Source organism: Nyctereutes procyonoides, unplaced genomic scaffold, assembly GCF_905146905.1.
Source record: "Nyctereutes procyonoides isolate TBG_1078 unplaced genomic scaffold, NYPRO_anot_genome, whole genome shotgun sequence".
Taxonomy (NCBI): Eukaryota; Metazoa; Chordata; class Mammalia; order Carnivora; family Canidae; genus Nyctereutes; species Nyctereutes procyonoides.
Window position 1 is genome coordinate 46,969,428 of NW_026575133.1, and position 288,358 is coordinate 47,257,785.

Consider the following 288,358-nt stretch of genomic DNA (forward strand, 5'->3'; position numbering starts at 1 on the left):
CTGTCAACTATGGACATTCTTGAGTTGAGTTCATAAACAATAGAGCTTTTCTATTTATTAGGCCCTTCCTATATCCCAGGCACAATGTTAAGTGCCTCATTCAGATAATCTCACTTACTCCATCACTATAGGAGGTAGGAAGCAATTATTATCATCCCCATTTCACTGAAATGGAAACAAAGCTCAAAAGGTCATTTGCTCAGCATCACAAATACAGGTAATGACAAATTCAGGTCTGTGGCACAGCAAAATGATCATACCTCCAAAGAAATACCAAATGAGTCCTAATGTTACCACCCCAGCAATCTGCTCCTGTTCCATAGGGTATTGCTTTGTACCCATTAGAGCTCACTGGGGTGACAATTCTGTCAATTGGTTGGATCAGGGCAGGGAGCTCGTAGGATAAAGTCCTCCTTGGCTTCTCTGCAATGACTTGATCTCCCAGAAAAGGAAATGAGTTTGGTTGGTTGGTTCTTACCCTGCCTCATTTCCAGTATTTCCCTTGACTTTCTAACTCTTTAGAGTATTTCTACCTCCTTGTTAGCACTGCTTATGATGTGCACTTAAAACAAATGCACAAACATATGATGTGTATTTAAAAACAAATACTGGTAGAGGGGGAATGTGGTTTATATCAGCAGCAACTCTTCCTGTCTTGCACTCCATTCCAAAGTCCAGACATCAGTTATTGGTCTTCTCCTTGAATCTCATAGTTAGATAAAGCCATTGAACCCTAGACCTGGAAGGGGCCTAGGATTGTCTGTTCTAACTTTCTAATTTTATGTACAAGGACACTCAGATCCAGAGTGAGAGAGGTGACAAGACTTGTCTGAAGTCATTATTAGTGTCAGGGCACCACTTCCAACCACTGCTTTTCCCACCACATCAGGCTGGAATGCGGGTTCTACTATGGTCCTCTGGCAGAACTGCAGTAGCTTCATTTGTCAGGAGCAGAAACTGGAGATAATAGGAACACAGCCTTAAGAATCCACAGTTTAGGGTTTCAAGAGAAGTTGAACATTATCTTATCAAGCTAATCCTTTGTCTATAGCCCTGCCCCTCCTATTCCTGCTGGGTTTAAACCTTGCTTTGTCCTCATTTTTTGCAAAACGCTGAGCTGGGTGCTTTGTAGGGACCCTAAAATGATTAATTGGGCCATTCCCCTGAGTCCCGGCGAAGAACGTAGAGTTGAGATTTGCTCAGGTTGACGGCACCCTTTTCATCTTTCCAATTGATTTGGGAGGCACATTTGCAAATGACTTAAAACACTGCCATTTTCATGTTTGGAAAGCATCGTGATTATTGTAAACTAGATTTAACTTGGAATGTTTAGGATGTGGGTGGCTAATTCCTGTCACAATTCAAAGGGGGAAAAATGAACACAGAAAACAAAATAGAACAAGTACTGAACGTACAGTTAATGGCTCATTTATTCAGCCTCAGCTGAGAATATTTTTTTACATAGTTAACTTTTGAAGATAACCTAATTTACCCTAGTGAGTCATAAACTTTCAAATATTGAAAGTGGTCGGTGGAAATGTACCTAGCTTGTTTCATAACTTCCTCTTCCGTCTGAAACTGTGGCCACCGGGCAGAATTTGACTTTCCCTGATGCATCAGCATCATTGCTGTGATCACTCATTATTGTCAGAGCTTGGACACCATGCAATTTACATCCTTTATGGTATTAAGGCCCCCAACATGGTTTGTCCTAGATATTGTGGATATTGATTTCTTCTCTTTATTTTTGTCAGACTGTCTTTCAGTTGTCCCCTTCGTTTTGTAAGGGACTTATACCTTTACGTTAATCTGGCCTAACCATGTTCTGTGGACTCATTGTGGTGAAAAAGAGCCAGTGATACTTCCTGCCTCACCTGGCTCTTGACCTTGCCATTTCATTCTAGTGCCAGGGCTCTCTCCTTTGTTTGAGTTACTGTTTACATGTGACTGTATTAACCTTAAGCCTTGGTTTGTGGGACTGTTACTTACCCTCTTTGGCACTTTGTTTGAATAACAATGATAATACACATACTAGTTGTATTAACCATAGCGACAAAAGAATGATTAAATGCCATTTATTTCAATATTTTATACATAGTACCTTTTGTTACAATTACTGCAAAAAAAGGTCATCTTTGTTCTACTGTACAACTGAGAAAAATAAGGCTCAGGAATTCAGACTCAGTCCTCCTTAGCTCCGAAGTTCATGTTCATTGCTCTGAATCACTTTCTAGAAACCAGACGAGAATATACACCGTCATTCCTGCCCCAGATGGAAGCCCCTAACCCCATCTGGTAGCCGAGTCTTGGTGGGCTGTCTTAATGGCTGGGTCCACCATAATCCTTTGAAGGAGTCAGACAGCTGTCTATCATCCCCACTTCATCAGGGACATCCTCCCAGCTCTGAGTGGCTACTCCCTATTCCCACTGGACCAGGGCAGGTCAGAGTGATATTGCTTCTGGTCAAAGGCCACTGCAAGCTTTGTTCAGCAAGCTCTGCAGAATGTAAATTCTGTAAATGGTGAGTGAATGAAGACCCCTTATGAGCTGTTCCCCTAAGCTTCGTGAATTGGGTGCATCTCTTCCTGGCCCTACAAAAGTCTTTTGTTGTTACTTCTCAGGACTTGGCCGTGATCAGAATAGTTGAGGTTGTAAAATGAATGGCCTCTGAGTGAGTGAGGTATTAATATATTATTTCAAATTTGTTTATTCAATGGAAGGGACTGAGAAGGGGTTATGGGAATTGTCTCGTGTTATCATGGGAGCTAACTTCAAAGCACAGAGGAGGCATATGCACCGCCCCTGTTCCTCCATCACTCAGGGAACATTGTGTGTCCCTGAGCAGGAAAGAGTCAGGAGACCGACTTTTTTTTTTTTTTTAAATACAATTTGTGGAAAGAGCAGGGAAGAAAGCAACAGTGTCTTAAAATCTTTTTCTCCCTAATGATAGCCATCTGACATGCCCTGAAGATTTACCATGTGTCTCATACTGTGCCAAGCCCTGACATGGACATTAGATCCTCATGAATACTCATCCATTTAAAAGAAGAGAAAACTGAGGCTTAACATGTTGCTTAAAGGCACAAAGGTAGTAAGTGGCTCAACTGGGATTTGCACTTGACAGAGGGCTTCCTGGGCCTTGGCCTAGCCCCTGCCCTGCACTTCCTTCTATTAAGGATACGAACGGTTTATTATGACCCAAGAAGAGTTCAGTCAAACATAAAAGAAATATAAGGTATGATATTAATGGCACATTTAAATGACCCATGCATTCTGCAGAAGGCTGCTGATGAGAAGGCTGCCTTAGCGCAGAAAGAAAGCTTCCTGATGCATCTCAATGTACCAACAAAAGTCATCTGCTTTGGGCTGCACCAGTGCCAAAGGTAGGAAAGAGAGGATAAAGAGGGACTTGGCAACAGCTCCTGGATTTTTAAAATGGAAGAACAGCATATTTGTTAAGTAATTAATTGCACAACTCAATAAATGTCAGTATGTGGGAAAGATGCTTCCTGCAAGAGGAGGCCACTCTAATTAAGTGAGAATGAAGAGCAAGATGCTGAAAGAAGCGAACCCTACAAAGCACAGATGTGGGAGAAAGAGGGCATGGGTCACTATCAAAATAGACTCACTCATACCCTACGTTCTGGAGGAGAAGTAGCACCAGGAGATGCAGAGGTACAAGCTGAGAAAGGCCTCAGGGAGAATCACATCACTGGGTTGTGTTTTCCACTTTTTTAGCTAAGAAAGCACTGATTAATGCCCCCCTCCACCCCCCCACCCCCAGCCCTCTGAGTTTATGTGCCTGAGGGGACTTAGCTGTCTGGAAATGATGCAAGGAAAAAGGTTCTAACTAATCCCTGCCCTGGAACATGGCCAAGCCCATCGACCTGGTTTTCCTCAGCCTGGAGTGGGGGGGCCAGGGGTACATCTGCAGTTGCCTTTAATCTAATGGGGGTTCTCCTCCTTTGTAGTCACTATCACTTGGGAACAATTGATGAGCCTCTGGATAATTTACAGAGAAGCCCAACAGGATTCAGATTTTAGTGATGATAGTGATGATGATGATGAGCAGGAAGAGGGAGAAGTTGATTTTTATCACTTCCTATTGATTGATTTATTCGTTCCACAACTCACTGAGTTCCCGTGTAAAGGGTAAGCTACAGCCTAAGTAGCACATGGGGCTTTCTGGGCCTCCAAGGCTCTCTCCATGAGTCTGCATGGATGAACTCTGGTGGTGGGGAAGGTGCAACAAAGATCTTGAGGCAGCCCCTCCTGCCTCCTTGATAGTCACCCCAGAGTCTCATGCCAGCCCAAAACAGCAGGTGGCTGGTTCCCGGTGCTGTGGCGATGTGTCCAGGCTGCCAGCCTCCCTCAGACTTGAGAATGAGCGGCAGCCGCCTTCCTCTTTGACATATCCAGGCACAAAGGATACCTTTGGGGTGATGACCTCATTCTTGTTGGACATAAAGTGGCCCTCTTTTCTGGGGGGCATTTTAGTGCTAACCAATGTCTTACATCATGGAAGGCAGATGTTGCATCAAAATGTTACAGAGGGACCCAATCGTGTTTCCATATCGCAGCTATAGGCTTTTACAGCCAGTTTAGATAGATGAGTTATTTCTGCCAATGAATACTTCATACGATCAATACGTTTAAAAAATTTTTTTTAATCAAATTCATTACATTTAAAATTGTTTTAAATTCCCATCAAAATGCAATTTAAATGATCACCCCAAAACAATCTTCTAAAACAACTAGCTACTCTCTGAAAGTGTCAGCCAGGGAAGCATCACAAATTTTCCTGTGAGAAACATACCGATGCTCCAGGGGGATTTTCCAGGGTTGCCTCACTGCACCGTGCCATGGGCTAAAGATTTTTTCTGGTATTTTCTACCTTTGGAAGACACAAGGTTTACTTGGCACAAATGAGGTATTTGGATTGGTTAAAAAGTCAGACTCGGGAGCCAGACTGGCTAACCTCAAATTCTAGTTCTACCACATGACTACCTGTGATTCTCTGACCAAGTCATTTAACTTGTCTGTGCCTCAGTTTCCTTAGCTGTAAAATGCAGATGCTCAGAGCGCTACCCTGTAGGGTGAGGTGTAGATAAAACAATAATGTAAATATTCATTAGAACTATGCCTGGCATGTAGTAAGTGCTGTGGAAGGGCTTGCTTTATTAGTAGTGTCATTGTCACCATCATCACTATTATTCATTTCATGGTAGGTGCCAGGCATATAGTGAGCCAGGTAAGTACAACCCCAGCTCTTACAGTGAGGGGAGACATCACTTAAAAGTTAAACCCCTGGGTGGCTCAGCGGTTTAGCACCTGCCTTAGGCCCAGGGCTTGATCCTGGAGTCCCGGGATGAGTCCCACATTGGGCTCCCTGCATGGAGCCTGCTTCTCCCTCTGCCTGTGTCTCTGCCTCTCTCTGTGTGTCTTTCATGAATGAATAAATAAATAAAATCTTAAAAAAAAGTTAAACCCATCAGAATATAATTTCGGCTTGTGTGTTAGAAAGGAAACCCACAGGATGCAGTAATAAGGATTGAGGTTCAGGGCTGTGAGGCAAGGCTTCTCAAGGCAGTGTTGTGTTTTGTTTTTTAAGATTTTATTTATTTATTCATAAGAGACACACACAGAGAGAGGCAGAGGCACAGGCAGAGGGAGAAGCAGGCTCCATGCAGGGAGCCCGACGCGGGACTCGATCCCGGGACTCCAGGATCACGCCCTGGGCCAAAGGCAGGCAGTAAACCACTGTGTCACCCAGGGATCCCCCGGATTAGCTCCATTTTATAGTGGATTCTATTGAGGCTCAGAGAGGTTAAGCGGCTTGCTCACAGGCACACAGCTTCCCCCTGGCAGAGCCTTGACCGCAGCTGCAGTCTGACTCCAGAGCTCATCGCGAGCCTTTCTTCCTTCCACCGGCTGCCTCTTCCACTAGGCTGCCACCAGGAGGAGGACCATTAGACGTGGAGCATGTTGCTCAGTATGCACGCTGGCAGGGTCTCTATAAATTGACCCAAATATAAGAAGGGATCTCCTTAGTTTGGGCGGCCAGAGTGTTCTGTGTTGTGGCTCTGGGGGCAGGGGAGGAAGAGCGTTCAAGGTCCTCCTCTTCACTTGATCAGATTGACCACTGACCGGTGAGCCCTGAGGTTGACAGGTGTGCCAATGGCAGCCTTTGTTTGGGGGTGTGTGAAGCAGGTGGACAGGCTAGAGACATGCCCCCCTCCACCGACTGATGCCAAATGATGAGGATGTTCCTCTGAGGGCCTGACACCCGTGCTGGGCATTCTGCATTCTGGGCAGCATTTGCCCTTCTTCTGAGAGCTGCAGTTGGACGCTCTAGGGTTCTGTTCGTGCCGGGGATGGGGGGGGGGGATGGGGATTCATTACTTCCTCACGTCCAGTAACTCCTTTCCTCAAGTTTGGAATTCCTCTTGAGCTCTGCTGAGGACATCAGTTCCTCTTTCCAGAGCTTTCTCCTGCTGTGTATGTTGATGCTAATCCTTCATTTTTTGGTTATTGATCAGTGTGACCACATTCGCTTTTAATATTTCAGAAATATTTCCAGAAAACTCTCATCTACTGAAAGTGGCCCCTATCCCCACCTTTTTTTCTCACTCTTGTAATCAATATATTCCCTCTTATACTGCCTTGTTGTCATTTCACTTGGACTTGGGGAAGAAGACAAGGCCACAAACATCCTTCATCCAAACCGGAATGGAGGAGTCAGGCCACCCGGACTCCAAATATGGTGGAAACCATGTTCTACTGGTCTAGAGCATGCAGATGCAATGAGAAGCAGGTCCTAAGTGGCTTCTGAACCTTTCTTTGCATTTGGATGCAGGCAGACAAGTGGGGTTAACTGAGCCTGCGGTGGGGAGTTGAGTACCTTTCTATGGGGAGATGACGATTCACTTGAAACTTCATTGTTAGAACGTGGTTTTCTGGGCAAGGCCTTCTACTCCCAAAATCCCAGCCATACATTTCTCTTCATAGGTGAGTTCTCACCATAGCCCTATTCACCTCTTTACACAGTGACCGGCCACTCACTGCAGATTGAACACGAAGCCAGGCAGCATTTGAGGTATCCAAGAAGCAGTAAGACTGACCTTCACTTCCCAGTTAAAGTATTTCCATCTGAGCTTATGTTTGATTTTGTAAGATAACATGTTACTATCAGCAAGAGTGACCTTGACATGGGAAGATGGCAGACAATCTCACCCCCTCCAATTGGATCTGCCACTGAGCATGAGGAGACTCAGAGGTCTCTGGGCATATGGACAGGTCTTTGGGGTGGAAAAATGTGCAGTTCACCTCCATGGGTGCCTAAACACAGTCCAGTTCAACCCAGTCTATATCTCAAAATACATTTAGACATAGATCTTGCATAATTTAACAAAGCTGGGAAAGTCCAACACTTTCAATAGTCACCATTTATTTAAATTAAATATGGATTTTCCTTTCCCGTTGTAAAAAGATCTTCGGATGTTTGCTTCCAATGGCAGAAAGATCAACATCCAGAATCAAATGATTCTTACCTAGTCCAAAATATTTTCGAAAAGAGCTCTAAAAATGAAATTCATTTGCCAGGACTTTTTAAAAAGAGATGCGTGGCTGGGTAAGCAGCTCTCCCAGACAAGAGCAAGAGTGATCCTAGTGTTCAGGGATATTTTGGAGACGTTTTTACTTCTGCTCCTTCATTTACTCCTCCTTTTGGTTCTTTTCTCTCTCTCTCTCTCTCTCCTCTCTCTCTCTCTCTCTCACACACACACACACACACATACACATTGTTTACTCTCCAAAACTACTTACTTTTTCTTCTTACATTTAACTCTCTGTCACGTATAACTCTGACATATCAGTAATCCCTCCCTCCCATCTCCCTTCCACTTCCTATCTACATTAAGTCTACTTTATATCTAAGCTATGTGGCCATCTCTGCTTTGAAGCAAGGAAACTTTTCACTATACATGCATTCAAGGTTTCATAAGTACTGAATGAATGAACACATATTTAAAACAACTTACGTGTGTATATATATATATATGATATTTTATGTATGTGTGTGTGTGCATGCATTTAATAACTCAGAGTGAAATCTAGTTCCCACCACTTCTCTGGAAAATTTAATCTTACAGACATTAGTGACGTTATTTCCTTAACGATGACAATCAGTTAAAAAGCTTGCTTGCAGCATTTTATATTTAAGTGACATCTTAGTGAATCATAAAATAAAACCCTGCGAGGAGAAGGAGGTAGATGAGACCAAAGAGCATCTCCAAAAGTTATCAACCGAGTGAGGCCATCCACATTTGATGCTTGACAGCCAAATTAATGATTTGTCTTATTAATACTTCAAATGAAAATAGCAGACATCTGTAAAGGATTTCCACCTTACTTTTAAATATTTCCTGTGTATAGAGGCGCCTGGGTGGCTTAGTTGGTTAAGCATCCGACTCTTGATTTCAGCTCAGGTCATGATCTCAGGGTCCTGAGATCAAGCCTTCCCCTGGGCTCCAGGCTCAGCAGGGAATCTGCTTGTCCCTCCCTCGCTGTCCCTCCCTCCCCTCACATGCATGCATGCACGTTCTCTCTCTCAAATAAATAAATCTTTAAAAGTATATACTTCCTGTGTATAAATATGTGTGCTAAGTATGAGAGAGAGAGTCCAGTTTTCAAGTTCATTTCTGTCTCCTTCCGGCCCACCCCACCCCCTACTTAATTAACTGTGTAAAACTTAGACCTCAGAATTCAACCCCCTCGTGGCAACTTTGCTACCCATTTACAATGTTTCATAAGAAAATGTTGAGCTTATAGGTCTATATTATTCCTTGTTTCTTGTCCTGATGGTCTCTTGTTCATTGGGTAACTGTAGTGCGTATTGAATTCCCAAGAAACTAATTTTCAGAGGTTCCTTTTCTCTGATGATGGAACTTGAAAGACAAAGCAAGACAGAGAAGATTGAAAGTCCCACAGCAGTCCATCAATAATAGGGGTGAGTCCCTCAGAGGCAACAAGGGGATCAATGAAAACAGGACTCTAATAGCTAGAAAGCATCTCATTTGTTTCCCCCAAGACGTCGGCAACTGCCAAAACATGTCATTCCAAAAGCCACCATAGAAGTGACCCAGATAGAGAGTCAGGTGCCTAGATAAGAGTCTGGGACATGGACTACCTCATCCCCGCCAAGCCCATGGTATACTATGGAGGATACCATTTCCACTGCCTACCATAGCTGCTGGAATGATTGAAGACCTCCAGTCTGTGCCTTGATGCATCCAACCTGTTTGTTCCTGGGCAGATGACCAGCCCTAAGGGGGCAGACTGGACGGTCTTATGTCATGCAGATGGGTGTCGGTGGGTCGCGGCCACACAGGGACACAAGAAGCCTGGAGGTGCAATCCTATCATATTTGGAAAGACACATTCACAATCATGGAAGGACACTGTGCTTTTCCTCTGGTGGACACCATATATAGAGAGATACCTATATAGATCTTTTTTTTTTCAATGCCCACAAGCCAGATAAGCTAAATTGTAGCTTCTCTTCAATAAATGTCCCAGTTGTTTGGAGTAAAAATGGTTTAGATTAGCACCCGGGCACTCTGACAAAGGTCCGGAGGGGTTAGGGGACTTGCCAGCACCATTAGCATTTTTTTCTTCTTTTTCCAGCAGCACTAAAATATGTTTGCTCAAAACAGAGGGAGATGGAGAACTACTGGCAGCCAGCACCTCTTAGTAGGAAAAAAAAAATGTTTTACGTCTCTGGCAAACGTACCAATTAAATAATGCTGTGTTGTGACAGATCACTGAGCAATTAATGCCTAATTGAGCATCATGCTAGACGCTTCTGTGAAAGCGACTTCACTGGAGCTGGAGTGGCCACACCTCACAGCAAAACAAACCCGACTTCAAACTTCCTGCAGCACCCTTTGCACTGAGGAGCCCAGAAACCAAAGAAAACATTTTTTTACTTTGAATCCCTGAGAGTTACACTGGAAGGCTTAGCTTGACGAAAAGATCCCGACATTGAAAATCCTACTGGGGATTTCATACTTTGCTCATTTGTAAGCAAAAGCCATTTGCTGCGAGATATTTTTAGTGCAAGCAGCATCCCCTGTTGCCCTATTCTCTTACAATAGACCATTAGATCTTGAAGCCAGGCCAAGCAGGTCATGTGACTTCGAAGCATCTCTTGGGTTCCCTCCGAAGTGACTAGTCTCGCAGGAGTCAGGGAATACTGGACTCTTAGCTACCGAAGACCCCAATGTCCTTCCCGGAGCCTTGAATTCTTCCTGATAGGATGCGAGGATGCTTTTACAACTGCCTTTTCTAAGAGGTCAGGGCAGCAGAACTCGCCAAGTGACCTCAGTGATGGAGAGATTTTCAGCCCCACCAGCCGCCTATGTAAATATAAAAATGTATTAGGCTGCAGAACTGCGTGTGTGGGAACAGAACAACCACACCATTGAAAGGAACTCGCAGGGCCAACGCTGGTGTCACTCACGTGGGTTTGGCTAATGCGTGCATGCTTTTGATCAGTCGTTTTGGTTCAGCAGCTCCGCATTTCGGATGAGCCAGTTTCATTTCTTGAAGTTCGGAGCTGTGAAAAGTGAAACCCCAGTTACTTAGCAAAACTCCCCTTCAGCAGTGCTCACCTTGACAAAGAAAACAATCATTTCCCCCTCTTTATGGGACACTTGGAAAAATGTCAATGTGGAGTTCGATTTTCAGTTGTTTAGTCTGAAAAAAGAGGGATCGAGTGCAGGAGTGAAAAAGAGATATTTTATGCAGAGCTCTGAGGCGAGGATCGAGGAGAATCATTGTAACGAACAGGAAATGTGTTCCTGAAATGAATTGAGCAATAAGTCTCTGGGCGAAATGCTCTAATATTCCCGAGTGTGTTCGGTTTCAGTGGATCAAATCTTTCCCATCTCTGCATCCAAGCTATTTGGCGGCGATCAGATGATCAGAGCTCAAGGAAGTGATTGGAGAGTGAGCTGGCTGCAGCTGCAATGTAGGCTGTTTTCAGGGACAAGGAGCCACTGTTTTTCAAACATAGCATCAACATAGAAGTTATTTTGTAGGCTCCAGGATGCAGCAATGGGCTGCACTGCCAGCATTGTTCTGCTTCAAGCTTTTCGTTCTGTGGTCCAGAGGAGCTGTCCACACATTTGTAGACGACGCCAAGAGGAACCATCCCACGAAATTTTGCCTCTGGAAAGTGACGATGAAATGAGTAGACCGAGAACCCTCATCATCATGGTATGGTATTTGTGGCAAAGCAGCCTCGGTTGATTGAACTGTTATTATAGAAATGAGGTTGCAATTTAGGGTTTGGGGGTGTTCAGCCTGAGATAAAGAAATGTGTGACCTAGAGTTTACTACTGTGCTTTACAACGTGGGGGAAACGTTTAAAACTACTTCTATCATTCAGAGCTGATTATCTTTCTCTTAGATCTGTCACGAAATGTGCAGTTTATCAGTCTATTTGAAATTCTCTTCCGCCTAGCATTTTGTATGCTGTTATTCACTTTTGTGCAGAGAAAAAAGAGAAAACTTAGGGAGTTTGGTTTAACTCAGTGGATTTTTATTTTGTGACTCTAGTTGGAAAGAAGAGCTCCAGACATAGTTTTAGATCACATGTAACCAATCAAGTTGTGTAGATGTTGGTAGTTAAATATCTAGCTTCAAGGCTCTTGGAGTTTTTGTTTCTGACCCGGCTGTGGAAGTGCCTTTACAAAATGCTTAACTTAGGCATAAAATCAGAATAAAGTTTTTGAGAATTTTGTGGAATGCATGGTGTTTTAGAATGCTGTTTCTTGCCATTGGCCACATTACATTTCTGTCTGTGCTTCAGTTATACTAGACAACATTACTGCTTCCTTATGCACCTATTTTATCAGCAAGAATAAAGTAGAAGGTAGCATCTTTTCTTACTTGAGCTTCAGGGAGAGATCTGCTTAGTCACTGAAATCCCACGTTCGGAGGGAGGTGCTGTGCTAAAGTTTCAAAAATTGGGGAGATGTTGCATGGTTTCAGTACAATCGACTTTTTCCTCTTAGATTCCAATGTTCAGATATCAAGGATGTAGTGAATAATGAATGAAAAATACCTGTTACACTACAAGTTTTTAAATGAAAGTCATTTGGTTTGGGCTGTGCCTCTCAGTGATAAAATACTAAGCTAGACCATTCCATGCCAACTTCTTCAACAAATCGATATTTGATTTTCGAAAGGCAATACTGTTCTTGAACTATTGGGCTATGATTTTCTCTAGGAGGAAATACAATGTGGGAATAATTTCATACGTATTATTCCCATAAGTTTTTCACAAATTAAATCTAAACGAACTTGAGACTTTTCCCCCCAAGTTTGACTCTTGTTAATGACAGTGGCATTCCATAGTTATGTGTATTATTTATGCCATCTCAATCATTAAACAGCCTTCCCCTTCCCTAATTTTACCACTTAGAATATAATATTTGGCAGGTAGAAATGTTTTTTGAAAGAGTTTATTTATTTATTTACAAGAGACACACACACAGAGAGGCAGAGACACAGGCAGAGGGAGAAGCAGGCTCCATGCAGGGAGCCTGACACAGGACTGGATCCTGGGACTCCAGGATCATGCCCTGAGCCGAAGGCAGGTGCTAAACCGCTGAGCCACCCAGGGATCCCCTGGCAGGTAGAAATTTGAAAAAAAAAAAAAAAAAAAGATAACAATGCTGTATTTTTTCAAAGATCTCTTTAATTTATATGATACCTTTATGGACATTAAATGGAATGATGATGAATTTACTGATGAAGAACCAGGGCTTCAGAAACATTGCATATCTTATTCAAATCACACAGCTACTAAATGCCAGACCCTTACGTCACATTTAGATCAAGGATTACAAAAGGCAGTATAACTCTCTTCATACCTCTGAGGAAATAAGGATAAAACTGAATTTTCATGAGAAGTATGATGGAAATTTTGGACCACTCAGAATAAGATATGTTCATACAGAATCATTGTGCATCTTGAGAGTTTCCTCTGGGTTACTCCAAATTCATACATTCAACAGCTATTTATTGGTCACCCGCTATGGGCCAGCCACTGTTCTAGGCATTTGGAATGTACCCATGAACAAATCCATCAAAGATTCTTGCCCTGAGCTGTAAAGTTTTACATTAAGTACATTTTCCAAATTTCGTTTTTATGGAAATGTCGTATTAGTGTTGTGATGTTTTGTATAGAAATTAAGATAAAGAAATGATTCTTTATCTTTTAAGATAGTAGTTCAAAAACTTTAATGTGTTTTAAAATCACCTAGGAATTCTTATGTATGAACCAATCCTTAGGCTCCTGGACCCAAAGACTCTATATAAAAGGCGTGGGGTACAGCCTGGGCATCTGCACTCTTAGCAAACACTTCTAGGTACTTTTGATGGAGGAGCCCCATGGATGACATCCAGAGAAACATGGCTCTGGAAACTGATCATCTACACTCTCCACATCCTGTCCTTCTTTATACTGATGGGCTAATCATCATCTTACTCTGGCTCTAAGCTTCTAAACAAAATTATTTTTTTCTCTCTCACTTTTCTATCACCTGTTAGACATTAAATTTATATATTGCTTGTGTGTGTGTGTGTGTGTGTGTGTGTGTGTGTGTGTGATGGGTAGGGAGAGGGAGGAGGGAAAGGGAGACGGAGAGAGAGAGAGAGAGCAAGAAAGAGAGAGATATTACTGACTGTGGAGCCAGAGACTCTAGGTTGGGATCTTGACTTCATCACTTACCAACTACATGATCTTCACCACACTGTTCAACATTTCTATGCATCTTTTTCTCATCTCTAAGATGAGGGTAATAGCTCCATCTGCCCAGAGCTGTGTTGAGGGTTTAATGAAGTGAAATGCATGGTAAGTCCTTACAATCATGTCTAGATATATCAGTAAAATATTCAATAAGGGGGATGGATGTTCAATGACTGAAAAAGTGACATTTGGGGAAAGACCTAAAGGAGGTGAGGAAGTGAATCATGCCACTCTCTGCAGAGAAATGTCTCAGGCAGAAGGACCAGCCAGGATGAAAATTGCTAAACTGGGAAGAAGCTAATGGTGTAGAGAGGCCAATGTGGCCAAGTGAGCCAAAGAGAAGGTAGTAGAAAGAGAAGGTCATTGAAGCAATGGGGGCAGATCAACGAAGGCCATCATGAAGACTTGGAGGGCGCTTTTTCCAAGAGTGAGAAGAGAAGCCATTAGAGGGAGGAGGCCCAGAAGCCAAGATCCTGGGCCATGGATCCAAAATGTCAGGATTTGACCCCAGTCTCTGCTACATGCTGTGTGATCTTGACACAATTGTCCTCCCTGTGACTTTGTTTCTCCATTGTTAAAATACAGAAAGTAATGGTATATAAAGTGTAAATTTCTTTTGAAAATTCAGTAATACTTGCAAAGAGCTTAGATCAGTGCCTGGTGGATAGTAAGTTCTCTATTAGCTGTAAGCTCGTTAATTTGGAGGGCCTTCAGTGGGAGAGTGACAAGATCTATGGCTGCAGAGGGTCCAGGGTTGAACCAGAAAGACCATTAATCCTGAAGTATTACTGTGATCCCAGAAAAAGACCTGAAAGGGAGTTGTTGAGGTTGTGACAAGTGGTTGGATTCAAATACATTTCAAAAGTAGGGACAATAGGGTTTGCTTACAGATTCAACATAAAGTATGAGAGCAAGAAAAGACTCAGGGATGAATATGCAGTATTTTGATTTTGATTTGGCTTTGTTTGTTTTTTGGCCTTAACAACCAGAGGACTGAGTTGCCATTCAGATGAGGATGACCGCAGGAGAAACTTTGGCAAGAGAATCTAAGTTCACTGTGAGACATGTTAAGTTTGAAATGTCTGTCAGGTCCATATATGGAGATTTCAAATTGGAAATTTCATATACAAGTCTGAGTTCCGAGGAACAGTCTACAGAGGAGGTATAATGCCTGACACAACATAAATACCAATTAAATGATTGATGAATGAATAAATGATCTCTTTTCTAGTTTTCTGTATCACAGTGTGTATTTGCAGTTAATCATATCTTGAGCTATTCATTGAAACTCTAATTATTTATTTACTAGTCCTATTTTTTTCTTATCTCACTAGTAGCCTGGAAACCCCATATAGGTAGAAACTATGTCTGCTTTATGCCCTGATGGTGCTCAGCTCAATTCCTTTTATAGACTAAAAACTGATTACAAGTGTTATTGATTCTTTGAAATTTTTAAGTAATTGATTGATATCAAGAGCTTCATTGATAAAGCTGTCTACTTAACTCTTCATTGAAATGTCCAGGAATAAGTTAAGGATGGAGAAAGCTACGACAATAAAATCAAGTTTGTGAATGTTGATACTCTTCAGAAGGCTTTGGCACTTGAGAAGTCAGTATACAGAAGAGTCTCATTCCTGTAGCCCAGGTTCTGAATTCATGCAGAGATAAGCTTTGGGCTGGCATTGGCTATAGTTTGGCTGTGTAGTCCAAAGTGGAAAGGGAAAGACTTGGTAAATATCAAAATAAACTATTTTAGGTCCTTGGCATTTACAAGGGACACGTAAATCCTAATCTCTGAGATTATTACAATGATTTATTAAAATTCAGTCAAGTTTAACTAGGGGAAAAAAAGGAGAAATTCTTTCAAAGCTAATTTACCTCTCACTTGAAAATTTTGCTCTGATGAGAGAAGTAACAAATCTTTTTGTCAATTATTTTTTGTAGCTTTTTTTATAACATATTTCATTAAAGGTCTCAGACACTACCTAATTTAACTGATGTAGATCTGCTATCTCCTGGGCAGTTGGCCTCCATTTTAAGGTCTGTTCCCCCTCTGTCTCTCCTGCCCCCCTCCCCTGAAAAATAGCAACTGTCTGGTCACGAACTGGAAGGTAGAATTGACGTGAGAGGAGGGCAAGAAGCAAGTGCGGGGCAGGCTGCTGGTCTCTTTCTCTGGCTGTATAATCAGCTACCACAGCAAGAGTCAAGGTTTCAACTCAAAAGTGAAACAATTTTAAAATCCATGAGAATTTTGGAGTATCTCTGAAGTAGTAGAAACCACTCCACTTAAATTTAGGAATGCCAAAGATTTCGTGTATAGACCAAGTCAAACATGGCTTTATCTTTTTTATTTTTTTTTAAGATTTGTTTATTTATTCATTCATTCATTCGTTCATTCATGAGAGACATCACGAAAGAGTAGAGACATAGGCAGAGGGAGAAGCAGGCTCCCTTTGAGGACCCCAATGCAGGACTCGATCCCAGGACCCCGGGATCACACCCCGAGCCGAAGGCAGAGACTCAACCACTTGAGCCACCTAGGTGCCCCTAACATGGCTTTATCTTTAATTTTGATTAAAGACAGGGGACAATGACATAGCCTCAACTTGTAGCTAGCAAGTCAGGGATGTAAGATCTCTTCTGTGAGCCAAGGATGTGCACTTATATGATAAACATTTTGGAGCCAGAGAACTTCAGTTATGGCCGGGACACCTGCATTAGCAGCCGTTCTTTGGTGCTCTGAAATGCCAGGTCCAGGACCCTGATGAACTGCAGTACCTGGATCAGATCCTGCCCTTGGTTTGTTTTTGTATGGCCTGTAAACTAAGAATACTTTTCACAGTTGTAAAATTCTGTAAAACAAAACAAAAAAGAAAGAAAACCGTATAGGAGAGACCATAAATGGCCCACAAAGCCTGAAGTCTTTACAGTCTGGCCTTCTGCAGGAAAAGTTTGCTCTGATGGATGAGGTGGGCTCAGCCAGAAAGGAAACTCGCTGCTTTATTACTTTGACCTCTGCAGTGTATTTTGCTCTTCTGCCTAACTACATACAAAGGAACTTGGGTTTTTCCTGGGTGCCTTTTCTTCACCCAAAAGTCTGAAAACTGCTGTGATTCAATGACCAATTTGAGATTTGGAGTCAGAAGCCTGTGTCAGTATCAAGTCTGTCTCGATATGCTGATTCATTGAGCCAGGTTTATTAAATGGGAAATACTATCTATCCTGTCTGTTGGAAGCACCGGAATGTTTATTTCTATGGAATCATTTTGTAAACTAGTGCGTGTCCTACAAAGACAGAGTCTTGTGTGGTAGGCTGGCTAAGTTAGAGCTTCAGAGATCCACAAAAGGTCACTGTGCTGATGAGAGTTCATTATCCTCTGGGTGACTCAGTCAGCAATGAGACCATTTAAATCAGAGTTTTACTGGGGCGCCTGGGTGGCTTTCATCGGTTAAGCCTCTCACTCTTGGTTTCAGCTCAGGCTGTGATCTTGGGATGGTAAGATCGAGCCCCATGTCAGGTTTTGCACTCAGTTTGAAGTCTGCTTGAGATTCTCTCCCTCCCTCTCCCTCTGTTCCTCCCATTTGTGTGTTCTCTCTCTCTCTGTCTCTGTCTTTCAAATCAATCAATCAATCAATCAATCAATCAATCAATCAGGATTTTACCTTAGTTGTTCCATATCTACCCCAAAAGGGGGTATGGTGGCCAGAAGAGAGTGGGTGGGTGTGGCCAGAAGAGAGACACCAACGAGGGTCCTGCAAATAAATTCAGGGCAGAGAGAAATATATGATGTTCCCTTTTATTTCCTTTTATTTCCAAGGAAATAAAAATGATCTCTCTTCTTATTCTATAACAAATACTCTAATTTAAGAACACTTTATTATCAGAAGGATTTTAATATGTTTGCCCAATTTCATCTTTTTTAATGGGTACATAAGGAAGAAAAAACAAATGTTTTAAATCCTGAATTAATGTTCTTTATTCATTTTAGTGCAGTTTGAATCTTGAATATAGTAATATAAGGTTCCCCAGGGTAAAGAAGCTTGTATAATGGCATATGATTTTAAATGGTTTGTGTGGATGGAGTAATATGGAGCTTAAAAGCACAGAGAATCTTTAGAAGTTATTTTTCCTTGTGGGTTGTTTTTCAGCTGAATTTCAAAGGTGCAGAAGATGGACAGGTGAATTGAATGGCTTTTCCATAAGAGTTAATTGAATGTGATCAGAGGCCTAGTAGTTAGCAACACAAATCTTTGAGGCCAAGGCTTACCAAATTCAGATTACACCTGGTATTAGCTCATCCAAAGGATCGTGCATCTTTCTAGTTTTCCAAGCGATACAAATTTAGAAATAGTATGGAACAGAGAAAAAGCATATGCAATTTAAAGGAATGTTTAAAATGTAAAGCCACCATAGTGGTAAAGAAAAGCAGAAAATCAAATGTTGTGGCATATGCAGAAACTTTCACCAAAAACAATTAGCAAATTCAACTATATAGAGATAGAGAAAGACATAAATGTGTATTAAAAATATAAAGAACATTATACTCTTAGTGGATTTGAGTGTTTTGGGAAAGGCCATAGTTTGAAGATAAGAAGATTATATTACCAAGGAGCAATAATGCATAGTTACATGATTAGAAAAAGCATAGATTGGGGGATCCCTGGGTGGCGCAGCGGTTTAGCGCCTGCCTGTGGCCCAGGGCGTGATCCTAGAGACCCGGGATCGAATCCCACGTCGGGCTCCCGGTGCATGGAGCCTGCTTCTCCCTCTGCCTATGTCTCTGCCCCCCTCTCTGTCTCTCTGACTATCGTAAATAAATAAATAAATAAGATTAAAAGATTTAAAAAAACAAAAAGAAAAAGCATAGATTGAACACATCAGTAGTCATAAAAAGTCCCTTAACTTTTAAAAATGATCAAATATTTTTAAAAGCCTGGTTATACCTGTTTTTGTTTGTTTCTTTACTTTCCAGAACAGTATATTTAAAGCTTATCCCCAAGTACCAGGCTTTGACATAATAAAATCTCGTGAAAACTGAGTAATACAGTCAAGGACAAAAATGCATCTTTCGGCAAACCAATTATGAATACGGCATCGTCCCATGCTTCAACCAATTTCCTCTGGATCTTTGGTTTAGTTTCTCAGATTTTGCTTCACTAATCTGATTTACTTACATAGAGACATAAATTTAGGATTTCAAACTTCATTTCCAATAATCTACTTTATCCTGCTGGAATGTATTTCATTCTTAAAGACCATGTTCAACAAATTCAATACGCTCCAGTGAATTTGTCATGGATACGTGGCCTAAACATCAGAAATTCAGTAGACAATTGAGTGACACCTGGCCCTTGGGTTTGACAGGTATGAGCAGCAGCAGACAGTGGCTGCTCTGCTCTCATGGACCTTACAATTTGCTGGTGGAGACAGAAAGGACTGGTGTGTATATGAAACTGTAACCATAATAAATGCTTCAAATGAGAGTTGCATTTCTACCTTACAACTTTATCCTTTGACCATCCAACCTCGACAACACAGTCAAGGAAGTTATCCTATAAAGTGGCAGTGGAGCTGGGACTTGAGGAGTGAATAGATGCTAAGAAGAGAAAGAGGATGCCAGGTGCGATCTTGACTTTTATTTTCTTGCCAGGGGTTAAAAGCCAGAGTGCATTTACTCCGCTGGGTGATCTCAGGATCAATTATTTGCGTTCTCTATGCCTTGGCTTTCCATAAAACAGGAATAAAGAGGGTACCTATCTCTGTTAGTTTCCCATTCCTACTGTAACAAATTACCAAAAACATAGTAGCTCAAAGCAACACATTCATAACTTACAGTGCTGAAAGTCAGAAATCCAAAATGGGTCTCATTGGACTGAAATTGGCACATCTGCATGCCTTTCTGGAAGCTCTAGGGGAGGATCTGTTTGGGGTTTTATTATTTATGTTTTTTTGGCCTTTTGTTTTTTTGGCCCTATTCCATCTTCAAAGCTCACAGCAGCATGCTGTCTTCAGACATCTCTCTGACTCTGACTCTGGACTCTCTTACCTCCCTCTTTCACTTCCGAAGGACCCCGTGATTGCACTGGACCCACCTGGATAATCCAGGATACTCTCTCCATCTCAAGGCCAGTGAGTCTGCACCCTTAATTCCATCTGCGGCCTTACTTCACCACTTGCCATGCTAATAACAGACTCCTAGGCCCTGGGGCTTTAGATGTGGACATCCTTGGTGGGGGAGGGTTATTATTCTGCCTATCATAGTATCTCATAGGATTATTTTAAGAATCTCATGAATGAATACAAATAAAAGACCTGCAGTAGCTCCTGGAACCTGGTAAGGGGTCACTACATTTTAGCTGTTATGATTTCCTTTATTGTTGAAACAAAGAAAAGATCACAAATGTAATCTACTCCAAGGAGTTATTTTAAGAACAAGAATTAAACTGCTAGGAGGAAACCTAATTTGTGCTGCATAGAATGTAGGGAAATGGAAATTTAAGGTTCACTTATTTCCCAGACCACTGCAAAAGTCACTGCATAGACTGTTCACACAAACATATGATTCAAAGAACGTTTGGGTGTGTTTGAGATTTTCTTCTGTGTTATCAACCTATTGCTACTCTTCTGACATTTAACTTTTAGTTTTTTCTTGTTTCCTCTTCCATCCTGTATAAAGGAATACTGTATCTTTCCCATTCTCCAAACATGCCACATTTAAAAATGATAAGGAAAAAGGAAAATATACAAGATCTTAAAAGAAATTATAATTTAAAACCACTAAAATAATTTTTAAAAAGGAGTACATGAGGTGTTAACTGAGAAAGAGAATGAATTTTGGCTTAAGTTCAATGGAGAGAACTGAAGTTATTAACTTAGAAATGCAGAAGCCTGTATCTTCCTTATCATTTTTTTCTTTCAAGATTTTATTTAAATTCAAGTTAGTTCACCTATAGTGTGTAATGAGTTTTCTTATTTTTCATATTAAAGTTATTACAACGTTTTAAAATGTCAGTAGACTTTTTTGTTACTGACTTATAAACAGTTAAGAAACTTAATGATTCCAAATTATGGAAGCTAGATTCTTTTAGGAATAGATACTCAGTAAGAGGTTTGATGAGGGAATGCATGTAAGCCATATCTTATGAGTCGTAGAGCTTACAAAATAGGAATCCATGAAGTGAGAACAAAATATGGATTTATTCAGTAAGTTATCAGCAGCCCTGCCATTGGTACCCCTCTGCTCTCAGTGGCCTTCTTTGCTTTCATGCACTTTAGGAGAACAGATTGAACATCCTACAAAATATCTTTCACTTCTCCTTTCTGTGTCAGAGAAAGTTAGAATGGAGATAGCATTCACAAAATAATAGCTCTTTAGCGAGTACTTTCAGCTATTTGTCACGCATTTTGCTAAGAACTTCAAGCCGTTATCTTTCCTTGTTGCCACAACAACCACTGGAGGAAATTATTTTTATTCCTGTGTCACTGAGGAAGATATTAAAGTGGGGCTTTGTGCAATTGAAATATAACGTGAACCACATAATATAAAATTTCCTGGGAGTTGTATTTTAAAAAGTAAAAAAAAAAAAAAGAAAGAAAGAAAGAATACATTTTATTTAACTTTTTATTTAACTCAATATATTCAGACTTTTATTATTTTGACATACAATCAACATAAAATTATCAATGAGATATTTTATATTGATTTTATACTGAGTCTTCAAAATTCAGTATATGTTATTGCTTATAACGCGTTCCATTTGGATGCTAAATGTTGATCCCAAGTACTTGTTCAGTGTTTCAATTTCATAAAGTTTAGTAGTTGAACAAGTAAATTCACATAGCTCAGTTGTTTAAAACCTAGTTGGACATTTTCAAATGACTGGATAGAGAGCATCGGTTCTTAAAGTTAAATTAAAATTAATTAAAATTGGGGATCCCTGGGTGGCGCAGTGGTTTGGCGCCTGCCTTTGGCCCAGGGCGCGATCCTGGAGACCCGGGATCGAATCCCACATCGGGCCCCCGGTGCATGGAGCCTGCTTCTCCCTCTGCCTGTGTCTCTGCCTCTCTCTCTCTCTCTCTCTCTCTCTCTCTCTCTCTCTCTCTCCCTCTCCGTGACTATCATAAATAAAGAAAGAAAAAAAAATATTTAAAAATTAATTAAAATTAACTGTCATTAAAAATTCACTTCCTCAGTCATACTAACCACATTTTAAGCACCCAGTAGCAACCTATGGCTAGTGACTGCTGCCTTGGACAGTAAAGGTAAAGTAATTCTGACTTGCCCAAGGTCACTCATCCAGTAAGGATTTTAACTGGGATTTGAACCCAGAGCCATTGCCTGTAGCCAGTATGCCACCTACATCTCTTGAAACACCAGAGTGGTGAGTGGTGCAAGATTTTGCCAGCTTTATCAGGATATGTTCTATTGCTTTTGCATGGGCATTTGTTTCTTTGATTAAAACAAAACTAAAGTACACACACACACAAAAAGTCATTTAATTTCTTTAAAGCATGTAGGAATGGGGCAGTAGAGACCAGGGTATCCAGTAATATGGAGACATGAGGTGAATTAAAAAATCATCTTTTTTCCCTTGAAAATTCTTATTATGTGCATAAATGTCATCCTTACCAAGTTGGCAAATGAGTCAAACAAACAAACAAAAATACAAAAGATAAAAATGAAAAGACTACCCAGGCTAGAGATGGAGTCAGAGACCACTCGATTATGGCTCTTGTCAAACCTGTAACTTGCCTGCAGTCCAGACATGCCTCCCTCATCATCCTCACCTGCCTCTCCCCTCTTCTGTGACAGCCTGACCTTGCTCACCGTCCCACCTGAACCTGCCTGCCCTCCTGTCTCTGGTCACTCTGGTCTGGGATCACATGCCAGGATATTCTTCTGCTCATTTGTCCAATATTGCAAGCTGGTGGGTCCTTTTTTCAAAATTCAGGGTATTCCCATATAGATTATATAGAATAAAATATTAGGAATTGAGGATCATAGAATTCTTTCCTCACTTGAAAGATGAAACTCAGGGATCCCTGGGTGGTGCAGTGGTTTAGCGCCTGCCTTTGGCCCAGGGTGCGATCCTGGAGACCCGGGATCGAATCCCACGTCGGGCTCCCGGTGCATGGAGCCTGCTTCTCCCTCTGCCTGTGTCTCTGCCTCTCTCTCTCTCTCTCTCTGTATGACTATCATAAATAAATAAAAATTAAAAATATATTTAAAAAAAAAGAAAGATGAAACTCAGAGGGGCACCTGGATGGCTCAGTGGTTGGGCGTCTGCCTTTGGCTCAGGACGTGATCCCGGGGTCCTGGGATCGAGTCCCATGTCAGGCTCCCTGCATGGAGCCTGCTTGTCCCTCTGCCTATGTCTCTGCCTCTCTCTCTCTCTCTCTCTCTCTGTCTCTCACGAATAAATAAATAAAATCTTAAAAAAAAAAAAAAGAAAGATGAAACTCAGGACCAAAGAGATAAGTTTGCCTCTGTCACTTCTGTAAGAGATGGCAGCAGAACAAGGACATTGGTCTGTGTCTCAAAATGAAAGACACGCTCTTTTTAACTACATACTATTCCCCCCTCATAATCCAAAGATTATGTAGTTCCAGAATATGTACACAATTTCAGATGACACCATATACATGCTAACTGCAAATTACTAACATGATCAATAGTATAGCAAATCTTATCCGGTCTCTGATTACTTCCCTTTTTCTGATTATTTTAGAAGAATAGATCTACACAGAGATGAAACCCAATTCTGCCATTGTCTTGCTCTAAACTATTTGTCTCCTGATTTTCCTTTAAGGATCAAATAAGAAGAGAGTAAATTCTAGTTAATGTGTAGAGTAAACCCAGTAAGAACAGGTGCTTCGGAGAGACACAGAATATGACTATGCTGCGAGTCCAGGAGTCCCACGGTGGAGAGAATGGGGGGGGGGGGAGGCAAATCACTGTCTTGTAATCTCTTCAGATTAAGGAGTTTACAGAGTTCTGCATCGAGAACAGAAATCTATTTCTGTTACCGTGTAGATCTCTGACTCCCAAAATGCTATGCCTTAGCAAAAACATTATACGGTCTCATTCATTTGGGGAATGTAAAAAATAGTGAAAGGGAATAAAGGGGAAAGGAGAAAAGATGAGTGGGAAATATCAGAGAGGGAGACAGAACATGAGAGACTCCTAACTCTGGGAAATGAACTAGGGGTGGTGGAAGGGGAGGAGAGCAGGGGGGTGGGGGTGACTGTGTGACAGGCACTGAGGTGGGCACTTGATGGGATGAGCACTGGGTGTTATTCTGTATGTTGGCAAATTGAACACCAATAAAAAATAAATTTATAAAACAACAACAACAACACACACAAAAAAACAGAGTTGGTAATGGGGGTCTCGATGTCGGACTTCTGTCGTTGGAAAGGTTGGGACTGGGGGAGAATTCTTGCATTCTTTGAACCTCAGCATCCTGACCTGTAGCACAGTGATGATTCCTTGCAGGGCTGTGGACCCACATGAGACGTAAGGAAACACACTCAGCATAACATGCCTGCTGCGCTAAGGCAATGTACCTCCTTCTCCTGTGTAAAATGAGCAAAATACCTACTGCTCACCTGCCCCATAGAAATCAGTGACTTCTGTACGGGAGAACATACTCTGTTTATAATTTTGTGTTCATTCTAAGGAGCCGTTTGGGGATGCATGACGGTTCTTCACTTCTCCACCCGATAAGGAAGCAAGAATATTGAGAGACTCATTAAGTAAACCAAAGTTATTCAAAGAGGGGACTCAGTGGAAAAAACCGGTGAACCGAGACATCCTCCAAATGAAAGGAATTGGAAAAAATAAGTGGACCAAAATGTAGAGATGGGGTTCAAGGACAAAGAGAGATGTGAGTGAGGAAGAGAGTCACTGAGCAGGGAGAGAAATGAAGTGTGAAACGTGTTTTTTTTTTTTTTTCCTCTTTCAAATCGAAGTAGCACTGGGTCGTTAAAAGGCCTTTTTGTCGGGCTTGCTTTAAAACTAGTCTGCTTTTGGACCACTCTAAACCAAGGGGCATTTCCATCTGTGTCACTTTTGTTCTCTAATTTTTATTTCCTTAAGTCTCTCTGTTCTTCATAGCTGCCACACTTTGTCCCATTTTTGCCCACGCTGTTGAACAAGAATGCCCATGGATTTTGAGCTAAAGATTGTATATAACCACATTGTTCCTTTAGCTCTGAGATTGAGGTGGAGCGGAGCAGGTCTGTAACTGATGGAACCGGGCCAGAATCATCCTCAGGGTCTGATGTGACAGGCAGCGGAGGCTTTTGTTTGGACAAACAGACAAATGAACCAAAGAAAATTTCTAGAAATGTTGCCTCGACCAACAGCCCTGGAGACTTGTTTGCAAAGAAGTGAGGAGTAGAGAGTCTGATCACAAGTATATCTTTTTTTGCACAGCTGAAAACATAAAGAAGTTACACACTGTGCATGGGTTCACCACAAAAGAGTAAGCACCTTGCAATCACCTTAGTTACCCTCCAGGTGCTTTTCAGATCTGTTTTTGGGGAAAGTATATCTCATGTGATATACTTTCAAGTATATGTTTGTGTTTCAAGTTACTTAAGATCATCAAGATTTTAGACGACTTCCTTGAAGATGAAAGGATTGAAAGGAGAAACAGGATCGTGGAGATTATCACTGTGTAAATTTAAAAGTACCAGAAGAGGCTTGTGCCCTCAGTTTGGGAAAACTGCTTCTTCTTCAAACAACGGCTCGTTGTGTAAACAACTCGAGCAAAGCAGAGAGCCCCATCTCCAACTGAGACCAGGAGAAGTATAGAAATGGCAGCTGGAGAGCTTTGCCCTGGGGTTCTGCAGAGGACACTGGGCTTCTCTGAAGGCATTACCACCTGACGTTGGCAAGCCTTGCTTTCGTTTTACCTCCCCAACCTTCTACCTCAGTTTGGTTGAGGTTTGTGTGGGTAGATCTAGAGGCACATGTGTATCTCTGGCTCTGTTCTGCAGTCAAAGAAACTTTCTAACCTCCTGTTGTCTTTAAACATCCAGCTCCATTGTGTCCATGCAAGCACAGTCAATGTTTACATGTATGCACACCATGAGGTTGGATATGGACTCAACCAGGATGCATGCCGAAAACCAGAGTTGGTTTTTTTTTTTTTTAAGATTTTATTTATTTATTTGAGAGAGAGAGACAGCACGAGCAAAGGGGAGGGAGGAGGGAAGAAGGGGGATGGAGAGGAAGAAGCAGACTCTCCACTGAGCAAGAAGCCCAACAGGACAGGACGCAGGGCTTGATCCCAGGACCCCGGGATCATGATGAGCTGAAGGCAGAAGCTTAACCAACTGAACCACCCAGGCACCCCAGAGTTTTAAATGGAGCCCTGTGTGTCTGGAAAAAGTAATCTACTATCTCGTTTAGCCACCCCAGCACTGAATCTATTATTTTATTTAGAACCTTGTGAGGATGGAGCCAGTGAGGATACAACTTTTGTGGTAAAACTCATAAATCTTGGTAGATACTGTTTCTTTTAATCCCTTACTTCCTAGCAATAAATGTCAATTTATCACCATTTCACAGAGAATACCAAATACCCAGTACCAAGTGGATTTCCCAATACCAAATAGATTAAAAGGAGTGATGTGTTAAAAAAAATAAAAAAAAAAAAAAAGACCACAGAGGAAGCAAGAAATTGAGAATAGAGGCTGGGTAGTTTGCAAAAGGTGAGGACCTTGGATGGAGGCGAGCCTCGGCCTTCATGCTTTGATAGCAAAACCCTTTCTGGCAGAGAAGAGCTTACCCACTTAGTCCCAGAACCCGTTCTGCCTTGGATTCTTTTAGACTTAGACTCATATTCTTGCGGTTTAACGAATCCAAAACTTAGACTATTCTTAGTTCCTAGAGGTTATTTTCTGGCACTCTCCTCTGAATACCACATGGGAATTATTTCAGTCAGTAAAAATACTAAACATATCATTCTCTGTTAGCTTTCTCCTTGCCATTTTTGTTTCACACATGCTTGATTTCCTAGTAAATGTCCTCTTTTAGGTGCATGGTCGTGGTCATGATTTAAAGTTGTGTTACTTTCTCGGTGGTTACATGACTCCGTGTTCAAAGGTGTAGATTTAGATGAATCCATTCAAAATTCAGCTGGTGATTGCTATTTAGATCTTTCCCCTAAATGGATAATGAATAGGTATTAGAAAACTGCAGTTACAGAAGAGGAAAAATCAAGACTAAATAAAGCTTCTTGGCTTTCCTTTTTTTATTTTTTTAAATTGTAAAAGTATACACTACATGAATAGTTAAGTATTGCATGTCGGTAATAAGATAAATAGTGAATGTTTGAGGAGTTTTACTCAAATTTCTTCCATACATTTCCTCTCCCCTCCAGCATCCCTAGAAATAGTCATTATTAACACCTGCTAACAGTTTCTTTTTCTTTCTTTCTTTCTTTCTTTCTTTTTCTTTCTTTCTTTCTTTCTTTCTTTTTCTATCTTTTCTTCTTCTTCTTCTTCTTCTTAACAAAATGTGAGTTTTTGTAAGTGATTCAAGAGATCATTTTAATCACAAAGTTAAACATGATCATGACCTAGGATGTGTGGGCACAGAGCCAATTTTTTATTTAATTCCCTACTGTAATCTGATAGGCAGATCTATTAGGGTCACTGATATAACCTATTTTCTGTCACAGTCACCAAATAAAACAGCAAATTTCAGATAACTCATTACAAAATCATATTTGGGGTACATCCTAGCCAATGTCAAGCCACCGGGCAAACACCGAAATTTTTACTTATTATGTAGATGATCAAGTCATATGAAGGTAAACTCTCTAAACTGGAGATTAGAAGATGGATGGAACTTTATCTCTTTGATTCTAATGATTCATGTCCAATGAAGGGGATCATTTCATGAGTTTCTACTTGTTCTAGCACTTACTAGATTTTAGACATAAAGGACTTTCCAAAGGTATTGACGATTCCTGCCTTGTTATTCACAGATGTGGTTACATGTGACCCTCTATTTTTTACCTGAATATCTGCTTTAGGATGATATTTATGTCCATGAGCTAGCTTGTGTTGAAGGGTTTATTTGTGTTTTTTCACAGCATCAATAAAATATAATTGGTCATAAGCCCAACAAGTGTTAAAGTCTAGTCCAAAGAAACTTGTTACAGAGCCCATTATTCTCTTTGTCACACTTAGCATTCTTCTGCATCTTTTCAATGAGAGTTGTTCTGCATTTGTCTCAGGAATGTTGCGTGATAACTTCTCAGATTTAAAGCCTGTATGATCAGGGGCACCTGGAATGCTCAGTTGGTTAAGTGTCAAACTTTTGGTTTTGGCTCAGGTCATGATCTCAGGTTCCTGGGATCGAGCCCTGCATCGGGCTCCACGTTCAGCAAGAAGTCTGCTTGAGATTCTTTTTCTCCTTCTCCCTCTGCCCCTCTCCCTGCCCACACTGGATCTCTCTCCCTAAGATAATAAATAAATAAAATATTTTTTAAAATATTAAAAAATTTAAAGCCTGTATGATCAGTTTTATGATTCATATAGCAGAGGCAGTAGTCTTACTGATGTTCAGAAGGAGGAAATAAACACTTAAGAGTTCTAGAGAGTAGTAGTAAAGCAAACATTTCCCTTTTTTCTTTTTTTTTTGCCCCAGGAATTACATTAACAGTTGCAGAAAAAAATAGAAATTCAGTGTTACATAAATTTTAAAAGGCCATGTGATAGTTACTTTGTATATTTAAAACAGCATGTGTTGTATGGTACCAGTGCAAAGAGGCCATGCCTTTATATCCTTCTATAGTGAATGTCAAGCAGGAGTTAGAGCCATGACCCAGCATCATTCATCTGTGCTTTCCTAGCTGCCCACGTAATTTTTACTACTCAGGAATATGCAGGCCTTTCAAAAATGTCTTTTAAAAGAATTTGGAGAGAAAGAGCAGGCTGAGAGTAGATTGATGTATACACTCAGCACTCTGTGTTTGCCAAATATCAGAAGGCGTCAGAGAGTCTGTTGTGCCCACTTGTGTTTTTCCAGGGTAACGTTAATCAATTAGCTCAATTCTGTTATAGATAGTAAGTAATTACATTCACTGGAAGCCACAACGACATGATTAATAATGCATTCCAATTTCCAAAATTAGCATTTCACTCTACTTAAACATGTCTCTTCGAAAAGTACGTTTTCTTTGTATATAAGAAACATGGTTGGTTCAAAAATTATTTCTCTGAAAATAATCCTGTGGGAAGGAGAATATTCCAGCCTTATATGATACCTAGGGCCCTTCCTGCATAAATGAGTATAATTCACATTTCTTCTTTAAGCATTTTGAAATAAATTCTTGAGAAATGGCACTTTAAACTTCAGAATTAAGCACACTATATGGAAGTTTTACAGCAGCCGGTTAAATTCTTAATAATTATGGAGCACCTGCTGTATGAAAGTTCTGAAACGAAGCTCTTTCAAGGACAGGAAGGTAATTAAGGAACTCTGGATCTAAGAAGATACCACAGCAATGGAGCAGTCCTAAGGGATTACAGCCTAAAGAGAAATAGGTAATTGCCACAAGAGAAGCATGAAGCAGGTGCCATGAGATTTCATCAGAGGGATACAGAAGACAAGAATCCATCCAAGAAGGTTGCATTATGGACTATATAAGGATCATATTGGGAGGTGAGGGCAGAAAAGTAAATTGCGTACTTGGATCTGAACATTGACCTTGCCGTGGAAGAGTGTTTAACAGTACCTGTTGTTGGGCATGCAATCAGCAAACATTTGTTTTCATATTTCCTATATGCCAGACTCCACTCTGTCTTCTACACAACATGATATTTGAGCACTTTTAGGGTTCTGGCTAGGTCTCCTTAAACTTGGCACACACTGTGAAGTTAAAGCACTTGACATTGAATAGGCCATTTATCACATACACTTAGGAGGTTGAATGATTATATTTTGGGGAAAATGTACATCACCAGATCCAAAAGTGATTATTTTTTTAAAAATCAACCTAATCATCTAATTTTGTTCTAAACAATTAAGAAGTTGATTAGTAGAAGTTCTTATTTTCTACCAAAAGAGTTTCCCTTTTCTCTGCTGCAATAATGTTGATATGAGCCATCAGCGAGAAGTATTTTTGCTCTGGACATTCACACTAGAAATAATAGGCAACAAAAGTGGGCAGCACTGCCCTATGTCTGTCCACTTAATTCTGAATTTTTTCCCTCTTCTAGTCATATATCAGTGAGGTATAGGTTTTTATAACACTGCTGTTCTTCCCTTCTAAGAGAGAAGAAAAAGAAGAAATGAAAAGAAAAGGAAAGAAGAAAAGAAAGAAAGAAGAAAGAAAGAAAGAAAGAAAGAAAGAAAGAAAGAAAGAAAGAAAGAAAGAAAGAGAAAGAAAGAAGAAGAAAGGGATTTCTGCTTTCTTGAGGGCATATTTCTGAGAGGGGAGATTTAAATGTCAATTTGTTGAAATATTCATAACCAGGAATCACCTTCCTTAGAAATATTTGAAGGCCAAGGTTTAAACCTATGGAAAAATCATGTTTTATTCCTGGCGCCTCAGTTCCTATTCTTCTAGAACTACTCAAAAAGGAATTATTGATTAGTCCGGTGGTAGCTATTTCAGAGATTTTCTTTAAGGATCAGACTCTATTAAAGAATCATTCGCATTTAGAAAATGAACAACAGATTACATTTTAACTGTTTACCAAATATCTTTTGTATTTATAGCAATTATCATTTAGAGTTTTTCTAATTCATTTGAAATTCAGTGACTTAATTTTATTACATCCATCTGAATACAGGTAGCCTTCTCAATTTTAGCAAGGAAAGCACCCACCAAAGGCTTCACATCTAACCTGCAGCACTCTGCATTTCAGTCCTTTCAAATATAAACTTTAAATAGATATTTTGAAAATGTAATATTATTAAATACTACATCTGAAACTAATGCTGTACTATATGTTGTCTAATTTAATTTTAAAAAGAAAATATAATATGCAGGATGTAGCTCTTTGAATTTCAGATCAAATTGCAGAAGCATGATGATTCTGAACCAAATAATCTGTGGGTCCCTGAGACCCCTCCAGTTGGATCTCACACCAACCACACACACTCCCAAGTGCCTCCTTGCCTTCTTGAACATCTCTGTCCCATTTTCCACTGCTCTGCAATGGGTATAAATATTATATTATCTCCCAACATTATTTATACATTAAACCATGCTTCCCAGGCATTATTAATAGGTTTTGGAATAAAGAGTGATAGATACCTTCCAGAGCCAAATAGTTCTTTCCTGAACAAAACCATATAGGAGTAACCTGTGCTCCCTACATGCAAGCCCAACTTTATTAAATGTTATAGTAAGAGGATTAAATCCAAACCTGGGCAGTTGCTAATTGTTCATCGTTAATCATATATTAAAATAATTTGGGAAAATGGGCTTACACCTGCACTAGAGAATTTCAGAAATTCATTATAACTTTGTCTTTCCCCCATCTCCACCCCCCTTATCCTTACTGCTATTTTTGAAATTAAAATATTCTATTCTATAGTTACACTATTTTAAACTTTTCAAGTACTTGTCTTCACAGTTTAAGAAAAGCTGAGGATAATGCCAGATTCCCCCTGATATTCTTCATCTTCTTCCTGATTCTCTACATTTTTTCATTTTTTTTTTTGGAGGGTGGAGTTTGGTGTATGGCCCAGCTGACTATTGGAACAGTGAGACTAAGCTATAAGCATTTGTCATTTATTACAAAAGATGTCAGCAAACAAAGTGTTGGCATCACATTTGGATTATACTCCTAGGACAGTTTAAAAGTTGTGTGGTTTAATGTTGAGCTCAGAGAGGCCAGAAAGGTAGTTGACTGAGAGATCGATCAATGGGTGCCGTAGAGGTGATTCTCTGCCCAGCTTCATTCATCCTAGCAGGGAAACCGTGACTGTGGTAATGATGGAAAGGCTGAGAAAATGGTATTGGTGCTTTGGAGGGAGGATTTCTGGGATAAGTCCATTACTAAATAATCTCCTCTGACACTAGTAGGAAAAGTGTCAGTACAACTACATGTTGCTAGAGAGTGTGAAGTATAGCAGAGTCGTCTCTTGACCATCTTTCAAACTGTAAGAAAAATGCAGCCATAGCATACCTGGAAATAGTACTATGAACTCACTCAATTATTTGAAAGACTTCTGCAGTCTTTCATCATGACTTACATGATTACCAGTACAGGGAAGCTTCTATGAAGAAAAAGAAATGGTGTTCTCATAGTTTTCCAGGGATAAGTGGAGAGAAGAAATGAAAACGTTCATTAATCTTTCATAGCTGTACTCCTCTAACATAATAGAGTCTTGGAGTTATCAAGTGTCTTTAAGATTATTTATGATCCCCCATCCTTTTTTTATTGAATGAGGTGCTGACTTTCTTATCCAGATCTGTGATATGTTCTAAAAATGCATGGAGGGGATAATTTTAAATATATATATATAATTAAGTTAGTAATATCATGATAACCTCTTATATTAAGGCTCTTGTGATCTTTCTTTCATCATTAATATAAAACTTCTACTTGAAGAATGTTGGTTTTGTCTTTCAAAACAAATACTTTGTCACTTCTTAAAGATTTTGTTTAGCATCATCTTTCCATCATTTACATGAGGAGGTGATGAACCATGCCACTAACTGCCACACCAGTTTTTCACACAAGCTCTGAAATGATTCTAATTTTAAGAAGTCAGAGAAATGTCGTGTGCTCTAATGCTTTCTGTGGGTTAATCACTGCCAGAAATATTCTCTTGCCCATCCACTCAAGAAGGGGGTGTCCCGGTAGGAATGTGAGGACAGAAACTCGATTTTATTACTAGATAGCAGTAATAAGTTATCGATGCATATTCACATCTGGGGAATTCTCAGGAGTAAATTATTGATCTCGTATATACCTTGGTTAACTGCAAAAAAAGTGGCAGCAAATATCTTTAGCCTTCCTGCTTAATGCAGAGGGACCAAGTAAGTCTTAATCGAATTCCTAGTTACAATAACCTTACTAAAAGATAGGATCTTGAATGTGACTTCAAGTCAAGGGCTTCCAACTCAAATGCTTCCCAGTCACATGGGCTAGACAGGGAGACAATAGGATCAGTGGGGAGCCTGGTAAATTGAATGCTCGGTCCATATAGAGAGTGTGGCTGCTGCTCTACTCAGGCAATGGACAATGTTCCCATGTCCGAAAGTAGGATCCATATCATCAGATCTTGAATTTTTTTTAAGAGAAACAGTAGCCAGGGATGTTATGTAAAACCTTCTTATTTTAAAATGCAATCAACTAATTCCAATATTATAAAACATTAGTGGCCAAACGACCCCAACAAACATTAGTGGCAGAAAAATATCATTGTGGGACCAAGTTGAACCATGGGCTGATGGTCATTCCCCTACAAGTTTTTATGAGATCTTCACGTTCATTGAGTGTCCAACTTGAGCCAATGAGGATCGCACTGTCTGTAATACAGTGTATTTGACTGATATGGGTATAAAATGATTCTGATGCTAATGTAAATGCATGGTTAATGATCATAACCATGACTTTGAAAAATGTATACTGTGACTCTTAATTCAGAAAGATTTCCACAGATATAATTAAATAATACCAGGTCATATTACCCTTTCTTGGCTATAAAAATAGCAAAGGGGAACGTGGTGATAGATATCTGACAATTTTCAGCAACAGAATGCAAGTAGAAAATATGGAAACTGATGCATCGAGAGCAATAAATCCTTTTAGAACTCTGTTTACAAACCGGACTAGAGTATCACCAGCCATTGCAGGGAAGAGGCAGAAGGCAGGGATAGAGGGAGGGCTCAGACGTCCCACGTTTTTACCATAACTGGGTCATGAATTATTTCTATGCTGACTACAGTGCTTATTCAGTGCTTACTACACAACCCTGAAAATCTGCCCCTGCCTCATCCTATTAGGCTGAGATTTCACAGAGGCCCAATAAACCCAAAGCCATGTACCTAAATAGATGTTATCTTTTGTTCAGTTTTTTTTTAAGATTTTATTTATTTATTCTATAAGAGACACACACAGAGAGAGGCAGAGACACAGGCAGAGGGAGAAGCAGGCTCCATGCAGGGAGCTCGATTTGGAACTCGATCCCAGGACTCCAGGATCATGCCTTGGGCAGAAGGTGGTGCTAAATTGCTGAGGCACCCAGGGGTCCCCCTTTTGTCCAGTTTGAGCAAATTGTGTTAAATATTTAAATTATATATCTCCCTTGCTGCTGTACACAGAGTCTTGGTTATGGTGCTCTGAACTATCATTGCTGGGAGAGGTGGATGATGCCTGGTACTCATTCTGGGGCAGGAGCAGGGCTCAAAAATCCTACTGTGAAGCCTGCAGTCACCCTGGCAACCAGCCACGGTGCTGCCTTCCCTTCCTTTTAGCACCAGTGCAACCTGGCATCTGCCCTGATTCAGACATCTTCCCATAAACTCCTACAAATTCTATTTACCCTGGAAAAGATGCCACTGTCATTTTCTTTATTCGAAAATACTTTAGAAAAAAAAAGGGGGGGGGATCCCTGGGTGGCGCAGCAGTTTGGCGCCTGCCTTTGGCCCAGGGCGCGATCCTGGAGACCCGGGATCGAATCCCACATCGGGCTCCCAGTGCATGGAGCCTGCTTCTCCCTCTGCCTGTGTCTCTGCCTCTCTCTCTCTCTCTCTGTGACTATCATAAATAAATAAATTAATTAATTAAAGAAAGAAAGAAAGAAAGAAAGAAAGAAAGAAAGAAAGAAGACAGAAAGAAAATGTTTTAGATTCTGTCTCCCCAAGTATCTCACTGCATCCACAGGGTTGCAGAGACCATTCCCCCCCAGACCGTGTGACTGAAAATATAAGTGCTCTGTAAGAAAACACTTCTATGCAAAAATCTGTGTGGAAAATACTGCCTAGTACACATTCCTCAAAAGATTCACATTGCACATTGGAAATCTAAAGCCCTGAAGAGTTCTTCAGTGAGGACACCAGCTTTGCTTTGCTCAATCCACTGTTTCTCAAGTTTATTTGGCATTGGGTACCTCTTTCTGGAGCACTAGCTGACTCTCGGATCAGGAAGCCCTAGAGCAGAGTTGGGGAAACACTGATGTTGTCAAGGGGGTTGCCATTTAAGACTTCTTTGTTGAGGAATGACATGGTCAAACTTGGCATTAGACAGGAAGATTACTGCAGTGACAGGGATAATCAAGAGAAAATATGTAATCAGAATTTAATGATGAGTGGTAAAGGAAGTTGAAAATGAATATTTTGTTTCTGATTTTATCACCTGGGTGATATTGACCTGAAGATAAAGTCATGTGGAGTAGTATGTGGAAAGAAAAGTAATGAGCTAATTTTTCTTATGAGCTGGCTTGTTTGATTTTAGTGATTAAGAGAATACTTGGGATACTTGGGAGGGGTACCTGGGTGGCTCAGTGGGTTAAGTGTCTACCTTCAGTTCAGGTCATGATCCAAGTGTCCTGGGATGGAGGCCCGAGTCAGGCTCCCTGCTCAGTGGGGAGTCTGCTTGTCGCTGTTCCTCTGCACCTCCCCCAGCTCATTCTCTCTCTCTCTCAAATAAATAAATAAAAATCTTAAGAAAAAACACAATACTTGGGGAAAAAATAGTGAGATTTGTATTGGTTTGGTTGCAAATCTCCCATGACAGCACTTGCCAAACCCTCTCTTCTAAGCTCTCTAAAGGCAAAGAACTTGTTTTCTTTTTTCTGATTATTCTAAATACTTAGCACAAATACTGTACTTGTTTTCAGAGGAGAAATGGTTGCAAATGTTATATGATTGCAAACAGAACATGGCTTTATCTCAGTCAAGGGGAATAAAGCTTGAAGGTGGGAAAAGCCCATCAGATTGAAGGAAGAATTCAACCACAGGCCTTAATAAGCACAGGAAGGAGAAGAGCTTGGGAACCACAATGTGCAAGACTTGGGGAGTGTTTGGTATAAACAACAATGTGTTCTGCCTTTGGGTCCTTCTTCTCAAGGCTCCAGTCCACGTATATAGTCAGGATGCCTGTTTGATGTGCTCTGGAAGGTGAGGGGGTAGACGAGATGTCCCCCGTAAGAAAATCAAAGAGTATCAGTAAAACAAGTGGGTGTGGAGATAGTGCCAAAATTCTTTTCAATGCTCCATTTATAAAAGATGTCAAGGACAATGTCATCCGCGAGAAGGCACAGCTGTTTACTTTTGAAATGAAATCTAGCTAGGAACAGGGAGCAACGGACAGGTAGCAGCTCTCCTGGTATACCATCTGGACCCAATAGGGAGAAAGGCAGCTGATTGCAGCTCATCTTTCTTTTCCAATTGGCACTTGAGGTGAAAAGAAAAAAAGAAAAGAAAAAGAAAAGAAAAGAAAAGAAAAGAAAAGAAAAAGAGAAGAGAAGGGGAGGGGAGGGGAGGAGAGGAGAGGAGAGGAGAGAAAGAAAAGAAAAAAGAAAAGAAAAGAAAAGAAAAGAAAAGAAAAGAAAAGAAAAAAGAAAGAAAAGAAAAGAAAAGAAAAAGCTTATTTTTTCAGCCCAGTCATTAGTCTATTTGAAATGGATAATACAAATTGTTTTATTTAAAAAACACAAAAACAGGGCATCTGGGTGGTTTAGTCAGTTAAGCATCCGCCTTTGGTTAGGGTCATGACCTCAGGGTCCTGGCATCCAGCCCCATGTCAGGCAGTCTGCTTCTCCCTCTCCCTCTGACCCTCCTCCCCGCATGAGCACTCTCTCACTCTCACTGTCTCTCTCTCTGCCTCAAATAAACAAATAAAATCTTTAAATAAATAAATAACACAAAAACAAAGAATTTTAGATATGAGAAAAAGCTTTAGGACAATAAGGTCCAGAGAGGTTACTGTTTTGCCCAAGGTCACTGGGGCAATCAGTAAATGGACTGGTTCTGGAACACAGTCCTCCAATCTGCCATCCGCGCTCTTCTCCTTGTGAGCACAAATGCTCTCTGCCAGAAGAACAAAGGAAATGCCTTCCTGATGGAAGTCTCCCCTCAGTAGTTATGGGCACAGAAAGATAAGAAAACTCAAAACTGTTTACTGAAAACATAATCCTGAATGCCAACCAAAGCAAGAGAGATGCCAACTATCAGTGCCACCAAAGATCTTTAATGGTACCGAAGTAATAGATCTCCTTCCCAGTCTGTGACACCCTTGCAAAAGAGGGCAAAGTCAGATTAAATGTCTCCTTGTCAGTGTACTGTGATACCTTGCTGTGGCCTTGGAAAGTTGTGGAAAGAAAGAAGGAGAAGACAGAGAGAAATAAAGCGCCGTGCCCTTTTCTCCTGTTCACAACCTCAAATTGGTAATTATAATGTTGGTATTTGCCACATGCCAGTAGGAGACCCAGCACAGTGCAGACATAAAGACGATACTGTTTATTGCTCTGGGAATTTACAGTCCTGCTTGGGCAGAAAAGTAACCATGAAAAGATAAAAAAGCATATGATACTGGTTAAATCTTGGCTTTCTTAACTTCCTTGGCATTTGGGTCTTTTGTGTGGGATGAAGGGAGATGACAGAAATAGGATAATTGGAAGCTTTTGTAGTTGTGCACAGTGGGGATTTGAAAATGAAATGTACAGTGTTTGCCAGGCACAGCAAGCATAAAGAGGTCAGTTGTGGAAGGATCCAGTGTGCTTTGGAGGGGGTGCCATTTAGCCTAATTGTCCACATCCAGGCCAATGAGGTCCTCTGGCCACTCCCTTCATTTTGAAATATCTTTTCCCTTTCACTGCCACTTTTAAAGCTGGTGCCCTTCTAATCCCCCCACCCACTTCTCCTGATGTTCAGTACACAAACATCTAGGAACATCTGCACCGTGGCATGGTGCCATACATGGTGGCAGCCCAGCTACGATCACTTACCTCCTGAATGCAGCTGCCTCCTCATCAAACTTGTAGCTAACGTCCACTGAGCATTTTATTCTATTCTAGGTACTGTGCTGAACTCTTTATATAAATATTCTTTTATGGAGCCTCACAGAACTCAGTGCAGTAGGTGCTGTGCTTATCTTCTTTTTACAAGTGAGGAAGGTCAAGTTCAGAGAGGCTGGGTAACTTGTCCGGAGGCTCACAGCAAGCATGTGGGAAGGCCAGGAACCACACAGAGGCCCACAGACTCCAGCCCCGTGATCTTACCCACAAGGGCAAACACCACACTCTCAACCTCACCCTTCCCACTGTTGAAATGTGCTTGCCTTTTGTGCTGTATGCGCTCTGAGTTAGTGAAGATGATAATGGCTTCAGATGTTTTTTTCCCCAGCAAGTGATTGCTGTGTTTTAATAGCAGACCAGACCAGAAGCAGAAACCCAGACCCTAACTAATTCCAGTAGCAGGACTTAAGGCATGGAAAAATGAGAGAGGGGAATGACTGGAAAGCCAGTAGCCTTGAGGTTCTTCCAACCAACTGACTGTCAACTTGGCTTCTTGGCTTTCAAGAGGAGCTAGCCCTGGTCTGGAGAGCAGCCTCCATTATCTGCCAGCAGGTCACTGGGCCTGAAAGCCATCATCAAGGAAATACTGAGGCGGAATAATCTGCATTAGGATTTGGACCAAAGATTTCTCCAGCAGGAGTGATTTTTCCCTCCTCCCCTCACCCTCCAGAGGACATTTGGCAATGTCTGAAGACATTGGCAGCTGTCCCAGCAGGGTGGGGTGGGGGATTTACTCCATCTAGTGGGTAGAGCATCCTGCAGAATGAATGACCTGGCCCAAAATGTCAGTAGTGCCGAGTTTGAGAAAACCTTATTTGTACTATAACTGAGGAACAAGTTTGACCAGAGTTACAAAAGTCTAAGAGATGGCCAATAAAGAGGAAATGAAGTGAAATGGGGCCCATCTCAGGCCCAGTTTTCAATGGCTGGTTTCCCTCCAGAGTTTTTTCCCTCTATCCCTCGTATGTTCAAGGTGGTGTGACTGGTTAGTTACTTCTGCCTGGTTGAGTATACATAAGGGAAAGAAAACATGTGATTTTATAAATAAGACTTTAGCCTAGTGTAAAGAACAATTTGCAGTAGGAAGTGGGGCCCAGGGGTCACTATTATATGATTTTCAACAAAGAAAACTATTTAGATGAACCAGCTTCGAAGTCATGGTTTCTCAAAGTGTTGTCCACGTAGCATCTTTAAATGAATCACCTGGATGTTAGTTAACAAGTCAGATTAGTGACCATCAGGCCCCCTGAAGTCCTAGAGAGGTTCCAGGAATCCACGACTTTCAAAGTCCTACCATTTCCCAGGCCTGACTCACAGCCCCATGTCTCTATGGCCTCATGTTCTGGACTCCTGTTCTTCAGTTGACACCTAGTTCCTGTCTTCTTGTGTTTCCATAGATTGTCTGATGTGTTCCACCCAACCATCTCTCATGGGGACTGCAGATGGGCAGTCTGTCTTAATTCTCTCTCTGTCACTCATACTTGGCATGGACCAGGACCTAGGAATGTTTGCCAAAGAATCGGAGCCTCTCTGCATTTGTTCCCATTCTCATGAACCAGATGAAGTAGATACTGGTACCCCTGTCAGAACTTGTCCAACCTTTGCTCGTTATTGCACTCCTTCCTGTGTACCTTACAAGAACAGATAGCAGAAGGTTAATTTGTCCTTTAATTGGGGACCTTGACCTATCACACATCAAAAGGTCAACAATTTATCACCGTGCATGCAGCTCAAGAAGGAAAGCCCAACGATTAATTCTCTGCAAAACAGAAAGAAGCTCTTGATTGAAAAAGCCAAGACCCTTCCATTATTCTCCAGTTTCTACCATGCAAGGCATTAAGGACTTAAATCAAAGTATGCTATTAGCTTTGCCTCCTCCTGGCAGAGGCCCTAGGAAATTTGAATGCATTGTGACACCATTAAAGAAATGTTTGTGGGCAGACTATGCAAAGAGTTCATCTAGGCTATCAGGTCGACCAGCAAACAGTGTTGGTCTGAAGAGTTGGTGGTATGTGTGCTCAGGGTTTGGCATTTACGTGACAATTTGTCACCTTATCAAAATAGCTTGGGTAAAATTGCTTCATTGCCCTCCCTTTGTAAAGACACATTCTTCTGCAGTAAAAACCATCACAGAATAAAATACATGTAATTCTGATGTTATATAAATTAACCTATTTTTCCATTACAGCTTCACAGATTTAAAAGACCTTGGCCCTCTCCATAAAACTGTGTACAACGTGATTTTCAGGGTAATTATTAAACAGTGGGTGACGGTCATTGTGAAAGCAAGGTAATTAGCAATTGCAATGACTATAGGAGGCCAATTGTGGGTGCTTGTTTTATTTTAAAAGAAATAACTCTTGTGTGTAGTTAACTTTGCCAGCAGTGGGAAGCCGGCATGGGATCCAAGCCAGCCAGCAGAGAGAATGCCCGTCTCTGGGGGAAATGGCTGTTGGGCAGTAGTCCATGAGATCAAAGATAATAGCATTGATTCAGAGTCCCTCAACTCCCATCTTCTAGGAGGCTGTGTTTGAATGTCTTCATCCGATCATTTGTAAAAGAAATCATCTGCTTCAATCCAGAATGCCTTTCAGTCTTTAAAAGATAGAGGGAAAATTGTCCAGGAGAAAATATGTTGACTTGGGGTTGATTATTTTTTAATAGGAAAACAACATTAAGTAAAGAATTAGCTGCATGACTTTTTAAACAGCATTAACAATCCAGCTATATGTGTGTGTGTGTGTGTGTGTGTGTGTGTGTGTGAAACATAAGCCTAGAACATCATCTAATAGCTGTGTGTGTTTGCATTGTTATTGTCATGTTTTTATGCTCTGGCTCTGGCCATGGTGTCAGGGGAGTGTGGGTTAAGGCATGGTCTCTGTAAGAATGAATGCTTGCCTCTTAGGAGCTCCCAGCTTTCCAACAGACCAAGCTAAAGTTGATGTCTTAAGGGTGGCTGAATGTCTTTACCAAAAAGTAGGAAAAACTTCTGGATGGGTGATAAATACCTAAATATCCAACAGGACATTAAGAAAAGGGCAAACATTAAAGCCAGTGTTCCTCATTTCCTATATCATGTGTATTAAGATAGTTATTGGTGAGATGTATGAGGGCCTCCAGCTAAATGTTTTTCCTAGTAGAAGTTTGTGAGCCAGTGATAAAGTCCACAATTGAGAAGAAAAATAAAACTATCACTTCTTCACTGATTGCTGTTAGATTCTAAGATGGGCTCATGAGACTGTAAGAAATGAGTTTTTTACCCCCCTTCACTCCCATGTCAAATCCTGATTAAGTGGGAAACTTTACTCCCTGAGACTTATTAAATTCAATAATATAAAAGGTATCATTACAACTTGATACATGTTTAAAGGGCTATGAGTGGAATACTATAAATTTGTTCAATATAGTAAAAATCCTTTATGCCTATGTACATGCACACACACAGCATACTCACAACAAACACACATGATGCACACAGCACCACACACACTCACACGCACACAACTGCAGTCTGTTTCTATTTTCGGCAAGTCTACATTCTCTGTCCGTGAAGGTCATATTACATGGCTCTCTTTCTTTTCCATGAAATTTCTCAATATTTTATATTAAAACAAATGCTATTTGCAGTGGAAGTTGGGGCACTGGAAGAACTATTCTATTCCACAGACATTGCTCTACACTTAGAAATAAAAGAGTTTTTGTTGTGTTTACATTTAAACTCCTCAATGCTCCCCCAGGGCAACTCTGGGCTGTTCTGTCTTCACCTTTGTAGCAGGAAGTAGTGAGCCTCAGCAAAGAGCACTGCTGCCTGGGGCCAGGCTCAGGAGGGACCACAGTGAAGTAGGAAGTAGCTATGTGTGCTTCACTTCCTTTAAATAACGTGGATGGTGGTGAGCCAGACCCAGAGATGTAGGCTTGCTTTGTCCTATGTGACCAAAGCCATGCAGCACACAAACCTTCAGGCAAAGGGGAAATCTATTGGAAATGGAAGAGGAAAAAAAAAGAGTTATCTTAATATCCTCTTACAGGGAAGGAGTAAATGCAGCTCCTGTTGATAATCTTAGCAAGGAGAATAAGTGGAATAAAGATGGAGTCAAAAAGCAGCATGAAAGCAGGTGGAAATGCACAGGTAACTGCTCTACCAGTTGCTTGAATTAGGCTCTGCAGATTCAGGCATGACATCATGGGTAGCTGTCTAAGACTTAACCACCAAGGTTTCAGTGACTCTGTATTCCTAACAGTGCTTTTTGGAGCATTTTTATCAAGTTGGTTCAGATACAATGTCAATGAAACCCAAGATTCTGTCCTCTAATTTCTGAGATTTGGTGAAGATGTCATTTGCCCATCATACAGCCTATTCAATTATTGTGCAAATGGAATTAAACATTTTAAAGATGACTTCATAGAGGCGCCTACGTGGCCTGTCAGTTAAGTGTGCAATTCTTGGTTTCAGCTCAGATGGTGATCTCAGGGTTGTGAGGCTCCACTCAGCAGGAGTCTGCTTGGGATTCTCTCTCCCTCTGCCTCTGCCATTCCCACGCATGATTTTTTCTCTCTCTCTCTTTATCTCTATCTCTCTCTCAAATACATAAATCTTTTTTAAAAGAAAAGATGACCTCCTGACTTGCTACCTTAGCTTATTGCTTTTGTTTTCTGTGTTTATATGTCTGATTACTTCTCCATCACTATACATCTTCAGATTTGTCTCTTTGATTCTGCTGTCCATCCCCACAGCTATAATTGTCTTTCTCACCCATATCTCATTGCTGGCTTTTCCCAGGAAAGAATCTATAAGCCAAATTTCTATCTCCTCTCACTCATTTCTTAGCACAACTGCAACCTGTGTCTCCACTGCTCAGTGGAAGTGACACTCAAAGGCCACATACTGTCCTCACCTAAACCTTTTTCTCAGTACATTTATGATGTTAAGCTTGTTTTTAAAAGGTGAAGCACAGAAACCAAGATGTAATCCAGAATAAGACTATGTGGGGGACAGTTTTCTAAAGATGTTGCAAGACTCTGTGATTGTTCAATCAACCCCTTTTTGCTAGCTTAGAAAGAGACCACAAGCCAGAAATGCAGGCAGCCTCTAGACACTGACAGCAAGGAGATGGGGACCTCAGTCCCGCAACTTCATGGAATTGATTTCTACCATTAACCTGAATGAATCCAGAGCCAGGTTCTTCCCTAGCATCTCCAGAAAGGGACACAGCCAATACTTGGATTTCAACCGTGAAGCCCCTAACAGAGAATCACATTGTACCCCATACTGTGCTCAGATTTCTGACCCACAACAACTATGAGATAACAAATGCGTATTGATTTAAGCCACCAAATGTGCAGTAAGCTGTTCCAGCAGCAATAGAAAACTAATACAGACAGAACTTTTTCTCCAATTTCTAACATCTTAGCATTCAAATTCCTGTTTCTTCTAAAATATGGTTAATATTTCCCATTTTAACAAACTTCCAAATATCCAGACTCTTATCTATCAATCACAAACTTACTTTCTCTTCCTGGTCACTATGGAGCCAGACTTTAAATGCTATGAATATGTAGGTGTGTCTGTACATAAATACAACCTATGTAGACTTAATAAATACTTACCATATTCAGCAAATGTCTATATATACATACATATAGGAATTATGTGTGTATATGTAAAATATATATATTGTTCCTCAATGCCAGGTACTAACACTTATTATTTCACAATAACCTTATAAGCTATATACTCACTGTTCCTTGAATATATAAAAGACAGACAGAGGTCAAGTAATCTAATCATCTAATAGATGGCTAAAGAGGATTCAAATATAGATCTGTCTGGATTCAAGACTGCAAGATCCTTATTTTTCATCTTGTTTATCTTTCACACTGAACCTTTTTGGACATTTAAGTCCTACATCCATCTCTGCTCAGATGCCATGTAGCACCTTCCTTGAACTCCCTACGTAGTGCATCTGACTGCCGTACTACCTTGGCCTTTATCCCTGTGTCCTCTCAACTTCCTAAATGGCCTTCTATCTATCATATGTAAAAAAAAAAAAAAAACAAAACTTCAAGACTGTATTCTCAATTCTGTACTATTCTGATCTCCAAAAATTCAATTTAGACTTTTCAATGTTAACCCTTCTGAAGACATTCATCTTCACTTCTCCAGCCCTGATTCTTTCATGAGTTCCAAGCACATATTCAACAATGGTGCTGGAATGTCCATTTTCCTATCTTCTTGACCCAAACTTCAATATCTCTACATCAGCATTAGTAGGAAGAGGAGTCCTCTCTACTTACTATGTCCCTCAGTCATAGCATCCATTTCCTTGATGGCAAATTCAGAAACCTGCTGGCATCTTCGAATCTCCCTTCTGGTTCAAAGCTTGGTCTCTGAACCTGGACTGTCTTCATTGAAATCCTATTTGTGCTACTTATTTTCTTTTGGACTTTGGACCAATTGCTTGACTTCTTAGGACCCAAATATCTTCCTCTATAAAACTGAGGTGATAATAACAATAGTAATGATACCTAGTCCACAGTGTTACTGGTTTAAAGAAGGTACTGTAAATTTATATCAGCACCCAGGATCCAATACGTGCTCAATAAGTTTCAGCTACCAATCACTTTCCATTTGATCGCTGGATCTTCATTTGTAATCTCAGTGAAATCTATGATTATGTTTCTGTGACCAAGTTTTCTACCCTCCACCATTCTGTTATTACCTGAGTTAATACTGCTACCAAATGAACCATCCAAAGGCATTATTTTAATTGTAATTCAAAAATCCTTCAAGATTTCCCATGGCTTTTGGGATATAATGGAAACTTCCTTATCTTGGCATTCAAAGTTTTCTATTAATTGGACCTGGCTTCTATTTTCAGTTGTTTCTACCTCTCTTCTCCTCCTCAACCCTGACTATAGACAGGATGTACTTTCTACTTCTTCTTAAACACTCTGTTTTGACTACTTCTTACCTTTTGTAATAAGTGGTTATTATGCTTACTGTGAAACGTTTAAATGTCATCTAATTTATCCCCACAGAAATTCTCTGAGGTGGCCACTGTGCTATCCTTAATTTATGAAGGATGAGAAACCTGAGCTGAAAATATACAGTTAGGAAGTGGATTCAAATCCTTTTGAATACAAGCTGATTCCATATCCCATGATCTTACCATTTTTTCTTATTCCTTCTTCATGCTACATGAAGATGAAAAAGGCATAAGATAGAATGTCTTCTAGATACTCTTTCCTGGAGTATTCTTTACTCTTCTTCCACATATTTGACTCCCACCTATTAATCAAAGCCTTCCTTAGGTTCTGTCTTTACTATAAAAGCTTTCCTAGATTCCTCCAAACTATAGTGAACTCTTTTGTCAGCTACAGGCTTCTTAAGGCTAGGAAGGGCATTGTGTATTTCTCATGAAGCCAGCAATGCCTTGAGTATACCACTTAATAAATTCAGATCATGTGTTGACACCAGATCTCTTTACTAATGAGCTTGACAGTGACTTCTGGTGGTTGAGCCAACTAATCTCTGATTTCCCTTTATTCCTATTCTTGCCCATTGTCCTAGGTAGGCTCTTTAAAAATTCTCCAACACATTTCTGAACTTAAACAGAAAATGAATTTATTGGAATGGTGTGGGGTATCAAAGAATGCCAAAGAAACAGACTTGGTCTGAAATCAAGGAAGGCATAAGCCAATGGAGGTCTCTAGTGGTGCCATCTCATGGAATGCCATACTCCGTGCTACAGGATTTCCTCCTTCTTTGCAGTCACCCCAAGTTATGTCTATCTGACATCCCCATATGTGGCCTGGCAATGCCTCCTTCTGCCAGTACTTAAGGAAGCTGCAATCAACAGCTAAGCAAGGAGATAAATGAGTCATTCCCACATTGCAGAAGTCAGGGGAGTGGGAGGGACTCCAGGATAAAGAACTGTGGTGCCCAAAGAGGAATAGAGGAGACATTAGATGCAAATATTAGAAAGAGAGGAAGTCACACAAGAGTTGCTCAATATTATAAAATGCTTCATTACCAGACAACATTCCTATCTTTTAAACTCATGAGTTAGAGATTTAGGCTACCATGGATAAGAGGGTCCAGAGATTGACTTCCAAGATTTGTGACCTCCAACCATGTACGCACATTTTCTGAATACTTACATCTTGCTGAAAGGGAGTCTGTAGGTTTTATTGGATCCTCAAATGGGTCCATAATCTAAAAAGGGTTTCAGAACACTATTTTCAGCTCTTAAAATAGAAATGTAATCTTATCCCAGGAAATCAGATGACCCAGAGGCAGACTCTGATAATATTGTAAAAGAAACAAGTTAAATCTGAAAATTCTGCATGTGCTATGATGTGGCTGCTCTTTTAACAGATGCCAGAGAGTTAGTTAGGGGGTAAAATCTATTCGGAGTTAAAGACATACAGTGAAATTGCTAACCATTCAGTGACCACAGATCAAAAGGGCTTCTGTATGGAATCCTTATTTACCTAAGGTAATTTTAAAATAATGATACAGTTTACCTCCCCATTTCTTACTTTTATAGTATCTTGATATTTTTCTCATAGTTCTTGAAATAAGCTTCCTTAGTGTCCACACTTTGACAAGGAATGATCAGTATCTCTCCTTCTCTATCTTACATAAATCACTGCATGACAAGGTAGAGACAGATGAGTGGCTCAAGTCCGGAGTGTATGGATGTGCTTCAACTAAGTCTGGTTATTTCTGGGGCAAAGGGAATGGCCCATCAGTAAAAAGCAGCTGTGATGAAAGAGAAGGCTTATTAAATAGGTAGATTATATCTACTTAGGCCATAGTTATTGGACAAGCTGGTTAAGTGAGAATTTTCCTGAAGATCACCACCTTCATACAAAATCGAGGACTGCGTTTATAAAAAGTGGCTTCTCAAGGTCAAATGTGACCATCTTATTTCATTTTTCTGTGGCAAAAAAAAAAAAAATGGGGGGAAGAAGGCCACAGTTTTATTTTTTTAATTTTTTTAAAGATTTTATTTATTCATGAGAGACACAGAGACAGTGTGTGTGTGTGTGTGAGAGAGAGAGAGAGAGAGAGAGAGAGAGAGGCAGAGACACAGGCAGAGGGAGAAGTGGGCTGCATGCAGGAAGCCTGACATGGGACTCGATCCCAGGTCTTCAGGATCACGCCCTGGGCTGAAGGCGGTGCGAAACCACTGAGCCACCCAGGCTGCCCCACAGTTTTAAATTGATTGTCAAAGGAGGCTTTCCGAGGCAGAGACATTTGTGAGAAGACCTGAAGTAAGTTAACGAAAAGCCACAGAATATCTGGAGCCACTCACTTCTGGATTGCACGTTGTCACACAAGGGGGCCACCTTGCACCTGCACCGTTCAACGTGTTGAGCACCGGAAAGAAGTCAGGGCTCTGAAACAGAAGTCTCCACAAAACCACACTAGATTGGCTCATGGTCCCCCGTTGCCCTAACACTCACTCCTCCTTCAAATATTTCTTGTCTCATGCATTTAGTAGAAAATATTTGACTATAATCCCATAGCCTATGTTTATTTATAAAAATTATATGGTTCTTGTCAATAGCTAATATTTCAAAACAATATACATAGGGGACAAGGTTCATCGTTAAGCATAATAAATGTAAGTCCCTCATTTTTTTTCTTTTCTTTTTTTTTAATAAAGATTTTATTTCTTTATTTGAAAGAGAGAAAGAAACAGCCAAAAGGCATGAGCAGGTGGTGGGGTGGGGGGAGCAGCAGAGGAAGAAAGAGAAGCAGACTCCCCACTGAGCAGAAGCTCTAGCCCAGAACCCTGAGATCATGACTCGAGCTAAAGGCAGACACTTAACTGACTGAGCCACCCAGGCGCCCCAGTCCTTTATTTTTTCTTTCATTAAACGTAACAGTTACTGAGAAACTTCTGGATGCCGAATACTGTTGTCATCACCAAAGACATGGTGCTTGAAACAGAAAAGATTCTCTCTCTTAGGGAGCATAGAGTTGAGTGCAAGAAGACCAATCATAAGTCACATAAATAAGTTAAATGTATATTATTGTCACATGCTAGTAAGTGTCATGGAGAAGAATAAAATGGGAGGGAGAATTCAGGTGGGTTTGAAGGGGGAGTTGCACTTCTGAATTGCCCCCAGAGAAAGTGAGTACAATTTAGGGAATTAACTATTGGACTGTTTGTAACCATTTGGTATACGGAATCAAGGTGTCTGTGTCAATATCTATTATCTTAAATAGTAGTAGAGTACAATTTATTTAGCTAACTAGGGATCCCTGGGTGGCGCAGTGGTTTAGCGCCTGGCTTTGGCCCAGGGCGCGATCCTGGAGACCCAGGATCGAATCCCACGTCGGGCTCCCAGTGCATGGAGCCTGCTTCTCCCTCTGCCTGTGTCTCTGCCTCTCTCTCTCTCTCTCTCTGTGTGTGACTATCATAAATAAACTAAAAAAATTTTAAAAATTTAAAAAAATTTATTTAGCTAACTAATATGAATGGAATTCTAATTTCTCCTTGTGGCCTAAGTGATCATCTTGGAAGTCGATGCACTTAATATACACTTGTATGAGCAACTGCTTGACACAGACTTCTCAGACCCAGGTATATTATGGAAGTTTTCCTTTGGGATCCAGACAGGATGATAATGTTTGGTGGCTGTTTCGGTGGCAGTCATGGAGCCCTAAATCAGCTCTGTAATTCAATCTTGACTTGGTTCCATGGGTGATTTTACATCACATTTTTTATTTAGCTATGAGCAATTTCTCTTAGATGTCCAAAGCCATATAGTGTTTTTGTCTTACCACTAGGTGATTAGGGAAGATCTATGCACAAGAGCGTATCACAACAGCTGGTAGTGACAGGAAGCGGTACTTGCTGGTTTTCTTTTGCTTTCTGTTGAGTTATATTAATGTAGCATGAGCATTTCCCCTTTTACCAGAGGAGGTTGTCTTCAGCCTGGTGAAGCTTCAGAAGGAAGGTGTTTAACAAAATTGGTGTTTTTAACTATTTTGCAACTCAGAGACTCAAGTAACAGGATACAATGAGCTTCAGAGGAAAGGTTTTTAAACGGGAGTCCAGTGAATTTCGAAAGAAGAGAAGAACAGTGAGGAGAACAAATCAAGAAGAAATCCACAAATTTAGCTCTGTAGGTATCCTGATGTCCATGTTTGTTTCTCATCTTTTCTTCAATACTTAAAAAAAGAGAGATTATCCCTGGGTGGTGTTCTCACAGAGCCTCTGGGCAAGGTCCTACATGGAACAGAAGATTCTATTTGGCACATAAATATCCTCTTTTACTTACATCATTATTTTCAAATTATTTACACCATTATCTTAAAACATATTGAAAGGGGAGTTAAGTAGTTTAACTATTACTAGAGTATTACTAGAATATTTTCATTTTTTAAAGAAAGCCTGCTATCACCTCAATTAAGACCTCAGTTTATGACTTGTATATAATTGTGGGGTTGTTTTTTTAATTGCTGTTCTATTTTGATTGCATATCACTCATTTGTTTTAAAATTCTTAGAAAGAACAGGCCAAATTATGAAAGAAAGTGTAAATAAATATTGGATTAAATGAGCCAAGTAAGAAAGTAAAAAATAGTAAGTTTTAAAAGTTAAAAAGGCTTGGTTTGTTTCCGATTAAAAAAGTTTCTGCCTTATTATTGTTTGCAAACAAAATAAGTGCTCTGCAAAAGTGTACATTTTTATAGAATTCTAGATGTCTGTCTGTAAGAACTACCATGACTGAATGTCAGAGCCTCTTGCCGGAGGGCATCAGTGACTCACATGTAATGTGGAAAGCCCATGTTATATGATAAGTGGCTATGCCCCCATGATCGGGGTGGGGGTGGGGGGGCTCTTCTTAAAAAAACGTTCATTTTACAGAGTGGCTCAGCGTTTACTTGCTTTCTTCAGGGCAGGGGTTCTCAACCTGAACACTATTGCCATTTCAGATCCAAGACTTGTTTCTTGTGCCACGCTGTCCTGGGCATTGTGAGTTGTTTAACAAATATCCTTGGCCTCTATTGCAGACATTCGCTCCCCAACTGTGACAATCAAAAATATCTCTAAACATTGCCAAATGGCCCCTGGGGCAGGGAGGGTGATTGCCCCCATTGAGAACCCCTGCTCTAGGGATTAAGACTTCTTGTTCATATAAACATCTTTAGAAACAGAGGGACTTTTAAAAAATTACATATATGATAGTGTAATGTAATGATTATTTATGAATAGTCATTCAATGAATATGAATAATCAAAGTAGTGAATAGTCACTTAGCCCCTGATAGGCCAGAGTCAGGTAAAGGAATATTATATCTTAAGTGGTAGTGGTTGTTTTTATATTTACCGTGTATTTGGTGGATATTTAATGTGAACAGATCATATCAGAGGTCTGGCTTGTAGGACTGGTGCCATGTTGCTGTTTGATTGGTTTCTGTCTGTATCTCGGTGACATATGTCTCCCACTGGGAAACACAGGCGAATAAGTCCTTCAACCTTCTTCCCATGTCACCCCACCCAGCATTTCATAACTGGAATATGCAGAGTCCTAAAACCAACCTCCTGATCCTCAGGAGGGTCTCCAGTTGTGGTCTTGTCTGCTGGCTCACAAGCACCTCGTCAGTTGTTTACCATGAGCCTGTTAAAGAGTATAAGTGTTTGAAAAGCATGATTGGTTCGGGATTATTTTAACCTTTAGAACAGTCCAAAAAATAGAATTTCCCAGTTGCCTTTCTCTCAGTGGCATTTAGAGGTTACACAGATGATGTCAGTGTGAGATTGACTTTTCTTGTGACATGGAAAGGAGACAGCAGGCAGGAGAAGAACATGTCTATCTCACACGGACCACACATACATCCTGGCATTAGGACAGTCCCCAGTGTCTCCCCATATAATGAAGCTGATCACTCTAGGAATTATCTTAATTGAATTTGAAGGTATTGCTACTGAGCACAGTGGGAAAAGCAGCCAGTAAGGAGAGAGTTTTCCCACAGCATTCAGTAACTATGCATTCACATTTAATTAAGATCATTCATACGGTGATTAGCTTTCTTCTGTGGAAGGCACTGGGGACTCCCTGCTACTGCTGCTGCCTTGGTCTTCCTGAGATAGGCCTATCTTCTTTCCCAGGTTGGCTCCTCTGTGGAGCAGGGGATTGCTCAATCCGTCATAAGTATTACACGGTGATGTGATTTTTATTTAAAAAAATAAGAGAGAAAAAGAGAGAGAGAGAGAGAGAGAGAGAGAGAGAATCCCAAGAAGGGAAAACATTAGAGTGCTAGAGATCATCCTATCTGACCTCCGTCTCACCTACTGCCCGGATGACCTTGGGTGGATTACTGAAATCACTCTGAACCTTAGTTTACTCTTCCAGATATTGTTCATAGCAATACCTGTCTGTCTTAAGATTGTTTATTGGAATTCAGTTTGATTCATGGATCATGGTCACCTCGAAGATTTGAACACTGTCAAAAGTGAGGAGTAACAAGTGTTATGTCATATTAGTAAAACCAAGTATCTTTATTTCCAAGGGCAAGGAAGAAGGATAATGAGGAATAATGAGTCTTTTCAGTGACTGTGACAGTAAAGCCACCAGATTGTAGAGATGACACCTTCCTTCCAGGAGCCTTGCAAAAAGCTGACAGAGGCACTCAGGAAACAAAACTGAATTGCATCAAGATGAGCACTCAGGTGGTCCCAGATGGCCCTATGTGTTGATAGGTTTTACCTTAGAAAGGCCTTGTGTTTTGTTGTTGTTGTTGTTGCTGTTGTTTTTATCTGCACACCTTGGCTAAAGCACTCAAAACCAGTCTGGACTTTCCAAAGCACGATTATCTAATCTTTCTAAAACTAAACCAATGCCTCTTGACAAGCTTCAGAGATAACTTTTGATAGGAGATAAGGGAGAAGCAAGGCCTTGTCTTCATGTGTTGGGCATTTTGGATACATCCTCATAGTGTAGTGAAAGGAGAAATAATGACTGCTGCAGATAATTATGATAGATTATCTGTTTTTGTTGTGATCATGTGGATTTTGAATTCAACAAACCATTTATTGTTCTAAGGAAGATTTAGAAATGGTTTCATTCCATAGTATCTGGAATGCTTAACCAGAGCACAGTGACTTCCTACAAGGCATACAACCCAAAATTGATACTCTCATGACGCAGACCAACAATTCTGTTTATTCCATTTCCTTCAGATACCGTTTGAAGCTGTCTATTTGATTCAGTTGGAATTTTTTATTGTTTTGGAAGTTTCCCTTATTAATCCAGTTTTCAAGTGTGCTAAGAAAGGGCTTCATATATTTTAATCCACTTGTCACAGTCAATATACTGTAAGAGAGAGCAATTGCATTTTAAGAGAAGTTCAAGCAAAATGAAACTTACTTGTTAGATCATCAAGTAGAACTACTTCTCTGAATTTTTGGAGTGCTTTTGGTACTCTGTGGTTGATTTTTTAAAAACTGCTTGTCTATTTTTATTTTTTTATTTTTTTAACCAATCGTTCAGTTGATCTCTGGTGCATAGGAAGTCAGTAAAAAGAAGAGCTTCCTCTGTAAGTTACATATCCTAATTTAGAAAGATTAAATACATGATTAAGTTGAATTATTATATCAATCATATGTCGCACCAGGAAAAAATGCAAAATTCACTTAAATAAATTCAGGTTGTTATTTTTTTTTTAATTTTTTTAAAATTTATTTATTTATGATAGTCACAGAGAGAGAGAGAAAGAGGCAGAGACACAGGCAGAGGGAGAAGCAGGCTCCATGCAGGGAGCCCGATGTGGGACTCGATCCCGGGTCTCCAGGATCACGCCCTGGGCCAAAGGCAGGTGCCAAACCGCTGCCCCACCCAGGGATCCCCAGGTTGTTATTTTTAAGCTGTTTTGGCGTGTGGATCATTAATCTGCAGGATTCAAAAGTATTTGAGAAAACTTTGGATACACATGAAAATTATTTCCCTCCCCTTTCTTATTAGCCTATTAGCCATTCATTAGAAAAGTGAAAGCTATAGAAAGAGAATCTAATCTGAGCATCTTTAACATATCTCTCATACACATTATTTTACAAAACGTGCTACTGTCTTATAAGTACATTTTTAATCTTTTCTTCCACGTTTATGTGAACAGCCTTCTTCCTCCCTGGTCATCTGTGCTGCCTTCCTACTGTTGCTCTTCATTTTACACAAACATTCACAATTACCTATTTGAGCTATTTCATAATGAGCCAATTAGCTGAAAGGAAGCACAGGCAAGGGTCCCAGGATAGTGGGGGCACGTAACAATGAAATGGGACTGATTCTAGGTTGAAGCAATGGAAAGTAGAGCTGGGAGCTATAAATGGACGGTTGGAGAGAGCAAAAAAGCTGGAGTAATGGGGGAGATCTGATTTCAACCTGATCATGGAAATAGAGAAGTGTAAACTGAAACTTGATCTGACCCAAGAAGCTAGGCAGAGGACTCTGAGTGTGGCCATAGCAAGGGGGAGCAGTCCCTCCATGTGCCAGGTAGCCTCAGAGAAGATGCTTTCAAATTGGAGTCAGAAGTGCTTGCAACTTAAGCAAGAGAGAGCTTACTTTCTTCAAGACCAACTGCCAAGAGTAGAAGAGTTGAGCCAAGAGAGAAGCAAGGTAGAGGAGAACTGCCAACGTGGCAGTCAGCTCCATGACGATGCCCTTTATTACATCTGAACAGGAGGTGGACCATTTGTCAGGGAGGGCTATGGCACAATGGACAGGAAGTAACACCATGATCCCAATAGCTCTTTTTATTTCCCAGATGGTGCTAATGGCACAAATTTTTGTGAAGGTACAGATTAGTGGCAATTTCCATTGTGGGTTTTGACACAATCATTAGCTAGCATTCAATGTACATTTCCTTAATATACCTTGCACTCCCTTTTCTTTGTCCCCCTTACCCTCTTACAAATATCATTCGGTCCTCTTTCACCACCACTGCCTTCCATGAGGTGTCCAGTGACCTCACATCAGCCTCCAGATGTCCTTCACTGCAAAAACTCACAAAGAGGGGGGGCAGCTGGGTGGCTCAGTGGTTGAGCATATGCCTTTGGCTCAGGTAGTGATCCCGGAGTCCTGGGATAGAGTCCCGCATCAGGCTCCCCACAGGGAACCTGCTTCTCCCTCTACGTCAATGCCTCTCTCATGAATAAATAAATAAAATCATTAAAAAAAAGGGGGGGACGAGCAATATTGGTACTCAAAGCTATAGCTGTGTTTCAAGCAGCTTCCCTGCAGTGGGGGGAAAAAGCTTTTCTGTTTTCTATTCCTGCAACACCGTAATGTTGGCTGGTGGAGTGGGAAGGACTGAAGGTTTTTCATGCTGAGCTGGGTTGAAATACCAATTCTTCAGTCCACTTACTGAGGAAACCCTCAGAATCCAAGTGTCTGGATCTGTAAAATAAAGCAATGATGATCTCTTCTAGGCTTTAGAAGGAAACTCAGTGAGATAAAGTGTTAAATACTTATCATGGTCGTGGGTGAGTCCGATAATTAAAAGGATCCTTCTTATCTGGTGGTCTAGGGCATGTGACCTTAGCCACTCCCCCCCTCCCCCCCAAAACTCTGAACCTTGACTCGAGAGAGGCCAGAGTCCCATATGACTATTAGTTGGAGACACCAAGACTCACTAAGACTGTCCCTACTGGGGATGGGGAGAGAAGTCCACAGAGGCAGATAAAATAGTAGTACAAGAAGAAAAAGAAAGCAGGGCAGGTGTTGCCTGGGTCAGAAAACAACAAATGCCTACTATACACATCCAGTCTCAAGCAGCCAAAAGTAAGAAAGGAAATGAGAGAGATTTATTGAACATATAGGATGCATATTGTTAACAGAACTATTTATGTTCTTGTGTGTGTGGCTTGTGTGTGTTTATGTATGTATACATTTACACACACACTCCTCACACTGGCCCTGAAAGTTCATTTGTGTGACGGTTATATATTAAAATAGTGTCAGAGTTTAAGCCAGTGGCAGCTTTCATCACAGGTTTCATATAAATTAATCTAAAATTCCTAGCAGTTGGCTCTAAGGCATTAATTTCTCCACTATCAGGCAGACTTGTAATTGGGTTGTGATGTATTTTTAATGATATTTATTATCTTTCAAGTGTTTCTAGAAAACTAAATGAGACATGTAATTAAATGTGATTCAGATATTCTTGGATATTTTCTACTCCTTTACAAGCATCAGCGTTAGATGGAAAAGTGACAACTCTTATTTTTTTTTTTACTATCATTTGCTGTACAAAAGTGTGAGAATTTTGATGTGCTGCTAAGCGGTATATACGGTCAAATTTCCTTAAAAAGAAAATCAGACTGAAAAGGTCTAAATTCAGTTTGAAGGTACACCTTACATCATAGATCCTAGAAAGCTCATTTTTTGTCTTTGGTTTTCCTAATGACATTAAGAGTTAATAAGATGGACTATTCCGATTTTTCTAACTATAGTGTTTGTGTTGAATATGATGACTTATATTCCTTTATATTTGCAAAGGGCTTTATAATTACCAGGTTTAACCTGCTTCATTTCACTGAAATAGACTAAGACATTTAAAGAGTTACTCCTGGTTGATTTCTTCTGAGATCTATGTCCATTTTTGTTACCAAGGGAACCATTTCCAAATTCAGCTTAATCTGAGCCTGCCCAGCTGTACAGCTCTTAACTTTGATTTAGCTGGTGTTTTTCCATTCTCATGAAACTGTGTACTTCAAGACAGAGAGAAGGTTAAAGGGTCAGCGTAAGATGGCTTATTCCTTACTTAATCATTTCCTTTTTGGTAAGGAAAGCTAGTCTTGTTTTCTGAAGCTCAAACATTTGAGAGGTTGTCCAGTGAAACTCCCTTTGATGAAAGGCTGAATTAAATCTGTCACACGACCACTGGCTGACAGCTGTGGCCATGGATACAGCTGTGTGGGCTCTCTCCAATTTTCTCATTTATTTTAAACACAAATAGTGTGGAAGTTGGTTCTGTTCCAATCGCACTAAGGCCAAAGGGTCCTGGATTAAGTTAAAGTCTCAAGAATCCATGTGTCGTTTGTATTTTTATTTCCTCTAAGAAATTTAATCAGTTATCTTGATAACGCTTAAATTAGTTAACAGCTGTGTTGTTTCTAATTTGTTGCGGAGATCTTGAGATTGGAATTCTTTTTAGGGTTTCTCTAAATACCCTGTGGATCTTCAGTGTTAGCTCTTTGCTTGTCTCTGTGCCAAGATGGGAAGAGGATATGTAAATAATTGTCATGTCATGCCTTGATGGAGTCTACTGTATTGGTCCTGAAGTAAATGTCAATTGTTATTTGTTCATTCTCCTGGATCATTAGCCAAAATGAATGGTTTTGTAAACTGAAGAAGGCACTCAGATATAAATTAATTCTGTTGTGAATATTCAAATTAGAATAAATATTCAGATATCTGGAAAAGACAAGGCTGATTGAGAAAGATGGAGAAAGTCTCAACAAACATCACAGAGAACGTGCATGTCACAGAAAGAATAGAAAAGTTCTCAAAGCCCAAAGGAACATCTTCTTCCATAAGAGTGTTTCCTGAGAAGATCAGATTTTTTGAAAAGGAGAACCAAGGGAATAGTTCAGATTGACAAACTAGAGTGACCCCAGTGGTGAATAACCAAGGCCTGGCTCCTTCATTACACTTAAAATTTATTTTTTTTTAAAGTTTTTATTTATTTATGATAGTCACAGATCGAGAGAGAGAGGCAGAAACACAAGCAGAGGGAGAAGCAGGCTCCATGCACCGGGAGCCCGACGTGGGATTCAATCCCGGGTCTCCAGGATAGCGCCCTGGGCCAAAGGCAGGCGCCAAACCGCTGTGCCACCCAGGGATCCCCTACACTTAAAATTTAGAACACAAATATGTGCCCTCCCAAAATGAAGAATTTACTTTCATGATGGTTCTCCATTCCTCATCCCATCAATCTCTTTTTCTGATTAGTTCTTAACGATCCTATTTACTCCCAGGGCTGACAGCTGAACCTGCATGAATGCAGCTTTGAAAAAAAAAAGAAAAGAAAAGAAAAGAAGCTTTGAGCTACAGAAAGAAATTCTATGTCTACAACTTGATTGTTCTCTAGGTATTTATATTGCAAAGGCAATGGGTTTGATACTATACTAATTTTAAATGTAATCCTTTTTTTTTTAATCTGAAAGTATAAATACATGAAAATTTTTTCTAGGCTGTTTCTCAAGGAAAATAAAAGGTAGAATTTCAAAGTCACCTTCATTTGCTGATATACATGATTAGGTAGATTTCATTTCTTTTTTCTTTGGGGGTAGAAAAGTCGGACTTGATTCACGTGATTCACAGAGGAGATATTGCCCTTTGTTTTTTTTTTAATTTCAGTGTTTTCTTTATGGTATTATTTCTTTTACTTACACAGAATCACTAGACATTAATGGGCTTTTTTTTAAGGAAATTTAGATATGAATATAGAAACATTTCTGGCACATGAAGATAAATTACTATAATGAGTTTAATTGGTTGGTTGGTTTGACTTGGTTTTGGTCTGTGATTTTGAGTAAAACATGTGGGGTAATTTTCAGTCCTGTTCAAATAAAGGCAAATCTGTATTTGTCTGGCATTTGGTGGTTCACTTAATACCCTCCCATACTTCAGCTCCTTGACCTTATGATAACAGGGCCACAAACAGGAAGTTGCCCTTTGGCTCCTTTAAATCAACCTCACTCAATCTCAACTTAAATACCTTGTCCCAGTTACCCGGCTGGTAGGTAAAACACTGTGGCCCTCCAACTAGAGATTCTGACTTTTAATCATTTGCCACAATGACCAACACACAATGCTGCTTAAGTAACTTAGCAGATGTCTGTGGTTCCCTAGAGAGCTCAAAATACTTTAGCTAATACATTGCTAATTGTTCTTCACTTTTTTCTGACGTTAGAATCGAGGACCACATATATAATCTATAATTATTGTCCTTAGTCTTCTTCCCCCAGTGTTTTATATATCTTTTTAAATTACTTGAAGCTGTTACTGGTTGAACTTCCATGTAAAGTCCCTGCCGTGACTTTTTTACGTTTCCTCTCTGGTGGATCTTCAAAGGCTAAACAGTTTTAAAATCAAATAATTCCCCAGTGTTTCCATGAAGTCATGATAGTTTTGAAAGATCAAATTCGTTTTTTCACCATGACAAAAGCAATACATGTTCATTAGAGAGTATTTGGAAAATGTGAGAAGTCAGATAGCAAAATCCTAAATGTCATATCCCATCCAAATATAATAACTGACACTATTTAGATTTATGTCTCTAATCTTTCTTTAAATTGTTTAGATCTTGTTCAGATTAACTTAAAGTTTAAATTTGAATCCTGGTGTGCAATATTTATTCCTACTTTTATTTAACAACAATACATAAGCAATTTTGCTTGTTACTACCAACTTCCCGAAACTCAGTTATAATGGGTATCTATTGTTTTTTGGAATGGATGTGCCATAATTTCCTAATCACTCCTTATCCTCAGTGATTTACTGTTTCCCATTTTTAGCTCACCTTGTCCATCCGGCCTTACTATCCCTTAGAAATCCAAGTATTTTGGATTCAAACTTTCACGTTGTAACATGTGTGCATCTAAAAGCACTGTCTCTCCTTTTGTAGCCACGATTGCCATCTTGACATCTTGATCATGGACCCCAGCCTCCTCATACTTTCCTTCAAAAAGCCAACCATCTACAAAATATTGTTACTACCTTTGCTAAATAATTGAAGAGTTGCAAGAAGGAAACCATGGCAAGGACCAATCATTCATTAGTGTATTTTAACCCATATCCTATTTCCAGTGTCCTTCCCAAAGCCTATTTCAGCAGTAAGCCTCTGTCCACTACACACAAGTCTAAAAAACATCAATCACTGTTTTTTAAAAACTGTTTATCTAAATTCAATTTAGTTAACCTACTGTATTATTAGTTTCAGAGGTAGAATTTAGTGATTTATCAGTTGCGTATAACACCCAGTGCTCATTACATCAAGTACCCTCCTTAATGTCCATCACCCAGTTACCCCAACCCTGCCAACTTCCCCTCCAGCAGCTCTCACTTTGTATTCTATTGTTAAGAGTCTCTTACGGTTTGCCTCCCTGTTTTTATCTCATTTTATTTTTCCTTCCCTTCCCCTATGTTCATCTGTTTTGTTTCCTAAATTCCACATGTGAGTGAAATCATATGGTATTCGTCTTTCTCTGACTGACTTATTTCACTTAGCATAATATCTTCTAGTTGTATCCATGTCGTTGCAAATGGCAAGATTTAGTTGGTCCGAGGGCTGTGGGTTATTGTTAAGCTGCAAATGGCAAGATTTAATTCTTTTTGATGACTGAGTAATACTCCTCGATATATATATATATATATATATATATATTTATTTATATATTTATATATTATATATATATATATATAAAATCTTCTTCTTTATCCATCCGTCCATCAACGGACTTCTGGGCTCTTTCCATAGTTTGGCTGTTGTGGACATTGCTGCTATGAACATTGAGGTGCATGTGCCCCTTTAGATAACTATGTTTGTATACTTTGGATTGAAAACTAGTAGTGCAGTTGGTGAGTCATTGTGTAGTTCTATTTTTAACTTTTTGAGGAACCACTCTTTTTGAGCGGCAGCTCTAGTGTCTTCACTTTAGGGATATGGCCTCCACCATCCTGCCTCCCTTTCCTATCCCTCTTATATTAAGGTGAATATTTTTTCTCCATCTTGTTCCAACGATAATATTGCAAAAACATCTTTTTATAAATCTTGGCTTATATGTGTAGTTCTTTGTCTAAAATAGCGTCTCCAGAAAGGAATTCCTAGGTGAAAAGATATAAACTTATTTACTCAACAAATATTTATTGAGTGCCTCCTATTTGTCTCTATACACATTAAATTTACAATTCAAGTGTTTTAAATTCAAGACTAGTGGAAATTTAAACTCACAGGTGTTATCTACTTAATATTTATGTAATTAGTACTATGGGCTCGGTGCTATTCTAAAAAGTATAACATACATTACCTCATTTAATCCTATAATGTAGCTGCTCCTAAGATGTCCATTTTACAGATTGAAAACTAAGGAACAGAGATTCTAATGAACACGTCCAACATTCCATGGCCCATAAGTGGCAGTTCCAGAACTAATACCCTGGGAATTCTGGTTCCAGAGTGCAAGACACTCTCTGTTCATCTCAGTGTAGAACATCTATAATCACACTCTCCCTTTTATTTTGGACTCCCCTAAAATAAGGCTGGGCATTCTAGGTTGTTTCCTGGTTAGACTGTACTTCTGTCCTGGGAAAAAATCTAGGTTGATAATTTAGTCATTTGACTTTTTATTGTTACATGCTTTCAAATGCTTAGATCTTTAGTGTCATTTTTTTCACTCATTTGATTTTGAATTATAATTATGAAATTAATTCAGATCCTTTCAACAGTCTATTGTATTCTTGAATTTTGCATCTTTAGCTAAGGCATGGACAGCCTGCTCCTTCAAACCGCATTAAAAGGTTCTTGAAGGCCTTGGTTATTACTAAGATGGCAGGGTTACCAACTCCACAGCTTAGATGTTGTGGTGGCATTCCCTGAGAGATTGTAGAATAAGAAGAGGAAAGAAAGCATTTATGTTTGTGACAGGAGCCCATTCTTCTGCTGTGAAGTTAAATTGGAGGAGAGCTGTGGATTTGGGGAAGTAGATCAAACAAATCTCTCAATATTTATGAGAAGAATAGGGCCTGTTACCACCGTGGTGCAACACAACTCTGCTGCATAATAACAGGTACTGGTGGGTGCCTTTTCCCATGCCTGGAGTGATTTTAGAACAGCTAATGAAATTCATTAGTCATTTGAGAGAGAGCAAGAGTAAAAAGCACTATAAAAATCCAATCCAATTCAGGGTAATCTTGGCACATGCCTTAGCCCAGTTGGTGTATTTCCAAAAGAAAGAAGCACATTAAATTCAGGAGGGACAACCCAACTGTTCTAAAGCTATAAATCAATGCTACTCAGCTCTCATTTTCACTCAACATCTCTGCAAGGAGCAGTAGTGAGGAATTAAGGGATTTTAGTATGCTCATACACATCTTTCTCTTTGACTGAAACACTGAGTAGACAGCTCTCTTGCCCCAGAGAGAACTACTGGTTGCATGACCTGGATCCTCACCATCACAGATGCATAAATCATTCGTGCCAAGCAGCTCCAAATCCCAGGTTCTGGGTGCTACAGAATATATCATTGTTATTTTCATTTTTATTTTCTTTCATTTTATGTTTTTAGGAATTTATTTATTTATTTATTTATTTATTTATTATTTATTTATTTATTTGACAGAGAGATAGAACCAGAGAGCACAAGTGGGGGGAATGGCAGAGGGAGAGGGAGAAGCAGGCTCCTTGCAGAGCAGGGAGCCCAATATGGGGCTCATTCCCAGGACTCTGGGATCGTGACCAAGTAGAAGGCAGATGCTTAACCTACTGAGCCATCCAGGTGCTCTGTTATTTTCATTTTTAAACCTCATATCCACAAAATTGTGAAACGCTGGACATCTTGAATGCTGCACCTTGACTAACACATTCCCTGGAAGGATAGAACTTTACTAACATATCCCCCAGAAGTCAAAAAATGAATGCATGATTTGAAGCAGCTCTGCTAGGTTTTGCAATCCCATGTCAAAATAACTTCAGTGCAACATTTAAACAGGACAGTTTAATGTAAATTAATAAATGCCATCCATTGATTGGCTGATATGTCCTAGCTTGAAAGGAAGTAATAAAAATACACCTTCCAACAGTTGTTTACAGGTTATGCTTTTTATTAGGTACATCAAGGAGAGTTGAGGATTTAATTTTTCTGTGGTCATATTAATACCCTGAGACTTGCAAGCTCTGATTTTCCTGTTGTACTAATTGAGGTGGGGCTAGGTCTAGGTGGAGCGTGGACCCCCATGAAACATCTTCGAAAGGCTTCTCCTGTCCCACTTGTTTATTAGCACTCATATTTGCAACTAAGGGAGATAAAAGAATGGTGAGAGCAGAATTGCAAAAGCCACCCCCTAAAACATCTTATGCTGTTTGCTTTTAAACCCATAAATTGCAGCACACACTAAGCCCTGCTCTCTCTGTCCCATTCATGTTGACATGCGGAAGGGAAGAAGAGAGAAGGCATAAGGAGACATATCATGGGCTGTTGGTACGTGTGTGCTGAAGGGCATCAGCATTCTTAAGCCAGAGAACCAGTGAGGGAAAAGGAAGTAACCAACGAAACCTATGGTTCATTTGCTACATTTCATACAAACACAATCTTAAAAGAAGGAGGCAAAAAATTGGTTCCAAAACAAGCCACATATTTCAGACTTGAAGGCCTATGGGAGCAGCTGGTCACACAACGTGTGACATTGCAGGGTAAGAGATCAGAGACACAGAACACCAAGATCTGTAGCTGAGCTCGGCAGTTGAGTTGCCACTACGTGAAGACGTTCAAAACCAACTAAAAATAAACTAAAACAAAGCCAGATCTAACATCTGGAGTCTGCATTTGCCTCTTGATCTATCAATTTGTGGTCCTTGAGATTAATCTTGGCCTGGGAAAATAGAGAATTGGAACTTAAAATAAGTCTATGTAGAATAATCATGTCAAAAGGTAGGCATACTAGGACTTTTTTTTTTAATTACCCAAATTATGCCATAGGATTTCTGTGTCTTCTGCTGCAAAATAGTGAACAATTTCACATGGCTTTTTCACTAAAGAGTTTGTATTGGACAACTAAACATCTTGCCTGAGAATATTATACGGAGTCCTATGTTTCTATTTGCGAAATCTGGCAGTCTTACTTGAATGGCTCCTCCAGAGAGAGTATTCATCTTACATTGTCTTTAGTTTACTTAAGCATTTGTAAAATGGGTTTCTTTTGTTTCATTTTAATTCAGAAAGTACATGGAAAACCTTGTTCGAGGACCACTGTGTCACATCTTGTTTTGGGTTTTGTTTATATTTGGAAAAAAAAAAAACATTGACAGCTACTTTGAGGAGCCAGTTAGCAATTATTAAAATGTTGGTGGAAGTTTCTGGGGCCTCACCAGCAGAAACCTTCCAAAGAAGGCCTTAGAAATCAAAACCAAACCTCAGTGCTTTGCAGACTGGGGAGGGGTGAGGTCGGCAGGAAATTGTTGATGTCATTGATGTGCTAGAGAAATTTTTTTTTCCATTTATGAGATTCCCCTTGGCATCCAAATTTCATGACCACTCCAGCTTCTGAGAGCCCCAGTATCATCCCAAAGATCATCCCTTTTCATTTAAGTTGCACAGATATTTCACCAAAGGGCTAGGGAACTCAAGACTGTGTCCTTGGTTTTCTGGTTTATAATGTTTTATTCTTTACTTGGGGACCCATTTTTCTCCCGTGTTTGGAGTAGGCACATCAACCCTATAATGAGACAAGAGACAATCACACCTTTCCCCACTGGTGTTCATCATTTGGTGCTATACTCAATTTCTTTGAGGAAATTGGCCAAAAAAATTGCCTTTTTTCTTGGCTTCAGGATTTTGAAGCCGTGTGATTATCTGGCTAATTTTTCAGACTGTTCTCCATTTTCACCACACTGTGTCCATAATAGTTGTGCTGTTCACTTCTCTTAGAGAATTACCCAGCTTCTCTCTGTTGTGGCAAAGAGGCTCAGAGCCAAGCAATTAATCCTGACACAGGATCCATGCTTCAGTGACAATGAAGACAGCTCGTGATACTTTGCTTGCTAATAGGGAGCCAACATTTTAAAATAGATCCAATAGACCTCACAAGGAAGGATCTAATTCAGCAAAACTGATGAAGTTCATAATACTCTAGTGAGCAAGCAGAGGACCTTTCTTCAAATTGACAGAGATAAAGTTTACATAATTCACTGGATGTGTTTGGCCAAATACCGTGAGCGTGGGGAGCTCAGTGAGACAGCTTGAATTACTGAGCAAGAGTCCAATGTTTCAGGATCTTCTCATATTATTTCAGATCTGAAAATAATAGTTATGTGGCTTTGCCCTAAATGCCTGGAGTCTCTGTGACTCCATTGGAAGGACTGCATAATGTCAAAGCTTTGGTAATACTAAGGAATGAAACCCAACCAGGCGTCGAGAAGAAGCAAGATTATGTGTGTCAGTGGTTAATATCATATTTTCTTTTTTCTCAGCAGGAAAAACCCAGGCTCCTCGAGCCTTTGGATTATGAAACTGTCATTGAAGAACTTGAAAAGACCTATCGGAATGATCCCCTCCGAGATCTTCTGTTCTTCCCCAGTGACGACTTTTCAGTAAGTGTTACCTTATTAAACAGTTGATAGAAGATCCTTCCAAACTGGGTAGCTGTCTCGCCTTATAGATTCAAGTTGCACAGAACTCTTTCCTGTGATCACCCTACGTCACAGTCACAGAAGTGGGAAGCCACATCCGCCAATAGAGAATGGCCTAGGTCCTCTTACAGCTGAAAGATTAGAGATTCAGTACCACAGTGGCCTTCTCAGACAGGAGATACACAGGGTGCTGGCTGGTTCCACATGGTTTCTAACTGCTGCTTTCCCTAACCCTGACAGAGCATTTCTTTCCTCACCCATTTCTCACTGAAACCAACTAATGGCAGAGGTGGGGGATCTCTTGGCACAGAATATGCCATTCTTAAAAATCACCCTTAATCTTGGCTGTCCCTTTATAAGGAGATGTTGAAGCTGTGGGCAAAGAAAGGTAGGCAAGCACATCTTCCTGGGAGGATTTATGATCTGAGGACAGTGCTCATTGGCTGTGCATGGAATGCTCCCGAAAGTGGTAGAGAGAATGAATAAAAAGGCAATTCACTGCAGCATTGGAAACAAGCACAGTCGAATTACGGCTGATGAGCACCCCTGTGTCTCCAGCATTTTCCATTTGTGGTCATCTTAAGCATTTTTAGGTTGTTAGTAAATATCTATATAAACAGAGATCTCAAAGGGCAGGTGGTAGTCTTTCCTAAAAGAAAGTTAGTCTCAGGCATCACAAACGAATATCCGAAAGCTGATGAAAAGACAACGCCAGGGTAACTTTTCGAAGTAGCCACTGTCCGTGAAAACTTCTGTTGAGTTGCTGGGGCCCTGTGCACACACTTCCTCAAAGAGCCTCACATCTCCGTGCCCTTTTACCTTGGGGGTAGATCTGGCTTCTGGTTTCTAAAGGTTAATTATTTTCACCTTCCTCCTCGGATTTTTAAAAAAGAAGGTCTACGGAAGTTAACCATTTTCTCTTCCAAGTATACATAGAGAATGATGGAAGAACAGAGAGAGAGAGGTTCGTGGGAAGGAACGAAGAAATTCTTCTGATTTGTTTTGCAGATTTTTAAATGACTCCTACTTTGCTGTTTGACACACTTTAAAAGAGGCTTATATCGTGCAGACATGTCATTTCCGTGGTTGGACCACCGGGGCTTGAGCTGCAAACACAAGTCGAGCCACATTTTATTTTTTTTATTTCCACACCCTCGCTTTCTTTCAGACTGAAGGCAAACCTTTACAGACAACCAATACAAAAATCCTTGAGACTCGTAGACCTTCACTTCTACTGTGCCATCCAGAAGTATGACAGAAGCTCTTCCAAAGTCCCCCAACTCAGGAAGAGAGCAGAGGCATGCAGATGATATGTGACAATCTCACTGAATTTGAATTCATTTTTTGGCATCTTTCCACAACGATTTAAGTTAAAGATTGTCTGATTGCTCTAGGACCTTTGCCATCCTTAATGGTGTAAACAGAGCACATATTGGCATGCATACTTCCTTATTTTCCAGAAGTGAACATTCCAGCAAATACACTGAATTCTTCCCTTTTGTGCTTGTTTAAACTCCTTCTGTGGCTACCCCCCATGGCCTTCAAAATGAAGGGAAAACGCCTTGCCATTGCTCAAGGCTCTCTCCAAAATCTAGTCTTTGGTCCATCTCAAGATCATTATCTTCCTCCCCCACCCAAACCCTACTGCTGTCATCACAGGCCTCTTCATTCTCAATGGGTAAAATACCAGCACAGTCCTAAACATGACATTCTCTCCCCCCTCAGATCATTTCCTTCCTTTTCATTCAACGAATATATAATGTGTAATACCGAATGTTAGGCCTTAGTCTCAGAATGGGGAAGCAGCAGTGATTACACAGAAGTTGCCTGGGTTTAGTGGACCTTACCTTTCAGTCAGATGAATCAAGCAAATAAGGAAACAAATTAACTGCTAGATCTTGGGATAAAGACCAGTTCTGTGAAGAAAATGAAACAGGGCCTGGTCATAGAAAAGAGGTGACATCTGACCTGAGTTCAGAATTCCCAGGGAAGACCAACTATGCTAGAACCTAAGGAAGGAAGGAGTGTCTCAGGCTGAAGGAAGCTGCCACAAAGGCCCCAGACAGCTCTGACAGAGAGAGTGGTCAGAGACAAGGTCTGGCAAGGACAAGATAAGACACTTGCATCTTACTACACATGCAGGTGGCAAGTGGCAAGTCACTGGACCACTTCAAGAATGAGAAAAACTGACTTGGTGTATGTTATTGAAAGCTCATCTGACCTCTGCATGGAGAACATAAAACAGGATGTGGAGGGAGCTACGACACTAGCCGGAAGAATAGCTCCCAATCAGCAGGTGCTCAAGAGAGATTGGATGCCACCTAGGCCCTATTATCAGAAAATGTCCTGTCATACAGACAGCTAAATTGTCATTTGTATCCAGCATCCGACAAACAAAAGGGAGTTTTCAATATTATTGCCATATGAAGTTGTCAGTTTTCGAACAACGTTCAGATAGATTGTTTCCCCTCTTTTCTACTCTACAGGGCAAGGGTTGACAAGCCATGACCCGTGGGTGACCTGCTGCCTATTTTTGTCTGTCCCATGAACAAGAAATGATTTTTATGATGTTGGGTGTTTTTTTTTTTTTTAAAAAAAACTACCTTGTTTTATTTTCTACACAGAACGGGGTAAATCATTGAAGAAAAAAGATTTTGTAACCATAAAAATTATCAGATTTCAATATCCATAAATGAAGTTTTTTTTATTTGAACACAGTGATGCCCCTTCTTTTATCTATTGTCAGTGGCTGCTTTCATGACACACTGTAGGACTGCAGCAGAGATAGAGGGCCCTAAACGATTTACTACCCTACCCTTTACAGAAAAAGTTGGAGCAGCCCTGCCATAATGAATGAAACTGGGTTCGTTTGGGTTCTTTTTTTTTTTTTTTTCATCTCCTTCTACATGGAGTAAAGACCCTTCCTTAAATGCCCTCTGCCACAGTCTTCTACATCCACAGCCCATGTTACATGTCAAAGGTGTTGCCCACCAACAGGAAGCCCCCTCCCCCCTGGCTAGAGTATCATTTCCCAGGCTCATCTTTGAGTAATGAGTAAGGGTTCTCTGGGATGTGTGCGGACAGTCTCTGCTCTCTCAGTGGGATATAGTGATAGAGTGACCACTCCCATCCCCAGGGCATCACAGAATTGGAGATAGAGGACCAACTCTAAACCTCCCGCCCTCCCTCCAAATGTCTCAAGACCAGTTGTGTCCTTATGGATGGGAGACTCCAGCTCACTTCCATATTTCCATGTTACCAAGCACCCCCACTTGTGGCAGACATGATTCATTACTTGGTTTGTTTAATCAATATTTATTCAGCACCCACGAGGGGCTGAATATAGAATAGTACTTCCCAGACAAGTGAGGCTGACAAGAAAAGCAAAAGCCCTGGATTTAAGGAGTGTGTGCCCTAATATGGATGAAAAATAAAGCTGATTAAGAATCCTGGCTTCTTCTAGCTAAGAAATATCAAGAAACAGGAATTCCAGTTGCTATTTGATACAACTTAGAGATCTTTTTTACTGAGACAAGACTCCCACAGAGCTTCTTCTCCCTATTCACCCTGCTGACCCAGACCATCCCAGCCTTTTTTGCCTACATCCTCAAAAGTAGCCTTTAACCAGTCTTCCTGCTTCCTCCTTTGCCCTCATTTAAAGGAAGCTGTAGAAATACAGATCAGATCATGAATGCCACAACTCTAGCTAAACTTTCCAGTGGTTTCCCATTGCCTTCAGAGTCAAAACCAGCTTCTCACCATTGTCCCCATCACCTGGTGCCTGATGACCTCTGAGCCTTTATCTCCTCACCCTGTTTTCCGTGGCCACTGCATGGATGCCTAGCACTCTCCCTGTTCCCTGAACTTGCCAAGCTTGTCCCCTCCGTAAGGGCCAGTCCACTCTCTTGCACAACTGGTCCGCCTTTCATTCACAATTCAGTTCATGTGCCATCACTCTGAAGAAACATCCATGATTCCAACCATACCATGTTCCTCTATGACACCACCCTGCTCGCTTCTCTTTACAGCACGATCATTATCTAGAAAGATCTCAGTTTGCTTTTTCTTTCCTCTGTCACTTGTTCCTCACCATTAGGGTGTACCCTCTAGTAGGACAGGGATGTCTTCTCTTTTGATCATCAGGAGACCCCCAGCAGCTAGAGTGGCACTTGGCACAAAGCAGGTGGAAAATGAATCTTTATTTCATGAATTATCTTTCAGAAACAGGTAAGTTATTATTTTAGAACATAACGTGAATCCTTTGTGGTCCTTTAGGAACCAAAGGCCATTCCGAAATGAAATTTGAGTATAAAGAGGATGAAGTAATTTGTTTTGCCGGATGATGAGGAATGTGATTATTAATATACTTTCCTCTTCAACACAATGCAACATGTCACCTTTAGATAACAGCATTCAAATCAGAATCCCCTTCTCCAGGAGCTTGTTCTGCTGGTACAGTGCCTGCCACATAGTCGCTATCGCCAAGAGCTCATTTCATCTCTGTAACCCTTCAGGAGTGTGTGCCCTAATATGGATGTTACTTGACATGGGAGAAATCAGTCTGTATCTCTATTTCAAGTGCACAATGCAATGTCAGGCTCGTGGGCTTTCAGAGGAGATCCCAGAACATTGAATTAAAACCATCTTCTTCCCGGTTAAGGGGCTGAGGTAGATGCACCTTGCTTTGTCTTGGCACATGAAGTGCGTGGGTTCTGGGAGCAGGCAGTGTGATCTTTGGGACTACTTGCATCATAATGAATCAGTAAGAATAAGCAGTCTAGATGCATTTTGTAACTCATTCATTTCAAAAACATGTGCCTCTTCACTCATTGTATTTACCACTCTTGCTTTTCTCGTCTTTCTTTTTGAAGCAGTTAGTAATAGAAACTTAAGACCGAAAAGCAAGGAATTTAGTCACCAAATTGTGGCTTTGTAAAATAGGCAAGGAGAGTAAGGAAGGAAAACCAAAACTAAGGAATGGTTTCAAGGACACAGTGAATCATATTGAGTGATTCAGTTTGAGGAGAGACTGATAAAAAGAAAAATAGCAGAACAAAAAATGAAAAAACCAGCAATGAGTTTCTCTCCGAGTAATAGATACAGAAAGCCTGAAGTGCAATCACCTCTGGACATCCAAATCTTAAACAAGAAAGTTCAGAAGTCTGAAAGCTAGCACGCTGTGGAAGGTCATCTGCTCACACCTGCATTTCAAGACTGCCCACCCCAGTAAAACTGCTCCATTTCAGTTCGGCTTCATGGCCCACCTTCTGTGAGGTTAGCTGCGTCTATCAAGGGCACCAGTATGAACAAGAAGCAGTGCTTACACTTGAAAGATTATGCTTTTGACATCAGACAGTACCAGTTTCAGAGTCAAAAATCTATGTTGAGGATGGGAAGTCGCCTGCCAGAAGAGTTACATGATCTTCTCAAATCCCCTCTTCATCTCAGAAGTTCAGAATTAGTGTCTCAGGGTTCCCCTGTGCATCCTGCAGTTTCCATTGGCTTACCATGATGACTGAGTGAATCATGAATTCTTAACATACCAATGGCTTGTTCTTTCCACAGTATGTTTTTAGCTATAAAAAGCAACTGGTATATGGGGACTTCCAGACCCAACCACATGGATCATTTTGATGAGAGGAGGCAGAAAGGCCTTAACACCTTTTAAATTGAAAAGCAGAAAGGCCCTGAGTCATTTGTGGTCTTTTTTTTTTCTCTTCTTCTTCTTCTTCTTGCTTTACTGAGACACAGCTTAACATTTTTATAGGACTCTCAACCTCCTTTTAGTCCTTGGCTTCTGAGCCTGAAAAGTAGGCTTTAAATGACTCACAGTATTCATGCAAGATCATTGTAATTGCAATTTAAAAGCTAAGTGATAATCTTTGTCAAACTAGGTTATTTCTAAGTACTAATATTCCTCTCGCTTAAAAGCTAATGAGACTGAGATTTACAAAGGCCCTTGTTCCAGGATGTAGAGTACCTGTAAGGGCAGAAATCAAACATGAGCACTTTGACTTGCTATTAGCATTTCTGTCTACACAGCATGCTTTTGGCCAGCTGCTTCTTAGAAAGACAAGGTGCACACTTAGGGGAACTATTAACTCCCTGAATCCCACAGTGAGTGTCATCAGAAAATTGATATGGCAGTGAGGAATCCTAGAGTGCTTATTTCAGTTGAGTATGTATAAGTGGGAACTTCTCTGGGCTGGATCGATTTAGGAATATATACACATAAAGTGCACATAAAGGCTTGTATATGAATATTCATAGCAGCATTATTAATAAGAGCCCAAATTGGAAACAGTGTAAATGTCTGTCAACAGATGAATGAATAAATACACTGTCGTCTTTTCTCACCATAGAATATTATTCAGCCATTAAAAATGATTGAAATACTGATTCATACTACAACATGGACAAAACTTAAAATCGCTATGCTAAGTGCAAGAAGCCAGTCACAGAAGACCATGTATAGAATGATTCCAACTGAAATCATAGACAAATCCATAGAAAGTTAGTAGTTTCCAAGGCTTCAGAAGAAAGAAGAACGGGAAGTAACTACTAGTAAATATGGAGTTTCTTTTGGACATGATGAAAATATTCTAAAGTTAAATAATGATGATGGTTGTATTACCTGTGAATATATATAAAATCACTGAATTCTACACTTTAAAAGGGTGAACTTTATGGCATGTCAATCATGCCTAAATAGCATTGTTATATTTTTAAGAAAATATTTTTCTACGCATTAAGAGAAGTATAGGTGGTCAGAGATAGGGTGCAAAAATATTTTAATACATGTCTGTATTCAAGTATTTCATTCTTTAAAAGAAATAAACAACTATACTAAAGAAATAATAAATACCATGGGAAAACATTTCATTTATTGTTATTTTTTATTTCCAAACCAGATTTAAGTGGCTTGCTTATATACCACAAAAATATGTATATGCTGAAGTAATCATTAGCAAAGCTTTGAATCTAAAATATTCTAGAGTGAAGCTGCAGACTTTATGTATGATACAGGCAGTAAATTTTATAGTTCAGAGAAAAGAAAATATGTGTTGGATGAATTAGAGAAGACTTTCAGAAGAAGCTGGCACCTCTACTAAGCCTGAGGTTAGTGAAAAGTAAGGAAAATAAAGGACTTTCTGAGAGGAGGAGGAGTCTGGATGAGGCTTGTGCAGGAATGAGTCCAGTATGGAAGAAGGAATGTGAGCAGCCATATGGAAAGATGCATGGCGGGTTGGCTGTAAGTGGGTTGGCTCATGTCTTGGGCCCTTACTCGTCATGGGGCCATGTCTGCAGGCCTCACACCAAGCAGGCTTCTTTTCTGTGCCTTCCTGGAATTTGAGCTCAGACCACAACCTCTTGAGTATTTGCCAAGAGAAGGTCCTGGTGCAATAAGTATATTGTTGGAGCACTGTACTCTATGAATGTTCACATTTTTCCATATGGAAAATGTATTGTCTTTACCTCCATAGAGGAAGTAAGACACATTTTGGAGCCTGGAAAATGAATCAAAAAAAAAAAAAAAAAGAGAAGACAAAGAAAAGAAAGAAAGAAAGAAAGAAAGAAAGAAAGAAAGAAAGAAAGAAAGAAAGAAAGAAAGAAAGGAAATTGACTTGCTCAATGGTCTGCCAATCCAAGAGTAAGAAATCTTGAACCAAGTCCCCAAACTTCCCTGTTATAGTCTTATTTTATTTTTTTAATTTATTTACTTGAGAGAGAAAGAGCAGGATGGGAGGGCAGAGGGAGACAGAGTCTTAAGCAGACTCCGTGCTAAGAATGGAGCCCAACATGCCATACAGGGCTGACCTCACAATCTGAGCCAAAACCAGGAGTTGGACGATTAATCAACCACCCCACACAGGACCTCCCCCCCCCCCACTTAGATTCTTAAATACTGTGATAGCTAAGTCTCAATGCTTGACTTGGCTGGATCATGACAACTGTCCGGTTATGGGCAACTGCTCACTTATTGTGCATTTCCCAAACACTTTAACTTCAGCAAAACAAGAAAGACCTTCCCTTAAAGCACAGTGCATAACTCAATGGAAATAAAAGGTACAGCATAGAGAATATAATCAATGGTACTGTAACAGTGCAGTATGGTGACAAATGGTAGTTATGGCGAACATAGCATAATGTATAGAGTTGTCAAGTCATTATATTGTACACCTGAAACTAATGTAACATTGTGCAACTATATTCAAATTTAAAACAATAATAAATGAATGAATGAACGAATGCATGGAGAGGGAATCATTGAGAAGGTGAGCACAATGAAAGTGATATTTTCACATAGTTTAAAAAAAACTAAATCAATACTCTTCTGAATGTGATAGAAAGTGTTTTTAAGCAACTAATGTAGTGTAAGTGTCTGCTCTACTAGAATATAGGCCATATCCTGTTTTAATCTGAGAACTTTAGGTGAAGATCACTTTTAAACACATGCTTAGGTTAGAATTGACCATGAGATGTTTGTAAATAGTCAACTATAAGGCTTGTTGAATTCTCAAGCTTCAGACTGATTTCTATAAACAGCATCATTTTTGTTCTCCTTTTTAAGCAGCTGGGATCTGCAGTACTGTCAGAGGAGGCTTTTGCTCAGCCCCAGGGAAGGAAAAGCAGACTTTTTAAAAGACTTTGACCAGTGGACTTTGGCCAATTGAGAAATGGCCCTGATGTGCTTGGAATGAAGTCTTTCTGTGGTCACTTTAGCCAGCAGAATGGTGGCTGTGACAAAGCCACACAGACTACCCACTAAAGTGTGGAAGGAACCAGAAAGCGACAGGGCAGTAGTTGAAGAAGTCTGAATATCATGGACTTGAAATTGCAAACACAGGCCTGCATGCCTTATTTTATAAATAAAATGACAGTTTTTATTTCCAAATGCCTAATCTCGGGACAGTAAGCCCCTTATAAAATTCTACCACCAAAAGAGGAGCTAGGCTGAGTTCCAGTGCTGTCTCGGATCTGTTTCATGCAATCGAGCTCTACTAATTGTCAACCAGAAGGTTTGTAAAAAGAGAAACAGGAAGTCTGTTGTGGCCAAGGCAATTTGTAGTGGTCTGAAAGCATCTAATTCTCAGAAAAGAAGTTCTTTGTAACCATATTAATACCCTTAACAAATATGACTGCATACTTCTCTTCTTATTTGATCAATTTATCTTTGCTTCAATGGAGACACATTCAAGAAATAAAACATAAGTAGAAGTGTCACAGTTCTTAAAGTCAAAACTTTATGGAGGCTTACTTTTTCAGCCAAATTCTTCAGTATCATAACAAAATATAACTGAGATCAATAGCCTGTCATAAGCATTTATTATTACATGTATCCCTTTTCTTTACTTTGTGTATTCTGTGCAAATGTGAAATAACTCCATGCAACTTGTAATGTTACATTTTAGATTTATCACATGGCTACATGAGAGTGATTCAGACTCAGTTATCTTATTAAGAATCAACATTATTTCATAACTAGAAGTCATCAGGAATCACTGATATCCATTATACGCATAGTTATACACATGATTTATTTCTATAACCCCAACCTGAATGAATTTCCAATCTCACACATTGCCTATGTATTATGTATTTGGGGAATCTAGCTTTATTTACTATATGATATCATGGATCAAGTGGCTATGTGATCATTATTACTGGAAACCTGAGTCCATATACCAGAAACTCACCATTAAGGGAAAAAAAAAATTCTTAAACCAGCTCGGTGTTCACCTGATTGTATTATACCACAGAACAGTGATCTTAGTAGAGCACTAGGTATAGCTACAAAGGAGTTTACATTTGAGTCATGTTACTCTACTCTCCAGTAGACAGAGTATTTTAGAGTAACTATTATTTTTTAAAGTCAAGGGACTAATAAGAGACTACACAGGATAATGAGAAAGAGGAATAATATTTTTATATAAAAATGTATTATAAAATAATGGCTGAGGGGATCCCTGTGTGGCTCAGCGGTTTGGCGCCTGCCTTTGGCCCAGGGTGCGATCCTGGAGTCCTGGGATCCAGTCCCACGTCGTGCTCCCAGCATGGAGCCTGCTTCTCCCTCCTCCTGTGTCTCTGCCTCTCTCTCTCTCTGTGTGTCTATCATAAATAAATAAATAAATAAATAAATAAATAAATAAATAAATAAATCTTAAAAAATAAAATAAAATAATAAAATAATGGCTGAACTATATAAAATTGTTTTAGAGAGAAAAATCCCTTGTCTTGCCAGTAGATTATAATATGTAATGTTCTCTGGAAAGACCAAGCAGGTGACACTGTGTATCTGAGAATTGTCTATCCAAAGAGGAAACAAGTTCTCTCCAGATAATTGAAATCTAGCAATAATCTTTTACTTCAAACTTTCAGTAGAGCTTATGTTCATCTTCTAACAGTGTACAACATAAAAGAAGCAACTTGAAAAAAGCAATTCAAAAGGAATCAAAAATGTAAAATCTAAATAATAAGTCCTAAATTGGCCCTGTCGTTTTCTCTTTCACTTCAAATTTATTTTAGGATTACAACAAAAGATACAATAGAAATAAGCTAGTGAAAATATACAGATTCCCCAAGTTTTGTTTTCTGCAGTGAAATGAAATAGCCTCAAATGATAGTTTTACTGATAAACCATAATTGTAATGATTATAGCAGTGGCAAGCTAACGGAGGGTTGGCTCTCCTGTTCTAGAGATTGAAAGTTTCTCTGTCTCTTTTTACTGTAAGATACTAAGATCTAAGGCACTTTTCTATTGTGTTTTTGGTATAATGGTCTGTTCAGTGCTTCTAAGTTGGAGAACTTAGTTTCTTTTCATTGTTCTTCCCAGACAGCCACGGTGTCTTGGGATATCCGAACATTGTACTCAACGGTACCGGAAGATGCAGAGCACAAAGCGGAAAATTTACTGGTGAAAGAGGTAAATGTGTGCTTCCCATCCTTTACTTTATAAAACTTTGTTTTCCCCTAGCAGTGCTCAATACAACTTCCTATTACTATTGTCTTCCTCTACTTTTCAGTAGAGAATTCCAGATTGCTATGATTGATTGATGTCTTTCAGCTGGCATCACCTGAGGTTCTTTGCATTTTCCTATTAATCATTTTTCATTATCTGGTGACTATTCAAGTTTTAGACTTTTTTTCTTTTGTTTTTACTTCACTTAAAATCTTCACCTCGAGGAAAATTTCTGTATACCTAAAGGAAAGATTTAATTTTATTTAATTTTATTTTAGATGGAGTTGTTGGAGAGGCCATAGGATGTGAGAATTTTGGATAACAGAGTGGCTATTTTAAGAGATACATATTTTTTTTCAAAAACTGACTTTGGAAATAATTCATGGTAAAGCCCTGTGGCTATGATAAAAATCAGTTGGTATAGCAGTGCTTACATTCAGATGGTGTAAGAGAAGCCAACAAAACTGATGCTTCTTCTAATCAGACTATAGGATCCTTTAGGGCAGCTACTTAGAAGATATTTGTTGAATGAATAAATGAAGCTAGTCCTTCCTTTACAGAAAATGGAATGAGAAAATTTAGCACCTATCAAACAGAATACTAAGAGAAAATGGCATATCCCAGTTAGGATTTAATCAAAGCTACATACCACAGCAAAGCTCTTTCTCAGCTCTTAAACATATGTGCATGAATATGAGCTAGCTTTATTAGCATATGTATTAATATCAGCCTGTATTAATCATATATACTTTATGTTATACTATTCAGTCAATTTTTTGCCATAAATTTACGAGTTGTTTCCTCCAATTCCATATTCATTTCCCAAAATTCACCTTGAATTTCACTACCGTCTAAGGAGTTAAAGAAAGGAAAAAGTACAGGTTCAAAAGTACAGATATCCCAATGTTATCTGAGTATACTATTTTCATATTCACTGATAAAAATATTAAATGTGACGTCAGTACCATAAAATTTTGTTTACAGTCACCTTAGAGGAAGTTTTAATATCTGATCAGGCATCACAGTTTTAAAAAGAGCTGGCAAATCATTTTTTACAGAAGAAAATCAGAACTGCTGAGATAAGGTCTGCAAAAGTTTTTCAGTAAATACATAAATAGGTGTTAACTTAGGATCTGAAACATTTATGATATTGAATTCCTAACTGGGTATACTGAACCAGTTCTTCCTGAGTGTTCTTCCTTAAAATATTGCTCTTTTATATAAAGATCGTTCACTTGTTAAATCTCTGTCCAGGTACTTTATAGTTCTGTTGCAAATGTGAGAAATTTTTAAAACAAACTCCCTTTCTTACTGTTTATTGCTGATATTTTTGAAGAGCTACTGATTTTTGAATAGATATAACTAGAGCTCACTAAACTTCCTTATCCTAATAGTTCTTTTGTAATGTTAATTTTTGTTTTCATTTTTATCCTATCTTTTGCAGATAAAAAGACACCATTTATGATTATTTGATTTTTAAGTATGTAGTCATATCATCTGCAACCAATTACAATTTCATTTTTTCTTTCTTTGTTTTATTATCTGGTATCTTTGAAACAATGTTGAGTAATAATGCTCATATTGGACATCCTGTCTTAATTTTGATTTTAGGAGGAGGCCTTTAGTTTCTTTGATGCATTATGAAATTTGGTGTTAATGACACTGGCATAAAAGATATGTCTAGGAATGGTTTTCTTCGTCTCTTTAAGTACTTCTAAAGATTTGGCTACCCTATAGTATGAAATCCATATGCAGTCTATCGATAAAATAGCTTTATCATTTGAATTTAGCTCTGTAATAAAATTAAGGTTTCTGTCCTGTGGACCCATAGTTGTATTTCTGGTGTAACTTTCTTGTTCAAATTGTATTGCTGCTTTTAATATTCTACTCCATTCAAATCGCTAATATTGTATTTCATACTTTTGCATTTATATTCATGAGTGAAATTGGCTCTAGTTTTCTTTCCTCTCTTTGGTATTAGACAAATGCTAGCTTTAAAAAATTGTGACACTCTCCAATTTTTTCTGTCTTCTGGAAGAAACAAATAAATCACTGAAATGAAACAATATCTAGAAACATATCCAACTAAATATGGTTTCTTAATAAATGACAAACATGGAACTTCAAATTCTCAAATATCTCACAAGAGAAAGTAATTTCATGAATACCACTAGGTTATTCATTCTGGATGGAAATAAAGTTAGGCTTCTATCTCACATTAATTACAAAAATGAATTCCAGGTCAAAAAAAAACAATTTAAATTTTAAAAACAAAAATATTAAAACCATAGGAAAACATTTTTATTTAGAAGTTTAGGGGATAGGGACAGATTTAAGCAAATAAAAATATTTAATTTTTACATGATGAATGATGGTATAAATAAAGCCAAAAGAAAATCTTTAATCAGAGCAATTATTTGCAACTCATACCTTTTTGCCACACATGCACATATTCCTAACTTTCAAAACCCTACGAATTAATAATAAGATAAATAACCGAAGAAAATATGAGCAAAAGGCAGGAGCAGACAGTTCAAAAGAGTAAGTGCCTTTGGCCACGGGACACAGAAAGTTGCCAAGATTCACTTATAGTCATGAAAATATAAAGTAAAACAAAAATTATGTGTGATACTTGTATGAAGAAAAATTTTTAGGTGAATATTATTTAGTGTCAGCAGGGATATAGGAAATAAACATTATCACACAGTGCTTATAATATATGCATGTCTATAACTTTTTGAGATGTAATTCTAATGTATCTATTGAGTAGTATATATAAAAGGTAGTATATATGAAAAAAACACTAGAGCATAAAAATATAATTACAACCATGATTATTGATGCACTGGACAATTTGCAACATCACTTGATAAGAGTGTAAAGTAGCTACAGTTTACACTTAGAATAAATTTTGGCACATTTATACTTTATAATAATACATAACCAATAGGGGTACCTGAGTGGCTCAGTTGGTTAAGCATCTGCTGAGGCCATGATCTCAGGGTCCTAGGATTAAGCCCCTGTGGGGCTTCGTGCTCAGTGGGGAGTCTGCTTCTCCGTCTCCCTCTACCTCCTGCCCCCATACTTGTGCTCTCACTCCCTCTCTCAGTCTCTCTTTCAAATAAATAAATAAAATATTTAAAATTATATGTGTATATAACCAATAAAAATTACATATACATAAATGTATTAGCTTGGATGCCCACGATACAATTGTCAAGAAAGACATGTAAGTTGCATAATATATAATATGTTATCTAGAAGGTATAAAACCCATAAGTATATACATAAATATGGCTTATTTATATAAGCCTAGAAAAGTATTAAAAATGTATAATAAACTTATAACATTGGTGATGTCACAAGTGTGGGATTGTAAAGGGAAAGGAGAGATGTTTGGTATTCTTGTGTTATAAGTGTATCTAAAATGTAATTAAAAATGTTTTGGAAAAAAAATAAAATATATCTTAAAATGCTGCCAGAATTGGAAGCAACCCAAGACTTTCTCCTAAAATTGTCTCCAAAAGTTAAAGTCCAACTTTATTCTCTGAGTCATTAGTTAGTTGCCTTAAAGACTACATCAGATTCTTTTTCTATTATTATTATTTTACTTTGATAACAAAAATATCTTACAGAATGATCAAAATCCCCTCTGTATTTTGCTTTATGATTCTACCTGCTGGGCTTGTCTGTATATCATAGAAGCTCATCTGATATAGTCATTTATAATCACTTGGAATAGAACGACTATGGATTAATAAACACTTCCACAATTTCAGGGACTTTTCACTTCATGACCGTATTTACCTCTTTCTGTGTGAATCGGGTAGAAAGACAAATACTACAAATACTAGACAAATAGACAAATACTATTTCCAGGCTTTCAGCAGTCTGCTTTAGTTGTGATACATTGCTCTCACATGAACCAGGGGTTCTTAGCTGTCTTCCGGGGCCTCGGTACCTGAAGCTTTGAGACCTTGGATTTGGTGGCCAGCCTGCTGCAGCCCTTGCCTCTTCACACTTGCTTGCTTTATTATCTGGCATGCCTTTGAGGTGGGGCCAGTCCCCTCAAATCCTAAATCTCAGGACCAGTTCAGAAACTCCACCCCCAATCTCTGGATCCCAAAGTGTAAAGTGTAGCTACTTTTCCAGGGCAAGGATAACCTTAAAAGAAGGCCAGTACAATTCTGGAAACATCTAAAGATATTCTAGGGTTCTTAGAAGCCGTTAGTTTGTTGTTGCTTTCATAAACTTCTGCACCATGACTTCAGATGGCCAGGTTGACTGCCATATTTCTGTAGTTTCTGAGAATGTCAACTTCAGGGGAGAACATGTTGACCACAAAATTTGCCTTTGCCTTGCTCTTCCTCCTGGGGTGAAAATTGCTCACCTTTACCTGTGTTCCTACCTTTCAACTGCTTGCAACCTGGGATTTTTCCTGCTTTTCTCACTTCCCTCCTTGGCTCCTCTTTCCTCCTAAGAACTGCTCCAAGGAGAAGTCAAATACAATGTCTTTTACTGTGCATCCCAGGTTTCTGCCCAACTTCTATGGTACAAGCTTCAGGACAGGCCATTTGTCTGGGTGACGTGAACAAACATTATGTTTTCCTCAGCTGCTTGGATCTAAAGGAGAAAAAGGAAAAGGAAAGAAAGAAGAGGAAGCCTGAGAAGAAACTATTTTATTCCCTGATACTTTTTCTGTATCACTAGCTGTGGAAACTGCTATAGTTTGCTTGGTTTTCAAGATGGGACTAAAGGGATGCCTGTACTTATAGGATAGAAAGAAGAGAAACCCCAGTTACAAATATCATGTGATGATAATAGAACATGAATAGTGAAGCCTGGAGACGGCAGATAAAAAGGAAGAAGTCACCAGAGAGCTGGGTTAAGACTGAGAAACAATCCCAGAGAGTTATGCTGGCAAGGAGTCTTAACCACAATAGGTAATAGCAGCTAACCTTTATTGACGACTTTTTCTGTGCCAGCTACACTTCTAAGCCCTTGTAGTTGCAGTAATTATAAACCAATGTTGCTACCGCAGCAGCACCTTGTAATGATGAGGAAGCTTTCATAGAGACATAAAGCAAGTGTTCAGCATCCTCATTTGGAAATAAACAGATCCAGCTTCCCCATCCCTACCGTCCAACCACAGTGGCCTCTAGCCTCTTCACCATGATGCTAAGTGCCCAGATGGTGCTCTACTACAGCTGCCCTCTGGAAGGACTCAGTTTCTCAGTGTCCTCCCTGACAATCTCACTCATTCTGTCCAGGTAACTCTGATGCAAATAGTGGCCCACACTTGGAGAAACATTGGCTGGATTTTTGAAATCAGTTTAAGCCAGCACTGAAATGAATTCATTGATGTTTTGTAGAAACACATGCGTTCCTTACAGCCTCTGCTTTATTGCACTAAGCAACCTTTGTGGTCCTCTCTGCACTAAGTGCCCTGTGGCTCCCCTCGGGGTGGTGAGGACAAATTCTGTGGTTGCTAGGCAGCAAACTGGCATGAATCTAATTTAAACACATCCAGTTCAATACTGATTTTGAATTATCTCTCACTACCTTGACAATTCTCAGCTCTATTTGAAAGGCAGTGAGCATTCTTTTCTTCTTTTAATCTGGAATGACTTTATATTTTTAATAGGAGTTTAAATAAAATGAACAGTCTGTCCCTTTTCTGTTTTATCTGTTATTAATTCTCTTCCCTGTCGATTCAATATAAGTCTAATATTCCCCCACACCAGAGTATAGGCTTATTTCATATCCATTAAAGCGTTTCATAAAATTATGATAAATTAACATCAAACCATAGTTGAGCAACATGTACATATACATATAATTTTGCACCGTCTGTGTGATAGATCTTACTACTCATTTTACAGCCTAGAAAACAGATTCTGAGTGATTGACTTGTCCTACTTTACACAGAGCCGTAATTAAGGCCCTGATCTCTCTGAACCCTATGCTCCATGCCCTTACCAACTTGACTATCTCTAACCCTTTGAGAAATGTGTTTAAACACATTTAAGAGCCAGACCTGATGAGGATATTTCCACTGTTTATCATGGAATATGTCCTTCCTTTTGATATATGTTTAACTTTTCTGCCTCAGTTTCTTTATCTTCAAATAAGCATATTAATAATTCCAAGACTGTGTTTCTAAAAATAAATATAACAATGATATGAAAACAGTTGGAATATAACAACTGGGGAACAGTGTCTTTATCTGATTCTCATAAGTGGTTTAAAATCAACATCTACAACCAGAAAAAAAAAATCAAACACTTCCGTGATAAAACAAGTACTACCCCTCCCACTGGGGGTTGGGAAGCAATTAAAGGAATCTATAAACAGGATGCAGACTTCTTAAGCAAAACTTCTATAGTAAAGTTTTCATTTTAATATACACAAAAGAATAATATAAAGCCAGAAGCTCAGAACACTAATTAAAACTAAGCTCCCAGTTTGGTCTCTCTTAACAAAGAAGATGAAAACAGAGAATTGAGAATGATACAGTGGCCCAACAGGCAGCAAGGGTCTAGGGACCACTTCAGCTGACTAGCTGAGAGAAATACTGACAAAGTACTAAAGTATAGCAAGTTACTCTGCCAACAAAGCCCTCTGCAATTTCTGGAAACCCATCTGCTGCAGGAATAGAATAATGATGAAGCAAGGGGTAAATCATGAATTCAAGAATCCAAACCTCACTTTCATCAAGACATAAAACACTTGGTGATGTTAAGAGTTATGGAAATGTTAGAAGAACAGAAGCAAAAATTAAATTTTTGAAAAAAGTAAAATTGAAAGAATAAATAAGAGTAGAAGCAGACTATCTATGCCTACATTTACTTTTTTAATAAAAGTAGGCTCCGGGATCCCTGGGTGGCGCAGCGGTTTAGCGCCTGCCTTTGGCCCAGGGCGCGATCCTGGAGACCCAGGATCGAATCCCACGTCGGGCTCCCGGTGCATGGAGCCTGCTTCTCCCTCTGCCTGTGTCTCTGCCTCTCTCTCTCTCTCTCTGTGACTATCATAAATAAATAAAAATTTAAAAAATAAAAAAATAAAAGTAGGCTCCGTGCCCAATGTGGAGCCCAGTGTGGGGCTTGAACTCCCAACCCGAAATCAAGAGCTGAGCTGAGATCAAGAGTTGGATGCTTAAAAAAATAAATAAAAAAAAAGAGTTGGATGCTTAACCGAATGAACCATCACCAGGCACCCCTACAGTTACTTCTACATATAAATACACACATGCACACACTCACGCACGGGCACACACACACACACACACACACACACACGGATTATATACTGTCTTCATCCAGACAGTATTAGGTGTTGGGACAAGGAAAAGTTTAGATTTTAAGCAGGTTCTAGACCAGAAATAGTGGCATTCTCTAGGAAAAAAATATATAAGACCCAAGACTGAATAGGAAATAAATATCAGACTTAAAGCAGACAATAAATGTGGAAATCCTTAGGCTTTGGTAGAAAATCCACATTAAAAACTAGCAGAACAAATGGTTAAGATGAGAGTAGACACGAATTTCACATAGGCACAGAATGTTTTGCAGAAAGCTGAGTCAGCAGGATGTCCACAGAACACACACACATACATACACACACACACACACAATATCCATGAAGACTACTTTAGAAAGGAATATGACATGCGGTATTTACCATGTTTGTTTGACCATGGAGAAATTCTGTCCATTTTCCCCCAAGTCTCTTGAAAACCATCTTTGAGAAATGCTGATGTGAATCTGAGGGAATGAGATCATCAGAAACTAGGGAGAAGGGACAACTCAAGTAAAACAATCTATTAGGTAAAACCTGATATGATTTTCATTAAGGCAGATGGGTTGAAGAGAAAAGGAGCATTAAAGCTCCCAAAAGATCAAAGAAATTTTCTTTTCTTTCTTTTCATGGACAAACCTCTTACCATTACTTATCAAAAGTGTCTATCTTTGTCCAGAGGGTAAACCTCTTGGAATACTAGGACATGATCCCAGAAACACCCACATATGGTTGTTCTATGGATTTATCCTCATGCAGCAAAATGCAAGTATACACAAGGTTAATTTCAAAATTTGTAGTAAATAACAGTGCTCATGAAGTTCAGAGTAGCACTTTTTTCCAGCCCTTAAATTTCTCCTCTCAACCCCTTACCTAATTATTGGATTTTTTTTTCTCTCATCCAAGGAGGAAAAATGAACTCAGTGGCTTAAACAAGCTACTCCTTTGGATATACACAGAAACTCCTACTCAGTTCAGTTGGGTGAAGCTGATTACCCTGTCTTTACAAAGGGTTAAATTCTTCACGTAGAAAATTCTTCTCCCACTGATTTATACTGTTACTATGGATCACATGCAAAGTGTATGCAGTGAAGGACCTGTCCACTGCATGAGAGATTGGACTGGGTTTATTTTTCAACAACATAGCACTTACTAAGTGGTTGTCACCAAATAGATAAAACATTGTCCTCACACCTTCAAGGAGCTCGCCTTCAGGCAAGAAATACCAGACCTGTGATCAGATTTTTACAGTGCAATCTGACGAGTATCCTTGGAGTGTTACGGTAAAATAGAGAAATGAGGTCAGGTTCACATATTAGAAAAAATTAGCTAAAAGCAGGCCAGAGAGGTACACCTGGGTGGTTTAGTGGTTGAACATCTGCCTTTGGCTCAGATCATGATCCCAGGGTCCTGGGATCGAGTCCTGCATCAGGCTCACTGCAGGGAGCCTGCTTCTCCTTCTACCTGTCTCTGCGTCTCTCTGTGTCTCATGAAAAAATAAATAAAATCCTTTAAAAAAAAACAGACCAGAGAATGGATTGGTTTGCTTGTATGGGGGAATGAGTAAAACTGAAGAGAACTTCAAGAGATGGAAGACTATTTATTTCAGTAGCCCAGCGGTGTTAAGGCCCTACACTAACATATGGCAGTGTGTTAGTAATGATAGTAAAGGCCATTAAAGAAATGGGACTGACAGAAGTTGGTGACTGAACAGAAATAAAGGGAGAGGTATGGTGGCTGTTACTCCCACATATCTGTGTTGGGCTATTAGCTAGATAGGCCAGTAATTGAGATAAGATGCCCAGAAGAAAGTAAAGATTGTTCAAGTAGGGATGAATGTAGCAAATAAAATAATGTCACTGGTCAACATGCATATAGAGACAGATGCCCAAGAAGGAGATAAATAGGCAGGTCCCAGTGCAAGAGGAAGAGGTGGGCAGTTGCTCTGGATTTGAAAGTAGAAGCTTTGAGCCTGGAAGAGTTTGCCAGAAATGTCATGGGGACTTGGCTGGAGCTGAGGGGAAAGTCCTTGGGCTGAACTCCCACTTAAGGAACTGGTAAAGAGGGCCCTGCTTGGGAGATGGAGTGAACAGGGAGATGAAGAAAACAAGAAGAAATTGTTTTTTTCAGAATTAAAGAGTCCATAGCAAGCATTAGTTAATGGTATAAAATGCCGAAGAAGTATCACATAAGGAAGGGCCCACTGGATTTGGTCATCAGAGTCATTGGCAGTTCTTTTTTTAAAAAAAAAAAAAATTTATTTATTATTTATGATAGACACAGAGAGAGAGAGAGAGAGAGAGAGAGAGAGAGAGAGGCAGAGACACAGGAGGAGGGAGAAGCAGGCTCCATGCCAGGAGCCCGACATGGGACTCGATCCTGGGATTCCAGGATCACACCCTGGGCCAAAGCAGGTGCCAAACCGCTGAGCCACCCAGGGATCCCCCATTGGCAGTTCTTTTTTTTAAATTATCTTATTTTATTGAAATTCAGTTAATTAACATATAGTATATTATTAGTTTCAGAGGTAGAGGTCAGTGATTCATCAGTTGCCTACGTACCCAGTGCTCACCACATCATGTGCCCTCCTTAATGTCCATTACCCAGTTACCTCTAACCCCACCACTTACCCTCCAGCAACCCTCAGTTTGTTTCCTAGACTTAAGAGTCTCTCATGGTTTATCTCCCTCTCTGATTTTGTCTTATTTTATTTTTCCCACCCTTCCCCTGTGATCCTCTGTTTTGCTTCTTAAATTCCACATATGAGTGAGATCATATGATAATTGCCTTTCTCTGACTGACTTCTTTTGCTTAGCATAATACCCTCTAGTTCCAACCACATTGTTGCAAATGGCAAGATCTCTTTTTAATGGCTGAGTAGTATTCCATTGTATGTGTACGTGTGTGTCTGTGTGTGTGTGTGTGTGTGTGTGTGTGTGTACCACATCTTCCTTTATCCATTCATCTGTCGATGGATATCTGGGCTCTTTCCATAGTTTAGCTATTGTGGACATTGCTGCTGTAAGCATTGCGGTGCAGGTGCCCCTTCGGATAACTGCATTCATATCTTTGGGGTAAATACCTAGTAGTACAATAGCTGGGTGGTAGGGTAGCTTTCATTGACAATTCTGTGATAGAACATCTTCAAAGGGTATGAACACAACCTGATTACAGTAGGTTAAACCCTGAAAAGATGTGTTATCTTATCAAACAATGTGTTAGTGTATTGTGGTCTCTTTATCTACAAAGCACTTTGACAGTAAATCCAATAAAATTATTGGAACTCTGGCAGCCCAGGTGGCTCAGTGATTTAGCGCTGCCTTCAGTCCAAGGCCTGATCCCAGGGATCCGGGATCGAGTCCCACATCAGGCTCCCTGCATGGAGCCTGCTTCTCCCTCTGCCTGTGTCTCTGCCTCTCTTTCTGTGTGTGTCTCTATGAATAAACAGATAAAATCTTTAAAAAAAAATTACTGGAACCCTTCAGTGAAAATATTCCATGCATACCAAAGTTAAAAATAATTCAGTAGGCTGTTACAGTGTATACTAAAATATTGCTTAATTTGTTAAGGAAAATTTGGTAAACATAAAAAATAATATGATCAAATGAGTATAATATTAAAAAAGTTTTTTTTTTCCTCTGCCTCTTTTTCCTCTTCCACAATTTGGACACAGATAGATAGCATTCAACTAATTCAAGAGAAAATTATAAATATTTGAGATTGGGACACCTGGGTGACTCAGCGGTTGAGCATCTGTCTTTGGCTCAGGGTGATCCCAGGATTCCAGGATCGAGTCCCACATTGGGCTGCCTGTGAGAAGCCTGTTCCTCCCTCTGCCTCTGTCTCTGCCTCTCATGAATAAATAAATAAAATCTTAAAAATAAATAAATAAATATTCAAGATAGAAGCTGCATCATGTTGAGAAGTAAAGGAGATATTAATCAATTTGGATCCCAAACATAGCAAAGAAAATTATGAGGAGAGGAAGATTGACTATGATTTAAGATGTATTTCTTGCTGCCCTCTTTTGTTAACCAAAAGAAACATATCTAACTAGAATGAAATGTATCCTCTTGCACAAAAAGGAATTCCATTTTTCACTTTATGGTTAAAATAATTTTATGTGTTTCATGTTTAATTTTGAACTGCATATTATGTGCATTGATAAAGAAACCTTTCTTGTAGTTAAAATGGCTTTGTACTTTACACACATTGTTTGAATCTCATATGTAGAATAATGTGCATTCAAACTTACCCAGAAATAAGAATAAGTGTTTTAATAAATTATTTGGGGTGCTTTTTTTGCATATATAAATTAAGTGAAGATGAATGACATTTTCTGATTCTGAATCATTTATTGGGCAGCAAAAGAATGATTCTAATACATTCATTACCTTCACACAGAAGCATGGCTTTCCTCACCATAGAACCAATTCCTTAGATACACATTAGGGCTACACGCACAGTTTAAATTACTGAAAATTATTGAGGAAAATGTAACTAAAAAACTCCCTCCAGATTAAAAAGAAAAACCATAATCCTTTCTTAACAAAATTAGTGTGAATAGAAAAAATTTTGTTTCTGTTTTGAAAAATGGGGCTCTTAATTCACCGATAATGCTTTGTTGGAGGTTACAGGACTTTTCATTTTGTGTGTTACTTTTTAAAAGTGAATGTATAAGTTAAGATACATTTATTTTGTGACTTCAAGCAACGGAAAAATGAGATCAAACTCTATTATCATCCTATATTGGACCTGATCTTATTTATGTATAATAATTTTGTTTCTATCATGGCCAGAACAAAATAGATCACCCATTTTATTTTTTACACTATACGTATAACACTAAAGATAGTACACGTACAAAAGTTGATTAAGATAAAGTCAAATGCATTTATTTTGTAAGTGGCATTAGGATAAAATGTATATAGAACACCCTGGTGAAAACAAAATAGTTTTGAGTTCCACATTAACAACCTTGAAGAAATTTATTGTCTTATTGTCTCATCACCAAAATCCCTAGAATAACGGTCTTGCTTCCAAATATGGAAAACTGTCCCAGTTCTAAAGTGGCCTCTTCTTCTCTACAGTAAAAATCATCCTACCATGTGTGGTGGTAAGTGAATAAAAACACAGAAGTACAAGTCTGAAACCCTCGCATATAAAAATGTTAAACAAGAACCCAGTTTAAGTTTGAACCTACAAATTTCAATCACATTGAATTACAACCCAGATTTTATGCCTTCCCTAAAAAGAATGATTTCGATCATAATATTAGTTTGAAAGGGTTTTAGTACTATCCATTATTCATGTCTTGACAAATTACTTGTGAGATATAGCTGGTAAATTAGAATGTATGTTCCCGGGTCAGGCACAGGTGTGATTTATGAAAGTCTAATTTTACAGTTTATTCAACTGCCTTCATACAACACAGTTTAAAAAAACAAACAAACAAAAAAAACCCAAATATTTTGATTTGTTTCCAATTTAAATACCAATTTAGGCTGCTCTATAATTCAAAGTAACAAAGTAGTTGAAAAATGATTCTCATTTATGGCTGGCATTTGATAGGACATTCTCTTTTATATCATACATGCATATTTATATACATAATAACTGTCTAACATCAAATGATATTTTAAAAACTCAGACCCCAAATCCATTATTATTTGGCTTGTACAATGATTTCTGAAACTGAGTCATATCTATATTTACTTTGTTTATTTTGTCCAAACATTTTTCCTTCTTTACCAGGACTGTAGTATAAGTGGTAAAACTCATTGTATTCAACTTATTTTTATACCGCAAAAAATAATTATTTCATTTTAAAGGAATACATAGATGTGACCCCATTAAAGAAAAAATAGGTTTAGTGCCTTTTCTCTTTTTCTCTAAAATATCAACATATTGAGTGACCACATGTCCTGGTTGCAAGAAGAGTCTCATGTTCTACCTGTTGGCCTGGCCAGTAACCTCTTCTGTCATTTTGTAGTGTCTCGGTGTAGACAATAAATTACCCAGCTACCCTTTCAATACATAATTTGCCTAAATTCACTTAATTTTATGATGCTACATTTTCAACATTTATATAATACGCGTAATTACTTCTAAACTTAATAAAGACTGCCATGAATGTGGAATTACCACCATCATTTTACAAATACAGAATTCATCCCAGTGGTGACTAAGGGTCAAAATGAACACCTTTTGTGGTTGCATACATCTTTCTGGCAAGAAACTAGTGATGTAATTAAATCAACCTCTATAGCCAGAAAGAAAAAGAATTTTGCATCTGAAGAGCCATTTATTACCTGCTTATTACTCTGTAGCCAGAATCTAATCATCAGCCCTTTTAAGAGATGGACAAATTACATTGCCAAACCCAAATTGCTATTTGAGGTAAGTAACCTGATTTGAATGGATTCTGATGATTCTCTAAAGAGAAGAGGAAAGGGAAAAAAATGAAATATTTTCCTTTTGGTATTTTAAGGTGCCCTTTACAATTGCCCAATCTTTTCTAAAGTATTTAGATATTTTTTTAGAGATTTTATTTATTTATTCATGAGAGACACAGAGAGAGGCAGAGAGAGGCAAAGGGAGAAGCACACTCCCTGCAGGGAACCTGATGTGGCATTTGATCCCAGGATCCCAAGATCACAACCTGAGCCAAAGGTAGACACTCAACCACTAAGCCACCCAGGTGCCCCAGTATGTAGATTTTTAGAAGTTTCATAGTGTTATGTTATGTCTAACAGAAAAAAGATATAGGAAATACACTCATTCAAATAAATATTGAATACCTACTCTAAATAAAAACCCCATCCTACAGTCAATATGCCCCTGCTCTTTCAACTGGAGGGTGACCTCAATTACCAGAGTTGACTGTATGAAGTTGGGACCCTGATGCTGTCAGTTCCTGGGGAAAACAGCACAAGGACCACATTACCCCTCTAGTGGAATGATAGATTTGGGGGCCCCCATAGAAATTTCTGATTTAGTTGCTCTCGTGTGGGACCCAAGAATCTGCATTTTAAATAACAATCCCTAATAATTAATGAACAGGTTGCCATTTAGGAAGCATCATCCTAATGGTATAAAAGCCTTTGAGCATGTTGACCTTGCTCAGCTTTTTTGTGTCAAAATGCATAACAGCAGAGATAGGAAGCATAAAAGCTGAACAAGCAAACAATAAATTAATAAAATGTGAATCCAGGCATTGCCATGTGAAAAAAATTCACCAGCTCAGCAAACTTTTGCTGGATATTCATAGTCTTCACCTTTGAAGTAGATGGTGACAGCCTCCAAGGGTGAGGAGCTGGGATCTTGAAAGCTGTGTTGTGGGCTAGATAGTTAAGGGGGGAATGGAACCACTGCCTTACCGTAACAAGCAGAGTTGTAGCCTGTGACTTTGAATTTGCAACAGGCCCTTTCAGCTTCATTTTTGGACAAAGAGGCGTTGTAGTCATAATTAAAATAGCTCTTAATGAGAGTGACTGTGTGGGCAGGAACAAAGAAGAGAGAATAATTTTCTATGCGTAACATTTCCAAAATGCCATTGCTATGTAGCAGAAACATTTATGTGTTTGTAAAATGCACTGGCTTTCTCAGAATCCAAGAAACCACAGATTTAGATGTATTTTTAAGGGTCATCTGTTCTACCCCTAATCCTCATCTACCCACCACCATACATGAAACATAGCAAATAAATTCAGAAGGAATTTGATTAAAGCAGAACTCTTTGATAATCAGAGCTAATATATCTCTCCAAAACTCTACTTCGTGCGTCAAGAAAAACTAGTTGTTATTATCAACTATTGTGACTGTGGATTATACATCGAGTCAAACATGCTGAGAAAACTGATTTTTAAAGCAAGTGTTTATTAAGTACATACCCTATGGTAGTTGCTTTATAGGGAGTGTCTTATTAGATTCTTATGAAGTTGGTGTTATTTAGACAGATAAAGAAATTTAGAGATACTAAGTTACTTAATTGAAATCTCACCATTAACACTAAAATTCAAAACCAGGTCTGTCTGACTCCAGGACAGAAGCAGAAATGCCATACAAACATTTGGAATGATGGTCCAAATGTGCCTAAAAGAAAAAAAGAAGTCTGAAATCATCAAACAATTCATAAATTAGCTGATGGACTTCTAGAGTCAGACAAATGCAATTTGAAGTCCTACTCCTATCACGTGTAGGACCTTTGGCAAAGATCTGAGCCTCTCTGTGCTCTATGATTTATAAAATAGAAATAAAATTTCATAGAATTCTTATTAAAACCCTTGGTACAGCACCTAGTGGTGTGGTATCTGACAAGTACATGCCACTCCAAACTAGAAAAGAAGTACTTCTTTGCTAGACTGTAGTGATATAAGAAAGTTCCACATTCATTTTGGGTCAGTGGAATTCAGGATGTACATATCTCAGATGGAGTAAGCCTGTGGCATACTGTGAATATCATGTGAACTACACGTGAAGTGTACCTGTGTATCATGGCTAAACATCAATACTGTGGGTGGCAAGAAAGGGTAAAAATAAAGTAAATCAGTGCATCTTTGTCCCATTAACCTCCAGATTAGGGAATTTAGAGATAGAGATTATGAGACAGAGACTTCTCAATCTAGTCTAATATTCTGGTTGTTAACTAGCTAAATCTGAGATCCTAATAAATGAAATAATTTGACCAAAAGCCATGTTGGAAGTCAGTATTAGGGGTTAGTTCCAGAACAAGAGGGAAAAGGGAAATGCAAAAAGAAAGTAGATTTTTTTGGTTTTGTTTTTCATTTTTAAATATATTTCATTGCATTTGAGAGCTATTGCCAGGTATAGAGAAAGGGCAGTGAGAAGAGAAAGAACTGTGATCGTGAACGTTCTGTCCTTGTGACCTTGGGATGCCGTGGCCCATACTCCGTGTCTGAATCCTTGGCATCTTTATCTAAAATGAAGATAGAACTTTTTAGCCAAGGAGCATATCAGGGCTTAGTTGTCCTCTTACTTCCAGAAACATGTGATTTAAAGAATTGGCTCAGGAATCGCAAGTTAAGTAGTTTGACTTTAGCCAAAGATTCAGTTTTGTTCCCGTTCCCCTTCTCCATCCATCCTGATCTCCCAAATTCCCTTTGCTGGTATCCACGTCTGTCGGTCCTGTTGCTGTTTTTCACCACTCCTCTCTGCCAACATCCTCCTACTCTTGTCTTGGTCCCAGGCTCACGCCTTGTTTAGCTTCTGTCTCCAGTTTGTGCGTGGGTGCTCCCCTGAACAAATAAAGTCACGGCACGGAGCAAGTTCAAGGCCAGAGAAGTCCAGAGCGGCTGAGGACACTCACCTAGTCTCTCCTCACCCTACCTCTCCCTGCATCTTAAGACCCGTGCCCACACCCACTGCTCTCCATCAACCTTTCTGCAGCAACCTCGGAATGGTTCCCTCCTACACTTCATGTTTCTGCAAAACAGGGCTAGTGCTTTTCTTGCTTGTGGCATTTGCACACCCCCAGTGATGCTTCACATGCAGATATCCTTGCCTGTCCCCTTCCCGATTCCCAACAACCACGGTTCTTTATTTCTCTCTTTGCAGTAAGCTTATTGCTCCTCATTATCTCCACTAGAGAAGACAAGACTTCCTTATAATCTTCATGTCAGCTGCTCAATCCCCAGGTTCATGTAATTTTAGAATGAAAATGAATCTTTAAAAGCCACCTATTGAGGGGCGCCTGGGTGGCTCAGTGGATTAAGGATCCAACTCTTGGTTTAGGCTCAGGTCATGATCGCAGGGTCCTGAGTGAAACTCCCATTACCACTCCATCAGTACATTGATTGCTAGGTGCATGATAGCTGTTTGGGAAATATTTGCCATCAATAAATACTGAAAAATCAGTCACTACATACCAAGTTTTTGTTCATCTTTTATTCATATATATTTATAAAAATCAATGAGTAATCATGGATAAGGCTGGCCTTGAGAAGGCATTGAGGTAAAACTGAAAAATCTGATTTCAAATCAACACAGCTGACATAGGGAGGAAAAAAAGATAAGTTACTGACACAAGAATGAGCAGAAAAAATTACAATGAAAAGATTACATAGAAATAATAATATCTTCTACCACTAAGAACTGTTAAATAATGGAAGGTTGCTAAGGAAAGCAGAAAAATGACAGTACTTGAGGTTAGCAACGTATCTGGTATGATTCATTGGGTGATTAAGTTAGGCTTTCTTCGATGGTGTAAAATAGAATAAGTATGTTAAATAGTTCCTCCTCCAAGAGTCTGGGAAAGGTTAGATTTCCATTTCATTAGAAAATGTGAAATGATTATAAGGAGCAAGCCCCTAACCTATGTTAAAATTGCTAACATAGCCACCTTAACACTACCCCAGAGATGATAACTGTATTAGCTTTTTGCCAGGACAGCTGATTTTTTAATGATAATTTTTAATCATCTTTTTTTTTTTAATTCCAGGCTTGTAAATTTTATAGTTCCCAATGGTATGTGGTAAACTACAAATATGAACAATATTCTGGAGACATCCGACAGTTACCCCGGTAAGAACCTATCAAGAGTACCCCTTGGGTTTTTCCATGTATAAAATATGTTCTCTGTTTAAGTTCTACCATTGTTTACAAATACATGTATGTTAAGCTAGTGTCGTGGTATATTTTACAAAATTTAAAAATAAGAGTCATGATAGAACATTTTGTTCAACAACGTACATTTTCTTGTATACGCACAGAATCGATTGTGAGGTGTAAATTATTCTTATTTAATTTTTGAACAAAGTCTTAAAGTATCATTATATCATCCTTTTGTGAGTTGTCATTTCAATATCAGATATAACAAGGCTAGAAAAAGAACAGTTTGGACCAAAACATTTTTCTGACTATATTCTGTGTTTAGCATTCAGATTTGCCACTGGTTTCATGTTTTTTCACACCGTGATATCAAAAGTCATGAAAATAAACAACTTCTACAGAAGTGATATATGTTTAAGAACAGCAAAAAGGGAAAAATAAACAGCTATTTTTTTGTGTGTGTGGACTGTGGGGAAATAAAGTGTTTAGGAGAGGATGTCTTTATTCTGCGCCCATTCAAATGTCACCTTCACAGACAAGCTCCCCTGGCCTCCTACCTGAACTACAGTAGTCATTTATTCAGTGTCTGTGTCTCCCAGTAAAGCAAAACCCCCAAAGGACAGGGACTTATTCTTGCAGAATCCCCTGCAGGCTAGGAGAATGCCTGGCCCATGGTCAGTGTGCAATAATTACTTAGTGGATAAGTAAACTAAATGAATACAAATTTTGAAATACATCACTTTTGGGTGGGATTGGAGTGGCTCAAATTCAAACAACTGCAATGAATTGGAATCTTCTAATGCATTGGGTCATCCAACTAAAATGATGCAAATAACCCAGAAAAAAATATTTATGACAATCAAAAGTGAAGTTGTCAGTAACACTTTCCTCAAGCAATGATGTTGAGAAGATACACATCACATCTAACTTTTTAGTGGAGATGTGGTTTAGATTTGGGCACGATTGGCCCAGATATCCTGAGCCCCCAGAAACAACTGTTCCAGACTCAGATACTTGAAAGGGCTGCTCTCAGCTCTCAAAAGTAGAATTGGAAGGAGCTATGGAATAGCTCAGAGAAGGTGCCATCTGAGCTCCATCTGCAGGAACAGTAGCTACCAGCACCATGATCTTCAGAAAGGATTTCCCAGGGGAAGGAGCAAGAGCAGATGCCCTGACTTGGGAACCAGTGTGGTCTCTTGAGCAGAATGAAGCTGGAATTGAGGGTTTGAAGAGCTGTAAGCTGAAATCAGAGAAGGAGACAAGGGGCCTAGTGGGCCCCAGAAAAGAGCTTGGATTTATTCTCACCACCACAGAAGCCTGAGGAAATTTTAACCTACAGTGTGATGTGATCCCGTTTCCTTCTTTAAAAGATCACTTGAACTACTCTAAGGAGAATGGGATTGTAGCAGTGGGTATAGAAGAAGAAGAAGAAGAAGAAGAAGAAGAAGAAGAAGAAGAAGAAGGAGGAGGAGGAGGAGGAGGAGGAGGAGGAGGAGGAGGAGGAGGAGGAGGAGGAGGAGGAGGAGGAGGGAGGGGTGGAGGGAAAAGAGGCCATTTATTTTTCAGTTGCATTACAAAGTAAAGAGCAAAACAACGTTCACCCAAAACAGCAAACTTTTTTTGCAAACCAGTGAACATTCACTTTTACCAAATCGCTGAACGTCCTTTTAAATCCAGGTCACTCCTGATAGATAGCCTCCTGTAACTTCGTGTTGGCAAGGTCCCACTGCATGCTGGGCTTTCATGAGTAATTGCTATATTTGGGATGTCCGTGCAGTAGTCACACTGTTTGTAGGCACAAATGAAAAACAAAGCATTTTTTAACGTTGAGACTTCCTCTTTCTAAAAAAACTGTTCTGAGAAGCGGTTACGGTGTGGAAGCTGTGTCCCAGCGGTTGGAAGACCTCATGGGAAGTGAGATACTGTAGAAAGAGACATTTAACTGCCCTTCCAAGTATGTGCTTTCCTGCTGACATCAGGTCTGTTGAAATCTTTAGTGGCTTTCTCCCCACACACCTTTCTTTATGTCCATGATGCCACCAAGCAAAATAAATAAATGAAAGCTTTCGCCTTCATGGTATGGAAACAGTGAGAACAGGGCCTGGATGTCATCCTTGAATTAGAATTCTCATGGAGCATGAGAAAAAATGCACGAGAAGCAAGATTAAGGTAACCAAAATATTGTTGAGAATTTCCCTTAATTAACTAAAGGAAGTTGATACCAAGAAGGGGAAGAGTAACTCTGCCACAAAGTAGGAGATTTTAATGAACTATGTGTATTCAGAGTGAAAATCAGAAGTTCTAGAATATAATTCTCACACATCCCCTGAACTAATGAAGACCGTTAACACTGAAGAGAAAAATTATTTTTGAAATGATGTACCAAGCTAAGCACTCCCCATTAAAGACTACACATATTTAGGTCAGTAGCGGAAACAGATAATTTCCCTGGCCTTCAGAGGCTATTAGAAGTAAATCATGGGATCCCTGGGTGGCGCAGCGGTTTGGCGCCTGCCTTTGGCCCGGGGCGTGATCCTGGAGACTCAGGATCGAATCCCACGTCGGGCTCCCGGTGCATGGAGCCTGCTTCTCCCTCTGCCTGTGTCTCTGCCTCTCTCTCTCTCTCTCTCTGTGTGACTATCATAAATAAGTAAAGAATTTAAAAAAAAAAAAAAAAAAAAAAAAAAAAAAAAAAAAAAGAAGTAAATCATGTTCATCCCTCCTGGATTAGAAGAATTCTCCTATGTCTGCTACCAATTTAAACTGATCATTTCTTTTTAAGGGTTGCTGAGGCTCCAAAATAAAAATGTGCAATTATGGTAGACTGAAAAGAGGAGTGCGTGTTTATCTCCCTAATTCTTATTCTTAACTTTGAAATTGTGTTATTATTAACTCTTAAGAACCTCATTTTTTTTTTAAGTGTCTGTTCATAGAAAGATACTGAAGAGAAACATCATTTCAGGCTAGAGTGTAAAATGTAAGCCTTCACAATAAAAATCAGCACTGAACTTGGGATTCCCAGGAGACAAGAATGATAAAAAGTTATGATGTCAGAGGAGCCAAGAATATACTGCAGGGAAAGGACAGTCTCTTCAACAAATGGTGTTGGGAAAACTGGGCAGACATGTACAAAAGCTTGGAACCTGACCCTATCGTACACTATCCACAAAAGTTAACTCAAAATGGATTAAAGACTTGACTGTTATACCTGAAACCATAAAACTCCTGGAAGGAAACATAGGAGAGAAGCTCCTTGACAACTGTCTTGGCAATGATTTTTTTGGATCCAACTGCATTCAAACAAAAATAAACATGTGGAACTACATCTAACTCAAAAGCTTCTGCATGGCAAAGGAAATCCATCAATGTAATGAAAAGGTAACCCAGTGAATGAAGAAAATATCTGCAAATCATATATCTGATAAGAGGTTAATATCCAAACAAGGCAATATACAACCAAGGCATACAACTCAATAGCAAAAAAATAAATAAAACAATCCAATTTAAAAACGAGCAGAGGATCTGAATAGACGTTTTTCCAAGGAAGACAGGCAGTGGCCAACGAGTACATGAAAAGTACTTATCATTGGGAAATACAAATATTCATCAGGAAAATACAGATCAAAGCCGCAGTGAGGTATCACCTCACACCTATTACAGAGGCTAGTATCAAAAAGACAAAAATAAGTTGTAATGAGGACATGTCAAGAGGGGAACCCTCATGAACTATTGGTGGGAGTACAAACTGGTGCAGCCACTAAAATTGCACCCTCAAAAATTTAAAAATAGAACTACCGTATGGCCTAGCAACTCGACTTCTGGGTATTTATCCAAAGAAAATAAAATGCAAATTCGAAAAGATATGTGCACCCCTGTGTTCACTGAAGCATTATTTACAATAGCCAAGACATGGAAATAATCTAAATGTCCATCAATGGATGAATGGATAAAGAAAAGGTGAGATATTTAGATAAATAAATAGATCTATCAATCACTGAGGAGCATGGCCACAATTGTGAGCCATAGTTTCCAAGAACAGATGCCTGCCAGATTGGTGTTTTGTAAGAAAGAGTAAGTCCCGTTGGCAGAAGAGAATAGAATAAGAAGTTCAGAAAGGGATAGAATAGTGTCAAGGTGAAAGGCACTAACAGGAAATAATTAGCATATAGCATAGGAACACCCCTGAACCAGATGTTCACAAGGACATCTTCAAGTTTGTCTCTGCTGCCTCTCCCTCAGTTTTTCCATACACATTCCTCTATCTTTCACTTGGGATGTTTTATTAATACTCCCTTTACTGCCTCGCCATCGTTTTAAGAATTTTGGAACACTCACGTTCCCTTCTCTGCAGACAAAATACTTGGAGTCATTGCTCTGAAATCAGCCGTAGGAATCTGCCTCTGAATCTCAGGCAACGTGTTGCGTTTTATGGGATGAGGAAGAGAGCAGAGGGTTGTGTTTAGGGGCTTTTGCCAATCAAATGGAAAGGTGAAAAGGTCTACTCCTACTTCAGGAATGTCAAGATGTTTGTTAAAGAGAAAAGGGGTATTTTGGGTAGGACAGGAAAAATTTCCCAGCAGTCCTAAAATAGCACTGTCATCTGCTACTGGCTCAGCTTTTGCATAAACATGACCCTAACCCAAAGAGGCAGAGCAAGTTAACATTAAGGGCAATGGGCACAGATATGCTTAAGTATCTATAAGGCTGTGTAAGAAGGAGAAAAGGGTACAGGTACCCCAGGATCCTTTGGAAGAGAACAATGGCTTCAGTCTTATTTAACACACTTATTAAAGATGGTTTGGATTAACTTATCCTACATACAAGAAGTAGCATTTTGGAAATAAGACTTCTTGGGATCCCTGGGTGGCGCAGCAGTTTGGCGCCTGCCTTTGGCCCAGGGCGCGATCCTGGAGACCCAGGATCGAATCCCACATCAGGCTCCTGGTGCATGGAGCCTGCTTCTCCCTCTGCCTGTGTCTCTGCCCCCCCCCCCCTCTGTGACTATCATAAATAAATAAAAAAAAATGTTTAAAAAAAATAAGACTTCTCATCGCACCTCTTGCACTGTGTGTTTATGTGAGTAGCTGTTACAGATTTCATTTTCTTCTCAATACAACAGCGAGACTAGACTAGACTGGAGTTCTAGGATTTGTGTACAAATGTCTGATTACACACATGCATAATTTAATAAAAAGCAGTGTGCTTCTTAGTACATATTTAGACTTCACTACAAACGTTCTATCTTCGTAGAGATTTTTGAACTTCTTTGAACTTGCAGGTAAGTCATGGGTGAAGAAGGTTGTATTATGTATTTATGAAAATGTTTCTGGAATTTGGAATAATGCGTACCCATTCGAGCAAATTCATATACATCAATGCACAAATGTTTATTCCATGCTTACCATGTGCCAGAACCTATGGAGGAGACAATCTTAAAATAACACATTTCCTAACACCCTTCTTTCAAGCCTCTGGCTTTTAAATAAGCCCATTACCATTTACAACTACTTACCTGTGGGTCTTTGGATTTCATATCAAGACCACACAACCAAAACAAAATGGATTAATAGGGAATAGGGCTGAAGTGAGATCCCAGATATCATCCAATATTAACTACTGTGTACCCCAGAATAGCTTTATTTTTCTTAGTTATTGATTTCAGTGGCAAGTAACTTACCTGAATTTGAATTTATAAAACAAATTCACAATAGTAATAAGGTCATTTTAAAAAAACTGTTTAGGGGTTGCTCAGTGGTTTGGCGCCTGCCTTTGGCCAAGGGCATGATCCTGGGGTCCCGGGATCGAGTCCCACATCGGGCTCCCTGCATGGAGCCTGCTTCTCCCTCTGCCTGTGTCTCTGCCTCTCTCTCTCTCTCTCTCTCTCTCTCTCTCTCTCTCTTTCTGTGTGTCTATCATGAATAAATAAAGTAAATAAAATAAAATAAAAAACCTGTTTAACATACTGGAGGTCTCTCTTAGGATGTTGATTGTCAAAAAATGTGTTTTAGCATCACCAAAATGCCTTTCAAAAACAGCTTTAAATTCTACCATTTTGTATTCTTTCACTTCTGTGATCTCCTTGTTCACCTTGCCTATCATTGCTGCAATCAGCAAATGCATATAGAGCATCTCTAACAGTAGGAAAATACAAAGCTGGGGGAGGTGGAGACGGAACTCCATTGGAGGCCCTGCCTTTAAGAGACATGTCATCTGGCCAGACTGAGAGGCACAGTCAGTTGAGCATCAGGCTCTTGGTCTTGTCTCAGGACCTGATCTCAGCGTTGTGAGATTGACCCCCGCTTCTAGCTCCACACTTAGCATGGACTGCTTGAGATTCCCTCTCCCTTTCCCTCTGCCCCTTTTCCCCCTTCTCTGAAACAAATTAAAAAAAAAAAAACCTTTAAAATAAAAAAAAGAGAAGTAATCTAGTGAAGGGTAAGACAGATACACACACAGCAGATTCAGGTAAGCATCAGAACAGACATATGTCTGGCATCTACAGGGAGAGAGTTGTAATTTGTAGACTCTAGGGATCCCTTCGTGGCAACTACTTTGAGGGCATGAACTCTTTTTAGACTACAATGGAATACTATTTAGCCCTAAAAAAGAACGAAATCCTGATACATGCCACAACATGAATGAACCTTGAAGACATTGTACAATAACTGAAATAAGACAGACAGAAAATGACACATATGGCATGATTCCACTTGCATGAGGTAACCCAGAATAGTCAAATACATAGAGGCAGAAAGCAGAACAGTAGTTACCAGGGGCGGGGGAAAGGGGAGATGCAGAACTATTGTGTAATGGGGACAGTGTCATTTTGGGAATGAGAAAGGTCTAGAAATAGACTGCGGTGATAGTTGCACAATAATGTGAATGTACTTAATGCCACTGAACTGGATACTTAAACATGGTTAATATCATTATTTTCCTGTTATGTATATTTTATCACAGTTGAAAAAAAATACTCTTATCACGTAGAGAGAATGTGACTCTGATCCCAGGCTTTTCCATTTTAAGGGTGAGGTCAGTGTTCTTTCTTTGCTCCAACTTGCCCTGCTGTGAACCGGAAATGGGCATTACCAGGCCTTTCAGAGGGAAAGTAAAGAAATATTTTGAACCCATTTGAATGCATTGAACCCCTATGTGATGCAGTCTGGTAATTTTATGCATGTTTAAGTATAAAGAGTCCTTGGTCATGCCCCTTCCTATCTGGAATACCATCAACATAGGAAAAGATTTGGGATAGGAGTAACTGAATGAGTGCCCTTGGGCTTTTTTTTTTCTCAAAAGTCAGATTCTGAGGTTGCTTCTACACAATACAGATCATCTTAAAGAAAATATAAATATTCCATGCAAATTCTACATGTAGGATTTCCTTGCTAGGTGTCCAGGACTGCCTGAACCTTGGATGCTGTTGATCACCTTCCTTCAGCCGCGAGTTATGAAATAAAATCTAGACAAGGACGTTTGTTTTGTCCTGTTTTACCATTTATAGTATCAGGTGCACACTCTTGCTCCTGTGGGCTGCTCAGCTTTCCAGTGCTACCATAGCAATGCACCAAGGGAGCACAATGCCAGGAAATCGGGTTGGGGTGGACTTTGGGGGAGGCCACAGTTAGGAGAGCAGCGCAACCTAGTGGCCAGAGCACAGATGGGTTCTAGGAACATAGTTTTTCAATGGCCATCTGGTACCCTTAAAGGCATGTGAGACAAAGGCAAATCGGAAACGAAAACATCACTACTTCATATTCCATTGCAGAATGTGGACGAAGGAAAATAAAAGCCACCAAACCTTTAAAAAGATTGTGCTTGCCCTCGTGTCCTTCAAGAAGGCATGTGTAAATCTGTATAGTGAGCAGCTCCATGGTTTAAGATAGAGATTCATTTGCGAGCGATAAGATGTAGCAGTGTAGGGGAAAGTTAGCACGTCCAGAGGAAGTAGGCCCCTCACAAGATTACATCATTTTTATTTAAAAAGACAAGAGTTGTTACCTAGGGAACTGTGGAAAACGAAAGCCATGTCTCAAAGGACAAATCAGAAATTGTTTTTTTGTTTGTTTGTGTTTGTTTGTTCTTAACACCAGAGCAGAATACAAACCAGAGAAACTTCCCTCACATTCCTTTGAGGTTGACCATGAAGACGCTGATAAGGATGAAGTAAGTAAATTGTTGAAAACGAAATGTTGAAAATGGGAGGAGGAGAATTAGTTCCTTACACTAGAGCAGTTCACATTCTGACCAGTTTTACGTAAAAGCCGCAGTAGCTGCTTGTGTTAGGGCTTTGAGCTACAATGAGCCACAGTTTGTTTTGAAATTGAACATGATGGTTTAAGATGAGTCAATGAGAGAAAGAGGAGGTTCATTTTCAAGTGCTGTGTCTAAGATCTGGGATGCACAAAAGATTGCTGTCATGCCAGTGATGCCTTTTCTACAGGATACCACCTCCCACTCGTCCTCCAAGGGCGGTGGGGGAGCGGGAGGAACTGGAGTTTTCAAGTCTGGCTGGCTCTACAAGGGGAATTTTAACAGCACCGTGAACAATACCGTTACTGTTCGGGTAAGGAGACATCGAGACTCATCTTTGTTTCTGCCAGCTTTCTTGACACCCCCTCCTTCGGTCAGAGCACAGAGGAGAGTCATTTGCATTGAGCTGATGTTTCATGTCATAGTTTATGAGAAGGGAGGATGCTCTTCTCTAGAACAGTGCCCTGGGAATGGAGTGTTCTGGAAGGAATTAGAAAAATTCTAATTTCTGTGATAGCACACCGCAATGTGAACGACCTCTGTGTATCTTTTCCTTTATTCAGTCCTTCAAAAAGCGCTACTTCCAGCTGACTCAGTTGCCAGATAACTCCTACATCATGAATTTTTACAAAGATGAAAAAATATCCAAAGAACCCAAAGGCTGCATCTTTTTGGATTCCTGTACAGGTGTGGTACAGGTGAGTAGAAATCCCTCTTCTTCCTTGGATTTTCTCCCCCTCTTCTGGGTTTTTTTAATCAGAGAGTGTGTTCATCCAATCATCAGTCACTCATTCTGTGTTTATGGAGTATCTGATATGACCCAAGAACCATTCTAGACTAGGGATTCAGTGGAAAACAAGGCAGCCTCGATTTTTGCTTTCACAAAACTCACTTCCAATAAAGAAAGAAAAACAGAAAATAAGCAAAGAAAGAAACCAACGGAATGGAATCAGCTGGTAAAATCGGGAATAAAGAAAATTTTAAAAAAGAAAAGAAACAGGGCTATAGAACGGAGAGAGACAAACGGTAAGGTTGGAAAGCAATGTTAATGTTCTAGAAGTGAGAAGAACATTTTCAAAGAGAAATTATTTGACCTGAAAACTAAAGAATGAGCAGGACAGCAAGTGCAAAGGTCCTGAGGCAAAACACGCAAGTTGGGTGAATTTGAGGCGAAGGGGAAAATGACTGCTTGTGTGGTGACAGTGTAGAGAGCCACTGAGCTAAAGAATTCAGTAAGATAATATATAAACCATATAGTTCACTATACTTCATAAATACTATCTTTTTTGTCGGGTAATAGAGAGGAAATCTGCAGCGCACATAGACAGAATCTTCCTTTTAAAGAGATTTCCGGGATCCCTGGGTGGCGCAGCGGTTTGGCGCCTGCCTTTGGCCCAGGGCGCGATCCTGGAGACCCGGGATCGAGTCCCACGTCGGGCTCCCGGTGCATGGAGCCTGCTTCTCCCTCTGCCTGTGTCTCTGCCTCTCTCTCTCTCTGTATGACTATCGTAAAATAAATTAAAAAAATAAATAAATAAAATAAATAAAGAGATTTCCTTCAAAGACAAGGATTATATCGATTCCCAAAAACTTAATTTCAGGAACAAACTCAGTGCTTTTCACAGACAATGCTGTTCTGCAAGGCCTTGGTCTTCAGTCTATTGTTTAAGGTATTCTTTGTGACGTGGACCATTGTGGCAAAGGGAAGCAAAATAATTTCATAGACTTCTTTGGACATCTTGCTTTCATTTATTCTTTCCGCTCTGCTGAAATAAGTATCCTCACTCCTTCTTACATAAAACCTGAAGCAACTGAATGTTATAGCAATTTCATCTTGAATTTCACAGAAAGACGCTGGCTCATTGAGCTCAAGGACTGTGTTTCTGGTCACAGGTCACTGAGAGCAGATCCCTTCCCACCGAGCCACAGGCATCCACAGAGCTTGCTCCATAGCCAGATTACATCTTGGATTAATACCAGGGGCACTTGGATATGCAGATGCAAAATGGAGTTCTCTCCAGTCACTTAGGCCTAGCCTTTTTCTGGATGGTTTATCTGTTAAAATCTGGAATTCCGGGATCCCTGGGTGGCGCAGCGGTTTGGCGCCTGCCTTTGGCCCAGGGCACGATCCTGGAGACCCGGGATCGAATCCCACGTTGGGCTCCTGGTGCATGGAGCCTGCTTCTCCCTCTGCCTATGTCTCTGCCTCTCTCTCTCTCTCTCTCTCTGTGACTATCAAATAAAATAAAAAAATAATAAAAAAATAATAAATAAAATAAAATAAATAAATAAAATAAAATAAAATAAAATAAAATCTGGAATTCCTCCAGAAAGTAATAATGCTGAACTTTAAAAGGAAAGAATTAATTAAGTGTTGCTGAGCGCTGGGCTGGAAGTGAAAGATAATTGCGTTTCAATGCAGACGCCAGCTTTCCATATGGAAAGGGCAATAAGGGTCTTAATGGAGAGTGGAGATAGTTTTCTATTGTTGATCCCCAAGGAAACTCTGGCTTTAGAACTATCAAGTGGAACTTTAGCGGCAGGTTAAAGATCAATGATTACATTTTATAGACATTGAACTACAAAAAAATTAAATATTGCCTTTTCCATTTTTTCCTTCAAAGCTTGCTCTAGCAAATGCATTATCATCTTTTAGGAAGTATCACTGTAGCCCATGCTACATATCAAGCTTGCAGAGATACATATTAATATGAAATTGTTACTTCGAAGATTCTAGAACTTGGTGTTGAGCAATCTGACTCTTTACTACAGGAACCTCTTCTCCATCTGGTCTTAGACTTTGCCTCAATCTCTGCTTAAGTGACACCTTGGATCTGGAGAGTGTCTTCTAGGAGAAGACACAGCTTGGGGCTCCCACAGGTCAGCATTCGAATTCCGGTTTTACCACTGACTATTGGAGGCTTTGAGTATGTTACTCAAGCTGTGAGCTCAGATTCTTCATCTGTAAAAACTAAAATAATATGCTAGCATGTGAAAAGGATCTGGGAGACAGTGTGTCTTAGGTCATTCTTCCCCTCATCTTATAATAGAACAAATGTGATTTCACTCCTTGGAGAGTCACAGGTAGAAACTTTACCAGGTGAGTTGTCATGCTAAGGAAACTTTATTTGCAGCAAATGCGGAGATCCCAGGGAATCATTTCCAAAGTCGGGAATCCCCAGCAAGGGTGAGTGGGTTTCCTTTATTTAAGGTTACTTAAAATATTTAGAAAGGGAAGCCTTGTCGGTAGGTTAGAGGCAGGTATAAGGTCATATATGTGTCTTAAGGAGGCATGCCTATACATATAATGTATGTTATGTAAATGAGGCTTGTGCTTCTATTTAGGCAGAGATTTTTTTTTTTAAGGATTTTATTTATTTGAGAGAGACAGAGAAAGCATTAGTGGGGGGGAGGGGCAGGAGGAGAGGGAGAAGCAGACTCCCAGCTGAGCAGAGAGCCCAATGTGAAGCTTGATCCCAGACCCCAGGATCATGACCTGAGCCCCAGACAGATGCTTAACCAACTGAATGACCCAGGTGCCTCTGGGCAGAGATTTTAATATTATAATGAGGTAAAGGTAATTGTTAGTTATTCTGTGGGTCCTTTCATGGTCCATCTGCATGGGGCAGGTGGGGGTGTTGGGAATTGAGCTTCAATTGGTCTGGGCATCCTAGGCCATGGGAACTCTTCATTCAAGCAATTAGTGCTTGAGGAGTAGTTTTGGTTTCCATCACGGAATGGTATGCCCTTCAGGTCTTTTGCCTGAGTTAAGAGATAAGCTGGAAAGAAAAGCTTAAGGAAAAATGTAGGACAAAAGTCAGTGAGTAGAAGCAAGTGAGCAGTAAAGGTCAGATCTAGCTGATGATAGTCTTTCCATTAAGTACAAAGGTCACTGCTTTGATAGATGGACATTCTATTGTGGAAAGGCCTTCCTAGAAAATCTCAATTCACCTTCCTGAAATTTCTACTTAAATACGCTTATTTATTCATTTATTTTTATTCATTCATTCATTCGACAAACTTATTTAGTCCCTATGACATACTAGGAACTGTACTGAGACGTTGGGAGTTCCCTGCTGAAGTCACAACCAGAGAGAGACACAGGCTCATTCCTAACTATTACACAGTGTCAGAAAAGCTATAAAGGGCACGGTCTGTTGAATATTCTAGGAGCACAGAACAGTGATGAACAGTTCTGGGTCAGCTCGCAGGACTCCCCAAGGTAGATTTTCCACATTAAAGCACAGATGAATAATCCTACTTCATTTTTCAGTGAAAGCCATGCAAATATTTGGGAACATTTATTACATCTGTTAAAGAGTTCAGGTCTATACCCCCCCCCCCATTTCTATTCCTGTTTATCAAGAACTTCTAATCCTTGGTGGTGGGAAGACCTCCAGCTTCTTGAGGTCACTTTGGGAACACAGACATCTGGGTTACTTATCACTTTGTATCTGGATCCTGGTTATTACATGTTTGCTTGTAGCTCTTTCTGACTTAGGAGACCTTACAACTGGAAAGAAGATTCTCAATGAGATACTGCAAGTTTAGTCATTGTTCTCACAAGCTCTCAGGTACAAAATGTCCCTGAAGATGAAACTTGTACACACAAAAGCACAGAACAAATGAATAATAGAATGAGTCAGGCCTATTTTGTCAAGAATAATTATCAGTTTCCCTTGAATAAAACAGAAAAGAGGAAGAAAGACCTTAGCTCAAAAATGATACCTACCATCTGGCATTCTACGGAAGTCTGAACTCCTAAGAGTCTTAGCAAACACACCATTTTAGTTTTTTCATTCAGACCCAATCTATATCATTGTGTTTTTCTAAAAATAATCCTTGGAATTCTTAGAAATATATTTCAAGAGTGACATCAAGCAGAGAAAAACTCCTACCCAGATTTCTCAGAGTTTTCATGGTGATGTTTATGTTTGGAAATTTTCTGGATCTTAGTTAAAAATGAAAAAAATAATAACAGTAGTTTCCCACTTTGTAATATCATCAAATAGTAATATTAGATCTGTTTTATATCCCATGAACTACCAGTCTGGGGTAGAACTTCCAGTTTTTGCTGCTTCTGTTTTGATCTGGTACAAAGGGATATCTGGGCCTGTGTTATCAGGTCTTGTTCCTTCAGAGTCTTCCTATTCATCCACCGACCCATCCATCCATCCATCCATCCACTCAAGGTCCTGCCACTATGGAAGAGGATGAATAGTCCACAAATGCCATCTGCTGGGTATCCTACCACAATGTTAATGATGACCGTTGTCACTTTATACAGGATTAAATGGGAGTCGGGGCCACGCACTGCTTATTTGCTCCTATGTGCAGAACCTGCCACCTTGTGAGATGGGTTCCAAGGTGTTGGGGCGCCTGGGTGACTCAGTCAGTAAAGTGTCCAATTCTTGGTTTCAGCTCAGGTCACAATCCCAGGATCATGAGATGAAGCCCTATGTGGGGCTCTGTGCTCAGTGCAGAGTCTGCTTGAGATTTTCTTCCTCTCCTTCTCTCTTTGTCCTTCCCCTAACTCATGCACACACTTTCTCTCTCTCTCATACAAATAAAATTTTCAAAAAATACAATTGCCTCATTTGCTTAACTGAAGCCTAGAAATGTCTAGAAACTCAGATACATCCTACAGCTCCGGCAACTCACCACATGAGGGAAGTAGGGCCAGGTGTGAGACACCAGAAAGCAGCTTGGACTGTAGAACTGAATGTGCTTGCCAACAGAATGGTAGTCAAATTGGGAGGGGAGGAAAAAGTGTACCTGCCAAGGAAAACAAATCTAGAAACTAAACATGACCTAGAAAACTTCCAGTAGCAAACTCTAGCTTCAAAGAATCTCATTTCCAATGAAAACAATAAAAACCAGAATGACACTTGTATATTTCTTCATCTGATATATTACTTGACAACACTTGGAACGTGCATTGTTATCGTCCCAGTTTATTAAAGTAAAATTCAGGGAGATAGAGTGGTTTTCCCAAGTCACAGAGCTAATAAATGACAAAATTAGGTTTGAAGTGGGAGAATGTCCAAAATTACAGATAGATGCCCAAGGAAATGAGTCGGTTATCATATATCGTGTGGGCATGCCTGCATACAGACACACATTTATCCTGCATAAGCCACAGGGACAGAAGGGACACTGCAAAGATACGCTCATGTGTCATTTTGAACAGTGAGTTTTAGGTGCAGGATCAATTTCAGCAAATATATATTGAAAATTTTGCTATTCAAGGCATTGTGGGAAAGCCAAATATGGACCAAATGTAGCTCCTGTCTTCAAAGAGCTCCTAGCCTGTGGGAGAATGCAGAGAATAAGAATAAAACAAGTGTAGCACAAGCAGATAAAATGAGTGACACATCTCAAACAATAGGTTCTGATAACATATGCAAGAATAAAATTATAGTTATCACCACATGTGGCTTTATTATACATTATAGTACATATATGTCATGTACATCATATTCTACGTATTTTGTTTGGGTAAATTCCCTTGACATTTGGTTCTACATTGGTTTTGGTGGCTCTGTTGGAGTATCTATTCCAGAACCTTTCCAGATGAATACTGCAGAAACAGACCAGTGTGCTACCACTCATTAGACACATCAGATGGCATGAGGACATATTCGCAGTTTCCTGTAGTTTATGAAGCCATGTAGAGGGACTGTGGTAGGCTTGAGTAGACAAAGTCATTGCATCTGCCACAAAGGACACTGTTTTCAGGGAAACAGGAAAATTGGAGGAACAAAAAAATAATAATACGATCATTTCTTGGTTATCACTGTAATGATGTAATGATCATATTTCAAGATTATTAAAATGTCCCATGGATTTTTCTATTTTTGTCTTTTTTTTTGTTATTTTATATGCCATTATCTTAGAGATCACAGAGGATGAGACAGAAAACCACTTAGGGCATCGTAGTCTTCCCCAGCATAAGCTTCTGTATACGGCAAGTAGTTCTATTTCGCTCCAAATAGAAAAAATGATTTGGTTTTTGAGAAACTGCAAATGGAATATTTATTTCATTGATAAATGCCCCTTTTTGAGAAACAAGGGCTTATTATACTTTGCTCAATTTTTTACAAAATATTTTTAATAAAATATGTTTAATAAATGTTGTTGAAGCGGGCAACCGTATTCATTTGGAGCACAGAATGCCATTTAGAAAATAAAGCTTTGTCCATGTTTTGTCATGTTTTGTATCTAGAATTCTTTGAATTCCTTGTCATCTGCATTTGAAAGCAGATTGCAGCTCCATCCACTTTTAATTAATATAATTAATGTAAGCATTTTACATACCTTTACATTTCCCTGTCCACATTAGTTATGGCATGAGATTAATGAACCAGATTTTTTATGTTTTCAAGATAACACTGAGATTTTGCTTGTGTTTAGCCATATGCTAGCCAAAGCTATGCCCTGAGCTCTGAGCATTTTGAGTTTTATCCTCTGTGTCTATTTCTGTTCTTGTTTTGTGAAGGAAAACCATGTCGCCTTTTACATTTGCTCTCAACCAAGTTGTCTTTGCCCTTAGACCCTCTGTGTCAGCGCAGATTGCTAGTGGCTTTATGGACTTCCTTCACCAGAACCTCCAAGAGTGTGCCTCAGAGTGTATGGAGGGTGTCTGCCCACACCTCCTGCGGATATCATAGCTTCTAAGAGTTTGCATTCTTAAAGAAGCTGCCTAGATGTTTGCTTTGGACACTAAAGTTTGAGGCCATAGCTGCCTTTCTGGGAAACCCCACTCTGTTTATACTGCAGCCAAAATGCTCTCAAAATGCAGCTCTGACCTTTTATTAGTCAAAGTCATCCTGTCCTTTTGCTCTCATAGAACCCAGGTGGTCCTATGAGTAGAGCAGTATTTTCATATTGCAATAGGATGCCTGTTCACAGGAAGAATTTTTTACTTTTTTTTTCCAAATATTTTATTTATTTATAATTTAATTTAGAGAAAGACAGCACAAGTGGGAGGAGGGGCTGATGGAAAAGGAAAGAGAGAGAATCTGAAGCAGACTCCCTCCCAAGTATGAAGTCCAATGTGGGGCTACATCCCATGACCTTGAGATCATAACCTAAGCTTAAATCAAGAGTCGGACATTTAACCAACTGAGCCACCCAGGCTTCCCTTTATACCTTCATTTTATACCTCTTTTTCACCACATTTTAATATGTTTCAGTTTCACATTTGTATGATTAACTGGTTAATGCCTGTCTCCCCTGTTCTGGCAGGGCAGAGACTCTGTATGCCTCTGCCTAGCACAATATGTGAACACAGTAAACACCTCTTTAAGAATGAATGCCATCGGGATGCCTGTGTGGCTCAGCGGTTGGGCACCTGCCTTCGACTCAGGTCGTGATCCCGGGATCCGGGATCAAGTGCCGTATTGGGCTCCCTATAAAGATCTTGCTTCTCCCTCACTTACGTCTGTGCCTCTCTCTCTCAGTCTGTGTCTCTCATGAATAAATAAATAAATCTTAAAAAAAAGAATGATTGCTATCATTGTACTGAGCACTGAGGATAACCAACCAACCTATGCCCATCTCCAGCTCATAAACTGTTAAACAAGCCAGTCAGTAAGTGACTCATTCCAAGGCAAAGAAATAGTAACACTTGATGAGAATAAAAAAGTATAGGCTGGAGCCAAGAGTTTGTCCTTGGAAGAATCTAGAAAGTGGCATTTAAGGTATGAAGTTCTACAGTGAGAATCACTGCTGGGGTTTTCTTTCAGCTAATTCTTTCTCCTTCAGTGCCTGACTTTTCTTTCTTGAGACGTATGTGTTCCCCCTATCTATTCTCAGCACTGAGAAAATCCATGATGTCCCAGGCCATGACTATCCCATTGGCACGTGATTGTGCCAGGGAGGGGGCAAGGAAGGAGAATAGCATTCACTGAATGTCTTCTTTGCTCCTGGGTCATCTCAGCGGGTGTTAGAGTGTTAGAAGGTTATTTCTCTTCTCTGCCACTTGCTACCTGCAGAATCCCAAACACATTTTAATTTATCTCCCCAAGCCTCCATGTTAAATGGAAAAATAAAATTTGTCTCACAGAGTTGTTATGGGATTAAGTGGAATAATGGCTGTGAATGCTCAGCACGGTACCTGGCATCTAGATGACAAGTGTTTAGTAAGTGTCAAATTTGTGGTAGTAATCATGATATTGTGGAAGTTGAAAGGAACAAGCTATTTTAGGATAGTCTCTGAGAACATTGCAAAGAAGATATTAATGGGAAGATATTAAAAATTATTTTTTCTTGCCACCAAGAATAGCAATCCCATTGTCAAAAAGAATTCTATACTTTAATGTTAAGACATAATCTCACATTATAGTGATACTCTCAACTTAGATTCTTCTCCTATTTTTATTTTACTGGGTTATCTTAAGTACATAGACTTCACTCGGTTATAATTGTGAGTGCCCTAATGGCTTCCTAGCAGTATAGATAAGAGTAGACTACCTGTATCAGAATTATCTGAGAGTGAATTAGAGATGGAATATCAAAGTGCCTTAATTTGCTCTTATGTTCCCTCCACTTTCAGTGGGCTTCTCCCATATTGGAACAGTTTATTTTTTTTTTAGATTTCAACTTGGATGCTCCATCCATGGAAGACCAGTATGAAGTAGCTACTCAGTCCCTGAGACCATTTTAATTCTCCGCACTGCACAAAATTTTTATTCCTTCAACCTTTTGTTCATTCACTATTCCCTACAAATGTCAGTTCCCCAAAGATAAGAACTGATCTTATTCCCTTATAAAAGGTGACTGTTGAACGCACTGGTACTGACACCTTCTGTATGACAGTACAGGATATAATGGTGAGCAGAGCTGGCCCGGTCCTCCTAGAGGCAGCCATGAGAGAGACAGATGTTGGTCAAAACAAACAAATGAAAATGAATAAGTATATGATATAATTCCAAATTGTGGTAAGTGCCTAGAAGACAAGAGCCTTGCCCTAACTGAGGAATTAAGGAAGGGCTAACTGAGCAAGTATGACTCTGATTGAGATCTGAAGAGTGACAAGTCCTCTAAGTAGATGGGGGACAAACATGATGCTGATTGTGTGAAAGCACACACTTGCTGCTTTGAGCCTTGTGACACCAACAAAGCTTGTGACAAGAGCACATTTTCAGGATCTAGAGCACAGCCTCATCAGTTTGCCACCAAAGGCAAAGTAGAGATGTGAGGTTAGAGAAAAACCTGGAGTTTGATGAAAAGGCCAGAGCCACCAAAAGGAATGAGGTGCCCTGCCCTGTGGATGTCATGTCCTTTAAAGCCATTGACCAGATGAGAGAGAAAGGAGTCTAAGGCAGAGCCTAGGTTAGCATTAGATATCATCAAGATAAAGAAGAGCCAGTAGAGATGATTGAAAAGTGGTGACCAGTGAAGGTGACGAGTGTGGTCATGGAAACCAGACACTGATGGATTTCAAGAAGGAGAAAGTGGCCACCATACTAATTCTACTGAAAAGTCAAGGAAGATACAAAGAAGGAAATGTCCCAGCATAGAGTTTGTTAACAACCATGGCAAGTGCTGCCCTGGGTGCGACGGGCCAGAAGCCCAGCTGGAGTGAGTAATAGAACACAGGATGAGAAAGTGAAGAGAGTGACTCAAATCAACCATGTGAAGTATAGAGTCTATTCCCACAAGTACCTGAAGAGGAAAATTTTTAACCACCGTACTCATCCAGTCATCAAAAACCTAAATAGAATACCTGTTCATACAAAAAGACTTGAAAGAAACAAAACAAAACAATTCATGGCCATCCAAATGTTTCCCTTCTTTTGGCTGATCTTTATGTTACTCTCCTATATGGAAACTCTTTGGAAGTGTGACCCCATAAGAAATGTATCTCACTCTCTAAGACTTACTATCTGGGGTTTTTAATTTCTCTCTTTCTTTTTATACCACAGAATAACAGACTAAGAAAGTATGCCTTTGAATTAAAAATGAATGACCTAACCTATTTTGTGCTGGCGGCTGAGACAGAGTCAGATATGGATGAATGGATCCACACCCTCAACCGCATCCTGCAAATCAGTCCTGAGGGGCCCTCTCAGGGGAGGAGGAGCACGGAGCTTGCAGATCTGGGGCTGGGTGAGAGCACGTGTGTCCACTTCCCTTTGTTTTCAAAGTGTGATCTGCACATTGGGTTCATTTAAGCTGCCAATGACTGTGGTAACTGCCACATCTGGCTCATCCACCCCTGAGCTATTTGCCCCAAAAAATCACCCCTAAATCTTGACTTTCACTGAATAGTGAAGGTCACCACACATATGATTTTGAGTTTACTGGCAATGGTTTGAGGATGGAAGTCATTTGTCAACAGTATCAGAAATATACCCACGTCTGATGGGAGGTTCTTAGATGGGGTAGTTGTATCATAGCCTTTCATTTCATTTAATTAAAATGATATTATAGAAAGACAAACATGCATTACTTCCTTTTAGTTGAAAGATATCTTTCCAAAAAAAGAGGTATCTTTTCATCTATGCTTTTTGGCCATACTGAGACCAGCTTATATGTGAAAGTTCCATAAATTTTGTACCATATTAGAGATCTCTATAAGATAAAAAATTTATCTTCTTCTCATCCTCATTACCTCTTAAGATTCTAATTCATTCTAGGCAAAGAGAAGAGAGAAAGAGAGAGGAAAGGAGAGGTGATGTGAAAGGTAGAAAAACAGGTCTATGATCATATGAAAGACAAGTTTACCTTCAGAGTTGGTCACTTCCCCCAAAGGAGAACTATTTTAACATGTTTTGCCCAGCACCATGAGACTTTAGAAACCAGAATATTTAAATGCCATATGCTATTAAGTAAAAGAGATATAGGGTAATGGGAAAGAAAACTGTGGTTGACTTTAATACAACTACTATATACAATGGTAGATGTTTTAGGTAAATTCATGATTTACTTAATAATGATCAATGAGAGAATTAATGTTTACAGAGTTTCAGAGAGTTTAACTAACTGAAACTTGAATGTGGGTTTGAAATTGATGGCCTGAGGTGGTCAGAATTATCAAAAATATATACACATATAAGAAAACTTTAGTATGCATTGATCAAGTAAGTCATGACAAACTCAAGTATAAAGGTAGTTAGTATTAGAAGAGTCAAGAATTCTTATGAGCTCAGGGTGGTGTCATGGAAAGGATCTCATCATGACCATCAGGAGGTCTGATTTCCAGGCCCAGATCTTATAACAAAATGGAGTCCTAGAGCCAGGTACAATGAAGGCATCTGCTCACCAACATCCATTCCACATCCAGTTTTGATATGTCACAGCCTAGACAAATGTATTATTCATGAATATTACTTAATGACCTGTCTTGGTGTATCTTTTCAAGATTCGCTGGATAATTCTATAACTTGTGAATGCACGCCAGAGGAAACAGAGTCTTCAGAAAACAGCCCACACCCAGACTTTGCAAAAGTAATAAAGCTGACATTTTGCTATACAAATAATTTGAATTATTTATTAGTTATTGTTTTCATGGAAAAGATGGAAATGTTGTATTTTAAGATTTAGACTAAATTTATACAACACTTAAAAAAATAAAAGCATGTTTTGATAAGATTTGCTGAGTATTAATGGATGATATTAAAATAGTGATAATATAGAGCAACTTCTTAGCATGTGGATGGGGCTGGGCTGTATCTGGATACTTAATTACCGAGAGCTAATACAGTTTTCTCTGTAGTACCTCACAGAAACTGAAGAGACTGTCAAAACAACCCGAAATATGGAGAGGCTAAATCTGTTCTCTCTGGATCCAGATATAGATGTAAGTCGGAATTCTAAGCAGACGTGAACTTGATCCACACAACTGGAACCCAGTTTATAATTTAGAATTTCTTTTTTTATGACTGGTGTTTGTTGAGAGAGACTTTTAACATTTTTTTTTCAGACCTTGAAACTTCAGAAAAAGGACCTTTTAGAAACTGACTCTGGGATCAAACCATTTGAAGAAAAAGCTGCCAAGAGAATCATGATCATTTGTAAAGCTCTCAACTTAAATCTTCAGGGATGTGTTACGGAGAATGAGAATGATCCGATAACGAATGTAAGTTTCCCTCTGTTGCATCCTATACAGACCAGCCAATATCACACCCCCCCTGGCTGAAATCTTTTCTACTCCTGGTAATTCCAGGGACTGAGTTCACACCCTCTAGTCTACCAGGGAGTATGAATGACAGCATTTTCCACATTACAAAAGTGCACAAGTTCTGAAGTGGAATAGTGAATATACTACCATAAAATGTTCCTCTTACTTTAAAGAAGCAGCTTCATCAAAGGGAGTTTTCTAGAGTCCTTTCCATTAAATCACACAGTGGTTCAGAGTTTCCCAAGATATGGTTTGTTTCTTCTTGGTGGTACCTGAGATGGCCTTTAAATCAAATTTCTTCTTTTAGTATTTATATGCTTATTTAAATGTATATTAGAGAACAGTGTAAACAAAGAAATCAACTCTGTGATTTCATAGCCATTACTACTGAACATCAGGCTACATAGTGAATCAAGTAAAGTAATATCAGATAAATATTAAGTAATAGTAGACATGATACATGGAAATGGGGAAAAAAAAAAGGTGTGTCACTGATATTTGGGAACCACCACAGTGCTCATTACATCAACACAAGATTCCTTTTCCTACTAAATGAGCTGTCTTGAGAGTTCTTAGGAGTCTAGGGGATAGTTCTATACCAATTGTAGCAGTATTGATAGGAAGGGGGCATTTTGTGAGCATAAACATTAAAAGTTAAACTACAAAGAAGAAAGTAGGAACACCTGAGTAGCTCAGTTGGCTAAATGTTCAACTCATAGTTTGAGCTCAGGTCGTGATCATGAGATCAAGCCCTACATTGGGCATCACACTCAGTGGGGGTAGGGGGAGCGGGTCCTGCTTGGGGACTCTCTTCCTTTCCCTCTGCCTCTCCCTCTGCTCCCACGCATACTTTCTCTCTTTCTCTCAAATAAATAAATCTTTAAAAAAAAAAAAAAAAAAAAAAACAGAAAATAATTGGGATCTCTGGGTGGCTCAGTGATTTAACGCCTGCCTTTGGCCCAGGGCGTGATCCTGGAGTCCAGAGATCGAGACCCGCATTGGGTTTCCTGTGTGGAGCCTGCTTCTCCCTCTGCCTATGTCTCTGCCTCTGTCTCTCTCTGTGTCTCTCATGAATAAATAAATAAAATCTTAAAAAAAAAAACCAGAAAATAAAAAATCACACCTAATCCTAACATCAGTAAAAAGCAGTGTTATTTATTGGCATGTTCCCTTTCATTTTTTAAAAATTCATTCCACTCTAATTTTTCATAAATCATCCCTCAATTGTCATCTTTTGCCTCAAACAAGAAGACTTATTTCTAGATTCCTTATATAAGCCACATTTAGTTTTAGAAGACAGAACAGCATTAAGTTTTCTCTACAAACTGAGCACACACATCCTGCGCACACCTCGATGACAGTAATAACAATAACTATGTCAAATGATTGTTGTGAGGATTAAATTAATATATGGAAAGAACTTAGATAATACTTGGTGCGCAGTAAGCAATGATTACATATTTATTGTTAATTTAATATATGGGAAATGGCTTTATGAATACTATACAGTCGACATATCAGTATTTTCAGTGTTATTTGTGAGAGCCCTGTTGACAAGTAAGCTAAAATCGAAATGTGTCACCAGTGAGAATCTTACCCCAGAATGGAACTTTCTCTTATTTTATGACTATAATTGTACACCAGGTACGTGAGTAAAAGTGATAGCACTGGAAGTCACGATTATTTATTTCTCAGCCAATACTTATTCAGTATGCCTGTTGAGAGCCAGACTTATTCTAGGTACTGGGCAAACAGTCGGAGTAGGGGAAAGATAACAACCCTCCTGCCCTCGTAAAGATTGATTCTCTGTGGAAAGAATAAACAGTACATTTTTTTACAGGCCAAATAAATTAACATAATAATCACACATGATTCACAGTTCTTTAAAATGAATCAGTATGTCAGATGTGGTACAGAGGAACTGGGAGACAGGTTATTCTGGGTGCCAGGATCATAGTAGGTGACTGTTGAACAGAGAGCCAAAGAGTGAGAAGGATAAAGGTCAGGTGAAGGAAGATATTCTAAGCAGAAGAAAGAACAAGTGTGAACATCTCAAAACTACTAAGTCTTGGCTTCTGGGAACAGGAAGCAGGTACAGAGGGGAAGGGCAGACAAAGATGATATGGGAGGAACAGTTACAAGGTAAGATAATGTAAGGTATAGGCTGTAGGGAAGAGTTTGGATTTATCCTGAGTGGATGCTGTAGTGATTTGAAACCCTTTCAAATGGTGTAGTTTCAATTTCTGTTTTTAAAGATCCTACCAGAAAAAAAAAAGGGGGGATTGGAGGAAACAAGAGTTGGCCAGGGAGAGTAGATAGGAGGCTACCACCATAGTTCATTGCACAGTTTAGACTAGCACTGGCAAGGAAGAAGGAGAGAAATGGATGGATTTGACCTGATGTTGGGTAAATGGAATGAACAGGTTTTTCTGATCCATTGGATATACAGGATAAAGGGAAGAAATATTTTCAAGGATAAACATCTGTTTTTTGCTTTGAACACTTCTGTGTGTGATGGTGCCATTTACTAAGAGAACAAGACTAGATAAAGAGCAGATTTGGGAGACACTGGCCAAGAATTCCATTATGGGCATGTTAGAGGCCTTAGAGGCCTACTAGATATCCAAATAGAGATGTCCATTGGGCAAAGTCAGATACAAGTTTGGAACTTGAGAGAGTAGCCATGAATGAGACATAAATGTAGAGAAGCCTGGGCCAGACAGAGACCTAGAGAGACACATTTGGGAATTTCTGTATGCATAGAAAAAGGGCCAAAAACCAAATATTTAACAGATGAATAAAGAAGTGACCAAAGAAATCTAAGAAAGAATGGTCACTGAAGTAGAGATAAACCAGAAAAGCATGGCTGATGCCAAGACAGAGTGTCAGCTGTGTGAAATGGTGTTGAATTGCTGAGAGTAACAGCAAGGCAGAGAGGAGCCCAGCAGCTGTGGCAACGTGGAGGATTCCCGGATTCTAGCAGAAATTTCCATATTTCAGAACATACTTTTATTTGGGATTAAAATTAAAAAAAAGAAAAAAAGAAAACAAAACAGGAAGCCTAGAAACTTGCTTCTTGAAACTACTTGGAAATATCAGGAAAATGTAACCCAAATCATACTAGCATTTAATCGTCTTAGTAAATAAAAATGTCGTGTTTTTTTTCTTGTTTTTGTTTTGTTTTTGTTTTTGTTTTTGTTTTTTTGACAAGGCATAGCCTTAATTGTGATTAAAAAATCCCAATTTAGAATCTGAAACTCGAAGATAATGGGCTTTTCTTTCCAGTGTCAGGCATATGACTCCTTCCATATGGATTCCTTTCTTTGTACTAAAACACATGCTCAGAGGTTTAACATTGGTATTTGGGCCAGTCTCGCCAAGCATGAGAACATGCCCAAGTTCAGAACCCAGCGTCAGTCTGCCCTTTTATGTCTGTAAAGCCAGAGGGACAAGTCAATTTGAGGTGCTTTAAATGTCCATATTTGTTTTTACTTTATTTTAAAGTTGATATAAATGTTTTTTAAAAAATAGAAAATTACCTTGTAAAAAATAATTTCATTGTGCTTATAAGCAATAATACAAAAAAACTAATAAAACAGCCTCACCTAAACTCTACAGTAATTTTTTATGTAATGACATTGTCTATATATTATTCAGTGACACTCTTGTTAATCTACCTGTTTTTAAACTCATCATTTTTAATTCAGGGAACATATTTTTTAAGTTAAACGAAATATGTCTCCAGGTTGCCAAAGAACCAGCTCCTGCATTTAATGAATGAGTTTCTAAAGAGACTCCCTCAAAGAACTTTTCCCTGATGAGGAAACAGTTTTTGACAGCATGTAATCTTTTAGTCAGTCCATTGAAAACCAAATTCAAATTGATGGTTTTCTAGTATAAAATATTTCTTTGAAAATAGCAATTGATTCCAAAACCTGCTTCACAGCAGAGCTATTTGAAAATTTTGTGTTCTTGATTTTTTTTGAGAAAATACAGAACTCTAAACATAAGCCTATGACTTCATTTGTTCAGCTTTCAAGTGCCTGATTAAACAAATCCTTATTGAAAAGCCACTGATTCAAAAAGTAAGATTTGACATTTAAGTTGAAAAGGTGGATTGGAAGAAATAAATGAATCACCATATGAGCTTTAATTTCTGATGGATTATCAAAGTAGGTAATTTATTTCCATTCACCAAGCAGAAATGAAAATCAAAATGCCCCCAATTCACGAAAAATAATAGGATTTTTTCCCTTGACCTTCAATGTGTTTTGAGCTCCTACCTGAGTTATTTTCACATAATTTTTGCATTTGCAACTCTTGGCAGACAACTGCTGCCATAAACAAGAAGTTTTTCTAAACTAAATTAAATGGTAAAATATAAAACTCCCACTTTTTAGTTCTCTTATTTTTTAATAATTGATTGAATTTGATTTTTTGTGCATAGTTCTGTTTCTAACAGTAAGGAAGCTGGCAAGTACTGCTAATATTAAGGACTTACACTAAAAACCCTGTTATAAGCTAGCTATAGAACTATGTTTTAAAGCACATGAGATACCTATCAAACACTCGGTACAATCCATATCATGAGTGAGTCTGTACAATGATGAACATAACACGTTTTTGTATATAACCTGCTTGTCCACAGAACACATGGTGATAGGCATCCATTCAAAATTAAGTAGCATAAACAAAAGTAAAAATGTTTATTTTAAGCATATTCCATTTTTAGAAGCCTAGAGTTAATGAAATGTAATTATATCTACTTGCATGCGTATGATTATATGTTTATATCTATACATATGTATAATACGTATGTAGTTACACATGCATGTATTTCTTTATTTTGGTCCTCGTTTTATTTAATCTCTATTGCGTTTGATGGTTTTCTAGTTGAACATTCCTTCTTTCTTGAATCTATCTTCTTCTTTTTTTTTTATTGAATCTTTCTTCTTCAGTTTCTATGATACTCTGGCAGGATTGAACTTGTCATTTTTTTCTTTAAATCTCTCTCCACTCCTCAATCTCCTTTATAAACTTTGAGTTGCTGAGAGTAACAGCAAGGCAGAGAGGAGCCCAGCAGCTGTGGCAACGTGGAGGATTCCCAGGACTCTAGCAGATATTTCCATATTCCAGAACATACTTTCATTTGGGATTAAAATTTTTTTAAAAATTGTCCTTTGCATGCTGATATTTCCCAGGATGCCCTTCTAATTCTCTTCTCTTTATCTCATGGTAGACAGGAGCCCACAGATAAAACTCCCCAGCCTAGCTTCATTCGCTGGGCTTAAGATTCATATCTCCAACTGTGATTGGAATGTCCTAGAGATGACTGCACATACCATCCAGAACTCACCTCTGTATATTTATCGTATATATTAGTAAATGACATTGACATCCACTTAGTTTGTTACGTACTCAAACCTAGGAGTTTTCTTTTATGCATGCATGCCTCTGTAAACACCTCTTTCCAACCGCCGCCCCCCCCAGACACGCAGTGGACTTCTGCATCGTTTGGTTGTACCTTCTTAATGTTCCTCAAATGCATTGTCCACAAATGTATCATTTCATGGTCTTTGTATTCTTTCTTGACTTTATGGCTTTGTGCATGTCACTCAAGTGACCCTAGGTACCCCTTCTAACCACATCTTTACCTAAATTCTGCTTCTTTAAAACTTAACCAAGGGGACATCTGGGTGGCTCAGTTGGTTAAGTATATGCCTTCAGCTCAGGTCATCATCTCAGGGTTCTGGGGTTGCATCTCAAGGTGGGCTGTCTGCTTAGCACAGACTCTGTTTCTCTCTCTGCCTCTCCTCACCACCACTCATACACGTGCTCTCTCTCTCTGTCTCTCTCTCTCTAATAAATACATAAAATCTTTAAAAAAAAAAAACTCAACCAAGAAACTTTCCCTTTCTTTCCTATCTTCCATTCTCTTCCCATTTTCTCTTTATTTCACATCTCCCCTTTCTTCCATAGCAAGGTGGCTAGAGGTGAAGAGGCAGTTACACAAAGGCTTGGAGTTCACAAGAACTCCAGATGATGGGGGAGCCGAAAGCTATGTGGATGGGACAACTGGGTGGCTCAACAGTTGGACGCCTGCCTTCAGCTCAGATTGTGATCCCAGGATCCAGGATCAAGTCCCGCATCAGGCTCCCTGTGAGGAGCCTGCTTATCCCTCTGCCTATGTCTCTGCCTCTCTCTCTCAGTCTGTGTCTCTCATGAATAAATAAATAAATCTTTAAAAAAAAAAGAAAAAGAAAGCCATGTGGAGGCACAGAAATGGCTTGCACTTGGCCTTGGCAAGATGTGGTACACTTTGCAGGGCAGTACAGAGAAAGCGATTAGAAAAAGTGGCTATGGTTGGGAGACTGGTTACTTTGAACCAGGAAGTAAACTGAGTAAACAAATAAGCAAATAGGCCAATGATAACAAGAGCCAAGGTTTTCACTTAGGAGAAAAGAGTTACATTTAAGTAGGGAGAAGGCTTGAAAAAAGCCTTCCGGATTTGCATTGGAAATGCAAGTTTCAACATGAACTCGTGAGTTTTTAATAAATATTCACATACAGATAGATATAAAGAAGTCATTGTAGATGTGGATGGTATGTGTGGACACGTGCATGTGTGTGTGTGTGTGTGTCCCAGTAATGAGCATAATGAGCACTAAGATCTTGGTTTCTAAATGTCACCTTCACAGAAAGGAACCAGGGCTATATGGACAAATGAATGGACATTGAAAGTATTAAGATGAACCTACAACATCTTGTTGAGTCAAGAAGTGCCCCCCCCAAAATTATGGGGATCTACCAAAACAAACAGGAGCTGCCTCTAGCCAAATCTGGGACAATCTGACCATCACTATAAATAATGATAGTAAGAGATTAAAATCTATTGAATAAAATAGTAGTTATCTATGTATCTATACTTGTATGTATAAATCAATAAATAAGAAAGGAAAGGTCATAATTACAGTAGAATACCAATGAATAAATGCACAAAAAATGATCACCACTAGAAAATCACCATTGATAGCCATTATAGTAGTAGGTGATTACAGTGGGAGTTACCAATGGTAAGTTAGGTTTGATGAGTATCTGGACATAGGGGTAACCTCAGAATATATCTCCAAAACTGCTAATCACTTAGCACTTGACATATATTACTGACATTAAAAATATTTCATATAAATAGTAGCAGTTTACTGTTTTAGTAATATACTAAAGAGGCAATTGCAGGTGTAATAATTTTATATCAAAATCATCGATTCTTTCTTTTTCCTGCAGATTGAGCCTTTTTTTGTGAGTGTGGCACTTTATGACCTCAGAGAGAGCAGGAAAATTTCTGCCGATTTTCACGTGGATCTAAATCACACTGCTGTCAGGCAGATGCTCTCAGGGGCTTCGGTGGCTTTGGAAAATGGAAACATTGACACTGTCACTCCCAGACAATCAGAAGAACCTCACATCAAAGGATTTCCAGAGGAATGGCTAAAATTTCCAAAGCAGGTTGCACTTTTGTTTACTTGTCATGGCATAAAAAATGCTCGTTTCTTTGTTCTTACCAAAAAATTACATCAGTTTCCAAAATAAAAATTCTCTTAAAGCTGTCCCTTAAAAAAATGAAATTTTGTAAATGTCTTCAATATGCTTCCCTACATGCTTATTAGTTTGTTTTCTTTGTACACAGGCTATATTTTCTGTAAGCAATCCCCATTCTGAAATTGTTTTGGTGGCCAAAATAGAAAAAGTACTGATGGGGAACATTGCAAGTGGTGCTGAACCTTACATTAAGAATCCAGACTCCAACAAGGTAATGCATAATCTTTTCCATAAATAACTTCAATTGCTTTCAAGATACAAAATCACTCTCCCTTGATGAATTATCAGGTGTGGTAAAATATAAGTCTTGAAATAGTCACTTTTTAGTGAAATGAATATTCATCAGGAAAAATTTAAAATTATATATTCTTGATTTATGTTTTTTGACCAAGCAACTTCTGACTTCTGATAATCCATTTGTAGAAATAAGTTTAAATGTGGACAAAACATTAACTCCAAGGATCAAGTATTAGCAATAATGAAAAGTTAGGATTGATCTGACTTAAAAACAAGTGAATACAGTTTACTGATGATGAACTAAGTGATAATTTTATATCATTTTAGATAATTTTATATCAAATTATATTAACACCTAAGTGAAGAAAGAGGAAGTTCTGGAAGTTCTTTGAGTGGTGGGACTACAGGAAATTTTTTCTTCCCTTTTTTCTTTTTCTTTAAACATATTTATATATATATGGCGAGAGAGAGAGCACAAGTGGGGGGTGGGAGGGAGAGGGAGAGAGAATCCCAACTAGACTCCCCCACTGAGTGCAGAGACTGACATGGGGCTTGATTTCACAACCCTGAGATCATGACCTGGGCAGAAATCAAGAGTCAGTTAACCAAATGAGCCACCCAGGGGCCCCTCTTTCTTTTTTTTCCATAACCATATTTTCTTTAATAATCAAATGTTACTAATTAAGAGAAAATAAATATTAAAAATCTGAATTTTTCACACAAAGGAAATACATCAAGGAAAGAATGCCTAACAATTGAATTGGAGCATGTGAACCATTTAGGTGGTGTTTAACATATTTATGAGATGCAAGATTTGGCACACTATGATGTGCAGGCCAGATGCACCTGCCACCTGTTTCTGTAAATAAAGTTTTATTTACACAGTCACAGTCCTTCATTTATGGATTATCTATGGCTGCTTTCCTGCTACAGAGGCAGAGTTAGAAGCTGACAAAGACCATGTGGTCCACAAAGCCTCGTATATTTACTGTGTGACCCTTTGCAGAACAAGCCAGCCCCTGCCATCCCAAATAAAAGTATAAGACAGACTGTGAGTGCAAATTTGAAAGCACTTTCCTTTCAATGTTTTAAGGCCTTTCAAGTCTGAAAAAAAAAAGGGGGAAAAATCTTGGCATTCCAAGACAAGGGTGTTTTTTCTATATTTGAAATTTCCAGAGTGAAAAGAAAGAACACAATACAGTAAGTCCAACACAGAGGATACCATTTGGCTCTTTCCAAGATAGAACCTGCAGGCCAGTGAGGCCGAATTTCAGAGTTTCAATATAAGATAATATGGAAAAGTATTTATTAGTATTTTACTTGGACAGTTTAAAATTGGTGTTCTAAACAATGTTTTTATTTGTTTTTCCCTCAGTATGCACAAAAGATACTAAAATCCAACAGGCAATTCTTCAGCAAGTTGGGCAAATACCGCATGCCCTTTGCTTGGGCAGTAAGGTAGGTTGACAGCTGCAATCAACAGAACAGTAATGCATTTATAGTCTGCATTGGAAGCTTCAGTCTGAACACTTTGTTACCCGGTATTTTGTTTTTATAGATTTATTTATTTACTTGAGAAAGAGAACGCACGAGCAGGGTGAGAGCCTGAAGGAGAGAGAAAGAAAGAGAAGCAGACTCCCTGCTGAGCACAGAGCCCTACACTGGGCTTGATCTCATGACCCTGAGATCATGACCTGAGCCAAAGTCAAGAATTGGAGGCTTAACCAATTGAGCCACCCAGGCATCCCCTGGTATTTTTTAATATACCAACACCTAGAAGAATATTACTGTAGTCATTTCCATAAACAGTCAGTGCTCCCCAGAAACATATGTTTTACCAGACAATTGAGCAAAACAGCTTATAATATACTGAGGCTATGATGTGAGGGCGTGTGTGTGCATGACCAGATACACTATGGTTTCTTGGTAGGATTGAAGTCATAATTTGTTTACCATGCATATTTGGTTTAATAAACTCTTGACATTATATCAGTCCTGAGAGTTTGGTGTGCATAAAATTCAGTTGGAAGCGCTGTGATTTCTTATACAGCTGCATATTTTCATCTATGTGTAGGGCACGGTATTATATATGGACGTCCAGATGAAACCATCATTTTAATCATTTAAACTCTCTTTGATTTTGCTCCTGACTAATATAGCCAAATTTATCAGTACCAGTTCACTCTGATAGAAATGCTGAGTTATGTGGACCGTGAGGGTGCAGTCATCTTCCTGGACATATAACCTCTGCATAAAGAATAAGAATTGCTTTTTGGATCTGGTTAGAGATCAATTACTACTGTCCTCCTCAGTCTCTTTGCCTCTTTATGTGTGTAAGAATTTCTTAAAAGAGGATCCACATATGACTGAAATCAGATGATAATTGTTTTTCTCTGATTGACTTATTTTGCATAGCAAAATACCAAGAAGCAGGATCATAGGGAAAGGAAGGGAAAAATAAAATAAGACCAAATCAGAGATGGAGACAAAATGGAGACAAACCATAAGAGACTCTTAACTCTAGGAAACAAACTAATGGTTGCTGGAGGGGTGGTGGTTGGGGGGATAGAGTAACTGGGTGATGGGCATAAAGGAGGCATATGATGTGATGGGTGTTATATGCAACTGATGATTTACCAAACTCTACATTTGAAACTAATGATATATTATATGTTAATTAATTGAATTTAAATAAGATAAGATTATTTTTTAAAAAGAGGAAAAACCTGGTACAGATGTAAGGAAAAAAACAGTCAGCAATGTACAAACCAAATGAACTTTAAAAAGTTAATTAGTGCTACAAAGTAAGGCAGCCTCATAAGTGCTCCTCTGAGTATTGGTACCATTGTTTCAATGGTGGTAACTTTAAAATACAGAAAGTTTGCCATTTTTAGGTTTCGTGGTACCCAGGGATGAGCATAGTCAGAGTGAATCCACCAATATTTGTTATCATTTTGAGGTTGTTACTTGAAGTTGGGGACAGGTAGATGGGAAGGGAAAGGTGGGAACGTGAGCAGACAGATTTACACCAGGAATGAGTTTGCCCTGAGGCAGCCCCATAATAAGGAGAAAGAGATCCGGCCCAGGAGTTGGACAGACACAGTCCAGATCAATCCACCACTTAAGAATGGTAACTTCAGGCGAGCTCTCTCTCTGGTTTTCAGGGTCCCATACTCAGAATGAAGCTGACAGCACCTGCCTTGTGGGCAGCAGGTGTGATCTCAGATCCAAAAGCACTTGTCATAGAGTAGGTCACACATGTTACCCTGTCTCTCTTGTGCCCCTCTTCCTGCAGGGCCAGCCAATGCCAGCATATAATGCAAGAACAGATATCATCTGAATATACTGAACCCTTTATGTTGAATATGATTGTTTTTATTTCTTATAAGCTTGCAGAGAAAGGATAACTAGTTCTAATTTGCTGATCAAGCTTTCTCATACTGATAAGAAAACCTGTTGGGGCATGTAAGGCAAGGTATTCCTTGGAAGAGTGAAATACAGCAAATTGCAATGGTGAACATACTTTCTCTTAAAGGATCCAGAATTTTTGTGACGTTTTAGAAGCAGGCATTTGAGAGCCAGAGCGGGTTTTGAAATCTCAATTCTACTTGGTAGTCAAGTGATCTTAGGCAAGTACTCATAGTATGTTTTTACCAGTTTTTTTTTTCCCCAAATGTACAGAAGAGGAATGATAATATCTAATTAACTGTCGGGGGATTAATGAGCACAGATATGTACCCAATAAAAGACAGCCATTGTTAGAAGTCACTACTCTTATAGGATTATTAAGTCACCTGTGGAGATAATATTTTCTGCAACAAGTGCTCCTTTCTGGTAAATTTGGAGTAGTAAAGAATAAGGAAGGGACAAGACAGGAAAGAATTATCCCTCACTGAGCAGTAAGAAGAAGAAATAGCAATTGTACTGTGAGGTTGTTTAGTTAAAATATTCTGGAAGAAAGACAGATGAACTTTCTAGGGACACTGACAATATTACTGACCATCAAAGTAATTATGTCTAGGACAGGAAAGCCAACAAAACCACAAGCCCATGCTATATTAGTGCCTGATGAGTGGTTTGGTTGTAGGTTAGGAAACAGGAGACACCACCAATTTGTGTATATAAATATAAGGCTTACACACAAACATCTCTGACATCTGAGAAAAAAATGGTTAGCAGTACAGTCCTAAAGATTTCATTTTAAACTGCTTGGAATAACTAATCACAAGAATAAGTACAAGATCCAGCCAAAGGAGATTTTAATTTCCCACTTACAATATGGAAATTGCTTCCAGTAAATGGTGACTGAATGAAAGGACGCTCTTGGTCACTCAAGCCGTTTTGATATAAACTAGCCTGCTGACATATTTCAATATTCTATTGATACCACTGGTTGTCTGGCCCGTTTTTTTTTTCCTACTGTATTTTCTGTATTGCAGTTTTCTTAACAGTATAGCTTCGAGTGTACCCTCAAACACTTTGGCCCTTAAAATCAACAGCCACTCAAAAAGCGTAGAATGACAATTTAATGCCCAGATCCAACCGATCCCACCCGCTGCTGCACACACAGATGCTCATCACTGTGAACATTTTTTCTGAAATTAATTTGGTATGTTTTCTTATTTTTGGCACCAGCTGTACTGCCATTTTACAATTTAAAAAAAAGATTATTCTTGGAGGAGGTAAAGAGAACACATTCAGATGGCTACAATGGGTATTTTACACTCTTTGATTTGGAAGAAAGTCGGCCCTTACAAATGTGTCATGTTGTTAACAGAAACTCTTTCTGTGCATGTTGCCTCCGCAATCATATGTGCCTAAATTCCCATCAGGACTCTTTGATTTCTTTTAATCCCTCTTACACGACATTCAGGAAGGACCAGCGCACAACCCTGGGTTTTCTTTAAAATTGAACAAAACTAAAATAAAAATGTCATTTTTATATGTATTTATTTACAGAAGGCACACAGCGCAACAGCGCCCCCAGCAAATGGTTGTGCAACCTCTGAATCCATCCAAGTGACAAAAACTCAAGTGCATCCCACAGTGGTTCTTTCTGTCTTTTTATACCTCTAATGATTAAATAATTCATTTTTAAAAAACTGTTTGTAAGCTGCCTGACCATTACTCCTATGGTTTACTTTACATTAACCACAAAAAAATATGCCCTGTTCTTTCTGTGTATCACAGCTTTTCATGCTGCTTAGGAGTAAGGCTCTCAGGGATACCCAAGCTTCTTTTCCTTCAGGCTGAACCGTGCATTTTCTTCAGTCATACCCCAAATGCCATGGTTGTGAGATTCACCATATATGGATCATTGCCCAATTGTGGCAGCTGGATCGAGGCAAAAACATCCCAGCCATCCTGAAACCATCTGTGTAAATGAGTCAGTTCTCTGTTCTCTTGCCAGTTAGCATATTTATTGAGCAAGGACAGTGTGTATGGCACTGTGTGCAATGCTTCTCCGTGGTGCTATGCCCTTCATTCTCTTTACAATATGTCCAATGTAAGTGAGCTCTTTCCAGGACAGAGTTGTGGAAAAAAGCAAAAATGAGTTACATAGTTCAGATCCACTGTTACGACCATTTGTAGTGACTGGTTAATTAAAAAACAAAACACAAAACAAAACAAAACAAACAAAAAACGCTACTCAAGCTCAGTTAAACCTCCTCCTGTGTTGTAAATACATCATGTTGGTTTCAACATGTCACACATACAAAAGCCCTGTATGATATTTAACTGAAAATAATCTTCGAGGTAAGTATTTTCATTCTGCTTCCCCAGTGTTATTTGATAGGGAATCTTTTTCCCCTCATTGAGTACTTAACAGAGAAAAATGAGCAGAAAGGTTAAAGGAGTCTAAAAATATCATTCTGGCCCATTTCCTGTATTATTTGACACCAAAGCTCTACAATCAGATATCTATCTAAATGGCCACTTCAGCCTGTGTATTGAAATATTTGGTCAACTTAAAGAGTAACAAAATAGTCAAGTTCCTTAAGTTAGAAGAAATAAAATTTCAGCAGCTCTGTAACATTAATGAAAAATTAATTACATGTAGATCTAATATTTTTGATAGGCATGAATTATGATTAATTATGAGGAAGAAACATTAACCTTAAGGGTGCTATGTATACTTGCTTGTATTGCCTGACATTACTATACTATTTGGACAAAAACAATTTGTGTGTTCTAACCAAATCTGTCTGGTTCGAATGAAATGGACCAAGGAAGAAAATAAATGAATCAAGTTTATGGTACTTTCTTTAATACAAAATTCTGACTCAAGTGTTCTTCATTTTATCTTTGTCTCTGTCCTAAAATTTAGGACATGGGCACATTTATCTACAGGAAAATGCTTCAAGAATCTGGCCCTCTAGACCCACACACAGAACCTTATCCCTTTTCCACTACTTGTAAATTCTAATAGCACCATCCAAACTGAAGTGGCCCAGGCTTGCCCAGAAAATAATGAAAAAAGGACTAACCTGTTCTTATTCCTCCCTTAACACTCCAAGGTTTGATATGTTACTAAACTATAAATAAATGTAGCTGTAATATAGGTGGGCTACTGTCACTGTAGATACTGAATCGAAAATAAAGAATAAGATAACCAAGATAGTATTTAAATGAAACTTCTAAGAAATTTTCTTTTCTTTCTTACTTCATTAGTTCCTGGAATTTCTTCTATTACAAATGGGAAATTGAATCATTTGTCTCCTTAAAAACACAACTCGGGGGATCCCTGGGTGGCGCAGCGGTTTGGCGCCTGCCTTTGGCCCGGGGCGCGATCCTGGAGACCCGGGATCGAGTCCCACGTCGGGCTCCCGGTGCATGGAGCCTGCTTCTCCCTCTGCCTGTGTCTCTGCCTCTCTCCCTCTCTCTCTGTAACTATCATAAATAATAAAATTTAAAAAAAAATTAGAAAAAAAACACAACTCGGTAAACAATAACAAATACCAACCTTAACAAATATCATTTTCTTTCAGATCAGTATTTAAGGACAACCAAGGAAGTGTGGACAGAGACTCAAGATTTTCACCATTGTATAGACAAGAAAGTAGCAAGATTTCAACAGAGGACCTGCTAAAACTAGTGTCAGACTATAGAAGGTAGGGGTTTGGGATACTCTTGAAATTCACATGCATCAGCTGCATTGCTACTATTGATTCATTAACTCTGCATAAATAGTACTCAATTACCTGATTCTCGAACATCCAAACTCCTCCAGAAAGTAGATGCTTTACAGATGACCTCACATATGACTGAATGACACAACAAAGTTGCCAGAATTATATGGAAGGAGTGTGAAATATTAAACCATGTCAGTTAACTATTATTGCCATGTAACAGATCACCCCAAAACTTAGTGGCTTAAAAGAACATCACTTACTTTCCTGAGTCTATAATTTGAACATGGTTAGGTGAGGAGAGCTTGTCTCTTCTGCACACGCGGCATCACCTGACAGAGGTCAACCGAAGCCAGGGGATCCACATTCAGGATGGCTCATTTAATGATTGGCAAGTTGACATTGGCTGTTAATTGGGAGCTCAGCTGGAGCTGTGAACTAGTGACCTTATTCTCCATGGGAGTCTCTCCATGAGATACTATGGCTTCCTCACGGAAGGATAGCTGGCTTCTAAGAGTGTCTCAAGGGACAGAAAATGATCACTACTAGTTTCTAAAGACCAGGGCCCTGAAACTGTCACAGTAGCATTTCTGGCATAATATGCTGTCAAGCTGTCACATAGCCTAGATTCAAAGAAAGGAGACATAGACACCTCTAGATAGCAGTGTTAAGGAATTTTAGAATTATGTTTTGAAATTCCACAGAGCAATTCATTGTTGTGAATACAATAATTCATAATATTTCTGTCATGCAAATGCTTTTGGAAAAGACAATGAAAGTTGGGGCTAAAAGAAGAAAAATTTCATAGAAGCCACAGCATTTTTTAAATGTGTCACCATGTATTCAACATCTGGTGATGATAAGATCTCTCCTGATAAGCAATCTACCTTAAACTGTTAGCCACCTCACACCCATGGGATTCTTGTATACTTTGCTTCTACCCCAGATATTAGCCTTTTACGTCTCTCATCTAAGAATTAACAATCTCCTATCAGTTAAATTTGTTTATCTAAAGCAAAAGTAACACATTGCTATGGAACAAACCTGACTATATCTTCAATAGAGAATATGTTTCTATTTAACTAGAAGGGAAATTTTCCCAATGCTCCTTCCTTCTTCTGGGAAAAAAATACAAACTTTAGAAAGCAAAATGAAGGTGAAAAGTGAAATGTTGGAGGAGATTACTTCTTTGTGATCCTACAAGACCACTCCTTATGTGAAGAGACTTCCCCACCCCTTGACTTCATCAAACTTCTTGGTCAAAACTCCTACCATAGTCTTTCCCAAGGATACTGAAGCAACTAAGTGGAAGTGAATCGCATTCTACCTTTTTTTGCCAATGTACAAAAGTATGAAAAGTCACAATGTGAGTAGAATGAAATGGGCAAAAGGTTTGGGGTAATCTACATAAACAGAGAGACTACACTCTCACAAAACCCATGTTGTTCGTGTATAGCAAAGAAAGTTATCACTCTGGCAATTAGAGGACACCTAGAATACACAATACCATACTGGTGAAACTAAATTTGAAATAATTTAATTTCATGGACACTTCACACTTTATGACATTTATTCTCAGCAATGTGCTAACAAATGTTGACCATCTGACCCTCGAGGAGGAAGAAACAAATTTGTACTGATGATCAATTTCTGTGATGTAAATTCTCCTACCATTGCTGATTTCAGGCTGCCAGTGGGGTTTCACCAAACACGGGGCTGGGAATATGCACACCGTTATATAACATTTCCACCATACAGCTACATGGAAATTTTCTTATGTGGTAAAATACTTCCTAAGTGATGAATTTTGAGTACTCATTACCTTAGTAGTTAAGATAACTTGTTTAATGGTAAGTTGATATAATTTCACCTTTCATAATGACTGTGTTTTACAACTGTCAGGCAAAATAATTGAAAATGTTAACAGCTCTCACACTCTGGGTTGAACCTACCATTGTAATTACTCTACCTGTTAGGTCTCCTAGAAGGGATAACACTAGAAACGGGTAACTGTTACCGGAACTTTCACCTTCTTACAAAGGACGATAGGTGAGAAGGTTTTGGTAGAGAGGGAGACAACTGGAGTGAATGTGGGGACAGGGAAAAGTGGTGAAAGGGGTCTGCACACATTTACGTAGGAGGGGGAAGGCAGAAGGTCCAAGGTCAGGACAAGGCTCCTTGCCCTTGACTGTTGGTGAAAAGGGAACAAGCAAACTGTCCACTTAGCAACTGTAGCAAAGACCAGCCTGGCCCTCATGACTTCTTAAGAGTTTTAAGGAAAGTAAGTCACTTAAACCAGTTCAAATACTAGAACTTTCTGTTAACAAAAAACTATTTACTATGTTTACTATTGTACTTGTTAGGCCATTTATATAAATGTTACCTGAAATAAGACGCAAATAAACCTAAAACGCTCTTCAGAATATCTGTAACTTGATCTCTCACTGATTCCTATCTTTATTGGCAATATTACATAAATTTTAGTTTTCAGTATAAAACCAGCTCAATGAAATCATTCACAAGGTTGTTTAGGGTTGTACTGTTGACTCTTATGAAAGTTCAGAATTATAGTTGACTCTTTTTTCTTGACAATTAGAATAACTCAGTGTGTGTGTGTGTTTGTTCCCTACTTTCACAGGGTTGACAGAATAAGCAAAACACAGACCATCCCTGGAAGCCTGGATATTGCCGTTGACAACGTTCCTTTGGAGCATCCAAGTATGATGATGTCATGGTTTGCTTGTAGAGTTCAGAGTAGTTAGTGGTCTTTTGATTTGGGTGGTTGATTTGTTGGTCGGACACTTGGTTAGTTACAATAGTTTGCAAGGGTTTTTCTCGAATTTTGAGATAAACGGAATTTATTATCCTACAGAAATTTGGGGCTTCTTATTTCTCCATTAAGACAGACTGTAAGAGTGATAGGACAGAAACTATATTCAGTGTAAACTAATATTTACCTGGTGTGCACCAGGCACCCTGCAAGGTATTAAATCATGTCATTTAATCCTCAGAACCCTGAAGGGTTATAAATGAGGAATCTCAGGTTCAGATAGACTGATGACTGAATCCATAATGGGAGAATTTGTATTCTATCCAGTTCCTCTGATTCAAAATACAGGGCTGGTTGCCCCATATTGTGTGCCAAAGGGTTGCTCTGAACACTACGGATGGCCACCCAAGTGGCCACGTAGTAATTATGGCTGGAATATTTATAGACTCTATTATTACACAGAGAGTATGTATCTTCTTCAAAAGTCCTATTTGTGTCAGTGAAAATTTGGATTTTAGAAGGAGCTTTTATTAACTTATAAATAAGAATTTCAGAATTTATTTCGTAAGTGATGAGATTGGTTTATTTTGTTTTGTTACTTCTGATTATGCATTTTAGTGACTTTCTCGGTGATACAAAGAATGAATAAAGGCATCCTAAAATGAACTACAGAGAGAAGATTATTACACAGGATCTTACCATCAGCGCTATTGAGTTTTTCATTCTTATAATTTTTCCACAAATCATTTTAATATGAAATAAAATGAGCATTCTAACCTAAGCCATGGTTCGAAATCACTTTTATATTGATCTGTATGGAAAAGCAGAGAATGCACTTAGCCATTTCTCTTACCTGATTTGTGGGTCATGTCTTTAATTACCTACAGAAAAGAAAAATAACAAAAGAGAAAGCTAAAATATTCTCTTTGAAGTGACTGCCGGACATTAGAGAAATTTGAACATATAATAAAAATATTATAATTGATTTGGGGCAAAAAAAAAATCTTGTAGTCTGATTCCCAGGAATATTTAGCTAACCGTTTTGCTTTTTTGAACCCAGGAGAATTCCAGATAGAATAAAGGAAAGTAGAAGGCCTTCCCTTCTAGTGACCACATCACCCTCCAAACTATTTAGTGTCAGAAGTTTTGATTTATAAACTTATAATTGTCTTTTTCATTTTCCTTAGGCTGTTCCTATAAGGCTAGATTTTTAAATATGGTAAAAACTAGAGAGAAAAGTAGGATAAATTGTATCAAATAATGCAGAGTGGGGCTTCAGACCTGTATCGTGAAATCATTCCATAGGAAAAAATTGTTATCAACCCATTAGGTACTGTCCATACTAGACCTATTGGACAAAGTTATGTTGTCAGTATCTGTATTGTTTCATGTTAGGTAAAGGCCAGTGGGTTACTCCTTACCTTATGACACCTGGTTAGCGTGCTCAGAGAATCATTAGCTAAAATTTAGTTTTCATATGAAGCTTAAGGCAAAAAGAAAATAATTATAAATCCCTCCAAATATTTACCAATTCTTTGAGACATCAATTTTGATACTAAATGGCTGAGTATCTGTCATCTGTACCTCCTACAAATTTTTCCTGCTAGCATAATTTAACATAAATTCCTTTACAAGTATAGACTTTCAACTTTGAGTGGATTCATTTTAAAATTTGTTAAGTCTTGTTCACTTTAAACAATCACATTAAATGACAAACTCTTATTTTCTGATTTTTAAAGACTGTGTAACATCGTCCTTTATCCCTGTCAAGCCTTTCGATGTGACGGCTCAACCAGAACCCACAGTGGAGGTTGAAGAATTTGTTTACGACTCAACAAAGTATTGCCGTCCTTACAGAGTATACAAAAATCAGATTTACATTTACCCCAAGCACCTCAAGTATGATAGCCAGAAATGTTTCAACAAGGTATGGTATGTTTCTGAGATGTTGTGCTGTCTCTGCACCCTATTGAAATCATATTAAGACAGACTCTTGAGAGTTCAAACACAAATTATCATAGGTCAACACTTTGGAATAAGAATCCATTTGCAGAAAGTGCCTAATGAGGGACAGTGATGAGTTTCATCTTAAAAGTGTTTAAGGATGCACAGTTTTATAACATATTAATAATCCTTTCTAAAATCAGCCCTGAATTATTTTGTTCTAGACCTCTTTTTTTTTGTTTCTTAAGATACTCTGAAAATAGCATATCTGCTTCCTTTTGATACAAGTTTTTTTTTCTTCCTTTTTAAATAATATCTCCAAATCCTCCTGCTATTTCTGAGCACTATGGATAATGTCACAAGAAAGTGCCGGGTATTCTACATTTTTCAGATTTAATTAGAAGCTACTTATTTTGGGCACTCGGATTGGTTTTTTTGGTGTTATTTAACGGGAAATTACGATTTCCATTTTCCCTCTCTGTAATTTCAGGCTCGAAATATAACTGTGTGCATTGAATTCAAAAATTCTGATGAAGAAGGTGCCAAGCCCGTGAAGGTGAGCCAAGTCCACAAGGGGACACAGCAATCCAGGGGGATTGGCAGGTGCATAGGTTCTCCTCACCACCATGGAGCTTTTTATATGAGTGTGATTGAAGGAGGAGCGATTCAATTCATTTGTGTTAGATTTCTTAAAACGTACCTGATTTAATGGCCATCATTAACTGAATCTATTAGAAATGTCAGTCTCATAGCTCTGCCTAGCTTTTCATGATTTGGAAAAAAGGAAACCACTCTAGCATGAAATAAATGCAAAGATCCCCCTCTGGAAGACTCTACCCTCTTCAAAGATTAGCCCGCCTCTCAATTCAGCATGTTGATTTAAAATGCCACATCCCAGCTGGACCTCATGTGACCTGTGCAGAAGGACTGCTGCATACTGGTCCAATGGCCCATGCTGACCCAATAGCTAGTGCAGCAGGCCCCTAGGGTGTTCACGTCCATGGAAAGGGCATGTGGCCCATTGCCTGAGGAGCTGGGAAATGGCTCTGGAAGTCGGTCCCTGTTGTTGATGACATGATTTAATAAAATCCGGAAGATGGGCAGCCCCAGTGGCACAGCGGTTTAGCACCGCCTGCAGCCCAGAACATGATCCTGGAGACCCTGGATCGAGTCCCATGTCAGGCTCTCTGCATGGTGCCTGCTTCTCTCTCTGCCTGTATCTCTGCCTCTCTTTCTGTGTGTGTGTCTGTGTATGTGTGTGTGTGTCTCTATGAATAAAGTCTTTAAAATAAATAAATAAATAAATAAATAAATAAATAAATAAATAAATAAATAAATAAATAAAATCCAGAAGACTACAAGATTTGTATGAACTACTTTTCAACCTACAAAACTGCAACTGGATGTCATTTTTCGGAGTTCACCTTTGATATATACTATTTTTATTTTAGGGACTTCAAATAACATAGAGTAACCCTTAAAAAGAGAGGAAAATTATTTTGAGTGTGCCTATGGCCAGATCTTCCCAGTTTCAATGAATCAGCGGGGTGAAATAGTAAAGGACAAAGCTAATCTCATACTGACCCCCACGATTATCTGAGATAATCTCTTAAAGCTCTCTGTCAGGTACCATTTGTACCAACAAGGTTCATAGAATTATTCAGAGTCAATTTGAGTGACTGAATGAATCATGCAGGGGAGAAAGAGTTCTTTAAAATAGTCTTGAGCCACTGTCAGTATCCACAGGTTCCAAGTTCCACGGTAACATTAGTCAGCATCAGGAGACAAAAATTAGAGCAAAATGGAATTTTCAAGCAAACAAAGGCAATGACCAGACAGCAAGCACAACAGGCCTGCTAGTGCAGTGTTTATGGGGAAAATTCTAGAAAAGAGGAATAATAGCAGGCGTATGAGTCTCCTGTCTCATTGCATTCTAAAGGCTCATACAGAAATACAGCAGATTCCAGAAGAGGGAGCCTGAGCCTTGGGCTAAGGGAATTTTGAAGCTGCATGCCTAGGAAGTGCCATATGACATCCCCTGGCTTGATTAGGGGCTGGGATAGAATAGCAGTGCAATGTGGTGGAGCCTGGAATCAGCCTTATCCTTCCAGCACAGCGTTTTTGGTTGGGAGCAGGCATGTCAGGGGTTGGGGTCGAACCAAACCCCGTGGTCACCCAGGACTGATTGCCTTGAATGCCATGGACCTCTTCCAGAGGCCACCTTACAGGAATCTGAATTGAACAATTTAGCTCTTATCTCCTGGTAATCAAAAGTTAGGTAATGAACTAATTCAGGTTGATGTAATAGCTACACGATGAATTGAAGCCTTCATATTTTCTTCCATAGTGCCCTGATATAGTAAGTACAGGGCAGCAGGTGAGAGAAATTCAAGGTGAATTAGATATCAGCTAAGCCTGGCAAGTTATCACTAAATTCATCTTTGTTCCAGGGTTGGTAACTGAGGAGTTGTGACTTTTTTGTGTGTGCTCAGAGTTAATTTCAGACACTCCTAATCATTCAACTCATAACTTTTTAAACAGTGTATTTATGGAAAACCTGGAGGGCCTCTCTTCACCTCAGCTGCCCACACTGCAGTTCTGCATCATTCCCAGAATCCGGATTTCTCCGATGAGGTAAGGGCCACACCTCCCCTGCTCCCAGCAGCTCCTAAAAGAGATGGGTCAGGTAATGCACAAAGATAAGCATTCTCTCTAGACCACATCTCAGACTGAGGGCATGCCTTGGCTGATGCTTACTTAAGTGAGATTAAGAAACTGTATTTATTGACAGTTGCTCCAGGGGTTAGGTTGCAAATCCGGACGTTTCAGCATAGGATTGCCCTTCAAAAATATGTTTTTATGGTATCATTCTTTTCAAGGGAGAATAATTTTTTCTTTTATTTCATTAATCAATATAATAAAGATTGTGTTGGACAGCCTAACCAATCAATAGCTGCATTTCATGTCATAATGGAAAGAACTTAGCAATAGATAGAATATGAGCCAACACTAATTCTTATGACCTACTTGAACTTGAGTGATCTTGGATACTGTCATCTCTAAATGTGACGTACAGCAAGACCTGCCCTGTCCAACTCCTGAGACTCTCTTATTATGGGCCAGGCACCATGTTGTACTCCATATATGCATCATCTCAATCCCTACAGGGTTCTCCAGAGAAACAGAGCCAATAGGGGAGATATATATATATATATGTATAGACCGGTAGACTTATTATAAGGTATAGGCTCACATCGTTATGGAAACAAGAAGTCTCATGATCTTCCATCTGTAATCCTGAAAGCTGGTGGTATTGTTCAAAGGCCTGAGAGCCAGCTAGGCTGTGATAGAGATTTCAGTTCAGGTGTGAAGGTCTGAGAAAAAGGGTGCCAAAGGCAGACAGGGAAGATCAATGTTCTAGTTCAAGTAGTCAGGCAGAGAGAGAATTCAACCTCCTGCCTTTTTGTTCCATTCAGACCTTCATCAGATTGGATGATGAGCACCCACACTGGTGAAGGCCATCTGCTTTACTCAGCCCTCAAATTCTAATGCTAATCTCTTCAGAAGCATCCTCACAGGCACACCCAGAAATAAAGTTTAACCAGCTATTTGGGCATTCTGCAGTCTAATCAAACTGACATAAAATTGACCTTCACACCTTCCTATCTTATGAGTAAGGAAATGGGACTCAGAGAAGTAACTTTGCCAAGGGCACAGCAGTAAGAAGTGATCATCAGGGGCAGCCCGGGAGGCTCAGTGGTTTAGCACCACCTTCAGTCCAGGGCATGATCCTGGGACCTGGGATCAAGTCCCATGTCAGGCTTCCTGTGTGCAGCCTGCTTCTCCCTCTGCCTGTGTCCCTCCTCTCTCTCTCTCTCTCTCTCTCTCTCTCTCTCTCTTTCTATCTCTCATGAATAAATAAATAAAATCTTAAAAAAAAATAATCATCAGAACTTAAACTAGGCCACATGACTCGGGGCTGAAGCTTCACCATTCTGCTCTAAGACATGAAAAAACCAATTGGGCCAATGGTAAATTTCTCTGTATGTGTCAGCTGGTATTAAAAAGAGATTCAGACAAACAAGCTTTAGGGATTAAATTTAATTTCTGACCACAAAGCAAAGATCTAAACTAATGCAACCTGCTGATGTGGTATCTGGGATTAAAAATATCCCATCTTTTTATGAGGTTTCCTATTGCTACTACAGTAAATCGCCAAATTTGGTGACTTAGAAAAACTCACGTCCATTATCTCATAGTTCTGGAAATCATAACTCTGAAATGGGTCCCACAGAGCTTAAATCAAGGTGTCAGCAGGTCTGCATTTCTTCCGGAAGCTTTAGGGGAGATTCCTTGCCTCACCTTTTCTAGCTTCTAGAGGCTTCCGCAGGCCTTGGCTTGTGACCCTCTTCCAGAAGTTTCCTCACTCTCACTTCCACTTCCGTTCTCTGACTCTGACTTCCCTCCAATAAGGACTTTGTGGTTCCGTCGGTCTCCCAGAGTAATCCAGTGTAATCTTCCCATGTTAAAATCCTTGTTTTCGGGATCCCTGGGTGGCGCAGCGGTTTGGCGCCTGCCTTTGGCCCAGGGCGCGATCCTGGAGACCCGGGATCGAATCCCACGTCAGGCTCCCGGTGCATGGAGCCTGCTTCTCCCTCTGCCTGTGTCTCTGCCTCTCTCTCTCTCTCTGTGTGACTATCATAAATAAATAAAAATTAAAAAAATAAAATAAAATAAAATAAAATCCTTGTTTTCATCACTTTTGCAAATCCCTTTTACCCTGTTCACAGATTCTGGATATTGGGGCCCGGAGGACACCATTTGGGGGCAGGCTATTAGTCTGCCTACCACACCTTATTCCACATCAATCATTTTGAAACTAAAGGAAGGAACTTCAGTGAAACCACAGACCTCCTTTAACCTTATCTCCCTCCTCCACATCCACTTAATGCTCTTAAGCTTTGTTCCCTATAAATTCAGGACAGAAGGTAAAAAAAAAAAAAATAAGGTAAAGGGCTATCACCATGTTATAGAATATTTATTGTATTGGTTGACCCCTTGGAAAAACCCCTCTGAAATATGCATCTGTTGTAGACATACAAGATTTTTTTTTTCTAAAAAAAATTATGTTCTCACTGTTAATTCTGACTGTTAATCTCTGTTGCTCACATGTGCTTCCCGGAATTCTTATAAAAGCCATGGAGTTTTCTATAGGAGAACATGTGTGTAATGACAGCCCAGTGAACTCTGCAGTGCAGACTCAAAACTGAGGTTGCATTAATTGCAAAAATTGATACAAATTCTTCCAAGGCTCTGTTATAATGTGAATATTTGCAGTATTTAAGGTGAAGGATGTTGGCATTAATAGTTAACTGGAATTCTTGAGAACTTATTGCATTCCCATATGCTCTTTATGTTAGCTAAAAAAAAGAAAAAAATTCCTTCTGGTACATGGCTAATTATTGTACGTCCTTAAATGTACATTGGCCTTTGTTACCAAGTTTGCATACTGGTATATAAAGAATGTGTAAGCTTGTAAACCATTCTAGTTCAGAAGTTCTCAGATTTTACCATTCACCAGAATCACCTTGAAGCCTTGTTACATCAGATTACTGTAATCCCCCCAGATTTGTGGATCCCAAATGTCTGAAACAGGGCCTGAAAATTTGCATGATACTTGTTAGAACAAGTTTCTAAAAGATGGTGATTCTGCTCTTTCAGGGAGAACATTTGGAAAATCAATGTAATGAGTCCTTTCCCGAACAAAGTGCAAATACAGGGGATCCCTGGGTGGCTCAGCAGTTTAGCGCCTGCCTTTGGCCAGGGCGTGATCCTGGAGTCCCGGGATCGAGTCCCACATCGGGCTCCCGGCATGGAGCCTGCTTCTCCCTCTGCCTGTGTCTCTGCCTCTCTCTCTCTCTCTCTCTCTCTCTGTCTATCATAAATAAATAAATAAATAAATAAATAAATAAATAAATAAATAAATAAATAAATATTTTTTTAAAAAGTGCAAATACATTAGCTAGATAGGTAGGTGCACAAAGAGTCTAATAAATAAACTGGCAGATAATCTGCATGGTTCTCTAACACCTTATTGCTTGACCATTCTGGAAATTACCAAGCTGCTGATATTGCGTTGAATGCAGCTTATATGATGAGATCCTGGGATTCTAGTGTGAAGTAGTTATCAAATGACATGGTTCCCCATCCTGGAAGATCCTACTAAACTGACTAGACCATAAACTGTCAGTGAGTCAAAGCCCTATAACATCTCTCGACTCGATTCCCACCTCCGTATCATCCTATTTCACAACGTATGTGGCAGATGTTTGGAAACTGAAAAGCACTATGAAATACAGAAGGTGTCAAAACATTTCTTTTTAAGAATATGCAGTATGCTCCTCATTAAGCATATTTTTAACATATATCAACTTTATGTTTTATACTTATTAGGAAACATTCCTTATGTAGCTACAGCATGACATCTTCACAAAACAGCTCATTACTTGGTTACCACAATAACACATATCATGTATTTTTTTGTTATTTTTAAGAAGAAATAGATTCCATGCTTAAGTTACATCATTTCCTACTGCTATGTTTCTCACCACTGTGTCTATGAATCGCCTGGGGATCTTATTAAAAATGCAGATTCTGATTCCATGTGTCTGGGGTAGTGTCTAAGATTGTGCATTTCTAATGAGCTCACAAGCGATGCTCATACTCTGGTCCATGCACACACTGCATGAGACAGGGACTCAGTTCACTCAATGGATGTTCTCTGATGATAGGTTCCTTGATCTATGTCTTTTTGACACCTTATGGTGAGCCTCTGTGTATGTGTGAGTGTGTGAGTGAGTTTAATCCATTCTTTACTAGCATCGTTACCAAATGACAAATGCTAGGCCTTCTAAATTATCAACACCCACCACAATAAAGAAGTAAAAATATCAGGCCCTTAACACATGACTGCTAGCAGGATGGATATCCATTGAGAGTTAAGTCGGTACTTCTTACACTAACTATGAAACGTGGACCTTAGTTTCAGTGAAAGATTTTTTTTAAAGGTGAAGGTGGGGATCCCTGGGTGGCGCAGTGGTTTAGCACCTGCCTTTGGCCCAGGGAGCGATCCTGGAGACCCGGGATCGAATCCCACGTCGGGCTCCCGGTGCATGGAGCCTGCTTCTCCCTCTGCCTGTGTCTCTGCCTCTCTCTCTCCCTCTCTCTCTCTCTCTCTCTCTCCCTCTGTGACTATCATAAATAAATAAATAAATAAATAAATAAATAAATAAATAAATAAATAAAATAAAATAAAATAAAATAAAATAAAATAAAATAAAATAAAATAAAGGTGAAGGTGCCTATGCTTTGTCTCACCCTGACCTGGGGCAAATGAATTTCATCCCAGTCCAGCTATGATCTCTTTCATTGCAGGTGAAAATTGAACTACCGACACAGCTCCATGAGAAACACCATATTTTGTTTTCTTTTTACCATGTCACTTGTGACATAAATGCCAAGGCTAATGCCAAGAAAAAGGAGATGCTGGAAACATCAGGTACTGACAGGATGTGATTTGGTACAGTTTTACATGTCATCTATGTGTCTTGAACTGGAGAGGACTTTTAAAGCTCTGATGTATTAAATTTTTTTAGTGAGGTTTTCTATTCATAAATGACAAATAACTTTGTTTTTACTCCTCACCACGGCGCTTTGCACTCAGAAGGTTTCTCTTTGTTCTTCCTTTGCACAGTGGGATATGCTTGGCTTCCCCTGATGAAACATGATCAGATAGCTTCTCAAGAATACAATATCCCAGTAGCAACAGGCCTGCCTCCTAATTATTTAAGCTTTCAAGATTCTGCAAGTGGAAAGGTACTGAGTGATGTATAATTTAAGAGAAAAAAATACATGAGCTAAATGGCATGAGGTTATCTTCTTTCTGCTATTTAAATTAACCCAAGGACTGTAGTGTATGCATCCATTGTAGTGATGAGTCATGTACCAACAATATTTTCAGTGTCTTGTTTCATTCATGGCTGGTAGAAATGATCCATTAGAATGGCCCCCTGATACCACATTGGTCTCCCTCACCGGTACTGCTAATTCTTTTTGCATCTTTTATTTTGTAGAGTAGAGTCCTGTAAGTTAAATGGATCGGGACGGCCAATTAACATAAGCTAAATAACCTGTTTCTTTTCTTTTCTTCAATTGCCACAGTGACAGTAACACACTCTTTTTTACAGCATGGTGGGAGTGACATTAAGTGGGTTGACGGTGGCAAGCCACTCTTCAAAGTATCGACATTTGTGGTGTCCACAGTAAATACTCAGGTGAGTGCGCTGTCCTGAAAAAATCTCAGCATCTGTTTGAACCCATAGAATCCTAAGGGGGCTCCTGTATTTAGGGGAGGGGACTCACCATTTCCCAAGTTGTCAGAGGAGCAGGTGATTTAGAACTGCAAAGGAAGAAATGTTGGCAGCATAACTTTATGCCTCTCCCAGGAGAGAGAATGCCCCAGCCCTTCAGCCCAGGTGCCCTTACAACTGTGGACTAGAATACCAGACATGTACGTATCAGGATGATGCTCCCACCCTTGAAATATGGTTTTCTTTCACTGAAAACACCCAAGTGTTAAAAATGGGGAAAGGTGGGATCCCTGAGTGGCTCAGCGGTTTAGCGTCTGCCTTTGGCCCAGGGCGTGCTCCTGGAAACCTGGGATCGAGTCCCACATCAGGCTCCCTGCATGGAGCCTGCTTCTCCCTCTGCCTGTATCTCTGCCTCTCTATATATATCTTTATCTCTATCTCTCTCTCTATCTCTATCTATCTCTATATCTCATGAATAAATAAATAAAATATTTTTTTAAAAATGGGGAAAGGTCAAAGTGAAAGACTTTGGATCTTTACCTCAAAACTAAGTCTGATTTCCAGTGCCTACCAGGTGCTCCTAATGGGCAGGCCATGAGATCAGCAGAACTACTGGAGACCCTCCTTGGCCAGCTTCTTCCTGGGTGATCCTGTACAAGTCACCTCACCCCTGCAGTTCTTATTTTGTCATCAGGAAAATGATGGCGATAATATCTGCCTAAGGTTGTAGGAAGGATCAAAATGAGAAACCACGTGTGAAAACATGTCAGGAACTGCAAAATGCTATACAAACCTAATTCCCGTCATTGCTAAATTACCACAGATGCACCCCTTCCACTGCAAGACAGCTTCTCTTACCAGAGTGTGAGGACTTCTGTGGTACCAATTGTAAAGTACAAAGCAAATCATTAAGTACACAAACTATGTATTTCCCCTTTCTTAAATGCTTGCTAAGAGAAATGAAATCATCCAGGTATTACACACATATTGCATCTGAATTTCTCCCTGTAACCTCTGGTGCCTCAAGGGAAATTTAACTCCCTTCCTCAGTCCTCTGCGCAAACTCCACAAGTCCCACAAAATGGTCCTTCCCCACCTAGTCCTGCCCTTATATACCAACCTGTCTTTCTCACACTTCCAACGGCTTTCCTCTCAACAAGCCAGATGTCTCTCTGACTCACCATCACTCACCTTTTTCTGCATCCACTGCCACCGCCCACATACTCATTGCCAAGGCGGGACATATTCCTCTTTCATCAGTATTTACCTCATGGACCAAGTGCCCAGGCCCTCTCTTGCACTGCATCTTCCATCTGCTTAGCTTCTACTTCTGACACTCAGCCCTCCTCATGAGGAAGGCAATCTTTCCCTCCCTTCCTCCCCTCCCTGCCTTGGCCTGGACAGCTCCCACCCATCCTTCAGACCTTGGCTCACTTTCTCAAAGAAGCCTGTCCTCTTCCCTGACCCTTCAGACATGTGTCGTCTTGTCATACACCCACATGGCACCCTGCTTTCCTGTGATGCACCTATGTAACTGTGATCAAGTAGGTGTGTGTTGACGTTGCAGTATGGTGCCGGTCTCCCTGACATAATGGAAGGACTGCAGAGGAAGGGACTGGGTTTTCCTGGGCCTTCACTCTGTCCTCCCTGGCTGCCAAGGGCCTAGCACATAGTCAGCTTTCAATGACTAATTGTCAAATAGTTGAATAAATGAAATGAAACTGAAAATATAACACATACACACGTATGCTCACACATACCCTGGATCTGAGGGAAACCCAAATCACAGATGTCCTTCTAGAATCAACAAATTCCAGAGAAATATCCAGTATGGGTGTCTTAACTAAAATTCCGTGTCTCACTTTCTGACTATATAACTCTGTCCCTCAGCTCAAGAGAATTTCTAAGGGGCCACCCTCTTCAGGAAATAGCATTAAAGGGAATATTCATTTGCTCAGGCTGCCATAACAGAATACCATAGGCTGGGCAGCTTACACAACAGAAATCTATGTTCTCACCGTCCTGGAGTCCAGAAGACCAGTATCAAGGTGTCAATGTGTTGGCAGGGTTGGTTTCTTCTCAGGCCTCCCTACTTGGCATGTAGGTAGCCATCTTCTTGCTGGGCCCTTTCATGGTCCTTTCCTCTATACCAGTACATGTCTGGTGTTTATCTCTGTGTCCAGATTTCCTCCTCTATTTTTTTTTATAAGTAGGCTCCACACATGTGGAACCCAACATGGGTCTTGAAGTCATGACCCTGAGATCAATCAAGAGTCAGGTGTTTAATAGTAGCAGTAAGCCACCCAGGTGCCCCTAAATTTCGTCTTTTATAGAGACATCAATCATATTGGACTTGGTCCACTCTAACTGCTTCATTTTAACATAACTATCTCCTTAGATAAGGTCTAGATAAGGTCTAGATAAGGTCTAGAGACCTTATCTCTAAATATGGTTATATTCTGAGGTACCAGGGTGGAAATTAAGACTTCAACATATGGATTGTGAAGGGACACAATGCAGCCCATTACAAAGGGTACAAATCAGTTTTATCTCATTAGATTAGTGTGAACTTCCTAATTTTTTACTAGCTTGGGCATTTTAAGTCTAAAAATATCCTTGTGCATAATAAGAGTACCTTCTCATGTGAGTTAAGAAATATGTAAGAAAAATACATAGAAGTGTGTAGAAAGAAACAGGAAGATGAAAGAAGGCAATTTTTAAAAGGGGAGGGAGGGGACAGAGCCAGTGGAAGTGCTTCTCCAGCCACTGCCATGTGGCCGAGAAGGAAAACACATCTATCTATAAGAAAGGAAAAAAAGAAAGAGCAAGGTTTGTGGTCCAGGTGGAGCTTTCAGTGAACTTTCAAAATGTCCAGTGAAAATGAAAGCCGTCACTCTGACTCCTTGATAAAGCATCTGCTCGTCTCATTGAGGCATCTGTCCTCCAGAAATACTCACCCTCCATCACCGTAATTGTTATACAGTTTTTGTGTCACCAGAAATAAACACTTTCCTTGCTCTTTCAGGATCCCCATGTGAACGCATTTTTCCGACAGTGCCAAAAAAGAGAGAAAGATATGTCTCAGTCACCTACCTCGAACTTCATCCGGTCTTGTAAGGTAAGGTGACGTGCAAATACTCTCTGGGTCTCCAGGGTAAAGAAACAGGTAAAACGGTCCTTTCCAGTTTCCAATGAGTAGCAAACTAAGATAGGGCCATCATGGAAGATTTTTAAATACCTTATCAATTCAGAGAATAAATGGTTATTTCTCAATTCTTTGATAGTCTCTGCCTGTTGATTACAAAACAAGCAAATGTCAGATTTTTTTTCCAAAATAAAATGATTGAAAATCAGAATCAGTTGATTTTCAATTAGATAATTGTGTACAGTATCCTTGCAACATCACCCCCATGCCTACGTGCCTGCTGAGTGCAGTGAAGAATAAAGCCAGATGAAGGTGAGCTAGCTTATTCGTACTTTTCCTTTTTTTTAAGATTTTATTTATTTAATCATTAGAGACACAGAGAGAAGCAGAGACATAGACAGAGGGAGAATCAGGCTCCATGCAAGGAGCTTCATGAGGGACTCGATCCCAGGACGCCGGGATCATGCCCTGAGCCAAAGGCAGATGCTCAACCACTGCACCACCCAGACACCCCACTTACTTGAGTTCAGAAACACATCAGCAGAAGGTGCTTTAAATTTAACCAGTGTCCTTTTTCTCCCACCAATATACTACAGAACCTATTGAATGTGGAAAAGATTCACGCAATCATGAGTTTTCTGCCTATCATCTTGAATCAGCTCTTCAAGGTGCTGGTCCAGAATGAAGAAGATGAAATAACTACAACTGTGACCAGGTATCTCTCCCGTGGTCTTAGGAGAAGAGCTCTTCTAGTCTGTGTTTGCACAAAACTGTGATTATAACTGAACAGCCACCTTCTTGTGCCCGCTTGTGTTTCACGTGAACACGTCTCAAATTTGAAGTATTTCTCACTCTTGAGTTCTTGCCTTCAAATCTGTTATCATTGGGGTAAAGTTTTAGACCCTTTTTTTCACTTTTTATTTTGTTTCTTAATTAAGCTTTTTATTTTGAGGGAATCATAGATTGACAGGCACTTGTGAGAAATAATGTGGAGAGATCCCATGTCCCCTTTACCTAGTTTACCAATGCCACATCATGCAAAACTAGCACTGTATCACTACTGGGATATTGACATTGAGAAACAGAATACGGAACATTCCCATCACCAGGGGGATCCCTCATGTTGTCATTTATTACACAAAATTACTTCCCTCACATCCCCAGTCCCCACCCCTTAGCCCTGGTAACTACTAATCTGTTAAAATTCTGGATAGATAGATAGGAAGGACATCTGGGTTTTTCCAGTTCAGGTAGATTTTGGGTGAACATAAGTTTTTATTTCTCTGAGAAAAATGTCTGGTGCAGCTGCTAGGTCTTAATGATAGTTGCACCTGCAGTTTTTAAGAAAACGCTGAATTGTTTTCCAGGGTGGCTGTACAGTTTCACATTCCCACTAGATTTTTAAAATTTTTTCTCTAACTGCTCCTGCTTTAAATTTATCTGTACTACATTTTTCCAACATTTCTAGTCTGTCTAGTAATTTTGACGATCCTAATTTCCTCTCTATTGGAGATACTGTTTTAAATCCATTAAAGCATCATATATGTTTAATGTTAATTTAAAAAAAATATTAGTCATGCAATTCTGCGGAAAAATTACTCTTCACATTGAAGTATGTCCAGAACTTTCCTAACTCTCAGGTATATTATTAACCTCTTTCAGAATGTGGGTCTTCAGCCTCATTTTTAAAGTAGCACCCTGAAGCTCTGGGACAATTGAAGTGTGTCTAACAGTTCCACATCAGCCAGTTCTGGACCTGGGTTAGAAGTCTCCAACTGTAGCTTCAACTGAGACTCTTTTCAGCATGAACATATAGGTTTTTGTGAACAAGACTGTTAAATATTTCAGCAGATAGATCTGCTAAAATTCCAAGACATTCCAAAACACTACAGCCATTGAGCAACTGGCAGTACTAATGTGAAAGCAGTACCACCGCTGCTACTAGAAACACTTCACGAGCTAAGGAGGGAAATAAAAAACAAAACTGAATCTTAATCTAATAGCTTTTTACAACAGCATATGTAGTGCCTCTTTGTTAGAAGAGAAACCCTCTTTATTCTTTTTTAAGGATTTTTTTATGAGAGAGAGAGAGAGAGAGAGAGAGAGAATACAATCGGGGGAGGGGCAGAGGGAGAGAAGCAGACTGCCTGAGGAGCTGGGATCCCAAGGTGAGGCTCCATCCCAGGACCCTGGGATCATGATCTGAGCCAAAGGCAGACACTTAACCAACCAACAAAGCCACCCAGAGGGAGCCCTCTTTAAATGGGCTATAATAATTGGAGGTTAAAGGTCCTACATTTTAATCAGATACTAAAAATGATTCTTTTTCTAAGAAGACAGTATCAGCCAACACACAAGCCATAAAAGTCTTCAGTGTGATGTTGCAGCCATGAGATACTTATATCTTAGTGTTAATACGGATATTGGGGGATCAGAGGGGGAAATCTGAAACTGGTTCACGCATTCATTCAGTGCCTGTTAAATACCCAGTTTACAAAACACTCTAGTGCCAAGCCCAGTCATATTTTCCTGTCTTTTCCAGAAAAGCCACTGAACAGTTTTGTTTTTCCAGGGTTCTGACCGACATTGTGGCCAAATGCCATGAGGAGCAGCTGGACCACTCTGTCCAGTCGTACATTAAGGTATGAAATCGCCACTTCGACACTGGGCACATCCCTCGTGCTGTGTGGTTTGTCTCATTTCTGTCTGCAATAAGTGGGATGTTTCTGCCTTTAGCTGGATGGGGCTCAGCACAGTAATATCAAACATTCCCTTTAGCCACTTAGGATTCCATCTCTTTGCATGGATGATCTAGAGGTATAGTTCAAATGTATAAATAATGTGTACATGTGCAAATGAATATTTATATGGGGAGAAAGAGCAAAGAAAGAGAAGAGAAAATGAAAGTATTGGCCTTTTGAAGTCAACATTACAAATGAATGCAATTCCTGTATCGAGTTAAGGAATATTTTTCCTGTTGGTTTGTTGAATGCTCTGTGTTTCTTCTGTAATGTTTTCTTAGCTCTTTTTATTGTTTTCTCAGGCATTATTTCATTTTCCCAGTTACTGTATATTTGTACCTGCTTCTGGTATGTTAAGTCCTTTATCCTCGGGCATGATCCACTAGCCCATTCCATCAGTGTGCACCTGCTTCCTCCAGCGTCCTTCACCAAGCGTTCACTCGGACATGTTCATGTTCTCATTTCCAGTTGGCCTGTGAATTAATGCCAGTGAACTTGTGATGATGTTTGCACATTATAGTTCCTGCCTAAATGTCATCTTCCTGAATGCAAAGAAAGAATCTATCCAGAGATAAATGAGAGTGGCTTACATAACTTTATAATGCATAGAGGAGCTAAATTTCTATTTTTATGTATATATTAAATCTTTTTGAGACCCAGACCTTTTTTAATTGAAAGAATTTATTCCATTGATATATAAGAATAGACATATACTCCCATAAGTTAGATGTCTAGAAAGGTGACTAGAGGATAATTTGGGAGTTTTGTGGTAGAAATGTGTAAAAAACAAACAAAGAAAACAAAACTTCCTATGAAATTTCGCTCTAGGTGAAACCCTCTGAGGGATATTTTTACATTACAATTTTATATGTACATATTTTCTACCTGCCTGAAATGTAAGATATCTTCCCAAATACCCACGTATGATCATGTGCCCTTCCTTAAAATAGCCCATATGCCAAAGATAGTTATTTCACAACAATTTCCCTATGGTATAATTTTACCCAACAAGATCTACACTTCAGCTGCAGAAAGCCAGTTGCTCCTACAAATGCTTGTTTAGTTTATTCTCTGTTTAAGACAGTCGTAAAAATACTTTAATCCAGTATTGGTGAATTTACATTTAACAGAATCATCTACAGAAATTTCTCTCAATATTTAACCCACATTTTTCATTTCAATTGCCAAAGGGGCAAAGAAGAAAACAATTCCCCAGTGCATATTATGCAGAGGCATCTCCGTTTCAACACAAGTATTTATCTCATTCCAATGGAATCATTGAAGACTACATTAAGAACCCACTGATGTTGTGTCTGTTTTTGTGATAGTCAGAGAGGTTCCTTATGAGAACCTTAAATCAGTTCTCAGACTCATTCTGTGTTGCTCTTGGAAGAGTGTATTGGAATGCATCCTGGTATGGTCTTTATTTTTAACCAGGATGATTGAAATCTCCTGATGAGACCATTTGATTTTATAATATAGGCGGTTGCTTATTTAATTTGCTTTGAAGTGGTTGAAATCTAGAAATACATATAAAAATGGGATGTCACACTGATAACAATTCCTAAAGATATTTCATAAAAATATTTTCAAACAGCTAAAGTTGGACACACCCTAATAAATATTATCAACTGGAATTTTACTCTAGAAAGAACATTAAACTAGCAAGTGGGAAATTAGATTCTAGTCAAGATTAGATAGTTAACTTGAGCAATCAGCCTCTCTGGACTTCATTTTTTTCTCCTCTAAAGTGAGAAGGGATGGACAGATGAACATCTAGCTCTATGATTCTGTGATTGAACTCTTGTTGCAGTACATTGTTAACAGCCTGACCCTGACCAAAGAGTTTGAGTTTTCTTATCACCTGTGGGAGAAATTATTTTTTAACATGTAGGTGGATATTAAGGCCCATACCTTGGTGTATGATGAATACTGATGGGCTGGTACCAATATATGCTTTGATGTCCTTGAAAGATGTGATATATTCAGTGGAATTTATATATATTCAGAAACAAACTAAACACCATTTCAAGTTCAGTGGTGCTAAATGCTGCTAACTCACCCCATTTACAATATCCAAAATGCACACATACACCATTTCTTTTTCAAAGATGTGCATCTTAAGTCTATCTAACCAAATGCCATGGTTTACTGCAATTCATGGCACTGACACGTTCCAGCCAAAATTTTAAAATAGGAATATCTCAGAGCTAGTTGTAATGCTGTTAGCTAAATAACTGTGCATGGGACTAGGTAGTCAGTGATGATATTAGCCTCATATGAGTCATAATTCATGAGGGGAAAAAATCCTATTACTCTTGATTTTGGCTAGTTTCATACATCTCTTAGCTTTGTCTTTCTCCTCTGGGATGAACTTGGAGAAGTAAGACTCCAGTCTTACTTACTTACCAATGAGTTGCAAAGTTCAAAGAAATTATTATAGATCCAAATGTGAATGTGCCTCTGCTTTGAATTTCTTGTCTGCCTTCGCTCTTGATTATAGTGAAGTCTGAGTGGTGAATGTTATAAACAAATACCTTCCTTGAGGCAAATGTAACCCATAAGTGAAACCGTATAATCCAGGGATAAGCATTATATATTTAAAATATGTGCATAAATTGGTACTGATATCCTTAAAATGGATGAAGGAATACTGAAAATTAAGACCATTACATGCATTCAGAAATGCACACCAAAACAAATCTTTTGAGAGAAAAAAAAGTGAGCAGCATTTGTTATCTTACTGATGGCCAATGTTCATGAACCCTTTGATAGCTGTGACTAAGCATGAGATGATAGAACCTGGGCGTGTGGGGAGCTCACCTACTGGCCTCTGGAAGGCACCTGCTTCCCCACTTGGCTATTTGAGTGGGTGCTCTACCCTTTCAGGATGAAGAAATGCTACCATGCCACCTGTTACCAGTGGAAGGAAGGAGAAGGGGAAATGTGTCCTAAGTAGGTGGGTCAAAGCCCTCCATGTTTCCTTGAACCCGCTAAATCGCTCTCTGACTCTTTCTTTTGATTTCTACAAAAAGAGTTTCAAGGAGAGCTTAGGTGAGCCAAGCCCTATCTTGTGCAAAACCCTAAATAGGAACAGTCGTGTACTACTCTTGTCATTGGGCCACCATTTATTTCATGACAAAATCTGGCATGAGCAGATATTTTTGAGATATGAGTTATTCATGTAACATAATTTTTGAGACTTTGGGTTTTTTTTTAAGTATTTAACTTTTTTCACTTTTTGGATTTTCTTCAGTTCGTGTTCAAAACCAGGGCATGCAAGGAGAGAACTATACATGAGGAGCTGGCTAAAAATGTGACTGGTCTTTTGAAATCAAATGACTCAACAACAGTAAAGCATGTCCTGAAGGTAAAGAATTTAAAGACAATCCTTCAATTGTTAACAGGAGGGGTGGCTTGCTCTCTCCCCTGGAAGGCAATAGGACTCCTTGATATCCATAGATTGTTTCTTTTAGTTTCAGCGTAAGCATCATATTGAAACTGTAGCATATAAAAACATTAAGCGAGCGAAGGAGATTTGTGTCAAAAGAACAGAAGACCCAAATTAAGTCCTTTGGCCCCAAAACAGAATGAGTAACTATTAAGAATAATCTGAAATACTCAAAAGTACTAACTGTTGCAAAAATAAAGTTTGTTGGGTTTTTAGGCACGGTAGAGGAAACGTGCCAAAGGATTAAATTATAGAAGAATGGCTTTAGTCCCTAGCTAAATTAATTATCTAATGACTTGACAGATGGATGATTGATTAGTAAGTAGCTAGAAAGAGAAGTTGGGATTGATAAGCATCAACATGAGTTCCCTAAACTCAAATTATTCTAAGCAATTTGCTTAAATTAGTCTTATGAGTATATTTATCCTGTTTATGCAACAAAGATGTTCTAAGTGCCTCCCATGGGACCAACCTCAGCATTTGGCAGGCATCAGAGAATAGAATAAAGACCAGCTCTGTCCTTGGGGAGCTTGCATTCTACTGGGGGGTAAAAAACAATATACTACAAACATAATAACAAAATTAATAAAATTGCGTGTTAGGAAGTGAGAAGTGGTATGGGAAAAGAAAATGTTGAGCTGGTAAGGGGAACTGGGAGTGCTGGAGGTACAGAGTGAGGTTTGGAATTTAAACAGAATGGTCAGGAGACAGCTCATGGAGAAGGTAATACTTGAGCAAAAAAAAATGCAAAGAGGAGGAGCTGGCCATGTGGATGCTTGGAGAACAGTAAAGGCAGAGGGGAGACATGTATAAAATCACAAGGCAGCAGCATGCCTAGTGTGCTGGAAGGATGGCAGAGAGGCCAGTGTGGCTGGAACAAAGTTATCAAAGAAAAGAGGAGGCAGGGTGGGTGTAGGGAGGAGAGGTAGGCAAGTAGCATAAAGCCTTATAGGCCATTGCAAGGACTTTGGCTTCCACTCAGCAAAATTGAGAACCATTAGAGGGTTTTGAGCAAAAGTGTGACATGAGCTGACATGAGTTTAATGGAGCACCCTGATGGCTATGTAGGGAATGGACTCTAGCAAGCTGAGGCTGGTGTCAGGGTGCTCAAGGGGATTGCATGCCAGAGAAACAGGCTTCTCTTCAGAGAGTCAACTCTTAGTTAAAAGGTGAGGTGAAGGGAACTTTGGAGAAATTGTGCCTTCCAGAGACTTCGCTGATGTTGGGCCATGCATTCCAGAAAGTGTGGCAGTAGGGCATCAGGAGCTAGAAAGCAGTGAGATATGGGAATAGAAAAAGGAATATGTGCTGCCCACGGAGACTAGAGGGCAGGAGGGGAATGGGTTTCCTGTTATCAGACACGAATTGAGATGAAAAGCTTAATTTCCTTAGCCCTGGTGGACTCAAGGTAAAAGGCAGAGGCAGACTGGAGTGCTAAGAGGTAGCACATGGTAAATATCAGGGGCATTAAAGAGGCAAATATGGGGACATTGGACATATGGTGAAAAATATCATTTTGGACAAGATGGGGGAAAGGGGATTTTAACAATGTGCCTTGTATTAATTATTTCCAACAACATGAATTCCATTTCTAAGATCAGGCAACCCCTTTGTTAAGCAAGAGCTGCCTTGTTAAAATGCAAAACTCCTCTGCCCCACATCTCACATAGATCTCTAGAGTTAGGACCCTGTACCCAGCAGCTCTCAGCAGCATAGTTTGTATCAGCTGAAATTGGTTACAATTCAAGTGCCCGTCCATGATAGAACAGAGAAGTAAATTGTGGTCATATATGTGATGTGACAATACTGGACTCCCAACCACATGAGTCAACATAAATGAACCTCAGGACAGAAGTTACTGAATGAAAAAGCCAATTACAGAAGGATCCACACGGGATGATTCCGTTTATATAGAGTTCAGCAGTAGGCAAAACTCAATACTGCTTCAATGTATGATAATGGTAGCAAAATTATGAAATAAAGCAAGGGAATTATTAGCACAGAATTCAAAATTGTTATCTCTGGTGGAGAAAATGCGAGGAGCAAAGGATCAGGGAGGTACATTCTTTAAACTGTACGTATATAACATAGACTTTTTGTATCTGGGATAACTATAACCCTTCGACCCAAGAAACAGGGACCTTCATCCTGGGACATATTTTGGTTTGCTCGGACTGCACCTCTCCCCATAGGAAGAAGTGGAAGAGGAGCCAAGAGAAACGCCCACTGGGAGCCCCTACCTCCTCTTCTGAACCTGTACGGATCCCCAGGAGATTCCCAAGTTAAGGGCTTACAGGCATATTCCTGGGCCTTTCTTAAGTCCATCCTTCAGAGAGGAAATTGTAATGCCTGAGCACAACCTAGACTGGAGGAGGGAGCAGTTTGTGGTGGGAGAGGCACTGGTCTGTGGACAGCACTCACTTGTGCAGGCTGGACAGTCATGTGTGTGCATCTGGCCCTCCATTTCAAAGAACACATTCTAAAATAAAAATTTTATAATATTACATGTTGTAAAGGACAGAATCATCGTGATTTTGCTATAACATAATAAATTTCCTATTGTCTTTTCTTTTTTTGCAATAGCACTCCTGGTTCTTCTTTGCAATTATCCTAAAATCAATGGCCCAGCACTTGATTGACACAAATAAAATTCAGGTAAGATTGTAGGTAATACACTATTATCCAACAATTGTGCTGATGAATATGCTCTCATTAGTTTCATTTTTATTTACTTTGTAAACCTTAGCAATTTGAGTTAATTGCGTTTTAAGTGGGAGAAATGATTGTGTGTCAGTACAGGTCCTACAGACAGAAGATCTGAGTTGATAGTGGGTCCACTGGATTCAAAGATCCACCCAACAGTGGACCCACCATTAACAGAATTTTAATTAGGACTCTTGTATTGATCCCTGTAAGTTCCCACTCTAACAGGGTGGATGTGATGATCCTTTTGGCCTTCAGATGTCAGTATCAACTCAGATCTTGTGTTTAATAGTTTAATGGTGCCCCTCTTCCCAGTATGGTCACCTGAGTACATGGCTGTAGGGCCCTTTGTAGGAGGACTGACAAAATCTTTATATGTATATACGTAACCGAAGTAGTGGAGGGGGCTCTGTCTTTTAGAGACTCTGTCTTTCCTTCAATCAGTGTGTACCAACTCTGAAAAGTGACTCAGGTCCAGGAAGAGGAAAAGGCCCCGTGAATATTTTTTGGAGCAAACGTCCTCATCTTCTATAGTCCATTCTTGCCTTCTTTGTGGATTAAACATCGTCATTGTTGGTTGCTGTCTGTTTTTCCCATAGGGACCCCACATATTATTAAGTAGCTCTACAGCTCCCTGGGAGTCCTCCACCTTGGCTTCCCTCCAGCCTCGCCATCTGTTAACGATAATCACAGCCTTCTGGCTCTTGGAGGATAAGTACAATCCCATGGCCTCTGTTATTTTGGTGAACATCATCTCCATGGCCATTAGTGAGCCAGCACTGTGACTGCCTGTCTCATCTGCCATTGAGAGACCACTAAACTTCTTAGAGATGTCGGTCCAGCACCTCTTGATGACTTTGGGGTGGATAGTGTGTTTTCCGGACCTTGCTGTAAAACTTGATCCTCCAGGGGTTCTTCTGGTCTCAGTCTATGCATTTCCACTTTCCTCTGCCTCTTTATTCTTTTTTTCTGTCATCTGCCAGGGCCCTCAAGCATTCTCACTTTCACTTTGCTCAGAATGTGCCATCTGTAGTGCTCTAAGAGCCATCCTAACAATGAGTGGGATTCTTTCATCCCAAATCCTGATAAAGTGCCCCCATGTCAGTGAGTCTTAACTGATTCACTCTTCTTTCTGGCCTTCTTGATCAAACACATTTATCATCCAATCTCAAAAGAACTTGCATAACTCCTGCTTACAGCTCCTTCGGGTACACTTTCTGTTTTATCTTATTAGGCCCAGCAGGTTCACAGCTGGGTTAAGCTGGACCTTAACCCTGGTTATTAGCCTGAGCTCCAAGGGAGGAGGAGGGATATCTCCTGAAGGATTTGTCTGCTGCCTTGCTGGGAAACGTTTTTGCAGAGCATCCCATCTAAGAGAAATGTCATCTCTTAGTAGGGAAGAGTAGGGAAGTATGCAGAGTCACCATCCTCAGGTCATCCACCCAGATGTTCCCATCCATGCTTCCACACCACAGGTCTCTCCAGCCATGGCTTGACCTAAGCATAGCAGATCTGCCTTGGCAGGATATTTAATCATCTCCAGAGCTCCCTAACTTAACTCTTAGATCTTATATTTGCTTTTCAGCTGTGTCTGCTCTCCCTCTTCCAGAGATAAGATCCTCCTGTCTGGAAGGAAGAGAAAATCTAATGTGAAGATAAAAATGATTCATATCTCTCTGTTTTTAAGCTATGTTGGAATTAGGAAACTTCATCATTTTAATCCTTGCCCTTCCACTAACCTGTTAGATGATAAAAAAAAGACACTTAACATCTCAGAACCTGTTTTCTCATCTGTAAAAAAAAAAAAAAAAAAAAAAACAGATTGGACTAAAATCCTTTCATTCCCACCAGCACATATCTGCTTAAATAGATCACAGATGCCCTTATAAACAGTTCAGAATATAGGAACTCATCATGTATGATGTCCTTATGTCTAACCATTTGTCCTCACTGATTCCAGTTTATTTCTCACTGTCCTCTTCAGGGACAACCCCACTCCAGTTTACTTCCAGGGGGCCACCCTCCAATTTTCTGACCATCTCCATGCATCACAGTACAAAAGACCTGATACCATCACTTGACTCAAAAGCATTCACAATAAACACCTCTCAAAAAAAATTAAAAAAGAATAAACACCTCTCAAGTTGTTTGCATTTTCTTTTCAGCTGTTTTTGTCATCATAGAGTGTGGGAGATTTGAGGACCTCAAGAAAGATGTCTGGTTAAGTCCCCTGAGAGGCAGATAGCACCTCCACATCACCCCTGCTCCTTTGACCAAGGAGAGTTCCTGTTTGCTAGGAACTCCTAAGTGCCTTCTCTGCACTGATCTCTAGTAGCACAAGGTTCATTGTACTGGCTAACCTTTTGTTTCCCACCAGCCACTTGTTCCTAAAAAAATTGCCAAATGCCTGGACCTCAGCCAATGCATTCTGTGCCTGTATGTCATACGATAGCTCCGATTCTCCTAACATGCTCTGGCTCTTTTGCTTGGGATCAGACTATGCTATCCCCTTGCCCCCTTTCTTCCTCTGTCCTGACACAGAAATCCACAGCCCCTGGAATAGAAATTCTCCCACCTTGAGCCTTTGGGATATACTTCTGGAGAACAGTTAAAAATACTACTCGTGTATTTACCAGTCAGAGCATCTTTGGGTTGAAAGTGGGAGTAGGCCACAAGGGGAGTTTGGAAAGACAAAAGGAGAAACAGAGGAAATATCAAAGCCCAAGGTGTTAACACGTGTCTCTGTGTGAAGGAAATGCTGGTGCTGGTCTGTTTAATGGATCCCAGAGGATTAACAAAGAGAAAAGAGAGAATCTACAAATGTGCCTTGATTATTTAAAAAGTGAATGTTGCTTTCATGTAGGTGAATTGTTTACAGTTATTTCCCAAGATACATGGAGCAGAATTAAAAATGATGTGTGTGATTAAATCACTTAAGTTTATTTGTTGTCAGTTTAATTTAATTTCCACACCAAGTGTTAACTATACATGGAGGGTAGCTATAATATCCAAAAATATCTATATAGCAGTGTCCTGGTATATTGACTTAGAAAAAATTCAATGCACATAAGCACCTGAGGGCCTAGACTTAATGAAAGAAAAAGAAGAAAGAAAGAAAAAGAAAGAAAGAAGAAAGAAAGAAAGAAAGAAAGAAAAAGAAGAAGAAAGAAAGAAAGAAAGAAAGAAAGAAAGAAAGAAAGAAAGAAAGAAAGAGAAAGAGCAAAAACCAGTGCTAGCCCACAGCAGCATCCCACAGTTGAACCACTGTTTGTTCTAAGTGATTCCTATAACTTCATTTTCCATGATTTTTATACTTGCAGCATAGAAGGCTGGGCACAGAGAATTTTGGAAATACATAGTTTAGGCTATCTCTAAATTTTGTGTTTCTATCTATAGTGAAAATGTGAGGCTAATTTTAAAGCCAACTTGTAAAGATGAATCAATCTTGCCTATCTCGTGCGAAGGCTTTTGTAAATTCACTAACTACAGAGAGATGGAAAAACTTAGCTGCCTGAAAATTTCCCCTTCTGTGCAGGAGGTCCAACAGGATAAGAAGAATCCTTGACCTTAGGGGCATCTTTAGGGACTCATAGAGTTTATTTAGGTCAATGGATATATGGGGTGGCAAGTCTCTTGACTGTGAGGTCCCACTGTCACCTGCTGTGGCATATGCTGGGACTGTGAGGTTAGGACCAGCTTGTACCAACTTGCAACCACAAGATGAATAAAGGCTGAGGATCTTCTGTAAAACACAGCGATTACAGCTAATAACAGTGTGTTGTATTATTGAAATTTGCTAACAAAGTAAAACTTAAATGTTCTCACACAAAAAAATAAAAATGTGAGATGATGGATATGTTCATTAACTAGATGGAAGGAATCTTTCTCAATGTCTTTGTATCAAAACACCACAATGTGCACTTTAAATATCTTATAGTTTTATATGCCAATTATACTTCAATAAAGCTGAAATAAATTTTTCAGGAAAGACAATTTGGAACTTACTAAAGAACATTTCAAACCACCACCTGTACTCACACATTTACTCATTCATTGAACTCTTATAGTTGGGGAATGCCTAGTCCTAAAAAATCAAAATAATTGATTTTCAATTAGGGAACTATGTGTCAATGTAAATCTAGAATAATATTCATTGTAATTATTTTCTAAGAGACAAGGAAGGGGAATTAAGATGAGAGAGATCATAGAACATGTTACATCTCTACACCATTTGAATAGTTTGCAATTAATATGTGTTTTACTTTTTAATGAAAAAGTGAAAAAATCATTGGCCAAAAGAGATGGAAACATTAAATGAAAATGATGGAAATCATGATCTTGAAATTAAAAGAGTTTCTATTTTATTATGGCTTTCAAATTTTCAGAAGGACTCTTTCTGTTGGATGCTATACGAAGTAAGTCTTTCAGTTTATTCTTTTCCAGGCTTAGGATTTCACATGCCACATTATAAAGAAATGATCCATTCTTTCCTTAGCTTTCTCGAGCTCAGAGATTTCCGGAATCTTACCAGAATGAATTGGACAATCTCGTCATGGTCCTATGTGATCACGTGATTTGGAAATATAAAGATTCACTTGAAGAAACAAGAAGGGCAAATCACAGCGTTGCCAAATTTCTTAAGGTATGGTTCAACAAGCTTGCAGTTCCTTTCAAGCCTTCATGATCTTGGATGCGAGATACTCTAAATGTCAATCAGTTCACATCTCCATTTATGATCAAGTCAAAACTAGCACTATTAGGTGATTACTATTATCTATGCCTCTTACTTTTTAATAGTTTTTCCAACTTTGAGTCACATAGAACAAAAACCAAGCTTCAATAAAAGTATCCATTTGAGCATTGTCAAATCATAGTATTTCTACATATTCTTAAAAAGAAAATTTTAAAGGAAAAGCTGCACCCTGGCAGTATTATCTTGAGCATTTCTGCCCTTGAAGAGGGCATATCATTCTGGAACAATGATATCAAATAGCCACTTTGGGAACTTTTGATAACTTGGCATTTTTGTTGTGTTACCTTCAGGTTCTTTTTTACATGATGAAAATATTATACACACACACACACACAAAAAGAAAATATTATACACTAATCACCTTATTAAATGATCAATTAAAGTGTTGAGAAACTGCTTACTAAACTAGATAGATACATGATAGATAGATAGATAGATAGATAGATAGATAGATAGATAGACATGTGTATAGTATTATAGTTATGTTTCTTTGGATTACAGGTGGAATTGAGAAGAAAATAATGCTTAGTCAAAACAACAACAAAGCTAATGTAGAATGATGGTATATCATTTAACAGATAATACATCCAACTAGAAAGGGGCACCTGGGTGACTCAGTCAGTTAAGCATCTGACTTCAGGTCATGATCCCAGGATCCTAGAGTTGTGCCTTGTGGCAGGCTCCCTGCTTCACAGGGTGTCAGCTTCTCCCTCCCCACTGCTCCTACTCTCTCTCTTAAATAAATAAAATCTTTTAAAAAAATACATCCAACTAGAAAGATAATATTTTTCTTTTATTCCTTCTTTTGCCCAACTATTAACTATTATAATATCTTAATGTAGCCACTTTTCCTATATCTTTATGGTAGACACTAGAACATACTGGATAAGTGTGAGAATTTATAAGTAAATACTAACAATATAAAGAAAGCTAAAGCCATAGAGGTAGATGTAAAATTACTCCAAATTATCTTTGGTGAGTTTTAATCTAGTCAGATCTGTCTTTAATACATTAAACATCACTTCAAATTATACATTATATTTGATCTCCTCCTAAATTCACTGTTTTTCTTCAATATTTTGCTTCTCTTTTTTTGTTTTTTTGTTTTTTGTTTTTTGCTTTTTTTGCTTTTTTCTTGCTTTCAGAAAGAAAAGGGATGGTCAGGATTAGTGATAAAGAGGGTAAAGGAGAAAAAAATTACTCTAGTTTTCTACCACATTTTAACAAATAAAGTTTAGTACTATGCTAGTAGTTTCTATGAAGTGCTTTTATATATGAGGAGATTTAGAAGAAAATGATAAGCTGTCCAATATGTAAGCAAATTATGTTTAAGAAACATCTGCAAAAAAAGAAAAAAAAGAAACATCTGCAATATTCTTCCTTAAATTGTAAAGAATGACGAATATGCAAGTCTTTTAAAAGGAGAAAAGACCTTTTAGCCACCCTCCTTGGCTTAAATGCCCTCTACTTGTTGGAATAAATGTATGTCTTCCTCAGAGCTCATTTATACAAAACTTGCTTCTTGTGGTATATAAACTAATGTCTCACTTGGGGGCAAGTAAAAACTGTCCAAGACTGAAAAGAATAGGATGGAGTAGAAGGCTAACGGTGTACCAGTGATTTTGTGAAATCTGTGGGTAAAATGCATGGCCTGATAATAGATAAATAAATATAGTCTATAGTCTTAAAATTCTATAAGATTTTATGGATTAGGTGGACTGCAAATCGAAAACAATACTTATGTGGTTTGTGAGTGGAAGCAGTTCCCTATGTTGTACATTTTAGAAGTCTATCCTACAAGCATGGCTTTCTTTTTCTTTTCTTTTTTTTTTTTTAATTTAAATTCAATTAGCCAACCCATACTAAGTCATTAGTTTCAGATGTAGAGCTTAGTGATTCATCAGTTGCAGGTAACACCCAGTGCTCACCACATCATCTGCTGTCCTTACTGCCTGTCACCCTGTTACCCCATCCCCCTAACCACCTCCCCTCCAATGACCTTCAGTTTTTCCCCTAGTTAAGAGTCTGTCATGTTTTGTCTCCCTCTCTGATTTCTTTCCACTCTGTTTTCCCTCCCATCCCCTTTGATCCTCTGCCAAGCATGGCTTTCAAATTTTAGTTTTAATGGCATTTATTTGACACAGAAAACTTTTGTAAAACTTTTGTAAAGATTATTAGAGGAGTCTTTGGAACCAGAAGAGGAAAAGGAAAAAGGAGAGAGGGTGATTTTTTAAATGTAAATTTGAATGTAGTCATTTGGCACAATGCCTGTGAATTGACGAAGTTGGAGCTTTCAGTGGCTCGACATTTCCCACTCCTGCTATTAGCATTATAAATATATTCCCAGGAATCTGATAAGGGTTATTTGCTCAATTCTGGTTTTAAATGACTTTTGCCTCTTTTGATTATTAAATTCAACATTAGTGATCAAATACTATGAATGATCTGGCTTTGGAATTTCACAAATGAAATATAATTTTCATGCCACAGTTGTGCCAAGGTTATTTCCTAAGAATGGAGAGAGCAGTGTCTCTGATGTGGGCATTTAAAAATGCCCCCAGGTAAGAATTTCGTGCCCTCCTTTATGTCACATTGTGGGAAATTAATATTTTTGCAGCAAATAAGCCAAAACTTTGTACATTTCTCTGGCTGTTCTCTCCTGACAGTAGATAGGATACAAATGGATCCATGAAAGCTATGTGACTTTTGTCGTTTTTCTTTTTACTGCCAATCTGGGTCACAACTCCAGTTCTCTGAGTGAACCCATCTAGGTACTCTTCTTATGCAAGCACAACACCAAGGAGAGAGCAAAGGAAAGTTCATTGTGATTTGTATTTTCCTGCTCAGACAGACATAACTTTTGACCCATGTACCTGACTAATCCCTTTATTTCAGTTAACTTTGGACAGCATTTGGAAATTATCGAATTTAGAAGACAGCCTTAGGGACACCTGGGGGGCTCAGGGGTTGAGCATCTGCCTTCGGCTCAGGGCGTGATCCTGGAGTTCCGGGATCGAGTCCCACATCGGGCTCCCTACATGGAGCCTGCTTCTCCCTCTGCCTATGTCTCTGCCTCTCTCTTTCTGTGTCTCTCATGAATAAATAAATAAAATATGTTTTTAAAAAATAGACGACAGCCTTAGTTTGTAGCAAAATATGTTTAAAGAAACATCTGTGATATTTTTCTATAAACATCACAAGAAGGTGGATAAGTGAATCTCTGAAAAGGGGAAGGTCTTCGTGTTTACTGTATTTGACTTGAATATTCTGTGATTTTTTTAATGTTTTCTGTAGAGCTCATCCATGCAAAAGTTGCTATGGGTTGTACCTAAGCTAATGTCTAGCGCAGGGCAAAGGAAGGCATCCAAGATGAAAAAGGAAACAGTAGGACCAGTGGTTTTGTAAAACATATAAAGAAAGAGCAAAGATACTCATTTGGTTTGTTTGCACTTGGGGATCTCATACACTTCATTGAACGAATTAAGACTAAAATTACCATTGTCCTCACAATTGGTTAAATAAAATAAATATTGTTTAATTACAACAAAATATTTTTGCACATAATTTAGAACATGTGGTTTTTAATTTATTAAACCAAACTGAGAAAATTTTGGTAGAGTATAAGTTATCCTCCAGATTGGGAATCTGCTAACTTTTTTTTGTAAAGGGCCAAGTACTAAACATCTTTAGCTTTGCAGGGCATACAGTCTCTGGCACAACTACCCAACTTTGCTATTATAGCTCAATACAGCCATAAACCAGTCACGGTAGACAGTATGTAAATGACTGAGTGTGGCTAGTTCCAATAAAACTTACTTACAAAAATAGGCCGTTGGAGCTTCTCAGTAGCTTAGTCTGTTAAGCATCAGACTCATGATTTCGGCTCAGGCCATGATCTCCTAGGTCGTGAGATCAACCCCTCAACATCAGGCTCCCTGTTCAGTGGGGAATCTGCTTGAATTTCTCTCACCCTCTCCCTCTATCCCTCTCCTCTCTCTGTCTCTCTCTCTTTCTCTCAAACAAGTCTTTAAAAAAAATAGACAGCTAGTTTTGGGTGATGCGCAGTGGTTTGCCAAAGCCCCCTAGAAGTTATTTTCCATTAGTATAAATTATTTTTTTATAAAAAGTAGAGAGGCCCCTACAGACGTCATCAGCAAAGGGCTGAAGAGCCTCTATACTTAGGGTTTAGCAGATGCTGGGATGGACCACACACAGGAGACTCATGACAAGAGAGACACTTGATGAAGCTTGACCCGCAGGAGGGCTCTCTGTAGGCAGAAGATGGATTCTGCTGATCTTGTATCCTAGGAATGACCCTTTTTTCCCTCACTGCCCCTTGGAACAAGCATGACAACTTACCCTACAGAAGAACTCTCTTCAATCTTCAGAAACCCCACATGGGTTTTCCTATATCCCCAGGGCAGGCAGCTTTCTCCCCATCTTCCCTATTCACTAATGCTAGAGTTCAACCCCCTTCAAAAGCTTTCAGGTCTGCTCTGCAGAATAACCACCGTAGCCCCTGGGAAGTGACAACTGCCACTACTCTGGTTCAGTGACAGAACTCACCAACCCCTGCTCCGTTGAGTCAAAGAGCCCCGGTGTCTTCACCACGGACATCCTCAGGATTTTTTTCCACCTACTTTTTTTATTAAGATGTTTCTAGAGCCTATAGTTATATTGGATGGTCCTCCTCTCCCTGTAAGGTCAGACCCAAACCTCTTTCCAACAGAAAGAAAACAGCAGGGAGTCTTCTCTGGAAAAAGCTCCACACTGAGGATATTCAGAGGTTGGGGACTTCCTTCTGCAGCTGGAGAACCTGCAAGGATTTGACATACCCACTAGGACCCTACATTGTGCAGAAGTTGCAAAAGCCCCTTTTCCTTCCCTCCTCCCACATCACTTTACATCTTCTGAGCCTATGACTATGCTCTGGTGTCTACCTCTCCCCACGGTTCTCCTGGCAGATAGGAGGATACAGGAGCCACTTACTTTTTAGTGAATGAAAAGTTACCAAAAGAACTTAAATTCATATTAAAAATGAAAATATAAATGAGGCAGCATACTAACATAGTAATGAAAGTAATGAATGAGTAGGTACATAAAAATCACTCATAAGAAACCAAAGAAAAGGGCACCTGGGTAGCTTAGTGGTTGAGTGTCTGCCTTCAGTTCAGGGCATGATCCCAGGGTCCTGGGATCTAATCCCACATCAGGCTCCCCGCAGGGAGCCTGCTTCTCCCCTACCTATGCCTCTCCCCCTCTCTCTGTCTCTCATGAATAAATAAATAAAATCCAAAAAAGAAAGAAACCAAATAAAAGGGGAAAGGAAAAGGAAACAAAAATAGAAATGACCTCCCTAACAATTGGAAGAACATTATCAGAGAAAAGAGTTCTTCTTTATATACAGATGTATTCCAACAGGAGACCTTCTACTTGGTATACATACTACCTATGTCAAAGATTTTATGTCCAGTCCTTACTGAGAAAAGAGATTTGTTTGTGAAATTGAGAAAAAATGCACAGCTATCACAATGGACCATCCTGGACTCTTTAGATAAGAAAGAAGCCCTTCCATATAAATGGTGCAGCAGCTGAAGGATTTTCCCATATAGTGTGCATTCTCACATAAGTGTGGATGATGGAATCAAACTCATGCACGCAGTCATGACATCCATATGGCAACCTGAAGTAGTGCCTCCCCAAGATATGGTGTCAGTAAATATGATTTCTGCCTCCTACTTCACATTTTCCCCCTTGCAAGCTCATTTGGCCACTGTTTGCATGGCCATTGGTCTTTTGGAGAGAGCATGCTGGGCCAACTTGGAATGTTCACCTGTCTCCTCCAAACCGGCCTGCTCTTTCAGACTCTCTATATTACAACTAAGAGAGTTTGACAACAAAGTAAGAGATAGAAATCTCAGGGTCTGTTGCCTTCACTCCTCAAATTCAAGCTGCCTTGCCTGGAAAGAAAATCATTCTGTTGAAGGAAGCCAGAGATTTAAAAAGGCTTTCCTGGCCTACCTCTGGGAGTCGAATTACTTAAAAAACAGTAATAAAATGTAACTAATTGATTTAAAAAGATAAAGAGTTAAATAAAACCTAAAATCTATATAGAAAAAAAAGGGCTATTATATTTTGCTGCAGAACTCCTAAGTGGTATTTTATAAAATTGACAAATAGGGGTGTCTAACTTTCTGGTGTGTGTACTTTATCTAGTGTTTTAATTAGTTACCATACTTGGATGAATGCTTCAACATATTGTAGAGATTTTTTTAAACATTTATTACACATTTAGTTAAATGTCATTTTACCTTGATATATTTAATCACCTTTTCTAAAATCTTTAATGACCTTTAAAGTAAAATGTCTGAATTTACAATTTTATTTTTTTTTTAGCGCTGTTTTACATTTATGGACCGGGGCTATGTATTTAAGATGGTTAACAATTATATCAGCATGTTCTCCTCTGGTGATCTCAAGGTAAGAGCCAAGTGCAAGAGTGATTGCTTTCCAAGCCATTGCATTATAAATAAATCAACGGGTCTTTGGATTTGTCTACCTAACATGTTAGCCTATCCATTCTCTGCATCAAAAGATATTTTCTATCCCAGTGAGAGGCAGCCTTTTAAAATGGTCCATCTGAGTTAGTGTCCCAAGTATTTTCTCAATGGGGGCTTGGAATATATAATTAACATGTGTGTTTCTCTTTTATTTCCTATGGGTGGTAAGAGGAGTGAATGTTTTCAACTGCAATTCTTCGTCAGGTTTGCTTGATATTGTCTTGGCTGCAGCACTGAAAGTCTCACTTTTCTGTAGTTCTTAAGTTTAGGGCAAAATGGGCAGTTGATTCCCCTTCCCAAATAGGGAGAATGTGTTTGGCAATAGACTGGGAACAGTGTTGTCTAGAGAGCAGGGATTCTCAGAATGTGGTTCCCAGACTAGTCATCTCAGGGCTATGGCAGGTGAGGCCCAGAAACTTGTATTGCAATAAAGCTTTAATGTGATTCTTATGTACTTTGAAGTTTGAAAACCACTGAGCTAAACCAAAATGCTGGAGAGCTGAGCTTGAGAAAGAGTCAGAGCTAGTGCACAAGAATAATTGCAAAGGTGGAAGGAACCATGTGGCCAAGGTCTGCTACTGCTTAAAAGATACATTGGGACCATTTTCTTTCTCTTAACACTCTGCTTTTAAGATTTACATTCTAGAGAGAAAATGAATGACCAAACTGCTTTGGGTCACTTGCCTGTCTTTTAAGGGAGGAAGACCGGGCACCTGAATTAAAAGCTCCCCATTGACCTTTGCCCATTGGGAAGAAGGAAAGTCCCCAAGGAGTAATTATCTAGGTATTGGGAAAGAATAATACATGTAGAAAAGCCAAAAATAAATAATGATCTTCTCATATCCATTCATGCCATGCTTAGGAATCTGAACATTATTTTTTTTGGCAATGGAGATTTACTTTTGACTAGGGGAGTTCTATGATTATATGCCATTTGGGTTTTGAGAATCCAATTCCTTCTGTAAATATATTTTGAAAGAATATTCTTTGTTAGTGCTCCAATTATGCATGAAATTTACAGAATATCCTTTTAAGTAGAATTCCAGTAGGCCTAAATTATTTATTTTTTTCAGAGACCAAAAGAACATACTCAATGAAAAATAATTAACATCCAATTTAATTATACTCCTTTTCACTTTGATGCACAAAGGATTAAGTCAAATACTATTCTTGTTTGAAGTGAGAGCATTTTAAATTATTAACTAAAGATGCCAGAAAATATAATGCTAACACATCTAAACAAATAGAATAGATTTTATTTTGTTAGCTGGTATTAGTGAATATAATGAACACAACCCAACTGGATCTTAAAAATTGATTATTTATTCTGCACGACAGTGAAAATAGAATATTGATGAATGTGCTCATTGTTCCTTCTTACGTGATTGTTTTTAACACGTGTATTAAGCCATCTTAGACCATGTCTGTATTCCATTTATCACTTTCTTAATCAAAACATTATTGAGAAAATGGGCCTGTTTGCCAGGACAGGAGAGAGGTGAAATTAAATAATTTACCCTGAGAATAAAGAGCCTACAGAGAGAGTTATCTAGTCTTAGATCACATGGGCCATTGTCTTCCTTAGCCCTGGGTCAGAAGGCTTGATTACAGTGAGCTGCTCCCTGAGATGAGTGTATTTTTAGAGCTCTGTACCTGTGGTGAGGCACGAACCCTTTCAGAAGAAACATGTGCTGATATAAGCTAAAGAAGTGGAAAATACCACCCTGTAAGATCCTAGCTTATGGAAGCTCAATATAGGTCTACAAATGGGATAATTTCCTGAGGAGGCCTTGACCAATCTCCAAATACAGGGAAGTCCTACTGCTTTTACCATGTTAGAGGGAACAAGAAACTTCAACTTACAATTACCCAGTGGTTGGTCACACAAAAGTCACTACATCTTCTTTCTAGGTTTTAGATTCAAGGGGCTTAGTGATTGAGTGTCTGCCTTTGGCTCAGGGTGTAATCCCAGGGTTCTGGGATCAAGTCCCATGTGGGGCTCCCGCAGCGAGTCTGCTTCTCCCTCTGCCTATGTCTCTGCTTCTCCTCTCGATGTCTCTCTTGAATAAATAAGTAAGATCTTAAAAAAAAAAAAAAGATTCAAGTACTGATTTGTTATTAATCTTCTTGGTGTGTAAATAATAGTCATTTGGTTCACCTGTTTTTCAGACCTTATGCCAGTATAAATTTGATTTTCTTCAAGAAGTATGTCAGCATGAACACTTTATTCCTTTGTGTCTCCCCATAAGATCAGCAAACATTCCGGGTAAGAATGTCCAGAATTTTCATAGTTTCCCGCAAAGTAAACATTCACATTTGTTCGTGTGTTTTTACCTTTGTTTATGTGTTGTTATTTTCCTGTTGCCTTGGTCTTGGTTTGCCTGAAGCTGTCACATGGGCATTAGGCAATCGGGCTAAAATGCAAAAGTAGTGGCTGACTCTATATTTCTCAGTTTTTTCTGTTTCTTCTTGTATTAAAGAGAAGGTCAACAAAATTATAAAATTGGTTATTATAAATCAAAGACTTTTAACCTACAGCAATCCTTTTAGTATACTGGCCCCCAAATATAGCTTTCCTTTGATTTTGAAAAGCACCAAATTATGGAGAGGAGAAGTTCTACTTTATGAGTACGTATTCACTTAAGGTTATCAGTCAATGTGTCTCATTATGTTTAAATACAATTCCACTAAATGAGTTGTATACAAAAACAAACAAAAAACCAAAACACCTGTTACTTGAAAAGGAGAAAGGAAGGCAGGCAGGAGCCTGTAAATACACCATACCTCTGGGTTAGAAAGAGCCCCAGAGCAGGGAAGAATGGGGCTCTACATTTCCAATACTTTCTAAAACATAAATGATCTACAGAAAAATTTTTCATTTATAACTTTTATTAATATTATGTGTATATATATATATATACCTAATATAGATAGGCAGATACCAAGATGATCATCACACATCTAGCCATCAGAAGCCAATCAAACATCAAGATGCAAAGAAAACACTAAAATGACTTAAGAACTTAAAATGTACTGCTTCTATTTCACAATGCATACAAATATGGAATCATGATGTTGTACATGTGAAGCCAATATGATGCTATATAGTCAATTACATCTCAAGATATGAAGGAAGGAAGGTAAGAAGGACGTGAGGGAGGCAAGCGGGCAGGAAGACAAGGAAGAAGAAGGAAGAAAAAATACCTTTCTTCTAAGCAGTGAGTAAGAGTGAGTAAGGGCACCTGAGTGGCTCAGTCAGATAAGTGTCTGCCTTTAGCTCAGGTCATGATCCCAGGGTCCTGGGATGGAGCCCCACACCAGGCTCTCTGCTTAGCAGGGAGTCTGCTTCTCCCTCTGCCCCTGCTCTTGATCTCTCTCTCATCCTCTCTCACAAGTGCTCTCTCTCTCTCTCTAATAAATGAATAAAATCTAAAAAAAAAAAAAAAAAAAGCAGTGAGTAAATTATCCACAGGGCACAATTCTGATATTCATGGAAAGCAGAAACTAAGATGGTAAAAAGCCTCCTCACAAGAATTGCAGGGTCTTCTATATGTATTATACAAAACTAATATTTGGGATGGAAAATAGGGTACATTATCAAGCCTGTAAAAAACGTTTTCATTTTATTTTAACTTATTTATTTTTCATGTTTCAAGTTTTTATTTAAATTCTAGGTCATTAACATATAGTGTAATAATGATCTCAGGGGTAGAACTTAATGATTCATCACTTACATACAATACCCAGTCCTCATCACAAGTGCCCTCCTTAATGCCCATCCCCCATCTAGCCCATTCCCCACCCACATCCTTCCAGCAAACCTTGGTTTGTTCTGTGTCCTTAAAAGTTTCTTACAGAAGAAAAAAATCAAAGGGGGAGACGCCTGGGTGGCTCCGTGGTTGAGCATCTGCCTTTGACTCAGGTCATAATCCCGGAATCTTGGGATAGAGTTCCACATCGGGCTCCTGCACGGAGCTTCTCCCTTTGCCTATGTCTCTGTATCTCTCTCTCTCTCTCTCTCTCTCTCTCTCTCTCTCTCTCTCTGTGTGTGTCTCTTGTGAATGAAAAAACTAAAATCTTTTTTTATAAAGGTCTCTTATGATATGTCACCCCGTAAAAGTTTTGTCATTTTAATCTTAAATATAAGCTATGTAATTCCATTAAGGAATAAACATAAGCTATTTAATTTGTTATTCCCTTCTAATTTATAAAATACATTTCATCTAAATACCTTTATAGAAAAATAGGTAAAAATGTGACTTTGGACAACTTCTGTTTTGTATTCCTTCTCATTTTTTAACTAGTGCTAACTTATTATTGGGTTAGACAAGCTGGTTAAGATACTCAAGAAGAGCAAACCTGTTTTATCATTTTGATTCCAGTTGTTTACTGCTTGTCAGTAGCTCAGGAAAAGGCCTGATAGTCTCTTTGTAGATCTGATGTTATCAACAGTGAACATAAAGAAATACGTTTCATAGCATGCAGATTTCTGATAGAAAAAATAGGTGCTCAGGTACAAGGCCAAGAATTAAAATAATTCCATTTGTGGCTTTCTGTTTTTAAGGGACTGACCAACCTATGGTATTTTTTTTCAAAAACAGAGCTTTATCGAAGAGACTCACTTAGAATTTAGGACAAGATATTTTAATTTTTCAGTATAAATTACACATAGTTGGGGCACCTGACTGGGCACCTCAGTCAGTTAAGCGTCTGCCTTCAGCTCAGGTCATGATCTCAGGGTCCTGGGATCCAGCCCCTCATCAGGCTCCCTGCTCAGTTGAGAGCCTACTTGTGCTTGCTCTCTCGTTCTCTCTCTCTCTCTCCCTCTCTCTGTCAAATAAATTTATTAAAAATAAATAAATAAATAGTTACTGAATATAGTGTGTATCTGAGTATGTGTATGTCTGAACTTCTTGTTTATTTACATTAAATCCAGATCCCTTGACACCTTCGGAATCAACCCAAGAGTTACACGCATCAGGTAAATAATTATATTTTATATTACATTATCGGAGCATCAATAACCATATCATAATCTGATAATATTGATAGATATACATACTACAAATTTCCAGTTTCCAGATGCCAAAAAATAGTCATATATTTAACATTAGCATACAATCCAGATAGTCAACAAGCTGACTGAACTTTTGTTCAGATAATTAGATGCTCCCCCAACTTGAATCCTTTCATATTTTATTCTCCAGAGTTTGACTTTTTCTTTAAATTTCCCAGATTATCTGACATTTTCTGAGGGTGTATCATAAATGAAATTCCTAGGGCACCTGGGTGGCTCAGTGGTTGAGCATCTGCCTTCGGCTTCGGCTCAGGTCATGATCCTGGAGTCCTGGGATCAAGTCCTGCATCAGGCTCCCCACAAGGAGCCTACTTTTCTCTCTTTGCCTGTGTCTCTGCTTCTCTCTCTGTGTCTCTAATAAATAAATAAATAAAATCTTTTTTAAAACTCCCAGCTATATGTAACATGTTTGTTCAGCATAACTAGCTTTCTTTGATATGTTTCTGTCAGTAAACCACAGCCTGATTTTTCAGCTAGACTCTCAAGGTTGAGATTTTTTTTTCTTAAAATAGGTTCATAACTTATAAAGTACTCTGGGCAGAACTTTTGTCTGGCGTTGGGGTGGGAATTACAAATTATTGTTCTACTTCTGGCTCCTCATGAATACTCACTATCTGTTTTTAACCTAACTAAGCCCCTTGGACCACTGTTTCCCGAACTTCCACATTCCCTGTTCTCCCACCTCCAGGGCATTTTCAGAGATTACAAAACTCCATATGTTTAATTTGCTCCTACTAAGAGATGAACTGGAATATTCCAATAGTTCAATACATCTAACGGGTAACCCTGGAGGCTTCACTGAGATAACACCGACAAACTGTTTAGCCCAGTGTTGGTACTCAGTCCATGTTCTAGAAGTGGACGCTAGTCCTGTAATTAACAGTTACCTTTAGGAAGCACAATGGGCAATTCTTAAAAACTGCATTCCAATTTCTCCATAATTCAGGCTCAAAATTTTGCAGCCCCTTTTGGCTTTCCTCTTCTTGCTCCTTCACATTCTTCAGCCAACTTGTCCTTGTGATTTTTCTTCCACTACCTAGTTCCTCCTTTCCCAGCTCAGATGCATCTCACTTCTCCCCTCCCTCCCCTGGAGCCAAACATCCTGCATTATAGCCCTCTTCCCACATTTCCCCACAAAATAACTTATTTATATCCTGTCACCCTGTGAACAAATGAATAAATACAGATCTGATCAGGCCACTGATCCCAAAGCCATTGGTGACGTAATACTTTCCACAAAATTCAGTGCCAAATGGTGGAGGGTCCTGGATGCCTACTAAAGAATTTGTGCTTAAGTCTGTTCATCATCTGGCACCAAGTGCTCCCCAAGTTTCAAATCCTACCATCCCCTTCTTGGCTGCTGTGTAGACTGGTATCCCCTTAATCTGTGCTCTCCACACACTGTGCTTTCAGAAATTGGTGCCACTGAAACCTTGCCCCCTTGTCCTCCCAACCTCTTCTCATCCCTCCATCACCTCTATTGTCTCCCGACCCTGTGCACCTCCAAACCTTCAGCAACCTCAGATGCCCATCTCAACATATTCCTTCCGATATTGTCTCCTGATGCCTCCAGACAGAAAGTAAACTTTTCTCCTCTCAACTCTTGTAACATTGTAGACATGCCACTTTTGAGCAGTTTGACCATTGACAGTGAGTATGATTGGTAGTAGTCTACACAGGATACTTCCTGAATGTTCCTCTCTCTCATTTCTCATCTCTGTAGCAAGACTGCATTACTGAATCTCTCCCTGGTAGTGAGAGGGCTGATAGTTGTGGGATAAATCTTTCTGAATTATAAAGTGATCATTTGGTGTTCAATAACATGGTCTCTTTACTTTCCTCACAAAGATATGCCTGAGTATTCGGTCACGAATGAATTTTGCCGCAAACACTTCTTAATTGGAATTCTGCTCCGAGAAGTTGGCTTTGCCTTGCAAGAAGACCAAGACATCAGGCACTTAGCTTTAGCTGTCCTAAAAAATCTAATGGCTAAGCATTCATTTGATGATCGATACAGAGAACCAGTGAGTGATTTTCTTTTCTCCCTTCCCTAAACACCATTTAATGGCTCACTGCATTAAATGCATATCAAACTTACAAAACTATTGATTTTTATGTGAGTCATTTCTTTTGGATACCTTTCCACCTAGGAGAAGCAGGCCCAGATAGCAAGCTTATACATGCCCCTCTATGGCATGCTTCTGGACAATATGCCAAGGATTTACCTAAAGGACCTATATCCTTTTACTGTCAACACATCTAATCAGGTAAGTTTAGAGAATATTTCAAATGTGCATCTTAATAAAGAGTTTGCCTGGATAGCTATTTTTCCCCTGATTGTGAGCAAACTGAGAGGTGCCAGCCATTTTGAGACGTTCACATCAAGTCATTTGTTCTGATTGGTCCCTGAAGCCACCTCATCCATCATTTTCCTCCCTTCTCTGTATCACCTTCTAGTTCAGCCCAGTTTTTACCAGGCTCCTCAGTTGCATGCATGGCCCCATTCTCAGAATGTACCTCCTCCCCAGCGACCTTTCTGCATCGGCTTTATGACCACCTGGTGTTAGCATAGCCAAGTGCTTCAGTCACACGGAGGAGTGGCCTGTTTGTCATTCCTCCTCCACTGAGCCATCATAGTGGCTGCACAACCAGCCACTTGAGAATGGGTGCCTGTGTTCATGGCCTGGATGAATTAACACACTGCTGAAGGCAAGATATTAAGTCAGTTAGGACCTCTGCCTTTGGAATGTTTTTTTGTTTTGTTTTGTTTTTTTTTTTTTTTTTTTTTGAGGAAGACCTTGTTCAAATCCCAGTGATACCAGTTACTAGCAGTGTAACCTTAAATAAGTCATCCAGCCTCTTTCAACCTCCACTGTCTTCTTCACAGAATTGTATAGAATTCCTCCATCACAGGATTCTTAGGAGAATTAAATTGTTTAATAGAAAACGCTTATCATAGAGTTTGGCACATAATAAGTATTTGGGATTAGTTTTTAGTACTAGTAATATACATAAAATAATCCATAATAATATATGTAAGCTATAGTATAATCCATAAAAAATCAGTAGCCACTCCAACCATTTAGTTTATATCTAAAAGATAGTTTCCACTACATTATAAAAATAAAATCACATATGAAATCAAAGTGGCAAGAGTATAGTTGTGACAGAGTATGGTTATGACTATTCATTTCCATTGCCTGCTTTGACAGGAGACTCTTGCTGGGATGTAAAAAGTCAAATCAAATAACATCGAATCAAAAGCAGGTCTACAATGTTGAAATATAGCGATTCACATTAATCTCTTCTGTGCTTCGAATGCAGGGGTCTAGAGATGATCTCAGCACCAATGGAGGATTTCACACCCAGTCAGCTATGAAACATGCAAACTCTGTGGACACATCATTTTCTAAAGATGTTTTAAATTCCATAGCAGGTACTTAAGACCTTGTGAGAACACTTGTGTTTAACTCTCATCCATGTTTACATTACATATCATTGTGTTTTTTACCCACTCCATGATTCAATGTGCATAATTTCTGTGTGTCAAAGTATACTGTATTTATATAGCTAAAGAGTCTCTTAACTATTTCTTTGAAGACTATCCAGGGGCTTATTTTTCTCCTTAGCGTTCAGTTTTACTTGGCTCACAGAGTAATCTACTCAGATATTAGCAAATTACTTCATTCTGGAAACAATCTTTAAGTTTTCATTGAGTACCACCTTTTAAAATATAATAGCCCATCAACTTCAAAGTTTACTTTGAAGAACTATTTTGGAAATGTCATCTTCATCTCTTATAAACTGTCAAAACTTGAAAGCTTCTTCCCCAAAAGCATCTTTATGAACATTTATTAAAGCATTTTCAAAAAAGAAACTTTCTTTAAAAAGTTTTTTTAAGAAAGCAAAAGAACCAGTTTTACTTTATTTCCATTTATAATGGCCTAAATTTTCCTAAATCTTTAATGCTGACATGGCCATTGTGATCATTCTTAAAATGTAGCATGTCTTTAATGACACTTCTACATTTTGTTATGTTGGCTTTTCCCAACACGGCAACCACCCCAATGCTGGACATCTTTCTGGGTCATCATCTGAGCTCTGCGTGTGTGCCCATTGCATCTCATTATCATCTGTGTGCTGTGGCTTGTGTTTGCAGCATTTTCATCAATAGCTATTTCTGCAGTAAACCATGCTGACTCCAGAGCATCCTTAGCGAGTCTTGACTCCAACCCAAGCACCAATGAGAAGAGCAGTGAGAAGACTGACAACTGTGAAAAGGTGGGGCTTCTCTTCCCAATTACCCAGCACCTCGTGAGTCACTACTCTCCCACTCTAACTAAATCCTTCTTGGTTCTTCCATTCCTAGATCCCTAGACCCCTATCTTTGATAGGGTCAACTCTTCGATTTGACAAGTTAGATCAAGCAGAAACCAGAAGTCTTCTCATGTGCTTTCTTCACATTATGAAGACAATTTCAGAGGGTAAAGAGAGCTCTTGAAAATTAAATTTTTTAAAAAAGGAAAAAACTTTCCATTTCCAAGAGTCTCATGCCACATGGTGTTTCCTTTCAGAGACGCTGATTGCCTACTGGCAAAGAGCACCCAGCCCAGAGGTGTCTGACTTCTTCAGCATCTTAGAGTAAGTTATAGAGTTGATTAGTGGACATTTTTTCTGGAATGCTTCAAAATAGTTCAGTATGCTATCCTTCATTCTAAGGACTCACATGCTGAACTATCAATCAATACTCATGCATGAAATATTTAAAGAAAATATAATATTGTTCTTTTAATGTATTTAAATGGACAGTTTGTATAAATAAAAAGGCATGAATGATTAGAATGTGACTTTTTCCCTTCCTTTTTAGTGTTTGTCTTCAAAATTTCAGATACCTCGGGAAACGAAATATAATAAGGTAATGATTTTGAAATTCCAATAGGTTAATCTGGTCTTTTAAAAAAATTATGGGGCAGCCCCGGTGGCTCAGTGGTTTAGCACCACCTTCAGCTCAGGGCAAGATCCTGGGGACCCCGGGATCGAGTCCCATGTCAGGCTCCCTGCATGGAGCCTGCTTCTCCCTCTGCCTGTGTTTCTACCTCTCTCTCTCTCTCTGTGTCTCTTATGAATAAATAAAATCTATAAAAAATATTTTAAAAAATTATGACATTAGTAATGTATCACGTTAGATTTATAAATATGTTAGAAATCTTAAAATAGGGATCCCTGGGTGGCGCAGCGGTTTGGCGCCTGCCTTTGGCCCAGGGCGCGATCCTGGAGACCCAGGATTGAATCCCACATCGGGCTCCCGGTGCATGGAGCCTGCTTCTCCCTCTGCCTGTGTCTCTGCCTCTCTCTCTCTCTCTCTCTCTGTGACTATCATAAATAAATAAAAATTTAAAAAATTTAAAAAAAAAGAAATCTTAAAATACACATAGGGATAGTAAGGTTGACCTCAGAGTAGACATAAAAGTTTGATTGTCCTATACCCATAGTAGATCTAGGGCTAGTTAAAGCTGTCTAGAGAGAAAAGCACAAAACATACATTTCTGAAAGGAAACCACATTTCCTAGATTGTCTGAACTATCTTATCTATCATTTGTATGAATGGAATGTAGAAGATTCCTATTTAAGAAAATACACCCAATGTGAATAAGTCACAGGAATAAAAGGTACAGCAGAGGGAATATAATCACTGGTTTTGTTGTTGGAGACAGATGACAGGTACTCTTCTAGTGACTGCAACATATGTACAGACTCACCAAATGACTACATTGTACACCTGAAACCAATATAACATTGTGTGTCAACTATTCTTCAATTAAAAGGAAAGAAAGAATATATTTTCAGTAAGCTAAAAATAAAAATGAATCTGGAATAAGTTTTGTGTTGATATCCTTTCCTCATGAGAGACCACAAAGCCCCCAGCACCTTTGCTAAACCCCCATTTCCCATTTCCAGAAGATGTGATTTTATTTTTCATAGCATATGAACTATTTCATTGTTCAATAATCACTCTGCCACTTGCTGTTCTGTATTTATAAATAAATTAGAAATACTGAGCTATGATTAAAACATCAGTTTTCCTTGCAGAAAAATTGCTGCTGCATTTAAATTTGTGCAGTCCACCCAGAACAATGGAACTCTCAAAGGATCTAATCCTTCCTGCCAAACATCAGGCCCCTTGTCACAATGGTAACATCGCATTTACTTGATATTTGTAATTATATTGTATGTATACGTATGTGTATATATATATATATATATGCATGTCTGCATATGTATATATACGTATATATGATTATGGATGTATATACATGTATGGAGGTGTGGATGTGCACACATGTACATGCACAGGTGCACACACATATATGTATATGCTCATACTTCAAACCAAATGCAGATTACAATAACTCTATGTTTCTCTGAAAAAATTTCTTAGGTACTTCCCCATCTGCCCTGCTAGCTTGTGAAGACCTAAGAAGCAAGGATTATGCTTTATTAATGTGCACTCAGGGCACGATGCCATGCTCAGGATGAGGGTTAATAGGTACCTTAATTTAATTGAACCCAAAAGACGGAATTCCAATAAATGATTCATTTAATGTTTGCTAACCTCCTAGTGACAAAGTAAAATGCGAGGTTGTATCTCCTCATCCTCTCAGTAATTGTAATATGTTAGCAGTATCGTTAGAGCTCAAATTGTTTCTTAAAGGGTCAAAGGCAGTGAGGAAGCATGGATGCCTCATAAGCTCACGGTAGAGTTCCTAGTCATTAGACTGATTTGACTAGCTTAGAGGACCTGGAGTCATCCTTTATTAACCTACCCGGTGGGGAAATTTTGCCCTGAAATCCTACTTTAAATCTCCCCTGAGTCTAGTAAATAAGAATTCTTTGCTAAAATTTTCTCTAGTTTCTCTAGTTTGATTTATTCTTCCCAGAGGTACCATAATAATATATAATGTGAAAATGGCTGTACTTTAGAAAGAATTTTGGAAATAGCAAAGTGGTATATAACCAGTAAATGGAGGAGTAAATTTTGCCTCTTAGTCCATAGAGACTCCTTGAAGTTGCCCCTTGTGTGAAAGTAAATGAGAAAATGTAATAGGCATGTTTTTCAAATGGTAATACAATAGAGGACTATAAACAATGACTTTCTACGTTTAAAGACAATAGTAATGTACCTGAGATCATTGCAATTTTGTTGATGTTTGGTCAGTTTGATTTCAGGCTCCTTCCTGAATGATCTAGACAGACCCTGGACATTCCTACCTCTCCCCTTCTAGAAACCAGGATTTTTCTTCCAGAAGTTCCATACTAAAATAGACTCAAAACCTGAAAGTAAACCAGTCCCAAAGGTCCAGGCCATATAGCCCAGAACCTATTATTTCTTGTAGTTTCAGGAATGACCCTGACTCCCTTAGCTACTGAAAACTAAAGGGTAGATCTTCTAGGCCTCAGTCCATCCAGAGCCTTTGATTTCACCAGAACCAAATAAGGCTCAAAGAGTGGGACCAAGAGAAAACCATTCTCTGCCTCTTCTACAGGCTTGATTCTTCAGGGTATCTCCTATTGCCTGCTTTCATCCAAAAAAAATGTTCTGATATCTTGGCCAAATGATAGCTTAAATGAAAGTCAAGAATGAGAAGTAGTCCTACTTCCACATAACACTGGCTCATTCCCCAGATGGAAATGCCAAGGAGACATTGAATGAGAGTCACTGCAGGCCATTGTCATCGGCCTGGGAAAGTGGCTGCACTAGCAGCCCTGTTAGCTCTCTCCCCTACCAGGATGGAATACTGTGAAATTCTCATGGAATTTCATGATTTCACTAAACAATAATGAATATGCTTGTTCAGATTTAAATGCAGTATCTATTATTCTTCTGTCATCCTTTGGTATTGATTATCATTCTGAACCTTTTTGTGGCTTAAATACAATTTCTCCAAAAGCATTCTTAAAAGTCCCTTTTATCATGTTACCTATAATCAATATTTTTAATAAAACACCTCTGTTTAAAAACTACTTTATTTGACTCAATCTAGAATACCTGATTGAACATTTGTATGTCATTTCTCTTGTACTTTAACCATTTTTTTTTCTTATTGCATTTTCAGGATGCATACCACATCCACTCACGAAGGACATAAGCAGCACAGATCACAAACTTTACCTATAATTCGAGGCAAAAATGCACTTTCAAACCCCAAACTCTTACAGATGTTAGACAATACCATGTCCAGTAAGTAAACAGGAAACCATCTTAGTAACAAGATGGTTACCAGTGTTTCTCTAGATGTGTGCAAAATGTGAAATGTGTTATAATATTTCAGAAACGTAGGGACTGTTGCTGTGCCACCTAGATCACTACTTTTCAGGCTTGCTGTAGCCCAGGAAACTTTTCATAGAGGAAAGAAATCACCAGAGAGGGGATTTAAAAAGTGTAGTGTCTTTATAAAGAAGAAAGGAAAAAGGCCAATTGCTCAGTCTAATCTGCTTGGTGTAGCTCCTCTGGTGTCAAGTGACTTTCTATTGTCAGGGTTATGGGGGCCTCTCTCAACCACATTATTACTGTCTGTTCCTTGGGAAGAGGAGAAAGTTGTCCATGTCCTAGAAGCAATAAGTGTGACATCTGGAACACAGTGATCCACACATTTCAGCTTATGAATGAGGAAAAATGGGCCCAGTGTTTTGTACCTTGTACATGTTAGTGATTATGGGCACGTAATGGAGAGTTACTTGTTTGAAGGCGTATGCCTTTACCTGTAAATATATTTAGTGTCGTTAATAGCCATTAGTGAACACTGCCCACAGAGACTGTACATTTTGTCTGTTAGCTTGGGAGTGTAAAACTTGACCCAGACTGAGTATGAAAGAAATATGACTCTGTCAAGGCCTAAGTCAATGGAAAGGATGTAAGAAATAATGGCAAGTGGATCACTCTTGTCTATAGCTGACATATGAAAGGGGCACACACATTGTCTTAGTCAATTTGAGTTGCTACAACAAGTTAACAGTCTAAGTGGCTTAAACAACAAACATTTATTTCTCATAGTTCTGGAGGGTGGGAGACCCAAGGTCAAGGTGCCAACAGATTTGATGTCTGATGAGAACTCTCTTCCTGGTTTGCAGACAGCCACCTTCTTGTTGTGTCCTCACATGACAGGTGATCTTTCTGGTGTCTCTTTTTATCAGAGCACTAAGTGATTCATGAGGGCTCTATCCTCATGAGCTAATTACCTCCCAAAGATCTCCCCTCCAAACACCATCACACTGGGGATTCAGGCTTCAACTTTGGGGGAACATGAACATTCAGTCTATAGCATCCACTCAAGTCTCTATCTAGAGTCTTTGATTCAGCCGATAAGGTAATTGAACAAACAAAAGCACTTTGATCTAATAAATTGCTTATCAAAATGCCAGTAAACAGGGATCCCTGGGTGGCGCAACGGTTTGGCGCCTGCCTTTGGCCCAGGGCGCAATCCTGGAGACCCGGGATCGAATCCCACGTCAGGCTCCCGGTGCATGGAGCCTGCTTCTCCCTCTGCCTGTGTCTCTGCCCCTCTCTCTCATTCTATGTGACTATCATAAATAAATAAAAATTAAAAAAAATTTTAAAATGCCAGTAAACATTGACTATGTTATAATAGAAGGAAGTCCTTTATCAGATACGAGTTTTCTTAGACACTTATGCATGTTCCACCTTATATTTTGTAGGCAACTCCAATGAAATAGACATTGTGCATCATGTGGACACAGAGGCCAATATAGCTACAGAAGTTTGCCTGACTATTCTAGACCTGCTATCCCTTTTCACCCAGATTCACCAGGTAAGTGTGATTCTGACATCTTCTGCAACGTGAACAAATAGGAGGTAGAAAAGTGTGAAGTCAAGAACATGTATTTAAAATATTTTATGAGGGACGCCTAGGTGGCTCAGCAGTTGAGTGTCTGCCTTCGGCTCAGGCATGATCCTGGGGTCTGGGATTGAGTCCCGCCCGCATCAGGCTCCTTGTGGTAAGTCTGCTTCTCTCTCTGCCTGTGTCTCTGCCTATCTCTCTCTCTCTCTCTCTCTCTCTCTCTCTCTCTCTCTCATGAATAAATAAATCCTTAAAAATAATAAAATATTCTATGAAATCAATTAACTTTACATAAAGCAACCTAAGTGTGAGTGGAAAAAATTTTAAAGATGAGACTCAGAATTTTATCACAAGCTGACTACCTACTCAAATGATATACCTACATATGTATTTCACTATCATCAAATAATAAACATTCTTCCTTATTCCTCCTGCTTCCCTCTCAGGCAAACCAGGCTGAGGGAGAGTGGGACTTTACTTTTTTAATCTCAAGGGAAGAGACAAATAACAGCTAGATCCAACAGACTTAATAATGCTGAGCATCTTTTCGTGTGCTTATTGTCATCTGTGTAACTTTGGTGAAATAACACCATTACAGACTATTAGAATGACTAGAATTAAAAAAGCAAAAACCATATTTTAATTCTTTATTGCTCAGTGAAAATGTCAACCAAATCTCAGACGTCCTAAAGGCCCTACCAATGCCTGGGGAATTGCCTCTCTATAACTTCATCTTCTACCTCTCTCCTACCCCATGCTCAGACTGCTCTGCTCCTTTTTTCAATCTGAACTCACAAGCTTCTTCCCAATTCATATTCCTGATACTAGCTGTTTCTCTCTCAGACCCTTCAGATCTACCCATGGCCAATTCCTTCAGCTCACATGTCAGTTGATCCATTAAAGACATCTTGACTAACCACCCTATCTAGCCTAATCCTATGCCCAAAGCAATTATTTTTTATTATATCCTATCATTGTGGTCTGCTTTCTTACTTAGTAATTTTTTTTCAATTACCGCTTTGTAAGTTTCACTGGGAACATAGCCCTTATTTTCTTACTCAAACCTATTTGCAGCACCCAGAATTATGCCTACCACATAGTAGGTTCACAACAAATATCTTTTGAAAGAATACTGTTGTCCCTTAACTCATCCTAATTAACTTCTGTGTTAAATTTCTAGAGACAACTCCAACAATCTGAATGTCAAAACTCAATGATGAAGAGGGTGTTTGATACCTACATGCTCTTTTTCCAAGTCAACCAGTCAGCCACAGCACTGAAGCATGTGTTTGCCTCCTTAAGACTGTTTGTATGCAAGGTAAGCATTTTCCTGGCTCCAATTAAAGCTTGGGAAGGATGATGACAAACACATAATAATCCTGTGGAGGAAGAAGACTTGTTTTCTTCTATTTTGCTTTATTTGGTTTTATAAGACTATTTTGGGGTTTTAATAAGCCATTTGATTCATGGTCTGAAAATAAGTTCACAGCCTTGACAGCCAATCTGCTGAGATATCAAAATGGAATAAAATTAACATCTAGCCTTTTTTTTTTTTTTTGGTTTTCAGTATTTGTGGCAGAAAGGTAAAAAGCACATCATCAACTGTCATGTCCATTCATGTCAAATAAAGTTGCCACATTAAGTAGACAGAGCTACCACCTTTGAGGATCCCTCTGGTTTGATGATGTTGGGTGAATAGAAAGCATTTCAAAGCTCTCAGTCCCTGGTTCTGGTTGTCATTGGTTATTGATACATGGGAAACTTATCATGTAGAGAATGATTATTTCTAGGAAAAAAAAGAGAAATATTACTATAGACTTAAATAAATTCAATTCTATCCTTCCACTTACAGATAGAAGAAAAAGACTAGATTTAAAAAAAAAAAGGTGGATTTTGTTCTAAGGAATTATAAAATTCGGCATACACAGAGTAAAATGAAGGCATGTCCACCTTTAACCAGTCCTTCTATTTCCATAGTTTCCTTCAGCATTCTTTCAGGGGCCTGCCGACCTGTGTGGATCGTTCTGCTATGAAGTCCTGAAATGCTGTAACCACAGGTCACGGTCAACGCAGACCGAAGCATCAGCACTTCTGTATTTTTTCATGAGGAAGAATTTTGAATTTAACAAACAGAAGTCAATTGTCCGATCCCACTTACAAGTAAGTGCTGCCAATTTTCATTAATGCTGTGGTGAAAACCACTTATCTGTTCCAGCACTGATAGAAGCCTACTGGCCCCAGGGCAAAAGCAACCAGCTCCTCTACTGGTAGACTCCTTCAAGACTCTCTGCACACTCAGCTCTTGCTCAGAGAAAGAGGGTAGCTGGGCAGAAATCAGCAAAACCCATAATTCCACTTGGACTTTTCTCTTCTTCTTCCAGGGAACAGAATCAACTAGAATACCGACTCAGGAAACCATAGCTATCTCTAGGATGCCAAACCCCACCAGATTCTGCATTCAGAAATGTCTTTCTTTAAGGCATCCCAAGATTCCTCCTTCTATAATTCCTTCTTATGTAAATATTTAAAATTATAGGAAACGCCCTAGATGACATGGCCTTCTAAAAATTTAATGCATAAAGATGCTATTCTTTGGACTCACAGGGAGCAATCAATGATATGTTCATCCAGTCCAATGGATTTCTTTAAAATTACTATTTCTGAGTTACCACTTTTGAAGTTTCATTGTTCTTTTCTCTTCTAGCTCATCAAGGCTGTAAGTCAGTTAATAGCAGATGCCGGGATTGGAGGCTCTCGGTTTCAACATTCCCTTGCAATTACCAATAATTTTGCTAATGGAGACAAGCAGATGAAAGTAAGAAATGCTTTATGGATATTTTCAAAGACAAGAATAAATGAAACTGAAATCTTTTGTGAAATATCAAAATCATAAAAAATACAATTTCTGTATTTTGTTTATTGAGACTTAAACTGAGTACTTACATTGGGTTTGCTTGTTTGAATTGACAATCAGCTGTAACAGTGTCTGTCTGTCATCTGTTAAGTGGAATTTGCAAGGTGTGTGATTGAGTGAGATATAACAAGAAAACTAACCACAAACATCCAGAAATACAGTGATCCTCTCATAATCTTGTTCTTGGTCAAATTTATTGAATCTCTCTTCTAGACATTTCTGAAGACTTCTCCTTTAGTCTTAGTACTGAAAAATCCAGGGATAAGGGCTAGCATCAGTCATGGTTGAACCCAGGGATTAAAATGTTTCCACATTAATTCAAAAAGATAGCTGTGCTCCCATATTCAAAAATAGCATTATTTTCAATAGCCAAGGCATAGAAACAAGCTAACTGTCCATCAGTGAATGAATGGATAAAGCAGTTGTGGTTTATATGTTCAATGGCATAGCATTCAGCTTTAAAAACTGAGGCAATCCTACCATGTGTGACAACATAGATAGACATTGAGGGCATTATGCTAGGTAAAATAAATCAAAGAAAGATAAATACTGTATGATCTCACTTATATGTGTGATCTTGACAAAAGAACTGAAAACCATGGGAAAAAAATCCGAATTGTGGTTATCAGAGGCAGGGGGTGGGTAGTGGTGGTCAAAAGCTACCAACTTCTCATTGTAAGATAAGTACTAGGGATGTCAGGTACAACATGATGATTACAGCTAACACTGCTCTATGCTATATAGAAAAGTTAGTTGTTAAGAGAGAAAATCTGAGTTGTCATCATAAGGGGAATTTTTTTTCCTTTCTTCCTTTTTTTTCTTTCTGTCCTTTGTTTTGCACCTATATAAGAAGATGGCACTTAGCTGAATCTATTGTGGTACTCATTTCACAATATATATAAATCAAACTGCCATGCCTTAAACTCGTACAGTAGTATATGTCAATTACTTCTGTGTAAAATTGAAAAAACAATTTAATAAGAAAGTTTTGTATTTAATTAAAAAATAATCATGTTTTCAGGTCCCCTTCCCCTACTGCTTCAGTTTTTGCCTCTCTCTCTCAGTTCAATTTTCCTCCTTGTTTGCTTCACTTACAAATAGGCTTTCCCCGTGAGCTTACTCTCTTAGAAATTCTGAGGACACTGGAGTATCCTATAGGTGGAAAAAGCACCTCAGGACATCCTAGGTGCAGAGTCAGCTAAGTGTCTGGCTTTAGTTCAGGTCATGGTCCTGGGATTGACCCCCACATGTGGCTACATGCTCAGCAGGGCCTCTGCTTCTCCCTCTTCCTCTGCCCCTCTCCCCCTCCCCCAGCTCATGCTGTCTCTCTCTCCCTTTCTCTCTCAAATAAATAAATAAAATCTTTAAATAAAGAAAAAAAAGAAAGCACCTCATTCTATAGTGCCAATCAAATTCCCAGAACTGAATCTCTTGGTCTAAACCTTGTATCATATGACCATTCCTAAACCGATCACTGGCTTGACGGATTAAAGAATATGAGTGGCCAGGCCAGTTTGGGGGGCTACCCACTGGTGCCTGTGAATGAAGTAGATGCTTTCAAATCACATGAACCATAGTTAGAGAGGAGAGCTCCTCAAAGAACAATCAGGATGCTATTACTAGGAGAAGCTAGATGAGCAGATAAGATGGAGTCTACCACAGTTCTTATGTCAAATGTGTACAATCACAGTACATGGAATGCATATATAAAGAAAGTACATGTTTATGAACAATATAGAGAATGCACCAAACTGTGATGCCAAGCCATAACTAATAGCATAACTTTGAAGTGACCTACTTGAGGAATTAGAACAGATAATGATCCAGGCTCTCTGTTTTCCAAAGAACAGCAACTTCCCAGCAGAGGTAAAAGATCTGACGAAACGTATAAGGACTGTTTTGATGGCAACAGCACAGATGAAGGAACATGAGAAGGACCCCGAGATGCTGGTGGATCTCCAGTACAGTCTGGCAAACTCCTATGCAAGCACCCCTGAGCTGCGGAGGACATGGTTGGAAAGCATGGCCAAGATTCACGCGAGAAATGGAGACTTATCTGAGGTAATTGGCAAAGACTCAGTCCTTCTCCACTGGCATTGTCCTCTTCATCAGAATGATGGGATTTTCATTTACAGTAGGTTACCATATTTTTCCACTCGTCTACATATGACCCAATTATATATTATGGACATTAAATTTGCACGTAGGGTTCAAGAATGCCTGACTCCATGTAAATGGTACCAAGTAAAGGCCAGAGTTGTTGGTATCAGCTGTAATTGTAGGATATGCAATGCAGAACCGAATGTTAAAAGCCTAAGACTAAGGGAAGATGGTTGTAAGGGTGTCTGGAAATTGAATTATATAAGTTAATGTTCTGTGTTTTAAAATGTCTTCCCTGTAATTAGAGTCGGATAGGGAAGCTTGCCACCATGGTGAGTAATCTCCAGCTGGGGTAATCTGTCCTCATTTGCAGCTAGTCTGAACTGGTGATGGAAATATTAACACTCCCACAAGCCATGTGAGGAGAGTGCACTATGGGAAGGTTATAAATCAATAGCCAACTCTTTTTTAAAAAAGATTTTATTTATTTATTCATGAGAAACACACAGAGAGAGAGGCAGAGACACAGGCAGAGGGAGAGGGAGAAGCAGGCTCCATGCAGGGAGCCCGATGCAGGACTCGATCCCAGGTCCCCAGGATCACACCCTGGGATAAAGGCAGCGCTAAACTGCTGGGCCACCGGGGCTGCCCAATAACCAACTCTTTAATGTCAATTTAAGCACTGGCTGGATTTTTATGCAGCGGTTTCACAGACCCCAAGTGGTTTCCAGATACCAAATGGAAAAATGTGTCTTATTCTCAGAGATATGCCCCTTTGGGGAAGAGATTAATTTATCTGGGATAGTCCTAACACCTGAAGTTGTTCTAAATGTATATGAGGGGTCCTGGGATAGAAATAGAGCCAATCAGAAACCACAGTTGGAGGCAATTTGATGGGACAAGAATGAGAAATTCCAGTTCCCTTGGACTGTCCAGAGAATGGAAAAATCCCTCCACTAAACTTAGAAGGAAAAAGCTGAAGTCCTGTGGACCCCTCAGCAAGTCAGCAATGTATGTGGTCAGCAATGTTCAAAGCTTTTCAGGAGACATTTGAGGACAGTAAAATCACCATATCACCAGGTTGGCAGGAGCACTCATGTAGCATAAAGCTGCACAGTTTAATCAAGTACCACCTTGTCGAGGTGACCACCTTAAAGGAAGTAGATTTTCCAAGGTGGGCCATTGCTGGAAGTAGAAAAGGTAAGAAGGTAGCTTGATTTTACTCCCAATTTCCATCCTGATGCTCTAGCTTGTAGTTTTAACAAGAAAAGAGAGTGGATTTAAAAATATATATGTTAGATATTAAGGAAGGAAGGGGGGGCACCTGGGTGGCTCAGTGGTTGAGCATCTACCCTTAGCTCAGTTTATGATCCTGGGGTCCTGGGATCAAGTCCCACATCGGGGAGCCTGCTTCTCCTTCTGCCTGTGTCTCTGCCTCTCTCTGTGTCTCTCATGAATAAATAAATAAAAAATCTTTTTTTTAAAAAAAAAAAGGAAGAAAGCTAATTCTATGGAAAAATTCTTCAGGTCAGCTCAGGTGGACTGAGCTGTCTGGACTACATCCAGACAAACAAAAGTCCTCAAAGAGGCATTTTATTCTTGATTGGGAACTTTTTGGAAATCAAATCAATTCTTGTTTTTGATTCTTTCAATTAAAAGGATGCCTCCACATATTCTCACCGAATGGAATATCAGCTCACCTTGGAAGATTCGTCTAATTAGGCAAATAGTAAAATCTATGCTGTGCTTTCCTCTAAAACTGTTTTCTTTCTTATTACAGGCTGCAATGTGCTACATCCACATCGCTGCCCTCATTGCAGAATACCTGAAAAGAAAGGGTAAGACGTCCATGGGCAGGGAGAAAATTCGAGAAGTTGACGTGTTTAAACATAATTTAAAATTAACATATTAATTTTAGGTAGTATTAATCTCAATTATGTTTTATTAAGTAACATTAATTTTCACAGATATTTCTAGTTATTCTGTACTTCACATTTTAGTTCTCTCGTGCCATTATCAATGTTTAGTTTATGTACAAAAAGGCTAACTGGTCAGCCTCTTAGTTCAAAATGAGAATGTTTCATTGGTTAACCATTTAGAGTCTCATAAGCTTTTATTAACATCATCATGCAGCAATGTCCTAACCTCATCTTGCACTACCATAGGTTACTGGAAAATGGAAAAGATATGCACACCATCCCTGCTCCTGGAGGATATCCACCCCTGTGATAGCTACCCATTACTAACAGCTCCTGGTGGAGGAAGTGAGTGATCTAACTCTCCCGCATAAACTCGTTTATCCCCATGGGAACAGTGCAGAGGAAATCATGTTGCTGCTTAAAGTTTACTTGGATGAAACTCTTAAGTGTATCCTTAGAAGCAAAAACTATCTCAGACCTTCATACCTCCCACAGTAAAAGCTTGAAGCTCCTACCATTCCGAAATCTACCTGAATTCATGAAGTTTAGAGCTGAAAAACTCTCCGCAAATAGAATCTCATCTTATCCAAGATTTAGGATTATGAGTCATGGCCATTTTTGTTACCAGTCTACATACTCGTTTGCCCTTGGGATTTTATTCTGAAATTATTTAAAATTGCAAGAGAAATCCATTTGAATTGTAAAATGTAATAGGACGACTCATTCAAAACAAGAAACACCAAAAATATATATGCAAGACTCTATATAATCAACATGTTCCATTTTCCTTTTTAAAAGTATAAACTGAGTTGGACAACTTAGAACACATAATAATTCACATTATTGATTTCCTTTAATTAAGAATATTTCATCTTTAAAGTCTGATGAAAAAATTTGTAACAATAACTAAAGAATTACTCTTTGTAAAAAAAATTTGGTAACATGGTTAATCCACTTAATCTGTTTTCTCTCCCAAAAGTTTGTTCAAACCCAAAGTTTATGGCCTGCAATCTGTTTCCTAACACTCTCTTCACTTTCAAACTGTAGTGGAAAACTCAGTGTATGAAAAACAAAAATGAATCTTTAGATATTAAGATAAAAATAACTGAACAAAAAGTAAATGGACTTCAGTTACAATATTTTGGAAACAAAGTTAATCCCTTATTCTTTTAATCATGCATATATTTTCTAAAGAATCTCAGTGGATAAGACATTTGAACCAAATGACCAAAGTGAACAATGAGACAATGAGGTCACTTGTTTGAGGAGGAGACCAGATCTGGCTTCATGGCTCATGTCCATCCCAAAAATCAGGGATCTTCCTGCTTAACGATTCCATACTTAACGATTTAGCTTCATTTTTATATGCAAGTCATCAAAATCATTACTGTTTTGTCTAACATACCCTTCTTCCCTGTTGTGTGTCATCATCAGTTACCATAAAATTCCATAAAGACTTACAAATCCTAACCAAAAAATGAATAAAGCTGATAAAACTAGGTGTCAGTTTGAGAAGTTGTGGAAACTTCTATTCCAAAATATTGCGTGAAACTTTAATATTAAAAAAATGTTAAATACTCACTTCAACATCTAAGATGACATTGGACTATAACATACCAATATATTTGTTTAGTAAGCTCTAAGGAAGGTGATTTTTTATGATGCATTAGCATAGATACATAGATAGATATATCCATTGGCATATATCTGAAGTCCTTAATATACTTTTATATTATGACGTTTCTAAGTCAGAGGGAGAAAACATCCCTTAACTATAATGTGCACATGATAAGAACATAGGCAATATAAGCAACTCCAGAAAGTGTCACTGTAATAATGATCATCATCCTGCAAAAAATGTATCATGACTTTCTCTGCTATATCCCTGCTAATCAGTTGTCATAGATTTTAATACATGTTTAATTACAGAAGGAACATTATTATCTTAAAAAGTAGGAAAGTAGAATTTTAAATGCGAGGATTAGATTGCAACAATTATTCTAATTATAACTTCTAGCATGTTTGGGAGTGATCATTTAGTTTCATAGCTAATGAGCCAATTATTTGAAATGGAAACATCTCACAGAAGTATTAACTACAGTTTTTAAAACACTTGCTCCATGTAAGGCCTCACACTTGGCTCTACACTGGTGGTATCTCAGTTAGTTTCCAGTAATGAGTCTTTGAGTCAGGTGCTATTATTGCCTCCTGTTTTCAAGTGAAAAAAAAAAAACAAGAGAAGTTATACAACCTGACCCAGGGTGCATGGTTAGCTCGTGATGGGGCCAAAGTTCAAGGACTGGTCTGTCACTCCAAGCTGTGCTTGCTCCTATCTACTCAATTCCCCACCATTCAGTTCCAATCCCTCCTCTGGGGACATTGCCCATGCTCAACTGTCTTTCTATATTATCTGTAAAACTAGATCTTTTCTTTTTATCTTGGTAGCCATGGTGCTAAGAAAATTTAAGAGAGTTTCCAGATAATGCAAAAGAGTGATAATTAGCAAGTAATGAGCATTGTTTCCATAATGCATTGACCATGCCAAGTGTTTTCTCAAATATTAATGTTTTGAATCCCTTCAACCATCCTTTGAGATAGATATTAACATCTTCAGTTTAACAAATGGGAGAAGCAGGCTCAGAGTCTGGCTAAACTAGAAGCCTGGAACCATGTCTATCTACAAATTCTGTATTCTGTCCATAATTCCAAGCCAGCTCCTAAAAGAAAATGTGTCACCTGAAAAATGGTACAAATTTATAAAATAGGATCATTGGTTGCCCCAGGAGAGACTATTTATCAGGAGTCTTAATCTATCCATCTTCTTGACCCTGTGAGTTTTATTGTGCTACCACTTGTAACATCATGAAGAAAGGCATTATTTATTCCAAACAGGATTTGAGTCAAATAATAATGTCGCATTTTGCTTGGTCCTCTCAAGGCATGTTCTCTATGGGCTGGCCAGCTTTTCTGAGCATTACACCAAATATTAAAGAAGAAGGAGCAATGAAAGAAGATTCGGGAATGCAAGACACACCATACAATGAGGTTAGATCAATATGATCTAGTGTACAGTAAACGAGTAAAAAGATGCATTGAACTGTTACATTGAGCTGAATATGGAAAAGAAAATCTTATTCAGAAATCAAATAAAGTAACTGTAAAATAGGACTTACGTTAAGTAAAAAGCAGGCCAGCATTAAGCTGAGATTAACAGGTATCAGATTCCACTGATAGGTAAAGCGTAATTTTCAATGAATATTTAAACTAAACTTTACTTCTCTAGGATGGACCCAAATTTATAATGTCTGCTCCTCTATAAGATGTGCAGTCCCTAGTCCTTTGGTAAATGTCCTGAGGGATCTGAAAATTTTCTGAGCTGGTCACTTTTTTTTAACGCATTAGAAAATTTGTTTACAAATACACTTGAACAGAAAGGCTCACTGGTTTCTGCAGAAAACCTTTTGATTTGCAAACCATGGTTATTTTTCATTAATCAAAAGAAGCTTTCTACTGGCAATTATATAGCAATAATTCTGATAAAGCAAACAGAGCTCCCTCATCAAGTAAAAATATTCCATAAGCTAATTGTTTAAATCTCAGTGTTATATGGATTTTAAAAAAGGATACAGAAAACTAGTTTGGGGGCAGATTTTAATTAAATTTTGTATATGCTTTTATTTTAATTTAGTATACCTTGCAAATAAACAGTAATACAACTACATATTTATGTTAACTATTTCAAATTCTAAGAATCTTTTCCTCAAAGACAATGCTGAAAGGATTCCAACAGTGTTATCCACTTGCTTTATTGAGTATATAATTTGATTCAGCTGAATATTTATTTATTTTTATAGATTTTATTTCCTTTTTTTTTTCTTTTAGATTTTATTTCTTTATTTGAGAGAGAAAGAGTGAGAAAGAGAGGACAAGCAGCAGGGAGGAGCTGAGGGTGAGGGAGAAGCAGGCTCCCCGCTGAGCAGAGAGCCCAGTGCAGGACTCCAGAGAGATCATGACCTGAGCCAAAGATAGACACTTAACCGACTGAGCCACCCAGGCACCCACAGCTGAATATTAAACCATTAGTATATGTGAGGCATTGAATTAAGGGTGGAGGACAACGATAAATAAGACATAATCCTGATTTTCAAAGAGTTTAGAATCTTAAGGACAAACTTTTTTCAGGGTGGAGAGGAGCCAGTCTAAGACCCAACCACTATAAATCTAGGCAATGAGAGCAACTTTTTAAGTGACCATGGTGGGAATGCAGATGGATGGGACATATATGAAAGCTCTCCAGACTTTTGCACTGGATCTTGGCATTGATGGGAATTAAAGGTGCCAAATGAGAAAATAAGGTCCTTAGAGGACCTAGTAATCTGAATCACAATGTGTATACACCCTGTTTACACAATCATGTAAAATCTCATCTTGCATTGGGTGATTGCAGAATATCCTGGTAGAGCAACTCTACATGTGTGTGGAGTTTCTTTGGAAGTCTGAGCGATACGAACTCATCGCTGATGTCAACAAACCCATCATTGCTGTCTTTGAGAAGCAGAGAGACTTCAAGGTATGTTTTCTGAAGCCACACGTTGGTTAAAACAGCCTGCTTTAAGTGGATGAATTACTTACAATTTTTAAAAGTGGAAATGCCCTGTTTTTTATGTCAGCATCACCTTCATGAAACCCTTTGATTTATGGTTTCAGAAATTATCAGAGCTCTACTACGACATTCATCGATCATACCTCAAAGTTGCAGAGGTGGTGAACTCCGAAAAGCGGCTGTTTGGTCGCTACTATCGTGTAGCATTTTATGGGCAGGTAAGTTCACCAGAAGCAACATGGCCTCTAAATTCTGTGAAACAAGGAAACTTTGTCTTTCGTTCTCTGTAAGACATCCAACTCCATCTGCCATGGGATTGAGAGGACGTGGGTGTGTCTGGGTATATTGGAGGGTTTTTTTCTGGATGTGAGGGTTGTGTGTTTGTCCACGGGAATGTAGTGAATGGAACAGATGGGCAGAGAAATCCATGGGTCTTAATACAGATCAAGTTAAACCAGTGCTTTCTAACTCTTTGGAAAAAGAGAGCATTTCTTTTTCAGCACCCTCTTCCTTCCATTTAACCTAAAATATCTGATTATACTTTTCCAATCATATGTTAAGACGAAATGAAATTGAACAGGTTTTGAGAAATGAAATCCATAGCATCCTGGGAAATAAAGAATTTCTAAGGCCTCCACCATGTCAAAGCCATGAGTCTTTTACAATCACGCATTTTCTTTCCTTTTCCTTCTAAACTACCACTGATTCCAGGAAGAACACCATGTGTTATCCCCCCGCCCCCGTATTGTAGGTCAATATAACTGTTGAGTTATCTTTCCCAGCTTCCTGAAACTTTAGCAGCGAACCAGATGAATAATATTAGTGACCCATACCATTAGCTGGAAAATTAAGTGAACATAATCTATATTTATTGTGAATGTTTCTGAGCAGAGCTTTAAGTGGAGCAAACCCAGGCACCATCCCACTTCTTTTCAAGAAGGCTTATGACACCATTATATTGCAGCGGGCATACCTCGGACTCTGACTTGTGTGGGAGAACATTCCATTCTTTTATTTTCAGAGTTGGAATGACTCTGCCCTCTCATTTCCCTTCGTTCCCTCCCCCCCACACACACATAAGGCAGTGTTGCCAACAGATTCTTTTCCTCCTCAGATTCTTTGAAGGCTGTGGCTGAACAAGTCAAATCCAGTATGGTCATTCTAGACTGTTCCCTATTAAAGTCCCTTGAAGAACATCCATTTCCCCCTAGTCCCCAAAAGCAGCTGAAAAACTAACTTCTGAATTAATAAAGATAAGCTCTCTCTACCTAGAAAGGGAAGTGTCACCCATTAGCCACTTACTCTAAATTATCCAACTCAGATTTTCCTCCCTGCCCAGCATCATCAGGATTGCAGAGAGAGACAAAGCTGGTGGAAATGGTCCACAGGTAGAGACCTAAATGTCGACATGTGTAGGGTCCCAGGAAAAGAATCCGAACTATTTGAAGTGATGGTGTACGTTGCGGGGAGAAAATGTGGAAGTCTCCACAGGGGAGAAGAAGACAGATAAGGGATGCTATCTTGAACATTGTGAAGAAATTAAGCAATTTTTGACCATGGTGAAACAATAGCAAGACAAATGGCAAAACACCCCACTGGAAAGGGAATGTGGGCATTGAGAGATTGCAGGGGAAAGGCCAGGGTTTTCAGGGAGTAGCTGTGGGCTGAGGAGCAGAGAAGTGACATACAGGATGTGTCCTCAGCTAACCAAGTTTCAAAGCTACAGTCCTTCAGACAATTTTTCCAATTCAGAAGTAATTAGCTGCCATGATGGTCTGGTCTTGAAAACGAGATTGCCTACCTGATGGTTTCTCCAGCCCATATCTGATACAGGGATGCTAAACAGGTAGAAACAAACCCTGCTGCTTTCCTACCAGGTTTTAATGCGCATGTTTACTCTTTTCTTCTTTTGGTCTTGATGGTTCCAGGCTGTGGTAAGTTATCTCTCTCTCTCTCTCTCTCTCTCTCTCTCTCTCTCTCCATTTGCATGCTCTAATAATTCTCACACTTCCCTCCATATGGTTTTAACTGAACGTTAACTTTTTTTGTGCAACTCAACATTTGGTACAAAGGTGAGATAATCCAGCTTCCATTCATTTTGGAGTCATCCTACCTTTCTTGAACTAAATTTTGTTTATTCCAGTTATCTGAATTACAAAAATGTATCATTTATTTTTCACATATGTTATCATTCCACACAAAGGTAAATGTAGTTTAAAAACCTTCATAAGCACACATACACTTGTGCCCACACCCAGATAAATATGAGCACCACATACATGCAGTATGTGTAGAGCAGGCCTACTATGAGTGTTTCTCTGCTCATTTCAGACCACTGTGAATTGCAGCTGATAAAGAAGGGCATGGTGGTCAGACTTCTAGAAGTTGGAGTGCTGGCCATTGATGGGCACATTCCGAGGTTCTTGAAAGGACCTTGTTTCTTTCCACATAAGTATTGTGGAGAAACAGGGCTCTCTGTGGTGCGGAGCTCTGAGCATTCTCAGAGATGATGGTCTTAATCCTCAACACGGAAGATGCCCAATGGGCCCAATCTTGACCCACTAGGGCAGATTAAGTCTCCTAAGAAACAGGAAGAAGTGATATAAGAAATTCTGGAAAGCCAGCAGAGGCAGAAATAACATACCAGCACCTAGATAGAGCTCTATGACACAAAAGAATTCTCTTCCTTATGTAACCCATGTAGAAGTGCCTATATTCAGTCATTTTTTTACCTACAAAAGTGAATCGCCATAGTCTAACATAATTATTGCTGATTAAGCTGGAAAAACAAATTCTTGCATTATCCACACATTGTCCACATTCGGCTCTGCTCCTCTGACCACTAAATACTTTTTTGTAATTCTATAAACCCTCCCTATGTCCATACCAGTATTTTCTACCTTCATTTGTAAAATGGGGGTCATTAACTCACCTACTAAAAGAATACTTGAAAACCCTTGTACTAAATAGACTGAGGTGGGCAAAGGGGAAGAACTGGGAAAAGATGCTTTCAAATGACCTAATTTTGTTCTTTTTGCAGATTTCTCAATAACATGTGATGATTGCACACCTGGCTTTATTTTTTTTTTTTTGTATGTGTGTGCTGCCAGCATTCTCAATTGTCTTTGATTAAAAATTCCAACCTAAGCTTAAAAGTGTTCTGTTAAATCTGCAGACCTGAGTACCTGCCCATGCAGGAACTTTATAAGCTCAAACCCTAGCTGTCTGAACAAAAACTAATGGGGATCTTAGATACACAGCAATTTAGAGCCTTGGCCGTCAAGTGAAATTCAAATACCTGTCCCAGGACACCACATGGATAGTGTGAAGTGAACTATAATATTCAACAGGAGCAGACAGTGCACATCACTTTACATTGGATGATAAAAAAATACCAACTAGTTTTGAACATTTCCCTGGACATGTGCAGAATGAAGGTTCCAAAGATCTAAGATAAACTCTTAACTACTTGATTAGCATAATCCCCATGGCCAGAAATAATTTCTTTTTCATGATGGTTCTTTATATCTCTGTAAAATTATCTTTTAATATCTAAATTGGCATGTCTTGCAATCATGCTAGAAAGATTATGGCAATATAATATGCAGTGGGCTCTTTGCCTCCTCAAGGCCCTTGGGTAAATATTTTAGTGTTCCATGTGGATAGCACTTTCATTACATAGTGTTGACTAGAGTAGTTCATATTTTGTCTGCAGTGAGCCAGGCAATAGAAAACAAGTTGGAAACTGTTACTTCATGGCAGAAGCTTTAAAAATGCAAGTCTTACATAGCATGAGTTTTCTAATGTGACACCTGGCATCACTGACTATGGAAATTTTACACAGAGCAGCCTATATAAAGCACCCTCCAAAGTGTCCCTGAAGTATTCATTTCCAGAGTAATGAAACAGCAGTAGTGATCGAACATCAGCTGTAATCAATGAAATGCTTAGACTCTGATATTTAGCATGTAAGGAAGCAAGTGAATGCCCATTGCATAATTTAAACCAACAGATGCTCTCAGAATGAATAAATGCAAGGCTGGGGGCAATTTTCTTCTCTTGACCAAAGAATATAGATCCATGATTTTCATTCATGCCTACATGGTTGTAGATATATCTCAGAATCTTGAAAGAAAAGAGATTAAGGGGAGGAGGGAAGATGCACGTGTAGTTTGAAAAATCTCCTCCATTCTGGGTTCTGATACATCCTCTGGCTTCCCACTTATGTGAAAGTCATTGATATAAAATATGTGCATTTTAATACATACAATTATACAAAATATGTATAGGAAGAAAGGATTCTATTTATATGAAAAAAATTTCTCTGCATTCTTGTAGCTTCTCTTAGTTTTTAGCCCATTATTAATACTTTCTGACCCATATTTATACACAAGATTCCTCTTTGAATGCATTCCTTTGTTTGTGAATTTCAAATTACTTAAGTATATTAGCACGGGCACTTATGTTTGACATCCCAATAATGATTCAAGGGCATTGCAAGAACTTGCAAAAACATCTAAGAAGGAGTCAAAGAGTCAATGATTTTAGTTGTCAGTTTACTGAAGTGCATTTTTGTCATCATCTATTGTCTTCAAGTTCCATAATCCATGCATATTAACTCTACTGATTCAAAGTCCTTGTTTAACTAGAATATGTGCCATTTCCTAACAACGATTGATCAGAACATTTATCACATTGTACAATGACATTTAGAAAACTGAACTCGCAAGGGAATTGCACATTTCCTGTTGCCTTGAAATGCAGTCCTCTCACAACGTTGGGGCTAAAACAAGAGAAACACTGGAATTTCGTCACCTGAGTCCCTACTTATAAATCATTTATTTCATAGACAGAGCTGAAATTGAAAACTTCCTTAAGACAATGCCCTGTGGCTCAGTGGCCTATGCTTTGATAGTTTCCCTGGGTAAAAGGTAGGCACAGATTCCAAATATTTTCAGAATTGCCATTGACCTGACTCCAAAAGCTCTTACACGATCCTTGGAAGACAGCTGATTAAATTTTTAATTCTGCTATTCCAGCTCCTTTCTATGTACTTCAGAAAACAGTCCCACCAGGTTGATATTTCCAAGGTATATAAATAAATAATCACAATTTCTTTCTGATGAATCACGCACCAAAATATTGAAGTCAACATCCATAGACCTTTTATAATAAGGAAGGTTGTAGTTTTGATGCAAGAGAAGCTGAAGGTGTATATTTTTAAGCACTCAAAACTCAGTTAAGCTGTTTCTCTGCATGTTAGCCAAGCTCAAATTGCTCTACTGACACAGAATGTTCTTTATTATTGCTATCCTCCTCATCACAGCGAATCAACACCAAGGGCCTATTGTGTGCCAGGCACTGTTCCTAGGGCCTCCCCCTAGATTTCTGAGCCTCTACTGTTTCCCATCCCCCAAATCAAGGAGCAGAGATGAAAGAAAGTCACAGGTCAAGGCCAAGGCCACATGGTCATGGTAATGACAAGAAAATCCTGCTTCCCACCTCTCCTTTCCCACTCCCCCCCAGAATCAGAAATTTGTTAGAGGAAAAAAATCGCAGTGAAATGCCTCTTTGTGCTCGTTTTCAGTGTGGTGAGAAAATCTTTTTCCTGGAACTTAGAGACATTTTTCCTATTGAAAAGGAAGTTGTAAATGTTGCTGCAGCTCTTGCCCTGTGTGGGTTCCGGCTGATGGCCTCAGGAGCCGTGGCTCTCTGATGTGTCAGTCTGTCAATTTCAGCCACTAACTTCTGACCTTGAATCAGACAAATCTTCACAAAGACGACAACAGAGAAATCATGGCAGGCTGGAAGTCACGAGGGAACTGAGCCAGACCTCACTTACCCCTACCAAACCTTGAGGAGTGACAGCGAGCTGCTTTTCATGCTTTGACACTCGAAGCCACTCTTCTAGCAGCTCGGGGTCAGGAAACGCATATATTCAGCTGTATTTGGTCTTGAACACGTGCAAGGAAATCGTAAAATAAAAACCTCTTGAAAATCCGTGGAATCTTTTCCAGTTACACCTGGTGCAAATATATCCTTTTAAGATGTATGCCCTCTGAGAACTATTTCGCTCATGTGTTTATTCATTCGACAAATGTAGAGTGAAGCTCCCCTAACCACCAGGCACCGTGTTAAACCCTGAACGTGCCCTGTTGAACAAAGATGCTTCTCTGCCTTTAAAAAGCCCAAAGTTGGGATACCTGGGTGGCTGAGCAGTTAAGCGTCTGTCTTTGGCTCAGGGCGTGATCCTGGGGTTCTGGGATCGAGTCCCCCATCAGGCTCCCTGTGAGGAGCCTGCTTCTCCCTCTGCCTATGTTTCTGCCTCCGTTTCTCATGAATAGATAAATAAAATCTTAAAAAAAAAAAAAAAGCCCAAAGTCGATTTCAGGAAATGCACAAGGAAACAGGCAATTATCTGCTTGACAGGAAAGAACTCTGCTGGCGAATGTGCCTTGTTCAGTGGTCTTCAGTAGCAGCCCACCCGTGAGGTAAAGCACACTGCTCACGGGGGTCAGGCTTCCCTGGAGGAAAGTGCTTTGCAAGTATAAAGCCCCATACAGATGTGCATCTTGATCACTTGATCATTATTCTTAGGTCACCTCCCATTAGCCAAGAAGACAGCCTTAGAGCGCTCTATGCATGGTGGGTTTTTTTTCTTTTCTTTCTTTTCTTTTTCTTTTTTCTTTCTTTCTTTTTTTTTTTTTTTTTTACATATAATCAATATCTTTTTTAGGCAAAAATGATAGAGACAAAAAAAAGTACAGCTAAGATTCTGACCTCCAGTATCTTCACATGGCCCTTGCGAGCTGTTTTCATAAGCTGTTTTCTGCAGTCAGGGGAAACCTGTATATGCTTGGGTTCTTAACTCCTGTCTTAATCTAGTACTCTGAGGTCACGTGTATTCCACAGGAAAGAGGCTTCTATGTCTCTTCAAAAAGAAGGAGTTTTGGAGATTGCCTCACTGAGTTATCCTCAAATAACAGAATCTTCCCTTCCTCCTGGTTTCAAATCAGATAACTACAATTAATAGAGGCTAAAATCTACTTGTCCCAATGACATAAGAATGATGGCGTGGCTACTATTTCCAACCTAGCCTTGCAAGAATGTAAAAGATCTATTAGTAGAGTAAACCGAGTGATGAAATTGCATATGGTTGCATCAGGGCTCTTAAGACATATTACGGTTATTTTTAAAATAGCAGTACTTGGGAGCATACCAGATGTCATTTCTGCTATGACAATGATCCAAAGTATTATGGGTTTGTATCTAACACGATGCGAGAAGCATATCTACGCATATCTTTAGATTCCTGTGAGTGACATGCAGAGTTTCCTATGCTAGTTTCAAAGGCTTGAAGATTTTATTTAAAAAGCCAAAAATTACTCCAGACTTTATGTCCTTCCCCAGGCTGCCACATGAGGGCATTCTTCTCCCAAAATATATTCAAGCAGGTCTTCTCCATTGATTTCTACAGAGAAAAATATGTGTAAGATTATCTCATAAGGCTCTTTAGCCTGGTAGGGAATGTTTCATTCACGACAGATTCTAACATGATATTTTGTTTTCTTTACTTGACATTTTCTCTGATTGTGAATTCTATAGGGTGCTAAGCGATGGCTTGGATGACAACGAAAGACTGGATGTATTGTTTAAGTAAAGAGTTTTTGTTTTGCTTGTGCTTTGCGATTCAAGTTCCCTAATAAAGTTGGTGGTTCGTTATGTTCTTCCATAGGGCTTTTTTGAAGAAGAGGAAGGTAAAGAGTACATTTATAAAGAGCCTAAGCTGACGGGCCTCTCAGAGATTTCCCAGAGATTGCTCAAGCTCTATGCAGATAAATTTGGAGCAGACAATGTGAAGATAATCCAGGATTCCAACAAGGTAAAGAAAAATAAGTATCCGTGCAGATGTGAAGAATTAACTTTTTTTTCAACTATATTTGTTAAAGTTTTCATTTTCTGCTTGACTGTGCAAAGTAAACCACCTCAACTATTTTGGATGTTTTACTTGTTTATTGGCTGGCTGATTAGTGTTTTTGGTTTTTGTTTGTTTTTTTGTTTTTGTCAATAACATTATCCATGTTTATTCAAGTAACTTTTAGGTAATCTTAGAAACAATTTGCCAAATTCTCTACTTCTGCCCTAGGTTATTTGCATTTGAACAGCAATCTAAGGGTTAAAGTGATTGAGCCCAATGGTGGAGTTGGAGGAAACAGCAAAACATATTTATTAAGTCATGGAGGTCTTTTAGAGTCATGCCAATTTTGAAATCTGCCCTCTGTGACAGTGGCAGACTTGCTGATTACATTGTATTAACCTGTGAAAATCCATTTAACCGCCTCCTGGCTCCATGAAGCAAATGCTTACATCCTCAGATTAGATTACTCAGATTCTTCTCATATGCTCTCATTCATTTAGCCAACTTTTATTAAGCACCTACTACATGCCAGGCCCAGAGTTAGAAGCTGGGACACATGGAGTCCCACAGTTCACATGGGGTTAAGAAGAGAAGGATACATATAGACAGTTCATTAAATAGAGTCCAATGAAGTACCATGGGAGACTTGGCCCAAGCCACACTGAGAAAGCTCAGGGCTCCCTGAACAGCTCACTCTTGGCTGGGCAATGCTTCATGGAGGAAGAATGTCTGATCTGGGAATTGCAGAGTGAGAAGGTGTTTGCTGGAAGCAGAGGGCGTTCTGAGAAGCCCAGCGCAGGCGATGCCAGGGAGGAATGAAGGCAGGGAGCTGTGTTTAGAGTGACAGGTCTTAGAAATACAGGTTGGATAGAAGAGAATGGCAGAGCAAGGGAACCGGAAAAGCTGGTTTGTGCCCAAGTGTACAGGCCGCTACTGGGCCACAAAAGAAAAGGTCTTTATTCCTCTGTCCTCTTATACATAACTGGTATTTGGAGGGGTCTGGGCCTGAGACGGCTGGGTCTGGGCAGAAGTTCTTACATGTGCTCCTCGTTCTCCCCCTTAGCTGGGAAGGTACAATTCCCTTCCCCATGAAGGTGGAGAGAACTGGAACCACCCTCATGGTGGCTCTCCTAAATAGGATGCATAGACAGAGCTCCTACTGGGATGAGAAAAATGTTGAATGTGGTGTGAGACAACTGGAGTCTTCATTCTACCGCAGCACCGCCTACCAGCTGGTGATCCCTCTTAGAGAAACAGGGGGGTCACTCTGAATCTCCTTTTTTTTTTTTTTAATCTGCAAAGTGGTTACAATTATACTCATGTTACAGTGTAATTTTTAGGAGCATTACAAAGAAGTTCTTGAGCTTCCTCGAATCTCTGGAATTGGATAGGCAGTGCGTGGGTAAACAGATGGAGAAAGCTGGAGGAAGTTTGAAAATTCTTCCAGAGATCATTAAAAAAGAGGCCAAGAATCATCTCCTTCAACCTTGAAAAACAGCAAGAGCCATTCCCTGGCTGTTCTTGGGACCTCCGGCCTGCCTCCGCTGCTGTTTGAGAAGCTTAGTCACCACAGCAGAGTTAGGAAAGAAACTATATAGGATGATTTACTGCAGATAAGAGAAGGAACTAGAGTAACTGAAAATGAAAACATTTGCAATCATGAGATCAGTGAATCAGTGAATCCACTCAACAGGCCAAGAACCTCCTTCCACATTATAAGCCCAGAGCCCATGGGCCTAGTCTAGTTACATGGTAAATTGTAGGTGGACAAAGAGATATACTTCTACTCTTAAGAAGCTTGTATTTTAGACAAGCGGGGACATTCATTGCAGAAGAGAAAGAAAATCAAAGATGAAACGATGTGCCATAGCCAGGTACTTAAGTTTGGGAAAACCTCAGCTACTTGGAGGGCTGGCTCCATCCGGTCCTCCATCTAGCTGCTTGACCACGGGCCATCCACTTACTTGTCCTGTGGTTTCAGTTCACCCAGCTCTGAAATGATAGGATGGCCTATTTATCCCCAAGGGGTCAGGGTTGGGCCCCTCGGGATGCCAGTTGGTGGAATGTAGAGCTTCCCGTTTGCTCTCAGGAGCACCTGTAGCTCACCACGCCTTCCTGGACCATAATGTGTTAATGCAGGTAAACCCCAAGGATCTGGACCCCAAATATGCCTACATCCAGGTGACCTATGTCACACCGTTCTTTGAGGAAAAGGAAATAGAGGACCGGAAGACAGATTTTGAAATGCACCACAACATTAACCGCTTCGTGTTTGAGACGCCCTTTACGCTGTCGGGCAAGAAGCACGGCGGGGTGGAGGAGCAGTGCAAGCGGCGCACCGTCCTGACCAGTAAGTGCTGGGCCTGCCACTGACTGCCATGCAGACCCCTCTATTTGGGGGGCTCCGTGGATCTCGAGGCATTTCAGGCCTGCAGACAAGTACCTGGTACCTGCTAAACTAGAAATGTTTGGGGGGGTGCAATTTCCCCTCCCTTGGGAAGTCAACCAGAAGAGGCATTGTCCAGAGTTACTTTATGCACCTGTTCCCCCTAAGCATTAAGGCCATAAAGGTCATGGTGGTGTCAGTGTCCTGGAAAGGCACTCCCAACCTCCCCCTGCTCTCTCCCTGAGCATGTCCCCAGGTACCAGGGTTAGCAGTTCGCAGAATTGTGTGCTAGGGGGCCAGATTCTACACCATTCTGGAATTCAGACTCCTCATCTGTAAACTGAATGCAGCGAATGACCCCCACACACACATCCCTTCTCGTACCATCTAGATCTATTCTATGAGCTAGTCATCTTTTCAGTTATTCAACACACATTCGATGAGTGCCTGCTAGGTGCTGAGCACTCATCTGGGAATTTAAATAAAAGGACTACAATTGTGGCTCTCAAGGTGTTCATGCTCTGGTAGGAAAAAGCCAAGTAAAGCCAGAAATCCAGGTGGGCATAGCAGGAGAAAGAAAGTGGGAATGCACAGGACAGGGGCCCCTAAGGCAGATCAAGGAGAAAGAGGAGCAAGGGTATTCTGGATGAGTCTTGAGAGATGAGTAGTCCTGGTTTTCTCGAAAGATGCATGAATCGCAGAGACCCAGATTATAGGAAACATTCATCTTTGGTAAACTTTTCCAGAACTTTTATCATTAAAAAAAAAAAACAATTAGAACAAAACTATTATAATATATGCTATTTTGAGTATATATTGAAGCATTCTTTAGTGTGGTTTAGTGTAGTTTTTATTTGAATTTTAAGTTGTGGGGCAACTATCATCTTTTCAGTGTTCAGAGACTCGAAAGACCTTAATCCAGCCCACAAAATGAGGACTTGTTGGCTAGCCACGCGTGCAAGAGCAAGCCAGGCAACAGTAGCTGGGCCAAAAGCTAAGAGATATGAGACACCAGAGGAAAAATAACCCACATTTACAGAAATCGTGCAGGTGGAAGATGCTGTGTGCAAAAAAAATGATACACGATCATCTGGACCTTCGGAGGTACCCTGGACTCTTCACTAACCCTTAATTTTTATCTCTCTCACATTGCTTCTGTGCAGCAAGTCACCTGTTCCCCTACGTGAAGAAGAGAATACAAGTCATAAGCCAATCGAGCACAGAACTGAATCCTATTGAAGTGGCGATTGATGAGATGTCCAAGAAAGTGTCTGAGCTTAATCAGCTTTGCACAATGGAGGAAGTGGACATGATCAGACTGCAGCTCAAAGTCCAAGGAAGTGTCAGCGTGAAGGTAGGCATTGTCCTGAGCAGCGACGCACAGGGCCAGTGGAACCTGATATACAACACCCTAGAAATTTTTTACAAAAGGTAGAAGAGACAATTTTCCGTTTGTGATACCATCCAGAAACTTCATCTGAGACTTTAAAAATTTTGTTTCATTGTAAAAACATCGACGATGCCAAACACGAGGAAATAAACCTTTTTTAATTTTAGCCAAAATGAAATTTCTTCTTCCTCAATCCTCCTCTCCCGTCTTCTCTGGATAAGCTATGTTCTGTATTCTAAAATCTAACAAATGAAGTGACTAATGGTTAATAAACGTGGCTCTCTCATAAATATCTGCCAGTGAGAGCCTTATGAAAGTGTTCAAAACAATTTTTAATGTTTATTAATTCATAAGATGTGTGCTGGTATTTATTTGACTGTCAGAGGCCTGAGAGGAAGCAGATGGCCTGTTCACAGTGGGTAATTAAAGAAAATATAACAAACGGACCATTTCTTTTTTTTTTTAAGATTTTATTTATTTATTCATAATAGTCAGAGAGAGACAGAGAGGCAGAGACACAGGCAGAGGGAGAAGCAGGCTCCATGCAGGGAGCCCGACGTGGGATTCGACCCCGGGTCTCCAGGATCGCACCCCGGGCCAAAGGCAGGCGCCAAACCGCTGCGCCACCCAGGGATCCCCAAACAGACCATTTCTAAAAGTATAAGCAGTATTTAGGAAAACCAACAAGATGGTCTCAGGAGCTTACAATACTGAGGGGGCTGTTAGCCCCTAGATCTGAAGAGTGAGGGGAGAGAAGAGTGAATGGAAGCAGAGAGAAAGCTGGGACAGCCAGCAGGTGAGACAGACAGCCATGCAGCTGCTAGACAGAGGATTCTCAAGGAGGAAACCCCAGGGCCAGAACAACCCCCTGACCAGCTAGGATTGGGGAAAGCCGGGTGAGGCACTCACCTTGGGTACAAAATTTAAGTGGGCATCAAAAAACTCAGCACCCAGGGCACCCGGGTGGCTCAGCAGTTGAGCATCTGCCTTCGGCTCAGGGCGTGATCTTGGGGTCCTGGGATCAAGTCCCACACCAGGCTCCCTGTGAGGAGCCTGCTTCTCCTTCTTCCTATGTCTGTGCCTCTCTCTCTGTGTCTCTCATGAATAAATAAATAAAAATCTTAAAAAAAAAAAAAAAGCTTAGCACGCAAGATAAAATAATATTAATGCAGTATTTTTTTAAAATACAAAATAATGCCAAAAGTTTATAATGAACCAAGTGTTAGCATTTTAAGTAAAGGCAGGCCAGTAACCATGCCAGGTGGGACTACACTGGAGCCCAAGGCAAAAAGAAAAATCAGTCGTGCTGATCCTGATATTGACCCGTTCTCCTCCTCCCCGACTACCTCTCATCTGTGTCCCCCATGGCCGACTCAAAATAGTAATAATAATAAATATTTTAAAGCCAGAAGGCCAAAGAAACATTGCTATTCTCCAAATGGGCCAGCTTCCCTCAGCACATAGCTGTGTCGAGGAACGTGGACATTGGATCTGGAGAAGCAAAGGAGAGTATCCGTAATGTTTGCTCATTCTACATGCTGGCAGTCCCTGGCAGGGCATCTGAAGACAGCTCAAATACAGTACTTGCTTCCTTCTTCTGTGACCCTATGCCTTCCAAGCCCCACAGTCACAGTAGATGAGAAATTCTAAAGACCGTGGACTCCTCCACGAGTGTGAGCCTACTCCCGTGTGTCGGAGCGTGAATAGGACCTGGCATTGTGCATTCATTCAGCAAATCTGATAAATGCTTCCTCCGACCACAGTCTAGGCCGGACTGTCAAGGAATACAGTCAAACAGCCTTTCCCAGGGTGGTGCGTGTATCACCACTGCCACCCCTGAGTGTTTGTTATTAACAGTTAAGTGTCTACTTTAATCTGAATAGAAAAAAAAATAAGCAGCACATCAAACATTTGATTCCATGGATGTTAAAATTAAATTTATTTCAGTAAATTAAAATGAGCCTAGTTTTCAAAGATATTAAGAATGTAACGTTGCAAGCCGAGTGCAGATGAAAATGTGAAACAATGGGCAAGTGACAGTTTGAAAAGGGGTGGCCGTGAAGTGCAGCACTCAGATGCCTCCTTCAGGAGCTTACTGACCACTGAGTTGAGGGACAGCAGATAAAGACAGGCTCTGTGAGAGGATTTGGGTACTGAGTGATTGATGCTACTCCTTCCAGCTCTGGAGAAGGCGCCATCCAAGGAGGAGATGGGATCGCCCTCAACCAATTCTCTTCTCCCCATTAGGTTAATGCTGGGCCAATGGCCTATGCACGAGCTTTTCTTGAAGAGACCAATGCAAAGAGATACCCTGACAACCAAGTAAAACTTTTGAAGGAAATCTTCAGGTAAGTTTTTCTTTGTTGGAATGTTCTAGAGCTCCCTCGGGCAGGAGCCACCTGACCAAACCTCTTGCAGGTGGCAGTCTCTCAGCAGTCTGACCTTGAGCAGCCAGTTTCTAGGGCTAGCTGGTAATTTGCTTCTTGCGGTCTCTGAAGGCAATTTGCAGATGCGTGTGGGCAGGCCCTCGACGTGAATGAGCGGCTCATCAAGGAGGATCAGCTGGAGTACCAGGAAGAGCTGCGGTCGCATTATAAGGACATGCTCAGCGAACTCTCCACAATCATGAATGAGCAGGTAAGACTTGGTTTGAGGCGGCCCAAGCTGCCAGTTCCTAGAAACTGGCCATTATATTCCCAGTGACAAAAGGACTGTACATGTCTCTTTCACATGAACACCACGGCACTGAGTTGCTCACTCCTCCATGCACAACGCCCCTTGCCTCTCAAAGCGGAGAGCAGGTTGGGGAAAAATCTATAGGGGGAAAAAAAACAGAAACGGTGAGAACCCAGGTAATTTCCAAAGTTTTCAGATATGTTCATCCAAACCATATGAGCTGTTGGCTTTTGAGAATAGATGGAACCCATTAGACAAAGAATATTGGGTGACATTCCACTAGGTTTGCTGCTGCACCTGTCACCCCTGACTTAGGACCTCACAACTCCTTCCTGGCCGTGGGGTGGAGTTCCACAGTCCTGCCACCAGGAGTCTCCGTACTAAGGAAGAACGCCAGGTCTAAGGTGGGGGGGGGGGGACTTTTTAAGGGGGAGACTGCATCTACAGAGCCTGGAAATTCCTGACGACGTGCAGAATTGGGTAAATTGGGTAAAACTTAATCCTCTACCCCACCAGCACGTCATCCATGCATCCAGCATGTTCCATAAGGCTGTGCACAAAATCAGGATATTCGTTAATCACAGTACTTTTTGAGATACAGAGAATCAAGAGGTCGAAAGTCAAGTGCTACTCTTTGGCTTCTCAGCATCCATCAACCCTCACACTCGACCTGGACATCTTCTTATTCGTGGTCTCCTCCAGGAGTTCGATGTGCCCTTTACAGGATAATTGACAGGAAAATTTGAATAATCTCCTAACAGTACCCCATGCATAGTAGCCACTCAATAAAAATTAGCTCTCCTTCATATCTTTAAATGGTTTAGCACTAGCAACACAATTCACAAAGCATGAAATGTAATGCATGAATATTTTCTTCTAAGTGCATTTCTCATATGTTTCTTTTTTTTCTTCCTTTCCATCTCCTTTTATCCACATTTTAAACTCTCCAAAGTAGCTAGGGAAAGAAACTGGTTAATTGACTTATGTTGGAGATCATTAATCTCCCTGGATAGAATTCCTCAATGAGGGATTATTATTAGTGGTTTGAGACTATTAAAGGGTGATGGGAATTAAAAACTCAAGAGAGGTGCCTTGATTGCATGGGGTAATCATAAATCTGAGAGTGAAACAAAAAGAACAAGCAGGGGATCTTAAAGCTGGAAAAGGTAGTGAAGAAATGCTTGTTTCCAACTATAAATTGCATTCCAACTATAAGTTGCATCCAACTATCAATTGCAATTGAATTGTATTCAATTACCTTGAAACTTTGGGCAAAAAATGCTTTTCTCTTTTTTTCCTGGCAGCTGTGTCGCGGTCCATGTCTGTACAGCTTCTGTTCCTCTGTGTCTAGTATTTCCCTCAGTACTATAAGCAAAAGTGGTATGTTTTTCTTTCCTTATGTCTACACTGTCCTTTGTGGCCTTCTGGTCTACCTTGCTCTTCCTAATTGTTCACATCCCCCCAGACACCTTCATAATGGCTAGTGTTCTCTGAGTGTTTGTATAATTAGAACAACTTTATTTTCATTTCAAGATAAGTTGATATGGGGCACCTGGGTGGCTCAGTGGTTGAGCATCTCCCCATAGGGAGTCTGCTTCTCCCTCTGCCTACGTCTCTGCCTCTCTCTGTGTCTCTCATGAATAAATAAATAAAATCTTTTTAAAAAATAAGTCGATATAAAAAAAAAAGCTTACCAAATAAAGTTAAAAGCTTAGCCTTTACTTTTTTTTAAGTAGGCTCCATGCCCAACATGGGACTTGAACTCACAATCTTGTGATTGAGAGTTGCATGCTCTACTGACTGAGCCAAACAGATGCCCCAGCAACTTAGCTTTTAAAAAGAACATTCATACTCTAATTTGTAAAATATATTTGACTTTAATTGTATTCAAAACAAGGATTCAGTATACCTCAAATTGCAACAACAAAACAAAGATAAGAAGCAACTGATTAAGAGGAGAGAAAAATAATTTTTTTCCAGGAAACCTTACTCAAAGAAACAAAGTTTGACTTTGTGCTTCCTGGAAACTGATGCAAAGAAAAGAAATGGATGGATTGCACAGATCTTATTATTCGGTAAAAGAAACAGATCTGTTGGCAGGAAAGATAAATTTTCTCTTGGTCCTGGGGATTTCTCATATTGGTATTTATATATGGTAAATGACTACAACATACATGATACCATCAAAAAAAGTTTTCCTTAAAAATGATTTACTCTATTATATAGGCATTCTTCATTTCCACCTAGATTAAAATGAAGACAAAGTATTAACTTCTAGCTCTGTAAAAGAGATCCCAGAGGAGAAACTAGTTAATAATCATCAATCATAAGTGTAAAGCATCCTTAGCAAAACTAAGTTATCTAGAGCAAAATTGGCCAATTTCATGACAACCATTGATAAGTGCTATTCGTTGGTTGTAAGGAATAATTTTCTGAAATCAGAAACAGCTAGCCAATGGTTAAGATCTGCAAAGTCCTTAGTATTTTTTTAATGGGTATTTATTCCAGTTCAGATTTACAACAACAACAAAAAAGTGTTTGCTTCTTTTCTCAAACTTTTTTTTTTTTTTAATGAAAAGGCATCTGGTCATAATGATTGGGTTCAAACTCTAGTTGAGAGGAGAGCAGTAGAATTTTAGCATAATCTTATAACGCATGAACAAGCCATAATCTGTAATGCATGAATACATTCACATACCTTTATACTCATGACATGTTCTGGAAAAAGTTACATATGTAGTTACAGTGCGGAGACAAATTCTACCACTGAGCTTTTAAAAATACAAATAGTGTTAGACTCTACAGACCTAGGAATAAAAAAGAAAAAAACAGAAATACAATTAATTATGCAATTCAGTCCGAAAGTGTCCAGAAAAGTCTTAGCTGACAGGATATCCTGAAACCACCTACTTAGTGAAAGAAACTTCTGTATAAGGAAAGAGAAGCAATAGAATCAAGTGGATGCTAGTGTATAAAATTGAGATGTTGAGATGAAATACTTTGGGTCGCTAAAGTGACAGGTGGACAAGAACTATCTTTATAGGCAGCCAGAATGCCACACTATTTTATAAGTAGCCAAAAAACCTAAAAGCCTCCTTTGTTGGAGGCCAAAGTGATACGTGTAAGTGGATGAAACATTAATATAAGATGCTCCTTTGGAGTCTCTTTCAGCACTGAGGATGATAGCACGGTGAATTCAATGGCAGTAATGAATCTCAAGTATAAAATACAGAGAAGGGAACAGATCCACTCTGCTATGGTGCCAAGCAGGCAAGATGCAAAGACATATTGCTCTGGGAGTTTCAGATACTCTATGGACACATTATTAACTGATTTATTTAAGCAGAACTTGTGGCATTGATCCTAAGGAGAATTTATTGGCAGTATAGGATACGAGATGCTTGGTGCTCTGTGCAGACAGAAGTGTTAATCTGTCTTGGAAGAGGGTTAAAGCTAAACCATAACAATATGTGAAGTAAGTGGGAAAAGCTTCGGAACTAGAAATTTGGAATATTCGTGAAGTCTCTTCTTTACCAGAGATTCATTTTAGAAGTGCCTGGGTTTTTTCCTGTTGTTATTGTATTTACATATCATTATTTGCACAGATCTGACAGGAAGGTATTATTTACTCACATTAATATTATTTTCAAAGCAAAATCAGGTCCAGGTGTATTTTTTATTATATTTCCATTCAACGCAAACATTCTTTAAGTGAGCTTTTGGATGTTTCCCTTTGTTGGCATTTTGACAGTATAAATTGTAAAAAATTTCAGAATGACATAAAATTTTGGAATTTGCCAGAAAATTCCAATCACTTTATGATTGGGTACAATCGTAAAGTCCTTATAAATAGACTTATATCTGATAGTTGAAGAGTATTGGGAAGCAATCTTAAATCTTGCCAAAATGCTTAATGACATGGGCTTGGAAAAAAAAATTCCAGAACTGCTCTGATAAGCTCATTTTCAAAAACTCGTAGTGTCCTTTTGGGGAAGAAAAAAAGCACTGTTCTGGGTTTTAATTTTGTGCTTGGCAATATTAACATGAATCTCTCTATTTTAATTGTTTTTTGTCGTGTTGTGTTTTGTCCTGTCAAGATTATGTGCAGGGACGACCCATCAAAGCGCGGAGCGGAGCGAACCTGCCCCCCAGTAGTTAGCAGGGCGCCTCCAGCTCTGCCCACGGTCTCTATCTCACCTAGTGACGAGGTTTGAGGGGAGGTCTGCTACATCAGATGCACCTCAAAGGGAATCTTCTGAATTTTGCAGCTCGTCTTGGGGAAGAGAACGATTTAATTTATTTGAAATTTTTATAGTGTTAATAATTTTTTTTTACCTCGCTAGCTTGAGAATTTTGCCAGCCTCCGGTATTGCACATTTCTTATGAGTTTTTTTTCTTGAGCAGCGTTGATCAAGCCAAGCTGAATATTTGCCATGAAATTCCAATGAATGTGTAGCTCAAAAGCAAACCCTAAGTTTGCTGTCAGTTACAATATGTTCAATTCCAAGTCCTAGTACACATATTTTAAAGGTCAAAGTGAATGTTTTTGTAACATTTAAGCATATTTCAAATGTAAATAGAAGATTGTAAAATATATGGTTTTTACCAAATTTAAAAGAACCTTTTTAGTTAATACTTATGGCAGTGCTAAAATTATATGAATAACATTTCAGATACCATTATATTAAAATATTTGTGTATGTGTACAAAAATGTTGATAAATACTAATCTTTAAAGTTTGTGGAGTTCCTTTATTTGTAATATATGTGCTCTTAAAAGCAATGGGATGTGAAATTATGTAAGTATTTTGTTGTTAATAGAAATAAAAAATACAATTACTTTGCATTTGGTTCCCTCTTGAAGAATGGGTGAGTTGCTACTTAAAAGTGGTTCATCAGACTGGAAGTCTGTCAAATGCAATCCTACACTCACTACTTACGGTGCCTCTTCAAAAAGTCAGGAAAAGGGGGATCCCTGGGTGGCGCAGAGGTTTGGCGCCTGCCTTTGGCCCAGGGCGTGATCCTGGAGACCCGGGATCGAGTCCCACGTCGGGCTCCCGGTGCATGGAGCCTGCTTCTCCTTCTGCCTGTGTCTCTGCCTCTCTCTCTTTCTCTCTCTGTGACTATCATAAATAAATAAAAATTAAAAAAAAAAAGTCAGGAAAAGGACTCAACCCTCAGCTGGGCAGGTCCTCCAAAGATCAACTAGACGGGCCAGAGCTTTCCAAATTTACATTGCTAGAATGATTGGGGAAGACAGAATGAATCAGAATCTTGAGAGTTGTGGTATTTCATAGGGCTCTTCACACATACTCCATCTCCATATTCTATAAACTTGGGGTAGGATTGCATGTTCCTGCCTCTTTTGAATTTAGATGTGACCATGTCACTTGCCTTTGAAATGTGAGAAGTGACGTGTCATTTTCAAGCAGATACTTAAAAGCCAGTGAGTGGCTCTGCTCAATCCCTTCTCTGAAGCAGTCACATTGAAATGAAGCCTCCATCAGCCTGAGTCCCCGAGTGACCACAGTGAGCACACACACACACACACACACACACACACACACACACACACACGCACCATTCCCCACTAACTTTGTCAAACGTTGAGTGAGTAAGAGGTACATTCAGTTACATGAATATCCCAGGATTCAGGGATTGTTTATTACTACAGCATTATGAGCTCATCCTGGCTGAATTGTGACTGGTGTTGAGGCATGTTTGGGAACTGCTAACACATTCCACCTCTCTACCCCTACCACCTCCTACCCCAGCCAACATGGGCAGCAGTGCAGCTGAACTGAGCTGCCTCCGGATGAAGAAGGCAAGCTTGGAAATACCATTTTATATTCACCCTCAGCAGCCATTCCAAAGGTCCAGCCTCCAATTAAGAGACTGGCTGAGTTCATTTTCCCCTTCAAAAGTCCATTGGCCAGTGTCCACAGAAGGCCACAAAGAAGGTAGAGCTTAGGAAACATATTTTAAGTCCTGTGAACACAGAAGTGATAAAATAATATTTTAGAGGAAAACTGATCACTCAAGATTCATATAACTGCTCTTTTCTCTAATACAGCCTACTGTTTTATTTTTAAAAAGCCCTATGATGAGCTGACCTCTGATTCAAAGTATCACTCCCAGCTTCATTCTGACTCCAGCACTCTTGGGTATCCATCTGACTGGGTTAGAATCTTGGTCCTCTTATCTAATTTCCTCATCATGACTGTCCCAGGAACCCAGGAAGACTCTGCCCGTGCTATGGTTCCCACCCAGTTTCCACCTTTATGCCCAAATCCTTAAGCCCATCCCAACCAATCCATCTCCTAAACCCAACGACACTGTCAGCAATGGGTTGTCTGTCCAATTCTGAAAATAAAATTTCTAAGGAAGTAACAAAAAATAATGGATCTTTGGGGCAGCTGGGTGGCTCAGTCCATTAGGTGACCAACTCTTGATATCTGCTCAGGTCATGATCTCAGGTCCTGGGATCCAACCTCCCATCAGGCTCTGAACTTAGCAGGGAGTCTGCTTAAGTATCCACTCCCTCTCCATCTGTCCCTCCCTTCACACTTGTGTGCTCATGTGTGCTCTCTTTCTCTAGAATAAATAAATAAATCTTAAAAAAATATATTTTTACTCTTGTTAAATGCCAAATATTCTAGTTTTTGCATCACAAGTAGCAATAAGTTCAATGGCTTCACTATGGTTTGCCCCCTCAAAGTGATTTCTAGAGCAAGTAGTTGAAGAATTCATTTATCTGAGAGAGAGCTCGAGAAGGAAAAAGAGAAGCAGACTCCCCATTGAGCAGAAAGCCCAATACAAGGCTTGATCCCAGGACCCCAAGGTCATGACCTACTCAATGGCAGACACTCAACCAAGTGGGCCACCCAAACACCCCATAGAGCGAGTAGTTTAAACACAACTGCTCTAAAGACAATGAACTGAAACCACTCTGCCTTAACAGCCTCAAAACTCCCCCTGCACAATCCCAGAGCCTTGTATCTCTTCCTTCTTTAGACCAGATGGATTAACTGGCTTCTCAAAGACTGAAGCCAACACATAAATGATTTATCTGTGACATGCAGCATCTTCAGGTTTTTTTTCAATTTGATATCAACACTTCAGTATTCAGAGACATAAAATTCCAGCTTCTTGGTATCTGTTAAAAAAAAAAATCAGGCTCTCTGGTAATGCTGGATTCACAATCCCACATGACAACAATCAGTTAACACTGAGGCACTGCTGTCCTCTTACATGTGCTCTCCAGCTTGCCAGAGTTGGCACTAGGCCCTAACTGACTTATGCCAGATCAGTCCTCTTATTTATTTTTCCTGCCTAGACCTGGGCATGTGCAGACCCCTATTCAGACAAACTTTTCGTATGTAAGCATAGTGATCACTAGATGTGGACAGCAGATCATCTGCTTCAGAATGGGGCAGGACACAAGTTAAAATGCATATTTCTGAGTTCTATCAAACCTTCTGAAATAGAAATCCCTAGAAGCCATACCCAGCTCCATGTGATTCTTAGGTACACCAGGGTATAAAAACTCCACTGAGTCTTCTAATTACCCCTAAAAATTTACTTTGCAGATGACGATGCCTTATAAACTAGTGACCTGATTTTGAGTTGCCAAACATCGAATTCTTATTTTATTTTGTTTCTATAACTTTCCTCAAAATAATCTACAGCATTTTACCCAAATTAATAACTCCTCAAAATAAGCTCAGTAAAGAAAAAAATGATAGTAATTTTCACAGTTCTACAAATGGAAAGAATAAAAATAAGACAAGTGGCATCATTTTCATTATTTACCCTGGAAAGTATCCAACACAGAATATGTGGAGCTAGTGCTTGGGCTCAGTCCTGGCTCTGTCCACCATCCATTCATCATCCCACTCAGTAGCTACCTCTTTTTTCACTCTCATTTTAAAATGCAAAATGCCCAGCCTGTAAAAAAATTAATGTGTCCCTGCAATTTGGGTAAAAATTACCTGACAAATAAGTGCCCATTATCCAAACACACACGGTATGTCCCTATTTTAACTGTGTTCTCATTCACTTAGAAACCAATATAAATGGGTCAATTAGCCTGTTTCCTTCAGAATGACATCGTTTTCTGAAAAATGGGGAACACGTTATAGGGAGGTATCAGCTTTCAGAACCCTGAACGTTGTTCTGCAAGATCTTACTGTATTTGCAGATTGATTTCTCATCTTATAGGATAGCCGAACTCCAGACAGATAAAAATCAGTACTCTTATGACCCATTTATAACCAGTTAGGAAATGAAACAAATTTGAAAGCCAAAGTGACAAATGATCCCAAATCACACTTTAAATTTGCTCATATTACAAGTGGTCCCCATGTCTTCCACTCCCACATTTGTATCAGTGAAAGATTATGTATATTTAAAAATAGGTATTATATGCTGAAAAGTGATATTTTGTTCAGACAATGATGAAGTACAGGCATGACAAATGTTGAAGATTCTCTGCAAGAAGACCCTTGCCCTCCTCCGAGTTTCTTATCCTGCCCGTTTGCCTACGTGTACCCTTTCTTAGATCCACGATGTTCTGCTCACTTAGGAGGGGAAAAAAACATCTTATACTTCCTTCTAACATAAGATCCCTTTCCCTTTTCTCCAACCACACAAATCCAGCCCACAGATATTAGGACCAGCTGGATTCACACCTGTGGTGGATGCTACGATACTACACCAGCTCGATCCTTTTTTTTTTCTTAAGATTTTATTTATTTATTCATGAGACACACACACACACATACACACACAGAGGCATAGACACAGGCAGAGGGAGAAACCTCTGGAGCTGAAGGCAGCGCTAAACTGCTGAGCCATCCGGGCTGCCCAGCTCGATCCTTTAGAACCGAGTCACCCATTCTGTCAGCTGCTGATACTCTTGGCAGCTAAAGATTCTCAAATGAGTCCCTCAGGCCCAAGGTCACATCATCACCCAGAGGAAGCTCACACTCACAGATTGGTTGACAGTGGAAACTACAAAGGCCTGGTTTTCTTGCCCCTATTTAAGACCGCTCTGAAAGGCCATCTTGGCTCCCTGGCTCTTAAATGAGAGGCCATTTACAACTACATCGCAGTTAAGCAACTCCCCCTGCCCACTCATCCTCTGAAGAGGATTCCCAAAAGGCATTGTTTCCCAATATGTTTCCTACATGTACACCTCCACACAGAGTGTTTCTTTGGGAATGGATCAAGTCAACAGTTCTCCAGAAGTTTTCTTATGACTTGCTCACCTGGATTTCTCATCCTCTGCCCTTCATTGGCTATATTGCCTTTAATCTCCCACTTTCCTTTTCTTAATTATGTTGTCAGTTACCATTTCATGCATCTGTGTGTTCTTTCCAACCATGTCATGCCTTCCTTGAAGGCATATTGTGTCTCAATCTTCTTTGTGGTCTTAGCAGGCAGTTCAAACTACTGACCTGCTTTTCAGAGTTCCGGAGCTGCATTCTCAGGGCAGCCCGGGTGGCTTGGCAGTTTGGTGCCTGCCTTCGGCCCGGGACGTGATCCTGGAGACCCAGGATCAAGTCCCACTTTGGGATCCCTGCATGGAGCCTGCTTCTTCCTCTGCCTGTGTCTCTGCCTCCCTCTCTCTCTCTCTCTCTCTGTCTCTCATGAATAATTAAATAAAATCTTTAAAAAATTTTTAATAAATAACTAAATAATAACTCAGATCTAGCTGAAACAGTACACGAACCATACAACAGTACAAAGAACCATACCTGCTAATTATCTGAAGTCTCAACTAGGTATGTCCCTGAGCTAATCACTTAAACTCTCTAAGAGAGAGACATGATCACCGCTGAACAAATTGTTATGAGAATTAAATGATAAAACAGATATGTGGATACTTTGTTGAATGTTGTACATATATGTTGTATATTAGTTGCTAGTTAAAAATTTTCAATTATCAATCCTACCAATGCATTCTATCTTCCCACACCATCCCAATGCAATCAGTATCTGATTCTCATACAACATTCAAGGTCTGATGGCTACTGAGAGAGCCGCATGTGGATAATGCCAAGGAAGAAGCTTGAAGACATGAGAATGTTTATGGGAGGGGATACAGAATTTTTTAAGAAGGTGAAAAGGAGTTTAAAACATCATAAGAGTTGACACTTGAGAGTTCCCTTCGCATGTCCTTTGAAGCTCCATCCTGATTATGTCCTGGGAATAATGACTATAACCCATGGTCTACTTAGAGAACACAGTCCCATCCTGGCCAGGAGCACATTTGCCCAAGATGGAATATAAATGTTGATTTACCTATGGGTACAGAAGAGGAGCTGCTATGAATAGGGGGCAGACAAGCAGATAAACAAGTTTGGGCTCAGAACCTGGGTGAGTAGGTATTGTGAGTGAATTACATAGATGAAAAGACACCAACCAAAGAAAGAAATTCCCAATAAAGCTCTAAACTCCTTTACCTTCCCCTTACCCGCTGATATTCCTGTAGGGAGTGCATGTGCTTAGGGATGGGAGGAAGGGAAGAATAATTTGATGGAATGATCATAAATCACAATTCTCAAGAGAAATACTACAGTGAGCACATAAAGTTGATCTTACAGGAATAAGGAGTGAAAGATAAATCAAAACATACCCAAATGGGGTTCACGAAGGTCACTTGGAGAAGGTAATGGTGATTAAGCCTGAGTAATTGAGCAAAGGTTTACAAAGAATAGCTTTAAATAACACTGATGTCAAGGATTCTCCAGAGGAGTCTGCTTGCAATTTTCTTACATCATTAATATTAATATCCAACTATAAAGTTATTGTTTCTTGGATATATTCCTAATGTATAAAGGACATTTGCTTTGAAGCTGATGACTTTGTATTTCATCAAAAGCAATACAATTATAACTACTAAATCTAGTTTTTAAGTTATAAATAAGATAGTGAGTGGTATTTGCAGGATATTTTATTGAACAGAATGGCCCACTGATCGAGCAAGGCTGTTCCATAATACTTGCCTGGAAGTTAGTAAACCCCTTTGGATTTCTAAAGGACTCGCCATCTGCAATGTTATTTTTCCCTCTGAATGAGCAATTTTAAAATAAAATAATAGTAAAGTTCTAGAAATCAATTTAAATCATTTTTAAAGGAAGTTTTACTTTTTACAAAAGTCAAGTAAACTAGAAATCTAGTCAGAAAGGCCCTGGAGTGTTCTTTGAAAATATTTCCTAACAGTGACCCAAGGCCATGGCAAGGCCTTTTACCACCTCAGCTCAAAAATATTCCTCTGGATCCAGAGAGTCAAATGGCCCATCACATTCCATGGAGTGGTTTTCAAAGTTCAGATTCTCCTGAACAGCTGAGCAAAACAGACATTGACTCTCTTAGGTTTATTGAATTAGTTATTCCTAAACTAGAGGATCTGGGAAGTGTGTGACCCCCCACCCCACCCCCATTCTGCCTTTCACACTTAGAAAAGCTGAAAATAGGATTCCTTTCTAGAAAGAAACTGTTCCCATTAGGATTTTAAGCTCAAGAGTTGCAAATGATGGTGCAAAATGATCTTTATTCTACCTTTAAAAGATCCTGGTTCAGATACCAGATATTTATCTGAACGAGGCAAAGTAGAGAAAAAAACAGTAACAGGCTTATGAAACCAGTATTCACTGCCTCCTATAGCGTAATTTGCATGTGTAACTGTGCAAACAGAGTCAGTGACTGTTAAAAGAAGTGGAGCTTCTTTCCCTGTCTTTCTTTCCTATCTTACTGTTGTCCTGCTTGCAATGAGTCAGAGCCCCAAGAGGGGATGGGTAGGTGCCACTCCCCAGAAATGGGGATTTCCTAACATCATACATTTGGCAAGAAGGAAATGAGATGTTTAAAAAATTCATGAAACGCAAATTAGTCTAGCCCAGCAAAGTAAGCCAACACTTCCCTGACTCCCAGGCAGATCACTGGCCCTCGGGAGTCTGAGGTTTTCCATTTGTAAAAGCTCCCATTTGATGAAGCATCTGTTTGTTGCTGGGGGATATCATGGCAACATTATTTTATATCTCTAAAAATAACTTCCATTTGCCATTATTCATTAAATTAGAAGTACATCATTAAAAGTTAGGTTTTCAAATCAAGCTCTCCATAACATAACAAGATGCCTTGGTTCGAAGAATGGGCTTTAATATTTTGGTCGCTACTGATTTTTCCAGTTTCATCAAATGGGCAGCTTTTCTAATCCTTTCAAGAGAAACTGAAAAAGAGTGACTTTGGCAAAAATGCAGGGCTCCCGGAGGACTGTGCAGCTGCAATCCGTTCCCTCTCCTGGAGGCCACAGAAATAGCTCATGGTTGGAGTTATTGAAAATTGCTCCACCCTTTCACCTCAAAAATAGTCTTGAGTGCAGTGAAAACAAAGCTTCACTTTCTAATTCATTTCATCTCTCATCAGAATTAGCAACTTCTTAGATTATGCATTTGTCATAACAGATGATGTGTCCTGTGAGGTCTAAAAGTTAGCATATTCTCCTTTTTTTAATTAAGAAGTACCATTCTCCTTGTCAGAATTCCCCACTTTTATTTTCTGTACTGTGACATCTTAACATTTGAATATGCAATGAAAATCAGAACAGAAAGACTTCCTGCCGCAGCCCATTGCCATTGGTCAATGACAAACAGCCTCTCCTGGTCTCACACAGCTAAGATGTTGCACAGTTCAAGAGAAATGAAAAAAGAACTCCATAAGAGGAGACCGAAAACAAGTAGTTGAGTCGAAGCATGAAGATAAAGATGGTATCTTGCAAGTTTCTGCAGTCCAGAGTCCTAGGAAAGCCCCTCTTGTAGAGAAGGGTCTCAACACTCGCTGGATGCGTGAGTGAATGAATGAATAAATGAAACAAAAAAGGTATCAAAGTTAGGCTTCCTTGAGCAATTTCATATCGACTAATGACTCTAATATTCCACTGATGGGGAAAGTATTAAATCAGAATGTCATAGAGGTTTCAGCCAGGGCCTTGGAGCAGATCTAAAACCCCAGCTCCACCACTAATCTCCTGTGTGATGTTGAGTGAGTATCCTCAGCTTCATCATCTGTAAAATGGTCATGATGAATACACTGACTTCATGGGGTTGTGATGAGGACCAAGTGAAGTAAAGAACAGAAACAATAGCACACAGGCTGGGAACCATAAGCCCTTGATATCTGTGAGCTAGAAATTCTGGAGAGAAAAAGAAAACTTAAAAATCATGTAAGTCTGCATCATTGTTACTAGCATCATGATGCAATTTCTAACAAATGTACTTCCATGAAGATACAGAGTTCTCTTTTGGTCACCTATGGCACTTAACCCCTTAACATTTTGAGGTATGACCAAGTGAAATGTTACAGGGTATTGAAAATCTTTAGCTAAAGACGAATTCCTTTGCAATAAATTCAACTTTAAATCAAACTTCTAGAAAACAACTGTACTAAAATTATTTGACAAATAAACATTTCAATACCCAACTTCAATGCAGTATTTTTTGAAATGCCCATTATTTCAAGGATTGATGAAGATCTATAAACTGCAAGATATCTATTAAATATTTGGTTTATGGTTATGGACTTAAGAACTTTAAGTTGCAAGAAATAGCTTAAGAAAAACAGACATACTGGTTTACCTAACAAAAAATTTCGGTGGCAGATCTGGTTTCTAAGATGACTGGATCTTCAGGATTCTATCACACTTCAGCTTTCAGCTCTTTCTTTTTATTGGCCTCTTCTGAGGCAATCTTTTCCTATACTGCTGCAAAGTTAGTCACTAACAGATCCAAGACTAGTTTACTAGTTTAAAAAATGAGTGGAAAGAAAGCACTTTTTCCTAGATACATCAGATTGCCATTCAGTAAATATTCATTATCTCCCCTTTAGCTTTCATGGGCACTTTTGATATCGGCATTGGCCATGTGATTTGCTTTGGCTAATGGAATTTTAATAGATATGACTGACATGGGTCAGAGCTGCAATCAGCTCATCCAGTGGGACCTGATCTCTTGCATTTTGCCTTTCATAATTAAAGGACTATGTTTCGAGTTGAGCAGCCATTGGAACATGGAGGATGAAAGATACCTGGAGTAGAGCTGGACTGAACCTACCAGTTGGAGCCAAGGCCAGCCTAACAGACTCTAACAAATACCAGCCAGTCATCACAGTTATCACCTGTGTAAAAGACAAATAAATACATATTGTTGTATGCAACTAAAATTTGGGGTATTCACACAGCATTTATGAGGCATCAATTAACTCATACCTGTGAAATTCCAAGATAATTCTCAGGATTTGATCTCATTAGATCAGATCAGTGGTTCTCAAACTGTGGTCATCAGCATCTCTTAGGAGCAGCACTAGCATTACCTGGGAACTTACTTAAAATGGGTAGATTCCATTCCAGACCTACAGAACCATAAAGTCTGAGGGAAAAGGACCAGTAATTTTTGTTTTAACCAGTACTCCAAGTGATTCGGATTCACCATAAAGTTTGCAATTCACTGACCTAGATCACATGTTCATCCTTAAACCAATCACAGGGCATAAATGATCAGGCCTGGAGCTGAGGTATGGGTCAGTGACACCAGAATTATCTAAACTAGTGGGGAAGAGCCTGAGAATGTGAGTTTCTAACAAGTTCTCAGATGATGGTGATTCTGCTGGTCTGGGGAGCACACGGAGAATCAGAGAATCACTGGTCCAGGCCACAAGTGCAACAGGAGCGACTCACTGGGAAATCAACATTCTATTAACAGAAGAAGGGAACAAGGGACACCTGGGTGGCTCAGCAGTTGAGCATCTGCCTTCAACTCAGGGCGTGACCCCAGGATCCTGGGATCGAGTCCCACATCGGGGCCCCCTGTGGGGAGCCTGCTTCTCCCTCTGCCTGTGTCTCTGCCTCTCTCCATGTGTCTCTCATGAATAAATAAACAAAATATTTTTTAAAAAAGAAAGAAGAAAGCAAAAGATGGAGACTAGGCAGGGAACAGATGTAAATCACAGCCTCATTCTTATTAAAAGAAAAGAGTTCTTATGTAAGAGACCAGACAACCTCCAGTATTCTCCAACAATCCTGCAGGGACAAGAAAATCTGAAGCCAAAAAAAAAAAAAAAATGGAATCTCATCTGTCTTTTAGTTCATGAAGTTGATTGAGACATAAACTGATTTTTTTTGTCTCTTCAATTTTGCTGAAATTCAATACAGATCTAAGGAATCAAATAAAAGACAGCAGTTTTTGTTACCAAAAACCATGTATCATTTCAATTGTGATGTGAGTTGTCACACAAATCTTTCCTAGTACAATTCACTTAAGATAAATATAGTACTTAAGGAGACAGTGTCTATATATCAGACAATCGAGTCATTTTGATCCATCCTAGTGAAACCAAGTTTTAAGGCTATAGTTTTGAATGATCCAAGATACAAAATAAAGTCACAGACCCTGGTTATCACTGCTACTTTTAATACGTTCTTGAAATCTGGAAATCAAAGAATTTTAGAACTTGAAGAACCTTAGAAAACATTTAACCCACATACTGCAAACCACCAGACAATGGGCCACATCCCCCACCCAGAAATGTGCTTTATTTGCCCTGCACAGCAGTGTTTTCCTTTTAATTAAAATTATTGTTGTATTACTGATGCAATCAATGTGGAAGACAGTATAGAATTTCCTCCAAAAATTAAAAATATAATTACCATATGATCCAGTAATTCCACTACTGAATTTATGCCCAAAGAAAACAGAAACACTAATTTGAAAAAGTATGTGTAGTTCTATATTTATTGCTGCATTATTAACAATGGCCAAGATGTGGAAACAATCTAAGTATCTCTCTTTAGATAAATAAAGAAGACATGGTGTATATATATGATGGAATATTACTCAGGCATAAAAAGAATGAAATCTTGCCATTTGCAACAACATAGATACTAGAGGGTATAATGCTAAGTGAAAGAAGTCAATCAAGACAAAGACCAAGACTGTATGACTTCATTTGTATGTAAAATTTAAGAAACAAAATAAATGAACAAAGGAAGAAAAAAACAAACAAAAAACAGACTCTTAACTATGGAGACAGAGAACAAACTGGTAGTTGCCAGAAAGGAAGTGGGGGAGTGGGGAGTGTGTAAAATAGATAAAGAAGATTTAAAATAAAGTCACTAGGGTGGCGCAGCGGTTTGGCGCCTGCCTTTGGCCCAGGGCGCGATCCTGGAGACCCGGGATCGAATCCCACATCGGGCTCCCGGTGCATGGAGCCTGCTTCTCCCTCTGCCTATGTCTCTGCCTCTCTCTCTCTCTCTCTCTCTCTCTCTCTCTCTCTCTCTCTGTGTGTGTGTGACTATCATAAATAAATAAAAAAATAAAAAAATAATTTAAAATAAAATAAAGTCACTAAAAATAATTAATTAATTAATAATTGCCATATTTCAAATTTTTCAACTTTTCTTGACAAGTTTGGAGATCTAGCCATATACTATGTGGACAAAAGTCTATGTTCCATCATGGCATGGTGCGTACTGAGTACTGGCTTCCTCCTTTTGAAGGAGCGGGTACTCCTCCTCCCCAGTGTGACACAGACACCCCACTCACTACTGTTTTAAACCAACCTGCTTCACCCGTTAGCAAGGCAGGCCTCCCTGGGTCCTGTAGGTACTCGTCTACAACCTCTCACCTAGACAGAGCCTTGCTTTATCCACAACGAGGACTCTGAGGTTCATGGTAATGACCAACTTTAATTCACCTTATCTCTTTAGCAACAGACCAAGTTATATCGTCAGTTTTTCACAATTTTAGAAAGCAGTTTCTCTGATAGACATTTATTCACCATAGAAAATGGGATAGCGAAGGCAGCCCAGGTGGCCCAGCGGTTTAGCGCCGCCTTCGGCCTGGGGTGTGATCCTGGAGACCCGGGCAAGTCCCACATCGGGCTTCCTGCATGGAGCCTGCTTCTCCCTCTGCCTGTATCTCTGCCTCTTTCTCTCTCTCTGTGTTTGTCATGAATAAATAAATAAAATTTTTAAAAAAAGGAAAATGGCATAGCAAAAGTTCATATTCAAATTCTGCTCTGTCAACACTGAGATAGGTTGCTCATTTCGGTATATGGCTAATTTCAGAAATGTAAAGAAAAATCCATGAATAATGTGAGAAACAATAGGCCACAACAAGTGTAATGTGAAATGAATCTTATTTGCATTTTGTACCCTCAATATTTTCAACTCCTTTGGTGAGAGAGTGATTTTTCCCCATTAAAAAATAATTGTTTTATACCTGACAGCCATTAGGATGACTAATTTAAGAAAAAAAAAATAACAAGTGTTAACAAGGGTGTAGAGAAATTAGAATCCTTGAACATTGTTGGTAGGAATGAAAAATGTGCAGCTGTCATAGAAAACAGTATGGTGGTTCCTCAAAAAAATTAAAAATAGAATTACCAATATGATCCAGCAATCTCACTTTTCCACTTCTCGGTATGTATCCAAAAGAACTGCAAACAGGATTGCAGAGAGATATTTGCCCACCAATGGTCATAGCCACACTATTCACAATAGCCCAGAGTTGGAAGCAATCCAAGGATCCATCAACAGATGAATAGTTGTTTTTTTTTTTAATATGATATATATGTGTATCTCCAGACTATTATCCAGCCTTAAATAGAAAAGCAATTCTGACACATGCCATGACATGGATGAGCCTTCAGGACATTATCCTAAGTGAAATAAGCCAGACACGAAAATACAAACACTGTATGATTCCACTTTTATGAGGTATCTAGAGTAATCAACTCCTAGAAACAGAAAGTAGAGTGGTGGTTGCCTGGGACTGTGAGAGGGGGAAATAGGGAATTATTGTTTAATGGGTAAAGAGATTTTACAAGATGAAAAAATTCTGGAGCTTGGTTATACAACCATGTGTACATGCTTAACATTACTGAATTGTACCTTAAAATAGTTAAAACGGTAAATTTCATGTTACGTGTTTTTTACTATAGAAAAGTAAATTTTTAGAAAAGGAATATTTTTAAATATTCCAGTAGGTTTCTTAGGATCTAGTGTAATTATTTCAAAGGTTAGAATGGTGGGATCCAAAGGTGAAATAGAAAGATGTGCCTGTAGAGGCTGACTGAACTGATACCTCTTAGGGTAGGTGGGAATTTTAGATTAGAATTTGATCTCATTCCAAAAATACAACAAATTTTTTCATTTAATGTTTCAAATTTATTTTCAAAAACAACATGATAAAAAAAGTGAGAACTTGATATAATCAATAAAAATCAAATACAGAAAAAGTAGAAAATATTTTACAACATTAAACCCATCCTTATTTTGGGAATCCCAAAATACTTCGGGGTTTCAATACCTTTTTTGGTATAGATTAATTACTCCTAATCACTAATCCTCAAGATCATAGTTCTTGAAATTAACAACAAGGACTATATTAGCTATTCATATTGTCCTAATTCTGTCTCTATAGGATCATCAATCACTGAGGAAAGGCAAGATCAATGTCAGTGTTCCATCAGGCAATCTTGGTGCAAACCAACCTCTGATAATTTTGTGATTATTGATCTATTTTTGCTTGTTTAATAAGGAATTCTATAAGCTGCTGATGTGCATGTCATTTTGTCTCACTACCTTTCCTGTCTCAGAGTCTCTGAAGACTGCCAAGGGAAGAGCCACCATGCCAAATGCTCAAAATGCAACTCAATAAGGTTGAGTTTGGTTCACTGGAGAAATTTCATATGGCTCCTCTCTCACATAGAGCCTCTCTTCTCTATGGATACTATTGAGCTGTAAATAGTAAATGTTCAGGCCTATGAAATGGAAATTGGAATATATCCAGGAAACAGATTAGTCAGTGCTCCAGGGCTAGGCCATCCCCAAAATACAAACTACAGACTCATCTGAAAATTATAAAAGAGCCACGGTTGTCTGTGTCTTGAAGCTTAGCCATTCTGACAAACATTATCCTGATGTGACAATACTTTCATAAGTGCTGTGAGAGCTGGAGAGGGGACATGGCGGGAAAGGTGGAAAAACAACGAGACTGGTCTGCTCTCAAGAAGTTTATGTCTTAGTTAAGGTGATAAATGTTATTTACATGATTCCAGAAAACACATGACCTTGTATAATCAAGTATCAAAAATTTGTGATGTCTGCTACACTTATTAAAAGAATTCAGAGAAGGAAAAATTTTAAAAAATAATATTAATAAAAGGATTCACAGAAGAAAAGAACCCAGGTAATTTAGAGGGTTGAGAAGGATTCCTTGAACTTCATACAGTTCCAAGGAGACCTAGAAAGGAAGATGTAATATGATATACACAAAAATAGCAGGCCACTCACACGCTCTTACTTCGACTCTGCAACAAATATTTCCCATATTTGCCTTAGCACACATCTAGCCATCTGTTCCTTCTTATAACCATCTATACATCCATCTCATTTTTAAAATATATTTTAAGGGGACGCCTGGGTGGCTCAGTGGTTGAGCATCCGCCTTTGGCTCAGGGCGTGATCCCAGGATCCGGGATCAGTCCTACATCGGGCTCCCTGCATGGAGCCTGTTTCTCCCTCTGCCTATGTCTCTGCCTCTCTCTTTCTCTGTCTCTCATGAATAAATAGATCTTAATATATATATTTTTTTTAAGGTAAATTACTATCATCACTTTTAACACCTCTACAAACTTCAGCATAACTAAAAAATAATAATAATTTAAAAAACAAAAAAATAAAAAATATCACTAACTAGAATTTAATATTTGTTCATAGGCTTGGGGAATGAAATTTACATAAAGTGAAATGCATCAATCTGAAGTGCACTCTTTGATGCATTTCTGACAAACGTTTGCTCCCGTGTAGCATAACCCCTCACTCAAGACGTATAACATTACTACCACTCCAGAAAATTCCCTCATGTTTCTTCCCTGTCAGTACTCACCCTCTAACTCCCTTGAGGTTCCAATTTTTTTTATCTGCAAATTAGTTTTGCTGATTTTAGAACATCATATAAATAGAATCGTGTGCTATCTTTTGGGTAAGCCTTCTTTTATTTAGCACAATGTTTTTAAGATTCACTCAGTTTTTTCATAAATCAGTAGTTTGTTCCTTTTAGTGCTGGATAGTATTCTGCTATAGAGATAGGCCATAGTTTGTTTTCTACACGCCCATTGATAATCACCTGGACTATTTACATTTTGGGCTATTATGAGCAAAGCTAGTATAAACAAATCTTTTCACTTCTCCTATGTAAGCACCCAGGCATGCCAGGTAAAATAGTAAATGTACATTTAGTTTTACAAAAATTGCAGACCTTTATTCAAATTGACTTCCATGTTATATATCCCCACAAACAGTGTATGAAAAGTTCTATCTGTTCTCTATCCTCACCAACATCTGGAGTTATCAGTCTTTTTAATTTCAATATTTTAGTGGATGCGTCTTTTCTTTTTTTTTTTTCTTTTCTTTTTAATGATGTTATGAGATGCTGGGGCCAGAAATAAGAAGGTAAAAATAACTTTACAGCTTATATGAGAACCTCATTTATAATAGAGAGTAGACTAAGAATAAAACCGGATGATGGGTTGTAGCAGGCCTTCGTGGTATATTTTTAAATTAAATCTTGTTCTACAAAATTCCATGGATACCCATTAAAATTATATTTGTTTCTGAGAGCATGCTGGGGAAGGATGTCCTAGAAATATTCAGTCCCGTAATTTATATGTCTTTGCTCCAAAACAAAAGCTGGCGAAGAAACTTCTGCAAAGGACCATTTCAAAAATTGCATCTCATCAGGCAGTAGTGGGGAAAAAATGAGAATAAGATTCAGTCATTAGGGAACATTACTTTTTATATTTGCCCCGTATTTCATGCGATCATTCTCAAAGTTGTAAAAAAAAAAAAATCAGGAAAATGAAGAAACATACAAGCCATCTAATTTTTCATTCTATCCTTCTCTTGAAAAAGAAAATGTGAGAATGTGCAATGATCATTATGATGTTCTGTGTAAATAGCAATTTTACATCCTAGGTAAATGCAGGTAAGAATTTCTCTAAAAATGCTGAAAAAACATCTGGAAGAAATGAGTCCATTTTCCATGTTTACTGGTGATTTTTCTAAGAAAACTTTTTAAACTTAGGTATTTTTCTCAAATTATAGTACAATGTCTGTAATTTTATGGAGACCCAGATTTTGGAAAGAGACAGATGACCCTATCCTAGTAGTTTCAGGCTTCTAGAGTTTGCTTTATAAGATAAGACTGATGCAACTACTAAAAATGCAGATTCCCAGGCATTCCCCTAGAAAGTCTAATTCAGTAGGGATGAGGCCTCAGAATCCATCTGTTTTCAGACCAGTAGCCTAGATCGTTGTTGTTTTTTAAGATTTTATTTATTTTTTTATTTTTTTGAGAAAGAGAGAACACAGGGGGAAGTGGGCAGGGACAAGAAAGAGAACCTCAAGCAGACTCCCCGATCCACAAGGAGCACAACGGAGGGTTTGAGCTCAGGACCCTGAGATCACATCCCAAGCTGAAATCCAGAATCCATCACTTGATCAACTGTGCCACCCAGGTACTACAACCCAGATTGGTTCTTATCCTTGAGTAAGTTTTGTATAGGACAGAGCCCTCCAGGGACTATATGCTGCACATCTGTACTCCACCACTGCACCATTTCACTGCTGGGGGGGTCCAAAATCATACACCAGCAGATTTGGTTTCTCGTGAGAGCCCACTTCCTCATGGACAATGCCTTTTTCCTGTGTCTTCACAGTGTGGAAGGTAAGAGCTAGCTCTCTGAAGTCTCTTTTAGGAAGGCACTCATCCCAATCCTGAGGGCTCTACCCCACGACCTAACCACCTTCCAAAGGCCCCATCTGCTAATTCCATCATCTTAAAGGTAGGATGTTGACAAGTGAATTTTAGGGGGACATAAATATTCAGAACACAGCAGTCAGGAATGCTTACCTACAGTATTTTGTTTAACCTACGTTAAGAACCTCAAACAGTCTCTAGTCTACAAAAGCCCTTAATAAGTTTTTGTAAATTGGAGTACCTCTCCAGTTGCTCTACTGAAGCAATTACATTTTTTAAACATGGTAATTAAAATGTTTAAAAATAAATTAGTTTTTGTGGCACCTGGGTGGCTCAGTCGGTTAAGCATCTGCCTTTAGCTCAGGTCATGATCTCAAGGTCCTGAGATCAATTCCCGGGTCAGAGCCTCTGCTCAACAGGGAGTCTACTTGTTCTTCTGTCCCTCCCCCATGCTTGTGTGCTTGCTCTCCCTCTCTCAAAAAAATAAATGAAAAATCTTAAAAATAAAAAAAATAAATTTTTGTAAATTAATATGTGCATTCAGGGTCCTGCTAAGATTCATGTACATGCATATAAAATCACTTTGTAAGCCAAATATTCCCTATTCAGATATCTTATTACTATTATGCTACTATTATAAAATACATAACTTCACCTAAAAATATAAAAGTATTTTTATACAGAATGCATTTGATGTCAATAGCAGTGTTGATTTGCTCATCCAATTTTATTACATTTACTAATAAATGAAATATTAGATAACCATTGCACACCATAAGCTCCTTATAGATAAAAACTTAGTAGTTTAAATTCTCAGTTAAAAATGTTGGAGGGACGCCTGGGTGGCTCAGTGGTTGAATATCTGCCTTTGGCTCAGGTCATGATCCTGGGGTCCTAGGATCAAGTCCCACATAAATCTTTAATACAAATCTTTAAAAAAAAAAGTTGGAAAATCTGCAAGTGATTAAAATTTCCATGTTATTGTTTTCATAATCTCAATATTAGATACAAGCAATCCATTTACCAATCTGAAGAAGAATCTAGATTTGTATGCTTCTGTATCAAGTTGTTCCTGCTTTAAGGCAATTCAGTAATTCTGCTTATTGATGACATTAATCTGAATGTCAAGTTCTTCCCAACCTCTTTACTGTCACTTCACCACAAACAATACTTAGTAGAAAATGAAAGTTGAGTTGAATTACTTTTATTTTCATTCAATAGCTTCTCCTTGCTCAATACCATTCTGCTCCTGATGAACCCTATGACCATAGCACTCATCACGAATAAACACCCAAAGCTGAACCTCATTAGCCATATATGCAGTTCTGATGTATAAGGTAGAAATTAATAGAGACCTTTCCACTTCTGTTGAATATAATCATTACTGCAAAACTTCTCATTTCATAAGCATGGATGACTGGACTTTACAGCTGATATAAATGCCAACACCAGTAAGAGGAATAATCATTTCTGTCATTTAAAAACATACTGTGTTCTCTGCACTGCTCTAAACACTCATTTACACCTCACAGCCATCCTCTGGGAGGACTATGATTGTCCCCAATTTATGGCAGAAGAAACTAGCCAAGAAAGGCACACATCACACATGTTTTATCAAAAATACAAAGCCCAACACTCGACTCCAAATGGACACATTCCTTGATCTACAACTTATTCTGCCTCAGGATGGTTTTAATGACCTAGTTTCTCTAGAAGAAGATGAACAGCAGGTGTTCAAGAGACGGTATTGCAAGGTTGATGTAGTAGAAAAATCAATTTTTAATATGTAGAGGAAAAGGCAAATGGTAAAGTTAGAGGAAACCTAGAAGCTAAGAATTATATGCTTTTATATTAATTTTGAGTAAATATTTTCATACAGTTGGTGCCCCCTGTCTGAGGGCAAGGTTTTTTATTTAACCAAGTCCCAAGGCTTTTATGTACATTTTTTTATTGAGATAGAATCCACATGTCATAAAATTTACCATACACACTACCATACGAATGAATCTTAAAAACACTATCCTAAGTGACACAAAATGCCACATATGTTATGATTCCATTTATATTAGGTGTCCAGAATATAAAAATCCAGAGATAAAAAATAGATTAATAATTTCCAGGGCAGGGAGAGAAGCTTACATGGGGAGTGACTGCTGATGAGTAAAGTGTTTCTTTCTGAAATGGTGAATATAATCTAGAACAAGACAGTGATGATGACTGAAATGTAATTTAATGTTGATGGCTTGTAAAAGAAAAGGGCTTGAACAAATCTGAAATAGGACCAAAAGGGTCACTGGCCATTCTTGGTTAGCAGAAACACTACCCTTAATTTCTTCATCCTTTTGGAGAAAGCCAGTAAACATTCAATAGGTACATGAACCTAAGCACAAATGGGAAAGTGAGCTACAGGAAAATATGAATGCGCAGACTTCTTGATGGTTAGCACACATTTTAAAAGTTCGAATCTGTAATCTATTTGCATTTATAATTATAGCTAAATGTGTCTCAGTATTTAATTGCCCTCTGCATTTATTTTTAAAAACCTGAAGAAATAAATAGAAGCCCAACAAGATACCTTATTTCTATGTCACTTCATTAACATCCAATATCTCCAGACCACTTAATCATTTTATGAGTTACATGAAAGAAGCAAGTCTAAAAACCCAGAATAATACTATCCTGCCAAAAACACACAAAAAAACTGAGGAGCCCAAATGTTAACGACAAAAAAAAAATTTTGATGAACTAATTTAATTTGAAATAGTCAGAAAAAATGATGATAGCAACATAAATGCAGATACTCCAATGGAAAAAAAACAAAACCAGACACTTACCTGTATCCATTAGTTCTGATACTTGTTTCTTTAAGCTCGTCTTCTGATACATTGCTATTCTCTATAGTAATACACCAAAAGTGACAGAGGAGGGCCAGGTCCCTGAGCAAGGGTATGTTTTCCTGCTTCAGTCTCAAGAACCTAGAGCTGGGAGACAGCCTCAAGACTGCTTAAGTGGATAAATGACTATCTGAAAACAAACAAAAAATCAGATGGCCATTTGCTTAATTATAAGCATCTCCAGAGACCAAGAATTTGAATTGAGCACAAGCAAAAATAAACAGTTAAATATCTGATAGAAAACATTTTTTAACAAAATCATAAATGCAAAGACTGTATATTTTCATTATTAGCTTCAACCTAAATGTTTCTACACTCATTGAACCAAATCTAAGATAAAACCCACTGAACTAAATCTAACACAGATCTCGTGTAAAAATTAGACCGGAAGTGAAGCAAAATCAATCACATTTTCCGTGAGTTATAATTCTGGCAAGACTGGAAGAGAACTCACCCCTCCCCATCATTGTTTGTAACAGTCCCATAGCCAAATGGCTCCTCTGCCCCTTGAACTCATTTCCATAGGCTGGCATGTGAATTGTTACTGTAATAAGAGATCTGCCTCAGGCCACCATAATGGCAGTGGAGTTGGGGAAAAGATGGGGTCATAGGATCCCTATTTTGAGACTCCCCAACCCAGCCAGACTGCATAAAACCACACACCAACGACTTCACAGAGATTCCATCCAGAGTCAAATAGTCAAACAGTTTGGGTTCAGTTCAAAGAACTATCCATGCTTAGAGAAGAATCAGCCACAGGGCCCATTTATAAGAACATGAGCCATTTAAAAAAAAAAAAAAAACTAAATGAGCAGGCATTCTTAGTTCTCCATTGGCAAAGTACCTTCTATTTATTTTTTTAAACATATTCAGAGAAAATTACTATTCATTCCTTCCTTTACCAAACATGCCCTAATAGTATAAGGAACAAAGAATGCTCTTTGTTCTAATACAATGGCAGTAGTCAGAATAGCACGGTTTATTTTGAACAGTCTCTAATGTAAATAAAAGAACAAAAATAATTCATTTATCTTCCTCATCGGAATAAAATTTTCCCATCAAATCACACACAAATCGCAAAATTCAGTGAGACATTTCATCCAAGGATAAACCCAAGGATGTCTTGCCACTTAAAATAATCAGACATAGTAAATAATACTTCCTGAAAATAAAATTGTTTTTTTCTACCACAAAACGCAGTCACTCACTCAAGAAGGCAAGACCCTTCTAAATAGGTCATAACAAGATCGTTGTTGGCAAGCTTCGGATTGAAAATTATTTTACTAAAATATCATGGCTATGACATTACATGTTAATGGATTACAAAAATATTTTCTCCTAAATCATCCTGTCTCTTCACATTTATTACCAGTTACTTAGTATCTGCCCTAATCTATTCTTCATCAAAAGCCCCAAAGACATTTTAAATACTTAAAGACTTGGGATCCCTGGGTGGCGCAGCGGTTTAGCGCCTGCCTTTGGCTCAGGGCGCGATCCTGGAGACCCGGGATCGAATCCCACGTCGGGCTCCCGGTGCATGGAGCCTGCTTCTCCCTCTGCCTGTGTCTCTGCCTCTCTCTCTCTCTGTGACTATCATAAATAAATAAATAAATAAATAAATAAATAAATAAATAAATAAATAAATACTTAAAGACTCAAATGGAAACTCAAGTCCTCCACCTGGCCTGCAAGTCCTTTTATAACTGGCTGAGCTTCTTTGTAAGGTTCCCACGTTCTTGCCCTTTATGCTATGAGATGTCTTCCCTGACCATCCTCCTTAAAGAAGAGTCTCCTAAAGAAGAGTGGTTTTTCATAATACTAATTAATATTACCGCTAACCACAATACTAATTGCAACTTCTGGTTTTATTAGTTTATGTATTTATCTAGTTGTCTCTCTTATTCAAGCATGAAACCTGTCTGTGTCCAGGCCCAGGATAGTACATTAGCTAGGTAGATGTTTATAAAGTATGTGCCAAATATGTAAATGAAAGGACGAATGAATAAATGAGTTGCTTCAACCTCTCAAAAACAATGACACACTCGCATGCACAGAGCATTTCGGCTTGTGGTAAAGATACTTTTCCAGGCTCCTGCACCACTGAGTGAAGAACTGCAGGTGTGTTGTTCACCTCATGCTAAGCTGCTAGGTGTTCAGTCAACCTGGAATAAGCGCACGGAACAACCAGCGATAAATGATGCACCTCCCCAAACACACCACCATCACCTTGGAAAGCTAGGACAGGCGGACAGGCTCAGTAGCAACAGAAGCAAGGCTGATATTTACTGGAACTCATGACTTGCCTCGACTGATGCCCTCCATCTGGCCAACTAATGAGGAAAGAGAGAGAAAAAGAATAAGCTAGGAAGTTTTGGAGAACAGGCTGTTTCCAAAGTCAGACAAGTAAGGAGCATAATTACCTCCTCCCATATTCCACTGGCCCGGACTCAGTCACCTGGTTCCACCTAACTGCAGGGGAAGCTGGGAAACATAGTTTACCGGTGAGCCGGGAAGGAAAAATAAATTTTCCTATGAAGATTGTTATAGACAAGTTTTTTGTATTTACTACTCATTCATACTCAAGGTGAGGTACTACTTAAAAGCTGACATAAACTCAGTGTATGTGTGATGAGGGGCATGGGGAGAAAAAAAGAAATTGCCCTCCCCCTGGGTAGAACCATCACCTGACAATATCTATAGGTCTTGGGCTGGTCAGTGTCCCAGAAACCAGAGAAAATTAGCTAAGAGTTAAAAGTCTTTTCTTAAAAAAAAAAAAAAAAATCTAGAATTTTCACCATTCAACAGGAAATGCTCATTTAATCCTTATTTTCAGTATGGCATTCACACTTTGAACATGGTGTGTCCAGTTCAGAATCCCTTTGGTTCATCCTTACCTGAGAATAAATATCCGGCTTTATTATTAACACCAAAAAGTCAACTGAAAATGTGGGGGCAAGTAAGGCATCCTGGAACCCAACTTCTTTAACCATTCTCCTTGTTTTGAGCCTTCTGATATCTGCACATTTATAGGTACCTAACACCAAATTCTTCTCAGGTTTTTCATGATGATTGGCCAGGTCAATTACTGCTTTTCTTTCTGATTTCTAGCTTCAGAAAACTACACTTGTAGGGTCTTCTTTCTCTTTGTAGGGTCATGCCTTCTTTTCCCTCCTCTTTAATGGAGCTGTGAGAGGGGGTGGAGATAAACATGCACATTCAGTCTGCTATGTTGAATTTGGAGACCTGGCATATCATGTACTTTTCTCTATTGTTAGGAACAGATTGTGTCATTTTAAATCTTTCCATTGTACTCAACATTGAGCTAGACTGTAGTATCCCACACATAATCCCTGATCCAAGGATCTTTGTGAAATTCATCCATCCTTAATTAGGGTAACACTATGTGTTTAGATATATTCTTTCTAGGTTATTTTATATTTTCTATTAACCAGCAATGGGTTTTATTTTTTGGTGGTGGTGTAAATTTTTATCTCTAGTGGTTTAGAATCTTCTGCATCCTATTTCTCTTTTTTCAAGTACTGCCTCTACATTTTTAATAGGCCTGCCAAAATCTATATTCTTCTATAGTTACATGAAACAAATCAATATTTATATTTTTCCCCAAACAGGAAAAGAAGCTTAGCACTGAATCACTTTACCAATCCCACAATATGTCAGGTCATAAGCTATGGGACTTTAGTTCCAGATAGGTTACTATGAATTGTTTTCCGCATTATACATCAAGGATTAATATGGTAATTCTAGGTTTCATGGGTTGTGTTTACCTGTCAATTTCTTATATCTCAGGCCTTATTCTTTCTCTGATTCATTTTCAGTTTACTGCAATATATCCTTGAGTAAATATTTCAGAGAATGCGTGTGGTTGGTAAACCTTCTAGGTTCTAGCAGGTCCTAAATTTTCTTTCTCCTGCTCCTACACTTAAGTGTTGTTTGCCTGGGTATGGTATTCTACAATCAAAATTATTTTAAATCACGACTTGGATAATTATTTTTCCTTTTATTCTAGTACCCAGTGCTGCTAATGACAAATCTTTTAGGAAAGTAGGGGGTTGGGGGTTTTGTCTGTTTGTTTTCTGCTCTGGACACTTTTAGGATTTTCTTTATATCTTAGAGATTTTGATAGTGGACACATTAAGATGTATCCAGATATGAGCCCTTCTAAAAAATTTATCCTGTTCAACACTAAAGAAGACGTGCCATTCTTCAGAGTGTCAGATATATTTTCTTCAGATATATTTTCCCCTTTTTTTCTAATTTCTGTCATTGCCCTGCTTTCTGTCACAACATAACAAACCACCTCAAAACTTCAAGGCTTGGGGATCCCTGGGTGGCGCAGCAGTTTGGCGCCTGCCTTTGGCCCAGGGCGTGATCCTGGAGACCCGGGATCGAATCCCACGTCGGGCTCCCGGTGCATGGAGCCTGCTTCTCCCTCTGCCTGTGTCTCTGCCTCTCTCTCTCTGTGACTATCATAAATAAAAAAAATTTTTTTTAAACTTCAAGGCTTAAAACAACATTTCATTATGTCTCAGAATTCTGTGGATTAGCTGGATGGTTCTTCTGCTGGCCTTGCCTGAGGTCACTCAAGCAGGTGGCTTTCAGCTGGCACGTCAGCTGGGGCTGGGCTCAACTGCAACATGCTCTCCACCTGGGCTTCTTCATCATATGTGAGTCTCAATGTAACATCCTAAGAGGACAGACATAGAAATCTCAAGGGCCTCTAAAGTCTAAATGAAGTTGCAGATCCTCTCCCTCATTTTCTATTGGTCAAAGCAAGTGACAAGAACAACCTAGCTTGAAAATTAGGGAAACAGACTCCGTATCTCACTGGGAGGGACTTCAGAGAATCTGTGGACATATTTAACCTCCCACACTTGTTTTGACTTCTTTGGGACCTTTTACCAGATAGAAGTTAGACTCCCAATGTCTCCAAACTGTTCTGTCATTGGCCTAGAAAATGGGTCTTTGATTCACCCAATCTTTTTGCAAACACCCAGGAAATTACTGGAATAGTATACATTCATTATTCACTCCTCATGAACAGATGGACTTGTAGCCAGAGTTTTTTGGAAAGGTGAGGTACCAGGGAATGGGGATGGGCAGATGGGTACCCCATGAGGTATTAAACACCTCCAAATCCCTAAGGGAATAGTGAAATGAAGCTTCTCGATGACTCATGTTGGCAGAACTATGATCCTGGCAGGTCTGTGAGCAGTTCTATGTTTTTGTGGACCTTAAAGAACCAAGAATCTGTACCTCTTTGGGGAGCCATCAACATTCCCCTTTGTGTAGCCACCTCAATAAATTCCCACATGCTTATTTTTTTCAAATTAGCCTTTCTATCATGTCATCTGACATCTTCCCATTAACCACATCATTATGTTGTTTTAACAACCACAAACCTTTCAATACCAACAAAATAATTTTCTAATTGAGTCGAAATTCTTTTATGCCAATTCTTTTATTTAACAGATGGGAACTAGTAGCAAAATAAAATAATGTAGTTATATCTTCAGCTTAGATGGTAGAGGTAAGCAGACAAATTATGACTGGAAAGATTAGATCAAACCTCCAAAAGATTTGGGTGCTCCCAAATGATCTAGACTTTATCAGCTTCTAATTAATTGTATGACCTTGGACTTCTTTGCATGTCCTAGTTTAGTGACTAGCATATAGGGAGAAATTAAGTAAATGCATTTTGATAAAATGTAAGAGGAAAATTTGTCTTCGTATGCCATCCTTTTAATCATGGTTACCATCATTTGAGTGTATGAAAAAGAAGCTCCTTAAGATTCAATACATATGTATTCGATCAATCCCCCCAGAAATCTATGTATTTAATAAGCATTTATGGCTACTACTGTGCTCTAGGCACTCTTCTAGGTTATAAGGATGTAGCAAAGACTAAACAGACCAAGGTCCTCTATTCATGATGCCTGGATTGTGGTGAGAGAGGTACACATGCATAAAGAAATAAGCAAAAGACTATAATGTCAAGTGGATATGGCTAGGGAGAAAGAAAAAAAGGTGGGAGGTAGGGTGTGATAGTGAAATGAAAGCCTTTCTGAGGACTTGACCATTGAACAGAACACCAAATAAATGGACTCTGAGTCACTGTGACTTGAAATTCCAGGTCTCTATGATACAGAAGTGGCTCAGACATTCATTAATGCGTCCAAGATCATTGTCTGAATCAGCTCAGGCTGCCATAACAAAATACCAGAGGCTAGGTGACTTACACAACAGAAATCAATTTTCTCACAGTTCTGGAAGCTGGAAGTCTGTGATCAAGGTGCCAGAAAATTTGGTTTCTGGTAAGAGCTCTCTTCTTGGCTTTTAGACAGCCACCTTCTAGCTATGTCCTCAAATGGCCTTCCTGTGTGTGCATGGCGATGAAGAGAAAGACAGAGACAAAGAGACAGAGACAATGAGAGAGAGGGAGCACTCTCTAGTGTTTCACCTCATAAGGACATTACTCCTATCAAATCAGAATCCATCTTGCCTGGGTGGCTCAGTGGTTGAGCATCTGCCTTTGGCTCAGGGTCTGGTTCCAGGGTCCCGGGATTGAGTTCTACATCAGGCCTGCCGGATTGAGTTCCCCCACAGGGAGCCTGCCTCTCCCTCTGCCTATGTCTCTGCTTCTCTCTCTGTGTCTCTCATAAATAAATAAAATATTTTTTAAATATTCTATATGAAGAATCCATCCTTATGACTGCAATCAATTAATTCCTTAGAGGCTCCATCTCCTAATACAGCCATACTGAGGGGTTAGGGCTTCAGCATATGGATTTTGAAGGGACACATTCAGTCCATAACAATCCAATGTCTAGAAAGTGACAGAGATGGAATTGTAACTCAGGGCCACTTAACTGCAAAGCTCACACACTATCCATCATGTCACAAGACAGCACTCCACAAGACAAGATTACTCTTAGGACAAAGTAGTGCAATGAATGGAAAAATGTCTATAACTATTCCGGCACTACACAAATGTAAAATTGTATTATTACCTGCAAGAATGTTGCTGTTTCTTACAACATACACATCTTTTAAAGCATTGTAGTTTCATTTTAGTGGGACTTATTTTTGTGGTAAGTAACTCTAGAGAAATAATAGCTGAAGAATCAACACAATAAACATGAAGCACATGGAATAGAAAGTGTCCAAACACAGCAACTCTGATAATTAATTACATTTTTTAAAATTTCAGAATGCTGACTGGCAACCAAAAGTCATTACAATGTTGGCTTCTTCCTTTTCTATTTATTTTTTGTCTTCCATTTCAAACAAAATCCTCTAGACTCCTATCCAAGGTGCTGGCTAATGAGAAACATAATGACAATCCTCGAAGGGGATCTAGATCAACAGAGCGGTCTCCATCTTTCATTAAAGAAAATGTTAATAAGCAAAAGGTTGGCATCATAAAGACTATTGAAGCAATAACCTCCTGGGACTGGTAGCAGACATACACTGCCAAGGTGACACTATCCTCCTTGGTGCTTCTAATTGCAGAAGCCGGTCCTAGAAGAAAGTTTTATGATATTCTAGAGTATGAGCCCTGTAATGTGACCCTTTGGGAGAAAGAAGGAGCATATTTTCAAAAGTAAGTGGGCCTTGATGCAGACATTTTAGTCTGTTTAATGCTGTTAGAATAAATGAGGTCAAAGCAGAAATATCATGCTATGCAAGACTCTTAAGTGAAATCGGAAATTTTTCAAAGTCCCATCTCATTAATAATTAATAGTAACCAAGGTTCAGCAAAGCCACAAGACACAGATTTCTCTTCATCTGTAAAATAAGATAATAACACCAGACACATTTCTGGCAAATTGGCTTCCCAAAGCAGATGTGTTTCTAAACGGGTCACTTTTTTGTTATTTGCATAGCTATATTCCTCTCAGGGATAGAAGTTATGAGTAATGGCCTCCTGGAAAGACAGAGCTTTCTGCTGACTGTGTGAATCAGCTGACAGAGCTGCACATGATGTTCATATAATCATCGTCATGTGACCTTAAGGAAACATACCAATGCTCACAGACTGTTTTCAGGATTTTTCTAGCCCAACATAACCTGAAAGACCAAATGAGACAGTCCCCATGGGTCACATCAACTCCTTGTGACAACAACTTTTAGAAAAAAGAGTTTGAAAATGCAAGCTCACAGAAGCACAGAGGTGGCCTACGTTGAGAATCACTGTCTAAAGAATGTTCTCTTCAAAAATAAAAGACATTGAAATCAGTCAGGGAATTCACGAGTTAGCAAGAGATATGTCTTTCTTTATTGAACTGTTTGATCTTCCCATAGGATTTTGAGGGAGTAGAAGAGGTGAGAGAAAGGAAGAAAGCCGAACAGGTTGGGAGAAAGGACATGCCTGCAGAGAGATGAGCCTGGCCGGGCCTGTGCTGAGGACTGTTGCTGGGCGCAGTAATTTTGGATTTTCAGATATTCCTTCAGTAAGATTTTAGGTGTTGTGTTTCTATGAGGGTGTAAATACACATACACGCGCACGCGCGCACACACACACACACACACACACACACACACACACTTACATATCACATTGCCTGGTATAAACAACATGATCAAGAGCAGCAGCGGTGAAAGATATTCAGGACGATGGAAATGTTCTGGGTCTTCACTGTCCAGTCTCATGAAGCTGTTGATCTCATCTCAAGATCCTATGTGTCTTAATTATATCAGCAAAGACCCTTTCTCCACAGAAGGTCACATTCACAGGGTCTAGGCATTGGGATAAAGACATTTATTTGGGGGAGCCACCATTCAATCCATTCCAGACCACACCAGCCTGGAGTCCATTGAAAGACCCAGAACTCCCTCAAGAGAACTTTTGTGGGGAGCAGTGCTGCCTGGCATGCCCAGATAAGGTGCCACAGCTCAGATCTGCTGTAGCAACATGTCCAAGCCCCACTTCTCTGGACTGTTCCAGGTCAATGCTGAGCCCAGCGGGGCAGGTGGTTGTGGGGGGCAGGAGGGCAGTGACCAGTGCAGGAGATTCTTGCCCAACATAGGATTTCTCTAAAGAGCAACTTCTGCTTGGGGACCCCACACTGACCTGGCCAAGATTTTCTCAAAATTGTACTACAGGCTGACTTCCTCTTCAACCCTTCCTTCCCCCTCTCCCTGACTCGCCCTACCCATTTCTACCCCCTCTCCTCTTTCTCCTTCATAGCATTTCACCTAAGGAATCTCTTGAATGTTTAACCCTGTCTTGAGATCCACACAAGAATGGCACAGTCAGGCACTGGGGATGCTGGGCCCAACCCTTGTCTCCATGGAGTTTCAAATATAGAGCCAGATATGTGAGGAATCATTTTTTCTTACTATTTTGAGAAAAGCTACGAGTGAAGTGTATGGGGTTCCCTGAGAAAATGTGCTGTGGTCTCTAAGCTGGTCAGGGGGTTCAGAGTAAGCATCCCCAAGGAAGGGCTACTTAAGATGGGACCTGAAGGATAAATAGGAGGTTTCAGGGGAAGATGTAGAAGGGTTTTCAGGCCCAAAACAATAGGGTGTGTCAAGACCCTAAGAGAGGAGGCCCTTTGGACATCTAAGAAAGGTGGTGACTAAGGGAATGGTGACATGATGATAGACAGTGAGAGGTAAGCAAGGGTCTGGTTATTTTATTTACTCCTAACAACAGATCATAAGTCATTATAAATAATGAGGATAGGATAAATAGTGGCCAAATCATATCTGAATGAAACATAGAAAATCAAGAATTACAAAGACCACCTAAACATTGTCAGAGAAAATGGAAAAATTACTTACAGAGGAATTAGAATTAAATTTACAGAGTATCTAACTAGCAACAGAGGTCAAAAGGCAATCAAACAATGTATTAGAGATCCTATTTTGTCTTATAAACAAATAAATTCCTTTTATTCAGAGTCCCTACAAATACAGGTATCTTCAAATGTGCGATATTACCTGAGAAATAAAAGTTGAATAAATACAGAGAGCCAATACTGCCCATATCCCTTCATAGGATGAGGGTGTTATCCAAGTTACACTGTTTACACTACCTGATTCCATCAACAACAACCAAGATAGAAATGAAGTGGAAGCAAACTGAGAGAAATCCAGGGTATTGAAATATTTATGTCTACCTCTCTCCATTTTGTAGTGCTCAGAACCATTTTGTGATCTTGTAGTTGATAGAGCATTTTAGAAAAAAGTCAGTGATGTCCAGTGAGGACTGGGAACTTCCAGGAAGCCTTATAGATATTATAGAATTTTATATCCCACTAAACCCTTATTCGCAAGTTAGAACAAAATGAAAGCCTCTCTAGTTATAAAACCATAGTTCAGACATCCAAAGACCCTAATTTTAAAAAAATTAAAACTGGGCAGCCCCGGTGGCTCAGCGGTTTAACACCACCTTCGGCTTGGGGTGTGATCCTGGAGTCTCGGGATCGAGTCCCACATCGGGCTCCCTGCATGGGTCTGCTTCTCCCTGCCTGTGTCTCTGCCTCTCTCTCTCTCTCTCTGTCATGAATAGATAAACAATTTTTTTAAATAAAAATAATAAATAAATAAATAAATACTGATTAAAAAAATGCACTAAAGCAAGAAGAAAGATGAACCCAGGAAAAAAAGACAGGGGAAGTCCAGAAAGAGTCACAATATATTCTTAAACTTAGTCATCTGATGATGGCAAAAAAAAAAAAAAAAAAGCATGTTTTTTAAAAAGCAAATTCTAAATAATAATCACAAATAAAAAATGGTTAAGGGAAAGGTAAAGAATGTTAGATTTTGTAGTGGTCAAGAGGAGGAAGACATATTGAATAACTTCTCATTATTAAAAAAATATGCCTTTAAAATTTTTATAATATATATATACACACATATATATTTGTTAAAGGAATAGAAATACAATCAATACACAGCTTTAAAACCAGCAGAAGAATAACAAGCACGTTTTGAGGACTTTCTGTATGCTAGCCACTGTTGAAGTGCTCCATGCCACCCTTAGAACCATCTCATGAAAGAACTGCTTCTGGTCACTATTTCTCACAGGTGGGCAGCGAGGGTACAGACAAGTGAATGATCCAAGGTCACATTGCTAAAAAGTGGAAGCCAGAACTCAAAGCCAGAGAGTGTGCATTCAGAGGCTATGTTCTTTTTTTATCTGTGCTATATAAAGGCAATTTTATTAAGCCATCTGATGACAGAGGTAAGGGAAGAAAAGGAAGTTGAGAGAAAAAGAATTGCAGATAGAGAATTATGTGGAAATAAGTCCAAATATATCCATACCCCAAAGATTCAGATGCAATGAAACGCCGGGACACCTGCACCCCGATGTTTCTAGCAGCAATGTCCACAATAGCCAAACTGTGGAAGGAGCCTCGGTGCCCATCGAAAGATGAATGGATAAAGAAGATGTGGTCTGTGTATACAATGGAATATTCCTCAGCCATTAGGAACGACAAATACCCACCGTTTGCTTCAACGTGGATGGAACTGGAGGGTATTATGCTGAGTGAAGTAAGTCAATCGGAGAAGGACAAACATTATATCGTCTCATTCATTGGGGGAATATAAATAATAGTGAAAGGGAATATAAGGGAAGGGAGAAGAAATGCGTGGGAAATATCAGAAAGGGAGACAGAACATAAAGACTCCTAACTCTGGGAAACGAACTAGGGGTGGTGGAGGGGGAGGAGGGCGGGGGGTGGGGGTGAATGGGTGACGGGCACTGAGGGGGACACTTGACGGGATGAGCACTGGGTGTTATTCTGTATGTTGGTAAATTGAACACCAATAAAAATTAATTTATTTAAAAAAAACAAATATATCCATAAGAAGCGTAAATGGGTTTCAGAAATTCATTATTTGGGAAAATCATCTGAAGTCCACACAGTAGCTTGCAGAGCCCACCTGCTCTGTCTGCCCCTATACCTGCCTGACTCTTTCTCGTACTTTCTCCCATTTCCCATCCTGTTCAGATGGCTCTGGCCTCTGTGATGCCGGCACACATGACCAGAATACAGTTGCCTGTGTTCTTTCCATTCATTATGCCAGACATGCTGTGTTCCCATCGGTTTTCTCCCTCCCTTCCCTGGGTCACCTTCACAGTGACACCTTTCCCTGCTGCCCTGTTTTTAAAATGAATTTAAAATCGAACTCTCACTGCCCTCACCTGGCATTCTCTGTGTCTTCTCCCTGCCTTATTTTTCTCCATAGCCATATCCCTTCTAGTGTGCTTTACATTTTGCCTATTTATTGTGTTTCTTTGCTGTCTTCCTGACTAGAATATGAATTCCCCCAGGTAGGGAGTTCTGTGCGTCTTGCTTTTCAGTGAACATCCAGCGCTTGGCACATGATGAGGAGTAAATAAATATTTCTAGAGTGAGTGCATGTGATGATAACAATAGAAATGACAAAATATTTAGGGCTACATGATAAGACAAGTATTGCATAATAAAATACATGCAAGACTCTACTGGATAGAACTACGAAACCCCATGAAAGTACTTAAAAGTAGATCTGAATAAATGTCCTAATAAAGACTTAATACAGTAAAGATGTCGACTCTTCCCAGTTGACCCATAAATTACAAGAGGGATTTTTCAGAAAGTAGAAATATCGTGGCTCAGCAGAAAGGAATAACTTGCTTACAAAGACACAGCTAGTAAGTGCCAAAGCTTGCATTGGACCAAGCTCTCTTCCCCTTCCATCCTCTGCCTTCCTGTCCCCCTCCTGGCCTCCAAAGCCCCCCTCCCTGCAGGGCTGAGGCTGGGTGGCAGAAAGAACCATCAACCAGCAATCTTCAATTTTAACATTTGATGTTATTCGACTAACACTTACTGAAAACTGACTCATTTCAATGTACTTTTGGTAAAGTCATTTACTCTTCACCGTTTTCCGTGGAGATAACTATCCTTCTGTTTTATATACAGGCTCAGGAAAAAAAAAAAAAGGAATGGCTTGGTCTTACAGTGTAGGTTTATCCAGTAAAGGTTCTCCACAGGTTATCTTGCCTGGAGGCTTAAACCTGATGCTCAGTAAACGTTCATTAAAGCAAGTTGATCTTGGAGAGCTATATTACTTTTCTGGTCCATGGGACCAGAGAAACTTCTCTGGTTTCTCATGGGAAAAAGGAAGGACTCTGTTTCCTAGAAGCCACACACATTGGAGACTGAGAGAATCTATTCATTCCTTCTAATATGTTTTGTTGGGTCTGCACAGTATATCTGAATGGTTGAATTAGTTGCCCAACTTTAAAAATGTGGAGTTCTCATATAAAATCTGGATTCCCAGCTTTTGGAGGGAAGAGTCTAAAGGACTAGAGCCTGCATTCCTTCATGGCAACAAATGTCAGGAGGTGAGTAGTTGCTGGACTTGGCATCATCGTTCATTTACTGTACCTGCCTCTCTGTGTAAGACATTTGATGTATAATTTCTGCAATGCCCAGATTCTCTGAAGATTTAATTATGAGTTAGGGTCAGAACAGAAGTTAGAACCCATGATTTGGCCCTGTCGATCCTATTAGTGCAAATTCTTTGTACACATGCCAGTCCCAAGAAGGCCTTCAAATTCTTGGACTCATTAGAGACCCACCACAGGTCAGCAGTAGCCTATCAGATGGGGGACATTCCCTCCCATCTGTGTCTCCATGGAAGTCTCCTCATGCTCACACAGCCAGCCAAGGCAAGATCATCTCGCATCAGGCTGCAAAGGGAAGCAGCTAATCTCTTTCATGTGAGTTGACCCAGGGCATCCTTAAACATCCCTCTCACAGACTTATCAGCATTTCGTGGATGCTGTGCCCATCAGAAACTTCTCATCTCCTTCTTCCTTTCCACATGGCTGCTCTGCCACTGTGTGGTCTCAAATGTCCAAACAACAGCGAGATGGCACACTGTCAAATCTGCTCCCGAGTCTGGGCTCATTGCAGAGCCAGATGCTTCCGGTCACCTGGGAAATCACTCTGACAATAGCTACATATCGAGTTCAAGGTCAAAGTGAATTCTCAGCAGATCTTGCAAAAGTAGAATTTCTCAGCAGCTGTTTAAATAATTCATAACAGCAGAATGTATGCCTGCCTGAAAAGTGAGACATAAGATTTCACGTAAATGACATTTTTCTCTTATGTCTTAGAGGGGAAGGCAATTGGGTATCTCCACACAGGGCATGTGGTCTAGTGGTAATGATGCACTTAAATCCCCGAGTTCTAATCTGACCTGGTTCATCCTCTGTCACCGAATAAAACTGAGGTTTCTGACAGATTAAGGAAACCACATCAGACCTACACACCATAGTCTAGCAAGACAATATTTTATGTCCAGAAAAAAGACGTGCTGTGTCATCATTTATTCAAGGTAGATCGAAGGAAGGTACTTGAGTGACAAGTCTGTTTTCTGGAAAGCAGACATTCTAATGCAGCTCATCTCCTTTCTTAAACTTTGTCCTCGGATATGGGAAAAAGCCAAAGATCTACTCCATTCCCACCATGCAGGCTCATGCTGGAGGCTTGAGGGGAGTGGTTGATTAGCTGATGTAGCAGATGAAGGAATTAGCTAAGTAGATGCCTAGGGAGAAGCACTCACAGTCACAGGGACAGCTGAGACCACGGTCCTCAGGCAGGAATGTGTCTGGAGTGTTTATGAAACCAAGAAAGCCAGCGTGACTGGGGTGGAGTAGAGTGTTGAGCGAGGGGAGGGGCAGATGACATCAGCGGAGCCAAAGAGCAGATGGCTAAGACCTGAGGAGTCACTGTGGGAACCTGCCTTTTACTCCCACTGCACTGGAAAGATCAGTAGAGGCTACTATGCAGAGGGCAGACTGATCCAAGTGCATTTAAGTATGTTTGGACCTACTCAGGTGTGCAAATCCACTTTGTCAAATGTCAATTTTATAAATCTGAATACAGATCAATTCTTTCCAATGAAAATTTAGTGTCTGAATTACGATGGGCTATAAGTGTAAAATACACATTGCATTTGAGAGACTTAGTGAGAGAGAAGCCCTGTAAAATATCTCAGAGGCAATTTTAATATTTATTTGCATGTTGAAATGGTAATATTCTGGATCTATTGTGTTAAATAAAACATGCTAGAATTAATTCAACTTTATTTTTTCACTTTTTAAATATGGCCACCAGAAAACTTATAATTGCTCCCAGGATGCTTCTTTTTATAACACAATTTACCAAATCTGCTGCAGGAGAATCTACAACACGTGTAGGGTTGGACCTATAGACATGCGTTTTAAGCAAGCGCTCCCAAGTGATGCTGATGGGTGTAAGGGCTCCTGCTCTAGAAACAAGCCCCAGAGTCTTTATTTTGCTAGTTCAAGATAAAGTTCCAAAGCCCTATCAAGGAGTCATGGTGGCAGTGACCATAGCTCTTTTTCTCTTCTCTTTTTAAGATTTTATTTATTTATTTGAGAAAGAGAGTGAGCAGAGGGGAGCCACAGAGGCAGAGGGAGAAGCAGACTCCCTGCTGAGCAGGGAGCCCAATGTGAGAGGGCAAGGGGGCTCGATCCCAGGACCCAAGATCAGGACCTGAGCTGAAGGCAGATACTTAACTGACGGAGCTACCCAGGCACCCTGGCCATAGAGCTCTTCTACATGCCAATAATCACCTGCTCTGCCATTCATCAGACTGGATCCCCATGCCAGTTTATTGCCTGGAATATTCGTTGAAAATACATCACAAATAATTATAGAACCACCAGTCCTAGCATTTATATAAGATTTTACCAATTCTAAGTAGCTTTCACTCAAATGTAAATTTCAAAATTACTATGACAACTATTAAAGACCAAAACTAGTTTAGTAAGGAAAAACTCCAGTTCTCACAGCCATCTGACTTAATCACCAGCTGACTTAAAAAAAAAATCCAGGAAAATTAATACTGATTCATTTTATTAAATTTCTTTTCAATTATCTATTTTCATTACTTAATTTTTTCCTTATGGAAGTCTTTCATGTAACTATGTAATTTTAATTCAGATAGCATAGAGAGATAAATAAAAATTATCCCAAATCTTACCAGAAATAGGAATTGCTTTCTTTTGGGGGTGTTTCCAATCCATTTTACATGCTTTTAATTTTACTCCATTTACAGTTGGATATATTGTATTTTCACTTAACATTTTCAGGTTCAGAATACTATTTGTTTTATAACTATTCCATATTTTATTTATTTATTCTCCTTTTTTGAACATTTAGATATTTCCAAGATTTTGCTATTAATGTGCAATAAGCATACTTTTACAAAAATCCTTTTTTTTTTACAAAAATCTTTAAATGTAATTACTGTCTTAGGTAGAGTGAGTCTAGAAAGTAGAATGTAAAAGGCGAGAGTTAAAAACTTTTTAAATATCATTAATTCTTACTGTTAAATTGCTTCTCAAAAAATCCTATCAATCAATAAGTATTGGGATCCCTGGGTGGCACAGCGGTTTGGCGCCTGCCTTTGGCCCAGGGCGCGATCCTGGAGACCGGGGATCGAGTCCCACGTCGGGCTCCCGGTGCATGGAGCCAGCTTCTCCCTCTGCCTGTGTCTCTGCCCCCCCCCTCTCTGTGACTATCATAAATAAATAAAATAAAAATCACCTTTAAAAAAATCAATAAGTATTGTCAGTTGATGTGTCAATAAACAATTATTAATAGTTTTGCATTAACTTTATTCACTTTTCAAAATCTTTGCTAACTTGTTAGGCCCGTCCAAAAAGAAAAAAGTATTTCATTGTTTTAATTTTCAGAATTAATTAGTGATGTTGGGCTTTTTTCATGTTTTTTGTCTTTTGAGTTCCTTTTAGGAATTGTCTGTAACTTCTTATCTACAAATTCACTAATGTTTGCAGTTTTCACTTTTAGAGCTACAGATTATATTGAAAATTTTAATAAAGTGAAGACCCAACAAATACTCTTTATTTTCACATACTTCAAAACTGTTGTCTCCAGATGATCCCTAGAATGGGTTCATCAATTTTTTTTTAAATCCCATAGAGATTTCGATTGGGGTTCCATTAAATCTATATCTTAAAAACAAATTGACTTCTTTAAAATATATAATCCCCTCACTATGGATTTTTTTAAATAAATAAATGATTACTATCTTGTCATTTCCAGCAGTTTCACAAGTTATTTTTATTTCCTGCTCTGTTGTGCTGGACATAATTTCAAAAATGATTTTTACTGCCCACCTTCTTGAAATATTTTCTTAAAAATATTCCGATATTCTATTCCACTCTATAGAAGTTAGGACAGTGTCCTCTAGGTTATTCTAATCCTTTGGGAGAATGCATTTAGGCCTGACATCTTAATTGAAGAGGCTTATAAATAAATGGAAACATGTTTGAGGGACAGTGTCCATGATGGACTTAAGACCTTGGATCCCACATTAGATCGCAAACAATTGAAAGAATTGAGGATGTTCATTCTGGAAAACAGACACTCATTAGAACATGATGGAACAAGAATTTTCATTAAAACAAGGATTGGTTGTGTTATGTAACCTCTCCAAAGAGAAGAATGAGAAATAAGCTACATAGAGGCCAGTTTGTGGTCATTGTGGATAATCTTAATTAAAAAGTAAAGAGCATACCTTGGTAGGAAGGAGATCCTCCTACATGGGAAATGCCCAAGTATAGGGTCAATAATGAATTACAGAGATGCTTTGAAAAGATTTGAACATCTGATAAGCGGTTTGACTAATAACCTTTAAAATCCAAATTCCAGGGACTCCTGGGTGGCTCAGTGGTTGAGCATCTGCCTTGGGCTCAGGGCGTGATCCTGGGGTCCTGGGATGGAGTCCCGCATCAGACTCCTCGCAGGGAGCCTGCTTCTCCCTCGCCTGTGTCTCTGCCTCTCTGTGTGTATCTCTCATGAATAAACACATAAAAATCTTTATAAAAAAAATAAAATAAATCCAAATTCCATATTTCCACAACCCACTTCTATGGCCTATAGAGTGCCTTGCACAGAAATGTTTACTGAAATTCATTTAAACACAAATAGAAGTAGTATAAACAGCCATATTATTTTTAGACTTATTTTTAAAATAAGCACATCTTAGATTTAAATATATATAAAAATGTGTATGAATAAAAAAGGAGGGGCAGAACCTGTGTTTCAGCGGTTTAGTGCCACCTTCGGCTGGGGGCCTGATCCTGGAGACTCAGGATCGAGTCCCACGTCAGGCTCCCTGCATGGAGCCTGCTTCTCCCTCTGCCTGTGTCTCTGCCTCTCTCTCTCTCTCTCTCTCTCTGTGTGTGTGTCTCTCATGAATAAGTAAATAAATAAAATCTTTAGAAAAAAAAAAAGGAGTAAGACTTTCTCCAATCACTCCTTCAAACTGCAGCCTTGGATCAATCAACAAATATTTATTAAGCTAGGCCAAAAAAAATCAATATACACAGAAAACAAGGAAATGAATGTGCAAGGAAAACTATCACCATGAAAAATTTTCCAATCATTTTTACCCTATTGCAGAAGTGCATATGTTTAAACATTAATTGAATTTTCAAATAGATACTGCTATCAGAGCATATGCTATTTAAGATTCATACTTTGCATTCCCAACAAAGAAACCTCGTCAGGAAATAGGTAACGAAAGCTGTCAATCGTTGCATGTCCTTCTCATTCAAGATTAATGTTCAACCTATATCTTCTTACATTTCCAAAATATCCCTGGGCAACCTTTGCCCAAGCAAATATTCTAAAACCAAATAATAGCAAAAATGCTTACAAGATAGAAACCTACTGAAAGTGATTGTCTGGGTCCTTGACCTTATCTTGAGAGATTTAGGTACAATTAACTTTTATTTTTTTTATTTTTTTTTTATTTATGATAGTCACAGAGAGAGAGAGAGAGGCAGAGACACAGGCAGAGGGAGAAGCAGGCCCCATGCACCGGGAGCCCGATGTGGGATTCGATCCCGGGTCTCCAGGATCATGCCCTGGGCCAAAGGCAGGCGCCAAACCGCTGCGCCACCCAGGGATCCCACAATTAACTTTTATAGTAACCTCACTGCAATCATATGTCCCCTACGATTAATTTTATCCTCAATCAACAAGTGTCAAAATTAACAATTTACCCCCAAAGTACAGAATTATGACATATTTTATAGAAAAGACAAGGCATAATTCTTATGCACCAGTTTTCATGTCCTAATGACAGTTGATGATTCTATAAAACATTTGATACCAGAAGTAGTAACAGAGAGAAACTGAGTAGCTGGTAGGATGGTGAGTTCATGACAGAAATAAGAAACTACATTCCTCCCTGGAAATTTTTGGCATGCTCTCTTCTCTTCGGGCACAAAGCAATATTCTAGAACTGTGGATTGATATGAAATTAAAGATACAAAGGAAAGCTCTATCTGAAAAACAAAACCCAGAATGAATAAGTCATGGAGATCCTTTTCCTCCCTGACAGTCTAACTCCCCAGGTGCTGAAAGATGGTCCAGAGAAGAGTGACATCTATTGTCCAGGAAGGTTTACTGGTGGGATCAACCAGTCCCACTGAGTAGACTGTGCATTTGGTTCATGAGCAAAAGGTGACCAGAGCCACCCAAGAAGGGGCAAATGGAAGCTAACATCCAGTTCATGAGAATTATCCAGGAAATGCGAGCAGAGATCAACAAGCTGGAGAAAGAGAATCAAGTCCTTCGGATGAAGCTGACTTCAAGTAGTCAGAGAACCCCAGGCCCCAGCAGAGAATCAGGAGATGAAAGGGAAGAGGAAGTCACATACCTTGGTAACCTTGAAAAAGCATCTGAAAAATCTCCTGCAACTCTTCACGGTGGTGCTTCCACTGGGGCAGCTCCAGCTGTGCACGAACACCAAGGTACCAAATGTCCATACCTCTTCTGGGCTGTGCCCGTCTTTGCAAAGCTCTCCTAAATTCAGGTTTATTGTGCCTCTCACATAACTGCATAAGTTGGTATTTGCAACGGTGAGTTCCATCCTTTTTCTCCTGGTAGATTACCTTTAAATCCCTAGGGGAACAAATCGTTAGCATCGTCAAGCAACATATTTTAGCAACATCAAAACTATTTCTAGATATTCCTGGAAAGGTAAGAATGACAGGTTGATGAAAACCAGTCACATTATAACAACAACGTGGGTTTTTTTTCCCCTTCTTGACCTCAAGTATTTAAATGTCACATAATAGCACACTGAATGGGTATATGTCAAATGCCATGTTCACTTATTAAGCCACAATATTGCACAGTAGTTAAGTGTATGGATATTACAGTCAGATAAATATGGTTGCAAGTGATTTGTCATTCATTATCCACTTGACTCAGAGATACGAGAAATCTCTAACCTTTGTTTTCTACATTAGGAAGCCTTAGAGTACTTACCTCACAGGGTTGCAGTACCTATCTCACTGCAATAATAGACTAAGTGCTTAATATAGCATCTGGCCAACACACAACAAATGGCAGATGTTGTTTCTTATCCATGTTTTACAAAGAACCTTACTGCCCTATAAGAATGTGTGTTGCATGAGAGTCAACCTCCTATACAGGTGGAAGATTTCAAGACGCAGGGTCAGTGTCTGATATATTCTGAAAATCAAATCCCTCATTTTTTATGGGAAAGTATTTTGACTGGGAAGACTACACACACGAAGTCGGAAATCAGCAGAGCGAAAAACACATTCTACATTTAAATTATCAGTGCTTGCCTACACACAGCATATTCAAATAAAATTGATGTACATAATTAAATACTCAAATCTTTTAATATTATCTGTCAAAGGCTTCAGGCAATGCCATTTAGAGGTTCTAAACAGCTTGGCAAGGGAACACGTCATGTTTGCCAGCTGGTTTTCTCTGTTGGAGAGGTCTCTCTCTAACATGGGGCCCTACATTTCAAAACTGGAACAGATTCCAATCAGGGCTTTTTCCCTTTTTGCCAAGTGCAACTCTGGATCTGAGTAGTTCTGTCTGATGGTTATTTAATAAAATTAAAGAATAACTGATAAAGAGGTTAGACTTTTTCCTGGTTAAAGAAAAGAAAAAAAGAAGAGAAAGATAGGGATATTTATAATACACACTTACCCCATAGTTCCTCAACCTCTGCAATCTTGGACATTTTGTACTAAATAGCTCTGTATTTAATGGATCTGTCTTGGATACTGCACACTGTTTAGCAGCTTTTCTGGCTTCTAAATACTAGATGCCAGTAGTACCTGCCTCTTACCCTCCAGTCGTAACCACCAAAGTGCCTTCAGACATTCCAGATGTTGCCTGAAGAACAAAATTTCCTCCATTTGAAAACCACTGCCTTATTCCAAAGGTAAATGACATTCCTTGAAATCTATTCTCTATAAGCTTATCATTAGCTTAACCTAATGAAAAAGTATGTTCTATCTTAGTACATCTGTGGCTATTTTACAACAAGAATTACACCATTCAAAGGACAAAGAATATTACCCTTTAAACTCTCAGGGCCTGAATGCTATCAAGCTTGGGGGAGTTTAGACTATTAATTAGAGCTAAACACACAATTGATATCATACTTCTTCAGCATATGGATGGTAACTGCCAACAAGAATGGTAGCATTAAGTTTAAAAGGACTGGTGAAAAACTGGTAACATTTGGGGAACCCTAGTCAGTTGCATTAACAAAACAAAGAAAGAAATATGATTTAAATTTGTGCTTGGAAGCCCTCTTGAGTTACTCTGCATGTCTTTATCCGTGTCTTATATTTTATGTGCTATCACAAAAGTAAGTGATATAAGCAGAAAGAACATTGGCCTGAGCATGAGGACACTGTATTGTAGTCTCAATTTTGTAATAGTTGGTCAGTGCTAAGTAGGACACATAAAACTCCTGACCTCAGCATCCTCATGTAAAAATGAATGGAATAGATTAAACACCTTCCCAAGCCTCTCCTAACTGTAAAGTTCTGTGATCCTATGAATGTAACATGCTTTTATCATAAAAAAAAACCTCATCTGTGAAATGGACATAGTAATAGAATCTATCTCCTATGGCTGTTGAGAACATTAAAAAAGATAGCACAGGTAAGATTCAACATGAGTTACTTGGTGGTAGTTATCTTCATATCATTGGATATGCCAAATAAAATGCTATTTGACTTTGGCATAAGTTTTTTTTATCAGCAATTTTAATTTTAAGACATTGTCAGTATCTTAACTTCAAACTGAAGTGGCATTCATACTTAAAACTGAATCATAAAATAAAAATAAAATAAAACTGAATCATAGACCTTTGCTACTAGAAAGGAATTTTCAAGATCATCCCCTTATTTTACAGTTGAGGATATAAGACCTAGAGGTTAAGCAACCTGTCCAATCCTTTAAAAACAGAATAATATAAACCTATTCTTTGAGAAGGAACAATATGAAATCAGAAATGTGAATCTCTTTAAGAAAGGGAATAATTAAAGAGAACCTGGAAGAGAATCACTTGGAACTAAAAGTTCTTTTGTTGGTTGTGCAATATGTGTAGTGAGACAAAAATGAGATTTTATGAATAGAGAAGCCTACTTCCCCATCATTCACCTGAGGGCACAGAGCTATGCTACATCCCAGGGACACAGCTGCTTGGGGATATATTATATATATATATATATATATATATATATATATATATATATATATATTATGAAGAAGAATGCAGAAAAGCACCTGATTAGAATGAATCTTTGTTGAATAAGCTCTCATGGAAGCATCTGTAATAGTGGATAAGCATTTGGTAGATATGAAATGCAACCAGCACTTTCAGGGATGCTGCCCTTACCCTCCTGCCCTGTGCAATGTCACCTTGGGACCATCAGGAGAGAAATACTTTGCAGCAAGCAAGATAAAAGAAATGATTCTTTTTAGGGATCCCCCAGCATTGCTGGACCTTTGATTCTCTGCAATGTATTCATATTCTTTGCTGGCAAATATACTGCATTTGGCAGCGATCTCTGAAATTGTGCTAATGACCCCATGATGTTGTGTTGAATATCCTTTCCCTTTTACAAAATAAGAAGTGAAAGGATAACAGACTATTTGTGACCCAGAGAGATGAAAAAAGAGCAAAGTTGATAATCGGTCAAGTTGGAAAAGTTGGAGCATAGGTTTCCAAATAAGAATAAATTTCCCCTGGCCATCATCGGCACAATTTCCTCTATTGTGATTTCCTACCGTTCACTATAAAAAGATTGTTTCATAATCATTTCAAACAAAAACTTTTTTGATTGTCAATAGCCATAAACTTGTTTTTAGACAATTATAGAAGTTATAGATCATGGCCAAAGTAGTGTTTAGAAATAATTTAGAAAACAGTATTTGCATACAATTATTAACTTCAGATAGATTTGAACTGAAACCACCTCCCCCCACCCCAAACTCTTGCTTAAAAGTTAATCTTCTGCTCTTCCAAACCATAAAAGCCAGGGCAGCCTCCACTTTTTGCAATGGCCTTAATAATCATCTGCATTCTGCCGATGTAGGCAGCAAACCTAAGTAAAAAACAATTGTGCTTCTAGCACTCTTAAAACTGAAACACGATGCAGGCCTTTCTTAAATATCCATGCTAGTTTATGCCAGAACTGTAACAAGAAAGAAAAAAGATTTGACAAACATTCCTTAAGTGCTCCAGAAAATGAAAACCAACCCATGAGGTCAGAGTTCTTAGCCCCCTGGGTAATAACTGGATGTCTGGTCAGCATTAGTACAGTGTCATGAGGATTCAGACAAACTAAACTCCCTAAAATAAAGCTCTTTTAATCAAGTGCCTAAGTTACAAGGAACAGAGAACCTTGATTCACATCAAGAAAAGAACTTATTGAAAGTCCTTGGAAACTAAGGCCATAAATCTCTCCATCTCTCTCTCAGGAACACTCCAGTTTTCTATGCAAGTCACCTCTGCTTCTTTCCACATACGGTCCTGTGCTTTTATCTCTCAATCAACAGGCTTCCTCATAATGACAATCCCAACTAAAGTCAAGACACACCAAGTATAGGCCAGTTAACAGCAACTAGTACAATTATTTGTGGCCGTTCAGGTGGTGAGGGTCTATGATGAACAAGTTCTTCTACAATCTTCTAGAAGGAGAGAGAAAAGCTGTCCAGAGTTGGCGTCTCCAGAATATCCATGGTCATCCCATTGTAAAGTCTTGTTTTATTATTTCTACATGTCCAGGTCTCTTTTCTAATGCATCTTTACAAAGGTCTTCCTGACCACACTATACAGTTGTCAGAGCCCCTACCTCATCTGTCTCTATCCTTTTGCCTTTATCAGCCTAACTTGGCTTCTTAGGACCTATCACTACCTGAATTTTATCACATGATGTTTGTTTATCATCTGCCTGCATGCAAGAAGGTAAGCTCGTGTGGGCAAGAGTTTTGTGTGAGTCACTACCATATCCCCATCTCTATCTCATAAAAAAAGTGCCTGGCATGTGACTGGAACTCAATTATTTGTGAAATAAATCAGGGAACAGATGTAGTTTATGTGAGAAAAAAATGAATCAAAAGCAATAGATATATTTAGTTCATTTTGATGAAGTACTATTAACATAATTTGCCATTTGTGGATGTCATTCAAGGTAAAATTTTCATGAACTTAAATTTTGTGTCTCCTACACAGACAATGTCATGATTGTTAGACGCTATTCCATTTCCTCACCTATTCATTCATTTACTGCAAAGGATCCTCGGAAAGGTGGGGAAAGACACCCCAAGAGTGGGATTCTAGAAGCTCAGAGAAGAGTTAAATCACTGGCATGTTCTTCAGTTAAGAAGCAAGACAATGAAGAAGAGATGTTTGTAGCAGATTCTTTGACCAGCACGAGTTCCAACCAAAGAGCTTCTCCTGAGCATGTTTTTGGTCAGGTAACCAGGTAAGATACAATCTGCCTCAATCCAGGTGATTGGCACATGCTGTGATGGGTGCTGAGACATTCCTCTGGATAAACAAGGTCTTAATCTAGTGGAGGAAACAAAACCAAGTAGGTTCTTAGGCCTAAATAATTTCCATCTCACTTATGTGCATTTAGGGATCAAAAGAAAGAAAAAAATTTTTTGAGGTCAAATGGCACTCAAACTCCTCTATGAGCAGAACACCTAATCAGTCTGCTGTTCCTCATCGAACACCAATGACTGTACTCTGAGCTGGCCACTGTTGATAAAATATTCAGCAAAAGCAAAATGTTATGTTCGAAACTTTCATTCAGTGGCAAAGATACACAAGTGAACGATCACTCTAATAAAGTGCTTCTCAGGGAAAAGACACACTTCTTTTAGGAACTGAACACAGAATTCCTCTCTGAGAGAGGATTGTTCTTGTGCAGGAAGTGACCCAGTGGATTTTGAGGGGTATAAAAAAGGCATAACTGAAAAGGGCCAAGAGACAAAGAGAAAAGGAATTTGTTCTGCCAACTATAGGAGCTGGTGTGTAGGGAGGTAGGCGCAGCCTGAAGAAAAAAGAGATTTGAGGAAATATTTGAGAGATAGGCAGGGAGTCTTTAAGAGGAACGTTGGACAGTGACACCAGAAGTGTGTAGAGCCAATGGCCCTTTCAGAACAAAATTGTCACTATCAAGTCTAATTTATTCCCTCTACAAGGCTAGAGCATGATCTCCCCTCCCCACCCCTGCCTTCTGATTCCCAGTTAGGCCTTGACTCTCTACCAAGAGTCTCTACACATTTGTCTCCCTCAAGGAGAAAAAGAGGCCTGGGTTCACATGGAGAAGAGAAATTGGAACAAATGTGGTTGTGGGAAGAATAAAAGAGTCATCAAACTCAGCAGTGGCAAGAAACCAAAGGGATAATACCAGTGATAGGCCTGCTAGGACTCTCATCAATATTGGAAAGAGCATGGACCTCCCACAGGATGCAGGACGCAAAGGCTGAGCCAGTTTCATTTGAATTTTACAAGACACGATGAAAATCGTGTTTCACTTACAGAAAGTTCTATTATAGGAATAGAGTAGCCTGAGTCATGAAAGACAGCTGCATGTAGCCAGGCAAAGGAAAATGGAAAGATCACCCCAGGTAGAGCAGAAAAGGCAAGGAGATAGAAGAAAACATGACTGTGGGGAAAACTAGAGTAGTCAAGTGAATGAGGGTGAAGGAGGGAGCAAGATCCATATGAGAGGCCTTCCGTGCAATGCTCACAAGTGTGTGCTTTGTCCTGTAATTATTGGAAAGCTAGTAAAAGATGTCTTTCTGAAAAGTTTTAAAAGGCAAAAATATTCAGAAGCTAATGTTACAAATACCACTGTTTTCATCTGCAACAATTTTGTCACATTTTCTTCAATGTTTTTATATATAAAAGGAAAAAAATGTTACTAACAGAGAGAAAGATCCTATATCTCTCTTCTCTGGTCCTGTCAATAGGCATGTGTTATCCTAAGTTTCATTTCTATCCTATTGATCTATTTTTTTCATACCTTCATTACATTCATTTATTCATTCATTCATTCAATAAATAATCCTGGAGGCATGTCACATGCTGGACAGGATTCTACGCCATGAGGATACAGTAAAAAATGACATTGTCCAAAGTCCCTGCCCACGGGGAGCATGTTCCTTTGTAACACTAATCATCCATAAACAAGAAAATACATAAAAGTGTATCATTTGTGTTAGAGGGTGATACATATGAAAGATAACTTTAAACCAATTAAAAGGGGGAAAAGAAGGGTTGAAGGAGCAAGCATTGTTGAAATTGTATATATCATGGCTAGAAAATACCTCGCCATATGAGTAAAAAGGGAAAGTGTCCTGATGATTGCTGGGTGGGAAAAACTTTCCAAGAATGGAGGACAACAAATACAAGAGATGCTGGGGGGGGGGCGCATGACCAGTGTTTGAGGAAAGGAAAGGAGGCTGGTGTGACTGGAACAGAGTGAGCAAGCAAGAGAGAGGGAGAAGATGAAAGCAAAGCATGAGGGGATGACCTGCTACTCCCCTGCAATGATTCTGGATTTATTCCAAGTGAACTAGGTGCATAACATACTCCTTTCATTAAAATAAATAAATAAATAAAGATAAAAGACCATGTTGGGAGTTCTGCTTGAAAAAAGACTGTAGGAAAATGATACAGAAAATAAAAAGACCAGGTTTAAGGCTAAAAAAAATAATAATAATTGAGGTTAAGACACCAGGGTGGTTCAGCGGTTGAGCTTCTGCTTTCGGCTCAGGGCATGATCCCAGAATCCGGGATCAAGTCCCACATCAGGGTCCTAGAAGGGAGCCTGCTTCTCCCTCTGCCTATGTCTCTGCCTCTTTTTCTGTGTTTCTCATAAATAAATAAAATCTTTTTAAAAAATAATCGAGGCAAAAGATGATTATTTCTTGGCCAAGGGCAGTAATAGAGGATGTGGTTTCTGGATATACTTTGAAGATGAATCTCATAAGATTCATTGGCAGAGCAGATGTGGGATACAGAAGCAAGAAGTGGACACCCAATCATGTGTTCCAATGGCCATGTGTTTTCCAAGAGGAGAGAGGGAAGAAAGGCAGAGAGGTGACTTTTGCTTTAAAAAATTGTGTGTTTATGTATATAAAAGCACTAAATGTTCATCGTAAAAAAGAATGTCCATTGTTTTAAAAAATTATATATATATACACATATACTTACATATATATACATATGTATGCATGCATATATATATACAGTTTATAAAGGCACTAAATATTCATTGTAAAACGAAAATTACAAAATATAAATGCATTCAAAGTAAAAAAGTATAAAAAGGAAAATCTTCTATAACTTCAGTCTATAACCACCATTTAGATTTTGATGGACATCTATCTTTCCAGTCCGTGTCTGCATATTATGAAATTGTGCCGTGCACATATCATAATGTTTTATTTTTTGCACTTAAACCATTACATTCTCGCAGACCTACAATGCTGAGAAATACGGTATTATTAATTTTCCCACTTCAATTCATGTTATTTTCTGTGATCATTTGGCAGCCTAACCAACATTTATAGTGTATTATTTTTCTGAAGTAAAATGTTTTCCAAATTCCAAGCTGCCAAAGAATAAACTATTTAGAACACAATCCATTCGTAATTTAGAATCTACTTTAATGGGAAAGACTGAGCCAATTGCAGGTTTGTGTTAAAACAAGAAAATCAGTAATGGCTTGAAATCAACAGCTGGGTTGGCATAAAATCCAATTGATGCAGATAACTGTTGAGAAGAATAAAGCATGTATTTTTTTTGTTATAGTGCTTTTTAATTTTGTCTTTTACTTCCTCAGTAATTAACTAGTAAAGTAATGTGTCATCACATTAGTCCTCTAATTTTTTTGTAAATCCATTTACTTTCTAATAGCTCGCAAAGAATTTACAAAGATTTATCAAGAACCAATTTGCTTGGCTTTTGAAGCAGGCAAACATCATACCTAATTTGCTTGTGAGCCTTTTCATTATTATACCAAGAAAGTGTTTTACAAAATAATGCCAATGTCAATATTTCTAATAACAAACACTCTCCAAAAACCAGATAAAGAACTTTAATTTTTCCTTAGTTTTCATAGAAACTACAAACCTAGAAATCTAATGTTCTCTTGTGTTTAAGAAAAAAAAATCTCTGGCTGTCAAAAAAATTAGGGGGAAAGGTCCATATAGAGCATAGCATGAAGCATAGAAATGTGTAATCACTATGTTGTAGACCTGAAACTAATCTAACATTGTGTGTCAATTGTACTCAAATTAATATTTTTTATTTTAAAGACAGAGAGAGAGAGAGAGAGAGAGAGAGAGAGAGAGGCAGAGACATAGGTAGAGGAAGGAGAAGCAGGTTCCATGCAGAGAGCCAGATGTGGGACTCGACCCCTGGATTCCAGGATCACGTCCTGAGCCAAAGGCAGACGTTCAACCACTGAGCCACCCAGGCGTTCCTCAAATTAATATTTTTAATAAAAGTTAATTAATTAATTATGAATTTAATTAGAAATACTATATTATTCATTTTGCTGGTAGGAGAAACCAGACACATTAAATAAATACACAGTTGACTCTTGAACAACCCAGGTCTGAACTGCACCACTCCCCTTATACGTGGAATCTTTTCAGTAAGTACAATACCTTATGATTTTCTTAAGGAACATTTTCTTAACGATTGCCTTTATTTTCTCTAGTTTGCTTTATTATAAGAATACTGTATATAATACATACAATATGCTAAATATGTACTAACAGACTATTCATGTTATTGGTAAGGCTCCCAGTCAACAGTAGCCTAGTAGTAGTCAAGTTTGGGGGGGAATCAAAAGTTATGTGCAGATTTTCCACTGCCCCAGGGCTGAGAGCCCCTAACCCCTGTTTTGCTCAAGAGTCCACTGTATCCTTTCCTTTTCTTATAGCAAAATGGTTAAGAAAGCAGCCTCTGGAATCAGATGGATAAAATCTCAACTCCATCATTGGCCTTAGAAAAGTTATAACTCTATTTAATACCATAGTTTATTCTTTTGTAAAAAAAAAGAATCATAATAGCAGTTATCTCATAGTTTTTGTAAAGAACAAATGAGATAGTCAAGTGAGTGCTTATAAGTGACAGAGCAGTTATTATTTTATTGATCCCAACATATGGAACCACTAGCCTTCCTCCCAAGGGAGGGAGCAGATGTGTTCCCCTGGATACAGGCCACTATATGCCACTCAGTGAAATGATAGCCTTATCTACTACAAAGAGAGAGAGACAGAGAGAGGATGAAATTGGAGAAAAGACAGTGATTTCAAACACCATTCTTTTGACTCTTTCCTGAGAGTAGCATATCCTAATTTATGTCAAAATTCGATATAACACTGTTGGAGGTGAAAGGAGTGGGCACAATGGAACGATTTAATCCTTCAGAAGACAGGAGTCCCTGACACCTCTCCTTTCTCCCCTTTGTTGTTCAGGTGTGATGGATATTCCGTTAATTCAAAGTCTATAATTGCAGGTTGATCTGGATTATAAAATAATGGTCTCAAATTTCTGCTTCATTTCACCTGAAGAGCTTCAATGTGAAAGACTCTTCGCCTGAGACAATATGATATTCTTTAACTTTAAACATTAAGAAAATAATCTTCCCTCAATTGTTTAGTTTTATCAGCACTCTACATTGGGCTTAATGAAAAGTCCAATTCCAATATATTTTTGGCATTATTGTTAAATAACTAAACAAAATATATTATGATGTATTTCAAATGAGCTTTGATGCTTTAGGTAGTATTTGGTGGCTTAGAAAAATAGTCAATATTTTATATAAAGGCTCACTAAGAAGTCTTATTTACCTTCTCTTTATTCTGCTCTCTTTAGGGACAAGATAAAGACAGTCAGTTTCCTGTTACCCATGGATGTGTCTTCATATTCCAGAAATTCAAGTTCTTTGAAATGTTCACCAAATCAAACCAAAAACCAGCTAAGTACCATCACAGAATAGGCTGTGTAAGGTGATGAAATTTAAGAAACAGCTAATTCTCAAGACATGGAAACACTGAGGCCACTCTGGGTCAGTGTTCTCTCCTATAAAGAGCTCTGGAAAGATGCCCAGTAAGACATACAAAATGCTTGGAATCGGGTCAATGGACTTGTCAATGGACTTGGCCAAGAAATAGAAGTGATTACTTTCTGTTGTTGTTGAATACTAATGTTGATGGCTGTACAGTGACTATTGTGGTCTCTCTATGCAGCATGTGAGCAATTAAATGTAATTAAATTAAATTGCATGGTAGTGTTCAGTAGCTGCCTTATGCCATCAGGAAATGCTGCTGTTTACATTATAAGTGTCACTTCCCAGATGAACCTGTAATAAATTTAGGGGGAAAAAAGTACTATTTTTGATTAATGGTATAGAAGCAATAGTGATTATCCTTATAGTTAATTGTTTGTTGATATTTCACTGATACTAACTCATTTGGTCTTTAAATATTCTGTGTCACAGGCATGGGAGCACAAATACAGCAGACTCCCATATGGTGGGCTCAGAGCAATTGTGGGCTGGCTAATGACAAAGCCACTAAACTTGCTTAGAAGGAAAGAAAAAAAAGATTCAGACGATCATTACTTAGGGATTGGAAATGTCAGAATCCCATCAATTCCTGAACTTCTTTTCAGGAAAACATCTCCCCCTCCTGGTTTACAGCAATCACGTTCAAATACCAACATCCTTTTAAAACTAATATATTAAAATATTCAGAGCTGGCAGCCCAGGTGGCTCAGCAGTTTAGCGGCTCCTTTAGCCCAGGACCTGATCCTGGAGACCCGGGATCGAGTCCCACATCGGGCTCCCTGCATGGACCCTACTTTTCCCTCTGCCTGTGTCTCTGCCATTCTCTCTCTTTCCCTCTCTCTCTCCTCTCTCTCTGTCTTAAATAAATAACAATCTTAAAATATTCAGAGCATTAAAATGCAGATTCCTGGTGCATCTGGGTGGCTTAGCTGAGTAAGCATCCAACTCTTGATTTCTGCTTAGGTCGTGATCTCAGAGTCATGGGCTCTGAGCCCAGCAGGGAATCTGCATGAGATTCTCTCTCTCCCTCTCCCTCTGCCCTTTCCCTTCATGTTCTCTCTCTCTCTCTCTCTCTCTCTCTAATAAATAAGTAGATCTTTAAAAAAATGCAGATTCCTTGTTTCCTCCCCAATACCAACACTCTTTTTAAACAAATATTTTAAAGTCATCAGAATGTTAAAATACAACTTCTTTGGTCTCACCCCAGACAAATTGAATTGGCTGAAGAAGTAGGGGGACAGACAGGGAGCAAACAAGAAATTCTCATTTTAAATAAGCTTTCTCAGCTGATTTCTGCTAGTGTCAGCTATGCTTACAATTCACTGTTGTAAATACTAAAAAGCATAATCCAGGGCTCTCAAATCTGATGCCAAGTTGAAGTGGAAGCAGTGAAGCAAGGGAAGGATAAGAATGGTCCAATCTGTTTCTAAGAAAGGATTTTAATAGTCACAGACAAGCTCTTAGAAGGGAGATGGATGAATCAATGAAAACCCTGAGGTAAAAGCTACATAATGGGTCAAATGCTTCTTTTATTTATATTTATTTAAGATTAACAATATTCTCAACATTATAACAGATGTACAATAGGGTAAAGTTACAACCAGAGGGGAAAGATACAAATGAGATTTAAAAACACATTCATCTGGGAATAAAGACACAATTCAGTGGATAATTAGATAGTAACCTATGAGATTCTTGGTATTTTTAGTCATGCACAATTATATTTTCTGCCTACTTACAAAATAAAGACTTTTGTGTTAACATCAGTTAAAAGAAACATTTCCTAAACAGTAAAAAAAAAAAAAAGGCAATAAATGACAACCACCCAAATTACAATGTTATAACTGGCAGAGATATAATGACAAATTATCCCCAATACCAAGTTTGATGACTAGTATGTGATTGGCATTTCACACATGTTCTGTGAGCTGAATTGAATTAATATTAACAACTACATCATTCTAACACTGCCCAGTAAAAAACACGGCACCATCAAATGCTAAACTTTAATATTAAAGCATTTAATATTATGATTAAAGAAACAAAGCCTCGTTTCTAGTCCCTGACTCACTATACTGTTTTTTTTAATAATAAATTTATTTTTTATTGGTTTTCAATTTGCCAACATACAGAATAACACCCAGTGCTCATCCCATCAAGTGCCCCCCTCAGTGCCCAACACCCATTCACCCCACACCCCGCCCTCCTCCCCTTTTACCACCCCTAGTTCATTTCCCAGAGTTAGGAGTCTTTATGTTCTGTCTCCCTTTCTGATATTTCCCACACATTTCTTCTCCCTTCCCTTCAATTCCCTTTCACTATTCTTTATATTCCCCAAATGAATGAGAACATACACTGTTTGTCCTTCTCCGATTGACTTACTTCACTCAGCATAATACCCTCCAGTTCCATCCACGTTGAAGCAAATGGTGGGTATTTGTCATTTCTAATGGCTGAGGAATATTCCAGTGTATACATAGACCACATCTTCTTTATCCATTCATCTTTCGATGGACACCAAGGCTCCTTCCACAGTTTGGCTATTGTGGACATTGCTGCTAGAAACATCGGGGTGCAGGTGTCCCGGCGTTTCACTGCATCTCTATCTTTGGGGTAAATCCCCAACAGTGCAATTGCTGGGTCGTAGGGCAGGTCTATTTTTAGCTCTTTGAGGAACCTCCACACAGTTTTCCAGAGTGGCTGCACCAGTTCACATTCCCACTAACAGTGTAAGAGGGTTCCCTTTTCTCCGCATCCTCTCCAACATTTGTTGTTTCCTGCCTTGTTAATTTTCCCCATTCTCACTGGTGTGAGGTGGTATCTCATTGTGGTTTTGATTTGTATTTCCCTGATGGCAAGTGATGCAGAGCATTTTCTCATGTGCATGTTGGCCATGTCTATGTCTTCCTCTGTGAGATTTCTGTTCATGTCTTTTGCCCATTTCATGATTGGATGTTTGTTTCTTTGCTGTTGAGTTTAATAAGTTCTTTATAGATCTTGGAAACTAGCCCTTTATCTGATACGTCATTTGCAAATATCTTCTCCCATTCTGTAGGTTGTCTTTGAGTTTTGTTGACTGTATCCTTTGCTGTGCAAAAGCTTCTTATCTTGATGAAGTCCCAATAGTTCATTTTTGCTTTTGTTTCTTTTGCCTTCGTGGATGTATCTTGCAAGAAGTTACTGTGGCCGAGTTCAAAAAGGGTGTTGCCTGCGTTCTCCTCTAGGATTTTGATGGACTCTTGTCTCACATTTAGATCTTTCATCCATTTTGAGTTTATCTTTGTGGATGGTGCAAGAGAGTGCTCTAGTTTCATTCTTCTGCATGTGGATGTCCAATTTTCCCAGCACCATTTATTGAAGAGACTGTCTTTCTTCTAGTGGATAGTCTTTCCTCCTTTATCGAATATTAGTTGACCATAAAGTTGAGGGCCCACTTCTGGATTCTCTATTCTGTTCCATTGATCTATGTGTCTGTTTTTGTGCCAGTACCACACTGTTTTGATGACCACAGCTTTGTAGTACAACCTGAAATCTGGCATTGTGATGCCCCCAGCTATGGTTTTCTTTTTTAAAATTCCCCTGGCTATTCGGGGTCTTTTCTGATTCCACACAAATCTTAAAATAATTTGTTCTAACTCTCTGAAGAAAGTCCATGGTATATACTGTTTGATAGTAAATCTCCTGAGAAGATTTTTAATATAACGAGCTACAAAGAACATGAAGTGTATCTCAGTCATGCTCTGACCAATATATTAGTCTTCTTCTATGCCCCAAACTTAGTTAGTCAGGAACTCAAATGGCTACTAGGAACTGCAAGAAACATAAATGAGTAGAGGCTGTGGGGAAAAGACCTGTGCATGCCCCATCCAAAAAGAGCTGCAGTCAACATTTGGATTCAAGATGACAACATAGGAAAACACTGAACTCCCCTCATCCATGGAACACACCAAATTACAGCTGTTTATAGAATAATTCCTCCTGAAGAAGAATTGAGGGCTGACTGAATAGATACTGAACAGGCAAAGACAGAGAGAATGGCAAGAGAACAATGAGAGAGATGGAGAAACAGTAACAGAGGGAACTCCCAACACAGTGGGAGCAGATCTTTCTGTCCTTGGGCACAGAAATACAAACAAACAAACAAACAAAAAACAAAAAAAAAAACACAGAGCTAGTATGTTACACACACACACACACACACACACACACACACACACACCAGAACTCTGTCAAACAGTGAAGGAGCTACAGAAAAGCTCTCCAAGTCAGACTGAGGAACATCACAGTTGACATTCCCAACCCCACCCTAAAAGCCTAGACTGAAGCAGGGTCTGCACACCATAACAGCCCAGTCTAGGAGTCTTAGGGAACTCATGACTTCCAAGAGCCCAGAGTCCAGAATCACACACCAGCTGCTCTGCAGTGCTAGGGCTCAGAAAACAAGCTGTAGTTTGGGGGCAGAGAGGGTGTGGGTTTTTTTGTTTTTTTTTTTTGTTGTTGTTGTTGTTGTTGTTGTTGTTTTGTTTTTTTACTATTTTATCCTGTTTTATTTATTTTTGAATATTTGTTGCCTTGCTTTGTTTTCATTTTTGGTTTTGTTCTTTTCTTTCATGTTCTCTTCATTTCTTTATTTCTTCTTTTTTCTTTTCTTTTATAATGTTCTTTCATGATTTTTTCATTACTCACTATGTAAAAAGCCATGATCTAAAAGAGCAGCTAGCACATACTAAGATCCACCAAAAGCCACCAAGCTCATACAGTCTGCATAGGGGTCACCATGCAGACCACTCCTTCAACTTTAGAAGTAACCATTTCACCTAATCCATAGAAACAAACACAGAAAGTCAAGGAAAATGGGGTGACAGAAGAATATGCTCTAAAAAAAGAGGAAGAAAAAAAAAACCTCGGTAAAAGAATGAAATGAAAGAGAGTTAAGCAATATGTCTGATAAAGAATTTAAAGTTATGATCACAATGATATTCACCAGGCTGGAGAAAAGAGTGGAAGAAATCAGTGAGATTGTCAATAAAGAGATGGAAAATATTAAAAAGAACCAATCAGGGCTGAAGAATACAATAACTGAAATTTTAAAAAACACTCAAGAGAGAATCTGCATGCATTAGAAGACACAGAAGAACATATCAACAATCTGGAAGATGGTGTAATAGAAAGCACGTGAGCTTAATAGCTAAAAGAGAAAAGAATTTTTTTTAAATGAGGGTAGATTAAGAGATATCTTGGACAACATCAAGAGATTTTTGTTAAGGCTCCCAGAAGAAGAAGAGAGAGAGAAAGGTAGAAAACTTACTTGAAGAAATAATAATTACAGACTTCCCTAACCTGAGGAGAATAGACATTCAAGTCCATGAAGCACAGAGAATTCCAAATAAAATGAACCCAAACAGGACCATATGACAGAACATAATAATTAAAATGTCAAAGATTAAAGATAAAGAGAGAATCCTAAAAGCAATAAGAGAGAAACAAAAAGTTACCTACAAGAGAAACCCTATACTGATTTCTCAGTAGAAACTTTGCAAGCCAGAAGAAAGAAGCATGATATATTCAAAGTGCTGAAAGGAAAAGAACCTATAACCAAGAATATTCTACCCAGCAAAGTTATCACTCAGATTTGAAGGAGAGATAAGAGTTTCCCAGATAAACAAAAAATAAAGAAGTTTATCACCACTAAACCAGCATTACAAGAAATGTGAAAGAGACTAAGTGGAAACGAAATGGCCATAATTAGACATAAGAAAAATATGAATAAAAAGATGTAAAATGCAACAACATATATATATAAACTGTGGAGAAGGGAGTAAAAAGGGAATAGAAGGGGAAAAAGAAGAAGAAAAAAGATTTTTTTTCATTCTCTGTTTTTCTTTTTTTTAAGAATGTGTTTGAATTTAAATGACCATCATATTAATACGGATTGTTATTTACTTAGGATGTTATACATGAACCTTGTGGTAACCACAAACCCAAAACTTATGACAGATACACAAAAAATAAAGAGAAAAAAAGCCAAATGAAACACTAACAGTATTCATTGTTCAAAAAGAAAGAGAGCAAGAGAAAAAAAAACACAGAAGAGCTACAAAACAAGGAAACAAATGTTTGAAATGACAATAAATACATACCTACGAATAATTACTTTACTTATAAGTGGCCTAAATTCTCCAATCAAAAATACAGAGTGGCAGAATGGAAAACAAGCAAAGAAACATGGAGAGAGGCTACACATCATACTAAATAGTCAGTGGGTTGATAAAGTAATCTAAGAGGAGCTCAAAAAAAAAAAACATGGAAACAAATGAAAATGAAAACACAATGGTTCAAAACCTCTGGGAAATAACAAAAGCAGTTCTAACTGGGAAGTTTATAGCAGTACAGCCTTATCTCAAGAAACAATAAAAAACTCAAATAAACAATCTAACCTTATGCCTGAAGGAACTAGAAAAAGAAGAACAAACAAACCCAAGGTGAGTAGAATAAAGGAAATAATAAAAATCATGGCAGAAATAAATGATGTAGAAACTTGAAAAAGTAATAGAAAAAAATAAATTAAACCAAGAGCTGGTTCTTTAAAAAGATAAACAAAATTGCAAACCCTTAGCCAGACTCATCAAGAAAGAAAAGAACAGACCCAAATAAAATGAGAAAACAGAAATAACTACTGATACCACAGAAATATGAAGGATTACAAAAGAATACTATGAAAAATTATATGCCAACAAACTGTACAACCCAGAAAAAAAGGATAAATTTCTTGAAACATGCAGACTTCCAGAACTGAACCAAGAAGAAATAGAAAATCTGAATAGATTCATTACAAATGACTAAATTGATTGGTAATAAAAAAAAACTACCAAAAAATAAAAGTCCAGAACTAGATGGATTTGCAAGTGAATTCTTTCAGACATTTAAAGAAGAGTTGATACCTATTCTCAAACTGTTCCAAAAAATAGAAGGAAGGCTTACAAATATATTCTATAAGGCTAACTTTACCTTTATACCAAAATCAGACAAAGACATCACAAAAAAGAAAACTACAGGTCACTATCCTTGATGAACATAGATGAGAAAATTCTCAGCAAAATATCAGGAAACCTCATAAAGCAACAAATTAGAAAGATCATTCATCACAATCAAGTGGGATTTATTCCTGGGATGCAAGGAAGTTTCAATATTCACAAATCAATAAGCATGATACACCACATCAACAGAATGAAGGATAAAAATCATATGATTTTCCCAAAAGATGCAGAAAAAGCATTTGACAAGATTCAACATCCATTCATGATAAAAATTCTCAAGAAAGTGGTGTTAGAGGGAACATACCTCAACATAATAAAGGCTATATATGAAAAACCCATGGCTAACATCATCCTGGTGAGAACTTTTCTTCTTTAAAAAAAATTATTTATTTGAGAGAGAGAGAGAGAGAGCACATGAGCAGGGGGAGGGACAGAGGAGAGGGAGAGAGAAAATCTCAAGCAGACTTCATCTGAGTGCAGAGCCGGATATTGGGCTCAATCTCACGACCCTGAGATCACAACCTGAGCCAAAATCAAGAGTCAGACTCTCAATGGCTGAGCCACTCAGGCCCCCAGAGAGCTTTTCTTCTAAGGTCAGGAACAAGACAAGGATATCCACCCTTGCTATTTTTATTCAACATAGTACTAGAAGTCTTAGCCACAGCAATTGGACAAGAAAAAGAAAAAGAAGCATCCATATTGGTAAATAAATTAATCTGTCACTATTTGCAGATGACATAATATTATACATAGAAACTCCTAAAGATTCCACCAAAAACTACTAGAAGTAATAAGTTCAGTAAAGTAGCATGATACAAAATTAATACCCAGAAATCAATAGTGTTTCTATATACTAATAATAAAGTCACAGAAAGAAATTTTTTTAAAAAACACCACTTACAATTGCACCAAAAAGGATAAAATAGTAGGAATAATCTTAACAAAGAGATGAAAAACCTATACTCTTAAAACTATAAAATACTGATGAAAGGAACTGAAGAGGACACAAACAAATGGAAAGATATTCCATGCTCATAGATTGGAAGAATTAATACTGTTGAAATGTCCATACTACTCAAAGCAAACTACAAATTCAATGCAAACTCCATCAAAATACCAACAGCATTTTTCACAAAACTAGAACAAATAATACTAAAATATGTATAGAAGCATAGAAGAGTCCAAGTAGCCAAAGCCATCCTAAGAAAGAACAAAGCCAGGGATACCACAGTTCCAAATTTCAAGACATACTACAAAGTTGTAGTAATCAAAACAGTCTGGCACTAGCACAAAAATAGAAACAGAAATCAATAGAACAGGAAAGAGACCCCAGAAATAAATGCACACTTATAGGGTCAATTAATCTATGACAAATAAGGCAATAATAGTCAATAGGAAAAAGACAGTCTTTTCAATAAATGGTGCTGTCTGGGAAAACTGGATAGCTACATGCAAAAAAAATTAAATGGACTACTTTCTAACACTTTACATAAAAATAAACCTAAAATGGGTTAGAAACCTAAATATGAGATCTGAAACCATAAAAAATCCTAGAAGAGAGCAATGCAGTAATTTCTCTGACACCAATCATAGCAACATTTTTCTAGATATGTCTTTCTAAAGCAAGGGAAACAAAAGCAAGAATAAACTATTGAGACTATTTCCAAATAAAAATCGTTTGCACAGCAAAAGGGGCATGTGGCTGACTCAGAGCAGTATGTGACTCTTGATGTCAGGGTCATGAGTTAGAGCTCCATGTTGGGTAGAGAGATTACTTAAATTTAAAAAAATTAAGATTTGGGGGGTACCTAGGTGGCTCAGTTGGTTAAGCATCTGACTCTTGGTTTCAGCTTAGGTCATGACCTCATGATGGTGAGATTGAGCTCTTTGTCAGGCTCTATGCTGAGCATGGAGTCTGCTTAATATTCTCTCTCTCCTCTCTCTCTCTCTCTACTCCTCCCTGCCCTCTAAAAAAAATGATTTAAAAAAAGCTTTGCCAAGCAAGGCAAAGCAAAACAAAAAGGTAAGTCATTGAATGGGGAAGATATTTGCAAATGATATATCCAGTGAGGGATTAGTATAGAAAATACATAAAGAATTCATACTACTCAACACCAAAAGAACAATCCAAGTTTTAAAATGGGCAGAAAAAAATAAATAATAAAAATGGGCAGAAGGGGCACCAGGTGGCTCAGAGTTTAAGTGTCTGCCTTTGGCTCAGGTTGTGATCTCAGGGTCCTGGGATCGGGTCCTGCATCAGGCTCCCCACAGGGAGCCTGCTTTTCCTTCTGCCTATGTCTCTGCCTCTGTCTGTGTCTCTCATGAATAAATAAATAAAATCTTTTAAAAATGGGCAGAAGAGCTGAATATCCATTTTTCCAAAAAAGACATCCAGATGGCCAAAAGACACACAAGATGAAACTCAAATCACTCATCATCAGGTTAATGTAAATCAAAATCACGAGATAACATGTCTAATCTGATAAAATGGCTAGAATAAAGAAGAAAGAAACAACAAATGTTGGTGAGAATGTGGAGAAGGAACCCTTGTGTACTGTTGGTGGGAATGTAAACAGGTGCAGTCACTGTGAAAGGCAATATATAATTTCCTTAAAAAATTAAAAATGGTAATAACATATGATCCAATAATTCCACTCTTGGGTATTTACCCAAGGAAAGTGAAAAACTAATTCAAAAAAAATAGGGCAGCCTGGGTGGCTCAGTGGTTTAGCACCACCTTCAGCCCAGGGCCTGATTCTGGAGACCTGGGATCAAGTCCCACATCGGGCTCCCTGCATGGAGCCTGCTTCTCCCTCTGCCTGTGTCTCTCCCTCTCTCCCTCTCTGTGTGTCTCTCATGAGTAAATAAATAAAATCTTTTAAAAATATATATATATATGCATTCCTATGTTTATTGCAGCATTGTTTACGACAGCCAAAACATAAAAGCAGTCTAAGTGTTCATCAATCGATGAATGAATAAGGAAAATGTGATGCATATATACACAGTAGAATATTACACAGTCACAAAGAAGGATGAAATCACACCATTTGAGACAACATGGATGGGCCTAGAGGGTAACATACTAAATGAAATAAATCAGACTGAGAAAGACAAATGCTATATGATCTCACTCATATGGCAACAAACTGTTGTTGTTTGAATAAATAACAAAAAAAAGGCAGAATAAGAACTATAAATTGATGATGGCCAGAAAGGAAGAGGAGTAAGGTTGGGGAAAATGGGTGAAGGGGAGAAGGAGATATAGACTTCCAGCTATGGAATGAGAAAGTCATGAGAATAAAAGGCATAAAGACACATGAATACAGTCGATGATATTGATAGCAATGTACTGAGATATATGGCAGCTCCACCTATGATCAGTATAGCATGATGTATAAACTTGTCAAATCACTAAGTTGTACACCTGAAACTAATGTACCATTGTATATTAACAATACTCAAATTTTAAAAAATACTTACAAAACAAAAAGCCAAAGGAACTGCAGCTACACACCTTCAGGAAACTCTGTGGAAAAGCAGACACTGTACTGCCACATGTCCTATATTCCAAAGATGCTAAAAATGTGGATTTTTATGCAAAATCTCTTGGTTCATAAATACTAGCAATTTGTTCTATTTTTAAAACGTTGTAAAAATAGGGGCACCTGTGTGGCTCAGTCAGTTGGGCAGCCAACTCTTGATTTCAGTTTGGGTCATAGTCTTGGGGTCCACACTCAACAGGCAGTTTTCTTGAATATTCTCTTTCTCCCTCTCCCTCCACCCCTCCCCTTGTTTGTGTGCTCGCTCTCTCTCTCTCTTTCTCTCTGTCTCTCTCATAAATAAATAAATTTAACAAAAAACAAAAAATAAAAATAAATACACAAAACATTGTGAAAACCAAACACAAAATATCTAGGGACCATCAAGGATGCCAGATTTCAACATCTGACTTAAATTCAATTTCTTAAACGTAGAGATCTAAACCAAGAAAGTGGATGTACAAGGGAAAAAAAGAGAGAGAGAGAGAGAAACAAACCAAGAAACAGACTTTTAGCTATGGAGAACAAACTGATATGGGTACCAGAGGGGAAGTGGGCAGGGGAATAGGAGAAACAGGTGATGAGCACTGGGTGATGCATGGAAGTGTTCAATCACTATGCTGTACACCTGAAACTAATCTTATAGTCTATGTTAATTCTACTAAAATTAAAATAAAAGCTTAAGAAACAAAAATCAAGAAAGTGGACCTGGAAAGCTACAGTTGAAAAACAGAAAGGGGGAAGAAGTTTAAGATTGGGAAAAGAAGGTAAGATGGTATGAGTAAAATCTACTTAGATAAAAAGGCCGAAGTTCTGTTTCATCACAAAAATGTATCCTAATCCAGAGTCAATACATACTTGTTCACAGAACCAAAACACAATGCGAAATAGCATAAGTTGTGTTTTGTTTTGAAACTTTCTTCATTGTATATTTTTATTTTATATCTTTCACCCACATAGAACTCTTGGGGAATGGGGAATAATATATAAGCAAAAGCAAACAACCTGGTTGGCTTTTCTTCTTTTTGGTAAGGAAAGAAGCTTCTGAAGTCACGGGATCACAGAATTTTCCAGCACAATTGTAGTTTCAGACCAGAATTTTGAAGAGTAATTATATAGCTCAGGGAAGTTACTCCACCAATCTGAAATGACAGAGTTTATAGCAAAACCTGAACCAGACCTGGTATCTGATGATGCCTCCTGTAAGAATTCCATGCTGCAAGACATCCTGAATGTGTTGAGGTATTTTTAACATGTGAAGATGACCTCCCTGTTGTCGACGTCCAGGGTACTGAAAGACCAAACAAGATCATGTATGGAGATATGTTGCATAAAGCACTAAACAAATAAAAGACACTGTTACTTTGTTCCCTTCAAAACATAGACTCCCAACATATGTCTAATTTTAATTTTAAATAGAAGGCATTAAATTGGTGAAAATTTATATGTGACATTTCTAGCCTTTGTGTTTTCTAGCTTTTGATTTGCTCTTGATTAAGTTGATGAGTCATCAGCGAATATGTGAACAGCAAGCCCCTACCTACAGTCATGTACTTTAACCTGTAAAGAAGAGAAAGAACAAGAGAAAGAGGAAGAAGGAAGAAGAAACTGCCCCGTGATGGTCACCAACCTGCCAATAATGGCAAATTAATAACTGGCTGAGCAAAGCCGAAGGCTAACAACTACATCAATCTGTCATCAGAGTATACCAGCCTCTGCCAGAGTTATTTGCTTTCATAAATGTGACCTCCTGCAAACTTCCTTTAAAAAATAAGCATGTTGAAACAAAGGAAGACTTCAACAATGTTTTCAGAATCAAATGGAAAGCCCCAGACCCTGCATCTGCTGACAATTTTTCTAGCATCTCAGTTCAGTCTGCTCCCAATTTGTTGAGCTGCTTCTCCTTCCTAAGCTGTGAATCGGAAATAAACTTCATCAGAAAGGTGGCTGTGTATGGGGACAATATGACCTTCATCTCATTCCTTGGGCCAAATTCTGATTTATCCTCCAGAAAACAGATCTTAGAAATCTCTAAGAATCTTGGCAGGTACAGCCATTGAGCCTGATGTATTTGACACCAAAATAAGTTGCTTAAAGAGACTGAGTTCCGCCACTTGCAGCAATACTTAATTTTTAAATATGATGCTGGGAAATAGTCGTTCATTCCAACTGTGTCTGAGAAAGCATGTGCATAGTTGGGGAATACTCTTTCTCACATAGGAACAAATAAAAGACCTGTTGGAGCTTTAGTTCTTTTTTTCACTTCTGCCTTTATCGTTAGTGCCATGAGACAGTCAAAATATTTCATGACTTCTATAATCGGCTCACAGAGAGTTTTCCAAAAGGTAAGAAATGAAAGACTGAATTTATCCAATCTCATACATACATACTTAAATGTTTGACATTATTAAAACTACTTTGAAAGTTGAACTTGACACTCAATTCACCCTGAACGGAGACAGAGATTAAGCGTGTTTCCGGCCAGGTTTCACTAAAATAATTCTCTGTAGCACTCAGGTTTCCATTCGGGAAAAAGCTCATTTTTCTTTTTTCCTTTCACTAGAATTTCTCTTCCTGCAATGACCTCAAAATTCTTACACTTGAGATGTCTGAATCTGAGGACCGACACTAAAACCCTATTCTTACCAATGATTAAAAAAAAAAAAAACCTCATTCTGCTCTCTGCTCAATATCAATTTATGAAGATCATATATACACCCAACTTTTTTAAAAGCAGTCCAAGAAATACAACACCTCTCTTATCTGTCTTTATCCATTCATGAAAATTGTCCCTAATTCCATCCAACATTAATTCCCAAGCCTGTACCCTCTCTCCTCCCTTTCCCCCTTAGTCTGGAGGATGTTTTAATTCACGCTAGGAATTCCCCTCTAATGGAAAGACAGGGGTGCAAGCGAGATTTTCCAAGCAGGGGAAAAATCTCACTCTCTAAAACACCCAGATTTTTTATTTTGAAATACCATGTCGTCCAACAAACCCCATTCTTTAAAACAAGAGAAGGATTTCTAGACCTGCAATGAAGCTAACCCCAGCCACAGGAATCTAGCATTTATAGATTATAGCCCAGCAGAACGAAGCATAGTCCCTCAAGAGGCCATTGCAAGAAAAGCCAGGTCTCTCAGAAAACAGGAACTCCAAAAATCAGAAAGTGCCTCAGTCTTTCGAGCCTTCTCTCCCCAATCCCTGCGATTTCATATCAAGCAATGTTTATCAAGCAGAGTTTCTCAATCCTGGCCGCAAAATGAAATAAATCCAGGGGCATTAAAAATCCCATTGCCCCGGCTGCATGCTAAATGGGTGACGTCAACATCCCTGGGGAGGACGTGGGCATCAGTATTTTTAGGGCTTTCCCAGCAATTCCTGGGATCAAGCAAGGTGGAAATGCACTTGCAAAGATGAGGGATTGCTCAGACCAACGCTGCTTGCGATAGTTCTGGAAGAAGGAAGTGCACAGGTCTTGATATCAGACAGCCCTGAGCACACGACTAAGATCTGAGGCCTCCTTAAGCCTCAGTTCCCCCATCTGTAAAAGTAGAGATATACTAACATTCTCTGGCAGGTGGAGATTCAATGAGCTCAATTATGGAAAGCACCTACAACCGTACCTAGTACCCGGTTAGCACTCACAAGTAATAGTCATAGTAGTGGCAGTGGCCGCCGTATGTACGAGCCATGGTGTTTGCCTGCATGGAAGACTTAGGGGGAGAGTCATTCCCACCTCCTGCCCTGCACAAGGAGCTAGGGGCACACCGAGAAACCCCGTGTGCCGAGTCATGGGCCAGTGGTACCTTTTCCTCCACGGCTCACTTTTGTCCTTGACGGGCTCAACCCTCCTGTAGAGGATTTTTGCACCAAGACTGAAAGTGATCCCTATGTTCTTACCCATAAGAAATACTATGTTAAAAAAAAAGAAAAAAGAAAAAGAAATACTATGTTTTGTTTTGCCTTTTTTACCCTACTTCTTGAATGTATCCTTAGGGTTCCTGTCTTGTTTGAATGCTGGAGCAACTTCAAAAGGTTTCAATTAACTCTGAGCCACTTCTCATGAGTTGCAGTCCTACAAGGGACCTGCTCCCCACAGGGATGGTCATTTACAGAGCTGCTGAGCTGAGCTGCCGTAGAAACCTGATGAAGTTGCAACTACCCTGGTGAAGTTTCCCAACCACGTGTCTACGCAGAAGACAGTATACCAGTGAACCCACAACATCATTCCCCTGCTCGGCAGGACCTCAGAACAAAACGGGGTGTATAATTAACTGAACAAGCTCCTAAATAGAATAGGTCAGTGAAATCTACTTATGGAGCAAAAATCACTTTGAGAGAGTATTAATCAGAGGCAGATAAGTACATCTTGGTCGTTTTAAAAATAAGTTTGCATTCAGAGCTTTCAAAAGAAGATTACAAGCCTTTAAGGTAATGGGCACTTCCACAGCTACTCACTGAGAAGTACTTAGACTGAATTAAATTTTCTTTGATATCCCATGACACTCTATGCATGGTATTATATTAACTGTGTTTCAAAATATTCAGTAAACGCACATCTTCTTCACTTGGGTCAGAGTGCCCTGCGTGCCAACTCTCACCCTTTTCTTTTTTTTCTTTTTTTTTTTTTTTAACTTATGATAGTCACAGAGAGAGAGAGAGGCAGAGACACAGGCGGAGGGAGAAGCAGGCTCCATGCACCGGGAGCCCGATGTGGGATTCGATCCCGGGTCTCCAGGATCGCGCCCTGGGCCAAAGGCAGGCGCCAAACCGCTGCGCCACCCAGGGATCCCTCTCACCCTTTTCAAACATGACAAGAGCATGCAGAGATTCAAAGGTCACTCACCTACTCAGCAGCATATCTCAATATGCACACAATTCCTTGCAATGTTTCCTTTAGCTATCCCAACTTGAAGGTTATTACATAGAGTGGACAGATGGGTCAAAAACCATTCTGCTGGTATGAGAAGAAATAGGAAACCAAAAAACTAAGAAAGAAACACAAGATCATTTTCCCTTCTTGACTAAAGAGTGAGGTGGGGGATGAGATGCTTGGAATCAAAACAGCAATCTTGTCACCCAGAGGCTTTAGGCTCCATGAAGAGAGAAGCCTAAAATCAAAAGGGAAAACCACACTGAAGATGTCAAAGAGAAATTTCAGAAAGAATTTCGGTCCTTGAATATGTCATTAAGCTGCTAAATTCAGCAACCCCTGAAACCATTCTACTTCCTACCATCACTCTGGGAAATCCTTATTGATTTCCTGTTGTTGCCATAACAAATTGCCACAAACTTAGTGACTTAAACTACACAAATAGAAGTCAGATGTGCTAAAAGGGCTGTGTTGCTTCTGGAGGCTCAAGGGGAGAATCCACTTCCTTGCCTTTTCTAGTTTCTGCGGCATTCCTTAGCACATGACCTCTAGCTCAGAGCTTCATGGCCAACAGAACAGCATCTTCAAATTTCTGTCTTTTCCCACCTCTCTCCCACTCTTCTCCTCCACCTTCCCTCCCTCCCATGTTTCTATCATTACATTGCCTTCTCTGACTCTGACTCTCGGGCTCCTTCCTGCCCTTATAGGACCCTTGTGATTACTTTTTCCTTTCACTCAAATAATCCAGGATAATTCTCCAATCTCATATCTTTCACTTAATCAGACCTGTGAAGTCCCATTTGCCATCTACTGTAACATATTCACAGATCTGGGGAGCAAGACACGGACATCTGGCAAAAGAGGGGCGTTATCCAGCTAACCACAGATGCAAGGAAAGGCAGATTTCTTCTGGCTATATTATGACAGACAAAAAGAGGGTTGACATTGCCCTGGGGTAAAACTATAAGTGTGTTCTAATCTCTTCCATGTGAATGAAAATTGTTTCTCATCGTCTTTTCCAGTCGGCTTCCAAAAGAATGTGTTTGCAAAATCAATGGCCATACATCATATATCTGAGGTTGTATTAATCTGTTCTAGCAAAGATACCTTAACTTGCTTGCTTAAGTTTTGGGGGGCCTGTACTGGTGAATTAAATGGAGAGATGGTGAGGATCACCAATCCAGCATTCTTTACAATCTCTCTGGCACTGATCTCTCCAGGACCCTTTGATGCAAAATTGTTTTGATACTGTTTTTATGTACTGTCTTGTCCTGGGATAAGTAGTTTCAGATAGTTTCAGAGGCTTCTGCTTGAATTTCCTCACCCTATAAAGATCTTACTCCATAAGCCAATGACTGAGTGTGAGGGGATAGTTAAAGAAAAGAAGAAAGGAATATGTGGGTAATACTAGCCTTCTCTTTGAGAAGAGGAAAAAAATATATAAAATCTTGATGAGAAATGACTGTTTATATAATATATAGAAATCTCTCAAGGGAAAATAAGCAATCTCAATAGAGGTATTATTTTTAATCCTACAAGAGACAGTTCATATCTTAAAAAGTAGAACATAAGTGATTTTCAGAAGAAAAAAATAAGTTGGGGTAAGTTTATCATAACAAATAAAACAATAGCTATTTTTAAATGCAAGTAAGTATAAAAAGAAAAAGGGAAAAAAAGCCACAAGTATGGGGTATAAGAAGATAAAAAATTACCTTTTTTCCCGTCCTTTTATTTACCATGTTCTTTAATGTTTTCTGTTATTCTCCAGATTAAATAAAGCACCTGAGTTTTTATTGTCTGAGGTGTATTTTGAATCGCTCATGTTGATGAATGATAGCATCCATTATCTATCTGCCAAGCAGACACAATGAGTTATCTCAGAAAGGAAATAGAATGAGGAAGGAGATTCACTCAGCAATTTTCAACCCTATCTGTCCACAGAATCACAGGACGAACATTTAGGAAATACATTCTGGAGGAAATCCTGAAAACAAGGAAGTACCTAGAGGTACCCAAGTGATGAACTGAGCCCCACACTTATTCCTTCCTGTCCCCACTTTCCCACAGCAACCTTGGTCCCCCCGAAGATCAGGGTCAGTTCCCTGCCATGTCGTGGACTCTTCTCAGCTGCTGATCCCTGGATGTAAGGAGCTCCAACTGCCAGGCTACAGCAATGGTTTTTAATCCAATGGAACTTTTGCTGCGTTGCCTGGAAAGAGAGCACCCACTCTGAGAATCAGGACCTCTAACCCTATAGCCCAGAGGTGCAGGCATCCAAAGTGCCCCAGTCAGGGATCAACCTGGAGGCCACAGTACACCCCTCATGCCTTAAGGAAGAGGCTCTCTGGAGAAGCAAGTTCAGAGCCTCTCTTGCTGAGGGAGAGAGTAAATGGAGCTTAGTGGGATGAACTACAGCCTGAGCCACCCAGCCCTTCCTCCACTACCCATTCTTTTTTTTTTTTTTTTTTAATTTTTTTTTTTTAATTTTTTTTTTTTTATTTATTTACCATAGTCACAGAGAGAGAGAGAGGCAGAGACATAGGCAGAGGGAGAAGCAGGCTCCATGCACCGGGAGCCCGATGTGGGATTCGATCCCAGGTCTCCAGGATCGCGCCCTGAGCCAAAGGCAGGCGCCAAACCGCTGCGCCACCCAGGGATCCCCACTACCCATTCTTAATCCCTTGCTCTAAGATATCAGCACTGCCAGTCCTGGTGGCCCCTGGTGGTGTGACCCAGCCCCTTCCTAAAGGTTCTCTGGCTCTGATAACTGACCCTGCTCAGCCCAGGAAGATGGCACTCGCTATCCCCAGGCACAGGAGAGGGAGGAACAAACAGCCCACACCCCCAGTGCCCCTCAGTCACCATTCCTACCAGCTAGTTCCATCTCCTCTGATCCTTAGTAACTTTGTCCAGGCCACTGTTTGGCGTTTTTACTGCCCTGGTGGCAGGAATCATTTTTATATCATTATTACTACTTTGAAGCTTCTACCCCAACCAGCACCATGTTTTTCATAGAGCAGATGTTCAGTCAATAGTTGTTGATTGACAAGTTCACAATATGTAACCTAAGGATATTTTACAATCTATGAGTCCTTCAGATGATTTATTGACTGATGATATTTATCATAAAACAACGTGTATTTTTGCTTCTAACAGAAACAAAAACCATTTGGCTACCTATAAATGACACATCACCTTTCTGAGAACATTCAAACTTGAATGAGTTGTAGGAGGGTGGGTGATGATACACAAGTGTGTGTGAGAACATGCAAGAATGCACTTGACTATGAGACCATATTAGAGAAAGAGTTGGAAATTAGCAGAGGTAAACCTCAAGGTCACTAGCCCCACTGCTGAGGCCAGATACTTCGTAAGAGTTCACCACCCTTCTTTCCCATGCCCAACACAATGCACTGTCCTGTGCATCTCCATGCCTTCCCCCAAAGCCACAAAGATAGGAGCTATTTGGTCATTCTTCTATCCCTAATGGCTGCAGGCACTTGCTCAACATGTGTGGATTGAATTAGTAAATTAATGACTAGAATAGCGCTGGGGATGCACAGAAATGACTTGATGTGATCTAAGCACCATGTTTGGAACCACAGGGAAAACAGAGTATGATAGTAAATATAGACTTTGAAGAGATCTAGCTTTTCACATAATGTCAGATTTGAGGAAAGTCCTTTCTCTGAGGCTCCATTTCCTCATCTGTTAAATAAATACTGAAGTAGGGGAGAAAAACTGTTTTGAAAAATAAAAAAGATATATAAAGAACCTAGGGTGATACCCGGATCAAAGGTGATTTCCCGGGGGGATCCCTGGGTGGCGCAGCGGTTTGGCGCCTGCCTTTGGCCCAGGGCGCGATCCTGGAGACCCGGGATCGAATCCCACGTCGGGCTCCCGGTGCATGGAGCCTGCTTCTCCCTCTGCCTGTGTCTCTGCCTCTCTCTTCTCTCTCTCTCTCTCTCTCTCTGTGACTATCATAAATAAATAAAAAAAATTTTAAAAAAAGGTGATTTCCCATATTTGATAATTGCTATTATTCTGTGGGTAGTGTGGGTATTTTAAAGCCTAAGACTATGGTTAGAAACATATGAAAGTTTTATGTGCTCCTTGCTCAGTGAGGAACCTGCTTCTCCCTCTGCCTGTGTCTCTGCCTCTCTCTCTCTCTAGGTCTATCACAAAAAACAGGTGCCTTTTCTGATATAATCCAGGTTATGGTGCCTACATAGGCAACTGCTGAAAGTGTAAGAAGGTACTAAATGGCTTACAGGAAAGTCAGAGTGGTTTTCCTTGGATAGGACAGTCCAAATTTATTTACCAGTCCCTTTTATTTTATTTTTTTAAAAGATTTTATTTATTTATTCATGAGACACACACACACACACACACACACACAGGCAGAGACACAGGCAGAGGGAGAAGCGGGCTCCATGCAGGGAACCCACGATGTGGGACTCGATCCCCTGTCTCCAGGAACGGGCCCTGGGCTGAAGGCGGTGCTGAACTGCTGAGCTACCTGGGCTGCCTTTACCAGTCCCTTTTAGAGTCTGTAAAAAAATAAATAAATAAATAAATACACATGCAAAGAAAGAAATTCCAGATCTTTTCTTTACACAATGCTTATATGTATTCAGGGTTTCAGGTGGGAAGGGTTACCATGCTTAAAGGTCTTCCAAGGCCACTATGCCCGACCTTGTAAATGTTAAGAATGTCCTAACAGAAAAAAAAAAATAATAATGTCCTAACAGGAGGGCCACCTGGGTGGCTCAGTGAGTTAAGTGTCCGATTCTTGATTTCGACTCAGGTCATGATTTCAGAGTTGTGAGATCATGCCACATGTGGGACTCTGCCCTGAACTTAGAGTCTGCTTAATATTCTCTCATTCTAAGTAAAAAAAAAAAAAAAAAAAAAAAAAAAAAAAAAAATTCTCATGTTCTCCTTCTTCTGCACCTCATCCCTCCTCTAAAAACAAAGCAAAACAAAATATCCTAATAGGAAACTGTGTGTCAGGTCCTCTACGAACTGAGATTTTCTGGCTCCAAGAAAAATTCAAAAGAGGAACAACCTCAAATATGTATATTCTCCTTTTAGATTTTCAAACAGTTTTTGGGTCCACATTACCTTTTTTTCATCAACTTACCAGCCTTAGTCATAAAAAGTCATTCTTTGCAGGTTCAATTTAAACAGCGAAATTTTTAGCCACAAGTACTCCCCTTCCAGGAAAATGGTTAAAAGAGAAGCTATTCTATCAAAACAGAATATTAGGCTGAAGCCCAGAAATATATTCAGAGGGGTAGCTCCCCACCCCCAACAAAGAGGACAACCACCTTCCCCTCCAATCATCTGCATCAAAAGGCCCTACCACTGGAATGTGGCCAGAAAACACTGAGCCAATATGAGGAAAATTTCCAGATTGCTTGACCCAGTAACTATGGGTCTAGGAATTTACCCTGAGGAAGCAATCAAAACAATGCAAAATATATGCAAAGACACTCATTGTGATGTTATTTTAAAGAGCAAAAAATAGCTTTCATATCCAAAAATTGAGGATTGCTTGAATAAATCGAGGGACATAGGGATTTTATAGTTTCGGGAGAATATTTCATGACATAGGAATATACACATGATAAATGTTACAAAATAGAGCATATAATCCCATTTTGTTATTTTAAAAAGGAATATCACACAGGGTAAAATACATCTCAACCCTAATGTGCTCATCTCTGAGTGACAGAATGATGAGTAAATGATTTTCTTCTTCACTCTTTTATTTTCCAATTTTCTACAGCGAAATTTTATGGTGTGGGGAAATGTTATTGATCACACAGAAAAACAAGTCAGATCTATCATGTGGACAGGGTGAGCTGATAGCATCACCTTCATGCATGAATAACAGCATAGTTGAAACATTCTGGAACCTTGCATTTTTGGCATGGTTGCTTCTCTCCAGATTGTAGCATCATCCTTTTCTTGGTACAAAAAAAAAATTTTTACATAATTTTACTATATATGTATATATATACACGTATATATAATAATAATACACAATTAAAATTTAAATATTAGCTAGCAATAGACATCGAAATAAGATATTTTGAAAATTACTTGAGGTTGTACAATGTAAAATTAACGGTCAAATTGAATGTCTGTGTTCTGAAGATCCGGAACAACTTTTCGAAGTTCATGCCAGTCTGCATCCCTCTGAACAGGTGAAAAAAGAATGCTTTATGTTCATGAAGTCAATAAACCAGGCTTCTCCCAAGTGTAACTTTAGCTAACCTGTTTCCCACAACCCATCAAAAATGCAGAACATTCCTTCACACAGAGACAGAGTGAGTTGGCGATTTCTAGTCAAAAGATGTCCCCGTAGTGCAACCTGTCAGTTGAAAACTGGACTTAGAATGATGGAATTCTACATTATCTGAGAAACTAATACCTTTCTTTGTGCTATTGCCCAAGTCCACATGATGCTAATGATACAGAATTTGCTCTCACTATATTGGTTTTTTAAGATATATTTATTTATTTGAGTCAGAGAGAAAGAGAGCAGAGCGGGGGCAGGAGTGGTGCAGAGGGAAAGAATCCCAAGCAGACTCCCCACTGAGTGGGGAGCCCCACATAGGGCTCCATCTCATGACCCTGAGATCATGACCCAAGCTGAAACCAAGAATCAGAGGCTCGACCAACTATACCACCCAGGCGCCCAACTATATTGATTTTTTTTAACATGAGTTTCGTATATTGCTATTGTCATGTGCTCTTCTCAATTTGATTCATATTTATTAAATAAGCAGTGAAATGAATGGAATTCTAGATCATGGCAATCCCTCTGCCTAGCTAGACCTCAAATTTCTTATCTGTAAAAAAGGACGTTGGATGGATAGATTTAGTGTCTTGCCACTACTATCATTCTATGATTTTATGACCATTGCCACAAGCTTATCTATTTTAACAAGGAATCATAGACCTGAGCACATACGAAGCCATGTGCCCAGCACCTAAAGGAGATCAAGAGGGGCTCCTATGAGATTTGGCTACGAACCCAAATAAATCCCATCAGTAGGTCAACACAAACTGAATGCATCCCCTTATTGCTCTGTTAGTTTGATATGTTTTATCATTGGGAATTTTTCAGGGCTATCTCACTGGGCTAAAATCAAAGTATTGGCGGGTTTGTACTGCTTTCTGGAGGCTTTAGGGGAGAATATATTTTCTTGTCCACTCCTGCTTCTAGACACCACACACATTTTTTAGCTCATGATCCCCATCCTCCATCTTCAAAGCCAGTAATGGGGGTAGAGTGGAGTCCTACTCACAGTGCACTGTTCTGACCTCCAGTTCTGTCTTCCTCTTCTGCTGTTAAGAATTCTTCTGATTTCATTGTCCCCACTCAGATAATCTAGAGTATCCCAAGTTTTATGAAGTAATTCATCAGATTTAGGACAGATGCCAACAGACTCCAAACTACTAGAAGTTAATTCATATTTCACTAGTCTAACATAAATAATCAGCCCAAATTAGCAGTAAATCAACTATCCAAGCTTTGATTTAGCTGAAGGACATATGCAAAATCTACATAAAAAATAACAGAGCATGCAAAAATGTTATGCAGCTTAAAAATCAATTCATCTGTTTGTCTCGTGCCCCCCAAACTAACTCACTCAAGAGATTATTAACTGTTATTTGATATTATGGATCATTTAATTTGCAGTTAACTTTGACTTTTAACTGGATAAACAAGCCAAGAGCTAAATCATTATCCCAATCTTTAAGGTTTTTATTCTGAGCTTCCTACTTAAATTTGCAATTGACTGAGAAGTTCTTAAAACTGAAAGTTTTTTTTTCAATTGCACAAACATTAGCTGGTGGTAAAATGATAAAAATAGATGCAAAAGAATGGTACCAGCCTTATTTTAAAAGGTATTTTAGCTATTGCTTTGTTCTCCTTTAAAAAATATATTCACAACAGATACTTGCTATTTAAATTAAAGTATTTGTCTAAATACTCCACCATATGGTCTCAGTTACATTTGCACTATTTTGCCAATATGTATTATCACATTCGCTTGAGGAAAAAGAACTCGGTGAATTAAGTAAGAAAATAACATAAAATGAAAAGCCATACTTCTGGCCCTGTGCCAGCCTAATCCTGCTTACCTGTGCACCTGCTGCTCTGTTAGAGATCTGGGCCATCTTGCTTCTAGTATACCCTCTAAGCCTGGATATTGTGCCAAATATATTTCACTAGAAGCTTCTCCACTGAATATAAATAATACTGTACCTGAACACTGGAGTTTTCCAGGTAATGAGGATAGTCATGTATTTATTTGCCAAGTGACTTCTCACCACATGTGAGATTGGAAGTGCCTTTTGGTCTCAAGAGTTCCAGGGGAAAGGAACTTTAAATTGGGAATTTAGCCCTCAAAGGGAAAAATCCAGGCATCAACATTGATAGGCAGATAATACAAGTCACTCTCCCGAAGTCATACTGCCACTAAGTGATTAACTCCTACTCATACCATTCATTGCACTGTTCTGTGGCCTCCCAAGCCACAGAAATCATGGTCATGTGTGCATACACCCTAAAAGAAATACACCTCTATTCTCTATGCCACAGAAATCATGGTCATGTGTGCATACACCCTAAAAGAAGTACACCTCTATTCTCAGAGAGGAAGAACACAGTGTTCCCTGTTTTTGATGATATTTTGAAATGCCATGGAGAGTCCAATTCCAGACTGATTCCAGCTCAAAAGATCTCAAAGAGTTGCATATGTCCCCAGAATTTCCAAGCCACACTTAGGTGTACTTGCCAGGGAGGCAGCTCCAGAGGCATCTCAGATTCATTAGGATGATCTAGGAAATGAAAGCAAGATGCCACTTCAAAACACACTTGATTTCCCCAGGGTGAACTCACTCAGGAAAATATCCTAGATGCTGAGCACATCAGCATAGCCAATATCATTTTGTACTGGGCAGTCTTCAAGGAGGCCACAATAAGAGACTCAAGATGGGTCATCTTCTGCAGCTTTTCTCACCTTCCAAGCTGAGGGGCTGTAAACACACAGCGTTACCAGGAATACTCACACTTGCTCGTAGAAACATGGCTTTCAAATTCCTAAAGATATAGTATAGCTTTATATCAACAGCGATGTGCCTCCATGAAAGCCTGCCATTCAAGGACACATGGTTGCCACATAGTCCTTCCCAGAAAGTCCATTCCTTTTGTCTTCAAGCAATCTTAATTTAGCACCCACTAAATAGTGTGTCCATGCTGGGATTGCTGCCATGAACTGTACAGGCTGGTCCCTGCTGGGCTAACATTTACATTATGGTTGGGGAAGTAGACAAAGAGATTTACCAAGCAAGCAAGCAATGAAAAAACTACATAGAATAAATGCTTATTTTTAAAAGATTTTATTTATTCATGAGAGGCAGAGAGAGAGAGGCAGAGACACAGGCAGAGGGAGAAGCAGGCTCCCTATGGGGAACCTGATGTGGGACTCGATCCCAGGACCCCAGGATCACAACCTGAGCCAAAGCAGATGCTCAACCACTGAGTCACCCAGATGCCCCAATAAATACTTATTTTAATTAGTGTTGAGAAGAAAATCCACTGAATGCTGAATAGAGAATAATTAGGTCCCATTTTTATGAAGTAAGGTTGAAGGGTGAGGTAGAGCCAGCTTTTGAAGAAATGGGAGAAGAGCATCCAGGGAGAGGGAAGAATAATTATATTCCTAGCGCAAGTGGGTGCAGTCACCCCCAGTCGCGAACTCCCAGGAACCACTTTCCACTACCAGTGTCTCCATGGTCTTCCATGAAGGAAGAATGAACATTATGCAAAATGGCCCTTGAATATGATCTTTTTGATATCTCAGACCACAATCTTCATATATACATCTCAACTCTGTGAGGAAGACAGCTCAGTAGAGTGTGAAGACCTGAATGTCTTCAAAACCCAGGTCCTGGCCCCAGCGCTGCCCTTCTCCAGGTGTGCCCTAGTTAACTGTGCTTCCAATCATTTAACTAGTCTGGGCTTCTATAAACTGGAGGCGTCAGATCATAAAGTCCCTTTCATCGCTCATGCAGCTTATAATTAACTGGCAATTGCAAAGTTGTACCATCCCTTAATCTTTTTTATTATATCACATAAAACATACTATATTATATAGTTTTATTCCATATTATTGGCTTTTAGAAGCTTACCCTTGTGGTTTTTCAAATGGATACAATACGGGGCCATTCCAAATGTCCTCTCACCCCAAACATCTGAACGAAGAAAATGAATTTTCCATAAATGTTCTACCTTACACTTGCCCGTTATAATTTGTCCTTAATAGTGAGTTGACCTCCCTTTTCCCACATTTTTAATTCCATGTGGCGTTTTTTATCTTTTATATTTAGTTCTGTTTGTGCATGCTCAAAATGTCTCCTTTAGAATTTCCTTTTTACATAATTTTCCTTTCTCTCCAGGTAGACCGCACCACCTGTTACTAGAGGACTCCGGGAAAGTTGATTCCAAACCTGGCCCAGCAGCAGCACACTGCATGGGCACAGGGGTTTCTCTGCAAAATTTAAAGGCAAATTCCACTAAGATATCATAATTCCCACTGAATGACTCAAGCATTCCAAACTAGGGCAGATTTTTGTCCTAAAAAAAAAAAAAAGCAAATCCTGTAATTCCATTTATATTAAGTCCAAAACAAGCAAAATATAGCTGTAGCATCGGAAGTCAAGAGAGCAATTACCTCTGGGGAGGCAGACAGGGTAGCGATTGGGGTGGGGGACATGCTGGGCTTCTGGGCACCAGTAATGGTCCACTGCTTAACCTGAGGAGTGTTTACTGGCATCTCTATTTTGATAGCTCACCCAGTGCACATTGGTGATTTTTATACTTTCTTGTCTGTTATATTTTAATTTAAGGTTCATTAACAAAGAAGCCCAAACCGCTGGCTTAGCATCATATCCTAGGGTAAGTAATTTAGTGGTTAAGCGTGTAACTTATGGAGCTCTGGGTTCCCTCCTTTTATTGCTACACACCTTTCCTTGTCTGTAAAGTGGTAATGATGATTGGACCTACCTTGTTG

At 39.1% G+C, this 288,358-nt stretch overlaps 2 protein-coding genes and 1 long non-coding RNA gene across 6 annotated transcripts; 2 read left to right on the forward strand and 1 right to left on the reverse strand.

The window, feature by feature from the left end:
* Positions 1 to 11,105: 11,105 nt before the first annotated feature.
* DOCK10 (dedicator of cytokinesis 10) lies at positions 11,106 to 211,478 on the forward strand. 4 transcript variants are annotated; one of them, XM_055300086.1, is made up of 57 exons: positions 11,106 to 11,276; positions 64,022 to 64,141; positions 75,015 to 75,104; positions 92,896 to 92,978; positions 101,099 to 101,171; positions 101,449 to 101,571; positions 101,822 to 101,956; positions 112,187 to 112,370; positions 113,626 to 113,711; positions 113,980 to 114,063; positions 114,187 to 114,342; positions 121,669 to 121,890; positions 122,072 to 122,194; positions 123,596 to 123,678; positions 129,210 to 129,332; positions 131,989 to 132,068; positions 133,860 to 134,047; positions 134,555 to 134,620; positions 136,606 to 136,698; positions 141,499 to 141,622; positions 141,818 to 141,939; positions 142,311 to 142,397; positions 145,459 to 145,551; positions 146,175 to 146,293; positions 148,151 to 148,220; positions 151,576 to 151,689; positions 154,354 to 154,425; positions 158,969 to 159,115; positions 165,623 to 165,706; positions 167,956 to 168,052; positions 170,723 to 170,767; positions 172,712 to 172,887; positions 173,014 to 173,130; positions 174,188 to 174,299; positions 175,023 to 175,144; positions 175,233 to 175,347; positions 175,438 to 175,504; positions 175,731 to 175,778; positions 176,954 to 177,055; positions 178,978 to 179,102; positions 180,578 to 180,690; positions 181,901 to 182,038; positions 182,698 to 182,880; positions 183,425 to 183,535; positions 185,480 to 185,695; positions 187,515 to 187,572; positions 187,900 to 187,998; positions 190,592 to 190,698; positions 192,101 to 192,223; positions 192,361 to 192,474; positions 199,992 to 200,138; positions 202,314 to 202,524; positions 203,724 to 203,914; positions 206,198 to 206,298; positions 206,449 to 206,587; positions 207,931 to 208,006; positions 210,724 to 211,478. In XM_055300086.1, exons 1-57 carry the CDS (start codon positions 11,115 to 11,117, stop codon positions 210,783 to 210,785), a joined length of 6,621 nt encoding a protein of 2,206 aa, XP_055156061.1. In that variant the 5' UTR covers positions 11,106 to 11,114; the 3' UTR covers positions 210,786 to 211,478. The 4 variants fall into 4 exon arrangements, with proteins under 4 accessions (XP_055156061.1, XP_055156062.1, XP_055156063.1 ...); XM_055300088.1 differs by lacking the exon at positions 11,106 to 11,276 and adding an exon at positions 48,786 to 48,956 and having other exon boundaries at positions 64,025 to 64,141; XM_055300087.1 differs by lacking the exon at positions 207,931 to 208,006 and having other exon boundaries at positions 210,724 to 211,476.
* Positions 206,668 to 231,645, reverse strand: LOC129493685 (uncharacterized). Its single transcript, XR_008661190.1, has 5 exons — positions 231,281 to 231,645; positions 212,480 to 213,781; positions 211,566 to 211,748; positions 209,325 to 209,433; positions 206,668 to 206,764 (listed from the first exon to the last, which is right to left on the reverse strand). It is a non-coding gene; the product is annotated as an uncharacterized LOC129493685 (long non-coding RNA).
* A 19,270-nt stretch (positions 231,646 to 250,915) lies between these two features.
* On the forward strand, positions 250,916 to 261,743 carry CCDC195 (coiled-coil domain containing 195). The gene is made up of 3 exons (XM_055346117.1): positions 250,916 to 251,177; positions 255,947 to 256,199; positions 261,620 to 261,743. The coding sequence occupies exons 1-3, from the start codon at positions 250,916 to 250,918 to the stop codon at positions 261,741 to 261,743; spliced, it is 639 nt and encodes a 212-aa protein (XP_055202092.1).
* Positions 261,744 to 288,358: the final 26,615 nt, after the last annotated feature.

Bases quoted from the DNA above. Each gene is read 5' to 3' on its own strand.
- DOCK10 (XM_055300086.1), top strand. From the start codon at position 11,115: ATGGGCTGCACTGCCAGCATTGTTCTGCTTCAAGCTTTTCGTTCTGTG. The intron at 132,069-133,859 runs GTATGATGATGT...TGATTTTTAAAG, and splicing joins CGTTCCTTTGGAGCATCCAA to ACTGTGTAACATCGTCCTTT. The intron at 187,999-190,591 runs GTGAGTGATCTA...GGTCCTCTCAAG, and splicing joins AACAGCTCCTGGTGGAGGAA to GCATGTTCTCTATGGGCTGG.
- CCDC195 (XM_055346117.1), top strand. From the start codon at position 250,916: ATGGAAGCTAACATCCAGTTCATGAGAATTATCCAGGAAATGCGAGCA. The intron at 251,178-255,946 runs GTACCAAATGTC...TCTCCTACACAG, and splicing joins AGCTGTGCACGAACACCAAG to ACAATGTCATGATTGTTAGA. The intron at 256,200-261,619 runs GTAAGATACAAT...TGCTCTCTTTAG, and splicing joins GTTTTTGGTCAGGTAACCAG to GGACAAGATAAAGACAGTCA.